Source organism: Lucilia sericata, unplaced genomic scaffold (genome assembly GCF_015586225.1).
Source record: "Lucilia sericata isolate MDLA Ls3-8-SP2 unplaced genomic scaffold, ASM1558622v1 Contig000220F_arrow, whole genome shotgun sequence".
Classification (NCBI taxonomy): Eukaryota; Metazoa; Arthropoda; class Insecta; order Diptera; family Calliphoridae; genus Lucilia; species Lucilia sericata.
Window position 1 is genome coordinate 1,116 of NW_023994248.1, and position 259,530 is coordinate 260,645.

Here is a 259,530-nt window from a genome sequence, read left to right on the forward strand (position 1 = left end):
ATGTATTACGTATGTATGTATGTATGTATGTATGTATGTATGTATGTATGTATGTATGTATGTATGTATGTATGTATGTATGTATGTATGTATGTATGCATGTATGCATGTATGTATGTATGTATGTATGTATGTTTGTTTGTGCTTTATAGACTGCTAAACGGCTGGACCGATTTTCCTGAAATTTTCACAGTTTCTTCCTGTATTTCTGGAAGGAACTATAGGTTACTTTTTATGTTGAAACTAGCTAAAACCCGGCGTGCTTTGCTACTCCTGTCGATATAAATAAAAAATTTCCAAAATATATTGATATGCATTTTTTGTTTATAAAAATTTTATTAATATTTGTTTGACACTATCCAAAACCATAAAGTAATAAGACAAAGAAAGTTTGATATTTAAAGTATTTTATTAATTAATGATATTTATGTACATATATTATTTCTTAATAATTATTTCTTACAAGGAGGATTTTATTTCATTGATGCGCCAGGAGGAACCGGAGAAACCTTTCTCATCTCATTAATTTTAGCTAAAGTTCGATCACAAAAGAATATTGCCTTAGCCATTGCGTCATCAGGTATTGCAGCAACACTTTTAGATTATGCACTCAAATTATTGTTGTGTGATGCAGTTTTTGTTTCCATCCGGGGTATGCCTAGTCTGTCCAGGTTCTTCAAAGGTCTGCTTCCTTTGACGTTTGATATACCACAGAGCTGCCTAGTATCTTCGGGAATGAATGGGTCTGGTACAATTCTTCACGGAGAGGTCGAAATCAATACTTCGGTTAAGAAGGCGATCTCGTCGGGTAGATATAACTATGAGTAGCTAGGGAATACAGTCGGTCGAGATAAGTGCTCTGGCTCTCGGTCGACTAACGACTATTGTTAATGATGAAATCCGATGAGATAAATGCGTTGGCTCTCAATCGGCTAACTACTAATTACGATCCGACGAGATAAATGCTTCGGCTCTCGGTCGGCGAACGACTATTGATAGTATAATGAGACTACGGATGCAATCCGAGGAGATAAATTCTTCGGCTCTCGTCGGCTAACTACGATTAGTTAAGGAATACAATCCGGCGAGATAAATGCTTCGGCTCTCGGTCGGCTAACGACTATCGATAATATAATGAGACTACGGATGCAATCCGAGGAGATAAATTCTTCGGCTCTCGTCGGCTAACTACGACTAGTTAAGGAATACAATCCGGCGAGATAAATGCTTCGGCTCTCGGTCGGCTAACTACGACTGTTTATAGTATAATGAGACTACGGATGCAATCCGAGGAGATAAATTCTTCGGCTCTCGTCGGCTAACTACGGCTAGCTAAGAAATACAATCCGACGAGATAAATGCTTCGGCTCTCGGTCGGCTAACTACGACTAAATACGGACTATAATCCGACGAGATAAATGCTTCGGCTCTCGGTCGGCTAACTACGACTGTTAATACTAAATACGGACTATAATCCGACGGGATAAATGCTTCGGCTCTCAATCGGTTAACTACTAATTACTAATAGCTACGGTCTACAATCCGACGAGATAAATGCTTCGGCTCTCGGTCGGCTAACTACTGGTTACGGTATGAAGTAAGAACTTTGGTACCACGGTTCTTGCTTGCTTTGTTCATAAAATCTTTGATCTCTTATATTAAAATGCACATAAACTAGTTGGGAATTATAACACTTTGTATGGTGTATATAATTACTACTGAAAATATTAATTAGTGCAGTTAGTATAAAGAGTATTAATAAAGAAAAATAAATATAGAGGTATAGGTTTGTGATTTGTAACTGCACGTTACATTCCCCTCTTACTTTGGGAAAAAAAAAAGAAAAAGAAGAAGAAAAAAAAAAAAAAACATTTTTGCATTATGCGAGTTTCGATCTTACGATCTGCACTACCCGAAGGTAACATTTACCAAAATCCTGTGGATTTTGGCTCGGACTTAAATGCGTTGTTTTTTTTTTTTTTTTTTTTTTTTTTTTTTTTTTTAGTTATATATACATTTTTTACAAATTTATTCCGCCAGCGAAAACTCCTTCACCCTTCCTAAACATCTTAATGTCACTTTTCTATTCCAAACAATCACTTGAACTTTTGGCCTGCCAGGTGGAAAGATGTACCACATTTTCCGTTTTACACCAGGGTCTTTTATTATGATTCCATGGAACAGGTCCTCCTGTGGTTGAAACGGTTCTTCTAATAACTTCTCTAGTTCTTCGGCAGGCGAAGACAACTCCAAGACATCGTTTTTAAGGTCCTCTTCGGCTTGGTTCACTTCTTCTGCCCAGCTCAATTTGTGTTCCTCCGTCGGCTGTGTTTCCTTCTCTAAAGGAGGGTTTTCTATGATCCCACTGGTTAAGGAGAACAGCGGGGGTACTTGTACCTGAGGAGTTGACCTGACAACCTGAGGTTCCCTATTGGACAATGGAGCCAGCGGGGGCGGTGAGGACGTAGTGCGTCGGTTTTCCCAAAATGTCCGGGCATAGGTATCGGCCTCGGTGTCTCCAGATTTTGCCAGTGGAGCAGTGCTAACCTTGGTGACCTTAGCCCCTGACATGTGTTTTACCCTGGCCTCAAAAGGGGGAATGAACTCCTTTATTTTCTCCGGCATCCTTGTCTCCCTAAGGTATTTCTTAATTTTACCTGGAGGTATTGGTTTTGTTAGCTTCCTATCCATTGTCAGACTGATCGAATTAAATTTTTTGGCGGCTATTTATAGTCTCACGACAGGGTGAAGAGTTATATTTTATTTTAATTACTTCGTTCATGCACAGGCTTTACGTCCTGTATATGCACGTTCTGTCGTTTTTTCCCCATTTGAACTATTAAAATGTTGTTGGTGGCTTTCCCGACAATTTTATGAGGGCCGCTAAACTTCGGGGCCAGTTTTGCTGCGAAGTGGTCCACAGCCGAAGAAAGGTGATGATTCCGACAGTATATTTGGTCGCCAATCTTCGGAAACCATTCACGGCGTCGTAGATCGTAGTAGTGTTTTTGCTTACTAGAAGCTTCGGCAGATGTTTCGGCTATCTTAAGCCACTCTTTCTCGCTAATCGTCTTCTGAGGTATCTCGTATGGAACGTTACCTTCCCTCCGAACCTGCCGGGGCGCCACAAGATTCCGACCGAAAAGAATCTCAGCAGCCGACTGCTTTGTCGTTTCATGTTTGGCTGTGTTGATAGCAAAGGCTATTTCGGCCAAGTGATGGTCCCACAAACGGTGGTTTTCGCCAATGTATTGGGCTATCATTGTTTTCACAACCCGATTAACTCGTTCAGTTGGGTTTTCCTGGGGGGTGTAGGGTGCGGTGAACCTATGTTCTACGCCTATTTCTTTGAGGAAATCATTCATGACTTTTCCGGCAAACTGACTTCCATTGTCAGATATTAATAACTGAGGACATCCAAACCTATAAATTACCCGTTCCTTTAATGCTGACACGACAGCACTTGCGGTGGCTGTTCTCACGGGTATAAGCTCCACCCACTTGCTAAATTTATCCGTAATAACCAACAACCAACCATTCCCTTTTAATGATCTAGGTAGCGGTCCAATGAAATCGGCACATACGACTTCCCAGGGTCTGGAAGTGTTTAAAGTGCACATTAATCCTGCCTTCCGCGACTGTTCCACCTTATACAGTCCGCATGTCGTACATGACCGCACATACTTCCTGATATCTCGTGCCATGCCAGGCCAATAGTAACTCTGTTGTGCCCGCCTTGTAGTCTTATACACCCCTTGGTGTCCTGCAGCTGCATCATCATGAGTTTCCTTTAAAACATGTTCCTTTCGATTATCGGGTACACAAAGCTTCCATTGGGGATATTCGGCTATAATGCCTTTACGAGGAATATGCCTGAATAACCTTCCCTCTATGATTTGGAAATCGGGATATTTATCGCCATGTTTCTGTACCTCCATTAGCTTTCTTTCATACCACGAAGGTTTTGTGTCAGTTATAGCAGCTAGTGAAGGCAATTTATCTTTTTCCGGTATTGGGCTTCGTGATAAGGCATCGGCTACCACATTTAGCTTTCCTCGTCGATACTCAATTTGGAAATCGTATTGCTGCAATTCCAGTGACCACCTTGCCAAACGTCCCGATGGATTTTGCAGTGAGTGTAACCACTTTAAAGAATGGTGATCAGTGATAACCGTGAAATGGTATCCTTCTAAGTACGGACGCATTTTCCTGATTCCCCACAGGACTGCTAGACACTCCTGCTCAGTTGCCGAGTATTTGCGTTCGACTTCATTTAACGTTCGGCTAGCATATGCGATCACACTTTCCTCTTCATTCCTGCGCTGAAAGAGCACTGCTCCTAAACCCTCGCCACTGGCATCAGTTTGAAGAAAAAACGGTTGCTCAAAATCGGGACAACGGAGAATAGGAGCCTCCGTAAGTTTTTCCTTAAGTGAGTTAAAAGCGATTTCCTGATCGGTACCCCATTGCCATGGTATTTTTTTCTTTAACAGACGAGTCATAGGCTCTACTAACGACGAGAAATCCGGAACGAAACGTCGATACCAGGATGCTACTCCAAGGACTCTGCGAAGCTCTCTGATTGTCTTTGGTGCTGCCATCTCTTTTATAGCTTCAATTTTTGCGGGGTCTGTGTGGATGCCCTCGGAACAAACTACGTGTCCTAAATATTTAAGACTCGTTTGAACGAAATCACTTTTCTCGAAATTTATTTGTAGATTGGCATTCAACAGCCGATTAAAAACGGTAGTTAAGTTAGCTATGTGTTCCTCAAATGAACGACCAAGCACGATAATGTCGTCCAAGTAGGCAAACACTCGAGGACTTAATTCGGGTCCGATAATAGAGTCTAATATTCTCTGAAAGGTTGCGGGAGCCGAGTGGAGGCCGAAGGGCATCACCTTCCACTGAAATAAACCACGACCGGGTACCGTAAAAGCCGTGTATTGTCTGCTTCTTGGGTCCAGTGGAATCTGCCAATACCCATTTTTAAGGTCTATTGTCGAAATATATTTTGCTTCTCTGAGCTGATCCAGGATGGCGTTTATCTGGGGTAAAGGGTATGCGTCGGGTTCTGCAGCTGCATTTATCTGACGAAAATCAATACACATGCGCCATGTACCTTGTTTTTTACGTACTAGAACGACGGGCGAGCTATAAGGACTGAATGATGGTTCAATTCGGTCCATACGTAGTAATTCATCTACTTCTTGGTTCATGATCGTCTGCATCGCTGGATTTCGAGGATAATACCTCTGCTTTATGGGGCGATCATGTTTCATGGTGATTGTATGACACCCAGCATTGCAGGGTCCTTGTATGTCATTGAACGCCATCTTTATATTAGTGAGTAGAGATTCTAACTCACTTTCCTGGTGTTGGGATAAGAAGCTGCGGTTTACTACGGCATGAAGTGGTGGAGGGGACAAGTTTCTACACCCTGGCTCTGAAACATTTAGCCGTACCCCGTCGACACATAGCTCAACTTGTCGCCGCCGTAGGAAATCCATTCCTAGGATGACTGGTTCAGCTAAGTTAGCTAAGGCCGATGCTAGTAAGCGTGTGGACTGTCCATTAAACGTGACATTTATGGGATAAACTTTTACTCCCTCAATGCAAGTTCCATCCGCTAACTGTACCGATCTGTGCTGAATTCGTGGCCGAACGTGATTCCTCTCTAGATGCTGACGAACCTTTTCCCCTAGGTATGTCAGGGTAGAGCCGGTATCTACTAAAGCGCGAATTGGTAGATCGTTTACCACTATCATTAAATAGTAACGTCCATCACCTCTTATGTCTTGTTTTGACACCCTGCAAGGACAGTCCCGGGATAATATTCCATCATTCCCGCAGCGAGAACAGAACAGTCGTCGGTTGTTGGTGCACTGTACTCTAAAATGTCCTTGTTCTTTACACCTAAAACAAGTTATATGTGGTTCGTAGGTAGCACCGATGGTTGTATCTCCCATATAGTGACTCGGCTGAGGTTTATTTTGTTTTGCTTCCTCACGACGTAGCAGCTCGTATTCATCGGTGAGTTCCATCAACTCATCTACAGTTCTGAAATCAGTTCGTCGCACGTACAACTTATATTCACACCTTAAACCATCGTAAATTCTGTCAGTATGGTTAATTTTCCTTAATTCGGGATGTTGTCGGATTAATGTTTGCAATGTCATTATATAATCTTTTGCCTTTTCTCTTGGCCCTTGTTTACGATGGTAGATTGCCTCCTCTAAATGTGCCAAGTGCCTCTTCGGAAGGAAAAATCGAATTGCCTGTTCTTTAAATATTTCCCATGATTCGATTTCATTCCTTTTTACTCGGTACCACTGAAGTGCGCGACCTTTCAGGATTTCTAAAAGTGCGAACAGAAGTCTACTTCTGGAAAAGTTGTAGCATTCAGCTAACTCTTCCAGCCGCTCTATGAACTCCATTAGGTGCTCATCCCCTTCGTAGGTTAAGTCCCATCGCCGGATGGTGGACATAACCTCACTATCACTCGGTGAATTCTGAGTTGTATGACCGGGTGTCTTAACTGGGACTGGTAGTACCAGGCCTTCGTTTACAGGTTTCCTGTCTTCTGCCAAGACTTCCTCTTCCAACGCTCGAAGTAAGTTTTCAGATGAAGCACGCTCTCTTTTCTTCCGAATCAACTCTCCCAGTAAACGTCTTAGTTGATCGACTGTTGCCCCTTCCGTACTTATACCATTCTGGTGGCAAACTTCGACAAGCTTGTCCTTTCTTAAGAGGTATATCCATCCGATCGATTCCGTCTGTAGATAATGGCTACTATGGTGGTAATTCTTTGGATCCGCTCCGCTACCGTTGGTGGTGTTCGTAGTTTTTCCACTGGATTCGGTTTTGGAGTCGGGTCCCTGCTCGGGCGCCATTTGTGATGCAGTTTTTGTTTCCATCCGGGGTATGCCTAGTCTGTCCAGGTTCTTCAAAGGTCTGCTTCCTTTGACGTTTGATATACCACAGAGCTGCCTAGTATCTTCGGGAATGAATGGGTCTGGTACAATTCTTCACGGAGAGGTCGAAATCAATACTTCGGTTAAGAAGGCGATCTCGTCGGGTAGATATAACTATGAGTAGCTAGGGAATACAGTCGGTCGAGATAAGTGCTCTGGCTCTCGGTCGACTAACGACTATTGTTAATGATGAAATCCGATGAGATAAATGCGTTGGCTCTCAATCGGCTAACTACTAATTACGATCCGACGAGATAAATGCTTCGGCTCTCGGTCGGCGAACGACTATTGATAGTATAATGAGACTACGGATGCAATCCGAGGAGATAAATTCTTCGGCTCTCGTCGGCTAACTACGATTAGTTAAGGAATACAATCCGGCGAGATAAATGCTTCGGCTCTCGGTCGGCTAACGACTATCGATAATATAATGAGACTACGGATGCAATCCGAGGAGATAAATTCTTCGGCTCTCGTCGGCTAACTACGACTAGTTAAGGAATACAATCCGGCGAGATAAATGCTTCGGCTCTCGGTCGGCTAACTACGACTGTTTATAGTATAATGAGACTACGGATGCAATCCGAGGAGATAAATTCTTCGGCTCTCGTCGGCTAACTACGGCTAGCTAAGAAATACAATCCGACGAGATAAATGCTTCGGCTCTCGGTCGGCTAACTACGACTAAATACGGACTATAATCCGACGAGATAAATGCTTCGGCTCTCGGTCGGCTAACTACGACTGTTAATACTAAATACGGACTATAATCCGACGGGATAAATGCTTCGGCTCTCAATCGGTTAACTACTAATTACTAATAGCTACGGTCTACAATCCGACGAGATAAATGCTTCGGCTCTCGGTCGGCTAACTACTGGTTACGGTATGAAGTAAGAACTTTGGTACCACGGTTCTTGCTTGCTTTGTTCATAAAATCTTTGATCTCTTATATTAAAATGCACATAAACTAGTTGGGAATTATAACACTTTGTATGGTGTATATAATTACTACTGAAAATATTAATTAGTGCAGTTAGTATAAAGAGTATTAATAAAGAAAAATAAATATAGAGGTATAGGTTTGTGATTTGTAACTGCACGTTACAGTTGAAAACACAATTTTCTGAGATTATACATGTAGTGTTAAGAAAAATTCTACAATGGGTAAAATCCTGCAAACATATAAAATAATAGTGTGGAATAAATGCACCATGACCCACAAAAAATCCTTAGAAGCGCTTGATCGCACTTTAAAGGACATGAGAAGTAATTCTATTGTATTTGGAGGTGCATTAATTCTTTTAGCGGGTGATTTTCGCCGGACACTTTCTGTGATACCTGGTTCAACGCCGGCTGATGAACTCAATGCTTGCCTAAAATCATCATATCTCTGGCAACATGTTCACACGTTAAAATTAACAACAAAACAATTGCTGGATTTAGGAAATGGAAAAATGACAATTGAGCCAACCACATTGTGTAAAGTTTCCCTCTAACTTTTGTAGGATCACACAATCAAAGAAAGAGTTAATATATTGTGTTTTTCCAAATCTTCAACGTAATTTCAAAAATAGGCAGTGGTTATGTGAGCGTGCTTTACTGGCACCCAAAAACATTGACGTTAATTGTATCAATAATATTATTTTGAATAGAATCGATGGTAATTTAAAAACATATAAATCCATCGATACTGTTACAAATAATGATGATGTCGTCAATGTATCCCCACGAATTGAAGTTGAAAATTGGCGTTCCAATTATTTTATTTCGAAATATTGATCCACCACGTCTTTGTAATGGTACTCGATTAACAGTTAAAAAATTAATGAACAACTTAATCGAAGCAACGATTACAACTGGCCAATATAAAGGAACGGATGTCTTACTACATCGGATCTCAATGACAACATCGGAAATGCCATTCGACTTTAAACGGTTGCAATTTCCTACACGTTTGGCATTCGCGATGACAATAAACAAATTTCAGGGTCAATCCCTGCAAGTGTGTGGAATAAATCTCGAAAATCCATGCTTCTCACATGGTCAGCTTTATGTTGCATGCTCGCGAGTTGAGAAACCTTCAGATTTGTATATCTACGCGCCTGAGGGGAAAACGAAAAATATTGTATATCCCAAGGCTTTAGAATAGGAAATAATTATTAAGAAAAATTTTAATTGTAAATATTAAGTCAATTAAATTTTAGTAATTTTGTAATATTTTGTAAATTTATGCTAATGAATAGGAATAAGAAATAATTATTAAGAAATAATATATGTACATATGTAAATATCATTAATTAATAAAATACTTTAAATATCAAACTTTCTTTGTCTTCCCAATAAGCAAAAACCTTTGAAATGATGTAAATATGTATTTGAAAACCTATTCAAATTTCATACATAGCCTTTGAGAACAAATTTGAAAATTTTTGTTTTCAAATGGAAAATTATGGCCTTCTCAAAGAAAAAGGCAGTTAGAAATCAAACGTATTTTTCAAATGTATTTCAAATTTAAAAAAAGGCTAGAGGTAAGCTTGAAACTAAAAAAATTTTCAAACGTATTTCAAGTATTCTTTATTATTATTTTCATACATATTTCAAACCCTAATTATAATGCTAACTATTGCAAAATTCATATATTTTTTTACATCACCTGAAAATAAAACATTCATACATTTATTTTAGCATATTTTTCTTTTATATCTCCGATTATTTCTCCTATATTTAACGTTTTTTCGCTCCCTTGCTGTAGAAAAAATGTTCTGTTTTTATTTTTCTAAAATAATTTATTTTTTGAAAGAAACTTTTCTAAGTTCAATTAAAACAAAACTTTGAAAATTTTATAAATATGTATCACACATTATATTTTTTAAGCGTTTTTTTGAAATTATCATGTTTATTTCAAAGGCTAAACTTTAAAATTTGAAAACAATTTGGAAAATACATTATTTAGTTAAGAAAATTTTCAAAAATATTCACAGGTTTGAATCGATGTTTATTGGGTTATTACTTTATGATTTTGGATAGTGACAAACAAATATTAATAAAATTTTTATAAACAAAAAATGTATATGAATATATTTTGAAAATTTTTTATTTTATATCGACAGGAGTAGCAAAGCACGCCGGGTTTTAGCTAGTTTGACAATAAAAATAAGCTTAACTTGAGAAAATGTTGAAAAATTTTTTCCATAACTGTTCACAAAATTTTAATATTTTTAGTATACAAATTTTTTTCAGCAAGATAAAAATTTCATTCTTGATATTTTAAATATATTACGTCCTGAAAAATTAACTAAGCCATAAATTATGAAACTAAATTTGAATTTCATAGAAAAGGAGTGAAAAATGTAATCATGTTTTTGTGAACACTATTGTAACCCTACTGATATATGGACATTTTCTATTTTCCGCATGGATATATCAGCATTTATTGTAGCAAACTTTTGTTGCAATGATAGGTTTAAGACTCTTTTGCATGTTTTTAATAAAATTAGATTAAAAATATGTGTTAATTTTAGCTCATTCTTCATTTATCGTCACCTAATGCTTTTTTAGGTTATGGGGTATTGAAAATCTTATTATTTTGGTATATTTGTGCTTATTTGAAACATTTTTGGTTCGATTCCGCCTTGTTTATTGTTGAGGACAATTCAAACAGTTAATATAGTTTTCCTCAATATATTAGATGGTTATATAAATCTTTTGTTTTAGGTCACCGTCCTACATAATGAAGGTTTAGACTAAAGGATTTAAATAATTGGCAGGTAAGAACCCCTTGAAGTGTCTACATAGGGGATTGTTTTCAATATTACTTCTATTTTTTAAGATTCCTAACTCTTCTCCATGAAACCAAACATATATCAACAAAAATCCTACTCCAAAACTTTAGTGAATTTTTAGTATTTCTTTAGTTGGAGCTTTCCGCTGGGTCTCACTAACTGTAAATATGACCAACAGATCTAAAATAGTTTATTTCTACCACGATACGAGTTTCCATTGCTTAAACGTAAAACTTAATTGCTCTATTGCGAATTTCAAGGTGCTTAAGTGAAAAAGCCGAAATATTCCTAATATTTTGACAGGGATTACTATTGATTTGGGGTTGATTCCATGAAAAAAGTTAAGAATCCTTAGGAAAATAGTCCGCATATTAAAGGCAGAACCTTAGATTGATCCTTTAAGGGATTCTTATCTCCATATCCAGGAAGTCTTAGGGTGTGAACCACACTTAACTATCAGTATGCAAGACGGTGGCCATAAGCAAAAGGTTTATATAACCACCTAGGGACTTGAGAAGCACGGTATTACATGTTTGGATTGGCCCCAACAATTACCAAGACGGAACCGAACCGAAAATTTTTCGAATATGCCAAAATTTAACATAATATGTGATCTACAGTGCCACATAATCTGGAAAAGCTTTAGAAGACGATGAATGAAGAATGGGTTAAATTTGACAAATATTTTTATGGAATTTTATTTAAAACATGCAAAAGAGACTTAAACCTATTATTAAAGCAAAAGTTGGTTCCAATAAATGCTGATATATCCATGCGGAAAATAGAAAATGTCCATATATCAGTAGGGTTACAATAGTGTTCACAAAAACATGATTACATTTTTCCCTCATTTTCTACGAAAATCAAATTTAATTTCATAATTTAAGGCTTAGTTAATTTTTTAGGACGTAAAATATTTAAAATATAAAGAATGAAATTTTTGTCTTGCTGGAAAAATATTTTATACTAAAAATATTATAATTTTGTATTTCTGTGAACACTTGTGGAAGTCACTGTATTTACATAATTTCAAAGATTTTTGTTTATAGGGTTTTAACTCCAAAAGAAAAGTGGCTAAGCTTTCTTTTTAGTAACAAAAATACAACAAAACGTCCACTTTGGCAAAATTTACTATTGAATTAAAAAAATAAGGTTATTCACGCTTGATTGGTTATCGAGTTATACAATTAAAAAATTATTTAAAAAAACAAATTTAAATAACAAAAATAACCCAGTTTGCCTAACCAGATTATATCTAGTGTCCCTGCCAGCAAATTTGAGTTTAATTTTGGATAAATGAACTAAATTTACACTATTTAGGCTCAACTTCATGTTTCTCAGTGCTAAATAAAATTATTTACAAAAACAAAATACCTTATTTTCTAATTTTTATCCCATTTTTGTAAAATTCAAGTTCGATCTAATATACCAAAAAGAAACGTAGATGATAATAATTAGATAGAATAAAAATGTATAAAAAGAACACTTTTTAATACACTAACAAGATAATTTAAGGCAGAATTATTTTTGCTCTCAAAATTTAAAAGAAAAACTGTTTGTATATTTCAGTAAATATATTAAGTTTATAGTGATCAGTTGTGTGAATAGTAACACATTGTGAAATTTTGTAATGATTTTATTTAAAATTTAATATATAAAAAATAAATTCAATATACAATAAACATAAGTGAGAGATTAGTGAGTATAAACAATTTTAAATTATTCATAAAGTAAGAGAAATAAAGAAAATGTATTTTAAAGCCTATTGCTATGGCAAAACTGGAAATTTTACTAATTTTACGCACTTTTATGCTATAAAAAAGTGACTTAAAACTGAAACGAAATCGACTCACTAAATAAAAATTAAACAGGAGGAACAGTTTCTTACCAACGCGGTCACTTTTCTTCCTTTCAAATTGTGCAATATTAGATGTTTTTTAGATATTTTTACCTACACGTTGTTACGTTATGGATACTATTTAGATAGCAATTGTTTGCAGGGGTTGGAAATGGTAGCTCTGTTGTATAAAGTTGTTTTGTGTCAAAAATTCAAAAAATAAAAATGAGCGAAAGTAAGTACATACATATTTTATTTAATATTTTTTTTAATTTTGTTAATATTTATTCTAATTTCAGTTACTAAAGAAATTCGCAAAAGAAAGAGAAAACGAAGTGAAGAAATGGACAGAGGAAGATATAAAAAAGATTCTAAGCCAGCGATCGGCAGACATATACTACCACATTTTGCACTTGTATAAGTGTAAGAGCGAAAAAAACAAGAAATGAGAAATAGCTGTACTCTCATCTTCACAACAAGGCATGCTTGAAAAACTGAAATTTAGAAATAACATTAATCTAAAACAAAACTAATATTTTTTTAGTTTAAGAGTTGCACATATTGTTTTTGGGTTTATTTGCACATATTTATTTTAAACATTGAAATAGAAATATGAGCTTTTTAACTAGTTAGTTAATTAGTTTGAAAGGAGGATGTATATACAGTGGACGTCCAATAGTACGTATACTCTTTATTACGAATATCCAATAATACAAATGGCAAAATTGTTGCATTGTCTACTCTATAGTACGAATAAAGTCACAATTTTTCTGTTCGATAGTACGAGTAACGCATTTTTTTATGGGAATTTTGGTTTTATTTACGTATGAATGAAGTTTTTATTATGTTTTTATTTTATTATTTCGGTATTATTCACCTTAAGCTCAGTAATTTTGAAGTTTTTTTGTATTTATTACAAGTGTTTTGTATTTTTAAAAATCCTATACATACAATTTACTGCATGTATATTTACAAATCAACAATTATTTAGTGTTAATTTATTTTATTGGAATTTTGATGACCCAAGAGAAGAAATTAAATTGGATGATAACGCCAATGAGGAAAGTATTTTATTAGTTCACGACAATAACTCTGCTGAGAACAATATTGAAGCCTCAAAAGCGCTGTTATTGAAAAAGCCGTAAAAATCATTTTACAATGTAATAAACATCGATGTTAAATGATGGATTTTTTAATAAGTAAAATGATATTTATATACATATGTATGTATGAACTGTTAATTTTGAAAGTAGTGTGACTCCACATTCCAAACAATGGGTTTAAGGATAACTATTCTAATTTTTAAGAGAAAATTATAAATTAGAGAATTGTGGTATATTCCATTCAAGTTTCTAATAAAAGTTTTATGTAATCTGAACATTTTAATACATTTTAGAACACATATGTAAATTGCAAATTGTCTTTGGCACACATCTTTTTAAAAACATTAGAATTTAAAACCTTCTACATATATCTTATTTCAACCATTGGACTCATGATAATTTCAAAATTAACAATTCATATACGTAAATATGTCCCTTTTATGCCTGTTTATGTACAAGAAATTTATTTAAAATAATACACATTTATTATATTTTGTTCCGTTATGTAATTTTTCATGAAAAATAAAACAAAAATAAATAAAATCCAATATTTTATGTGTATTATTTGAATTTAAACATACAAAATGTGTTGTTCAATAATACGAATTTTTCGGTATTACGAAAGGGCCTGACACTATATAATTCGTACTAGTGGACGTCCACTGTACATCAAATCCGAAGAAATACACCTAGGCCTCTATTATTTCATCGAAAAATCGGTTAAATGATTATTGAAAATGGAATTTTTTTTCAAAATCATTTAGTTTATATACAATGTTACAAAAATAACAATAAAACTAAATTATTGTGCTCAAAATTTTTCTGTATAACATCTAGAGTTAAAATAAATTCACTTTTTTGTCGGACAAAATAAAGTGTAAATTTTATATATCATTATTTAAATTTCTTGTATATCAAAATTTTTTATCTATTTTGGTTCTGATTTGAATATCTGGATCTACTCAAGCCATTTTTGTAATTTTTTTACCATTATTATTCGCAATCGCTTTCACTTTCCCTTGCTTTCTCCCATACTATTATTTTCAAAAGAAATCCGTTTTTGTTCGCTATTTCAGCGGAATTTTGTGATCAATTGTGGTCAAATATTAATCTATTAGATTTAGGGCGATGCTCTGAGCAGGTCATTCAAATTTTTCAGTGTTTTTTTTTTTCTTACAATAATGTTTTTGACCTTAGTCGTATGTTTGAAGTCATGAATCGGTTGAGGCATTAAGTCTCCCAAACCCATTTTTACGGCATTTATTTCAAAATTTTTATTAAATACGCTCGTGAATTGCTCATTTGTTATTGCTTACTCCATTTTCACTAAGATTCTCGCTCTTAAAGTTGAATAATGTAACAATACCGATAGCCCTCCACCATAATGTTTAAAACCTGGGGTATTGTTTTTAAAATTTTGTATATTGAAGGGCTTAACTCACACTCATTGTCGACATTTCAAAATTTTCGGTAGAAATTGGGACTCATCTGACCAACTACGTAAATTTGAGCTAAAAATTACGAAATTAAATACTAAAATCGAAAAAATTTTTAAGCTTTTAAATATGTTGGTGAAAGATTGAAGGTATGGGTCAGTTGACTCTTCGTATGTGTCCAATTTTTAACGTTAGGTGTGAGGAACCTAGGTGAAATTTATTCAAAAAGCTCCAATGAACACTATATAAGCATATTACAGTCAAATCTTAAGATCAGTGCCTTCGAAATGGACTTGGGCAACTTTATATTTCGGCAAGATAATAAGCTTAAGCACTTGATAAAGTTAAAAAAATAACATTTCTGTAGGAAAAATCACGGAAAAATTGGAATGTCCTGCTCAGAGCACCGCCCTAAATCCAATAGAATAATTTTGGACCACAATTTATCAAAAAATTCCGATGAAATAGTGATCTAAAACGTATTTCTTTTGAAAATTATCATATGGGGATAGCAAGGGGAAGGGAAGGCGATTGCGAATAATAATGGAGAACAAAATTACCAAAATGGCTTAAGTAGATACAGATGTTAAAATCAGAACCAAAATAGATAAAAAATTTTGATATACAAGAAATTTAAATAATGATATATAAAATTTACACTTTATTTTGTCCGACAAAAAAGTGAATTTATTTTAATTTTAGATGTTATACAGAAAAATTGTAAGTACAATAATTTAGTTTTATTGTTATTTTTGTAGCATTGTATATAAACTAAATGATTTTGAAAAAAATTCCATATTCAATAATCATTTAACCGATTTTTCGCTGAAAGAATATACATGAGTACTTTTGCACTTTATTTTGTCCGATAGTGTAAGTTTGTAATAAAATATATACCTATTAAGGGTAAAGATTTAACATAATTACATGTATATATTGGTAAATTATTGTAATTTGCTACTAAAGTTGTAAGGAAAAACATTTAAAAAAGCATATAATTCTAAAAACTACATAATATGTAATGTAGATGCTAAAAAAGTACAACAATAATTAGAATTATCCATCCCTGCATTAATATATTTTCGTTCATTTTCATTGCAATAGCAATAAACGAGTGACAACACAACCTCCTTCAATGACAGCTCATATGAGACTGAATTGTGTTTTCTATGCGTGTAGTCTGTGTAAATTTAGTAACGGTCAAAATACACAGTGTATAGGAGTTGCGTGGTTCTAAGCTATATGCAGGCACACAGAGATATTGAGGTGAGATTTTATGTACACATATTTTTGCGAATCCTATTATTATATGCTAAACTATTCCATTGACAGAAACCAACAGCCCAGATTTACTACAAAAAATTCTTGGAGGGGACCAAAATTGATGCAAATTGGAACATATTGAAATGCAAAGTACGCGATCTTAAGAACACTTTGCAAAAAATTGAATCTTGGTGCAAATCTACTGGTACTTTAGTTAGAGCTATTTAATAATAAAATTTTTGCAGATAAAGTATATGTATAAACTATGTCCACACTACGACCAGTTATAGGACATTTTTTCAGCCACTAGGGAAATTGATGTTATTATAATGGATACATCGTCCGATACATTAGATATAACCGATGTCGAAGATGAAAGCATTATAGTAAGTGACGAAGCAACAACCTCGAAAGCTTCAACCACGTTTGCTCACAGAGTAAAACGCAGAGCACAAAACACTTGTTTCGATAAGTTGGAAGTTATAAAAACTGAGAGGACGAAATTTCGGGAAAAACAACTGAAGTTGGAAACTGAAAAATTCGAATGGGCGAAGGAAGTAGAGAAGAACAAAATGGAGATGGAGAGAATGAAGCTTGAAAATGAATTACAAATAAAAAAGTTAGAGCTGGAACAAAATGAAAGAATAAAAATGTATGAAATTGAAATGAAATATAAAAATAATAAATAAACTTGTAAAAACCGTTAATTTAAAAGTTTTATTTTTTTATTTACGAATTAAATTAAATAGTGCTTGTCTTTTCAGCTCCGGTGTAGGTAAAACAAGAGAAATGTTATCATATTGTCCTTCACTAATTTCTTCATCATCAAACTGTGAAAAATTTCGGTCTTCCAATACCATTTATTAACGAATATTTGGGTTTTCTTATATTTTAATTTGATTCGCATATCTTTCAAGCTGCAAAATGTTTCCTTAAGAATGCCAAAGCAATTTTCAACTCTTACGCGAAATTGGCTATTGTCGTGAAATATCCATAAAAGTAGAATTACTACGATATGACGCACACTGTTGTGATTTCATATAACGAGTGGCCAAAAATAGAAGGAGATATCGTAGAATAACGAAATTTGGCACACATGTTTTAATTGACGAAATATAAAAAAATTTAAAATTTGATCAATACATCTTCAAGGATCCTAATGAAATTTTGTACAGACTTTAGTTTTGATATGCTTAATACAACCTCCAAATTTCGTTCAATTCAGACCAAGGATACGCCTACCTCGAAAATGTCCTTTTTCAAATACATAATCGAAAAAAGCAAAAAAAAAAACTAAAATTTTGTATCGAATCACTTATAAAGAGATATATGAGTAATTATACACATTAAATTTTTTGTTCCCCACCTCCTATATAAGTCTGACAACCCTCAAGTGTAAATTAAAATTTTTTGCTTGTTCTCTTACGACTTCTTAAATTTAATTATTTTATACATCAAATTTTTTATTCTTGCGATTTAATTGACATTATATTTATTGTGAAGAGTGATTAATAGTGCAGTGATATTATCTGGCGTGGATATTATACATTTCATTTGTTTATTATTTTGATATATTGTGCCCAATTATAATTGTGTTTTGCTTTAGCTTTTTTCTACCGTATTATTGATACCTTTTGATTTATTTTTTTTTCAACTACTAAATTTAATAGCATACCTTAGGGCTTTTAGTTAATTTTTCTGTTTGTCGTCTTATTATTACACTGTGCGAAATGTCCTGTTCGTTTGAAAATTGCAAAGTTCGCAATGAGGACCTTTTAGTGTGCTTGATGTGTGATACACTTGTCCATTTCCACTGTGCCGGATTTAAAGGAAGGGATTATGATATGATCATTGATAGGTCGAATGGACTCAGGTGGTCCTGCAGTAAATGTAGAACGTTTGATGTCAATTTCCATAAACTTTTTACCGATGCAATAGCAATAGAACTTTTTATATTTTGTTTAAAAAATTATCATCTAAAAAAAATTCAACATAATTGTCAACTATTACGAAGTTCCATGTATCCACCCAGTATCTCTATTAAGTTTCAAACCTACTTTTTCCTGTATATAGCTCAATTGTTGCTCATTTCTAAAAGTGTAAATTTTAGTTTTTCCTACTATGTATCCACTAGTATTATTCATATCAAATTTCCTAAAAATTGTTTAATATTATGTAAGACATTATATGTATTACTTTTCTTAAACTGCAGCCGCTTATGAAAAATATGCAAAAAATATAATGATGTTGACAGAAAAAAATTTATATAAAACCCGTAAAAGCACTCAGAAGCAGTTGAAGTTTATATATGTTAAAATACATACTTATAGCAATAAAATATCAAAAAATTTCGAAAGTGATATCGGGTGTTTTTTTTAACAGAAGAATGTCAACAGAAGTTGACATTTGTATCAAAATCGTCGTTATACTTAGGAGGTATCTTTTATCTAACGGTATTTCGAGAAGGATCAACTACTAACCAAAACAGTGTTACAATGATCGTTATATATATACCTTTCAATTGTATTACAAATATATCAGCCAATTCTAAAACAGATTTTAATTTAAATAACGACAAGCAAATGTCAAATTTTAGGTTTTTCTCTTAAATATATTATCTTGCATGCGAACCTTAACTTTGAGCTACAATAACTAAAAAACTACACAAAATGTTTAAATAATATTTTGCATTTAAACTAATAGGAATGTTTTCAATACAAAAGAAAAAAAATAATAAAATTTCATACATCGACTTTAAAAATTTTTGGCCACGCTCGTGACAGTGTGTGGTGTTATTAAATATTTTGATAACTGATATGCGGAATCTCCTGCAATCCATTCTTCTCCACGGGTTGTGTTCTTTCCTATATATGAGTTTTTGAAAACTTTTGAATCATGGTAGCTGCAGACGTGGGCAGCCCAGGAAGTGTATGGTCACACACAACTTGCAACATAATGGAATAAATCCGTTGGCGTGAAAAATAGACTTCATGATTGTTGTTGGGTTTTTCTGCCAACTTAATTTCACTTCCATCTATGTAACCAATACAATACGGTAATTCGTTAAATGTCTGAGCTGCAAGTTGTCGACGTTCTGTTGCATTAGACCAATGAATGTATTCCGGGTTTTTTTTAAATTGCTGAAAATACTCTTTCGGTAATTTTAGCCAGAGAACCACCGTCTCCTACTCCAAATATTGTTGCAATTTTTCGCACTGAAGCACTTACTCCCGACGAACCTAAACGGAACAACACAATTGCGAGTTGAAAATCCAACGGGAGTTTTAATTTGAAACTTGTACCTTTTAAGACCATGTCGTTAGGAAATATATTTACAAGACGATAAAATTGGGCTTTGTTAACACGTAGCATCTGCAAAAACGCCCGTCGTCAAAATCGCTAAGTACATTATTTCGCCAATGAGTTCATTTCCTCTCCTGGAAACAAAGATTGTTGCTATATCCTCCATGAGTTCAACTATTTGCTCATCTATGACAGCATGGCATTGGTCGGAATTTACTGTGTCTATAAATGCAAAAATTTGTAATATTCGCAAGTAATGAAGAGAAAATTCTTCACCTTCAACAAAAACAATCTCAACTATAGTTGAATATACTTTAAAGTCAATAATTTTGGATTTTACGTTTTTTTTGGGCATTTTGTATAAAATTTTTCGTCTTGTTAAATTTATTTTACTTACTTTAATTTTAATTTTATAACTCGATAACATTATAACCGAGCAACCGTGAATAACCTTAATCATTTTTTTTTTTAAATAAAAAAAAAATTGGAAACAATGAAGAAAAAGCTATCTGAACTCCTTTTGACAATTTTTTCTAGGACCAATAGGTGAAAAGTTACACTCATTTTTATAAAACCCCGTATGACCAAAATATTTAATAACTTTGACAACGTCTGACTCCGGCAATTCTTGACCGATAGAGCTGAAAATTTGTGTCCCATATTACTAACCTTGTTTTAAAAGTTTGGTTACTTGACACGAAATTCCTCATAAATGCAATATGTATATCATATAAATTGGGTATTTACCAAATGGGTATTTAAGACTTTTCCCATCTATACAAATTCAAAAACAATTCTTGAACAAAGATATCTTAAAAATATATTTTTAAATTTTTATAATGCCTCCACTAAAATTAAGTTATAATGTCAACGACAACATATACAAAAATCTGAATGGGACCATGGGGATCTTTAAAAAATTACCTTCCAGTTTAAAATTTTTGTCCTTGATGTACAAAATGAATTTTTTGTTCGAAACAAAAAATAAATTGTTCGTCGAGAATTAATTTTAAATTTGTGTGAAAATACTGAAATTATAATATAGTCGCTGAGACTATATTATAATTTTAGTGTTAGTATTAGAAAAATTCAAGATACCTTTTTTGAGATATACTTGACTCAAATATGTTTTTGAATTTATTATCCTTATTTAAAAACAATACAATTTTTTTCTCAAAAATTGTCAAGCTAGAACTCATAGCCATTAATTTGAGACCAAGATTAATAAAATCGAACAATTTATTTAGAAATGCAATATAATCTAATTAATTAACGATTTTGAAAATTCTTTAGAACTTTGAATTTTGTATTTATTCAAGGAGTATTTCTTCAAGTCGGAGAGGGTAAGGGGCGAACCCTGTACCAAAACACCAAATGTTTAGAATTGATACAATATATACATATTCTATGGTGTAAAGCTTAAAACCACGTCAGTATGTTAAAATCTTTGACCTTCGTAAATAATGCGTTATGAGTAAAAAATTATATCTAAAAAATATCAAAAAAATAATAATAATAATAATAATAAAAAATACATAAATAATAATAATAATAATAATAATAATAATAATAATAATAATAATAATAATAATAATAATAATAATAATAATAATAATAATACATAATAATAATAATAATAATAATAATGAGATTATTTCAGTGTATAAAAAATATTTAGCTAAACATTTTTGACAATTTTGCAACCAAATTGTTATTTCTTGAATGATTCTATCAGTTACGCTTTCGAAAATATTCTTTTTATCAGCAAAATCAGACCATATATAATGGAAATTTTATTAAAATTCTGTGAAAACCCATGATTTTTTCAAACTTACAGAAAATAAACAACAATTGAATTAAGGTCTTTTAATATAATGCAATTTATACTCACATTTCCAAGTTTCAGCTTTGTTTTTACACCTTTTTCTGGTTTGTAGTGACCAGAAAGTTGGTAAAGCACCGCCCTGCTTCGCCTTCTACCCATATTACAGCCTGCTGGTACATTTAAATTGTTACATTCACTTCCCTCTTCGTCGCCATCCATTGTAGATCCACCAATTTCGCCACTTAAACCTGGAAGTCCTCCTAAACCAAGCATACCAGCGTTTGAGCCGGCACGAAAACGTGCGCCCAAAAGAGCAGCTGTAAGGGCAAAAACTTACAAAATGAAGCAAACAAATGAACAACACAGGTAAAGTGCGCACGAACATCAAGACAAGCGATGAAAATGTGCAGATAACAAACATGAATGAAACACCCAAAAATTTAAAAAAAGGCAGAAAAGAAAAAAACATTTAGTTATTAGGATTTTAATATAATTTTATTACATTCAAAATACATAATAGCCTAATTCACAATCTTGTGTAAATCTTCTTGCATCATTGCATTTTTAAAACTTAGTATATTTTTGCGCTACACTAAAGCTATTGATTTGCACAAACACAATCAAAGAAAAATTACAGTTTGTGCAAACCAATTGGCTGTGTGACCAATTTAACAAATATTCATACATATGTATGTACACTGAAAAGCTTTTGCCACTGTTTATAAAATAAACATCATTAAAAAATATAGAACAACGAAAAATAATAAATTCGGATCATAAATTAATTTTTGGAGATTTTTTAATGTGATTCCCAAGATTCAGCGGAAAGCCCCCATTCCGCCTACGATCACATAAAACTGTCATTCAACTCGCAAACACCTCAGCTCCAATAACGGGAGATATCGTTACGATATATCCAGTATTTCCAACGATACCGAATTATTGTCAAAAATTAAAGTTTCTAACCCACAGTGCGCTGTTATTATTTTACAAAGCCTAAGACAAAGTCTTTTGAAAATTTAAAAAATCGGTCTATTATTTCACTTAGACTCCATACAACTGTAAATCCCGAATAGGCCTTTAGAGCTTATTTAAAATAATAATAAAAAATAAAAAAATAAATAATACATGACGTTGCCATGTATGGCAGATTCGATCTAGGACTAGGATCAGTACATCCCACATATAAATATTCTTTCAGAATATTTATATGTGGGATGTGGGATTTCTCGTTTAAAGTCATTGGTTCAGGAAAAAGGCGAAGTTAACCCATTAATGCCCACGACAATCTACGTAAGGTAAAAAATGTGAAATTCTGATATGACAGTTTACTTGTGTATATCAACCGATTTAAGTTAAAATTTTTTTCTATCTTGCCTGGTTAGGATTTTAGAAAACGTTACATATACGTAACAGTGGGCATTGCCCACGAAATTTTGTCCCTTAAGTATTTTAAGTAAAAGTTATATTTTTTTACAAAAATCGTAAAAAAACTGGTTAATTATTAAGTTTTAAGTAGGGTTGTCATTCGATTAAAAATTATTCGATTAATCGAGGAAAAAAAAATTTTTTTTCTTCGAACGAATAAAAAATTTCCAATTTAGAATAAAGAATAATTCGAAAAATTTTTGTCGATTATTTGAATGTTACTTTTTGCGAATATTTTATTATACATAGCATTGAAATTATGTTAATATTTTGTGAAACAAGTAATTACACATTAGAGTGATTCAAGCTTGTATGTATGTATATTTTTGCTCAAATTTGGCCATTTAGTAATAAATTTTGAACTTTATTGTAAAGGAATAGTATTGTGCACAGAGTAAGCATTTCGGAAAGATATAAAACACAAAAATAGCTTGAAAACTTTATTTATTATTAATGTAGATTTTTTGTTTTATTTCTGTTATTCCTCTAATTATATAGAGCATTATTCAAATAGATAGTGCTTTTTCGAATTTTTGAACTTTGGTGTTAAATTGTTCCCAAGTGCCTTTAAGGGTTAATCTACCTTTTTTCACTCTATTTTAAATATCGGACTATATACGATAAATTCCAGTCATTTTTGGTAAATATAGCCGACAAATAAATATTATTTCGATATGGTACACTAAAAATTCCCAAATATTGCAAAATTTGACCTTGAACTCCACAGTTTATAGGTTAAGAATGTCCGATTTTAATAAAACTTCGGATATATATTTTATATTATCTGGACTAAAATACTTTGATAATACTTTATTTCAAATGTACATAATTAATGAATAAATACGTATTCTCTAAAATATTACAAAAAATGCGATTTTCCTGAAATCCGCCGAGTTCAATACAGCTAAACTGTAAGAATTACTGATCTAATTTTTTACCGTTTAATATTCTTATCTATTGTCAATAAATCCCCATGAGATCTCCTAAAAATTTTGAAATTTGTTTAACAAAGTTTCAACTGAAATTAGAGATTTGAAACGGACGTTGAAAAAATCAAAGTTAGCATTATCTTATAAGAGAAAAAAACTAATATTCGAGTAATTATAGTTATATTTTAAGTAACAAAATGTTTTTTTAGTCACATTTCGAATTTATGTGCTGTGAGACACGTTAATGGCCTGGGGAATTTGCAATAACTTTTAAAGTCTCCAAGCAATTTTTGTGTTTTATATCTTTCCGAAATGCTTACTCTGTGCAAATTACGATTCCATTACAATAAAGTGCAAAATTTATTACTAAATGGCCAAATTTGAGCAAAAACTGAAAAAAATCGATGTTTTCCCCTTGTAAAGGCACTTGGAAACTTCAGAGTCGTTGTGGCACCTGTTAACGTTATCCTATCAGCCTAATATTTTATATGACATAGTTTTACAACCCAAAGAACAATTCTAGAGGGGGACGGGCAAAAATCGCAATTTCGTTTTTTGAAGCACTCTATTATACATATATGTTACTAGCTATACACAGTGTGCTTTGCTACCCTAAAAGCATTATAAATCTCTTTAACTTTCATATTTACTTTTCATGGGAGAAACCACTATCATTACACACATTTTTAATTTTGTACCATTATTTATGGTTGGTACATTCTTTTTCTTAAATGTTTACAGTTCTACCTTTTAAAGATTCCCAGATATACTAATTTCAGTTTTAATTTATATGGGAGGTGCAACGCCCGTTATTGCTAGTTCAACAATTTTTTTTTCCAAATGCTCATAGTTACAATGCTTTTCAAGACATACGAATTTTTGTATTTAATTCATATGTGAATTAAATTTATTATCCAAATTTATTAACCAAATGTTCACATGGATGAAAAAGTTGTTCGTGCAAAAATTAAGGATTCTAGCTCCAATGACGACCCAAATATGTAAACATATTAGAATTTTTTTTGTATTTAATTCATATGAGAGGTGCCATGCCATCTAATGCTAGTCCTCGCATTTTTCCTTAAAATATTCATATGGATGTCAAAATTGTCCTCACAAATCTAGTTGTACCATATTCCGAGATATTCGACTTTTAAGGAAGTGTGCGTGGCACCTCTCCGACTTGCAATAAAAAAATAAAAAGTAGCCTATTGTTTCTTCCAGATATAGAGGAACATACAGTGAAACAAACAAACAAACATACATTGATTTTTATGTATATATATTTATAGATAATTGAAACAAAACTTTTACTACTTTTTGCAGTTTATAAAAATTTTTGTTTTGCAATGTTAAAAATAAAATGGTTCTAAAGTGATTCTCTTAATTTTTTAAATGTTTATAATAAGTGAAACCGATAAACATTATTTAATTTAAGTATCTGTCTTTTCACAAGAAAGACAACAATTTCTAAGTATACTGAACCCTGTTTTCTGGGCAAGGAGATACCGGTGATTGACAGAGTGTACCCCTTCACCGAAAAATGGTGACACCACATAGAGGACAGGATCAAAAAGGCATATCGGTGCTGGGCAAATTATAGGCAGGAAATGACATTATATGACATAGGTTTTAATTAGTAATTGGACTAATTCTAGCTTATGCTTCAATAATCTGGTTGACTTCTTTGGACAAAAAGTGTAATATCAAATTACAACAGGGAGTTTAGCGTACATGCTGCTTGGGTACAAGTGGTGCCATAAGCACAACGTCAAGCAAGGCTCTAGAAACGTTGATAAATATTCCACCCATTGAAAAATATGAGGCGGCACTTACAACCGAACTGGTGAACTGGCCAAAAGCGGTAATAGGACACGTCGTCAATGTATACTGGACACATTCGGATGCGCCTGAATACCAGATACAAAATATGTCGGAAACTTTGAAACACTGAGCCCAAATAGAATGTCTTGGTGCAGCAGAATATTTCTCACGAACACTGATTGGGAAATTCTTAGGAATTACGGCCAGGAAACTGAGTCTCAGAACATTGAGAGATAATACATTCAACGGACACTATAAATTATAAAAGCATCTGCTTCCACTTCTAAATCTGTGGAGAAATTTAAAATATGTAGGTTAAGATTCAACTAAGCTACTAATTTATAAGTGCATTAATGTACTAGAACCGTCTTTACCCGTATCTTATGATTTTGAAGGTGTTTGGCAAATTTTATTTATATTTTATTAAATTATTCGAATAAAAATTTTATTCGTTCGAATAATCGAATAATTTTTAAAATTTGATCGACTACTCGAATGAAACATTTTTATTCGAATAATTTTAAAAACGAATAATTGACAACTCTAGTTTTAAGCATAGACTAGCTTATCTGGTATATCATACAATTTGTTTTCATATAAAATAAAAAATAATTTAAAAGTATAAAATTTTAATTCTTGGAATTTTGTAATTTTTGTAAATTCAATTCATGAATTTAATGAAATTTGTGTATTTTTTACAGCAAGAGATATATTGACTAACATTACACATTTTGTATACTTTTTCCGAAAGTCCTTGGCGCTAGAATCCCTGCATTTCCCTTAATAAACCAAGAAAATGGTCATAATTTTCAGTACATGCTTCATTTTTGAATGATAGTAGCAACTACCCAGCAAAAACTGGGTAATAGCTTTCAATTGTAATTACTTACCTAACAACATACTTTTCAATGACTACTACATATCGCCTGGATTACATAGAAGTGGTCTAATAAGGTCTTACTAATAATGTATTAGATAAATACTTTCTAATTCATTAGTCATCTTGCCAGTAAAGATATAGAAGTTGTATACGTTTTTTCATGCGATTTACAATGACTACTTTTTCTAATTACTTGTAATCGTTTGTGGTAAGTACTTGCCTCCAATGTTAAAATAATGACTTAAAATGCTATTGTGTAAGTATGGTAATGGTAATGAAAGTTTTTACTGGGTATATTCCGATTTTCTCGTAAAAATATGTACTATTTAAGATTCGCCAACTGTGCCTAGACCAAGTTTTAATGCGGTCAAATGACATATCCTTCACAAAAATCCTTAAAAAAATTTAAAATATCCACGAGAGGACGATTTAATAGAAACATTTACATCAAAAATATATTGCTTGTCATCAAATATTATTTCAAGAAAATATATTGTTTTATCTTACGTTAAAAACCCATTCCTCTGATAAAAAGCTATTTTTGGAGCAGATTTCATAAAAAGTAAGCAAGTTGTTCATTATTTATATCATATGTAGAGGGGGACAAAAAGTAGTGAGAACTGCCCATTGTTACATACACGTAACAGCTTAGTTGTCCTCTTTATAAGTCTCCGCAAGGACATGGTTTATGTTTTTAAACAATTAGGTAATAAACTTTGATTACTTCTTTATAAGTTTACGCAAGAAACTTTTTTAAAAACTACCTACATAGAAGTTATTAATATTCTAAGAATTGATTCCTCGAAAAATATGAGTTTTTGCAGGTTTACGGAATAGACACTTTACAAAATAACCCAAAATTACAATCCTATAGGCAAAAATTACTCAAATTCGATTTCAATCGTTAAGAACGTGTTAAGACAAACTATCCATCAGAAAAAAGTAACTTTGCATTCTCCACTTCTGAGCATTTCGAGTCCAAATTCGAATTAATTTGCGATACGTATATGTATGCAACTGTGGGCCAGGTATGGAAAATGAGATTTTGTTTCAGTATCAAAAAATATTTCTGTGGGTACTTTTTGGGATCTCAGAGTAGTAAAATATTTGTTTTTGCTGAAAGTTGGTAATTTCTTAAATACATTTGCATATATTTAGACATTTTTAAACAATCAACAAAGGAAGTAGAAAGGGCATTATACATATGTTAAAATGATGAATCTTTGTCCGTCCCTCAATGTTAACCTTTTAGATACAATTTGATCAAATTTCTTGTTCAGGAAATGGGTATATAGTATCACATAGCTACCATCAAAATATTACTCCGATATTGTACTTTGTTAATATGTATATTAAATTTAAAGCAGTCATGATACAATTAATTAATGAAATTCAGGTCAAATTTGGCAGTACAGAAGGATGAATTTAGAAATTCAACTTAACTGTTATAATTGAGCTACAAGTATTAGTAACGATAGTTTATTTCCATAAACCAATAATTCTATAATACCTCTTAACAGCCTGATTTTTTTGTTTGAGCGGAAAAAAAATTAATGTTATAAAACTTAGGCTGATGTCAGAGTGCCTGCTACAAGCAATGCGAAGCTTTGCGCTACAAACCTTTCCTTGTGTTTTCTTATGTGTCATGTCAGAGTGAAAGCGAAGCTTGATGCGAGAAAACACAAGCAAAAGTTTGTAGCGCAAAGCTTCTCATCGCTTGTAGCGCTCACTCTGACATCAGCCTTACATTTCTAAGCAACGTTTGTTCTAAAACTTTTGTTCATATGTTGTAGAGGAGTCACCAGTCACCCGGTCATCCAAATTATAAATATTATAAAACTTGTTTTTAAAAATCAATGTATGTTTGTTTATTTGTTTGTTTGTACCTTATAGGATGCTAAATCACTAAAGCGATCTTCTTGAAATTTTCACTGTATGTTCCTCTATATCTGGAAGAAACAATAGGCTACTTTTTATTTTTTAATTGCAAGTGGGAGAGGTGCTACGCACACTTCCTTAAAAGTCGAGTGTGGTACAACTAGAGTCCTAAAAATTTGTATCGACAATTTTGGCATCCATATGAATATTTTATGGAAAAAGGACTAGCATTAGGGGGCGTGGCACCTCCTGTATGAATTAAATACAAAAATTTGTATATTTAGGAAACGCTTAAATCGAGAATCCACAAATTTTGCACTAACAAATTTGTCATCCATGTGGAAATGAGATGCATTGCTTACATCTAAAAAAGTGGCTTTTAAAACTAGATTTCTTTAATTGAGGTAATGTTGAAGATACAGCGAGCGTCAAAAGAAAGTGTACAGCTATTTTATTTGCATAAAAACTTATGTTGCAGTATAATTATTGATAAAACCGTAAATGGTCCAATTTTTTTTCTATTGCTTTTCATGTTAATAAAATATATATCCCGAAGTAATGATCAGAGTTTTGACCCACTTTTGTAAAATTTATCCAGTTTTGTTGATTAATTTTTGATATGAAAGTAAGGTTTCTTAAGAGGCTTTCTGGTATGTAGAGTGTTTATTAAAGTGGTCTTTGAATTGAACTCATATCCACTAGATTCCCTGGTGTAACTGTTATACTTTTCGATAATTCCACAACAATTCTTCTAATTTCAAATTTGAAATTTTAAAGATACTTTGAGAGTATCAAATAAGACTCGGGAGTATCACGGTACTTTTGAATATGAAATAGTATCAAAAAAGTACCATCGTACCAATTTTGCCATCTCTGCTGTAGGCTTTAATGGGTTAAGCGAAACGACGTAAATCTAAATTTAAATAACTTTAATATACCAAACGTATGAGAAGAATTTTATTATAAAAGTACAGTTTTTTATTACTTTTTGTATCCACAAGGAAGGAATTTTTTGTATAAAGTTCATTTTTAGAATGATTAACTAAAATTCGTGTTCGTTTACAAATTATTTTTTACTAGTTTTACTATTTCTTAAGTTTTCCGTTTTTGTACACAAAAAATTATAAAATATAGTAAGCTCTTCAAAATAAAATAGTAAATTTTGGTGTAAATATTTTTTTGAGTAGAAATTAGTAAAACAAAATTTGTTCTAGATTGTTTTTTTTTAATAGTTTCATACAATTTGTTATTAATTTTTCAATATAATGACAATAAGGGTTTTCATTTAAACGCTTAAGTTTCCCATTTGTGCAAGTGGGCAAGTTTATTCGACATGTTTCATGAAACCCCTGTTCAAATTCTGTTCAATTATTTATTCCAGAACTTTTCTGGCTAAAGAGGATTAATGAATTTACTCTTCGTAAGTACGGGAACCGAAAAAACAAAATTTCTCTTTCAATAAATTTGTATTGAAGTTTATTCATATAAATTTCTATTGAAATTAAAATAAAATTTAAAAACTGCAATCACACATACTTATTTATGAAAATTAATCAAAAATATCAAACATTTTTTGTTTTCAATGTATTTTTTTAAACAAATAAATTATTTGACAATTTTTTTCTATTTGCCAGCAAAAAATGTTTTGGCTAAAACCTGCAAGTTCTGGCAAAGAGAAAATAATTTTAATTGCCCAAATTTGTTCTCTTTTACAATTTCTGGTAAAAACCTGCAAACTTGACAAGTAAAGGAACAAAGCTAATATTTATAAACATTTTACAGTAATGTCAAACGAAATCAAAAAATAAAAAATAAATCATTTTAACAAAAAATTGTACAAAATATGTTAAAAACGTGAATATTCAAGTCTATAAATTCAAAAGTGAACAATAGTGAACAGATTTATTAAATGCACAATGAGTTTGCTCAAGTTTGCCAGTCTAAATAGTCGCTCAAACTTATAAAGGTTGTGCAAATCAATGTTCATACAATTCAATTGCGAGAATAGAAACATGCACAGGTTGCACAGTTTACGAGGGTTTTGAACGTTTAAATGAAAACCCTTAATGAAACAAAATTTAATTGAATTTTGTTCATTTTCTTATAATATTTTTGAAATTATTTTTCACTTATATTACTACTTTTACTAGAAATGTATTCAAACAAACCTAAAATATAAATATGGGCAATTTCATGTGACCCAACTCCAAAAATCGATTTTGACGAAATTTGCACTAAGGTTAGTACTATTGGATAGTAGGTCAGACACAAATTTTCAGCTCTATCGTTCAAGAACTGCCGGACTTAGAGGGGGACATTTTTGTCATACAGGGTTTTATTCAAATGAGTAACTTTTCACCTATTATTCAAAGGAGTTCAGATAGCTATTTCTTCATTCTTTCCAAAAAAATTTAATTTAATTAAATTTTTTTTTTTTTTCAAAATGGGCCCTTTTTTTGCATAAAAGAAAACTTAAACAAATTCCTTGAAGGCCTTTATAGTCCCATAATGGGATGCGAATGGGTAATCTATCAAAAAAATTATTTTTTAACTCAAGAATAAAATTTTTTTCAATATTTGAAATTCGCATATCTGAGAAACTACCCATTAAAAACTTTAATTACCATGTAAGAAGTTAAAATGCTAAAATTTGCTTACACAATAGCATTTTAAGTCATTATTTTAACATGGTGATATCATTGGAGGCAAGTACTTACCACAAACGATTACAAGTAATTAGAAAAAGTAGTCATTGTAAGTCACATGAATAAACGTATACAGCATCTGTATCTTCACTGGAAAGATGACTAATGAATTAGAAAGTAGTTATATAACAGATTATTAGTAAGTCCTTATTAGATTACTTCTATGAATTCCAGACGTAATCCATGTAGTAGTCATCGAAAAGTATGTTGTTAGATAAGTAATTACAATTGAAAGCCATTACCCAGTTTTTGCTGGGTATTAGAGCTAAAATTCTCTAATTTTGTAAGAACAACTTTTGCATTCATGCGAATATTTTGGTAATAAATTGGCGGACTAGCAATAGGGCGCATGGCACTCCCTTATGAAATAAACAGAACAGTTCGTTTATCTGGGAAACTATTAGAGTTATAATTTTCAAATTTTGCACGATGAACTTTAAAGTGAACATTTCGGAGAAAAATGGGCAAACTTTCATTAGAGGGTCTTGGAACCTATCATATCAATAAAATACAAAAAAATCGTATATCTGAGAAACTATTAGAGCTAAAATCTACAAATTTTGCACGAACAACTTTGACATAAATGTGATATTGGCATGAATTAAACACAACAATTCTTTTATCTGTGAAAAAATTTGAGCTGGAATTTTCAAATTTTGCGCGAGGGACTTTAACATCCATGTGAACATTTTGGGGGGAAATGAGCGGACTTTCATTGCATTAAATACAGAAATTCATACACAGGCAACTCCCGGTATACCGAATGATAAAAAAAATCATTATCGTGGAATTATTTTTACTTTATTTAAATGATAAAAAAAACATTCAAATTGATGTATAAAATTATTACTTTAAAATTTATTTCAACCAACAAATAACATTTTGATCTATAGGAATAAAAAAACTTGATTTTTTAAGGTATTTTTTCTTTTTATTCGTTGTATTGAATATAAAACTTCTTAAACGTTTGCTATATACATACATATGTATGTTAAAAATTTGGCTAATGAGCCAATTCAAACGCTTTCCACAGACGTTGGTCATATCTCGGAGACTAGTAGGAATTTTTTGAAGAAGGCTAGAAAACCAATGTGGCCACATAATATTAAAATGTTTAAAAAAAATTAAATATATATTTATTGGTTTTAATTTGGGATTTTTTCATTTCCTTTAGCATCATTAATGGCGTTTTGTCAATGATGCGTTAATTCGAAATTTCCCGTTTTTCTCGGGAATGATTAAACAAATTTACTTCTGTAAAATTAAAGAATTTAATTTTTGAGACACATGTATACAGTCACGGTGACTAAAAAGTGGGAAATTGGTAGCTAATACCACATTTTTATTGACATTTTTGGGATCACCACACCAAATAATGCTAGTATTAGTTAAAATTATTTGAAAAGCTTTTTCGTCGTTGGCCTGTGTTATTAACGAATGTGACAGAAAAAAATATACTTCTATTAAGTTCAATAAAACTCAAACCGCTCAATACCGCATACACTCCAGCTCACTTAAATAATTTTTTGAAAAAAATAACGGACTAATTAGTTATATTAAAATTTTAATTAAGGTATTTTCAGACTACAATACTGAGTATTAATACTTGTCAAAAATGTTTGTATCATAATACAATTTACTAGTCTAAATATAATTTGTAATTTGATTTTCAGAAGTATTACTGATTTTTTTGGCATACGGTCGGTATTCATAAATTTTTTAAAACAATTCAAAAACTTTTTATTTTCAAACGTATTCGGTATGTATTTTATAAATACAATAAAAAACAAACAAAAAGTGTAAAATACATTAAAAATAAGAACGAAAAGTGCATAAATAATTGAAAATTGGATAAAAAATATTACAAATATTATAGTGTAAACATAAAATGTATTTTTCGGATTGATTTTTTGAAAATGCGAATTATTTTCATAATATTTTTAATTTGAAGTGTGTTAATACTCAGTATTGTAGTCTGAAAATACCTTTAATAGCATAATGTCTTATGTACCACTAGATAGACAATACTTAATAACCGATTTTTAATAATTTTTTCTAAAACACTACGTTTTTGAACAATATATTTTTTTTGGCTCATTTGAATAGGTTCATCATCAATAATTGACAAAAACAACAACAAAATGCATTTTTCATGAAACTTTTTTATTATTATAAAAATTTTTAAAAGGTTTTAGAAAAGATTTAGTAAGGAACATATCCGCCATTACTTGATATAACTTCGAAAATTCAAAGTGATCAAGAGCTATAAAGATTCTTAAGTAATCACAAGGAAATTTCGGTCCAAGCCTTTGTAGTTCATATGCACTTTACGAGAAAGAATATCTGAAACATTTTTCAATAATAAATAGGCGAGAAGATTATGGAGGCCACCCCAAAATTTTTACATTCTGGCATGTAATCCATCCATTTACAGCCCTGTCGGTATGGATCGGGGCATCATATTTTTGAAATATCCACGGCAAGGGTTCAAAGATATCCGAAAATGTGAAAAAGCATTGCAATTCTTACTAAATGAAAGAAATTGAAGCTCACATGCTTCATAATACTAAAATGTCCGCCACTACATCCCACATCCCCCGCAGCTATGCGGAAGGCTCAGGTAGAGCTCTTCCTTTCAAAAATCATAAAAATAATGATTACATCGATCTGGACCTTCTAAATTAAACTTTTTTTCATTCGAAAAAGCATGATGTTGATATTGCATTTTATAACCGTGTGTTCATGTGCAAACTGAAGAGGTTTTTTCTTTTCGAGTGGCAATTTGAATGGCTTTTATTAATTTTTTAATATTGTTATATCTTTGACCCTTCTTACAATACGTTTTACTGCAGCTAGGCTTGCTATAACACCCACCTTTTATTCAATTTTTGCTTCAGAATCACATGACTTGGAGCAAGATTTTATGATATCTCTTCTGTCCTCTTTTGTTATGTACGTCTATTAATGCTTTCTTAATATTCAGACTGTTTTCTTATAAAATTGCGAATAACATTCTGAATTTGCACAATTTTTTTGCCAAATTCCCGTGATTGTGGACAGTTTTTAAAAACGCTTAAATTTTGTAATTTTATTCTTTAGTTAATGGCTTACAATTTTTTAAAAACTATTTTGTCTATATTCAGAGACACTAGAATATGAATGGATTTTACCCACTGCCAGCAGTAAACTGATATTATTCTGACTGAACCTAATCAAGTAAGCCAAAAAATATAGCTAAAAAACGTAGTAGTATGTAAGACAAAAATTATTAAAAATTATTGCGATAATTATAGTCTTACCGGTGGTACTTAAGACGTCATGGTATTATTTAAAATTTTTAAATTACTAATTAGTCCATTACTTTTTGTAAATAATTAATTTGAATGTAAACAAAACAGTGAATCTATTTAAGTGAGCGGGAGTTACTCGATATTTATAAATTTGTCCGCTTTTTCCGGAAGTCCTCGCATTAAAGATTTTATAGTTGCTTTCCTAGACTTTTTGGACAAGGTTGTCCACTGACGCTCGGACATGTACTGGCACACCTTTCCTGTGTTTTTTAATTATTTTTATCGAGACTGATGTCTCACACGTGAACATTCTTGAACAGTACCTCTCATAAAAATCTTAACCCGGAACTTGCGAAAATTTCACCTAAACTTTTTCGCTCGTTTTTTTTTTTTTTTTTTTTTTTTTTTGATGTAGTGCATATGGCACCACTTATACCCAAGCCTCTGTCGGTCATCGCTATATTCTTGCCCACAAAATAAGGTATTTAGAAATATTTCTCTTTCTTGTCAAAAGACAGTTTTTCGTCTTCGCCGGGTTAACATTGAGGCCTCACGGTTGGGCCTAGCTCAGCCTTTCTACACAAGTAATTTGGATCATTTCTCCTAAGAAATATAACGATATCATCTGCATAATAGACAGGTCTAAGTTTTTTCGGAGCACCCGGTCAACATAAAACTGGTCTAAGGATTGAATTCGATTTCAATGCATCGAAGGATTCACCTATATAGTGGACAACTTTATTCAGCGCCTTTTCCAACGTCCCTTTACACAAGCATGCTCCTTATATTTTGCTTTTAACCAAGTTATCGACTATCTGTTCCAAGGTTAAAGGTAGGAAGGACGTAAGGCTTATCGATCGATAGGACTTTTGTGTTGCATAGCTAGGTTTTCCTGGTTTGGGTATAAATATTACCCTTGCATCCTGTCATTTAATTGGGGTATTTGCCAATTTTAAGAATGCAGTGAAAATCATTAATAGATGAAATAAAACCAGTCCCGTATCCATCTGCAGCTTTATAGGTCGCAAAACTTTTGATTACATCCTTAAATATGACAGTTGTAACAACTATCTCTGTGCTAGCCTCCCATTCCCCCAATATAGTTTGTTCTATTTTGTCCTTGTTGGGAATTGTTGTAACAGCCCTTCTATTCGGGGGCTTCCCAATTTTTTTAGTGTTAGTGATAACCTCCTCGCTTTTATGATTTGACACCTCAGCAGTAGAAGCTAATGATGCTCTAGTCACCATTTTCGTTATTCTAGTGTCCTTGTCGGGCTTGTTGTAACAGCCCTTCCAATCGGCACTGTCCCAATTTTGAAGATGACAGCTTTAGACGCGAAATAAGCATTACCTTTGTTCTTGACAAGACATGCAGTTCTGGTCGATACCTATTACAAATAGAGTTCCCTCGCGTTATACTTTTGGCTTCCAAGAATTTCCAGTGTGCGCTCATTAGCCAGATTACTGCCCTATCTTTTATGTAGACAGTGGACTTTAAGAGCACCCGAAGCTTCCTCTTCTTCGATAAGATTTTTCATTTGGAGTGTCGTGGGATTGACTCGCTATGATTTAATGAAGCATCTTCTTCAACTTCCTCCTCTGTGCTCCAGAAAGCCGTTTTAAGTAATAGGTACCCAGCAAAAAAAGAACTTCCAAAGAAAAAACCGAAAAAGAAGTAGAATTTACTCTATGGATGTACTGAAAAAGAGCTGCAGAAATGATGTTTTAAACACAGGCTTGTCTTAGCAGGGATGTCCGTTTTATTTGGTTCCAAATTCACTACTTCTGAAGTCATTCTCAAAAGTAATTTTTATGTTATTTTTTTGGAAGTTATTTGGGATTTAATGCGAAATCCCAAAAATTAAATTTTTTAACTGATAAAAATGTAAGAACAAAAAAATATATCTTTAGCATTGAAAAAATATAATTATATTCGCCTTTTCGGAAGTCATAAGGCGACCAGATTTTGGATATGAAAATAGATGACATATGTAAAGACAAGAGTAAAACAATTTTTTGAGTTAAAAAATAATAACAGAAAAAGATTAAGACCATTTTTATGCATTTGTTTTGATAAAATATAAACAAACCAAATTTAAAGATTTTAAGAAAGAAAGGTAAATCATTTGTTTTCTTATTAAACATTTTCGAGTAATTTTGTTGACAACCTATTCCAGTCCTTTATGTATTTGGAAAATAATCACAATTAAAGATTTTTACGTTAAAAGATATATTAATTAAATTATTATTAAAAGTATCCGAATAAGGAATATTTTGCGACAAAATAACATTACTATTGCACAATTTCTTATTTATTTACAAAGTTGATAAACATAATAATTTTTTTTTTATTTTTACTTATCATTTGGTTGATGCCTAAAAATAGTGCTGGCCAATTAGAATATTGTCAAATATTCCTCTATTAATCCAATATTTCCTAGATTAGATTCTTTTTCACAAAATATAACCTTTTAAAATTTTTCTGAGATTTTATTTACAAATTTGTAAACGATAAAATTATAAATTTTAGATTTTACTTTAAATGAAATCATAATTAGTTTTTGATATCAAACTAAATTTAACGAAAAAAGTTGACATCTGAAAAAATGGTCAAAATCAACTTATTGTTGGCTTAAAGTAGGGTTAGTTTACAATAAAAATCTTATATTTGTCAATGGTTTAATGAGGGTATTTTAAGCTATTTGACGTTTATGATTTAAAAAAAATTGTTTTAATTTACAAAAATAAATATTGATCAAGGTTTTGAAAATTAAGATGACAAAAGATGACATATTATGGAAATAGATGACAGAAAGAGGACATACATTTTAAAGATGACAGCCAGTTAAAATAGATGATTGTCCTTTTAAAAAGAGGATGTATGGTCAGCTTATTAAACATCACTTCCAAAAAAGGTAAAAAATTCACTTAGTGCTAATTTAGAAGTGGGAACAACTGTTATTCATTCGGAAGTATTTCGATTCATCCTTTTTGGGATTTACTTATAATGGTGTTGTGAATGCAAAGTTTTTAATTTTCTGATATTTTCTCCTTTCTTATGTGAAAATGGAAAACTGAGTATATATTTTACGATCTCTATTTATACGAGTATTTACACAAAATGAGTCGAAGACGATATAAATAGAATTATAGATTATATTTTGCAAATAGAACAAACAAAATAATTTGCAATTAATAAAAAATATTTACAATTACAATATTTTGCAATCTTAATACACAAGATTGTAAATTATACTAATATAAATACACATATGATACATAATACATACAGTGTCTCACATAAGTATTAAAAAAAATGGAGGTCTAAGACCCATAAAAGTATATGTATTCTAGGTCCTCATTAGATTTTAAGATGAAATTCGACATAAACAAGTATTGACATAAACTATTAGAGCTAGAATCTTAAATTTTTTACTTTCTTTTGAACATTTGAGGAAAAACGTACTTTAAATATGGGGATTGGCACCGCCCATATACATAAAATAAATACAAACTATGGAAATTTCTTAGAGCTAAAATCTTCAAATATTTTATAGGTTACATTAAAATTCAAATTAACGTTTGGGACAAATTGGAAAATTAGTTGGCGTGGAAGGAATATGAAGTAATAGGGGCATTCCACGCCATATGAATTAAATACAAAAAATTAAAATCCAAATTAACGTTAAGAACTATATTCTTAAAAAATCGAAAAGTGGGTTTTTATTTATAATATTTTAATTCTACTATATTAATGGCTCTTCTTCGAGGCAAGGTGGAGTTGGAGACTTCTACAATATATTGTAAATTAAAACAGAAAACCATAATTTACCGATTATTCGGCTAAATTTCGAGCAATAATTTAATATTTGGTAATTCAAACCGTTCTAAGAAGTTTAAAAGGGGCTTAAATGTGAAGGTGGGCCGAGGAACAGATGGAATAATGCCAAGATTATTTCAATTTATCACAAAAAGTTCGCCAATGTTTTTTAAATTCAGTGGGTCCTACAAAGATTAGTGGTTTCTAGAATCAAAAAGTTCTAAAGTTAAATTCTGGGCCCATTTTGAAAAAAAAATATATATTTTGTTTTAATTAAAAAACAATATTGGAAACAATGGAGAAATAGCTATCTAAATTCCTTTTGATAATTTTTGCTAGGACTAATAGGTAAAAAGTTGCACTCATTTAAATAAAACCCTGTATGGCCAAAATGTCTAACTTTGACCCCTAACCCCAATAGTATCCAATAGTACTAACGCAATTTGTTGAAAAAGTAAGTGTTTATAAGTGAATTTTGACCTTCAAGATATTTTCTGAAGGGGTTTTGTATGGGTGCTAGTGTCAAATGAGGCCCGATCGGCAGTATCATTTAGACTTTTATAAAACTAAGTTTTGCCGATTTTTGTTCGGATACCACACCATTTTCAATTGAAAATGAGAACTTTTCATTTCAATTCAATTGAAATTAAGATTTTCCCAGAGACAGAAAATAATTATTATCCATGAAATGTTTGCTTAAAAAAAATCAGTATGAAATGATCGTCCTAGAAATGTTTTGATTTTACCAAAATGTTTCAATAAAAAATTATTTATGTTGTTTGTAATAATACTCACTCAGTAATTTTTATTTATTCAAACAAAAAATAGAAATCAATCAATGATTTTTATTTTTCACTAGCTATACCCAGTGTACTTCGCTACCCTCATCGTAATGGAATGAAATATATATCATTATTGTAAATGTATATATATCTGCAATATCAAAAATTCCCCTCTTAGAGAACTCTTTAAGTTTGATTTTATGATTCTAGTCTCAATATTACAGAAAATTAAAAAAAAACAGTTGAAGAACGAAAAAGTACCAGACAGTGCCTTTTTATATATTTTCATTAAACCAGGATGACGCATGTTTAATTTTCAACCAGAAACTAAAAAAATCGCATACAGATTTTTATACAATCAGGAAGCTGCATGTCCAATTTTATGTTTTTAAGTTCAATATTATAGAAAAGTATTAGTAAAACAACAAAAAAGTACCAAAGTATCCTTTTTTAATTTTCGTTAAATTGGGATACTGCGTGTTTAATTTTATGTTTATATAAACCAAAAGACCTATTTTATTTAATTTCATGTTCCTAAGTTCAATATTATAGAAAATTCAAAAAGTACCAATTAAAGAACGAAAAAGTACCAGAAAATATTCCAGTTTAAATTTTCATTCACTCAAGTCCCTGATTGCTTAGTTTTATGTCTACCAAAGGGCCCACTTTTATAGATTCTAATTAACTCCACATGCTTAATTTCATGTTTCTAGGATCAATATTATAAAAACACAAAAAGTACCTTTTGGAGAACGAAAAAGTACCAAAAAGCGCGCTTTTATAGGATCTCACTTAATCCAGGCTCTAAATGCTTAATTTCATGTTTTTAGGTTCAATATTATAGAAAATTCAAAATGTACCTTTTAAAGAACGAAAGAGTACCAAAAAGTCCCCTTTTATAGGTCCTCACTTAATCCGGGCTCAATTTCACGTTTCTAGGTTCAATATTATACGAAAATCCAAAAAGTACCTTTTGAAGAACGAAAAAGTACCAAAAAGTCCCCTTTTATAGATTCTCATTTACTCCGGGCTCTACATGCTTAATTTCACGTTTCTAGGTTCAATATTATACAAAAATCCAAAAAGTACCTTTTGAAGAACGAAAAAGTACCAAAAGTCCCCTTTTATAGGTTCTCACTTAATCCATCCTCTACATACTTAATTTCATGTTTCTAGGTTCAATATTATAGGAAATTCAAAAAGTACCTTTTGAAGAACGAAAAAGTACCAAAAATGCCCCTTTTAAAGATTCTTATTTACTCCGGGCTCTACATGCTTAATTTCATTTTTCTAGGTTAAATTTTATAGAAAACTCAAAAAGTAGAACGAAAAAGTCCCCTTTTATAGATTCTCATTTACTCCGGGCTCTACATGCTTAATTTCATGTTTCTAGGTTAAATTTAATAGAAAACTCAAAAAGTACCAGTCGAAGTACGAAAAAGTACCAAAAAGTCCCCTTTTATAGATTCTCATTTACTCCGGGCTCTGCATGCTTAATTTCATGCTTCTAGGTTTAATTTTAAAGAAAACTCAAAAAAATACCTGTGTAGAACGAAAAAGTACCGAAAAGTCCCTTTATTATTAATTTCATGTTTCGATTTCAATATCAAAGAAAACTCAAAAAGTACCAGATGAAGAATGAAAAAGTACCAAAAAATATCACTTGGTACCGGGGTTCCAAATAACACCTCATTAGCATATTCAGTGTTTCTAAATCTAAAAATTTTATCTAAATTGGATCATTGTGTTTGAATAAAATCAAATTTCCCGTTTTTACCCCTTTTGGTACTTTTTTTTCTATCCATTAACGAAATAAAAATTCTATTCCAAAATGTTGCAACATCGTAGTGGGAGCCCGTTATTATGTATTTATATGTATAAGTTAATAAACCAAAATCAATGTTTTATGAAAAAGTACCAAAAATAGGTACAATTTTCACCCCTTAAATATCCGAATAACCAAAAAGTACTAAATTTATATTTTTATTTTTTCGTCAAGTTATGAAGGAGTCAAAAAAATTGTTTGAATGTTCACTGGTTTAAAAGATACATGGGGTGCAAAAAAGTACCAAAATACAGTTTTTACCCGTTTATTTCCCAAAGGGGCCGAAATTGAAAAAAGTACCAGACACCTGTACGCTTATTTTTTAAATGAACGACGATAAGCCTTAAACTATTTTTGTATCTTTTCTAGTTTAGGAGATATGAGGTTACCGAATTTACCCGTTTTTACCCTTTTTTCCAAAAATCCCGTCTTAGTGGATCTATTTGGTGGGAGACCAACCCCCTGTCCAAATTTCAGCTCTTTAGCTTTAACCGTTTAGGCTGTGCGATGATGAATCAGTCAGTCAGTAACGTTAGAATTTTATATATATAGATAACAAAGAAAAAAAATCACCTAAAGAATTTTAATTTTCCAATTTTCGAATCTAATTTCTGCACAATTTCAGCAAATTTGGTCGATGATATTAGTGGTAAAGAAATTTTAAAAATTTTCATTAATCTCTGTTTAAGCCCGATCATTTTTAATGTGTTTTAAAGGTAAATATCGCATAATGAGTTTTTAAATTAATTTAAAAAATAAAAATTATTGCCTGATTTTTATTTGAGTCTTATGGTTTACAAATTATTTGTGTTTTTTATTACAGATTTTTATTTAAAAAAGTTCTCAGTAGTTTTTACCGAAAATATAAAAAGTGCAAATCAAAAGCAATTTGTATTTGACAAATCAAATAAAATTTTTAAATTTAATTTTTTTAAATTAAAATAATAACAATTACAGTCTCTGGATTTTCCATTTGAAATTCAGAAGAGAAGATTTGAAAATGGGATTTTTCATTTGAAAATTAGAAAAGAACACTTGAAAATGAGAATTTTCCTTTTAAATAGAGAAAATATCAATTGAAATTGAGATTTTCCATTTGAAAGAACAATTGAAAATGGGAATTTTCATATCCCTTTCTATTGATTTTTTCTGAATTTCAAATAAAATATCTTATTTTAAACTGTTTTTTTCTGAATTTCAAATGAAATATTTAACTTGATATTTTCTGAATTATGAATGAAAATTCTCATTTTCAACTGTTCTTTTATAAATTTCAAATGAAAAATCCCATTTTCAACTGTTCTTTTCTGAATTTCAAATGAAAAGTCTCATTTACAATTGCGCTTTTCTGAATTACTGTTGGAAGTGATGTAGATAATAATAAGCCCTATTCAGGGGATACGGGTGCTAGGCGAAATAATGGACCGATTTTAACTATCAAATTATCTTGAAAATTGCGACTTGTAGCGTGCGCAAAAGGTTGACATGGACACACAGGCATAGCGAAATCGACAGAAGTGATTCTGATTCGATTTGTATACATTAAGGTGGGTGTAGGACCAATATTTTTTGACGATACAAACATCAACACAAACGCATAATACTATAGTGGTGTAGAGTATAAAAATTTAAAAAACCGTCATAGAGTTGAACTCAACGAGTGAATTATTATTTTTCTTGTTATCAAAAGAAAAATCTTGTAAAAAAATATTAAAAAAACATCCAGTTTCGGCTAACATAAAACCTTCAATAATTATTTGTCGAACAAACCGCACAGTACAAAAAAACGAATAAAAGCGTTCCACTAAAGAATCTCTGTGGGTTTCCGACCAACTATTCTTTATTTATCTTCTGTTTTACGATTTCTCATAAGATTTCCATCGATTAAAGGCCAGGGAATTGTTAACTCTCTCCATGGAAACTACTTTTAAGTTTAGGGTTCTACTATGACCAATGTCATGTTGAAATATCTAAGGAATCAGAAATTTCTCTGTAACAAATTGGACTCCAATAGATGCAATTAGATTAAAATCTATACGTCTGAAACTATAAATTAAATGGAGAAAAACTGCGTTTTTAGTTTTTCATTTCGTGATCCTGTGTCCTTTTAAAGGACTTCAAAGTTTTAAAAAGTACATTTTTAAAAAAATATTTAAAAATACTTTAACGATCAAAACAATGCTAAATTTGATGTCAAGAGAACAAGAAGAGTTGTAAAATATTTTGTGTTATTTTTATTTTATTCTGCCATGTTAAAAATGTCCTTAAAATTTTTTTTGAAAAAATAATATTGAAAACTTTAATAAATATTAAAGAATAAAAATTTTAAAAGACATTTTTGATATATTTTTATCCTGACAGTATTTGATCTTAAAGCGAGTAGTGCTAACGTAAAAAGTCTTGTGAAGAGTAAAAAAAGTGTACACCAATAAATAATATCTAACTGTAAAACAAAAGGTACGTATTGTATTTTGTAATAAATTTTGAAAATATACTAGGGTGAGGTGTATACAATAAAGCACTGTTCAGTTATAATCTGGACGCACTGTACTTTGAATTGCAGCGCCTCTGGTGGCAGAAGTAGAAAGCTTTTGAAGTATGTTATTCACCACAGATGTACCGTTATATGTCAAAAATTTCATTCGATTCTGTTGAGGCTTAAAGAAAATACACGCGATGGAACTTGAAACTCGTAAAAAAATTCTGCACAAATTTAATGAAAATCCGACTTGGTCTCGTTCTAAGTTAGCAAAATCGCTTAAAATTGCAAAAAGTACGGTGTGTAGTGTATTAAAAAGATATGAGGAAACCTTGACTATAGAAAGAAAAAAGAAAAATGTAAAAAAGGCAGGTATAAGGAACAAAAAATTGGAGACTAGAGTACTAAGGTCAATTAAAAATAATCCTGGATTATCTGACGCTGATCGTGCTAAAAAATTTAAAACCAGCAGAAGTACTATACGAAGAATTCGCGTAAATGCTAGATTAAAAGCATATCGAACTATTAAATACCCAAACAGAACAGAAAAGCAAGAATCAGTAGCAAAAAAACGTACCAGATTATTATACAGTAATATATTAACCAAATTTAGCGGTTGCATCGTAATGGACGATGAAACATATGTAAAAGCCGATTTTAAGCAAATACCAGGCCAAAAATTTTATGTTTCATCCAGGCGTGGAAATGTAGCCGACAAATTTAAATACACGAAAATGGATAAATTTGGTAAAAAGTTCCTGATTTGGCAAGCAATTTGCAGCTGCGGGTTGAAGAGCAAGGCTTTTGTCACATCCTCTTCAATGACGTCAGAAATTTATACAAAGGAATGTTTACAAAAACGACTGTTGCCTTTCATTAGGTTTCATAAGTCGCCGACTAAGTTCTGGCCGGACCTAGCATCTTGTCACTATTCCAATACCACTATAAAGTGGTACCAAGATAATAACATCGATTTTGTACCCAAGTGGCTTAACCCACCAAATTGTCCACAACTTCGCCCAATTGAAAAATTTTGGGCTATTGTTAAATCTAAATTGAAGAAGAGTGCCAAGGTTATTAAAAATGAGGATTCCATGAGAACAGCTTGGTATAAATATGCTGCTTTAGTTCAAAGGAAAGTTGTGCAGAATTTAATGCGAAGCATAAAGAAACATGCAAGAAATTTCATTCGAAATAAAGAAATTTAAAATTCTTTTAGTTATAATTTTAACCAATAATAAATAATCTTTCATTTTTGATATAAAACTTTTAATTCTGTTGTTTCAATCAAAAGTTATTAACAGTTTTATGCGTCCAGATTATAACTGAACACCGCTTTATTCCGAATAGCCGAATTTAACACAGCTATTTGATATACATATTTACCGACTTACTATATTTATATGGACACAAAATATTTTCTTATTTTTCAGCAATAGAGCTGAGTGATATGGAGGAAGAAATCACAGGGGAGACGCGGGATGCTACATATTATCTTAATTTAAGGTTTTGTGTTTTATTTATTTAAATATATTTTTTAAATTTGTTTTGAAATTTTATATTAAAATAAAAAGTTAAAGAATATAAAAAACATTAAAAAAGCATTATTAAAAGGGTTTTAGTAACGTATAAATAGAATATATTCAATAATGCCTTATATGGGAGCATTAATGAAGCGCATACATAAAGCACAGATCTAATAAAATATAAAATACATGATATAAGTGCAACTAGTTGCTATTAAACAAACGCTTTTTGGATTCAAAACCTATTGTTTTAAGTGGCTCATCTCAAACAAAAAGCAAGTACATTTCGGATTTAGTCTCCCTTACAAAATTGCTTCCAGGCAAGCAGTATTTTTTGCTGGGTTGTTCTCTTGACATTAAATTTGGCATTGTTTGATCAGTAGAAGTATTTTAAAATATTTTTTGAAAAATGTTCTTTTTAAAAGTTTGAAGTTCTTTAAAAAGGATACAGGATCATGAAATAAAAAACTAAAAATACAGTTATTCTCCATATATCATCCGGTTCATGTCTAACGAATTTTTTCTCTTTTTGTTGGAGGGTGTTATATAATAAAAACATGGTATAACGAATATAAGAATACTTATCCGCGCAATTTGTAAGAGAAACATTTCCTTAGATATTCCATAGTAGTAACCAGGGTCGTCCTATGGACTCATGGGTAAGATATTTACACGTTTCAGACCAATTCAAGAATTTGTTCATCGATTTGTTGCGCATATTTTATGTGGTTATATGAATGTAAAACATTCGAAAATTTTAAGAGCATATATTTTTCACAGGTATATCCCTAAACTTGCAAAAAATGGAGTGTGGGGAGTGTTAAAAGGACTTTCCACCTTTTATCGATTGAAAACAGAAGACAAATCAAGAAAAGTTAGTTGGAAGCCCACAGAGTCTCTGTAGTGGAAAGCTGGAAGTGGTCACCAATACCAATGGATATATGAGATATTCTTTTTGTTTTGATACCAAAAACACCCACAAAAAAAATCAAAAGTAAAGAATTTTTAACCTATTATAAGGACTAGTGTAGATTCCAATATGTTTTGCCGCATATATTTTTTACTCTCAAGCAATTTTTTAAACAAATTTTACTTTCACTTTAAAATTATGATATTTCTATTGGGTAATTCCAACAATTTTCGAACAAAAAAGTAGAATTTTGAGTTTCATCGAAATCGGAAAGGCTAAGGTACAAAACCTGTTCGAACATTTTTGAAATGCCCCTATTATAAAATTAAGATATCAAGTTCTTCATTGGAATGTAATTTTTGTTTATAAGAAAGAAAATAATTCATTTTATATCATAAATATGTAACATGTTACTTGTGACCAATATGTTTTGATCGATAGTTATGAGCTCCAAAAGAGGTGGGAATTATATTTATATAAAACTTGTTTACGCCGAATTTTATCCTAGGTTCATAAGTGAGTATTTGTAGGGAGCTAAGTTCAAATTACTTCAGATCATTACGAAAATCGGCAGTACCATTTGGACCTGCTGATTTTTGTAGAAATACTAGTTGATTTAACATAATTATGGACTCTACGACTTTATTCGAGGGTCCGGTTGTATGGGGTATAGTTGAATCGATATGAAACCATTTTCAATTGCCGTCGTCTTTAGTACAACAGAAAATTATTTACAAAACTAGTTTTAATTATATTAAAAAATGTTTAAGTTTTAAGGTTTTTTATTTTTTTTGTCATGGTTGTCATCTTTATGGAAATGCCCATATTTATATAATATAAATATACTTACCGCTATCACATTCCTCATTAGAATTCATTTCCAGCATTTTTGTATGTGTGATATCCTTATGTGATGCCAGAAACAACACAACCTCCCGTTTTTCGTTCTTAATTGGAACAATATCAAAAAGACACCAAAATGGAGACCCTAAAAGTAAAACATCCCTTGATTAAATAAAATGTTTCTTTTAATGTATATTAAAAACCAAAGTATAACAAGTAGCAAAGAATAATAAGAAGCTGGACTATGACATTGTTTTACAACAATAACATATCCCTCTCCGCACAGACGAGTTTTGTGTGAATTCAACACACTGGTGAAGATCCGACTCTCTCACAATATTTCAAAACTTTTTCGGGAAAATATGAAGATAATTTCACTTCTTACACATTTTCTAATACACACAATACATTTTTTAATTTTTTTGCGCATTTTTACACCGTTAAATAGCCCGAAATAGTTTTATTTTTTGTAAACAAAAAATATATTTTTTTAATTTTTTGACAATTAATTTTTGAGGAATTCAAATAAAACTAGAAAAAAACGAAGTTGTAAATTTGAGTATTGAAAATGGGAAATAAATTTAAAATAAACATAATATTTTGCAAATATGGGAATAAACAAATTGAACAAGCAAGAGTGTTATATTCGGCTGTGCCGAATCTCATATACCCACCATCAAACCGTATGCCGTAAAAGGGTGATATTTGGAATATGGCTTAAGTCAATTATGGACCGAGCTCTTTTGAACTAACAAAATATTAACTTTTAAAAAACAAATATTTTTTTTCAATTCTTAAACCGTGAGCGTCAATTATGAACCGATACTCATAAAATTTTGTACATAGATTATGTATAGAACTTGTTTACGCAAAATTTCAGCGCTATACTCGTATTTTAAGAAACACTTGTATTTTATTAACCAAAACACTTTCTTGAAGGAAACCTTTTGTGAATTACAGACACATTCCGCATGAAATTCGGAGCGAATTTTATAACCGTATTTCATAACTCATATTTTTAGGCCAGTAATGATCGTCTAAGTAATTTTCTGAAGGGGACCTTATATGGGCGGTGGAGAGATTTTGGCACGCATTAAACTTATGTGCGTCAATTTTCGTCACATTCATATTTTTAAGCCAGTAATGAGCATTGTAGTTATTTGCAGAGGGGGACCTTATATGGGGGAAGGGTCATTTATGGGCCGATCCAAAAAAATTGGTACGGAGGTTTTGGCTCGTAAGAACCTTACGTGTGTCAAGACGGCTTTTGTAAACAATAAAAAAAATAATACGAGGATTTATTTAACTCAAAGAAAATATATTTATTAATTTAAAATAAACAATACGAATATTAATAAAACAAATACGGTCGCGCACGCGTCTATTCTCTTGCGAATTCAGTTCTATATTAATTTCCTGACTAACTCAGAAACAAAATATATTAAATACAGAGTCGTATTCTCAACACAGGGTGACAGCTCGGCCTATCCTGCTACCAAATCGTCCTCGATTTCGTTGTCGTCATCTTCGGAAGGTTCATCCAAGGTGGGACAGCTATTACACCATGGTTTCATCTTATCTGCTGAATACACAGAAGAAAACTTTCGGTTGGTGACCTGAATTCCCGGCACGTCCTCTATTAGATACCGGTCATTTCCAAGGACTTTAGCCACAATATATGGGCCTCGAAATTTCGGCTCAAGTTTACGTGAGTCTCCTGTGGCGGGTGCTTCGTTTTCCAATACAATGATGTCGTTTTCGGCATACTGCTTCGGGGCGGCGTGTTTCGCATTAAAACGCTTCTCCCACTTTTCGCGCTCTTGTTGAATATTCTTAGCTGCAATGTTTCGCTTCTCGGTTATTGGCAACGAATCTTCATCAATGTCGTCATGTATGGCTGCGACCAGATAATTTTGCACTACATCCCGCAGCTTGAAGTCGAAAACTAATTCATTAGGTGAGAATCCAGTTGTTAAATTTATTTGCGAATTTACAGTCCACTGGAGCTCTCGTAGTGTTAAGTCCCAGTCCTTCGGGTTTTCAACGGTTGTTCGGATATAGTTGAGTATTGATTGGTTGGCACGCTCAACCTGTCCATTCGCTCTCGGTGTTCGTACGGCTGTCTTTACATGTTTGATAGAGTTGTGAGCACAAAATTCCTCAAAAACCTTTGAGGTAAATGCCGTACCACGATCGCTAATGATACGTTTTGGAAGGCCAAAATACGACGTCATTTCATTTAAGGTGTTGATAACGTGTAACGATTTTGTACTACGGACGGCTTTGACTACCAGATATTTACTGAATGCATCAGATATGGCAATTATGTAGCATTGGCCCCGTTTACTTTTAGTAAATGGACCCAAATGGTCAACGTGTATTGTCTGGAAGGGAACTGGTTCGACTTCATCATAGTGTAAACGGGCTTCTGACTTCCCAGCGTGAGCCTTATTATAGCAACAATTTATACAACTGGCGATGTAGTCTTTGGTGTATTTTCTTATTTTAGGAAACCAGAACTTCTGTCGTATCCTTTGAATTGTCTTCTCCAAGCCGAAATGCCCCATATCGTCGTGCGAAAACTTTACGATTCTCCAACGGATGCTCTTAGGCACTACCAACTTTGGACCGTCTTCTTCTTTGTGATAAAGTCTACCGTTGCGCATGCAGAATTCCATCTTAATCTGTTTATCCTGGTCGGTTTTCCGATCTCCACGTAAAACGGAAATAATCTTCCGTAGTTTTTCATCACCCAATTGCATAGTGACTATCCAGTCATCCAAGTCGGCAGTAATTTTCATTATATAGTCTGGCTCTATTTCCACTGGTGGCATATCGGGAGCTCGGCTTAGGGCGTCTACATGTAACATGCGCCGGCCCTCACGGTGTATTAGAGTGAAATCGTACTCTTGTAGTCTTAACCACCACCTAGCTATTTTGGGTTTAAGTTCTTTGTCATTCTTCACCTTCGCGACAGCAGAACAATCAGTCACGAGACGGAATGGCTTGCCAAGCAGATAAATACGAAAGCGATCAAGTGATTCCACCACAGCCAGGACTTCAAGTTCGTAACTATGATAGCGGCTTTCAGCATCGGTACAGTGTCGGCTAAAATAGAAAACGGGTTTCCAGTTGACATTATCATCGGACTGCAATAAAATACCGGCGAGACCCAAACTGCTTGCATCGGTGTGAACTTCGTGTTGGGATTTGGTATTATATAACGCTAGTACGGGTTGACTCGTAAGTATTCCGATGAGTTTATCAAATGCCATGTGAAAACAGTTTCGGTTTTCTGTAATAGTTTCGTGATCGGCTTAGTTATTAACGAGTAGTCTTGGACAAACTTTCTGAAAAACCCAGTTAAGCCCAGGAATCTTCTAACTTCCGTGATATTGTTCGGTACGGGAAAATTTCGGATGGCACTTGTTTTAACGTCGCCTGGTTGGATACCATTTTCATCGATTGAGTGTCCCAGGTATGAAATTTTCGTCGCCAGAAAAATGCACTTATCAAACCGAAGCGTAAGACCAGCTTCCACTAGAATTTCAAAGAATCGTTCAAGGCGAGAAAGACCCTCTTCTACGGTTTTGCTTGGAATGACCACGTCGTCCAGGTACGCTAATATCTCTCCATTGCCCATCTTCGAAATAAGTTTGTCCATAATAGACTGGAAAACAGCCGGGGCATTGACGAGCCCGAACGGCATGCGGTTATACTCAAAATGTCCGTCGTGCGTAACGAACGCTGTGAATTTTTTTGAGTCCTCGTGAACTTCAATTTGATGATACCCCATTCTCAAATCCAAAGTTGTAAAATATTTGTTGTCGGCCAGCTGGGCGAATTGTTCATCCATGATAGGCATAGGGTATGGCATCTTATTCGTGATTGAGTTGAGTTGGCGGTAATCGACACACATGCGATGCTCGCCATTACTTTTGGCCACTAAAACAACAGGTGAAGCGTAAGTTGATTCCGACGGTCGTATTATATCGTGTCGTAGAAGGTCATTCGTTATACCTGTTAAAATGGCACGTTTAGCAAATGGAACACGATATGGTTTCATTTGAATTGGTGAATCAGATTTCAGGTTAATTTCCAACTTGGCCACGTTACACCTACCAATCTCGGAGGTATTACCAGCAAAACATTCATGATATCTCAAAAGCACGAGTTTGAGTTTTTCCACCTCAGTCGGTATTAGTGTAGGAGAGTGGTTGACGTTATCTACTTTCTCCAATCGACAAGCATCGTCCTCTATAATCAACCGTTTACCCTTTCCACACAATATGTCACAGCCCAACAGCACGTTCTCATTCATAAAATTGTCGTCTACAACAAGTAGATTACTCACAACACTATTCCCATCAATTTCAACGGATGCCTCAATTTGTCCGGTACATACATATTGACCACCAGCAAAACCTTCCAGCAAAATGTGGGTATCCTCAATATTACCCACTATGGCGGCATAAGATTCCCCAACTAACGATCGGTTACTACCAGGATCAACAAAAGCATTTGTCGTATTTCCATTGATCTTCACTCTCTTAATAATCACGTTACTTTTACCACCCACAAGTTCTGGTGTAACATCATCAATCTTATTCACCGTTCCCTTCGGTCCAGCTTTTTCAGGGCACTTATCGGTTGCATGTGTCGTTCGTTTGCAATTGTCACAGCGGGGCTTACGTTGCGGTTCAGGGCACTTTACGGAGTAGTGGCCTAATTTAAAACAGTTGAAACATTTCACATGTTGTTCGCCCTTAGCATCGATATTCTTCTTATTGGTTGGTGTAGCCACCACAGGTAAAATCCTCCTTGGCACATTGGTTGCATGTTTAATCTCATTATAATTGCAATAAATAATTATATCCTTCAATAAATCGTTGCACGTCTGATAGTTGTTGGATATTTTTCTCTTAAGATCGGGATCATTTATACCGTTTATGATATGACGTATTATTGCAGATTCGGGAAGATATGCCTTAGACCCTATAGCAACCATTTTATAAAAGTAGTCCTGCGGAGATTCATTATTCCCGCGTTTGGTGTTTGCCATTTCGATATGGACATCGGCCACATTTGAAGTAACTGGAAAATCTCTCAAAAATTTCGCACAAAAATCGGCCCACGTAACAAATATTTCCACTGTGGAATCAATCCAGTATTTTGCAGGACCACTTAACTTCTGTTGCACTGCAAACAATAATATTTGGTCATCCCAATTATAGGCTCGCTTAAGACTATCAATTCGTCTAATAAACTGTTGAGAGTTCAAAGATATTTCAACAGATGGGTTGAAATCCGGTAACAGACCAATTATCTCGTGTACATTGTTATACGGGTTATACGACGAGTACCGGATCGGTTGTGTTGGCGGTGGTGCGGTAAACGGTGAATTACATGTAGGTGCCATAAACGCAGCATTAGTCGGTGGGTTATACGTTTGTGTTGTAGTCGGAGTATACGGTTGTGTTGTAAAAACTCGAGTAGTCGGGTGATACGTTTGTGTTGTAGTTGAATTATACGGCTGTGTTGTAAAAACACTTGCGATCGGGTTATAAGGTTGTGCTGAAGGTGCACACGTAGTCGGGTTATACGCTTGTGTTGTAGAAACACACGAAATCGGGTTATACGGCTGTGTTGTTGCAACATTCGTGAGTGGGTTATACGGCTGCACTCTAGAAGCACACGTAGTCGAGTTACTCGTTTGTGTTGCAGAAACACACGAAATCGGGTTATACGGCTGTCCACTAGTAGAATATACGAGAGTAGTTGGTGATTCCAATGAACATGGCAAGGAAAAAGTAACAGTCGGGTGCACATTATCATTAACCTGTGGTTGAGTAACATGTGTAATGCTGCTTATTGGTGAAAAAACATTTGTACACGTAGCTTGTACATCAATATTCTTAGTCGTTGTTGCCTTTGGCGATGACACGATGGCAGGATAAAAACCTTTATCACGTAGTTCGACTAAACTCTTTTCCAAAGCATGTACCCTATCCAATAATTGCGATCCATTGGTAAAACTGGAAAAATGTTCTTCTGAGTAATACTCCTCCAGACGTTCGATTAGCTGTTGTTTATTACCAGACGTTGGTAAACCAATTTGTTTGCACCGTTTCTTCAATTCATCGACTTTCATTTCTTCAATATTACGACCAGGTGCCATGAACTGTACTTATTCAATAAATTCGTTTTCCTTTTTCCAACGAAATTTAAAACTGCTTCTCTCTAATTTATTGTCCGTTACAGTTTTCCCACGAAACGACGTCTACTGCGGCAGAACAAAATGAAAACGTAGAGACAAAACAATACATACAAACAGCGACATGCATATACAAAATTCAACGGAAATTTTGCAAACACCCAACAACAGCAACAATGAAGCAATTAAAGTTCTCCTTCACACGTTTATAAATCGCGAAATTAATTGTTCATCCCACTTCTGAAAATTGTCAAGACGGCTTTTGTAAACAATAAAAAAAATAATACGAGGATTTATTTAACTCAAAGAAAATATATTTATTAATTTAAAATAAACAATACGAATATTAATAAAACAAATACGGTCGCGCACGCGTCTATTCTCTTGCGAATTCAGTTCTATATTAATTTCCTGACTAACTCAGAAACAAAATATATTAAATACAGAGTCGTATTCTCAACACAGGGTGACACGTGTGTAGCATTTCATCGCTTTACTCGTATTTTTAAGACAGTAATGAGCGTTTAAGCTATTTCCTGAAGTGGACCCAATAGGGGGAGTAGGGCCAATTATGGACCTATCCACATAAAAGTTATTAAGAAGATTTTGGCTCGCGAGGAACATAATTGTTGAAAATTTTATTGCTATATTCGTATTTTTTAGCCAGTAATGAGCGTTAAAGTAATTTTCAGAAGGGGACCTTATATGGGGGATAGGGTCATTTATGAGCCGATCTTAAAAAAAATTGGTAGAGCGATTTTGGTTCGTAAGAAACTTACTTATACCGATTTTCATCGCTATACTCGCATTTTTGGACCAGTAATGAGTGTTAAAGTAATTTTCAGGAGGGGACCTTATATGGGGGGTAGTGTCAATTATGGACCGATCCTCAAAAAATTTGGTAGAAAGATTTTGGTTCACATGAAACTTATTTATGTCGAATTACATCGCTATACTTGCATTTTGGGGCCAGTAATGAGTGTTAAAGTAATTTTCAGAAGGGGACCTTATATGAGGGGTAGGGTCATTTATGGGCCGATCCCAAAAAAAATTGGTTAAAAGGTTTTGGTTTGTAAGAAACTTACTTATACTGAATTTCATCGCTATGTTAAAGTCATTTTCTAAAGAGGACCTTATATGGAGGGTAGGGTCATTTATGGGCCGATCCTAAAAAAAATTGGTAGAGAGATTTTGGTTCGTAAGAAACATACTTATACCGAATTTCATCGCTATACTTGCATTTTGGAACCAGTAATGAGTGTTATAGTAATTTTCAGAAGGGGACCTTATATGGTGGTAGGGTCATTTATGGGCCGATCCTTAAAAAATTTGGTAGAAAGATTTTGGCTCATATGAAACTTATTTATGTCGAATTTTTTCGCTATACTTGTACTTCTAAAGCACACAGAGAAAACAGATTCGTTGTGATAACCGAATTTGTTTCCAATCGAATTCAGTCGGTTCTCACAACTACCCCATAATTCGATTGTAACTACTGTAAAATTCGGTTCCTGTTACTGAATATATGGTGTACGCAACTATTTTAAATTATTTTTCGATAATCTGGATCGAAATGATCGGTATTTGGAACTGAAATATTATTTATTAAAACTAATTTGTGGATTATGTTTATTTGAAAATATATTTTATTTTGTTTAAAATAATTACAATAAAATATAAATATAAATGTACATTTACAAACCTACAAAACTTATTACTATAAAATAGTCACTTTTCTTCTCTAGTTTTGACATATTGATGGTAAAAGCTATGTTTATGTACCAGAGATTTTACTCTTAATTCTGTCCAACATTTCCAAAGGAACACTACCATATCACGCTTTTCCGCTGCTGTAAAATTATTAAAGATTATAGGAAAATAACACAAAATAGATGTTAAGATATAAAATAGACTAAACTTACCTTTTCTATCCCATTTTCCCGTATTAATTTACATTTAATTGTTATTAGTTTTATTATTCAATTATAAAATCGTTTTATTTTATTTATTTTTGTATACGTCAAATATAATTACCAATTCATCGGTTGTGAACATCGAATTTGGTTCCTTTAACCGTAATTAAATTTTAAATAATTTTATCAGTTGATAATTGGTTGCAGTGGTCAATATTTTTTACTTTCTACTGTTTTTCGGTTACAGAGACTAATATTTGATGTTCTTACATTTTAATCCTAAATAAAAGTCGGCTGCATTTACTGAATTCACAAATGAATTTAATAACCAATAGAATTCAGTTCAAATTATTGATTTGGAAATTGTTACAACCACAATTCGATTAATATTATGGTTTTTTAATTCTGAATATAGAAAATCAGTTAATTTTACAGTTTTTCAATAACATCTATACAATTTTAATTAATTTAACTAAATATTTATCATGGTAACCGATTTCCAATCGATCTGTTTTCTGTGTGCAGTTATGCCCGTTAAAGCTGTTTTTTGGAGGACCACTTGTATGGGGGCTATCCAAAAAAGTGGACCGATATTGCCCATTTTCAATACCAAACAAACCTTAACAATAGAGAAAATTTGTGCAAAATTTCAACTGTCTAGCTCCTCTCGTGTGGTCCCTATCGTGATTACAACAGACAGATGGACAGACGGACGGACATGGCTAGATCGCCTTAGAATTTAATAAGGACCCGGAATATATATACTTTTATGGGTCTATGACCAATATTTCAATGTGTTACAAACGGAATGACAACATCAATATACCCCCCCATCTTTTTTCGACTTCATCATAGTGTAAACGGGCTTCTGACTTCCCAGCGTGAGCCTTATTATAGCAACAATTTATACAACTGGCGATGTAGTCTTTGGTGTATTTTCTTATTTTAGGAAACCAGAACTTCTGTCGTATCCTTTGAATTGTCTTCTCCAAGCCGAAATGCCCCATATCGTCGTGCGAAAACTTTACGATTCTCCAACGGATGCTCTTAGGCACTACAAACTTTGGACCGTCTTCTTCTTTGTGATAAAGTCTACCGTTGCGCATGCAGAATTCCATCTTAATCTGTTTATCCTGGTCTGTTTTCCGATCTCCACGTAAAACGGAAATAATCTTCCGTAGTTTTTCATCACCCAATTGCATAGTGACTATCCAGTCATCCAAGTCGGCAGTAATTTTCATTATATAGTCTGGCTCTATTTCCACTGGTGGCATATCGGGAGCTCGGCTTAGGGCGTCTACATGTAACATGCGCCGGCCCTCACGGTGTATTAGAGTGAAATCGTACTCTTGTAGTCTTAACCACCACCTAGCTATTTTGGGTTTAAGTTCTTTGTCATTCTTCACCTTCGCGACAGCAGAACAATCAGTCACGAGACGGAATGGCTTGCCAAGCAGATAAATACGAAAGCGATCAAGTGATTCCACCACAGCCAGGACTTCAAGTTCGTAACTATGATAGCGGCTTTCAGCATCGGTACAGTGTCGGCTAAAATAGAAAACGGGTTTCCAGTTGACATTATCATCGGACTGCAATAAAATACCGGCGAGACCCAAACTGCTTGCATCGGTGTGAACTTCGTGTTGGGATTTTGTATTATATAACGCTAGTACGGGTTGACTCGTAAGTATTCCGATGAGTTTATCAAATGCCATTTGTTGATCTGGGCCCCAGATGAAAACAGTTTCGGTTTTCCGTAATAGTTTCGTGATCGGCTTAGTTATTAACGAGTAGTCTTGGACAAACTTTCTGAAAAACCCAGTTAAGCCCAGGAATCTTCTAACTTCCGTGATATTGTTCGGTACGGGAAAATTTCGGATGGCACTTGTTTTAACGTCGCCTGGTTGGATACCATTTTCATCGATTGAGTGTCCCAGGTATGAAATTTTCGTCGCCAGAAAAATGCACTTATCAAACCGAAGCGTAAGACCAGCTTCCACTAGAATTTCAAAGAATCGTTCAAGGCGAGAAAGACCCTCTTCTACGGTTTTGCTTGGAATGACCACGTCGTCCAGGTACGCTAATATCTCTCCATTGCCCATCTTCGAAATAAGTTTGTCCATAATAGACTGGAAAACAGCCGGGGCATTGACGAGCCCGAACGGCATGCGGTTATACTCAAAATGTCCGTCGTGCGTAACGAACGCTGTGAATTTTTTTGAGTCCTCGTGAACTTCAATTTGATGATACCCCATTCTCAAATCCAAAGTTGTAAAATATTTGTTGTCGGCCAGCTGGGCGAATTGTTCATCCATGATAGGCATAGGGTATGGCATCTTATTCGTGATTGAGTTGAGTTGGCGGTAATCGACACACATGCGATGCTCGCCATTACTTTTGGCCACTAAAACAACAGGTGAAGCGTAAGTTGATTCCGACGGTCGTATTATATCGTGTCGTAGAAGGTCATTCGTTATACCTGTTAAAATGGCACGTTTAGCAAATGGAACACGATATGGTTTCATTTGAATTGGTGAATCAGATTTCAGGTTAATTTCCAACTTGGCCACGTTACACCTACCAATCTCGGAGGTATTACCAGCAAAACATTCATGATATCTCAAAAGCACGAGTTTGAGTTTTTCCACCTCAGTCGGTATTAGTGTAGGAGAGTGGTTGACGTTATCTACTTTCTCCAATCGACAAGCATCGTCCTCTATAATCAACCGTTTACCCTTTCCACACAATATGTCACAGCCCAACAGCACGTTCTCATTCATAAAATTGTCGTCTACAACAAGTAGATTACTCACAACACTATTCCCATCAATTTCAACGGATGCCTCAATTTGTCCGGTACATACATATTGACCACCAGCAAAACCTTCCAGCAAAATGTGGGTATCCTCAATATTACCCACTATGGCGGCATAAGATTCCCCAACTAACGATCGGTTACTACCAGGATCAACAAAAGCATTTGTCGTATTTCCATTGATCTTCACTCTCTTAATAATCACGTTACTTTTACCACCCACAAGTTCTGGTGTAACATCATCAATCTTATTCACCGTTCCCTTCGGTCCAGCTTTTTCAGGGCACTTATCGGTTGCATGTGTCGTTCGTTTGCAATTGTCACAGCGGGGCTTACGTTGCGGTTCAGGGCACTTTACGGAGTAGTGGCCTAATTTAAAACAGTTTAAACATTTCACATGTTGTTCGCCCTTAGCATCGATATTCTTCTTATTGGTTGGTGTAGCCACCACAGGTAAAATCCTCCTTGGCACATTGGTTGCATGTTTAATCTCATTATAATTGCAATAAATAATTATATCCTTCAATAAATCGTTGCACGTCTGATAGTTGTTGGATATTTTTCTCTTAAGATCGGGATCATTTATACCGTTTATGATATGACGTATTATTGCAGATTCGGGAAGATATGCCTTAGACCCTATAGCAACCATTTTATAAAAGTAGTCCTGCGGAGATTCATTATTCCCGCGTTTGGTGTTTGCCATTTCGATATGGACATCGGCCACATTTGAAGTAACTGGAAAATCTCTCAAAAATTTCGCACAAAAATCGGCCCACGTAACAAATATTTCCACTGTGGAATCAATCCAGTATTTTGCAGGACCACTTAACTTCTGTTGCACTGCAAACAATAATATTTGGTCATCCCAATTATAGGCTCGCTTAAGACTATCAATTCGTCTAATAAACTGTTGAGAGTTCAAAGATATTTCAACAGATGGGTTGAAATCCGGTAACAGACCAATTATCTCGTGTACATTGTTATACGGGTTATACGACGAGTACCGGATCGGTTGTGTTGGCGGTGGTGCGGTAAACGGTGAATTACATGTAGGTGCCATAAACGCAGCATTAGTCGGTGGGTTATACGTTTGTGTTGTAGTCGGAGTATACGGCTGTGTTGTAAAAACTCGAGTAGTCGGGTGATACGTTTGTGTTGTAGTTGAATTATACGGCTGTGTTGTAAAAACACTTGCGATCGGGTTATAAGGTTGTGCTGAAGGTGCACACGTAGTCGGGTTATACGCTTGTGTTGTAGAAACACACGAAATCGGGTTATACGGCTGTGTTGTTGCAACATTCGTGAGTGGGTTATACGGCTGCACTCTAGAAGCACACGTAGTCGAGTTACTCGTTTGTGTTGCAGAAACACACGAAATCGGGTTATACGGCTGTCCACTAGTAGAATATACGAGAGTAGTTGGTGATTCCAATGAACATGGCAAGGAAAAAGTAACAGTCGGGTGCACATTATCATTAACCTGTGGTTGAGTAACATGTGTAATGCTGCTTATTGGTGAAAAAACATTTGTACACGTAGCTTGTACATCAATATTCTTAGTCGTTGTTGCCTTTGGCGATGACACGATGGCAGGATAAAAACCTTTATCACGTAGTTCGACTAAACTCTTTTCCAATAATTGCGATCCATTGGTAAAACTGGAAAAATGTTCTTCTGAGTAATACTCCTCCAGACGTTCGATTAGCTGTTGTTTATTACCAGACGTTGGTAAACCAATTTGTTTGCACCGTTTCTTCAATTCATCGACTTTCATTTCTTCAATATTACGACCAGGTGCCATGAACTGTACTTATTCAATAAATTCGTTTTCCTTTTTCCAACGAAATTTAAAACTGCTTCTCTCTAATTTATTGTCCGTTACAGTTTTCCCACGAAACGACGTCTACTGCGGCAGAACAAAATGAAAACGTAGAGACAAAACAATACATACAAACAGCGACATGCATATACAAAATTCAACGGAAATTTTGCAAACACCCAACAACAGCAACAATGAAGCAATTAAAGTTCTCCTTCACACGTTTATAAATCGCGAAATTAATTGTTCATCCCACTTCTGAAAATTGTCAAGACGGCTTTTGTAAACAATAAAAAAAATAATACGAGGATTTATTTAACTCAAAGAAAATATATTTATTAATTTAAAATAAACAATACGAATATTAATAAAACAAATACGGTCGCGCACGCGTCTATTCTCTTGCGAATTCAGTTCTATATTAATTTCCTGACTAACTCAGAAACAAAATATATTAAATACAGAGTCGTATTCTCAACACAGGGTGACACGTGTGTAGCATTTCATCGCTTTACTCGTATTTTTAAGACAGTAATGAGCGTTTAAGCTATTTCCTGAAGTGGACCCAATAGGGGGAGTAGGGCCAATTATGGACCTATCCACATAAAAGTTATTAAGAAGATTTTGGCTCGCGAGGAACATAATTGTTGAAAATTTTATTGCTATATTCGTATTTTTTAGCCAGTAATGAGCGTTAAAGTAATTTTCAGAAGGGGACCTTATATGGGGGATAGGGTCATTTATGAGCCGATCTTAAAAAAAATTGGTAGAGCGATTTTGGTTCGTAAGAAACTTACTTATACCGATTTTCATCGCTATACTCGCATTTTTGGACCAGTAATGAGTGTTAAAGTAATTTTCAGGAGGGGACCTTATATGGGGGGTAGTGTCAATTATGGACCGATCCTCAAAAAATTTGGTAGAAAGATTTTGGTTCACATGAAACTTATTTATGTCGAATTACATCGCTATACTTGCATTTTGGGACCAGTAATGAGTGTTAAAGTAATTTTCAGAAGGGGACCTTATATGAGGGGTAGGGTCATTTATGGGCCGATCCCAAAAAAAATTGGTTAAAAGGTTTTGGTTTGTAAGAAACTTACTTATACTGAATTTCATCGCTATGTTAAAGTCATTTTCTAAAGAGGACCTTATATGGAGGGTAGGGTCATTTATGGGCCGATCCTAAAAAAAATTGGTAGAGAGATTTTGGTTCGTAAGAAACATACTTATACCGAATTTCATCGCTATACTTGCATTTTGGAACCAGTAATGAGTGTTATAGTAATTTTCAGAAGGGGACCTTATATGGTGGTAGGGTCATTTATGGGCCGATCCTTAAAAAATTTGGTAGAAAGATTTTGGCTCATATGAAACTTATTTATGTCGAATTTTTTCGCTATACTTGTACTTCTAAAGCACACAGAGAAAACAGATTCGTTGTGATAACCGAATTTGTTTCCAATCGAATTCAGTCGGTTCTCACAACTACCCCATAATTCGATTGTAACTACTGTAAAATTCGGTTCCTGTTACTGAATATATGGTGTACGCAACTATTTTAAATTATTTTTCGATAATCTGGATCGAAATGATCGGTATTTGGAACTGAAATATTATTTATTAAAACTAATTTGTGGATTATGTTTATTTGAAAATATATTTTATTTTGTTTAAAATAATTACAATAAAATATAAATATAAATGTACATTTACAAACCTACAAAACTTATTACTATAAAATAGTCACTTTTCTTCTCTAGTTTTGACATATTGATGGTAAAAGCTATGTTTATGTACCAGAGATTTTACTCTTAATTCTGTCCAACATTTCCAAAGGAACACTACCATATCACGCTTTTCCGCTGCTGTAAAATTATTAAAGATTATAGGAAAATAACACAAAATAGATGTTAAGATATAAAATAGACTAAACTTACCTTTTCTATCCCATTTTCCCGTATTAATTTACATTTAATTGTTATTAGTTTTATTATTCAATTATAAAATCGTTTTATTTTATTTATTTTTGTATACGTCAAATATAATTACCAATTCATCGGTTGTGAACATCGAATTTGGTTCCTTTAACCGTAATTAAATTTTAAATAATTTTATCAGTTGATAATTGGTTGCAGTGGTCAATATTTTTTACTTTCTACTGTTTTTCGGTTACAGAGACTAATATTTGATGTTCTTACATTTTAATCCTAAATAAAAGTCGGCTGCATTTACTGAATTCACAAATGAATTTAATAACCAATAGAATTCAGTTCAAATTATTGATTTGGAAATTGTTACAACCACAATTCGATTAATATTATGGTTTTTTAATTCTGAATATAGAAAATCAGTTAATTTTACAGTTTTTCAATAACATCTATACAATTTTAATTAATTTAACTAAATATTTATCATGGTAACCGATTTCCAATCGATCTGTTTTCTGTGTGCAGTTATGCCCGTTAAAGCTGTTTTTTGGAGGACCACTTGTATGGGGGCTATCCAAAAAAGTGGACCGATATTGCCCATTTTCAATACCAAACAAACCTTAACAATAGAGAAAATTTGTGCAAAATTTCAACTGTCTAGCTCCTCTCGTGTGGTCCCTATCGTGATTTCAACAGACAGATGGACAGACGGACGGACATGGCTAGATCGTCTTAGAATTTAATAAGGACCCGGAATATATATACTTTTATGGGTCTATGACCAATATTTCAATGTGTTACAAACGGAATGACAACATCAATATACCCCCCCATCTTTTTTGATGGTGGGTATAAAAATGTATTAATTAATTGTTTTCAGTTCAAATGTGCAATAAAAAGATTACAAAATCTGTGAAAGTATAAAATTAAATGTTTTATATTTTTCCTAAAATTTTTAAGTATGTTTTTATGCAACTATGTAGGTTTGGAATCAGTGGTGAAAGTGGTTGGAACTACAATACTTATACAAAAATTCTACCTATACAGTCTTAGAGTTAGGTACCGAATGACAACTCCTTTAGGTACCAACTGACAAGCCCCGAATTTCTTTATATTCTTTGACAAGTAGTCCGACTCTCATATAGAGGAAATTACTCTCTCACATCTACGAGTGTCGTGTGAATCCGACTCTCTTGTGAGAAATTTAAACTTGTCAAAACACTCAAATGCTTAACTTACTTTTTTGACCACTTTAAGGATTGTACGCGAAATTAGGGTTGTGCACAAAAAATCTGTATTTTTTTAAATAATTTTATCACACTTTTCACACAAAATTTTGTTTAGGCGAGATGCTTTGAATTTGAATCTGGCCTTAGAATATCTGAGTCTCATTAGGTTTTCCACATATAATGTCCTAAATTAAAAACAAATTTTTTTAATTTTGAGACATTATAACAGCGCGAAATACCAATGTTTTAACCTTACGTTTAAAAATTCGATATTGCGTTTTACTGCAAAAATTTTAATGGACGATATCTCAGCAGATCTACTCGTATTTTAAGCCAGTGATAAGCGTTAGTCATTTTCTTAAAATGATATTATACGGTGGTACGGTCAATTATGGACTGATCCTCATAAAATTTGGTAGATAGATTTTAGCCCATACTCGCATCGCGAGATTACTCGCACTTCTAAGCCAGATGAGAGTTAAAGAAATTTTCTGAAGGGTACCTTATATGGGGAGTAGGGTCAATTATGGACCGATTAGTCGCAATTGCTACATAATCAACGAATTTGTGACTGTATGAACCTTTTTACACAATATTCCGGTGGCAAATTTTATATGGTAGCTATATGAAATCATGTACCGATTTTGCCCATTTTCAATACCAAAACTTTCTGAACAATAGAAAAAATTTCATCTTTCTATCTCTTTTTTGTGGACGTTCTGGTGCCAACAACAGACAGACGGACGGACATAGCTAGATCGTCTTAAAATCTTACGAGGACCAAGAATATATATATTTTATCAGTAATATTTAAATGTGTTACACACGGAATGACATCTTTTTTGATGGTGTCTATAAAAACGCAAAATGTTGTAAAAAATCAGTTTCTGTCAGTTTATGGTTGTTCGAAGATTTAGGTTAAGATGTCTCGAAGAAGAGAGAATATATAACAGAGCTAGAAACTTTTTTAATGTTGAGAAATTGAACTTTCAAGTGACAAAACAGATTTTATAAATCTTCTTTTCGCGCTATTATGAAGTCTGGAATGTAGCAAAAAACGGGCCCCGTCTCGGTCGGATTTAGCCCCTTTAGAATATAATACTTTCATCTCTGGTTTATAATTTGTTGACCTATGTATGTAATTTGTAGGCTCTCACCAATATTATTTTTCTGTCAAATCTTAATTTCGCACAATATTTCAAAAATCCTTAACTTTCTTAAAAATGCTCTAAAATACTTTATTTAAGGTTTAAAGCATATAGTAGCATATAGGCGAAAGGGATTGTCAAAGACCTACATATGTAAGTCCCCTGTCAAAAACTTAACTGGTGAGAATCTATTAGTAGAAGCACAAAAATAAGCGCAGTTGTTCAAAAGGTACTAAATAATAAATGTATTTTTGATACGTTATTTTTTGTATGTTATTACTAGGATTTCATATACTAGTGAATGAAAATATTAGTTAATTAATTTTTTTCAGAAGATATTTTATCTTAAAACATATTATAAACACGTCCTTTTGTTCTTTTTTTCTGCACTAATGGAAAAAGAAAAAAGTATGTGAAAAACTTTTTTCATTTTCAATACGAAAATTTACAACTTTTCTTTTTTCAGTCAAAGACTAAAAAATATTTTTTTTTCGTTTGTAAAATATAAATTATTTTCGGGATTTTAAATTCAATAAAAGTGTGGCAAAAAATAATAAATATTAAGTTTAAGTGATATGAAAAACTATTAAGTGCTAATATCCTCGCAATTTCGCGAAGAAAATTTTAAGTTTTGTGAGTGCATTTAGTTCTCTCAAGTGTGTTTTATTCTCTCAGAACTCGTCTGTGTGAAGAGAATAATATATTTTGTTTGACAACCCCTTCAGTTTCGCCTATATCCCTACTATATGGTTTAAAGCAAAGTATAACAAGTAGTCCGACTCTCACATATGGGAAATTACTCTCTCACATGTACGAGTGCCGTGTGAATACGGCTCTCTTGTGAGAAAATTAAACTTGTCAAAGCACTCAAATGTTCACCTTACTTTTTTGACCACTTTTAGGCATCGTACGCGAAATTGCACTTATCCACAAAAAAACTGCATTTTTTTAAAATAGTTTTCAAGCACTTTTCATTAAGAATTTTGTTTAATTTGCTTGAACTGGAAAAAAATATTTTTTTTTTTAATTATTGACACTTAATTTTTGTTGTTGTTGAATTTTATTTTACAAACAGAGTTTCAATTTTTGGTATTGAAAATTCAAACAAATTTAAAATTGTAATTTTTTATAATACTCTGTGTGTTCAGAATGCACCAACACATATACATTTTTGTTACCAACACATATTTAGAGTTAGGTACTTTTTCACTAACACATGCTTAGAGTTAGGTACTGCTGTCAAAGAGTCGGACTACTTGTTATACTTTGGTTTAAAGCATATAGTAGGGATATAGGAGAAACTGAAGGGGTTGTCAAAATTTTGTTATTCTCTTCACACAGACGAGTTCTGTGAGAATAAAACACACTTGAGAGAACTAAACTCACTCACAAAACATCAAATTTTCTTCGCGAAATTGCGAGAATATTAGCACTTAATAGTTTTTCTTATCACTTAAACTTAATATTTATTATTTCTTGCGACACTTTTATTGTATTTAAAACCCCGAAAATAATATATATTTTACAAACGAAAAAAAAAATTATTTTTATTCTTTGACATTTCATTTTAATTAAAACTGAAAAAAGAAAAGTTGTAAATTTTAGTATTGAAAATGAACAAAGTATTTTACATACTTTTTTTCTTTTTCATTTAGTGCAGAAAAAAATAATAAAACGACGTGTTTATAATATGTTTTAAGATGAAATATCTTCTGAAAAAAAATTAATTATTATTTTCATTCACTAGTATATAAAATCCCAGTAATAACATACAAAAAATAACGTAACAGAAATACATTTACCCCCTTATTCACAAACAAAATTTTTATTTTATAAACAGTTTATAAATTAGATTTTGTATGGAATTTTTGTTTTATAAACCTTTTATAAAATAAAAATATTGTTTGTGAATAAGGGGGATATTATTTAGTACCTTTTGAACAACTGTGTTTATTTTTGTGCTCCTACTTACACATTCTCACCAGTTAGGTTTTTGACAGGGGACTTAGGTCTTTGACAATCCCTTTCGCCTATATGCTACTATATGGTTTAAAGTATGTTCTTGCCTACAATACATTAACAAAAGGTTTATATAACAAAAATAGTATTATGAATACAAATTTTTGTAAAACGTTTAATAAAGTTTTTATTAAATTGTTCAAAACGATTATGAATAAGACTATGGGCGTTTAGAATGCACCAATCCATATACATTTTTGTTACTAACACATATTTATAGTTAGGTACGTTTTTACTAACACATGCTTAGAGTTAGGTACTGCTGTCAAAGAGTCGGACTACTTATTATACTTTGTTAAAAACCATTAGAAAATTTTATTATACTTTCATTAATCAGACCTGGGCGATTTCCATTAATTTTGCATTAACATTAAATTAAAAAAATATTACATTAACATTAAATTTGTAAAATTTAATGCATTAAATTTGCATTAACATTAAACATTTTTGAATTTAATCCATTAATTTTACATTAACATTAAATATTTTTGAAATTAATGCATTAATTTTGCATTAACATTAAATATTTCTGAAATTAATGCATTAATTTTACATTAACATTAATTATGTAATAAAATTAATGCATTAATTTTGCATTAACATTAATATATATAAAAATTGAAAAACATAAATAAAAATACAGCGCCAAAGACCTCGATCTAAATAAATACAATTAAAATTTAAGGGATTAAAGTCCTTTCTAATAATTCCTATATTCCATTCAAACTTGTGAGTTTTAAATATGATACATATTTACATTTAAGGTTGTATAAGATTGCACAGTGTGACAAAATAAACAAAAAAAGAATACGTGGGAAGTGATACTATTCTTCTGATATGTAATATCGAGTATAGAACTAATTAGAAAGGTCTTAAAGACATTGAATTTTACTTGAATTTAGTTAGATCGAGGTCTTTGGCGCTGTATTTTTATTTTTATAAATTATTATATACATTAATGTTAATGGAAAATTAATGCACTAATTTTATTACTTATTTAATGTTAATGGAAAATCAATGCATTAAATTCAAAAATATTTAATGTTAATGAAAAATTAATGCATTAATTTCAAAAATATTTAATGTTAATGTAAAATTAATGAATTAAATTCAAAAATATTTAATGTTAATGCAAATTTAATGCATTAAATGTACCCATGTTAATGTTAATGCAATAAACTTGCATTAACATTAATTTTTTTTTTTAATGGAGAAAAAAATAGTTAATGCATTAACATATTTAATGCATTTATCCCAGGTCTGTCATTAATACACTGTAAATAATACACTGAAAAATTCGTAATACTTTTTTCGTAATATTTAAAAAAATTTCATGTATAATACGAGTTATTATTTAATAATACCCTTTTCTATTTTTAAGAAAGTACGAAAACCTTTCGTAATATTTTTGTTTCCTAAATTTAAGCGAAATTAAACATAATTATATTATCGTTAAATAAAACTAGAGCATTTTTATAAAATTTAGAAAAAGTATAGAATAATTTATAAACTATTATTTTTTAATTTAATTTATTTCCAAATAAACCTTGCTTATTGGCCATAATCGGTTACAAATTTCTACTTCATAATAAAAGGAAAAATTGTGGAGAATAATTTGTTAACTAAAATGAATTTTATCATATTTATTCAAAATTTACTTTTTACAATTTATGTAAATTAATTTTTTTAATATTATTTTGCATTATACTAAAATATTTGGTACAATTTCGTACACTGAAAATAATCCATGCTTAACTTTACGAAAAAAAATTTCGTAACTACTTTTTTCGTAATATATACGAAAATTTCGTGTATAATACGAAATATTGTTTAATCAACCCCTTTTCTAATTTTACGAAAGTACGAAAACCTGTCGTAATATCTTTTTTCGAATATATTAAGAAACTTTGTTTTCTTTTACGAAAATAATTTCGTATTTTTTCAGTGTACAATAAATAAGAATTTCATATGTATTTCCTCCTTTTTACTCCTAACTAGCTGATTTTTGGAAAATACTTCACAAAATATTCAAATTTTTTTAATTTAGACGTACCAAAAATACAATTCTTTAAACTTTTTCTAACTAAAGTTCGAGTTTTTTCCAAGGAACCAAAATAATTATTATCAGCTCTGTCAGAAGCAAAAAAAAATGCCGGCTTTTTAATAAATAAGAAACAAATTATTTAATAATTGTTATTTGCGGAAATTAAAAAATGAAATTTGCATAAAAATTTCTTTAAGATTAACATTTTTTAATCGAATTTTAATAGTTATGAATGAGTAAAAAAATAAACAAGTAAGACAGTCGGGCGAGGCCGACCATATAATTCCCTACACCTGTATATGTGCTTAAGCCATTTATTGTTGAACAAAATTGTGGACATTTAAGTCAAATTTTGAAGAGGATTTGTATAGGGGCTGTGGTCAAATGAGAACTTAGTTTTGCAGCTTTTTGTCGAGATACGAGTATATTAAACATAATTATGAACTTAAAATCCCTATTCGTCGAGTTCAGTTGTATGGGGGCTAGGTGAAATAATCGACCGATGTTAACCATTTTCAATACGCTTCGTCTCCGTTACCATAGAAGATCATCTGCAAAATTTCATTGAATTATCTTCAAAATTGCGACCTGTAGTTTGATTACAAGATTTACAAGCCCTATTCGGGGGTTCAGGTGTATGGGGGCTAGGTGAGAAAATGGACCGATGTTAACCATTTTCAATAGGCTTTGTCTCCGATACCATAGAAGATCATGTGTCATAGGCTTCGTCTCCGTTACGATAGAAGATCATCTGTCAAATTTCATTAAATTTTCTTCAAAATTGCGACCTGTAGTTTGATTACAAGGTTTACAAGCACTATTCGTCGGGTTCAGTTGTATGGTGGCTAGGTGAAATAATGGACCGATCTTAACCATTTTCAATAGGTTTCGTCCCTTTTACATGGACGGACAGACAGACAGACGTACGTATGGACGGACAGACAGACAGACGTACGTATGTATATGTGTTTTAGTAATTGTTTTAATAATTATAAGTAAATTTTATCATATTTGTTTCGTGAACAATGTTAAGAATTCTTCAGTTATTAAATTTTATAAACATTTTCATTGCAAAATTATGAGAGCAGTTAGATAACTGATGTGTATCTACTGGAACAAATGAGAAATATAATGTAAAAAACATAAAAATTGAAGAATAACTATTAAAAAGAGAAAATTACGTATTTAATTCCCTTGTGAAAACTTCTGAACATTTTCGAGTAATTTTGTTGACAACCAATTCCCGTTCTCTATGTATCTTAAAAATAATCACAATATTGCTTTAACTAAAGGTTTTTACGTTAAAAGATATATATATTTTTTTAAATCTTATACATATAACAATTTTAAATTATTATTAAAAGTATCCGAATAACGAATAAGTATGTTGCGACAAAATTAACATCAGTATTGCACATTTTCGTATTTATTTATTTGGCGTCGTGAAATAACTCCCCACGAAATAATTGGTCGCAAGTGTTTTATCCTCTGGGGTACATTGGACACCGCCTTCGCTAAGAATGCACTCTCCCTGTATCAAAAATGTTCGGTCTTAGGCCGGCTATTTAGGAAATCTTTACTAAGCGAAGCCGGTGTTGGTCATATTATAGAGTGGTAAGTCCTTGCGTCCGACCGGTCTTGCGTCAGAAAGTTATTTCATTTCGTTAGGGCTTTTTTCATTTTTAAATTGGGGAATTGTTTCATAATGAAATGAGTCCTCAAATTTGAGGACTTATTCCATTTTTGTTTTGGGGAGTTATTTCGTGGGGAGTTGATGCCTATTTATTTACAAAGTTTATAAACATAATTATTTTTTTCTTATTTTTACTTATTTTTATTGAAATTTTTGATAAATTATTGCAATTATTATACATATATATCTAGTATCTAATAAGTTAAAATAGATGTTTGTCCTCTAAAAAAGAGGACGTATGGTCAGCTTAATAAAATGTCCTTTAAACAATTTTGTTCTTCTATATCTTTGTAAATTTAAATTACAATTATTTTATTTTTATATTAGTAGACAGTTTATATATGTATATATCTTTTATATCTTATTATATCGTTTATGTTTTTTATTTCTTGTAAAAGAAATGCCCAACCAAATAAAATTTTTAAAACCATTGTATTTGCAAAATCGGGGTGATCTATCATTCACTGTTCAATATCTACAAAACATTCCGTTATCAAACAAACTTACAACTTGTACGTAAGCTTTATGAATATTTTTTTTTTAATTAATGTTTATAAAGAAGGCGTTGGGTGGGCGTGGTTCGCATTTTATGCAATAAAATTTTATGACGTGAGAAATATGTATATACGAATTTTTGTTCATGATGACGTTTAGGAAGTGGGCGTGGTCAATAATTTTTTAAGTTAATTCTTATACAGGAATATACCCAATAGACTATATTCTAGCTTTTTGCAATTTTTGCCGCTCTTTTCTATGTAACTTTCACCTTTGAAATTGTCTTAATTTTCATAGACACCTCATGGTGTCTATGGTGTGTAATAACGTCCATGGACATTATGACACGCCATCATTTCCAACACTTTATTTTCTGTCCGTTGTTCGCCATTTTACCCGTTTTAGTCCAACGCAACTTTGCTAATAAATATTTCTGATACTTTAAAAGGCTAAATCGATAATATTTTCGCATTAGAATAGACTAAAATCACACTTCATGCCCAAAAGTACTAATTTTGCCCGTTTTTCGCCGTTTTCACCAGCTGTAGAGAGCGTGGCACCTCCCATATTAATTAAAAATGAAAATTTTTTATATCTGAGACTCTATAAGATATACAATGCCCAAATAGTTCTTGCCAAATTTTAGAATTTTAGCTCTAACAGTTTCTCAGAAATACGAATTTTTGCATGGGGGCACGCTCCTAACGATGGATCGCCCATTTTTGTCAAAAATTTTCATATTGAACCTAAAGATATTAGTACAAAATTTGATCAGTTTAACTGATCTGGTATTCTAGTATGCAGATTTTAGTATTTATTCTATATGGGATGTGCCATGCTCACTTTTGCTAGATCGCCTATTATTGTCTAAAATATTTGTATTTAAACATAAGTTTTTTGTACAAATAAACAAAAAATATAGAAGTTAAATGGAAATTGTTCGAAAAATTATCCCACTAAATTCGCCCTTGGTAAATTATAAGTTTACGCCTACATACTTTTTTAGCATTTTCTTCTGTATATCCGAAATTCCTCCTATTTTCTAAAAATTAATGAACAATATTTATTTTAATCTTAATTAATTATAAATATAACATTACTAAGGGTTCTCATTTAAACGTTCAAAACCCTCGTAAACTGTGCAACCTGAGCTTGTTTCCATTCTCGCAATTGAATTGTATGGGAATTGATTTGCAAAACCCTTATAAATTTGAGTGACTATTTAGACTGGCAAACTTGAACAGTCTCATTGTGCATTTAATAAATGACTACTTTAATGACTACATTTTAACGTAAGTACTTGAATATTCACATTTTAAATGTATTTTTTATACTTTTTTGTTTAAATAATTAATTTTTTATTTTTTAATTTCGTTTGACATACATAGTTTTTAAATGTTTACAAATATTGTAATTGAACAGAATTTGAACAGGGGTTTCATGAAACAAGTCGAATAAACTTGCACACTTGCACAAATGGGAAACTTTAGCGTTTAAATGAAAACCCTTACTATTTCCTTATTTCATAGAATTCATGTTTAAATTAATTTTTTTTTACTTAAAATTTTACTTTCCGCACCGTTTTAAAATGTGAGTTTTTTTGACAGTTCATGTGAGAAACTTCTCACAAAATTTTCTTACAGAAACAGTTTTACTCACAAATTTTCAATAACTTACGTCAAAAAACATAAATGACAGATAGTTCTCACAAAATTTTCTTACAGAAACACTTGCATGTGAGAAATGATATTTTGTTTCAATCCACATTGTTTTTTTTCAATTTCACTGTTTCATGCCACAAACAGGGCTGCCAGATAAATTTGTAGAAATATCGGCAATTTTTTCCCAAAAAATCGGCATTTATCGGCACTTACGTTTTAAAAATCGGCAATAAATCGACAATTGAAAGAAACACTATTTTGTACCAAAGAAACATAACACAAATAAATTCAAAAATCACAATATTGTTTTTACATACATGCATAACTCAGGGAATTTTCATTCAGAATAGGTCTAATAAAAGAACTCTTTGTAAGGGTACACCGAAACTTTGGTTTACTGGAATAAAATCTATTAGAATTTGTGTCACTTTTGCAGAAAAATGTAAATGCATAATTATTTGTGGATTACTATACATTTACCCTGTAAAAAATTTTCAAATTTTGGTTATGAGTGATGTAGTTATTTCATACATTACTTGACAGTGAGTGATCGTTATCAACAATATTAATTAATTTTTATACCCACCATCAAAAAAGATGGGGGGTATATTGATTTTGTCATTCCGTTTGTAACACATCGAAATATTGATCATAGACCCACAAAAGTATATATATTCTGGGTCCTCATTAAAATTCTAAGACGATCTAGCCATGTCTGTCCGTCTGTCCGGCCGTCCGTCTGTCTGTCTGTCTATCTGTCTGTTGAAAGCACGATAGAGTCCGAATGGAAAGAGCTAGAGGGTTGAAATTTCACATAAATATTTCTTATAGGTAAGGTTTGTTTGGTATTGGAAATGGGGAATATCGGTCCACGTTTTCGGATAGCCCCCATACAAGTTGCCTCTCGAAAAGCAGCTTTAACAGCCATAACTTGTTTAAAAATACGGATATAGCGATGAAATTCGACATAAGTAAGTTTCTTATGATCCAAAATCACTATGCAAAATTTTATGAGGATCGGTCCATAATTGACCCTACCCCCATATAAGGTCCCCTTCAGAAAATGACTTTAACGCTCATTACTGGCTTAAAAATACTAGTATATAGATGAAATTTGACATAAGTAAGTTTCATATGAGTCAAAATCTATCTAAAAAATGTTATGAGGATCGGTCCATGATTGACCCTACCCCCCATATAAGGTCTCCTTCAGAAAATGACTGCAACGCTCATTAATGGTTTAAAAATACGAGTGTAGCGATGAAATTCGACACAAGTAAATTTAATACGAACCAAATTCTGTCTACCATATTTTATGAGGATCGACCCATAATTGACCCTACCCCCCTATATAAGATCCCCTTCAGAAAATTACTTTAACGCTTATAACTGGCCTAAATATACGAGTATATAGATGAAATTTGACATAAGTAAGTTTCGTTCGAGTCAAACGAGGTTTGATGGTGGGTATATAAGATTCGGCATAGCCGAATATAACACTCTTCCTTGTTACAATAGTATTTGTAACCAATTGTCTAGAGCGTGTGTCTAATGTGGAATTAGTTAATGGTTCTAATCCTAGTCAATATTAGAAGTTTTTTGAAAAAATATTGTTTTTTAAATTTTTGTTAAAACCATTCCAAATTGCACGATCAAATAGAATAGACTAATAAACACAGAAAATTAGTGCAAAGCCGATTTTAAATCCAAGAAAGTGGGGTTATCACATTTGTTATTGGTTATCGTCGAACAAAAACCGGATAGGTAAAGATTTTGCTGAGTATATTTTTATAATGGGAAATTTTCTCCAGATTTTTTAACTTTTCCACAAAAATGTGTAAATTTATTTTTGAACCATAAAAAATTTCTTAAAAATTTTAAAATTTTAGCACCTTAGATCAGACTTTTAGAACCTATTCAGGATTTTCATACATAAATTGTGTTTCCTTTTCATAATCGATCCAATTGACATTGGTGGTGGAGCAAATTGTGTTCTACCGTACTGTAAATTTTCCTTTCCCAATTGTTTTAAAAGCTCCATGTAATTTTTGCTTATGTAAAGTTATAATAAATTCGTTAATTTGTTCGATTGGGTAAAAAATCGGCATTTTTTAAGCAAAAATCGGGAAATCGGCACTTTCCAATTTGGAAGGTAAAATATCGGCAAATCTGGCAGACCTGGCCACAAACTTCTCGATGCGAGAGGTACAGAAACGAGGCACAGATATGCAGATTTTAGCTAGCTCGCCTAGTTTTGTCCAAAATATTTATATTGAAACTAATATTACCTGTACAAAATTAGAGGCGTTTTTCAAATGCAAATGCATATTTGTAGTCAGAAACTCAAAATAACTTTTAATTAGTTTTCTTTTCCAATCAAAGAATTTGCTACAAAATGACATCGATTTGTTGTTGCATATTTTGTTATAAATGCATAAATTGCACATTTTACTTTAAATTGCATATATTTTACATATTTCTAACATTTTTATAGCATAATTTGCATATTTATAATTTTTTTAACACAATTTGTGTTTTGTTTTCTTTGTATATATGTATTTAGAATTTTTTTAAATAAATATACAAAAATTTTGATTAAACAATAAATCCATCATTAAATTTTACATATGTAGTTTTATTTTGTTTTAAACCTAAACCACAATGGGGAGGGTATTATGCGTTTGTGCTGATGTTTGTAACACACAAAAATATTGGTCCTACACCCACCTTAAAGTATACCGATCGACTCAGAATCATTTTTTGAGTCGATTAAGACATGTCCGTCCGTCCGTCTGTCCGCCTGGCTGACTGTCCATGTAAACCTTGTGCGCAAGGTACAGGCCGCATGTTTTTTGGCACAGGGACGAAGCCTATTGAAATCGCTCCATTATTTCACCTAGCCCCCATACAACCATACCTCCCGATTTGGGCTTTTTATGCCATAATTACGTCAAATATACTATTATCTTTCTAAAAATTTGCCCAAAATAAGTTTTATATAAGTATAAATGACACTGCAGATTTTCGTTATGATTGGACCTTATTTGACCCTAGCCCCATACAAACCCCCTTCAAAAAAATGTCTTAAACGTCTAAAATTGACTTGTAACCATTTGTATCTCAATGAAACTCAACAAAACTAACTGTTATTTAAAAATATATCCTTTTTCCAAATTTAATGAGGATCGGCCCATGTTTGACATATACTCCCATATAAAGCCTTATTTAGAAAATTTGTTTTTTATCAAAAAATTTATTACATACTTTGCAATTAAGGTAAAATTCAACATAAAAGTTTCTTTATGAAAAATAAAAATTTTAAAAATATACTCATGGTGTAGGGTGTTATATGGTCGGCCATGCCCGACTATACTTTCCTACTTGTTTTACTTAAATAATGGCATAATTGGTATGCATACAAAAATGTTATTTAAGAACAAATTTTTTCTATTAAAAATAAACATATTAAACAATATTGTTTTATATTTTATATGAACACTGTGTAGGTAACGCGATTAACGCGTTCTATTCCGGAACGCTTTATATAACAAAACCCATTTGATTTATTTACCTGGCCGGCGGCTGATACGTTATGGGCAAATATTGAAAATTACTCCTCCGGAGTAGAATTATCCATTCGCAACAAAGATTCATTCATTCGTAATACACTTTTTAATGTTATTTTTCACATAAAATTAAGTTTTACTTAATTTCGAGCACTCACTAAAATTTTGCAAATTAAACTGCAGGAATAAATTTTTTCGTTTGAAACAAACATTATTCAATTCAGGATATATTTTCTGCACTAATTTTAATATCTTTATCATTATTTATTAATAAAATATAAAAATTTCACAAAAATTGTTCATGAAATGAATTCGCCGTACTTACTGTTTTTGACATCTACGTGAACCAAAGCAAAAACAAAATACATACATGTAAAATTTTGTTGTTGCAGAACTGCCACCACCTTATATAAATTCGCCTTAGGGTTAAAGATAGAATTTTTGTTTCTGCACCATTTTTCTCAACAAAAAGCATACTTTGGTTATGTGCAAAATAAAAATTATTTTTTTTAATATTTTTTGAAAAAGTGCATCTTTGGATAATATTAAATGCACTTTTGGAGCATTACAAAAGTGTAAATTAAGCTCATTATTATTGATTTTTTCTATAAAATCAATTATTAAAGCATGATTTCCTGTCAAATCTGCAGTTTCTGTTCTGTAAAATATGTCACTCAAAATCAGTGGTTTCCGCTTCAGATATGCAGATGAAGGAGTTGGAAAATTGTCCGATCCTAATAAAATTTGGTTAATGGATGTATTTTTGTATATACATACTAATATATTAATTCTGAATATTATCGTATGGTAACGTTTTTAAGAGAATTATGGACGTCAAATCCATTTTCTAAAGGATATTTTGCATGGGGGCTAAGGGAGATGTGTGTGCCAAATTTCATCAAGTTATCTGGACGGACCGAAAAACATTTTTTTTAATTTTTCTTTTTAGTAGAATTCAAATTCTTATTCATTAGAATAGTATTTTTATTCATAAAAAATTAAAAATTTATTTCGTGTCTTTTTATCAAAATAGTTGTAAAATTAATGAAATCCTCTAAAAAAATTAATATATTAAAATTAATGTGTTTTTTCTAGATAACGTGCGATTACTTTGAGCAAAAATTTTACTTGTATTTTGTTATTGTAACAAAAACAAAATATAAGTAAAATTTTCACTCAAAGTACTCATACGCTATCTATAAACAACTCCCTTGAATTAGGTCCTTTTGGTTTTAGTTATGTATTCAAAACTTACTTATAGTATATTTTATATTATGGTTACAAAATATTTTTATAATAAAAATTTAATACTTTTCTCAAATAATTTTCAAACATTTTTAGGTTTCAAACGATTTTGGCAGTTTTTTGACAAATATTCGGTAGGATTAAAATTTTCTCAGTGGCAACGCTGGATGTGATGGAAGCAGTGAGCATTCGCGCTGTAAACTAGTATTCAATGAAAACAATGCAGATGTAACGGATTATCATTTATTTGCAATTGGTTTGATTCCACTTCAACTAAAATAAGATAACAAACTAATTTGAAAAAGAAAGCAAGTTGCTAGATATGAAAAAGATAGATAATATAAAAGCTCAAATAGATAAGATAACCCCCACACAAGTCAATAATGAAGGAAAATTAATTAATGTCATCCATTAATTAATTATTGTCATTCGGTACGGCTTTGCAAAAGCTAGTTATAACTTTTTTCCGATTAGATTAAGCTCTTGGATCACTGTGCGCTGTTAGCAAAAAAATAAAGTAGGTAAAAAAAGGTGAAGATTTCATTTTCGCGTAAACTATATTAGATAACGAACGAAGAGTTTTTAATATTTTTCATACTTGAGCAGTTCTATTTTGGGAAACTCTGACCTTATATCGCCGGGTCCATAAAAATTACATTCAAATCGGAGTATCCGTTTAGAAATTTCTCTTTATGTATGTATTTTATTTTATGTCTATCTGATTTTCAATGTATTTTATGAAAATACAAATACATAAATTAAAATACTTACCATCTTTTTTGTAAAATATGACTTCTAATTTCAATTCAGTTTTATTCATTAGACTTTTTTCAATTTGTTGTTTGTGTTCATCTTTTGTTTCCGGCCCATAAAGAAAATGACAAGAACATCCTGTAATGAAGTTTCACTTGTAAAAAATAAAATCGTAGTTTCAGCTACTGACCAATGTTTTTACCTTTTTGCATAATTTGGGCACGAGAGTATCCTGTCAAATCAACGAAGCCATCCGAACAATATACAATTGGATTCCCATTTGCTTGTGCATTTCCGAGAACGAAATTTGAATCTATGATAAATGCAAAAAAAGATAATTATTACACTTAATACAATAAAGATAAATGTAATTTTGTTGGAAATGTTCATTTATAGAATATTTATATTTTACTAAATACAATAGGGAGAGTGTGCGCTTATGTTTGTAATGCAGAATTATTGATTCTAAAAACACAAGTGTGGCCCGTTTGTATGAAAAAATTTAGGAACTGATGTTGCCACCAAAAGTGAAAGGAAGATTTATTCTAAGATACAATTTTTGTCCTGGGGTCAATATTTCGTTAGCTTATGAAATTACGTGTATATTGACATTAGAGGTGCCCAAAAATACTAATTTTGCTTTATTTAATAATTTAATAATTTGTTTATTAGTGTTTAAAACGATCTGGTGTAAAATATAAGCACAACCATATAACGGGAATTAGTTAAATGTAAAATTACGTAAACAATAAGATATCTTCTAGAGAAAAATGTCTATCCAAAGAGGTATAAAACATTAAAATCAAAAGTGAACTAAACAAGTTATTAGTAGTTTCCAATGCCATATAATAAAAAAATAATGTATTATTTAATGATTTTTATTTGTCACTAGATGTTAATATTTTATAACTTGTTGCAACTAGAATTTTGTCTAGAAGATAAGATTTTTCGAAATATTAAGAACAAATTATTTTCCCAGCAAAAATAAAACGAAGTACTTCCAAAAGAATAACATTTGTCACCACTTCAAAAGTAGCAGTAATTGATTTTTTTTAGGTTCTGAGGAAGTTATGTTTAAAGACTTCTTACATTTTTATGAGATAAAAAATGTTTTATTTGAACTTTTGTATTAAATATGTCTATTACTCTAATTAATGTTAATATTATTTAAGTCAAATTAGTTGTATTCTATAATACTACAATTTCACTTCCGAATAACTTCAAAAAAGAGCATTAAAATTACTTCTTGCGAATGAAGTAGTAAATTTGAAATCAAATAAAAAGGACATCTCTCCTATGACAAGCCTGTGTTAAAATCATCACTTCTTCAGGTCTTTTTCAGTACTTCCATGGAGTAAATTTTACTTCTTTTTCGCTTCTTTAGAAGTTCTTTTGCTGGCCATAATATTGAAGAAATCATAAAAAATACTGTTATTTACCCAATTTTACACTTTTAAACCGATTTCCGGTAGGGGTTCTCGTTATCCATTTTTTTTTTAATTTTATACAAGTTTAGTTTGTTTATTAGTGCTTCAGCACTAATAAACAAAATAAGACACATACACAAAAATCGATTATTGTTGGACACCTCTAATACATATACATACATATATACACATACGTCTTTAACAAATAGCTAACTTAAGATCGGGTAAACAATTAGTTTTGAAAAATTTAACTAAAAACAAAATGTACATAAATTATAAATACAAAAAAATAAAAAATAATACAATTTTGTAATACTCTTTATGTGCAATACATAAATGTTTGATATGACATTGAAATCGACTATAGAAGACTCTTCCAAATGAAACTAAAATTGCCTACGGCATTTTTTGTGAGAAATATGAAAAAATCGTAAAAACATTTTTATCCTTACTTCAGCTCTTCAAATACTGACGCCAGCAAACAAATTTTTAGAAATAAAAAGATTATCATTTTCGGCGCGAACATCAACAACTTATTAATATCTTAAAAAATATGTTCAACGAAAGATTTATAAACGGTTTTAAAATAAATTAACTGAACAATCACACTTAACAAATAGCATACATATTTTTACTTACGTGTCCCATCGAATCGTGTTGCAATTGTATCCAAAAATGTATTTTGGGGTGCAAGTAGCCCCTTTCTAGCCGGCATTGGGTTTGAAGGTCTTTTATATAATTTTTTTTTCGAACAAATCTGAAATGAAATATCAATATTAATATTTCACAAACCTTTTTCCATGCAGCACTTATACTATAAAAAAGTATATTCACACCATATTTATTGACGGTTTGAGATAGACAAACTATTATCTATAGAGAAATTTTAATAATACTAGTATTCTTAATAAACGGTATTTTAGAAATAGACTAAAATTCATATCAAATAACAATTACATACAAATGAGCAAACTCTACGCATTCTCCTAAAGTTATCATATATACATATGTATGTAAATACATTAAACTAGTATACCCATACAAAATTTTGTTTACTTTTATAGAAAACTAGCTATACCCAGTGTGCTTTGCTACCCTAAAAACAGTATAAATAAAAACCGCACTTTATGATTTTTGAAGATTCTAGTTCTGTTAGTTTCCCAGTTATACGAATTTTTATTTTAATACATATGGGAGGTACCATAGCCTACAATAGGGGTATGGTACCTCCCATGTTCACATGAATGTGAAAATTCTTTGTGCAAAATTGTAGGATTCTAGATTCAAATATTCACATGTCAGGGTTGTTAGCGCAAAATTTAAGGATTTTAGCTCTAATAGTCTCTCAGATATAAAAATTTTTGTATTTAATTCATATGAAGATTCCAAGAACTCCAAATGAATGTCCGCACATTTTACTTCCAAATGTTCACTTTTATGTTAATTTTAAGATTCTAATTCATATGGGAAGTGCTACTTCCTATTTTGCTAGTCCGCCAATTTATTACCCAAATATTAAAATGAATGTCAAAGTTCTTCGAGGAGGATTCTAGATCTAGTAGTTTCCCAGATAAACGAATTTTTTATTTAATTCATATGGGAGGTAACACGGCCCCTATTGCTAGTCCGCTAATTTTTCCTCCAAAATGTTCACATAGATGTTAAGATTCCAGCTCCAATAGTTTCCCAAATAAACGATTTTTTGTATTTAATTCATATTGGAGTGCCACGCTAATTTTTTGTCCTAAGTATTCATGTTGATACTAAAGAGGCTCCGAAAAATTAGAGGACTCCAGCTGTTATATTTTCTCAGATATACTAATTTAAGATTTTCTTTATATGGGAGGGGCCACGCCCACTATAGCTAGTCCGCCCATATTGTCCCCATGTGTTCATGTGGATGTCAAAGTTGTCCATACAAAATTTGAGAACTCTAGCTGTTGTAGTTTCTGAGATATGTGATTTTAAATACTTATTATGTATGTGGGCGTGGCACTTTGCCCACATGAAATTTTAAAATAAAAAGTAGCCTATAGTTCCTTCCAGACACACAGGAAGACACTGTGAAAATTTCAGGAAAATCGGTCCAGCAGTCTATAAAGTCCAAACAAACATACATACATACAAACACACATTCATTTTTATACATATAGATTCAAATTGATTAAAAATTTCTTTAATGTTTCAGTTTTTTATGTTCAATAACACGTGAATAAATTCGCATTCAGGAAGAAGCTTGTATTTTTAGTTTCATTCGTTTAGCTTCCACATTATATAAAATTTCGAAATTACTATTTGAAAAAAGTACTATAAAATACCTCTTATAGATACTCATTTAATTAAAAAATTTATGTTTCTGTGTTCAATATTATAGACAATACAAAAAATATAATTTGATGAATGAAAAAGTACCAAAAGTCCCTTTCAGTAGATTCTCGCTAAGGTCTTTACATTTAAAATTTTATATTTCTATGTTCAATATCCTAAAAATATCAAAAAGTACCATCGGAAAAACGAAAAAAAATCTATCTCAAGAAATTCTCATTTAAATAAGATCGTGTGTCATGTATTCCGGTTAACCATTATAGAGAAACCAAAAGGTCCCATTTAAAAAATGGAAAAGTACCAAAGAGTATCTACTTACAGAATATTACTCAGTCAAGACCATGTATGTTTATGTTGCTAAGTTGAATATTTTAGAAAATTCAAAAAGTACCATTTATTATATAAAAAGTACTAAAAAGTTCTCTCTTAAGAATCTTATTTAATTAGGACCGTGTATGATTAATAATCACATACAGAGTATCATTTGAAGAAAGAAAAAGTACTAAAAGTGGAATAAATACTAATAAAAATAGTACAATTTTTCCCCTTTCCGCTTAGAAATATACTTTTTTCAGAATTAAGTTTACAAAATGTTCCGTATTTAAATCTATATATCACAGATAAAACTCAAACGATTCAAATCTGCATTCATTTGTTCCAGAAAAATTATGCTTTCAAAAAGGTACCAAATAATTTACGCGAATTTGGTCCTATATAGGCCTTAGTACTCGAGTTCGCAAATAATATACCAACAGCTTATTTTGTGTGAGTAAACAAACTATTTTCAATGAGTTTGAATAAAATTAAATTTCGTGTTTTTCACCTTTTTTGTACTTTTTTTCCCCAGTGAAATAGCAAACATTTTTTTTCAATAAATATTACAGAGTTAGTTCGTAATTTAATAGGAATAGTTCAATAAATCGAAAAGGTTTTCTTAATGTGCTAAAAAATACCAAAAATACAGTTTTCTCCCTTTTAAACAAAAAGTACTGAATTTTAAAAAGGTACGAAACAGGTGTCTCCAAATTTTGGGAGATATATTCAAAATATTTACAAAAATTTTATTAAGTTAAAAAGTTATAAAAAAACACATTTGTTACACATTTTCACCCCCCCTAAAAGGAACGAATTTCACAAAAGTACCAGACACCCATCTGCTTATTTTAAGAGTACATTTAAAATTTTTCTTGTATTACTAATATTAGGCAAGATAATTAAGAAAACCTGTTTTAAACGTTTTTTCCCTTTTTACTCCTAAATGTACAAATTTCCAAAAATCCCTCCTTAGTGGATCTACATAACCAAAAACACATCCACTGTAAAAATTTCATGATTCTAGGTTCAGCCATTTTGGCTGTGCGTTGATGAATCAGTCAGTCAGTAACGCTACTCTTTTATATATATATATATATATATATAGATAGATAGATGATATATTTTCATACATATTTTAATATCTAGCGTTTTACTTTATAATTGGGGATGCCAATAGGTAAGGTTTTTAAATACCTATATGTAAATTTAGGAATTTATTGCGATCGGGAAATGAAATTCATATGTATTTTAGGAAGCATATTCATACATCATGTAACTAATTTTGCAAATTTTTGCATACCACCACGTGATGGCCAATGTTGTATAAGTTATGAAAATATTTTTTTAGGTCATTTGGAATCAATAACATCAAGCACCAACACCAATTTATAATATATGTAAACCTTTTTTTCATGTTTTTAATTTTTTTATACCCTCCACCACCATCAGTGGTGATAGAGGGTATATATGTATAAGTTTGTCATTCCGTGTGTAACACCAAGAAATATTCATCTGAGACTCAGCAAAGTATATATATTCCAGGTCCTTTTCAAATTCTGTGTCGATTTAGCTATGTCCGTCTGTCTGTGTAAAACACGTTCACGTTAAAACTAAGCAAAGGAAATCAAGCAAGTTTTCCAAAAATATTCATTATTGGCCTGAGCAGTTTGGTATTGAAATTCAGCAATATCGGTTTACAACGTAAAAAGTTATGAGCAAAAATTTCTGATTACCTCGAAAAAATTAAGTTTTTTTCCCTAATACTCGAGTAGTTTTCTCAGAAACTACCGAAGATTATTCAATGAATTTTGTTACACGTTATTTATTTTTCCCAGGGATCAATTATGTTCAAACTCAAAACAATCGGTCCAAAATTTCCCATAGCCCCCATACAAAGGTCCATATTCTCGAAAATGGGATTATCGTTAATAATATCGTCCACATCACCACGAAATTTTACACATATGTATATAATATGGATAGAAATCATATTAGCAACGATAATCTGTATCGGTCCCATATAAGGTCCACTTCCGAAAATCACTTAAATGAACATAACTAATTAAGAAATATAGATATTGGAATAATATTCGACATAAACATGTTTTGCGTAATATTTTTCGGATTGATCCATAATAGGACATAGACATATAAGGTCCTCTTCCGAAAATCACTTAAATGTACATAACTAATTAAGAAATGAAGATATTGGAATAATATTCGACATATGTAAATATGTTTTGTGTATACATGTATCACTCTGAAAAATATTTTTCGGATCGGTCCATTATTGGACATAGCTTCCATATAAGACCTATTGCCGATAACCACGTAAACGCACATATTTAATTACTGAATGAAAATATCGGTATAAAATTCATCATGAATGTGTTTAAGGTACATATAAAACACCCTGCGAAATTTTTTCCGAATCGGTCCCTAGCGTCATGAAATAACTCCCCAAAACAAAAATTAAACCATATGAAACAAATCCCTAATTTAAAAATTAAATAAGTTCCCATGTAAAAATTCGACATCTAAATATAGAAAATAACAAATTATGGAAAAAGGCGGTTTTAGTAAAATTTAAAAAAAAGTATGTCGCTCGTACTTTTGAGTGGGGCTTCAAAGTTTAATACATTTCAGTTTAATCGCTTACTAAAGATTTCTTTAATAGCCGGTCTGTGGCCGGGCGCAAGAACTTTCTACTCTATGCTTTGTCCAATAACGGCTTCGCTTAATAAATATTTCCTAAGTAGGAAAGGATTTATCACTCTATCATATGTCCAACACCGGCTTCGCTTAGTAAAGATTTCCTAAAGAGCCCGCCTAAGGCCGTACGCTCTTGATACTGGGAGAGTGTGTTCTTAGCGAAGCCGGTGTCCAATATACCCCAGAGGATAAAACTCTTGCGCCCGTCCAAAAGCCGGCTATCAAACATATATTCTTTTATTTCGTGTGATAAAAGTGATACATATAATGAAATAACTCCCCAAAATTTTTTAGGGATTTATTTCATTTTTGAATTTTGAGGAATTATTTCATAATGAAATAGCTCCCCATTTTAAATGTGAAATGATGCCCCAAAAAGCGAATTAAATCCCAAATTTCGTTGTTTTTGCTTTCTGAACAAATTTTTAGGGTGTTATTTCTTTTTGGTTTTGTGGAGTTATTTCGTGGGGAGTTATTTCTGAAACTATTTAAATGGGTTTTAAAATGAGCGTCCCTAAAAATTTGTTCAGAACGCAAAAACAACGAAATTTGGGGATTAAAATAAAAAATATATGTCTGATAGCAGGCCTTCGGCCGGGCGCAATGGTTTTATCCTCTGGGGTATATTGGACACCGGCTTCCCTAAGAATACACTCTACCTGTATTAGGCCGGCTATTTAGGAAATCTTTACTAAGCGAAGCCGGTGTTGGTCATATTATAGAGTAGTAAATCCTTGCGTCCGGTCGTAGGCCTGATATTTAGGAAATATTTATTAAGCGAAGCCGTTGTTGGACATACCATAGAGTAGAAAGTTCTTGCGCTCGGCCGTAGGCCGGCTATTAAGGGAATCTTTATTAAGCGATTAAACTGAAATGTATTAAACTTTGAATCCCCACTCGAAAGTATGAGCGACCTACTTTTTTAGAAATGTCACTAAAACTGACTTGTTCCATAATTTGTTATTTTTAAATGCGAACTTATTTCATTTTAAAATTAGGGATTTGTTTCAAATGAAATAAATCCCCAAAAATAGGGTGTTATTTCATTTTCATTTAGGAAGTTATTTCATTTCGTTGGGGCAAATTTAAGGACTTATTTCATTTTTGTTTTGGGGAGTTATTTAATGACGCCTTTAAAATGCTAACAGGAGGAGGGTATTTAAGATTCGGCATAGCCGAATATAGCACTCTAACATGTTTTTTTTAACCGGTTAACCGGCATTATTCAAAAGGAATAAAACCAATAAAATATGCGTTTTTTTGTATAACATGTAGTCCAGGAGTATAGAAACAACTAACAATCTTTAAGCTCATGTCGCTCAAATTCCTACAAAAGTATGTATAAACATTGTTCTTCTTCTTAATTTTATGCAAAATTAGATATATTTTTTTCGAATTTTTTAAATGTATATTGTATAAATGTACATATATTGTATATTGAAACATTTTTTAAATTTATTAATACATGTTTTATGCATTTAACACAATTTAAAACAGCTTTCAATACATTACTGATCAGAATTAAGATGCAATTTTTGTGTTTTGTATCTTTCCGAAATGCTTACTCTGTGCACATTACGATTCCTTTCCAATAAAGTTCAAAATTTATTACTAAATGGCCAAATTTGAGAAAAAAATAAAAATATCGATATTTTCCCCTTGTAAATGCACTTGCAAACTTCAGAGCCGTTGCATAGCCGAATATAACACTCTTACTGGTTTATTTATTTAAAATTACAGAAGTAGAAATAGATGCCTTTTAGTACTCAGTTTTTTTTAGTGTTTTTCATACAAATTGTTTTTGCTTCTTCTGTTTCATTTCATAAGTGGTTGAATAAAAGATAATCGTTTGTTTCTATTTTATTAGGATTTCTGAAATTTGTCGTGGTTAATAATGTAACATGTCGATTTTTCAATAACTTTTAATTTGATTTTATATTTTTGTTCCTTTTCATCGTGACAAAACTACGCAGAAATCCTTTAATAATTTTTTTATGATCCACTATAAGATCAAACCATAACAGCATCTCAGCTTCGAAAGAAAAAGCTGGAAATAAATTCATGTCGGTCCGAAAGCCACGTATATAATAGAGCACATCCTTTTGGAAGGGACATTTGTGCGGAATATTTCCAAACCGATCTAATGTTGATCGTCCTAATTTGATAAAAGTTGCCTGATTTTTATTCGATAGTAAACTGCATCCATCGATATTTGTCAAGTTGAAAAGCACAAAATCATTACCATTTTTACGAGGTAAAACGACACACATATTCAGCATAAAGTGCCGTAAATCTTTTTTAAACTGCAACTCTATGGAAAATGTTCGACGCTTTACACTTTTACTCAAATAGCAGGATAAAACATTCAAGAAACCATTCGGATCGTCAGAAGTACACGTGATGTTATCGAAGAACATTTCTAGTCCCGACTAAATACGAAAAAAATATGTAACATAAAATATATGTATATCTTAAACTAATTTAAAACCAAAACGTACTGCTGCATCAGCTTTATCTATCGCCAGGATAATAATAATAGTAAAATAAATAATTAATAAAAATTGTCTCATGCTCGTATTAGTTGAAATGAATTTTAATAGAATTGTATTACTGCGATAAGAACAACTACTTTCAAACTGTTATTTTTAAATTATTTCAATAATACAATAATAATTACTTCATGAATGCTAAATTACGCATTAATAAATATTTAAATTAGCCCTATTATTTCATTTTGTATAAACAATTATTGTTAATTATTGTTAACAATCTGAAAAACATAATTATAAACCGTGTAAGAAATTGTGTTCGGTCATGTTCGATTACACAGTGAGACAAAATAAACCAAAATTGAAATATAATTTTCTGAATGGTCCGAGTAGAAAAAGAATCTGTTTTTTTATTTGCAAAACACCTCCTAAATCTTGAGATACGGGTAAAAACCCAGTTTTTCGTACCTTTTAACACTTATAAGTCAGTAACTTAGTTGAATCTCAACTATGCTTACCAGACGTACTGTTTTCAGCAGTACGCGTACTTCTTTTTAGTAATTGTACTTTTAACTGCATAACCCCTAAAGAAGTACGCAAATGTACTTCTTTTTAGTATTTGTACTTCTTTTTTGAATTTTATCATAATTTTATAGATGTAATCATGACCATATGAAAATATTCTATAGAATCGCTATTTAAGGACTTCAGAGATACATAGTTTGAAAGTGGATTTACTAAGCTCAGAAAGGCAAATTCGACTATAAGAGGTTTCGATGCATTTGTCATGCATAAAATAGTGCGTTTATTCAAAATGCTTTAAAGTTGTAAAATTTTGATTAAGATATCACTGTAATGAAAGTTTTTAATGAATTTTCGGCATAAAAAAAGACTGCAAATGTGAAGGACATGTTTGAATGTTAAAATGGTCCATAATGCTCCGTCGTGTAGGTACCTATTCGATAGCTTTATCCAGTCCCGCTGTGGAACGATTTTTAAAAAACTATACTGCAATTCTTATTTTTCGTAGCAGGGTGCCTAATTTTTCGAAAATTAGGTATCTGAGGATGTTTGAAGAATGACAAATTTGAATAACAGAGTAAAAGTTGTAACGTTTTTGTAACAGTTAGAGATAGAGAATTTTTATATTTTACTGGACATTTTTTCTCCATAAAAAGATATCAAACATATGTTCACAAAAAATGGTTGATATTTGAAAATGTAAACAAACCAAACGAAACTAAAATTTAGGGAATTTTACACTTTTTAAAGAAAATATATAAATTAATAGCACACTAATATTAAAAAAATGATTTGTAATTGGATTAATTTTATTGTCATAAATTAGTTTTATATAATTTTTTTTTGTGAAAAATCATAGCAACCAATGTCAATATAGCGTTTCAAAGTTTGAAGATGTTTTCAAAGTTTGGAGATGTTTTTACAAAGTATTTTATATAGGAACCGTACTATATATTAATGCATTAGAAAACTATTATTTTTAAAATCCATTAGCAGTTGACGACGTTATTGATATTTTTCTTAATATAAAATTATTCAAAAACTGATTTTTTTGAAAGATGATTTATATGGGGGATAGGGTATATTATGAATCCTTCCAAAATTTTGAACTTTTTGGTATAAAATATTTTTATTCATCCATGAGTTATGTAACACTTTTTTTCACATTCTAAATTGCGTACTTAGAAAAATCTTTAAAAAGGTAAAAATTTTTTGAAGGACTTAGATTTAAATGGGTATATTTTTGAAACTACATAATTACGATATTGACTTGAATTTTTTTTCAGATCAAAAATTAACTTTACTAAACAAAAATAATTACGATGGGTTACATTTGGATGTAATTGTACCAAATATTTACAAAATTAATAAAGTTTTTATACAAATTTTAGTTTTTGAAACTCAAGAAACATGTTATATAAAATCTTTATTTATTAACAAAGCTTAATGAAATTTTCAACTTTTTTTTTTAATTTGTTATTCTAAATAAAAAAGTGTAAAAAATTTGTCAAAATGACAAAAGAAATCCCGCGATTCCAAAAATTGGAACGAAAATCCCAAAAATTGTATTTTTTAAAATTGTACCCATAGGATCCATATTTCTCTCTTGGCTCAGAAAATACTTTGGGGATAAATAGGAAACACATCAAGGCTTCCAAAACTGCTTTCAGTTTTCTGATCCCAGCTTTGGGATTTTAGAACATGTGGCACAATTTTGAAATTTTAATAAAAAATAGGTCAAATTCGGAGGGGCGTAGGAGCGAGATATTCAAAAAATAGGACATATTTTTTATACATGTATTTTTCATAAATGTATGTATTTTCATATGTATGTTTTTAAAGAAAGTTTGTTTTTAATAAAGAAAGAGTGTAGGCACTTTTTGCACCAAAAATGGCATTAATCTACCATCGTTTATTTCTGGATCTATAAATGCTATTGCCCTGATTTTTGGTGTTGTTGGTAATTTAGTGGTCTAACTAACTAATTTAAATCCATTCGGTTCAAAATTTCGTCCTATATTTTGAAAAGTGTGGACCAAGGTAAGGCCAATTTTTTTAATTGCAATTCTCAAATGCCAATAACTCAGAAATTATAAGATGTAAATAGCACATGCAAGCATACAAAGCTGAGCGCTTTCCAAATCGGATGGAAAAGCAAAAAATGGCATGCGTTTAAAAATTTTATATATTGAAGGTACCCTAGTTTGAGCCCCCATAGCATACGCATATTGTACGAAATGTTTCGTGGTTTCGCACCATAAATTAATATTTTTTGTTTGCTCATGGAATGAAACATATGTTTTTGGAAAGGGCTATGTCCGATAAGTGTTCCTTATTATCCACATTATTTCATTTAGTGAATAGGTTATTACTTGTAAAGAACAAAACAATTTGGATTTGTTATAGCCCAATTGTCTAGGACGTTCTTTTAACAAACAGTGGGTTTGTGGTTGGGGCCCTGCTGGATACCGTTTGTTTTTTTCAAAATTACATTCATTTATATATTTGTTTGTAAAAAGCCGTTCTCAAAATTACAAAAAGCAACGTGTTAATGAAGCATCGAGTAAGCGACTGGAGTGAAAAAACATAGAAAATAACTGAATGCCTGGGTTCAAATCCCGGCTGAGGAATTTTTTTTTTTTTTTTTGCTTTCTACATACAAGGTCGGCCCAAAATAACTAGCTATCACATAACATATTTGTAGGTTTATTTGTAACTAGTTATTTCGCGAACCTCGTCCAACAAAAATAATTAGTTATTCACCCAAAAAGTAATTAGTGTTTACTTAGATCTCACATTATTTTCATGCTTACCCGGTAAGTAAAATTTTTACTGGGAAGTAACCACTTATTTCTGTTATTCTGATCAGAATATGAGTAGGTATGTATGTATTCTATAATAATACAATTTCACTTCCGAATAACTTCCAAAAAAAGAGCATTACTTCTTGAGAACGACTTCGAAAGTAGTGAATTTGGAATCAAATTAAAAACAACATCCCTCCTATGACAAACCTGTGTTAAAATCATCACTTCTTCAGCTCTTTTTCAGTACTTCCATGGAGTAAATTCTACTTCTTTTTCGCTTCTTTGGAAGTTTTGTTTTGCTGGTTAGTTTCAATATTATAGAAAATTAAAAAAGTACTTTTTGAAGAACGAAAAAGTACCAAAAATCCTCTTTTATGTGTTCTCTTCTTTCTTTCTTTCTTTCTTTCTTCTCTTTCACTTACTCCGGGCTCTACATGCTTAATTTCATGTTTCTAGGATCAATATTATAGAAAATTCAAAAAGTACCTTATAAAGAAAGAAAAAGTACCAAAAAGTCCCACTTTATGGAATCTCATTTACTCATGCTCTTTATGCTTAATTTTATGTTTCTATGTTTAATATTATAAAAAATTCATAAAATATCTTTTGAAGAATGAAAAAGTACCATTTTATATGTTCTCACTTACTCCGGGATCTACATGCTCAGTTTTATGTTATGATTTTATTAGATATTTTTACTTAAAATTATTTTAATTATCTATATATATAAAATTCTAACGTTACTGACTCACTGACTGACTGATTAATTATTGCACAGCCTAAACGGTTGAAGCAAAAAGCTGAAACTTGGACAGGAGATTGGAAATTCGAATATTTAGGGGGTAAAAAGATAAAAACGGGTAAATTCGGTAACCTTATACCTCCTAAACTAGAAAAGATACAAAAACAGTTTAAAGCTTATTGTCGTTCATTTAAAAAATAAGTGTCTAGTATCTTTTAAACCAATGAACATCCAAAAATATATTTGACTCCTTCATAACCTGACAAAAAACAAAAATACGAATTTGGTACTTTTTGGATATTCGGACGTTTGAGGGGTGAAAATTGTACCTATTTTTGGTACTTTTTGCATAAAACATTGTTTCCTATGTATTGATTTGTATTAACATGCGAATGAATACATTTTTTTTAATAAAATGTTTATTACTTCAATCGGGAGAAAAAAAGCACCAAAAAGAGGAAAAGCGGGAAATTTGATTTTATTGAAACTCACTGCCCCAATTTTAATAAAATTGGAGAAATTGATAGATTTAGTAACACTAAATCTACCAATGGGATGTTACTTGGAACTCTGGCACAAAATACTTTTTTTCTTTAAAAGGTAATTTTTGAATTTTCTATAATATTGAACCTAGAAACATGAAATTAAGGGCGTCATGAAATAACTCCCCACGAAATAACTCCCAAAACAAAAATGAAATAAGACAATTTAAAAATGAAAAAAAGCCCCAACGAAATGAAATAACTTCTTAAATTAAAATGAAATAACACCCCATTTTTGGGGATTCATTTCATATGAAACAAATCCCTAATTTTAAAATGAAATAAGTTCCCATTTAAAAATAACAAATTAGTAGGTCGCTCATTCTTTCTTTCGAGTGGGTCTTCAAAGTTTTAAACAATTCAATTTAATCGCTTAATAAAGATTCCCTTATTAGCAAATTTTGGGATTTAATTCGTTTTTTGGGCATTATTTCACATTTAAAATGGGGAGTTATTTCATTATGAAATAATTCCTCAAAATTCAAAAATAAAATAAATTCCTAAAAATATTTTTGGGGAGTTATTTCATTATATTACTTTTGTCACACGAAATAAAAAATATATGTCTGATTGCCGTCCTTCGGTCGTCCGCAAGGGTTTTATCCTCTGGGGTACATTGGACACCGGCTTCGCTAGGAATACACTCTTCTTGTATCTTGGCCTTAGGCCAAATAAAATAAATCCCAAAAATATTTTTAGGGATTTATTTCATTTTTGAATTTTGCGGAATTATTTCATAATGAAATAACTCCCCGTTTTAAATGTGAAATAAAGCCCAAAAAAAAAAACGAATTAAATCCCCAAATTTCGTTGTTTTCGCTTTCTGAACAAATTTTTAGGGAGTTATTTCATTTTTGTTTTGGCGAGTTATTTCGTGGAGAGTCATTTCATGTCGCCTTTTGTTTCATATGAAATAAATGGGGTGTTATTTCATTTTAATTTAGGAAGTTATTTCATTTCGTTTTTATTTTTCATTTTTAAATTGGGGAATTATTTCATAACGAAATAAGTCCCCAAATTTGAGGAGTTATTTCATTTTTGTTTTGGGGAGTTATTTCATGACGCCGAGAACATATAAAAGGGGACTTTTTGATGCTTTTTCGTTCTTCAAAAGGTACTTTTTGAATTTTCTATAATAATGAACTAGAAACATGAAATTAAGCATGGAGAGCCCAAAGTATCTGAGACAATATGTCGGATTTATGCCTATTTCAAAAAAATGGAGTATTAAATAACTCTAATAAACTGCTTGATTTGGTATTCGTAAATGAACCTAAAGATTGTTCCCTGATCCGTCATCACCCTATCACTAAAGCTGAAGATCGTCATCATCCTACTATTGAAGTTAACTGTAACTATCCAATTTCTGTGAAAGAAAATAAAAATCGTAATAACATAAAATAATACTGTTTTAAGAAGACTAATTACAATGATTAAAACTTTTATTTATCCAATACAAACTGGCTGTAAATTTTATCGTTATCCAGTGGAACTCCGGCAGCAATTGACTCGACTATAAATTCCTTTTATGAGACCGTGTTTATTTACATCAATGATTGCGTTCCTAAATATATGCACGTTAATAAATCTGGCCCTCCTTGGAATTCAAAATCACTATCGAGACTAAAAAATCTGAAAAATAAGTTTTATAAGAAATACAAACAATCTGGAATGCTGATTGATTACTCCAAATATTCCTTATATCGAGCTAAATATAATTTACTTAACCTTGACCTATACAAGAATTATTTAAACATTTTGAAATTAAATTTCAAACGTGATCCAAAAATATTTTATAAATTTGTTAATTCAAAAAGAAGTTCCGATGTATTTCCAACCTCAATGAAGTACCATTCAACCGAATCTTCCGATCATGCTGAAATAAGTAATTTGTTTGCTGATTTTTTGCTTCGACTTACTCTACAGCTGAATATGATATATCAAAAACCTATCCATATTCTATCCAACAACAACCAATATCATTTCCTTTTTTGACTACTTCCACTTTATATTCTCTGATGTTGAAACTAAAATCATTTTTCTTCAGTGGACCTGATGGGATCCCTAGCAGCATTCTACTAAATTGTGGTCAATCTCTGCTACTCCGTTAACTATTCTATTTAACATGTCTATAAAGTATGGCTACTTCCCGAAATTTTTCTTATTCTTCCCCTGTTTAAATCGGGGAATAAATTCAATATAATGAATTATAGAGGTATCGCTAAATTAAGTGCTATACCTAAATTATTTGAACAATATCTCACTGATTTTTTAAGTCGTCAAGTCTCCTCCATTATTACACCATTCCAACATGGTTTTCGTAAAGGATGTTCGACTACAACTAATCTGTTAGAACTTTCAACGAAGATTAATAATGGCATCATAAATGGACTCTACACTGATGTCATATACCCTGATTTTAGCAAAGCCTTCGACAGAGTTAACCACCATCTTCTTTTACATAAATTGTAACTAATGGGTTTTACCAACTGCTGTTTGGAATGGATAAAATCTTATCTGATATGTCGTGAGCAGAGTGTGCGTCAATTCTGGAGTTCCGCAAGGTAGTCATCTCGGACCAATTATATTCTTGTTGTATATTAACGACCTTCCTACTACATTAAATTCTTCCAATATTCTTATGTAAGCTGACGATGTAAAATTGTTTTCAAGCTGTGCGGATTCTATTGTTCAAAATTCTTTACAACAGGATTTAAATTTATTTTTCGTTTGCTGCCAAATTAATTTATTGACATTAATTTAAAGAAATGTAAGCATATGCGTTTTTCCAGAAAAATTAGACCAATAGGCTGTTATTTCCTTGGTGATTATATGTTGGATGTTGTTGACATTTTTTTGGATCTTGGTGTACTGTTTGACACGAAATTATCTTTTGTTGAACATATAAATATGTGCACAAATAAAGCTAGCTCGTGGTACACATGGTTTTATTAAACGATGTTCAAGAGAATTTTCCGATTTATCTATATCGAAACATTTACATATAATGCTTTTATAATGTTCATTTATATAATGTTCATAGTCATCGTATTGAGTCAGTTCAAAAACAATTTATGTTATTCGTTTTACGGAATTCTTATCCTAACCCTTCTATCCATCTTCCTCCATACAGTACTAGGTTACTGCAGCTTAATCTACCAACTTTAAAAAGCCGCCGTACAATGCTGAATGTTTTATTTCTTATCAATCTGATAAATGGCAATATCACTTCGGAATTTCTTTTAAACAACTTATTTTTTAATGTCCCTCAACGACCAACTCGTTACTATCAATTCAATATTTTCAACAAACTTTTGCTAATGCTGATTCGTTTCGTCGTATCCCAGCAAAATATTTGCTTACAAATTCACTAGAAAAATCACCAGAATTCATCGAGTAAAGTGCTTACTATTCTACTAGAAAAAGTACTTATTTTTGTTTGAGATGTTCCAAAAGTAAGTCAATATTATTTGATTGGAAATAAGTTGTTTTTTTAGTAGAGTTATTTATAGAATATTTATGAAAAAATAAAAATAAAAAGTCGACACAGACTGGGGTTGAACTCAATACCTTCCGTCTGCCAGTTGGATGCTCCACTCACTACACCACTGCTTAGCTGTTTTATTGTGCGTCAAATAATAGTTTTCACACACAAATACTATTTTATTTTCTGTTTGTCTAAAAATAGATATTTGATATCGTGTGCACAAAAAGGAAAAAAAAAGAAAAAGTAACTGTTTTATGTTTGTTTGTTTCTTTATTTTGATTTTTTTTAGACTTTACATACAAAGTAAGTCATTAATAAAGTACTTAATGGTAATCATTGTAAGCAAAGGTTTTGCTGGGATGTGTCTAAATTTTAATGAGCTGTACAACATTATTGATACATCCTCGAGTACTAAAATTATTAAGCGAAATTTACTCTCATATTTAAATATATTGTATTAATTCTACTTATTTTATATTTTGTAAAAATTAAAATGTTTGTCTGTAAGGAGTAATTCCACAGACTAAATAAATAAATAAAAAATAAATAAAAAACGTATTATAGGGGACTTTTTGGTACTTTTTCGTTCTTGAAAAGGTACTTTTTGAAGTGTCTATAATATTCAACCTAGGAACATGAAATTAAGCAATTAAGTAATGAGTTAAAAAGGTAATAAAACCTTTCTTCACTACTTCTTCATTAGCATTTTAAGTCATTATTTTAACACGGTGATGTCATTGGAGGCAAGTACTTCACGCTCGCTTACAAATAGGGAGTTAAAAAAGTACTTGCAATTTCTCTTAGAAAACAGTTGTTGAGTAAGTTGTTTTGTTTTTTAATAATAAAAAGAGCCAGCTAGAATACGAACCAGGGACTTCGGTTTGTTAGTCAAATGTTCTACTCACTGCACCACTTCTTAGCTATTTTATTGTGCATCAAATAATGGTTTTCATATACAAATATAATTTTGTTTTCTTTATTGTAAAACACAATTCTAAATAATGTAGACGGTAAGTAGTAGTCATTGAAAAGTAAGTGGTTATGGAAGTACAACCCTCTATAAAAAGTTACCTTCTGTTACATTTTCGTTCTCCAACTGATATTTTTTGAATTTCCTGTAAATCATTATTGATTGAAAATCTATGAAATATAGAACCTATGAACTTTTTAAGGGGGACTTTTTGATATTGCAGATATACATACATATGTACATGAATATATATTATACTGACTGAAAATTTACAATAATATTTATTTTATTTCATTGCGATGAGGGTAGCGAAGCATACTGGCTATAGCTAGTTTTCATATAAAGTCATAATATTATCTAAAAAATTTTATATTATGCCGTTTTATTGAACATTTTATAACATTGTTGTAAATGTGGTATATAAGATATCGTAAAAAATGAAAAATTGTAAAGAAAAATGTAAATTTTGCACATTTAAAAAAGTACGGGAACTTTTTTTATGATCGCAACAAAATATTATCATATTCCGTAACATACATATATACATATGTTCAAGCTCTACATGGTCATGCTATGGTATTTTTGATATTCGCAAAAATTTCAAAAAGTGCACAGTCAATACATACTTTGGTTATATAACTTTGTCATTTCGTGTGTAAGACCAAGAAATATTTATCTGAGACCCAACAAAGTATATATATTCTGAATCCTTACGAAAAAACGAAGTAATAGAATTTAGCCAAATTCACCCAAAACGTTCTTCATTTTGCTAAGTTGTTTGGTATTAAAAATTAGCAAAATCGTTTCACATCGGGAAAAGTTATGAATCAAATTTAAAAACTCCGAAAAATTAGCATTTTCACACATTCTGATGAAATTTTCACGAAAACTATGCAATATAATTCCATGAAAATCATCATACATTCGTTTTTACAAGAGAGCTTAATCCCTGTTGAAAATTGGCGGAATCGGTCCACAACTTCATATACCTCTCATACAAATTTTGCACGTTAAAGTTTTATGTCAAAAAAATTCATACAGAAGAAAAATTTTCTGGATCTTTCCATAATTAGTCCTAGCTCCCATACAAGGTCCCCTCCCGAAATCAAAACGCTCATAACTCATTACTAAATTAAGATATCAATACAAGATTTGGCACAAAGTTTTCTTTTATATACATAAATGTTACTGTAGATGCGTTTTTCGGATCGTTCCACATTTGGTCGTAGCTCCCATACAAGGCCCCCTTCAGAAAAACACTTAAACGCAGATAAATCATTACCAAACAATGATATCCATACAAAATCAAAACACTTTTAATTTTCAACAGAAATTGAAGCAGAAGATGCATACATTGAAGAATAATAAATAATTGTTTTTTACAACAAAAAATTATTACTAATACATGTACCAAAGCACAGTTTTTGACTTAAGGGGTCAAAGTTGGACACTTTGGTCACACAGGGTTTTATTCAAATGAGTGTAGGTTTTCACCTATTGGTCCTAGCAAAAATTGTTCAAAGGAGTTCAGATAGCTATTTTTTCATTCTTTCAAAAAACAATTCCTTTAATTAAAATAATTTTTTTTAAATATATTTTTTTAAATGGGCGCTTTTATGCTTAAAAGAAAGCTTATACAATTTCTTTAAATAGCTTTATAGCCCCATAATAAGATGCGAGTGGGATATCAAAAAAAAAATATTTTTTAACTCAAGAATACATTTTTTTCAATATTTGGCACATAATTTTTCCTTATTTTTTCAAAATGGACGTTTTTATTGTATTTTTTTTTTACTCAAAAGAAAGCTTAGACCATTTCCTTTAAGAGCTTTGTGGTCACTTAGTGGGATAAAAAAATGATTAAAAAAATAAAAAAAAATATATTTTTTTTAATAGTGAAGAAACAGCTGTCTGAACTCTTTGGACAATTTTTTATAGAACCAATAGGTGAAAAGTTACACTCATTTCAATAAAACCCTGTATGACCAAGAAGTCCAACTTTGGCCGATAAGCTGAAAATTTGTGTATGACCTACTATCCGATAGCCTTATATATAACAATAATATAACTTTAGTGAAAATTTCGTCAAAATCGATTTTGTTGAGTCACTTGACATGAAATTGCCCATATATATTATATAACTATGTATTTACAGTTAAGATTGAATCAAAATAGATATTATTTTGAAGATTTTTGTAGAAATTTATATGACAACGCTGGTTGATAGTCAGCAGAATTGTGCTATCAAACATGAAACAAAAAATGTAGATACTGCATTGCGCAGGTCCGTTATTTTTGTTTCTTAATCAGCTGTTTTAGTGTGACGTCACAACAACAAAAAGCTGCTGGAACAGCGAGCAAGTATAATGGAACTAAAACTAATAAAGAACTTTTGGGATTTTCTTCTTAAAAATCAAAACGCTCTGGCTTCATGCCGTCCAATTTTTACTTTTTTCAGGCATTATATTAACCAACATTAAATTTAATGATGACACGGCTCCATCAGATTACCGATATTGCCTATAAATAAAGGCGCTCTTTCTTTTACATGAGTATACCATCTTAGTGAAGGTGGATTGTATAAGCCAACGCCGGAATTAATGACATAGATAGGACTAGAACTAGTTTTTAATTCATTCATTTCATTAATTGAATAATGAAAGCGATTTGTTAATAAAAAACAGTTTCTTAAAAATTCATTTGAAACAAGCTCAACACATGAAAACAAAACGTTTCATAAAACAAAATGTTTCCCGTTTTTGTGATATCTGAACTTTTTAGAAGGTTTTTGTATCAGTGATCACAGTGCTGTAACAATTTTTTCAAAATTCAAACTTTTTCATCGGCATATCTGAGGCGGAAAAAACGAAACTAATAAGCCTCAAAATTTGTTATTATACAAGTTATATATTGAACATTAATTTGGTGGAGTTTTACTAAATTCGGAGGTGATGATGAAAAAACCTTTGTTTGATGGGAAGTTATTAACTCACAAAAACGGATTACAATAAATTCAAAATTTTAGCACTATTTTTTAAGGGCATTGCATATTATATTTAGGAATGATAAAATCTAGTTTTGAAATTTTCTTTTATTTTTTAATTCCATTTTTTTCTTTTGCTCTTATGCATTTATGCATATATTCTATCAAATTAAGTTTATATGTATATCTTAAATCCTGTAGAATTGTATACAAGAGTCTGATGTTAAGCACTTTTCAGTCTATTAAAAAATGTCGCCCAAAATCAGTGTTTTGGTCGCAGATGAAGGAAATGAGATTTTAACAAAATAAGTACGCCAATATTATTACAGATCGAAAAACTTTCAAAAGTATAGTGTGAATTTGTATTGTATTGAAATTATTGGGACTTAAATCCATGGGATTAAAAAGTTGTTAACAAACTGCTTAAAAATTATATTTGTATGTAAATGGAAATATGTATGTATATTAAAGTAAATTTTATTACAAAATCTATCAAATTTAGTAAAAAGGGTTTAAAAATAAATAAAGGCCCAAATAGACTACACAAGCGGCTTATCAAACATACTTTTTTCATTCGCACACACACTACACAAACATTGCTCGTTCAAAAACCGATTTTTTCACGTTTTTGTGGACTTTCAAAGATACAGATCTCAATTTTTCTTAGAAATGTAAATTTTTTGAAAAATTTGGTATTAATGATTATAAACCATACAAATGGTTTGACAAAAATTCAATATGTTTGCGTAAAAATCAGAATTGTTTAATTTTTGTACAAACAAACAGCAATCATTTGTACAAACACGTAACACCCTCATACACTACACAACAGGCTTGCACAAACGTAAAATATTGGTATGTTTGTCAAGCCATTTGTGTAGTCTATTTGAGCCTTAAGAATCAAATAATAATGTTTTCATTAAAATATAAATGTAAGAAAAATATTCCCATATTAAATACATGTGTTCGCAGAACGTACATATTGGAACCAAACTGAAATCTCTAAAATAAAAATCGGTCCACAATTGAACCAACACTCCATATAAAGTAAACTGACCATACGTCCTCCTTTTTTAGAGGACAATCATCTCTTTTAACTGACTGTCATCTTTAAAATATATGTCCTCTTTCTGTCATCTATTTCCATAATATGTCATCTTTTGTCATCTTAATTTTAAAACCTTGATCAATATTTATTTTTGTAAATTAAAACAAATTTTATTAATTCATAAAATTCAAGTAGCTTAAAATACCTTTATTAAACCATTGCCAATAATAAGTTGATTTTCAAATTTTTTCTCAGATCTCAGCTTTTTAATTTTAGGTTGATAGTGAAAATTAATTATGATTTCTTTTAAAATAAAATCTAAAATTTATAATTTTATCTTTTACAAATTTGTAAATAAAATCTCAGAAAAATTTTAAAAGATTATATTTTGGGAAAAAGTCTCTAATCTAGGTAGTATTGGATTAATATATGAATATTTGACAATATTCCAATTGGCCAGCACTATTTTTAGGCAATTTGGAAATGCCTCTCTGTCAACTAAATGATGGCCCAAATCATTTTATTTTCCTTTATTACTAATGTATGTTAAATATAATGCATATTTATCCATAATTGCAATAAAAATAAGTAAAATAAGAAAATGTGCAATACCCAGGAAAAACTTACATTGAAAAGTAATGAGTTAAATAGCTAATAAAACCTCTTTTCACTACTTCTTCATTAGCATTTTAAGTCATTATTTTAACACGGTGATGTCATTGGAGGCAAGTACTTCTACGCATGCTTACAAATAGGGACTTAAAGAAGTACTTGCAATTTCCCTTACAAAACAGTTGTTGAGTAAGTTGTTTTGTTTTTTAATAATAAAAAGAGCCAGCTAGAATACGAACCAGGGGCTTCGGTTTGTTAGTCAAATGTTCTACACACTGCACCACTGCTTAGCTATTTTATTGCGCGTCAAATAATGGTTTTCACAAACAAAACTAATTTTTTTTTTTATTTTTTTAAAACACAATTCTTAAAACGCAATTAAATAAAATGTGCAAACAAAATGACAAAGCCGAAAATAAAGTACTTCTATATCAGATTATAAGAAAGTCATTACTAGAGTACTTCTATGTAATGCAGACGGTAAGTAATAGTCATTGAAAAGTAAGTGGTTATGGAAGTACAACCCATTACCGAGTTTTTGCTGGGTAGTGATGTTAATTTTGTCGCAAAATATTCGTTATTCGGATACTTTTAATAATAATTTAAAATTATATGTTATATGTACAAGATTTTTTAAAAAAGATTTAGAATGTATGCCGGAGAAAAAGATTTTTTATTTTATCAAGAGAGAAGGACAACAAAGACATTTAATCACGATTGACCCAGAAAACTCTTTTAAAAACATAATTTTCTTCACTTTTTAAATTTTTTTACAACTTCTGCGATTTTTTCTTAATGTAAACAAACAGGAATTTTGACAGATAAGATTGTAACAGCTGATGATCGGAATAGTAGAATATAACACTCTTACTTGTTCTGTTTTTACATTATATTCCACTTGCTATGTATGTATGTATATAATAACATTGTCAATGCCATAAACCTGTTTTTTTATTTTCGCTCTACATTCGTGCTTTTTCTGTAGAAGCAAGTAACTCCACTTTCTATCGGAATGGAATTCTGTGACAGGCCTGATAAGATAGTTAATGTTAAAAATGTATTAAAAATGTGCGTTATATTGGATTTTCGTTAAAGTGAGATTCGTTATTGCCCCTATATGAAATTGGAAAAAAATCAACATTTCTTTATAAATAAATTATGCCTCTAAAAAAGGCATAATTTCCTTTGTGCTAGTTCAGTTTAGAATAATAAAATAAAATAATAGAAAACTTGAATCCGTGCAAAAACAATTTCTCATTTTTTGCCTCCGAAATCTCAGATGGAATCCTGATATAAACCTACCACCAAATCGTAATCGTATTGCGCTTATTAAGCTTCCAACATTAAAAAGTACAAGAATGGTTTCGAATGTCACATTTTTATTAAACTTATTAAATGGAAAATTTAACTCCCAATTCCTTCTTTCGAATATCCGCATTAATGTTTCATTATATATAGAATTCCATAGGTCAAATTTTATAAATTTTGATCCTCTTCGCAGAATATGCTTAGAAGTCAACCGCCTATACGATCTCATTGATTTTTCTACACCCACGAATGAAATAAAAGCCAAACTGATTTATTATCTTAATTCAAATGTATATGATTATAATTGTTTTCAATAATAATTGTTATGTTATATATATAGATTATATTTGTATTATAATTGTATTGTGCTCAGCTGTAAAAAATTAATAGTTGAATTAAATAAATAAAATATAATTATACGGTTTTAATCATTGAACATATGTGTACGGTAATTTAAACAAAAATTAATTTGCAAAAAATTCACGAAAAATATTGTGGTATATAACCACAATACTTTATGTATTATTTGTACAAAAACTGTGCAGAATTGCAATATAAATAGCAGTGTAAACATTTTTTGAGTAGTGCAAATTTGCAAAGTGTCGAAGTCGTTTAGAATTCGCAATATAAAGATAACATGTCGAAAAAAACGAACAGAAAGGCTTTGGAATTACTTTTTGATCGTCCTCTTGAGCCTGTTTTTACAACTAGGGACGATGGAAAAGCTGTATTTGATTTGCCTGAAAGTTATTATAACGAACAGTATGTAGATGTCAAAGATGAAATTCATTCAAGATTTAGCGAAGATGTCGATGTTAAGATCCCTTTACGCGAATTAAAGCCGAAGCCTGACTTAAGTTTTACCCGACCATTGGGAAAAAGAAAACAATTTTCACTTTTTAATAGCATCCATCGATCTATTGCTGCTCGTTTAATTGATATTTTTATGAGCAGTCCAAACGAAGATATATTTATTGCAACGTGTGCTTATTGCAAAGATCGCGTAAATCCTTTTCTATTTCAATATTGTTATTCTGTAGCTGTGCAACATCGCAAGGACACTAACGACTTCCCTGTAAAACCAATTGCAGAAACATTTCCACAAAATTTTGTTGAACCAGCTGTCTTTAAAGATGCGCGTGCCGAAGGAGAAGTTGTTCCAAATCCAGGCGATAGAGTGAGTAATTAAAATATTACTTAATAAATTTAAAAAAAAACAATGTGTGTATGATTTCAGCGTCATATCGAAATTCCTCGAAATTACACGGCTTCCGACCGGGAGGAAGAGCAACGGCTGGGCTATTTTCGTGAAGATATCGGAGTAAATAGTCATCATTGGCATTGGCATTTAGTATACCCGGGCAATGGACCAATTGATATAGTCAAAAAAGATCGTCGCGGTGAACTGTTTTATTATATGCACCACCAGATCTTAGCCCGGTATAATGTGGAACGTTTTTGCAACGGTTTAGCAAAAGTAAAAATTCTTAATAACGTACGTGAACCCATAACAGAAGGTTATTTCCCAAAAATAATGAGCAGTTTAAACAATCGTACGTACCCATCACGAAATACTAACACCAAATTGCAGGATATTGATCGAGATGACTCAAAATTGGAAATTGCAGATTTAGAACGTTGGACTGATCGTATTGTAACTGCTATTGATCAAGGATTTGTAGTTGATGTAAGTTACAAATAAATTATATCAGAACTTGTTTGAATTACACCACATTATCATTTTAAATTTAGACTCAAGGTAAACAAATACCTTTAGATTCAAAAAAGGGCATTGATATTTTGGGTGATATGGTGGAATGCACAATTTTGTCAGTTAATCCCACTTTTTATGGAAATCTCCACAATGAAGGTCATAATGCCATATCATTTTGCCACGATCCAGATGCACGATTCTTAGAGGATTTCGGTGTTATGGGTGATGTAACTACTGCTATGCGAGATCCCGTCTTTTACAGATGGCATGGTTTTATTGACACCATCTTCAATAGACACAAGGAGCGTTTAGATCCATACAGCAGTAAGGATTTGGAATTTAATGGAGTAATTGTTACGAAATTGGAAGTGCGCATACAATCGCTCAAGGCAACTCCCAATACATTGCTAACGTACATGGAAAGATCTGATGTAAATTTAGCAGCTGGTCTAGACTTTGGTCCAAAGGGAAATATTTATGCCACTTTTACTCATTTGCAACATGCCCCCTTCGAGTATGTGATTGATGTTACAAACAACGATAAGAAACCTTTGAAGGGCACATGCCGCATATTCCTTTGTCCCAAGTCAGATGAACGTGGTATTCCACTTAGTCTGAACGATCAACGTCAACTAGCTATTGAAATGGATAAGTTTACAGTAAACTGTAAGTCCTACCAAATGTGTAATTATAAATCTGTTGTACATTGCTTACTATTATAATAACATTTTTCAGTAATGCCAGGACCCAACAACATACACCAATTATCAAAGAAGTCAAGCATTACAATTCCATATGAACGTACATTTAGACCTATTGGACCCAACCATCAGCCTACCGATATGGAGCGTTTGGCCGAATTCCGATTCTGTGGTTGTGGCTGGCCAGAACACATGCTTTTACCCAGAGGTAAGCCGGAGGGTATGGCATTTGATTTGTTCGTTATGATTTCCGATTATTCAGGAGATGCAGTGCAGCAAACGAATAACAAGTATGTGAATAAAACTTTAATACTAAAATGTAACATAAGCGTATCCAAGAACAAATGTAACCTAACTTATTTACAGCCCGGATATATGTGGAGACTCATCCTCATTTTGTGGTCTTAAGGATAAGTTATATCCTGACAATCGCGCTATGGGATATCCATTCGATAGACGCCTACAGTTAGGCACACTTAAGGAACTTACTAACACCTTTTCAAATATGTCTATGGTTGATGTGATGATACGTTTTAATGACGTCATTGTTGATAGAAAGAACTAAACAATTTCTTTAAATATCAACACATACATACATATGTATATTATGTATTCCAATCGTTTTGCAAAATGTATTATTCTTGCTAACATATGCTTTTGTCTATAGAATATACATATGTTTGTAGTAAGAATTATTTAGTATATATTTGTGTATCAAATCCACTTTCTATGTAATCAAAAAATTAAAAAAATAAAATATTATATGAGAAACTATCAAAATCTGTTGATTTTTAGTTAATTTTTTTTAATTTAATGGCACATATAAATGTTTTGAACAAATATAAACCGATCATATTGCATAATAAATCTTTGACGTTCTCAATTTTTATAAAGCGGCGCAAAAGTTATGACGATTTAATGAGGAAATTTAAAAAATCTCAAAATTTATTGTTCCAAAAAATAATTACACAAAATTATAAAATTAACTAAAAACTATTAAATACATCATATTATAAAACTTTAACATTTTCTTAATAGGTTAATAAGTTGTCCCAACTTGTAGGCAAAGAAAATTTCCACGTAGTCTCTCTACACAAAGGATACATTCAGGAAACAAAAATACAGACTTTTTCAGAAAAGCCTTTTAGAACAATAGTTGATAGTTTTGATTCTGAGAAAATAAATTATTACACGTATAAACTAAAAAAATGCAAATGGTTTGGCTGTAGTTATCAAAGGTTTAAATAGCTCTGTACCAACTGATGACATTTAAAGGTTATGACATTAAAAGGTTATGAAGTGAAGCCCATTCACAATATATTTAACAAGGACAAAATTCCTCATCCAATGTTTAGAATTAAAATTACTTTTAACTCTTCACAATTGAAGAAAATACACAGTTTAAGATATCTTCTTAATCGCAAAATAATTGTAGATGAACCCATTAAGCGCAGAGGTCCTCCTTAATGCCTAAATTGCCACGTGTTCGGTCACACCAGAACTTTATGCAAATTCATTAGAAATCCATTAAGATTGTCCCCGCCCAAAAACAGATAATAATAAAAAAAAATGCAGTAACTGTGGTCAAAATCACACTGCTAACGATCGCGGATGTCCAGTATATCTACACATGCAACAATCAAATAACGCTAGAAGATCTTTATATGCTCAATATAAAGCTTCTAACTTCCCAAGCCTTCCTAATACTTCTAGCGCTCAATATAAAAGTATTACAAATAAAAGCAATCAGAATAAATAGTAAGCCCATACGACAAAATTGGGCTCCGTTACCGAAATTAACACAAAACAAACTTCCAGTGCCCAATATATAATAATAATAATACAAATAAGAATAATGAAAATTGCAAACAAGTAATGAAAATAATACCACATTATTTGAGAATCTAATTCAAACCATGAACAGTTTCATGGCAAATATGCAAAATATGTTTCAACAACTAATGCATAATCAAAGCATGCTCATGCAGATCCTGCTAAATAAAAATGAATTCTCTAAGAATTTGTTTTTGGAATGCTAACGGCCTTAGCCAACACAAGAATGAAGTAGAACAATTCCTGCTACTTCAGGAAATTGACGTACTACTCGTCTCTGAAACACACTTTACCCTAAAGAATTGTTTCAAAATTAACGGATACTACACTTACGATACAAAACATCCAACTGGCAGAGCCTGTGAGAAAAAATATTAGACATTTCAAATTGCCAGAATACAAAAAGGACCATATCCAGGCCACCTCTATAAATATACCTCATAGCAGAGTTACAATATCTTCAATATATTGTCCTCCTAGGTATAATGTTAATCGAGAGCAGTTTCTCGATTACTTTAAAACTCTTGGCCCAAGATTCATAGTAGCTGGTGATTATAATGCAAAACATACATTTTGGGACTCTCGCCTCATTACTCCCAAAGGCAGACTATTGCTAGAAGCAATATCGCATGACAGACTAGATGCCACCACTCGCGTACAGTTTTAACGTTATTAGAAACCCCAAATAAATTGGAAAACTATTGTTCTTGTTTCCCTAACAAGATGACGAACTGGTTAAAGTATTGAATGTATGTTAGCTCACACTTGCCACAAAATATTTCATTGAAAAATTACCATGAAATACAATCCGCTATCGATATATTTAAGGATATCTTACAAGATGCTGTCAAAGTGTCTACACCCCCAGTCACCTTGGGAGACTACAAAAATACGAAATGTCCTAGAAATATTATTGAGTCTCTAATTAAAGAAAAGAGAACACTCAGACGTCAATGGCAACAATCGCGATCTCCAAACATAAAGGTTAAACTTAATCAGTTTCAAAGAAGACTTCACATCGCCTTAAAAAATAATAAGGAATATAATCTGAGAAAGAAAAGAGAATATGGTCTCTGGAAAGCTACTAAGAAAACAGAATATAGTCTTTGGAAAACTGTTAAACATATGCAATGCCCTATTGCATATGAGAAATACGTCAGAAAAACTTGAAGCATTCGCCAATCACTTGGAGCATGTGTTTACTGGAAATGATACAGATTCTTCTATTAGAGCTAACATTGTAAATAATGTGGTTCCACGCCCAATAAAATTCCGTTTCTCTACCGTGAAGACGACAATCAAAGGTCTAGAGACAGGAAAATCACCTGGTATAGATAAAATTACCACCACGATTCAATTCAGCACTGAGAATTATTTTGTTCATCTTTAACTCGATGCTACGTATTGGATATTTTCCTACCTTATGGAAAGTGTCCGAAATTGTTATAATATAACCGGGGAAAGATGTCACTTAAGTGACATCATACCGTTCCATTGGCCTGTTGTCTATATTCTCAAAACTTTTTGAAAAGTTATTGCTTGAAAGCCTTATAGTACACTTTAACTATAATTGCATTATTCCTGACCATCAGTTTGGTTTTAGAAGAAAGCACAGCTCTATCGAACAGGTATATCGAATAACTACTTTTATTCGGAAGGCCTTCGAGAGCAAGCAGTATTGCTCAGCATTATTCATAGATATTTCAAAATCTTTCGATAAAGTCATACACAAAATTATCACATTACTACCTGCGAATGTTCACAAACTGCTTAAAAGTTACACATATATGAAAGATCTTTTTAAATCAGATCTAAAGATGTGATCTCTTCACGAAGAAAAATATCTGCTGGAGTACACCAGGGGAGTATTCTAGGTCCGTTCCTATATATTTTATATACTGCAGATATGCCAACGAGCGCACTGACATACACATCTACATTTGCGGATGATACCGCTTTTGTAAGCATACAAGATAACCCTTCAATAGCTTCTGAACAACTCCAGTTTCACAACGGCGAATTGGAAAAGTGGCTGGACAAATGGAAAATAAAAGTCAATGCAACAAAATGTACACACGTTACATTTACTTTAAGACGGGAAAATTGACCTCCCGTAGAGATAAACAATATAAACATTCCTGAACAAAGCCATGTATGATATCTTGGTATCCACCTTAATCGCCGCTTAACATGGACTCAACACATTGAAGCCAAGGTTACACAAATAAAATTAAAGTCAGCTCAAATGTACTGGCTAATTGGACCACGATCAGCTCTAGACTTAGAGTACAAAGTGCTTTTGTACAAAACAGTTATAAAACCGATATGGCTATACGGCATTCAACTGTGGGGAATAGCCTCCTCATATAATGTTGAAAAATTACAAAGAAAACAGTCAGCACTGTTAAGGTCAATAACAGGTGCCTCGTGGTACATTCGCAATAGTAATATTCATAGGGATCTCAATGTCCCCATAATACGCGAGGAGATTAAATTCTCTTGTTTAACCTACTTGTCGAAATCCCTTGCCAGGGAGTTGCTGTCATTTGAGGGTTTTAGACGACTGAGAAGAACGGAAACATTGGATTTTGCCAGATAATCAAATTATCGAGAACTTTGGTTGAAATTGCAGCGGCAATAACAACGTTATTTATAGTTTAGGTTAAAATTTAAATACTTATTGTAAATTTCTATATAAGAAAGAATAATGAAATAAAAAAAAAGAAAAATTTCTTACAAAAAATATTCTTTATTTTCATTAAAAAAAGAAATTAAACAAAAAATTTCCAAAATTTTATACATATATGCATATAAAGTTAATATGTATAAAATTTACATCCAAATTTTATAAGGAAATATAATTAAAAAACAAGTTAGAGTGTTATATTCGGCTATGCCGAATCTTAAATACCCTCCACCAGCAAGCTACTTTTTATTAAAACCCGTTTAACTATCTAATTTTTAGCTTGACAAAATTTTTGTTTCCGTAGTGAGGGTACTAACATTTATGCATATGTGGAACTAATTTTGATTAGGTTCATAAAGTTTTATATTAATAGGTCAGTTGCAAACATTTTAATATAATGATTTATATATACACAAACATACTCATGTCGAATTTTATCTGGATATAATCATTAATAATGAATTAAGTGGTATTACGTGATTTTCAGAAGTAAAATTCCTTATAACGATTTATGTATACAAAATACACATTTATGTCAAATTTTATCCCGCTGACTTTGATTGTCATTGTGCGTTTAAGTAATTTTCGGAAATTATCCTTATATGGGAGTTGTTACCAATTATGGACCGATCAAGAAAAAATTTCGTATAATGAAAAAAAAACAATCAAGTCGAATATTACTCTAATAGATTTATTAATTAATAAAATATGTGCGTTTAAGTGATTTTCGGAAGTAGACCTTATATAGGAACTATGACCTCTCCAGAAAAATTTCATAGAGTGCTTCATATGTATGTACAGAAAACATATTTGTGTCGAATTTTATCAAGATAGCTTTATTTGACAATGAAAAATGTGAGTTTAAATTATTTTCGGAAGTGGGCCTTATATGGGATCTATGACCAATAATGGGCTGATCCGCGGAAAAATTGATAATGAATGTGCGTTTAGGTGATTTTTGGAAGTGGACCTTAAATGCGAGCTATGACCAATTGTGGACCGACTGAAATCTACGTCGATAGTATGATTTCTATTAATATTATATTTGTACGTACACAATTTTGTGTTGATACCGATATATTTGAGGGAGTTATTAACGATAAAGTAAAATTTTGTGTTGATACCGATATATTTGAGGGAGTTATTAACGATAAACTAATTTCCGGGAATGTACACCTTGGTATGCAGGCTATGGGAAATATTGGATCAATTGTTATGAACATATTTTATCCCTGGCACAAAAAAAATAATGTGTGACAAACTTCATCGAAATATCTTTGGTAGTTTCTGATAATACTACTAAGAATTGGAAAAAAACGTTATTTTTTCGAGGTAGTCTGAAATTCGTACTCATAACTTTTTCAATACCAAACTGTACATGAGAATAAAGAATGTTTTGTGGAATTTCGTGAATTTCTATTGCTTCGTTTTAACGTGAGCAGGTTATATATATATATATTATATATATATATATATATATATATATATATATATATATATATATATATATATATATATATATATATATATATATATATATAAATATATATATATATATATATATATATATATATATATATATATATATATATATATACAGTATACAGAAATACTGACGATTGGTTTTATATAAAAAAAGATATTATTTTTTTAAAATCTACTTTTAGTTCCGAAATCTTGAAATTTGGGCCGATTGGCTCCGGAATTAATTAGTACAACAGTTTTTTCTCATTTCTACGATTTTTTTTCCACTTTAGACCCCGGATTTTGGATCTGGTGGTCATTGAACTTTCCAAATGATGAATTGGAAATAGAATTTTGAACTTTTGAAAAGAGTTGTTATTTCGAAATTAATGTTATATGCATGGATTTGGCCATTTTGAACACAGTACGTTCTTAAAAAACCAAAATTTAACTCCGATTTCTTAAGATTTACAACATAAACATTAAAATTTGGATAATTCTATATATTTCCTTTAATTTAAACAGGTTTTCCAAATACTCCGATTTCCAAAGCATACAATAATGCTACCAATCATATCTTGATATACTCGATACAATAACCATGTTTTATGGATCGGACATTTTATTTGTTCTAGCAACAAATTAAGATGTATCCGTGTTCAGAATTGTTCAATTCGTATTCATACCACCAATTGAGCCTGATTTAATATAAAAATCTTACTATTTTGGACAGTAATCAATTTCAGAACCGATATGTAGTGTAAGTTATTGACATGGTCACCATTTGACGATTATTGGCAGTATTTAGGAGTGTGTAATGGATGATTGGAACCAAAAAACTTGTTTTAATTAATGAATACTAGTACAAATATTATTAATATCGCATTTTAAGATACAAATTTTAGGAAATCGCCGTTAAATAAACGCTATACTATGTTAAAAGCGGCAATGTTCCGCAATAGGTTGCAATTATTGTAAAGAAACAATTAATTTAAATATTAAAATATCGTCTTCCAATGCATCATAATGAACAAACGAGGGATATTATTGAATACCCGATCCAAATAGTCAGATGTTCTTAAATAGGAAAAAATGCTCCTATAAATAATATTCAGATCAATTAGCAAAAATTTCAATTTTTCGGAACAAAAAGTGAATTTTTTCCATGTTATAGTGTACAGAATATTTTATTATAAAATAATTACATTCAAACACGTAAAATTTTCACGAATTGTGTTAATATCTTTAAGCCAAATACATATTGAAATTATCTGTATACTTACTTTTTTGACGTAAATTTTGCACCTATTTAACTACACCTTAAAAGAGAACTCAAGTAACCAAAATAACCCAGAAAAAAGTAGTGAATAATAATTATCATAATTGTTTTTAATAAATAAATGTGTTACTCTTTTGATTTTTGAAAAAATAATATCCTTTTTTAAATAAAACCAATTGTCAGTATTTCTGTATACTTATTTTTGAGATTAACTGTATATATATATTAGGCTTCACGCAATATTTTTGAAATGGTGATATCATACCTTTTATGACAGTTTTTGAAACAGCGCTAATATTGGCGTAATTATTTTGTTAAAATTTCAACTCCTTCAACTCCTTGAAAATTTAAAGTCTCATCACATCTAAAGGGTTAATGATAAATTTTTTGTTTTTGCACCATTTGTCTCAGCAAAAAGCATACTTTGATTATGCACAAAGAAAAAATTTTTTGAAAAAAGTGCATCTTTGGATAATACTAAATGCACTTTTGAAGCATTATAAAAATGAGAAATTAAGGTCATTCTTATTGATTTTTCCTATAAAATCAATGATTAGAGCATGATTTCCTATAAATTCTACACTTTCTGCTCTGTAAAAAATGTCGCTCAAAATCAGTGGTTTCCGCCTCAGATATGCAGAGGAAGGAGTTGGTCTATAAAATCTATAATGCTTTTTTTACAGGCACCTTACATTACCTTTTTGTCGGAGCAATCCATTGTATTTATCACCCCTTCAGATCTACAACCACGAAAAGAAAAATTTTCAAAAAGTTCATAAAAGTTTTTCCGTTATATTTCTAAGGGCCAATCTTTAGGTGAAAGATTAGCGATTAAATTAAAATTAATCCTCGAAAGATGTTTTTGAGTACTCAATTAGTTAATTTTGTTTGCAAGTTTAAGATCCCAATGGAGGTGGTTTAATCTTAAGCACGAAATGCAAAAGTGTAAACAGCTGATGCAAAAAAATTAATAAAATTTTTATAAATATAAACATTAAAATGTTCTATTTATTGATTAGTATAAATTATGGACACTTCAAAATACATTTTTTTGTTTCTAATTTAAGTTTTCATTAATTTTCATATTAAATTTACAATTGTCTTCTTCTTTTTTATAAAATATGCATTGTTTTGATAACAAACAGTGACATTTTCTGTTGTTTTGTATGGCAACACTGCGAAGTTTAATCTTGTACTCAAAAACATCAAAGGGGATTAACATAAAATTCAATTTATTTTTAGATTAACTAATCTGATTATTAATTGGCATCTGATTACAATCTCAAAAACCCGCTCTAAATGACAAAAACTAATTTCACGCAACAATTCGCTGTTATTCGAATACCAGCACTCATGATAAATTTATTTATTTATATATAAGTCAATGGATTAAATCCTTACAGACTTTTATAATAATATACAAAAATAGTTTACAATTACATATATTAATTATTTAAAAAATGAATTATGTTATTTTTAATTACATTAGTATTACTACAGAAATCGATGATATGAAAAAGATTATTATAGTCTGCATAATCACCTTAATGCATCAGCTTGGGCATAATTAGTTCTAGCATTTCTGATATAAAGTGGTTAAAATGACGCGACGATCGTTGAGGAATGTTAAAAGTAACATTATTTACAAGAAATTCTGAACAGACTTCACCATTAATTATATTAATCATAAATAATACATTAAGCAAAGTTCTTCTACTGTGCAGTGTAGGTAGTTTTATTAATTTAAGTCTGTCAGTGTAGGATGGTAGGTTCACATCAGGACTCCAAGGCAGACCACGTAAACAGAATAGCAGAAATTGTTTCTGTACAGACTCTATACGCTGTATATGAATATTGTAATAAGGATCCCAGATAACAGAGCCATATTCCAGTATAGGTCTTACTAAGAAAATGTAAAGTTGTTTAGTGATGTAGGGATCACTAAATTCCTTAGCCCAACGTTTTGAGAATGGAAGTACACCTCTAGCCTCATTTATAGTCATGGCAATGTGTGAAACAAAGTTTAGTTTATAATCCAGTAAAAAAAGTTTTCAGCAGTAAAAAAAAAAGTTTTCAACAGATTCGAGCTGGTAATTTCCTAAAGTATAGTTGGCAGGAATGTAATTATTTCTGGAAAATCGCATAAGTTGTAGTAAATTTTTTTTTTTAAATTTTAGGATTTAAAATAATTGAATTTTAATTATCTTTTGTGTGGGTCAGTATGCTCAGTGCTTGGAAGCTGGAATGGCTGAGCTCGCCGGATTGGGAGGGTTCTTGACCATACGTGACCTCAAAATCCTACATAAACAAAAAAAGAAAACAATGTCTTCCAAGACTGAAAATGTAATGAAATCTAAACAATACAAACTGGGCTTTTGCTATTTATTGCTATTGGGATATGTTTAATAAATATATTGGTGACAGATGATATTATCACTTGGAACACTTAGAAACTGAAAACCCACCCTCTTACACATTTGATACATTCGTGTTCGTGTTTTTTTTTTTTGTATCTTTCCCAAAAGAAAATTAGTCAAATATCTAAAACATCTTACGTAAAATCGGCTTCATTATTAGCACTCCCCAAAATGATAACATCTACTCAAAATTACTCATAATGGCAATTCAAAAATTATTTATTAGTTTATAATAAAACCCTTTAATATTAGTAAAAATTACTAACTTAATCATAAGCTTAATAATATAAATTAAAATTAACTTTTTTTTTTTTATCTTTGCAATTGATAGTTTAGTATTTTTTTTTTTTTCCTTTTTGAAAATTAAATGAAATTCATAATATATATATATATAGTTTTAGCTATGAATCGAACGCATGTTAAATAATGAAATGTATATTATAACTCACTGTTTGATGTATCTTCAGGTTGCAGATTTATTCCACAAATTTTTACCCTTATTTATTACTCTTCCAATATATTGTTTGCAGTAGTTGATGGTTTGAGCTCAAAACATCCATGGAACTGAAACTTTTAGAAATATATATGAATAAATTGCTAAATAAAATTAATAAGAAATAATATACATAGATTGTCTAACATGCTGTAACTTATAATTTAATTTCGATATTAAAATATAGTTATTACATTAGATTGTTAAAATAAACATATCAGGGATGAAAATAATGTTCAATATATGCACTTAACATTAGTCTGTTAAGAAATTTTAAAACTTACATTTACACATAATTCTCATATAATTGATATAATGTTAAGAGTATACATTGAACTTTATTCTTTACAGTTGTAAAGTTACTGATAACATTAAGAGAAACTTAACTATTACTAAAAGTCAAACTTACAATCATATATTCAAAGTCTTACTTTAAATTCTTTTACATCTTCTTCTTTGTCTTATCTATACTTATCAAATTGATGATTATTGGAGACATCGCCTTATTGTTGTTCTTTTATGTAAAAAGTTTACTGCTGTTGTTTTTGTTGAATTGTTCTTTTTTTAACTTGGGTTGCAGCAGTGGGCAACTATTCAGCAATTAATCGACGAAGCTGCCAGTAATTTTGTTTATGAAAAGTGAAGTAAATCTCGATTTTGTTTCTCCCAGCTTTTGATTACTTTTATCATGATTTTAAATGCTCCAACATGTAAATAACAGAACTAGGCTTAATAAAGACGATTTGGTATTAAAATTTTCGAAATAGTGGACTTTGGACTTGAACATGTGGCGTGTATTGTGTATCGAATCACATGAAATTTTTATGGAATTCAGCAATCCATGCTTTAAATCTAAAATCGACATCAAGGTTTGGATGTTGCCAATAGAGAAACTTATGTATATCATATTCCAAAAAAATTGATTTCGTACAATAAAGCCCTGAGGATTAATTAAGCATTATACTACTGAAATAATTATTTTAGAAATTCACAAAAACCTACCAATTAAAATTGGGCTTTATAAATAATAAAAATTATTATTTAAATTGACGATGTTTATCGATTAATTAATATCACTTTTGATTTTTAAGACTTAGTGTAATTTATATATATGTACGTCAATATGTTTTTATATTCCGCAAAATAGACTTTGTGCTTACAAAATTATATTGAAAAGACTTTTAGCGGAAGACAAAGTTCGGCTCAACAACTCGGGATTAATTAGACATGCAATTTATGTAATTACTTGATAATCACTTCAGTTATCGTTATTTACCAATGTTGCTAACTCCAGTCAAAACTGTGATCAATTTATGTCATAACATGAGATGATGTCGTGAATCATCTATATTCATGTATTAATTAATGATGATTATCTTATGATTAATTTATGATTTAAGAGCATAGACAAATTTTTATGAGTTCATTTTAATTCTCTTATGAATAAAAATAACAATAAATATAACTAACATAATGTTAGTATAAATAACTTTGTTCAGAAGATTTCTTGTTGGTATTTTTAAGTGTTGCCATTTTCGATAATTTATAAAATTAAACTACATTTATATTTTAAGTTAGTATAATTAATTCGTTAATATTAAGTTTATATATTTTATATAAAGTAATTAAGGTAAAAGTGTTCTGAACAGTTAATAATTAAAGTAAGTTTCTAAAATACAATAATTATATCAAAATTTAACAATGTTAATTAGTTTAAGTATATAAAAATAACATACTATAGGCCTATTTTTAAGAAATTCATGAAGATAATATATAATGTGTAGTATGATTATGATTTGTATTAAAAGGAAAATCTTCGGAAAATATAAAAATAATAATAACATGCATAACAAAATTCAAACGTAATATCAATCTAAACATTTTTTTTTTTTTAACAAATATAACAATCTACAAACTTCTGGTTTTAAAAAAATTTCAACAATTGTCTTTTAAAAATTAAATTTTTCAACAAAATCTGTTACAAAACCTTCTTTGTAGAACTAGTTTATCTAGTTCGAAAATAAGGAAAATCAGATTTTGAATGTGATTTTCGTGGGGCACGACCACACCCTGAGTATACTGTTAGCCGGGTAATTGTTTAGGTATGGATTTCCCTATAATGGCTTCAGGTCTTTTGCATGATACATGCCAATGTATTTTCCTGCAGGTGTCTCGAGTTCATAACAAGATGATCCAACTTTTTTTCTTATTTTACACTTAATATAAGGTGGTAGAAGTTTAGCATTTATTCCTTTCCTCGTGTCCGATTGTTTAAAACTTTTCCTTAACACTTCCTGTCCAGGTTTATAACAAATGTCCCTACTTCTTAAATTGTACCTTTTTGAAGCGTTTTCGTGAGCAATAACTAAATTTTCTTTTACTTTTTCATGTAGGTTAGACATTCTACAATCATTGGGAATAATATTACCTTGAGGTTCATCTAAACAATTTATTTTCTGTAAGAGTGGATATGCAGATCCATGTGTAATCATGTTGTAGCCAAATGTACAAAAATATGGTGAACACTTAATGGCATCGTGGTAATCGCTCCTTAAAATATTAGCAATCTTAGAAACGTACAAGTCCCACCTGTCTTGCTTTTCTTTTAATAAAATGCGAAGTTTTACAAGAAATTCGCGGTTTGTTCTTTCAGACACATTAGCTTGTGGTGAGTATAATGCTGTCTTTATATGGTAAATACCGTAAACATTTAGAAAATCCTTCATTTGTGACGACACGAATTGTTTTCCGTTATCTGAGTGAACATATTGTGGGACTCCAAACTGGTGGAAAATATTTTCTTCTAGAAATTTTATTATGGCGGAACTTGTTGCCTTTTTAAGCGGCTTTAAGAATATATATTTGGTAAAATGGTCTATTGCAACGAAAACGGTCGAATTACCCATTTTTGTTCGAGGGTATGGACCTAATAAGTCCATATATATCCTCTGAAATGGACGTTCAGAAATAACTTGTCGACCCATAGCTGGCCTAAGTGTTTGGTTTGTGGGTTTGACAAGTTTACAAACTTCACAATTAGAGACATACCGTTTAATATCACGGGACATTTTTGGCCAAAAGTATTTCTCTCTTATCCTGTTCAACGTTTTTGCGAAACCTCCGTGACATGAGTTAAATACATGATTCATTTTAATAGCCTGTTGACAAAGTTCCTTGGGTAGCCACAATCTCCATAGTGATAATTCATCCACAAACTCTCCTTTACGAAACTTGACCCTATGATAAATATAATCTTCAGAAACTATTGTGTCTGGGAATTTATCAGGATTTTTCAATAATTCTGTTTTCAATGTTGTATACTCATCTGATTTAAAAAATGGAGAAGTAATATCAATTTCGGATGGTAAAAATGGTAGAGAAACTTCATCTACATCAAGTCGTGACAATGCGTCAGGTACTGTGTTAGCTGATCCTTTTCTATACTCTATTTCAAAATCAAAACTCTGTAATTTTATACTCCACCGTCCAAGTCGTCCAGACAAATCCTTTTGGGACATTAACCAACGAAGACTGGAGTGGTCTGTAACTATTTTGAAGGGAAGTCCTTCTACATAAGGACGAAATCTTTTGAGACACACAATAGCGGCGAGACACTCCAGCTCTGTGACCGTATAGTTCTTTTGGTTTTTATTCAACTTCTGGGAAACATATGCCACTGGGTGTTCCCTTCCCTTTTCGTCGGTCTGAGTAAGTACGCCACCTACACCTACACGTGATGCATCACACTGAATAGTAAATGGCCGATTAAAGTCTGGTTGCACGAGTACTGGAGCAGATGTTAATGCTTCCTTTAACTTGGCAAATGACGTTTCTGCCTCAGACGTTAATGCAAATTTTTCTCCCTTTTTCAAACAGTCGGTGAGAGGAGCTGTTAGGTCAGAAAAGTTGGGAATAAACTGGCGATACCACCCGGTCATACCAATGTATCTTCTTATCTGTCTAGGACTTTTAGGCAAAGGAAAATCTAAAATTGCTGCAACTTTATTTTTATCGGTCTTTAAACACCCCTGTCCTACTATGTACCCAAGGTATTTAATCTCCTTTTGGCAAAACCGACTTTTCTCGACGTTGATGGTCAAATTCGCGCTTTTTAAACATGTTGCAACTTCATGTAGTATATCAATGTGGGTCTTAAAGTCTTTTGTGCAAATTAGCAGGTCATCTAAATAGATGAATACGTTTTCACGGAGTCGACTGGGGATAGTCTTGTCCATTAGACGACTCATCCTTTGTGCGGCGTTGCAGAGCCCGAAAGGCATTACTGTAAAGTGATACAGTGGCCGGCCAGGTACTGCAAATGCCGTTTTTTCTTTGGAAGACTCATCTAAAGGTATCTGCCAAAAGGCGTCTTTTAAATCGATACCTGTAATATAGTGAGTATCCTGTAAACGACTTAAGAGCCCATTGATATGAGGCAATGGATATGCATCCTTTTTCGTTAACGTATTTAGTTTACGTGAGTCGAGGCAAAGTCGAATTTTACCGGGTTTCCTAACTAAAACTATTGGACTACAATACGGGCTGTTGCTCTCTTCAATTACTCCTAATCGTAACATACGATCGAGCTCACTATATGCCTCGGCCTGTCGAGGAGGAGATAGTGGGTAATGTTTTATCTTGAAAGGTACGGAATCGCCTGTATCTATGGTATGTACTTCTAATGATGTGCGGCCTAAACCAAGCTTGCTGCATGAAGGAAATTTTTCTATAACACGTTTTAATTCGAAAAGTTGTAAGTCCGTCAGAGTATGTATATTACTGTTAATATCATTGCCGAATGTTTCACTGTCCAATGAAATATCCGATACAAAAAGTTCAGGAGCAATATTGAAAATTTTCCAAAAATTGATGCCTAAATATAAAGACTGTTTCAAACTAGGGGCTAAGTAAAAAAGTATATTTTTTGAATCATTATTGTAAGTAGTTTTTATTTCTAGGAAACCAATGACATTTTGTTTGCCGCCATCGGCTGTTTTTAACGTGGTGTAAATTGAAGTATAGTCCAATTTAAGGTTCGCTAAAAGTTCTAAGCAACCTTTCCCTAACACACTGATTGAGGCTCCAGAATCGAGGAGTCCAAATATTTCAACAGTACCAAAATAAACTTTTGCATATGGCCTGTTATCCCTTATTTCATTCAAAACTGTTGACTCTATTATTCTCACAAATTCTCTTCTCCTCTTATATCTTTCCCTACATTTGATTATTTTCTTCGGTACCAGATTATCCTTATATATCCTTGCCTTAGCTTGTTTATACTTTAACATTCTGTGGTGAAAAGAATCCTCAATTTGTTTATTATTATCTAATTCGAAATCTTTACTTGTACTTGTGTCTCTAGTCAAAACCGTAAATAACTCTATATCATTAGCCTTTTTAAGTCCAGGATTGTCAACTTGTGTTCCAACATCAATATTAGAGGGATTTTTGTATGAAAACGAGGGACCCTCTTCTACTCGTTCAGATTCCTGTTTTTTGAATGATTTTTACACTGAGGAGTAGTGATATTTTTCTCCCCACATCTAAAGCAAAATAGGTTACGCTTTTCCGATGGACAGTCGTAAAACGAGTGTCCGACTTGGTCACAGTTCCAACACTTAAAGTGTCGTGTGTCCACATCCTTACGTTCCTTGGTATGATTACCTTGATATCTAAACGCAGCTATTTCTTCTTTATCCTCATCAGCTAATTCTTCTGTGTTCTCACTGGATTCTATTTCTGAAATATGTCTGTTCTGAAATCTAAGCTGTTGTTTCCTAACGACATATTTTTCCGCCTTTCTTGCACAATCCCTTAAATGATCCAGGCTAAATAGATCAGTCGCAAATAACAGTGAACCAAGAGATTCTTTAACATTATTCTTTATTAAGTCTATCATTTTATTCTCACTCATTGGTTGCGAAAGACGTGAGTTCATAGAAATCATCTCGGAAAAATAGTCATCAAATGATTCTTTTGGCAATTGACGGCGTTCTATCATCCTCACAAGTTTATCACAGTCATTTTCCATTTTACCATACTGTTTAGTTAAAGCTATTTTTATATCATCATACTTAGCGTTTGGATTCTGTTTCAGGAATGACCAGAACCAAGAATCGGCTTTGCCTTTTAAAAGAGTCTGAAAGTTTGAACTTATATACTCGTCAGAACAACAGTATCTATTTTTGAGTGTATCGACTTTGAATAGAAAATCGCTAACATCATCAGAGCCATCATATGTGATGTTCCATTTGTCCATCCTAACCGAATCAGTTGAGCAATTACTTCTGCTTGAGTTTGAATTAATGCTTTGATTGTGGAACGAAATGTTATTTCCCTCATTTCTATTATTGCTAGCATTACTAGGATTCATTGGGGGTTGGTTATACTGAAGAGGATTTCTACTAAAGCCTTCTAATAAGGATTGTCGTAAATTGGATATTTCTCCCATAAAAGCGTTATGGTTAAGTGTTAGAACACGTTCCAATCTAGACGTTAAAACATTTAGATCGTTACCACTACTTGATGGGATTGGTTGAGAACCACTTGTTAAACTATTGGTGTCATTTTCATTACCCATATTGACTGTTGGTTCGACTGTTTGTAAAGAAGACTGTAAATTGCTATCTCTAACTTGAGCGGCTAATGGGCTTTTTGCTATTCGATGTCTTGACGTAAAAGGACTATCACTACTATCATCTATAGGTCCTGGTACATGTATGTTTCGAGCTCTTGCTCTAGTTAGAATAGGACTCTCACTCACTCGTGGCCTAGGTACAAAAGGATTTTCTGAATTTTCATCAAATGTGTAGTCTATCTGGCTATCACTTATTGGCTCCTCATTAATTTTTGGCCTGCCCTTTCTCTTTGACATAACTTAAAAAAAACTTTAAACAAAATTCAAATAGCTGTATAATTACAAAATATGTTCATTTAATTTTGGGGTAATGCTTAACTTCACTTCAATTACGAATATAGTAGACAAAGACTAATATTTTATAAACAAAACTTATCCCACCTCCATATACCTATTTAAAACTAAATTTTCCATGATCATATTAATGTGTCGCAAATGTTGTTCTCTATTTGAACAAAATACAACATGACTTACACAAAATATTAATCAACTATTGAAACTAAAGTGATGAAAACAATTCTATCTAATGAAAGCAGCTAGACAAGATTTAAAAGGGACAAAATCTCGAATGACTTACTTCCATAAAAAGATAAATATAGGTGTAATAAAATTGACTTTTCTCTGCAACATGGGTAAAAGTACCACATATGACTAGTGAAAAAGTAAAACGTTAGTATTAAAAAATGGAGAAATAGATTGCAATATATCTGACCAAATTATATATCAAATCATAATCAGATAAAGACAAATCTAAGAAAATAAAAAAAACTCGAAAACGACATTACTGCCGAAATCGTTGGGCGCCATTTCTATTTATGTAGTAAATTTTTTTTTTTAAATTTTAGGATTTAAAATAATTGAATTTTAATTATCTTTTGTGTGGGTCAGTATGCTCAGTGCTTGGAAGCTGGAATGGCTGAGCTCGCCGGATTGGGAGGGTTCTTGACCATACGTGACCTCAAAATCCTACATAAACAAAAAAAGAAAACAATGTCTTCCAAGACTGAAAATGTAATGAAATCTAAACAATACAAACTGGGCTATTGCTATTTATTGCTATTGGGATATGTTTAATAAATATATTGGTGACAGATGATATTATCACTTGGAACACTTAGAAACTGAAAACCCACCCTCTTACACATTTGATACATTCGTGTTCGTGTTTTTTTTTTTTTGTATCTTTCCCAAAAGAAAATTAGTCAAATATCTAAAACATCTTACGTAAAATCGGCTTCATTATTAGCACTCCCCAAAATGATAACATCTACTCAAAATTACTCATAATGGCAATTCAAAAATTATTTATTAGTTTATAATAAAACCCTTTAATATTAGTAAAAATTACTAACTTAATCATAAGCTTAATAATATAAATTAAAATTAACTTTTTTTTTTTTATCTTTGCAATTGATAGTTTAGTATTTTTTTTTTTTTCCTTTTTGAAAATTAAATGAAATTCATAATATATATATATATAGTTTTAGCTATGAATCGAACGCATGTTAAATAATGAAATGTATATTATAACTCACTGTTTGATGTATCTTCAGGTTGCAGATTTATTCCACAAATTTTTACCCTTATTTATTACTCTTCCAATATATTGTTTGCAGTAGTTGATGGTTTGAGCTCAAAACATCCATGGAACTGAAACTTTTAGAAATATATATGAATAAATTGCTAAATAAAATTAATAAGAAATAATATACATAGATTGTCTAACATGCTGTAACTTATAATTTAATTTCGATATTAAAATATAGTTATTACATTAGATTGTTAAAATAAACATATCAGGGATGAAAATAATGTTCAATATATGCACTTAACATTAGTCTGTTAAGAAATTTTAAAACTTACATTTACACATAATTCTCATATAATTGATATAATGTTAAGAGTATACATTGAACTTTATTCTTTACAGTTGTAAAGTTACTGATAACATTAAGAGAAACTTAACTATTACTAAAAGTCAAACTTACAATCATATATTCAAAGTCTTACTTTAAATTCTTTTACATCTTCTTCTTTGTCTTATCTATACTTATCAAATTGATGATTATTGGAGACATCGCCTTATTGTTGTTCTTTTATGTAAAAAGTTTACTGCTGTTGTTTTTGTTGAATTGTTCTTTTTTTAACTTGGGTTGCAGCAGTGGGCAACTATTCAGCAATTAATCGACGAAGCTGCCAGTAATTTTGTTTATGAAAAGTGAAGTAAATCTCGATTTTGTTTCTCCCAGCTTTTGATTACTTTTATCATGATTTTAAATGCTCCAACATGTAAATAACAGAACTAGGCTTAATAAAGACGATTTGGTATTAAAATTTTCGAAATAGTGGACTTTGGACTTGAACATGTGGCGTGTATTGTGTATCGAATCACATGAAATTTTTATGGAATTCAGCAATCCATGCTTTAAATCTAAAATCGACATCAAGGTTTGGATGTTGCCAATAGAGAAACTTATGTATATCATATTCCAAAAAAATTGATTTCGTACAATAAAGCCCTGAGGATTAATTAAGCATTATACTACTGAAATAATTATTTTAGAAATTCACAAAAACCTACCAATTAAAATTGGGCTTTATAAATAATAAAAATTATTATTTAAATTGACGATGTTTATCGATTAATTAATATCACTTTTGATTTTTAAGACTTAGTGTAATTTATATATATGTACGTCAATATGTTTTTATATTCCGCAAAATAGACTTTGTGCTTACAAAATTATATTGAAAAGACTTTTAGCGGAAGACAAAGTTCGGCTCAACAACTCGGGATTAATTAGACATGCAATTTATGTAATTACTTGATAATCACTTCAGTTATCGTTATTTACCAATGTTGCTAACTCCAGTCAAAACTGTGATCAATTTATGTCATAACATGAGATGATGTCGTGAATCATCTATATTCATGTATTAATTAATGATGATTATCTTATGATTAATTTATGATTTAAGAGCATAGATAAATTTTTATGAGTTCATTTTAATTCTCTTATGAATAAAAATAACAATAAATATAACTAACATAATGTTAGTATAAATAACTTTGTTCAGAAGATTTCTTGTTGGTATTTTTAAGTGTTGCCATTTTCGATAATTTATAAAATTAAACTACATTTATATTTTAAGTTAGTATAATTAATTCGTTAATATTAAGTTTATATATTTTATATAAAGTAATTAAGGTAAAAGTGTTCTGAACAGTTAATAATTAAAGTAAGTTTCTAAAATACAATAATTATATCAAAATTTAACAATGTTAATTAGTTTAAGTATATAAAAATAACATACTATAGGCCTATTTTTAAGAAATTCATGAAGATAATATATAATGTGTAGTATGATTATGATTTGTATTAAAAGGAAAATCTTCGGAAAATATAAAAATAATAATAACATGCATAACAAAATTCAAACGTAATATCAATCTAAACATTTTTTTTTTTTTAACAAATATAACAATCTACAAACTTCTGGTTTTAAAAAAATTTCAACAATTGTCTTTTAAAAATTAAATTTTTCAACAAAATCTGTTACAAAGTTTACATTTTCTTAAATTTAAATCTATTAAGTTTTGATTGCACCACGAAAAGAAATTGTTTAGATCGGATTGAAGAAAATAATGATCCTCATATTGGGAGAAACTCAAAAAAATGTTAACATCATCAGCATTAGGGATGCCAAACGGGACTGGCTTTTACAAATCCCGGGATTCGGGATTTTGAAAATTGCAATCCCGGGATCCCGGGACATTTCGGGATCCCGGGATTTTTCGGTATTTCGGGATTTTACGGGATTTCGGGATTACATGAATTTAATTATTTTATATATGAAAATCTTTAAATCATCATATTTGTAAAGAAAATTGTTTAATTTTGTGGAAATTTAACAGACAGAAGATATATTTAAATTAAAACAATCCAATTAATTCCAATTTTTAAATAAAAACTTTCAGAATTGCATAATTTCTGAAACTTTTTAAATACATACTTACTTCCTAAATAAATATCAAGTTCCGAAATTAGACATAAGCTCTTTTTAAAACCTCATACTGTTCCATGTGAACTAATAATTATAACAGATACCAATTCAATTATTCGAACATCAATTTAGAACCTATTCTTTGAAAAATATTTGGAATTTTACTCAAAATACATATTAGTTTTGGAACATATTATTATATTCGTAGTATTAATTTAAAATTTTAGGTGCATTCAGAACAAGGTAATTTACCTTTACCGGTATCATTCAGATTTGTAGAAATTTAGAAATGTAAAATCCTCTAGTATTGAAAAATAAAGTTTGTATTCGACTGTGCCGAAATTAAATACCCACCATCAAAATATTGTAATGTATTGATATTAATATCAGCATCAATGTGATTTTCAGAGGAGGTCCAATTAGGTTTTTTTGTGTCAATTTTGGTCCAAATTTGCAGCCCAAATAGAATGAGTCTTCTAACTCGTGTTTTCAGCTTACAGACACAGAATGTGTATACTTTTTGGGTCGGTCTACGACCAACATTGCAATGTGCTAACAAGTAAAAAGTTATAGTTGGGCGAAGCCTACCTATAATACCCTACACCAGTTATAAAAATAAAATGTGATTTATTGTTCATAATAAAGCATCTAAGTTGAATTGTACCTTGCCTCAGATATAATTTAGCTATTTTTTGTTGAATAAAATTGTGTACATTTAAGTCATATTTCGAAGGGGGCTTTGCATAGGGGCTAGGGTCAAATGAGGCCGCATCATCAGAAGAACTTGGTTTTGCAGCTTTTTGTCGAGTTACGAGTATATTGAACATAATTATGAACTTAAAAACCCTATTTGGGGGGTTCAGTTGTATGGGGGCTAGGTCAAATATTGGACCGATGTTATCCATTTTCAATAGGATCCGTCTCTAGTACAATAGAAGATCATGCAAAATTTCATTGAATTATCTTCAAAATTGCTGTAGTTTGATTACAAGGTTTACACGGACGGACAGACGGACGGACATAGCTAAATCGACTCAGAAAATGATTCTGAGCCGATTGGTATACTTTAAGGTATAGGACCAATATTATTGTGTGTAACAAACATCAGCACAAACCCAATATACCCTCCCCACTAAAGTGGTGTAAGGTATAAAAACGAAGTGAATAAATAAATTTATATGTGCTATGTGTATGGACTCATACCACTTTAAAAAATAAAAGGTTCAAATATGTATAAAATTAGCTCTGCGGAATTTTGTTTTGCATGAGTCAAAAATAAGAAAAAAAAGATCGTAATTTTCAAATTAATGAAAATTATGGCTCAAAAAAAGAAAATAAAAACAGTTTTTTGAAACAAATCCTAATCCCGAAAAAATCCCGGGATTTATTTTCCAAATCCCGGGATTCGGGATTTGCCAATCCCGAAAAATCCCGGGATTTTCGGGATCGGGATTTCGGGATTGGCATCCCTAATCAGCATACATTAAAATGTTGCAAAAATTTAAAACATTCGGAAGGTCATTTATGAACTGGGAAAAAAGAAGTGGACCAAAATGGCTACCCTGAGGGACACCAGAAGTAACCAAAATATTTTTAGAATATTTATCATTAAATCTAACACATTGAGTTCTATTACGAAGATACGATTTTATCCAGTTTATGCTTCGGCTTGTAAATCCTAGAAGGCCCAGCTTAATAAGTAGAAGATTGTGGTTTCCTTTATCAAAAGCCTTGCTGAAATCGGTATCAGTTTGTTTTCTCTTTACAAAGCCAAGGTTTATAAGTGTTGTAAGGTGAAGGACATTTGTGGTAGTGGAACAACCTTTCCGAAATCCATGTTGACGAGATGACAGTATAGATGATGATTGATGGCAAATATAATCGGTGATAAAACTCTCAAAAGTTTTAGGTATTACACTGAGTTTAGCTATTCCTCTGTTATTGGAGACATCGGGTTTACTACCAGATTTATACAATGGAATAATGTATGAGGTCCTCCAAATTTTTGGAAAATAACCATATTTAATGGAGGTGTTGAACAATATTATAAATGGGTAAACTAACGCCATCAGGACCATAATTATAAGAAGTTTTTAGTTTATTTAAACTTTTCAGTAGATCTGCAGTGCCAATAAGTGGAAAAGATATATCACGATTAGTGTATTAGATGTATTGTGTGTCCGAATAAGTATTAGCGAAAAAATTTGCAAACATATTACTTATCATGAGGTCATCAGAAGATTCGCAGTTGTTAAATTTCATTACAGAAGGATATCCATATATTCTCCTTTTAAAGTTAACAAAATTATAAAATGCTTTTGAATTACGTTTAAACTCGTTCTTCACTTTAATTAAATAATTATGATATAGGGAGTTGTTGAGAGTGTTGCATTCAGCACGACCCAGCAAAATCTTTGCTTACAATGATTACCATTAAGTACTTTATTAATGACTTACTTTGTATGTAAAGTCTAAAAAAAATCAAAATAAAGAAACAAACAAACAAACATAAAACAGTTACTTTTTCTTTTTTTCCTTTTTTTTCTGCACACGATATCAAATATCTATTTTTAGACAAACAGAAAATAAAATAGTATTTGTGTGTGAAAACTATTATTTGACGCACAATAAAACAGCTAAGCAGTGGTGTAGTGAGTGGAGCATCCAACTGGCAGACGGAAGGTATTGAGTTCAACCCCAGTCTGTGTCGACTTTTTATTGTTATTTTTTCGTAAATATGTATTCTATAAATAACTCTACTAAAAAAACAACTTATTTCCAACCAAATAATATTGACTTACTTTTGGAACATCTCAAACAAAAATAAGTACTTTTTCTAGTAGAATTGTAAGCACTTTACTCGATGAATTCTGGTGATTTTTCTAGTGAATTTGTAAGCAAATATTTTGCTGCGGAGTAACAGAATATTTACAATAATCTATGACCAATCCAGATTTTTTAAATTTTTATAATATTTGTTCTTTAAATTATTTAGTTTAGTCAACTGTTTAGAATACCAAGGAGGGCCAGAATGTGTGAAAGATCTCAGTTTAGGAGTGCATTCATCCACAAAAGAATATATTTTATTATAAAAAGTATCAATCATGACGTCCAATGTAGAATTATTTAAGCAGGGGATACAAAGCAAATCGTTCCAATTGGTTTAGATATTAAGTCATTTAATTTAACGTAATCAGTTTGTTTAAAATTATACACTTTTAGATTAGAAGATTGTGTTGAAGATTTTTGTGCAGGAGGCAATATGAAAACAAATTCGAATGTAGGAAGGAATTTATCTTCAGGTAAAGTTATCGGTTCAGAGCGAGATATAATACAATTGCATGTATCATTTACAAATCTAATAATTTTCCATATTCATTATAGACGTTATTAAGCTGATACAGGCAAACAAAGAATATAAAGAAATTGGGGCTTGTCAGTTGGTACGTAAAGGAATTGTCATTCGGTACCTAACTCTAAGTATGTATTGGTAGAATTTTTGTATTAGTATTGGAGCTCCAACCACTTTCACCACACTTTCCAAACATACATACTTGCATAAAATCGTACATAAAAATTTTAGGAAAAATAAATAACATTTAAATTTCTACATTCGCAGATTTTTTAACTTATTTTGCCCACATCTAATCAGTAAACATTTAATAAATATATTTTTCGGACTTAAAATCTCTTTTTTTGCAAAAAAATAAGTTTATTTTAAATAATTTTTTCATTTTCAATACCAAAATATACAACTTTGTTTTGTCAATTTTAATTTCAACACACAAAAATTAATTGTCAAAAATATTAAAAAAATATTTTTTTAGTATGTGAAAAATAAAAATATTTCGGATTGTTAAATGCGATATAATTGTGTAAAAAATTAAAAAATAGTTATGTGTTTGTGAAAAAACGTCGTTCAAGTCCTATTATCCCGGTATTTTCGCGAAAAAGTTTTGAAGTATTGTGAGAGAATTGAGTTCTCACAAGTGTGTTGAATTTACACAGAACTCGTCTGTGAAGAGAAGGTAATGTTATTGTTGTAAAACAATGTCATAGTCCAACTTCTTATTATTCTTTGCAGGCAAATTTGAAATATATTGTTTAAAAAATTATGTACATAGAAATTATTTTCAGTCACCAGTATGGCTTGCAACAGTTCATCATTTTATTACAAAATATATAAATGCACATTAAATATTCAAACTTGTTGTTTTACCGGAATAAAAATAAAAACAATAGGACTGATCTTTAAGAACGTGCGTTCGTAACAAAAGTTTCGTAAGCGAATAAAAGTGAAGTGTACGAGTAGTCGATTAAATTTTGAAAAAAATATTCGATTATTCGAACGAATGACGAATAAACGTTTTTGTTCGAATAATTTAATATAACACCGTATATGTAAACAAGTAGGAAAGTACAGTCGGGCATTGCCGACCATATAATACCCTACACCATGAGTATATTTTAAAAATTATTATTTTTCATAAAGAAACTTTTATGTTGAATTTTACCTTAATTCCAAAGTATTTAAGCAATATATTGATAAAAACCCAATTTTTTATATAGAAGGCTTTATATAGGAGTATAGGTTTACATGGACAGTCCGGCCAGTCAGCCGGACAGACGGACGGACGGTCATGTCTTAATCGACTCAAAAAGTGATTCTGAATCGATCGGTATACTTTAACATCAGCACAAACGTATAATACCCTCCCCACTATAGTGGTGTAGGGTATAAAAGAATCTGGGACCATTATTATTAACCTTGTGTACTCAGTTTTTCATAATCAGCTCTTATGCCCCTGTAAAAGGACCTTAAAGTTTAAAGGACATACGATTTTAAAAGATGGAATTCCAAATTTATATAAAAAATTTGGTATTAATATCAAATGAAGCTGAGAACTTCTGCTTCAAAATAATGTTATTTATTTAAATCCATCAGGATTAAAAAAAGATATGGAAGCTTAAAGAAAATTTGTTACAAAAAAGTAGTTAAACATTTTTGTTTTCAAAATGAGAGCATTTTTAAATTTAATTTATTTTGCGATTTTTTGTCTAAGTGAGATCAATATATAATATAGATAGTATCTACAGATATAGATATTAGTAGTATACAGTACATATAAATATTTGAAATATTCGTTTGAAATTGTCCTTTAAACTTTGAAGTCCTTTTATAAGGACATAAGAGCTGATTATAAAGTAAAATGAAACAACATTTAAAATCGATGTTTTCCGATTTGGATGGAATTTGCACCGATGTTAGTACTATTGAATACTAGGCCAGTTGGACATTTTATTCATACAGGGTTTTATTCAAATGAGTGTAACTTTTTACCTATTGGTCCTATTAAAAATTGTCCAAAGAATTTCATATAGCTATTTCTTCATTGTTTCCAATTTTGTTTTTTAATTTCATCAAAATCGATTTTTTGAGTTGGGTCACTTGACATGAATTTGCCCATATATAAAATCTGAATAACTTAACTTTACACACTAACGATGAAAAAACTTTTTAAATAATTTTCACTAATTTTAGTATTATTTGGTGTACTGATTTCGAATATGGAAATAAAAAAGTAGTATCACCCACCAATTTTCCACATTTTCGTCTTTTAATCCTTCTGACTGTATACTTGAGTCCCAAATATAAAATTTCAGATGTTGCGAATGTTGCTATCTCTGCCTCTAGACTTATGCTGAAAATTATAAAAATGCATTCTGGAAAAATTTCGGGCGATAGGACTAAATTTTTTAGATTTTAACAGCAAATAATTGAAATATGTACACTGAAATTGGAGATTTGAAACTGCCGTTGAAAAAATCAAACTTTTTTGACCATAGCTGAGAATATTTTAAGTAACAAAATGGTTTTTTAGAATATATCCCAAAAAAGTAAATTTTTTTGTCACATTTCAAATTTATGTGCTGTGAGACACGTTAATGGCCTGGGGAATTTGCAATAACTTTTAAAGTTTTTAAGCAATTTTTGTGTTTTATATCTTTCCGAAATGCTTACTTTGTGCACATTACGATTCCTTTAAAAAAGTTCAAAATTTATTACTAAATGGCCAAATTTGAGTAAAAACTGAAAAAATTGATATTTTCCCCTTGTAAATGCACTTGGAAACTTCAGAGCCGTTGCGGCACCTGTAAACGTTATCCAATCAGCCTAATTTTTTGTATGACATAGATTTACAACCCAATTCTAAAGGGGGGACGGATTGTCAGACAATTTTTTTTCCTTCATACAAGCTTGAATCACTCTAATGTACACTATAGACAATCGTTTGTACGCAACATGTTTTCTTTGATTATTAAAGCCATTTTTGGGTTTATTGTAAAACCCAAACTATGAATACACCATAGTTATTAAATAATAGAAAAATATAAAATATTTTTCTCTAATAAAATTATCAGACAAAAAAATAATTATTATTAGTAATTATTACTCTTACTAGAATAATTAAATTCTTTTCAACGATTATTGGGGTTTAAATGTAAAATTAATATATTTTATAACCATACGAATTATAATAATTTTTATAAAGATACATATATGGTTTGTAGAAATTGCAATTTGATCGCTGTCGAAACTAAATTAGGAAATATTTTATCAAAACGTCCAAATTAAGGATTATTTTAAGCAAGATTTTTCATTATTTCCTAATAAATACTCATGCTGTATTAAAAATAGCCAAAACTATGAAAAAATATTGAGAATGGCTTCCTTAATCGATTTTACGAGAGTAATGTTACAAAAAAAAAAACTAAAAACTAAAGAATTGATTGTAAGCCAAGATTTATTAAGAATTATAAGGAGAGAAAACTGCACTCTCCATAAAGCCCGATTGTGCCGAAAAACACGTATGGTCCAAATGGCGGATAGGGAGTGGTGATGGACCATCTGTCCTCTTTAGAGTCACTTAAGTTGAGGGAGGGCAGATTGTCCACCACCTGGAAATATTATATTCCCCGCGGACCAAAAAGCTGGAAAAAACAAGCATGGAAAAAGGGGCCTAAATAACTCAGTACCGGCGGCAAGTGTTGATCTACTCGCGAGTCACCTGTCGTCGTCATTCTGCAATCGTGAGCAAAATGCTACTACGGAGGTGGGTAACTTGGCCTCCGTGGCGAGGAGGAAATCACTCACTCGCCAGACAGCAGTGCTGTCCAAAATTAAAAAAGTGTCGATTAAAAATACTACTCTTCCTATGCCTGATAAGGACGCCGCCGGGCCATAAATGGTACCCACTGCATCAAGCGCGAAGATCTGCCCAGGAGAAACCCTGGGTAATAGGGGAGATCCGGAACCATGGTAAGACTCTTCGCAAACTATTTAAACGGGCACGGAGTAGAAAGGCCGCAGTATACTGGGATGAGTATCGTAGTAAACTTGAATATAAGAAAATTGTTCGCAAAGCCAATCGAGACTCCTGGAAACGTATCGAAGATAAAAAAAATTCTATCCAAAACTCATGTCCAACCGGAATCTATGGTCGATGACATGGGCAGCGGGATATGGAGGAGACAATGAAACTCCTAATGGACTCTCTTTTCCCACCCGGTATATCGAATAACATAGATGAACCGATATTGGAGGAAGGGGAGGCTAACACGGAAATTGTAATTACATCTAATATGGCAGGCCTGGATGGCATTTTCCCGGCACTCTTACAGATGGAGGCGGGAATGGTTTCCGTAAATCTGTCTCAGATATCCACTGCATGCTTGAAATTCACATATACCCCCATTAAATGGTAGGATGCAAGGGTAATATTTATACCTAAACCAGGGAAACCTAGCTATGCGATACCTGCTTGGGTATAAGTGGTGCCATGTGTACTACTGCAAGATATTCCACCCATTCAAACATATTTAAGATATGAGGCGGCAGTTACAGCCGAACGTATCTTTACTTTAGGCGAACTGGCCAAAAGCGGTTATAGGACACGTCACCAATGTATACGGGATACATTGCACAGTGGGGCAGAATGGAAATTTTTTGGAAATAAATCTGGCATTTCTAAACGGCTGATCCGATCGGGATAAAATTTGGCGTGAGCGTAGCCAAGGAGTATTCGAGTTTAAGTTTTGAAGATGAACCCTGCAGATGCCCCAGGGACGGCGCTGTGGCGGCTCAAAGTAGGGTACCTACGACATGTAAAATTTTTAAACTCGTGCCATTTTTTTGTTTTTCACCCAAATACAAAGATTTTTATATTTTGTGAAAGCGCTCGACGAGATCTTGAAAAAACATGCTTGGACATACTACCATACCTTGGTCCGCCTTTTTTTGAATACCGGGCGTAATTTTGGACCAAATGGACTCAATTTTTTCTTGTTAGTTAGATTTTGTCATATATTACATATTTGTTTAATTTCTAAAACTATGATTTATATCAAAATTTTAATAGGGTCGCAGATAGCTACAACAATTTAGTCCATATTTATCCCTTAATATCATTTTTTAGTTAGATATGGAAATTCTCGACCCTTTACAAAAAATTTCAAGCCAATATCTCAATTACATTCAAAAATATGTTCATTTAAACCTGTGTCCTTTAATTTCATCTTTTTCATATTTTAGTATTAAGTACGACAGAACATATGTACATTTGCTGTTGAATAAAATATTTGGACAATTTTAAAAAATTATTTAGTTAATTATTTTATTAAAGACTATAACATTGTATATACAATAAAAAAATTATAATTTTATTATGAGCCACGCACAACAGCACCTAAATCACCCCACACAAACCACCTTTCCCTCCCACCGAAACATAAAACACAATTTAATACAATATCATCAGTTAGTATAATAGCTATTTTTATTTGAACTGTTTATCTTAAACATAATACAATTAATTCTTACAACCTACTTATATAGTTAATTCCTAACACTACTTATTTTCAATAAAATAATCTGTCATATCGGTATACATATCCAGAAGGTAATATAAGTCCTTTAAATCTTCCTTGTTTTGAGATGATAGAGTTTCATAACAAATCCATCTTTTTCGCATAGTTGAAAGAACAGGATCAGAAGATAGAAGTAAACTATTAAAAATATCTTCATTCTGTGATTGCCTGAAGCATTTTCTTGAGCTGAATAGTTGAACATGCTTAAAATATCGATTCCTCTCTTCCTGGGCTTCTTCTGTTAACTCTCCAAGTGGAAGAATATTCGATTCAATTATTATTTGACCATGACACAATACTCTGTGTACTGTTGGTGTTAGTTCCCTCCATGGATACAGATATACAAGTAATTTAGAAATTTCAGATGTATATTCCCCGATTTCTATTAATTTTATGTTTACTATTCAGTGCCTATCGCACTGAAGCAACTCCTTGTCGATTCCAGTTATTTTTGAAGTAATTTCAAAATCACGAAAAAACCTTCTCGCCGTATTACCGTCATTTGTACTACCGCAACTTGGAAGTGATTTGTCGATGTTTAATCCCATCTGAACTTTAAATTCTTCTTGGATTCTGCTTTTTTCCGCAGCTCTCAGTTCTTTCAATTCTTTTGTTGTTTTCTTTGACTCCTTTATATATTCAAATCCAATGGGTCTACAAAAATTTTTTGAACCCGGAGTTGTATTGATCCATATATCTTCAAATGAATTTCCGATGCTTGACGATGATGGATTAAGGGAATATGAACGAATTCGTAATGGCACTAATGATGACATAAATACACTTTTGTAGTCTGCTAATGTCCGACTTCCACAAGCTTGTTTGTATTCTGGAAGTGCTGATAAACCGTCACATCCCCACTTACACATTAAGACAACATCACAGTTATGAATTTTCCTTAGTTGGTCTTCTGAAAAGTCTGACACAATTCTTGATGCTGTGTTTTCGAGCAAAGATGATATATCAATACAAGCTTCCACATCATTAACAGCAATAGGTGATGGTAGGATAGTTTGTTTTTTTCCTGGATCGCCTTGTATGATGGTAATATATTGTGTCCTTTTTCATGCAGAGCTTTCCTTAATATTTGGTACTTATTTCGACTGAGATCCAGTTCCAACATAAGCGCTATTGCTTCCTCTTCAGTAAAATTTGATTGTGATGTTGGAGTTGGTATACTTTCCACAATTCGCTTAAGTCGTTTTGGTGATGCATTAGGAAGAATAGTTGCAATATGTACGGCATCCATAGGTTGGTTTTCCTTTTTCAGCATTTCGTTAAATGTATCAGCAATTTCCTCATTTGAGATTGAAAAAAGTTTTTGTGTGACCCTCTTTTTTTTGACCTTGAACATAAGTCTTCGTATGACTTGCAAGGCGCTCCTGTTGATGTGTTGTAAGTTGAGATTTCCGTAGTAGTTTCCATCCAACTACAAAATTTTAATCGAAATTCCTTTTGATTTCCATACATCAAAAAGTTTTAAAAAGTTTTCAATTTTTGATATGCCTGTTTTGTCTACTTTTCTACTATATGTAGTTTTTATATAATTTGAAATGTCTTCAATTCTTTCTGGCCCTTTTGAAGATACACTCCATAAAACGGAACACAACTCTTCGTACTTTAATGTAATCTTCATTGTAGATTTATTAAATATGGTACTTTAAATCTAAGAAGTTTACTTATATACCAATTCTTGTCATTTCCGATACAGGTATTCCCAAGTAAAAAATTACGAATTGTCTACCTATTAACATTTAGGACTATATTACTATAACCTGTAATTCAGTCATTGATATTTCTTATTAGTGAATGAATCGAAATTATCATTACCTGTATATTTTTACCTACATGATCATAAACGAAACAGAACGAAATGATCTGTCGAAAAAATTTAGATAAAAAATAGTTATAAATTTTTTAAAATTTAAGCATAATAGGAAATTTCAATTATAAGGATAAGCAAACAAATAGAAAATAGGTAAATATGATTTAAATATGTTCTGTCATATTTAATACTAAAATATGAAAAATGTGAAATTAAAGGACACAGGTTTAAATGAACATATTTTTGGATGTAATTGAGATATTGGCTTGAAATTTTTTGTAAAGGGTCGAGAATTTCCATATCTAACTAAAAATGATATTAAGGGATAAATATGGACTAAATTGTTGTAGCTATCTAAGACCCTATTAAAATTTTTATATAAATCATAGTTTTAGAAATTAAACAAATATGTAATATATGACAAAATCTTTATTTATGAACAAAACTCAATGAAATTTTCAAAAATGCAAAAAAAAAAAATTGAAAAGGTCAAAGGGCATCCCGCAATTCCCAAAAATAGGAATGAAAATCCCAAAAATGGGATTTTTTACTTTTTTGCCCATAGGGTCCACATTTCTTTCAGGGCTGGAGTAAATAGAAAATATATTGAGGTTTCCAAAACTGCTTTCAGTTTTCTGATCCCAGCTTTGGGATTTTAGAACATGTCGCCCAAAGTTGAAGTTTTGATAAAAAATAGGTCATATTCGGAAGGACGCAGTGGCAACATTTTCAAAAAATAGGACAAGTTTTTTACGCCAAAGCGTTCTGCGTAAAGATACCTTTTAGAAAACTATAAAATCGTTATATGTTCTTAAATAAAATTTTATTTTATTAATAAAAGAGTTAAGACACATTTTTTGGCAAAAAACGGCAAAAATCTAAAATTTTTTGAATTTTTAAATTAAAAAACGTATATTTTTGGATCTGTAAATGACATTGATCTGAAATTTTTTGTATATTATTGGAAATTTTGTTGTCTAACTAACAAGAAAAAATTGAGTCCATTTGGTCCAAAATTACGCCCGGTATTCAAAAAAAGGCGGACCAAGGTATGGTAAATTTTGTATCACTAAATTTTTAAATGCCTATAACTCGGATATTATAAGAGATAAGTAGTAGTTTCAAGATCTCGTCGAGCGCTTTCAGAAAATATAAAAATCTTTGTATTTGGGTGAAAAACAAAAAAATGGCACGAGTTTAAAAATTTTACATGTCGTAGGTACCCTACTTTGAGCCGCCACAGCGCCGTCCCTGGGGCATCTGCAGGGTTCATCTTCAAAACTTAAACTCGAATACTCCTTGGCTACGCTCACGCCAAATTTTATCCCGATCGGATCAGCCGTTTAGAAATGCCAGATTTATTTCCAAAAAATTTCCATTCTGCCCCACTGTGCATTGGAAGGTTATACACAATCATCGCCTGACCACATACCAGACACAGAATATGTCGGAAACTTTGAAACGCTGATCCCAGATAGAATGTCTTGGTCAAGCGGAAAACTAGAGCAAATACCAGTAGGAATCCGTTGTTATACGGATGGCTCTAAATTGGGGGATAAAGTGGGCCTGAGGTTCTATATTGAAGACCCAGAAACAGAAATATACCACCGTTTACCTAATCATAACACAAGCTTCCAGGCAGAAAGCCAAACAATAACGGAGTGTGTAAATTGGATTACAACAAATATGGCGCACACGGCCCTTAATATATTTACCGACAGCCAGAAGGCAATTAGGGCGATATCAGGTGATAGAATTAAATCTAAGACCGTATTGGATTGTAAGAAAGCTTTAACTAAATACTCTCCCAGAGGTAAGGTTTATATCATATGGGTACCAGGACACTCGGGAGTAGTCGGGAAAGAAAGGGCGACTGTAATAGCTTTAAAGGGTAGGGAGCTCGAGGTAGTTAACCTAACGAACAGAAAACCATTCGACGCAACAAAAGCTGAATTAAAAATATGCATTAGAGAATACCATAAGGCCTGTTGGAATAATGAAACGGTGGATAGAACCACAAAGATCCTATGGGGTGACCCTGATGAGAACAAGACGAGAAATCTCCTCAAAATGAGCAAGTCTGAAGTTAGTATGATGGTACGTATTCTGAGTGGACACACAGGATTACGAGCACATCTATACAAAATTGGCCGTGCGGATTCAGACGAATGTAGAACATGTGGAGAGAACAGCGAAACTCTGGAGCACGTTCTTTGCCACTGTCAAGCATTCGTCGAAGTTAGATCCAAGTATCTTGAAAGTGATGTTATTCCGGAAATAACATTCCTGACTAACACTGATTGGAAAATTCTTAGGAATTACATATAGGAGAACATTGAAAAATAATATACTCAGTAAATAATTTTTTTTTCATGAAAAGGAGCGCACAACAGGCCCGATAGTGGCCTAGCGGTATTTCTTCGGATTTGATCCTCCTATCAACCTAACCTAATTGGATTTATTTAATCTTTCTTCCCAGCTTCTCTATAAAATTTTTTATTTAAATTATTTTTTTAATGTTTGTTTTTTTTTATTTTATTGGAAACATAATATTACAATATTAAAAATCATATCTATCATATCGTTCTTTGGTTTATATCCAATCCATTTCATGTGAAATCATATACTATATAAAGAAATTAAGTTAATTAATTTTGTGTTTTTGAAAATTTTCAACGAGTTCCAGAATTCATACGTTCCAATGAACTTATGTTTAACTTTTGCTGAAAAACTTATTTGAAATACTTAAGAAGCACAACACTGTTCCTCAAAACTGGATGTAGAAGCAAAGTCGATATCATTATTTCCAAGATTTCTTTTTAGGAATACGAAATCTTCTGGGTTTCTATATGAACCGATTCTAGAAGTAGGTAAATCAGAACAAATTCTCACAATATTTCTGAAGTATTGTTATAAAAATCAACAAATAAATATTCTTCTTTATAGAAAAATAATTAAGGAATTAATAAAGGAAGAAAATTTATTATAAAAATATTGAATTTTGTATAAAATATTTTACTGTTAAATAATTAGTTTTCTTAATCGGTTAATTGATATAAATTATTCGGTTTATTCTTTATTTAAAATTTTCATTTATTCGAGCGATTAATCGTAAAAATTTATCGATTAACCGATCGACGATTAATCGTTTGATAACCCTAAGATATAGTAATAAACAACAAAAATAATAATTATATTTAATTTACGCAATTGCTTCAATTTCTATTAAATGTCACAACTACTTTGTCTCAGATTTATATTTTATAAAAAATAAAACTAGTCATTTAAGAGACTATTTACATTTTTGTATGAGGTGATAACACTCTTTTTCAGAAAATAAACAAAGATCAGCTGTTATTTGACACTGTTTGATCTTGCATTTGGTTTGCAAGATCAAATAATTATTTTGCCAAAACGACGTAAATTATTTGACTTTTGGTGTTCACATTGATGAAACAATGAGAAAATATTTATTTGCCGGCAAATCAATTTGTTTTATAAAAATCATCCACAATGCTGTTTGTTAACATGAAATATTTTATGTTCAGATTCTATAAATAAAGTTTTTTCAATCGTGTTATACATTAATATTATAGACTTTTATTATATAAATTTAATATTAAACCTAAAAATAGTTAAAATTATACCAAATTGGTAGATTGTTTTTTTCTTACATGAGAATATACGATACTGTAGCTGCAAAACATGGGTGTGCTTGAACCAAATTATTTTTGCACTGTTTTATAAAATAATAACTTCAAATATTTGTTCAAGTCGGAACATGAAATTAATATTGCGTTTGTTTGACGCAACTTTAGATATATTTTATAACAAATATTTGGACCAAATATTTGACAGGTCTGAACGTAGCTTTAGAGTATCAAAAGTTTTTAAAAAAGCCCTAGACACTAATTCGAACATTTTAAAAGCACTAAAAACAGGGCTAAAGCAATAAGTTGACAACGTTGATCGCCAGAAAGCGCAATAAAAATAATATCTATCTCAACCACAATATCGCCAACCACAAGACTATATTTTGCTCTCCATACAAAATGAATGAAAACTCATTTTCGACAGCGGTTGTGGTTCCAATTGTAATCAGGCTGTTATTTGGAAACAGATAATATTGTTTTAGTGAGACCACAATCAATAATCATAATTGGTGAACCGCATATACATATGTACATTTTTTCAATACTTAATCATTTTTCTAAAATAAGTATAATTACATATTTGATAAAATATCTAATTACATACATATTATATTTTATTCTGTACAACATTTAACATGCATTAATGTATTGCAGTAAAAATTGGAGACGTTTTATATGGGGAGTGGAATAATATTCTAGTAACTCTAAATTATTTCATTAAATGAAATAATGAACGTTTTGTTAAAAATGCCACAACGATATTAAAATTATATTAGAACCACAAATTTTTTATCAGCAGATAAACTAAATATATGCCCCAAAAAAGTATTTTATGCGCTTTAAATATGCAGTAATAACCGAAATATTTATTAATTTTTTAACATTGAAAAACTAAAAAAGAAATTATGCTCTGAAATAATCAATACTTCAGCTAGTGTTTTATAGCACAATAGTTCCAATTAGAGTATTCAAACAACCGGTTTGTTTCAAAACCCGGTCTTCGAATAATTCGAAAAATAGCATTTTCTATCTACAGTTAATCTCAAAAATAAGTATACAGAAATACTGACAATTGGTTTTATTTAAAAAAGGATATTATTTTTTCAAAAATCAAAAAAGTAACACATTTATTTATTAAAAACAATTATGATAATTATTATTCACTACATTTTTCCGGGTTATTTTGGTTACTTGAGTTCTCATTTAAGGTGTAGTTAAATAGATGCAAAATTTACGTCACAAAAGTAAGTATACAGATAATTTCAATATGTATTTGGCTTAATGATATTAACAAAATTCATGAAAATTTTACCTGTTTGAATGTAATTATTTTATAATAAAATATTCTGTACACAATAACATGGAAAAAATTCACTTTTTGTTCCGAAATATTGAAATTTTTGGTAATTGATCTGAATATTATTTATAGGAGCATTTTTTCCTATTTAAGAACATCTGACTATTTAAACCCCCGGAGTTTTGGATCGGGTATTCAATAATATCCCTCGTTTGTTCATTATGATACATTGGAAGACGATATTTTAACTTTTAAATTAATTGTTTATTTACAATAATTACAATCCATTGCGGAACATTGCCGTTTTTAACATAGTATAGCGTTCATATTCGATATTTAACGGCGATTTCCTAAAATGTATATCTTAAAATGCGATATTAATAATATTTGTACTAGTATCCATTAATTAAAACAAGTTTTTTGGTTCCAATCATCCATTACACATTCCTAAATACTACCAATAATCGTCAAATGGTGACCATGTCAATAACTTAAACTACATATCGGTTCTGAAATTAATTATTGTCCAAAATAGTAAGATTTTTATATTAAATCAGGCTCAATTGGTCGTATGAATACGAATTGAACAATTTTGAACACGGATATATCTTAATTTGTTGCTAGAACAAATAAAATGTCCGATCCATAAAACATGGTTATTGTATCGAGTATATCAAGATATGATTGGTAGCATTATTGTATGCTTTGGAAATCGGAGTATTTGCAAAACCCTTTTAAATTAAAGAAAATATATAGAATTATCCAAATTTTAAAGTTTATGTTGTAAGTCTTAAGAAATCGGATTTAAATTTCGGGTTTTTAAGAACGTCCCAGCAAAAATTTTCATTACCTAGTAATCTAGAAAGTAATATTGGAATCACGTGGAAACTAATTACTTTTGGGGTGAATAACTAATTATTTTTGTTCGACGATGTTCAAATAATATGTACCTACCTTAAACAAATTAATAAATGGTTACTAATTTGATTACAAAAACTTTGCGAAATAACTAGTTACAAATAAACCTACAAATATGTTATGTGATAGCTAGTTATTTTGGGCCGACTTTGTATGTAGAAAACAAAAAATAAAAAAATTCTCGGCCGGGATTTGAACCCAGGCATTCAGTTGTTTTCTATGTTTCTCACTACAGCCGCTTACTCGATGCTCCATTAACATGTTGCTTTTTGTAATTTTGAGAACGGCATTTTACAAAAATATATAAATGAATGTCATTTTGAAAAAAAAAATAAACAGTATCCAGCAGGGCTCGAACCACGAACCCCCTGTTTGTTAAATAAACAACCTAGACAATTGAGCCATAACAAATCCGAATTGTTTTGTTCTTTACCAGTAATAACGTATTCAGCTAAATGAAATAATGTGGATGATAATGAACACTCATTACCAAGTAATGTATGAAATAACTACTGGCTATAACCAAAAATTTCAGATTTTTTACTGGGGTACTGTGTTCAAAATGGCCAAATCCATGCATATAACATTAATTTCGAAATAACAACTCTTTTCAAAAGTTAAAAATTCTATTTCCAATGCATCATTTTGAGGGTTCAATGACCCTCAGATCCAAAATCCGGGATCTAAAGTGGAAAACCATCGTAGAAATGAGAAAAAACTGTTCTACTAATTAATTCCGGAGCCAATCGGCCCAAATTTCAAGATTTCGGAACTAAAAGTAGATTTTTTCCAAGTTATTGTGTAAAAAATATTTTATTAAAAAGTAATTATATTAATACAAGTAAAATTTTCATAAATTTTGTTAATATCATTAAACCAAATATATACTGAAATGATCTGTATACTTACTTTTGTGACGTAAATTTTGCACCTTTTTAACTTTAGCTTAAATGAGAACTCAAAGAACCAAAATATGAAGAAAAAAAGTAGTGAATAATAATTATCATAAGTTGTGTTTTGTTGCTAACGTTCAAAGGCAATTTCATATAAATTTAAAATTTATAAACGTTAGGAGTTAACGTGTAAAATTATACAAGTTAATTTTAACGTCGATAAAAGTGCTACCAATTCAAAAATAAAAATACAAATATTAATGTGTTTATGTCAAACAATAAAAAAATATTTTAAAATAAAATTTAAATCAAAAAAAATATCAAATAAAAAAACTTTTTTTAAGAAAATGTAAATAATTTCAAGATTTAGCAGATTTCTTCTGTGGAGTGATGCCAAGTCAGGTAATGTTCGTATTATTGCTAACTTCCCAGCAAAAAATCTGAAATTTTTGGTAATAGCCAGTAGTTATTTCATACATTACTTGGTAATGAGTGTTCATTATCATCCACATTATTTCATTTAGCTGAATAGGTTACTACTGGTAAAGAACAAAACAATTTGTATTTGTTATGGCTCAATTGTCTAGGTCGTTCATTTAACAAACAGGGGGTTCGTGGTTCGAGCCCTGCTGGATACTGTTTATTTTTTTCAAAATGACATTCATTTATATATTTTTGTAAAAAGCCGTTCTCAAAATTACAAAAAGCAACATGTTAATGGAGCATCGAGTAAGCGGCTGTAGTGAGAAACATAGAAAACAACTGAATGCCTGGGTTCAAATCCCGGCCGAGAATTTTTTTATTTTTTGTTTTCTACATACAAAGTCGGCCCAAAATAACTAGCTATCACATAACATATTTGTAGGTTTATTTGTAACTAGTTATTTCGCAAAGTTTTTGTAATAAAATTAGTAACCATTTATTAATTTGTTTAAGGTAGGTACATATTATTTGAACCTCGTCGAACAAAAATAATTAGTTATTCACCCCAAAAGTAATTAGTTTCCACGTGATTCCAATATTACTTTCTAGATTACTAGGTAATGAAAATTTTTGCTGGGTTTAAGCGTTAACACTCATTGATAGCAACAAAACACAACTATAATTGTTTTTAATAAATAAATGTGTTACTTTATTGTTTTTTGAAAAAATAATATGTTTTTTAAATAAAACCAATCGTCAGTATTTCTGTATACTTATTTTTGTGATTAACTGTATCTATCTATCTATCTATCTATCTATCTATCTATCTATCTATCTATCTATCTATCTATCTATCTATCTATCTATCTATCTATCTATCTATATCTATCTATCTATCTATCTATCTATCTATCTATCTATCTATCTATCTACTTCTATCTATCTATCTATCTATCTATCTATCTATCTATCTATCTATCTATCTAATCTATCTATCTATCTATCTATCTATCTATCTATCTATCTATCTATCTATCTATCTATCTATCTATCTATCTATCTATCTATCTATCTATTCTATCTACTATCTATCTATCTATCTATCTATCTATCTATCTATCTATCTATCTATCTATCTATCTACTATCTATCTATCTATCTATCTATCTATCTATCTATCTATCTATCTATCTATCTATCTATCTATCAATCTATCTATCTATCTATCTATCTATCTATCCTATCTATCTATCTATCTATCTATCTATCTATCTATCTATCTATCTATCTATAAAGCTATAAGGCCACACTTCAAAATTTTAATCAGCATTTGCGTACGTGTGCTGGTATATATTACAAACACATAAACAAATTTTGATCAATATTTTGAAGTTTAGCCGTACAGCTTAATAATATGTCAACAGCTTATGAATAACTTAAAAATTATGATAAATTTGTTATTGATGTAATTTAAAAAACCCCAAAACGAATCCCTTTGTCAACTTTCATTAAGCTATCTAAAATTACCCAGTTTGCTCTTTTTTGAATAATTTTCCTGGGCTATAGATACTTAAAGTTAAATAGGTTAAATCCAAAGTGACGTTCGCTATAATCATCAAAAATCGTAAGGTGGGTTTTTTATTTATATTGGTTTTAGGGTAGCAGCACACTGGGTATAACTAGTAACATATGAAATAATCTTACCTTAAAGTTCTCAATCTTTCAATTATGGGTCGATCCTCATAAAATTTGGTAGACAGAATTTGGTTCGTATTAAATTTATTTGTGTCGAATTTCATCGCTACACTCGTATTTTTAAGCCATTAATGAGCGTTGCAGTCATTTTCTGAAGGGGACCTTATATGGGGGGTAGGGTCAATTATGGACCGATCCTCATAAAATTTTGCATAGTGATTTTGGATCACAAGAAACTTACTTATGTCGAATTTCATCGCTATATTCGTATTTTTAAAAGAGTTATGGCTGTTAAAGCCGCTTTTCGAGGCTTTTCTTGTATGGGGGCTATCCGAAAACGTGGACCGATATTGCCCATTACCAAACAAATCTTACCTATAAGAAATATTTATGTGAAATTTCAACCCTCTAGCTCTTTCCATTCGGAGTCTATCGTGCTTTCAACAGACAGACAGACGGACGGACAGACATGGCTAGATCGTCTTAGAATTTAATGAGGACCCAGAATATATATATACTTTTGTGGGTCTATGACCAATATTTCGATGTGTTACAAACGGAATGACAAAATCAATATACTTCTTTACGGATATCTTCACTATACTTATAAAGAAGATATTAAAATGTAACAGACAGATAGGGTTCAAATACTTGTTCATAGTATATTTTTTAAAGTTACATACATATCGTCACCTGAAATGAGAAAAGGCGTAACAACTAAAAAATTTTTAATCAACTTTTCGAAAATGGTCCACTGCATCACAATACATGTTGTTGCAAATTTTTAGAACTCTATTGTAAAAAAATGCCGACTTTCCCAGGAAAAACTTACATTGAAAAGTAATGAGTTAAATAGCTAATAAAACCTCTTTTCACTACTTCTTCATTAGCATTTTAAGTCATTATTTTAACACGGTGATGTCATTGGAGGCAAGTACTTCTACGCACGCTTACAAATAGGGACTTAAAGAAGTACTTGCAATTTCCCTTACAAAACAGTTGTTGAGTAAGTTGTTTTGTTTTTTAATAATAAAAAGAGCCAGCTAGAATACGAACCAGGGGCTTCGGTTTGTTAGTCAAATGTTCTACACACTGCACCACTGCTTAGCTATTTTATTGCGCGTCAAATAATGGTTTTCACAAACAAAACTAATTTTTTTTTTTATTTTTTTAAAACACAATTCTTAAAACGCAATTAAATAAAATGTGCAAACAAAATGACAAAGCCGAAAATAAAGTACTTCTATATCAGATTATAAGAAAGTCATTACTAGAGTACTTCTATGTAATGCAGACGGTAAGTAATAGTCATTGAAAAGTAAGTGGTAATGGAAGTACAACCCATTACCGAGTTTTTGCTGGGTTATTATTGCTGTTGGTATATAGCACTTGTAAGAAAATGCCGTTTTAATACAATAATAGTTTTCATTTAATTTAGGTTTTTGTTTCTCCTGTAAAATTTTTAAAAGTGTTGTTGCATTTTATGTAACGATATGTATGTATATTTAAAAACTATCGAGTTAACAATTGTTTTCAAAAAACTAAGATTATCCACATGCAAAAATCAAACAAAAAATATGTTGATAGTAAAATTACCACAAAATGTTCATAAAAGTTATTTTTTATTCCTAAAATTTTAACGAAATGTCATCTATAAAAAACCGATATTAAAAAACTGGTCAGTCGGTATTCTAAAGAGAAACAAGTAAGAGTGCTATATTCGGATTTGCCGAATCTTATATGCCCTTCACCATAGTGTATTTAATAAATATCAATTTCATAAAATTTAAATGTATGTATTTCATTTTCCCGACTATATTATCATTATAGCAATAGCAAAACAAAACAAGTAAGAATGTATAGACGGGCGTGGCCGACCATATGATACCCTACACCAGTTATGAATATTAAATGTGATTTATTTTTAATAATAAAGCATTTATCTTCAATATTCCCTTGTTCCCATACATTTAAGCAATTTATGAATGAAAAACTAATTTTCTGAAAGAGGCTTTATATGGGGGCTAGGGGCAAATATGGACCAAGCCCGATAAAATTTTGTGAATATATTTATATTTACATAATATTTTATTGTGCTGAATTTCATCGCGATATTTGTGTTTATAAGTTAATTTGGGACATTGTAATTTTCTGAAGGGGACTTTGTATGGGAGCTAGGGTCAAATGGGGCCCGATCTTTATGAAAGGGTCATCAAGACTTCTATAAAACTTAGTTGTGCCGTATTTTATAGAAAGATCTGTATATTTAACATAATTATGAGCTCATAAACCCTTTTCGGGGGGTTCTGTTCTATGGGAGCTAGGTGAAATAATGAACCGATTTTAACCATTTTCAATAGGCTTCGTCCTTGGGTCAAATAAAACGTGCGTGCCAAATTTCATCCAATTATATTGAAAATTGCGACCTGTACCTTGCGCACAAGGTTTACATGGACAGCCAACCAGCCAGACGGACGGACGGACATAGCTTAATCGAAAACGATTCTAAGCCGATTGGTATACTTTAAGGTGGGTCTAGGAATATTTTTGTATGTATACCCTCCCCACTAATGTGGTGTAGGGTATAATGAACAACAACAACGCTAAAGGAAATAACCACACAAAAAACAATATACACAAGGCATTAAAACCAACAGCACACAGTGGTATAGGAAAAAAAAGAGGGAAATAAATCGGTAACTTCTAAACGGTTAATCCGATTTTAATGAAATTTGGTATGCACAAAGAGGAGGTGTTGTCGAGTTTAGGTTTTGAATTTGGACCTTATAGGCCAACCAGGGGCCCGGCGGGGGGTACTCAAATTAGGACACCTCGGCTATGTTAAATTTTTAAAACGATCCTATTTCTTCATTTGAGTTCCGATTTAAAATTTCGTATATAGAATCTCCTCATCGAGCACTATAAAAAATGTCGTCGTAGCAGTAAATTATCTCTTATAGTTTATTAGATATTCGCATTTGAAAATTAAAATTTTAAAATTTTTACCGTCCTTACTTTAATTTTTTTGATAATAGCGGGTCCAAATATTCCGGATTTTCGCCATTTTTTTATTATTCGCTTAACAACAAGTTTATATATCAAGCAGTGAAAGAATTATGTAAAAATCATGACTGAGTCCAAAGTTATAGGCATTTTAATTTAAAAAATTAAAAAACGGCGATTTTTTGTAATTTTTTTGGGAAAAAAGTATCTTTTTCTTTTTAAGTTATCTAAAAAGTTTCTAAGAAGATGTATATAGAATTTATACTTTTTGGAAAGCTGACTTTACATAAAATACGATAAATGAAACAAAACCTAAAAATTGTTGATACCGAGGGGACCAAGTCCATCCAAAAAAACCCTATTTTTTATGGAAAATTAAATTTTGAGCAAAAATTCTCAAATCGCATAGTCGATATCAAATTATAGTGACCTGTTTTATATGACCCAATATGTTCTTAATCATTTTGTAACGGGTTTCGATAACCCCGCCCCTGATATGGATATAATAGACAAAAAAACAAAAAATCCCATTTTTGGGATTTTTTAAAACTTTTTTGGAAATTCCGGGATTTCTAATAAGGAAATTTTTGTTTAATTTTGGATTTTGAGTAAAAAAATCTACCTAACTGTCAAATTTCATCAAAAAATATTCATAAATAAAATTTTTATTGCAATTTGAAAAATTAGTATCTTCGCAAAAACTGAATAAAAAACATTTTTTAATTTTTTAAAAAAAAAGTATTCCGCGAATTTTTTAATTTTCAAAAATTATATACAGTTTTGAAAAACAGACAAAATTACCTTTCCATTGATATATAACATGCCTACCTAATGTTTTTATGTGACAAATTAATTAGGGAAAACTCAACATCTTTTAGAAAATTTACCTAGCACTATTATTTTCATCCATATATGTAACAAATTTAAGAGTTAACCTTATGGATGAAAATAATAGTGCTAGGTAAATTTTCTAAAAGATGTTGAGTTTTCCTTTTATTTTTTATAGTGCTCGATGAGGAGATAAATCGGAACTCAAATGAAGAAATATGATCGTTTTAAAAATTTAACATAGCCGAGGTGTCCTAATTTGAGGACCCCCTGCCGGGCCCCTGGTTGGCCTATAAGGTCCAAATTCATAACCTAAACTCGACAACACCTCCTCTTTGTGCACACCAAATTTCATTAAAATCGGATTAACCGTTTAGATGTTACCGAATTATTTCCCTCTTTTTTTTTTCCTATACCACTGTGCAGCATCCAAACATACGAAACGAAGTACATAAAAAACAAAAACAAAATACACAATGCAATAAAACCAACATACATCCAAACATACGAAACTGAATACACCAAGAAACAAAAACAATATACACAAGGCAATGAAACACACAGCCAGTGTTACCACAACAAAAATTTTTTTCTAACCAAAATTCGAATAAAAAATAACCAAATTAAGAAAAAAGTAAACAAAATTATTTTTATTTGTTTCATGTTTACATTTGGATATTAAAATTACAAATTAATTTTCTGGAGTGTAACTTGTAACTATGTTAAATTATGAAGACAGTTATGAGCGTTAAAGTAATTTTCTGTAGGGATCTTATATGAGACGTATGGTCAATTATGGACCAATTCTCATAAAATCTGACAGAGATATTTTAGTTCCTTTAAAACTTGATTATGTTGAATTTTGTTGCTATATTGCAGTACATTATGAGCTTTAAAGTAATTTTCTGAAGAGACTTTTTATGAGGGATAGAGTCAATTATATACCGATCCTCATAAACTTTGACAAATAAAACTTTTTTATATTGAATTTCATCGCTATACATGCTTTTTTAAGCAATATAGTAATTTTCTGAATAGGGCATAATATGGGGGCTAGGTGAAATTGTTGACCGATATTTCGCATTTTCAATACCAAGCAAACTGGGTCAACTAAAAATAGTTTGGCAAAATATTTCAGTTTTACATTCGTAACTTTAGCAATATTTGTAAACGTAATCTATCCACATTATTCGACAAATTGACCAAAATTTAGAATTTAAGGCGGTAAAATAAAAACAAGTATACAACATCATCTAAAAAATGTAAATAAAGAACTAAAAGTCATGGTGAGATATTTAGTAGAAGTCAAAGGTCATGAATATCAAATCTTTGCATATATCGCGATTATTGTTCGTCGTACGAGTTTAGATGTTATTACAACTTTTGTAGACAATACAATTTAATTTTCCTTATCTGTGTTACTTAAAAATATCGGTTGATTAATACTTTAAAGATATTGTGATACTATTCTTGCATCAATTAGCAGAAAATACTTTATTAATTCTTATTAAATCATTTATCTTAGAATTTCGGCAAATTAGCACAGTATCTGTTTATGCAAAATTTCAAATAGGTATAGAAGTTGCAATTATACTTTAAATTTAATTTGGAGGACATAATCTACTAAGTACTTAGACCATTCCCACCAAATTCCATAAAAATCGAAATGCGAAATACTGCCTACTTCGTTTTTTCATATAAGTACCGCGAGTTCTTAACATAAAAAGTTCCAATAGAAATATTAACGGAAGGACGGACGAGTTTGAATCGACCCAAAAAGAGACTATTCACGGTGTTAGATTGGCTAGTGTAAATAAAATAATATTACGGTCTTGTTATGATTTAAATCAACTCTTTTAATATGTGGAAAACGCATAGGTACTTTTTCTAAATCCTAAACCAATTAAGATATCGAAAAATACCTTTGTGCACATTAGAATAACCAGTAGATGTACAAATTGCAGTAATAAAAAAATTTCGAATAGTAAAAAAAAATTCCACATATTACCAAAATTCAAAACAGGGTCAATATGTATATTTACATAGTTGATTTAAAACTAGAGATAAAAGAAGTTTTTTAATTTTATTTTTAGAATAAAAGCAAACAGCATTTAGTTCAATTGTTTGCAAAAAATAACCAAAACGAAAAAATAATTCACATGTACACATGCAAAATAAAAATAACCAATTTTGGTTAATAATAACCAGAGTGGCAACACTGCACAGCCATCCAAACATACAATACGAAATATTAAAAAAAAACAAAATACACAACGCAGTGAAACCAACTGACATTAGGGATTAGAAAATCCCGAATCCCGGGATTTGCAAAATGATTTATTTTTTCACTTCGTGGTAGGCTTAAAAAATATACACATTCTTTGTCTATAGTAGACACAAATTTGGACCAAAATTAACACAAGAAATCCTAAAAGCACCTCCTCTGAAAACCAATTTGATGCCAATATTAATATCAATACATTACAATCAGCTATTTGATGAATCTACAAAAATAATACAAAAATTGTGTAATATTCAATTTCTGCGGCTTTTCATACAAATTATTATATTTTTTTAAATTGATTCTCTTAAATGGAAAGTATTTTGTTGTCTGCGTAGTATTTTTCAAGAAAATAATAAACTATTAATCGATTGAAATTCATCATACCTTTTCAAATCTATTGATTTCAAATCGTTCGAATTCCATCACATGCCGGAATATTTATTTCATTTCGGCACAGTCATATATAAAATTTATTTTTTAAATGATATCTAGAAGGTTTTGCATTACAAGCTTTCTACAAATCTGAGTGATAACGGTAAAGGTAAATTAAATTGTTCTGAATGTAGATAACATGATCCAAAGAAAAGGTTGGTCCTACACCCACCTTAAAGTATACCGATCGAATCAGAATCAAGAATTTACTTATATCGCGATGAAATTCAGCATAACTAACCTTTATATAAAATTACATCCCTCTTCCCAATTGGCCCATATTTGACCCTAGCTCCAATATATAAAGCCTCTTTTAGAAATTTTGTTTTTCATCAATAAATTGCTTAAATACATCGGAATTAAGGTAAAATTCAAAAAAATTTTTATGAAAAATAAATAATTTATCTTCTGTCGATTAATTTTCACAAGATTAAACAATTTTCTTCACAAACATGAAGATTTAAGATTTTCATGTATAAAATAATTAAATTTATGTAATCCCGAAATCCCGTAAAATGCCGAAAAATCCCGGGATTGCAATTTTCGAAATCCCGAATCCCGGCATTTGTAAAAGCCAGTCCCCTTTGGCATCCCTAGTATATATCCATTTAAAATGTTTTGTTATAAATTTCACATTTTTTCCAAAACAAAACAAAAATGAGTTAAAACTGTTTTTCAAGAACTTTTATTAGAATTAATGATAAATATAAAACAGAGATGCTCAAACACATACTACCATAGACTAACATAGTTTTGTTTGTGTTGGTAAAGCAGCAGAGAACAGAATTCAATTCAAAATAAAAGTATACTAATAAAATGACTACAAACTATAAAGTATATGCTTACTGTCAAATATTTTTTACGGATTTTGACAGCCAGCGTATATCAAAGTCTATATATAAAAAACTATCAACTGTTCTCTCATGTTCTCCTACATTAATTCGGCTTTCTCAAAATTTTGTTGTTGTATTTCTGTGTGTATTTTAAAAACGTCGCGCACAGACCTTGCTTCGACAAGTGCTGATCAGCAACTGATTTGATTGTGTTTTTCAAGTTGAGAGCAAACCAACTGATATTGCTCAATATAAAAAGAAGAAGAATTAAACCTATAGTGTATGTGTATCAACTTAGCGTCAGCAGAATTTTCTTACCCTTCACGCGTGCTATGTAATGGTAATATTGAGCTCCTCTGATATAAAACCAACATTTGAAAAAGACCACAGTCATATTATGACTCCATATAATATTTCATTATATTTCTGAATTAAATAACCATAATATTCAGTAAAACGACATGTGAGAATTTTCAAATTAAAAATATTATTGTGTAGATACAAAATGTGAAAATTGAAAACCGTATGATTTTTTTTAAATTTTCAAAACGATTGGATTTTTTCATTTTATTTGAGTTTTATTTTTATTTAAACAAAGAAAAAATTATAACATAAACAAATTTCAAATTAAAACAGAAACAAAATGAAAATTTACGTTTTTTCTTTAAATTTTTTCAATTGAAGTCTCATTTTATTTTGTTTTGGCGGTATGAAATAAAAATCTAACGACTTCTCTCATAGTGTGTAGGCAGCTTTGGCTAGCCAAGCTCTTCAGTTCTTATTCTTCTTGGCATGTATTTTTTCTGTAATCAAGCCTAATATGAGATATGAGATTTTATGTTGGCCCAATGCATTAAAAAAGTTGATGTATATTTTTATTCCTTTAGCAGTTATATATATACCCGAAGTTCGGAAGAGCCACAATGCTTTTTTTTAACCAATTGGTGCCGACTTCATTGCTATACAATCATTTGTTGCTAATATTGTAATTATAATTTTCTTTTTGAAAATATCTGGAAAAACAAAAATAACAATTTTTGACAAATTTCAAAACAATGCAATTATTTCATTTGGCGACTTACACAGATTTATTCGTTATATGATTTTTATGAGTTTCTCCACCATTAGAATATATTTTTAAGTTTTTTTAAGTATTTTGTAAATAATAAATATGTATTTTAAATAACAAATTTCTCTAGATTTTTATAATTAAAAAAATAATGGTATACGCACAATTGGGACGAACGACAAATTTCGTCCAACAGAACGAAATGCTTGACAATGGTTCGTTGCGTATATTCGTCGACTGAAACACAATAAATCATTCCGTATTGCGAATTGCTTTAAAATGTCTTATTTTTTCGGAATTTTCGCTGCACTTCCCGTAATACAAAATCACAACAAATAACATTTTCAAAACATTTTTAAATAAACTACACGTAATTAATAAAAATTTATAAATTTTCAAATGAATTTTTGTTTACATACTGAATGGTGTGACCATATATCTAAAACAATGTTGCCCAAAATCTCGATTCCCTATCACGCGAGATAGGGCAAGAAATTTCTGCTGACGTTGCGTTGTCTCACCTACACTATAAGCTGACTTGTATATTTTCTTATTTGAGCATGTGTTAGTTGTTTACTTTAATGTACGCAGTCTGTCAAAATCCATAATATCAATTTGACAGATAGAATATACTTTTTAGTTTGCAGTCATTTTATTAGTGCAGTTTTATTTTGGGTTACATTTTGTTCTCTGCTGCTTTACCAATACAAATTAATGTGTAACAGTATGTGTATGGTCAGCACTGATCTAAAACAAAAAATATTTTATTTGAAAATTTTTTAAATATTTTTTTATTTTCATATTGAATTTAAATTATATTAATAAAAAATCCCGTTAACTTAATTTATATACCATAAACATAAAAGAAAGCACTACTTAAAACAAAAAATAACTTAATGTACAAAAAAAATCTAAAACCAAAATGAGGACGAGGACGAAAATTCGTTTCGTAAAATTCGTCGTTCGTCGTAATTGTGCTATAACATAAAATATGACGTTTTTATACCACTCCATTCAAATTAGTATGATTGCACATTTTTTGTTTAAAAATACATTTAAATAAAATACATGTAATTCTAAATTTAAAATGTTTATTATCTTATAAACACGTTTACAAACAATTCAAAATACTACTTTTTGTATGTATTTTGCTGCTAAAAACATGTAATTATTCTTATAAACATTTTATGCTTAAATTTACAAATTATATATATAAAAATGAATGTGTGTTTGTTTGTATGTTTGAACGTTATAGACTACTAAACGGCTGAACCGATTTTATTCAAATTTTCACAGCGTATTCCTGTATGTCTGAAATTCCAAGTGGGCGAGGAGCCACGCCTATATTAAGAAAATATTAAATCCATATATTTTAGACAAGTAGGAAAGTATAGTCGGGCTTGGCCGACCATATAATACCCTACACCATGAGTATATTTTAAAAATTTTTATTTTTCATAACAAAACTTTTATGTTGAATTTTACCTTAATTGCAAGGTATGTAAGCAATTTTTTGATAAAAAACAAATTTTCTAAATGAGGCTTCATATAGGAGTATAGGTCAAATATGGGCCGATCCTCATTAAATTTGGGAAAAGGATATATTTCTAAATAACAGTTTTGTTGAGTTTCATTGCGATACAAATGGTTACAAGTCCATTTTAGACGTTTAAGACATTTTTTGAAGGGGGTTTGTATGGGGGCTAGGGTCAAATAAGGGCCGATCATTACGAAAATCTGCAGTGTCATTTATACTTATATAAAACTTATTTGTGCCAATTTTTAGAGAGATAGTAGTATATTTCACGTAATTATGGCATAAAAAGTCCAAATCGGGAGGTATGGTTGTATGGGGGCTAGGTGAAATAATAGACCGATTTCAACCATTTTCAATAGGCTTGGTCCAAATTTCATAAAATTATTTTGAAAATTGCGGCCTGTACCTTAATCGACTCAAAAAATCATTCTGAATCGATCGGTATACTTTAAGGTGGGTGTAGGACCAATATTTTTGTGTGTTACAAACATCAGCACAAACGTATAATACCCTCCCTCATCTGAACATTTTGGAGGAAAAAAAGCGGACTTTCATCTGAGGGGATCTTGAAGCCCCCACATGATTCAAATAGAAAAATTCGTATATCTGAGAAACTATTAGAGCTAGAATCTTCATATTTTACATGGAGAATTTTGAAATTCATGTGAACATTTAGAGCATAACGGGCGGACTTTCAATGGGTGGCTTAGCACAACATATATGAATTAAATACAAAATTTCGTGCATATTGGAAACTCTTATGTTATTCAAATTTTTTTTTGAATAGATAGAAATTGGCGATAGATAGAAACTGGCGAACTTGCAATAATTTGCTTGACATCTTTCATATGAAACATATAATAAATCTGGAATTTATTTATACATATTCCTTTTAGGGTAGCAAAGCACACTGGGTATAGTTATATCTTAAAAATTACATTCTCCATAGTAGTAATTTTAAATGCATTTTTTGGAGTTCTATAACAAAGTCGGAAGATATGGTACTTTAACTTACATACATTATATTCTTATTTGCAAGCGTTTATAGGCGTCTCATTAACTTCGCTTAGAACTCCACTCATTATGTAAGTGAAATTTTAATTTGTCTTAATGACATTGTGGCTTACATTCTAAGCGGGAGTACATCGATAAGGCAGCCTAGGACACTTTTATGTTAAATCTAAGTGGAAGAATTAGTGAAAGCATCACCACTGACTGCCACGAAATATCACTTAGATAAGCGAGTACATAATGTGCATTTTTAATTTATGTATTGGGATAATAATTCTTCATTCCGCATTTAATGAGGATTGATTTATAACACCGTCCGACAAAAAGAGAACAAATTCGTTAGACACTAACCGGATAATATACATCTGAAACTATAAATTTAATGGAGAAAAACTACGTTTTTTGTTTTTCATCTCGTGATCCTGTGTCCTTTTTAAAGGACTTCAAAGTTTTAAAAAGTACATTTTTCAAAAAATACTTCAAAATACTTCTACTGATCTGACAATGCCAAATTTGATGTAAAACGATCAAGAAGAGTTGCGAAATATTTGTTATTATTTTTATTTTATACTGTCAGAATAAAAAGATGTCAAAAATTATTTTCAATAGGAAACTTCTCGATAGCATGCCCGACAGAATTTTTGAAGATTTGGATCCCGGAGATATCTGGAGTCTTCAGAGAACTGATTTCAACAGACGAACAGACATGGCTAAATCGACTCCGCTATCTATAATGATCCAGAATATATATACTTTATAGGATCGGAAAATTATATTGTGGAAATTACAAATGAAATTTGAAATTACAAACTTATTTTGTTTTTATACCCTTCACCTTTGTGAGAAGGGTATATATATATATATATATATATATATATATATATATATATTTGTGAGAAGGATATATATATATATATATATATATATATGTATATACCCTTCTCACAAAGGTGAAGGGTATAAATAAAGGTTGAACCGACCTAAATCCAACAATTTTTATTCCTTGATATCTACAAAACTAATTGTTCAATCCAATAGTCTTAATTGTTAATTTTGTTTGGAAAAATGGCTTCAAAGCTTATTCAGAGAAATGTTATTTTGCACGGATATGATAAAAATTAAAATGCTTCTGTACGTTTGATTCCAAAAAATCGTTTAATTGTCACATTCCGTGGTAGGAAAAATTATTAAAAATATTATGTAGCATTTGTCCCCATTATTGTAAATAGAAAATATAGACCAAATTTCCAAAAAAGGACCTGTTAAGCCAGCATTCCTTCAGGTATTGTAAAATCAAAATCTGATTTTACAAGTGGTAAAATCAATGGCGAATTCATTTAGAAGAATGCCTTAATGTTACCATTTGTATGATTTCACACCACAAGCCCGTTATTTTGTCCAGACCTATCCATTTGTCCTTATTCCTGAAAAACAATTGAATGATCTTTGAAGTGAAATGAGTTAAAGTGAACAAAAATTACTAAATTACAACTCGTGCAAAATCAACTTTTATCGCTTAAGCTATAAAGCCTACAAAACTGCATGAAATATCAAAAATCTATTTAATGAAGTAAAATAAGGAGACTATAGGCTACTCAAATCCAAAATTTTATATCAATTGGTCAATTAGTTTTGTAGATATAAACGAATCTTGTTCGACTTTGGTGGGTTCAATCTTTAGTTATACCTTACACCACTATAGTGGGGGGTATTATTTTCGTTTGATTACGTTTTTGAGAAGTTTATTCAGCCTATTGTTTAAATAAAGAATGAAAAGATTTTGTTTGTAAGATTTTATACCATATAACAAATGGCTTTTATATTGATATTAATTTCCATTCCCGTACGATATTTTGATTTTTTCTTGTTTCAATATTTTTGCCATATGTCCGTCCATCTGTCTGTATAAAACATTCTCATGTTAAAACGAATCACCAAAAATTAACAAAATTCACTCGAAATATTCATCATTATACTAGACAGCATCACATCATGAAATGTTATATATCTAAATTAAAAAAACTCCGAAAAGTATTTCTCTGTGGAATATTTATCCCTGTTGAAAATCTTATATTATGTGTTCACATTGGTTTTCTAGCCGTTCGTAAAATTAGATTGGGACTCGGCAAATCCAAAGAATAATAGTATAGTTTTCATGGTTCTATCGTAATTTTGTATATACATATTGTTACTGACTATAAGCTAATTTTTGTGTAGGAATTATTGAAATGAATGATACATTTTTTTTTTTAATATCCTACACTCAAGAAACGTCTTTGAATTTATTATCCTTATTTAAAAAACTATACTATTTTTCTTTGGAATTGTCAAACAAGATCACATAACCATTAATTTGAGACCAAGACTAATATTTTCGGATAACTAATTTAGTAAATATACGATAGTTGCTTTTTCGGACTCGCTACTGAAACATAATTAATAATTAATGTAACATAATGCACATATTTAAAATATCTATGTATGTAAGAAGCTATGTAAAAAGCAGTACGCACAATAAAAATTTACGCATGTTCTTATCTGTAGTACAACAACTAAATATTGCGGTTTACTTTAGTAGTTTAATAGTAGTTCTAGAGTATAAAAGGCACTTTTCGAACAGAATATGCCATCAGTGTATTTAAAGTACGCATCAAAGCAAATTTATTATTTGGAAGTATTGCAAGATTTTTATTAATCATGTCCAACGATACAAAAGCTTTAGAATTGTTATTTCAACGCCCTTTGGAACCAGTTTTTACCTCCCGTGATAACGGAAAGGCTGCATTTGATTTGCCAGATAGTTATTACATTGATCGCTACAGCGGTACTCAAGTAGAACTCCAGAGTAGATTTGGCGACAATGTAGAAGTGAAGGTATGTTGAAATAGATTATAGTGCAACCCAAACGAAATTTACAATAGTCCTTTTCATAGATACTTTTACGTGATGTAGCCAGAAAACCGGACCTTAGTTTTGCCGAAAAAATTGGAAAAAGAAAACAGTTCTCTTTATTTCAAGACCACCATAAGCAAGTTGCTAGCCAGTTGATTAAAATATTTCTTGATGCTCCAAACGTACAAAGCTTCGCCTCAATATGTGCCTACACAAAGTAATATTTTGAATTAACGTGTATTTCATAAATCATGAATTAAAACCAATATATTAATTTTGCATTATTTAGAGATCGAGTAAATCCATTATTATTTCAATATTGTTACTCGGTGGCAATACAACATCGCAGAGATACGCGAAATATTCAAATACCTCCAGTAGCTGAGACATTTCCCGCTAACTTTGTGGAACCATCTGTACTTCAGGATGCCCGTGAAGAAGCTTCGCTCATTACGAATCCAGATAGCCGCGTAAGTTATAATGTTTATTAATTATTTCCATTATATAACAAGTAATTTTATTTTCATCTACTTATTTAAAGGCTCACATAGAGATACCTCGCAATTATACTGCTTCGGATATTGAGGTAGAACAACGTATGGCCTACTTCCGTGAAGATATTGGCGTTAATATGCATCACTGGCACTGGCATTTGGTTTACCCTACAGAGGGTCCTTTGGAAGTAGTAAAAAAAGACCGCCGAGGAGAACTTTTCTACTATATGCATCATCAAATTATTGCTCGTTATAATGTGGAGAGGTTTTGCAATAACTTAAGCCGCACTAAGGAATTAAGTAATTTACGTGAACCTATATCGGAAGGATATTTTCCTAAACTTCTTAGTAGTGTAAATAACCGCACTTATCCGGCTCGTTCATCAAACTCAATTCTACAAGACGTAAATCGTGAAAATAATGTCATTGCTGTTGCAGAATGCGAACGTTGGCGGGATCGTATTTTGGCAGCTATTGACAAGGGATATCTTGAAGATGTAAGCATTAATTTAATTATATAAACTAAATTGAACTTTTAAGACAATACGTATGTATCTTTAATAAAATATTTCAGACGTCTGGAAAACGTATTCAGTTAGATGATGTTCATGGTATTGATTTGTTAGGTGATATAATTGAAGCATCGTCATTATCTGTCAATCGTCAATACTATGGAAATCTACACAATATGGTGCACAATCTTATTTCGTTTAGCCATGATCCTGATTCTCGCCACTTGGAAGAATATGGAGTAATGGGTGATGTTACCACTGCAATGCGCGATCCAATATTTTACAGATGGCATGGATATTTGGATACTATGTTTAATAAATTCAAAGCATTACTGCCGCCATATAATCAAAGTCAGTTGGGATTCCAAGGCATAGCAATTAATAGTGTAGAAGCAAAAATTAACTCGCGCACTGCGCGACCTAACGTATTGTTGACTTATTGGCAAAAATCTAACGTAGATCTAGCTGCGGGTCTAGATTTTGGTCCAAACGGCAGTGTTTATGCTTCATTTGTTCATTTACAACACGCACCGTTTGAATACACTTTCAATGTTTTAAACAGCAGTGGTTCTCATAAAAAAGGAAAATGTCGTATATTTATATGCCCAAAAAGTGACGAACGTGGAACTCCATTAAGCCTAGAAGAGCAAAGAATTCTTGCCGTTGAATTAGACAAGTTTACTGTGAATCGTAAGTTGTAATTGTCAATTACTGTTTTCTTTTAATAACAAATTTATTGTACTAGTACAACCTGGAAGAAATGTGATTCGACGTCGTTCAGATGAATCGTCAGTAACCATACCATTTGATAGATCTTTCCGACGAATTGGTGCAGAATATCAACCCAAAAATGCAGATGAACTGGCGTCATTTAGATTCTGTGGATGCGGTTGGCCTGAACACTTGCTTATACCCAAAGGCAAAGCTGAAGGTATGCCATTCGATCTATTTGTTATGATTTCTAATTATGCTGATGACGCTGTGGTGCAATCGAACAACAGGTACTAATAAACAATATATGATTTATCAATAATTTGGAAATTTATTTCGTTATTTGTTTTTAATTTTACATTTTAGTCAAGATGTTTGTGGTGATGCTTATTCGTTCTGCGGCTTAAAAGACAAATTATACCCCGATAAACGTACAATGGGCTTTCCATTTGACAGACGCCTGCCGGCCAACACCCTCAATGCACTTACGTCAACATTCTCAAATATGGCAAAGACGGATGTTGTTATTGTATTCAATGATAGCATAATCGAAAAGAAATAATCATTTGCAAAATGAGTATATAGATACATACATACATATATATATATACATACATACCTAGCAAAAAATAATTGATGTCATAATTTACAAACAACGGTTAATCCCATCTAATGAAAACCCAGTTAAAAGTGGGGAAAGAGTTGTAGAAAAGTCACTACAAATAACATATTCGAAGTACATGAAATTTACACAATCGTGTTATTGAAAGAATGTATTTTATTTTTGATATCCAAATATCGGATTCTTACTGCTTCTAAAAATAAAATTAGTTGTAGTTTAAAGTTGTCAAAAACAACATCTCTTCAATGACACCCTAATGTAAAATTCATAGGTATTCACCCGAATTTGAAGCACTTCGGGTTACTAGTAGTGATGAAAATACTACATCTTTTTCCATACTTTTTTTGCTGGGTATGTTATTCTGTATCTATTTTATACATATACATATGTATATACATAAATTTATATTTTTGCAAATAAAATGCACACACAAATAATTGCACCTAAAAACTTATTTTCTTTGACACGGTTCACACACAACTCCTATTTGATTTTGCATAAGAGAGAATAAAGATAAATGATATTTCTATCTCATTCACCCTCCCGCAAATTCAAAAGTTGATGTGTGCGAACCGCGTTTTACTAGCCTTTTTTTCTCCAGCGTTTTATGGGCGAATTCTCTATAGCAACCCAAAATCAGCTGAGTTGTCAGATGTAAAAATAAAATCTACAGAATTTGTTAGAGCCGTTAATTAATTTCTTATTTATGACGAGTTGTATACATACATAGTATTTATAATGACTTTTGAGGGTATTTTATATGGGTCTGGGAGACTCCCAGCAAAAAGTATATAACTACTCTATCTCTTACTGCTTCCTCTAATGCATCTTAAAATTATTGCCTTATATAAAAGATTTTGAAAGGCATATATTCATCAATTACATATTGCTTGTGATGTGGAAATTCGAAAAGACAGCACTTCTATTAAAGTGTCATTAGACTATCTTATTTTTAGGAGCAGTAAAAATACGATATTTGGATGTCAAAAATAAACAACATTCTTTCAATGACATGCTTATGTACATTTCATTGGTTTTTTCACCAAAGTTTGATGTACTTCGAGTATGTTATTTGTAGAGACATTTCTACACCTCATTCCTCACTCAGAATCACTTTCTGAGTCGATTAAGACATGTCCGCTACAGGCCACAATTTTCAAGATATTTTGACCTTCCGATTTGGGGGGTTTTAACTCATATCTACGTCAAATATACTACTATATCTCCAAAAATTGGCACAACTATTATAAAAATTATATACTTTTAGGTTGCTATAATATATATATATATATATAATATATAATTATTTTGGATTTAATGCAATTTAAAAAAAGGATTCGAATATACATATGTATAACTAAATTTAAATCCTCACAATTTTTAATCTATTAAACATAAATGCTTAATTTTTAGTCAATGATTGTAAATTAATGTATTAATTCACCATGTTAAATATTCCTAATCCTAATATACATATATTATAAATCTCTTTGTAAGTCTGTTCGTTTGTTTGTTCGTCAATCACTCCTAAACGGATGGACTGATTTTCTTCAAATTTGGAACATAGTTAGATCTATACTTGGAGAGTGTTATAGGCTATATATTTTTTCAGAACTTGGACTAGGAGGAGGCAAAAATGGGGTAAAATGGGTGAAAAACTGGCAAAATGAGTACTTTTGATAGTATATACTTATCTATCCTTTAGCAAAATCAAATCAAAGTGCCGTTGCGAAAATTGGACCGGAAGGGGACAAAAGAAATAGGCCAAATGGCGAAAATATGACAAAATTAGTACTTTTCTATTCTTAAGCCAAAATATTATAAACTATGATTTTGATAGTCTCAGACATATGTACATATATTTAGAAATCCCACCCATAGGGGAAAAAACGGGTAAAAAAGGGAAATCTGTTTTTGCTGCGTAAAGAGACTTAATAAATGCATATTTTCAGACAATTCAAACTACTTCAAGGAATAAATAACACAGTAAATAACACATAAGTAAACAAGTAAAAATTTATAGTTGGGTATGGCTGACCAAATGATGGCCAACACCAGTGATTATGATACAAATGTTAATTATTTTTTTAATAATAAAGCATTTAAATTTATTTTTACCTTAATTCAGAAATATTTTAACAATTTATTGACAAAAAAGGATTTTCTAAAAGAGGGTTATATGGGGGTAGATAGTTAATATGGGCCTATCCTTATAAATTTTGGTAAAGGGATTACGTCTACATTAAAGTTATTTATGTAGAATATCGCTGTAATATTAGTGTTTATAAGTGAATTTGAACCATCAAGTCCTTTTATGAAGGGGACTTTATATGGGGGATGTGATCAAATGAGGACCGATCATTACGAATTATAAATTATAAAAAACTTAGTTTTGCCGATTTTTGGCGTGATACAAGAACATTTAACATATTTATGAACTCAAAAGCCATATTCAGGGGTGCGATTGTATGGAGGCTATGCGAAATAATAGTCCGATTTTAACCATTTTCAATAAGATTCGTCCTTGGAAGAATATGTGCCAAATTTCATCAAATTATCTTGCAAATTGCGACCTGTAGCGTGTGCATAATGTTTTTAATTACGCTTGATTTGAAACATATGTAGTTAGATATATAGGTATATGGTGTGATATACTATATTGCTTTCCAAAACTTGGATAATAAGGGACAAGAAGGGGTATGTGGATGAAAAAGAGACAAAATTCGTACTTTTGGGAGTAAATACTAATTGTTGTCTACACTCAAGCAAAAACATTTCCGATTAAGCTTTTAAAGTGTCTAAAATATGTACTACCTATGTAGCAAAGTTCCGTTTCGAAATAGGAGAAAAGGCGAAAAAAAGGAAACATTTTTACTTCTATGTAATAGTCTGATTTTTTTTTTTCGTTCTAAAGTAAAAATATTTTAGACGATGAGTTTTTAGTTTCAGAGATATGTGTATTCGAAAGTCTACCCCTAGAGGGAAAAACAGGAAAAAGAAATTCAATCTAAACGGGCAAAAACGGCTAATTATGTGTTCCTTTGCTAAATTTTTTTTTGTAATATTTTTCCGTAATCGGTCAAAAAATGTGTTTTTCAAAATGTTTTTGCAAAACATCATTAAAGAGGGAAAGAAACCTCTCTGACATGATTTTCTTAATATATGTTTTACAACATCGATTTGCGAAAGTCTTGCTCATTTCGTGCGACCTTCTTAGTCTTCATTAGGGATGCCAATCCCGAAATCCCGATCCCGAAAATCCCGGGATTTTTCGGGATTGGCAAATCCCGAATCCCGGGATTTGGAAAATAAATCCCGGGATTTTTTCGGGATTAGAATATCCCGAAACCCGGGATTTTTCAAAATAAATCCCGGGATTTGTTTCAAAAACTGTTTTTATTTTCTTTTTTTGAGCCATAATTTTCATTAACTTGAAAATTACGATCTTATTTTATTTTCGACTCATGCAAAACTAAATTCCGCAGAGCTAATTTTATACATATTTAAACCTTTTATTTTTTAAAGTGGTATGATTCCATACACATAGCACATATAAATTTATTTATTCACTTCGTTTTTATACCCTACACCATTTTAGTGGGGAGGGTATATTGGGTTTGTGCTGATTTTTGTTATGCACAATAATATTGGTCCTATACCCACCTTAAAGTATACCAATCGTCTCAGAATCATTTTCTGAGTCGATTAAGCTATGTCCGTCCGTCTGTCCGTCCGTCCGTGTAAACCTTGTAATCAAACTACAGCAATTTTGAAGATAATTCTATAAAATTTTGCATGATCTTCTATTGTACTAGAGACGTATCCTATTGAAAATGTGTAACATCGGTCCAATACTTGACCTAGCCCCCATACAACTGAACCCGCCGAATAGGGCTTTTAAGTTCATAATTATGTTTAATATACTCGTATCTCGACAAAAAGCTGCAAAGCCAAGTTCTATACTAGCCTTCATGACCCTGATGTATTTTTTGATGATACGGCCTCATTTGACCCTAGCTCCTATACAAAGCCCCCTTCGAAATATGACTTAAATGTCCACAATTTTATTCAACAAAAAATAGCTAAAGTATATCTAAGGCAAGGTACAATTCAACTTAGATGCTTTATTATGAACAATAAATCACATTTTATTTTATAACTGGTGTAGGGTATTATATGGTAGGCTTCGCCCAACTATAACTTCTTACTTGTTAACACATCGAAATGTTGGTCGTAGACCGACCCAAAAAGTATACACATTCTGTGTCTGTAAGCTAAAAACACGAGTTAGAAGACTCATTCCATTTGTGATGCAAATTTGGACCAAAATTGACACAAGAAAACCTAATTGGACCTCCTCTGAAAATCACATTGATGCTGATATTAATATCAATACATTACAATATTTTGATGGTGGGTATTTAATTTCGGCACAGTCGAATACAAACTTTATTTTTCAATACTAGAGGATTTTACATTTCTAACTTTCTACAAATCTGAGTGATACCGGTAAAGGTAAATTACCTTGTTCTGAATGCACATAAAATTTTAAATTAATACTACGAATATAATAACATGTTCCAAAACTAACATGTATTTTGTGTAAAGTTCCAAATATTTTTCAAAGAATAGGTTCTAAATTGATGTACGGATAATTGAATTGGTATCTGTTATAATTATTAGTTCACATGGAACAGTATGAGGTTTTAAAAAGTGCTTATGTCTAATTTCGGAACTTGATATTTATTTAGGAAGTAAGTATGTATTTAAAAAGTTTCAGAAATTATGCAATTCTGAAAGTTTTTATTTAAAAATTGGAATTAATTGGATTGTTTTAATTTAAATATATCTTCTGTCTTCTAAATTTCCACAAAATTAAACAATTTTCTTTACAAATATGATGATTTAAAGATTTTCATATATAAAATAAATAAATTCATGTAATCCCGAAATCCCGTAAAATCCCGAAATCCCGAAAAATCCCGGGATCCCGAAAAATCCCGGGATCCCGAAATATCCCGGGATCCCGGGATTGCAATTTTCAAAATCCCGAATCCCGGGATTTGTAAAAGCCAGTCCCGTTTGGCATCCCTAGTCTTCATCAATGTTCTTTTCATCAGCGCCCAATATCTCTCAATTGGGCGGAGCTCCGGGGAATTTGGTGGATTTGCTCTTTGGGAACAAAATGAATATCGTTATCACTTTATGCTTTAAGTCAATAATTATTCTTTCTCATAAGTTAAATATGTATATTATAGTTTTACCTAACTAGATAGTATTAGAATTATAATTTTGGAATCTTTTAGCTTTGTAAATTGGAAAAAAATTGTGAAGTAATCTCTTAGTGAGGAGTAAAATGAGTAAAAGTTTTTCATTTCGTAAATGCAATGTTATGTTATTTATTTACACGAAATTTTTATATTTCTGAATGTTGAAAAATTTCAGAAATTGATCTATGAACATAAAGCAGATTTTTCAGTTTACTCTAACGGGCGAATACTTAAGTATAATGTTATGACACCACTTAAAACCCCGGGCAACGCCGGGTACAAAAATCTAGTCTATAATAAATGTGTATTTAGTTTTATAAAAAAATATTTTTTGACGAGATTGAAAAAAACCCTTAAAAAGCAAATGTATCCACAAATATTTAAAATATTTGGGTTAATTTTATTTGTATTTTTGGTCCTTCGTTGTGAGTTATATCCATGCTTATATTTTTGTGTTTCAGGAAGATAATTGTACTTCTGAGATGTCAGACAATCATAGTTGCCAGATGATTTGGGTGCAAAATCGTCAAATTTCGAGGGAAAAATCGTCAAAATCGTCAATTGATTTGTGGAAATCGTCAAAACTATTTGTTATAGATAATAAACACATTAGATGGTATTTCTACTAATTTTGTATTCATTAGTTTAACTATCGAAATATTTTTATCAATTTCGATTGATTTCAGTTGTCATTATCTGCTTAATTTTACAATTATATTTCAAAATACCTTATATTGAGTTCTTGTATTCAACTTTTCTACGTGTTTTTCATGTTTTTTTAATATATTTATTCAGAATTTTTTTCATAATTTTTATTTAAATTGAAAAAATTAAGAATAAAAAATCGAATGTTCCTTAAATATTCTATTAAAATCGAATCATGTATATTATCCCAGGAAAAACTTACATTGAGAAGTAATGAGTTAAAAACCTAATAAAACCACTTTTCACTACTTCTTCATTAGCATTTTAAGTCATTATTTTAATACGGTGATGTCATTGGAGGCAAGTACTTCTACGCTCGCTTACAAATAGGGAGTTAAAGAAGTACTTGCAATTTTTCTTACAAAACAGTTGTTGATTAATTTGTTTTGTTTTTTAATAATAAAAAGAGCCAGCTAGAATACGAACCAGGGACTTCGGTTTGTTAATCAAATGTTCTACTCACTGCACCACTGCTTAACTATTTTATTGTGCGTCAAATAATGGTTTTCACATACAAAACTAATTTTGTTTTCTTTTTTGTAAAACATAATTCTTAACACGCAATTAAATAAAATGTGCAAACAAAATAACAAAGCCGAAAATAAAGTACTTCTAAATCAGATTAGAAGAAAGTCATTACTAGAGTACTTCTAAGTAATGCAGACGGTAAGTAGTAGTCATTGAAAAGTAAGTGGTTATGGAAGTACAACCCATTACCGAGTTTTTGCTGGGATGCTCTTATGGGTTAGGTTTGGTTGATAGAAGGGTGTTTACTACATCAAATCAGAAGAAATACACCTATGCCACTATCGGGCTGTTGTGTGTTCCTTTTCATGATTTTTTTTTTCACTGAATGTATTATTTTTCAATGTTCAGAAACTCAGTTTCCTGGACGAAATTCCTAAGAATTTTCCAATCAGTGTTAGTCAGGAATGTTATTTCCGGAATAACATCACTTCCAAGATACTTGGATCTAACTTCGACGAATGCCTGATAGTGACATAGAAAATGCTCCAGAGTTTCACTGTCCTCTCCACATGCTCTACATTCGTTTGAATGCTCACTTTCAATTTTGTATAGATGTGCTCGTAATTCTGTGCGTCCACTCAGAATATGTACAATCATACTAACCTCGGACTTGCTCCTTTCGAGGAGATTTCACGTCTTGCTCTCATAGGGTTACTCCATAGGATCTTTGTGCTCCTACCCACCGTTTCCAACAGGCCTTATGGGATTCTCTAATGCATATTTTTAATTCAGCTTTTGTTGCCGCGAACGGTTTTGCGCTCGTCAGGTTAACTACCTCGAACTCCCTTCCCTTTAAAGCTATTACATTCTCCCTTTCGTTGCCGACTAATTTGAAAATTTGTATAAAAATCCTTTATTAAAAATCGCCAAATATAGAGGTAAAATCGTCAAATCGTCAACAGGCTATTTTTGACACTGAAAATTGTCAAAATAACGATAAATCGTTGAATCTGGCAACAGTGCAGACAATATCGTTGATGTGCTATTAAAAAATTTCATATTTTTTTTTGAACCATAAAAACTAAATTAAAAAGAGAATTTCCCATATACATATGTACATACATATAAGTTTGCCATTCCGTTTTCACAATATAATTTTCCGACCTTATAAAGTATATATATTCTGGATCCTAATAAATAGTCGATTCAGTATACATATATAATATGGATCTGTTCAGCCTTGTCCGTCTTTGTGTCTTTTGAAATAAATTTTCTGAAGACCGCAGATATCTTCGGGTTGCAAATCTTCAATAATTTTGTCAGACATGCTTTAAAGAAGTTTACTATTTAAAATCAGCAAAATTCGTCCATAAATAATGAAGATATGTGCAAAAATCCGAGACAACCTCTGAAAATTTCACTAAAAAAGTGAATTTTTTGCATTCTTTTGTAAAAAATGCAATAAAACATAAAAACATGAATTATAATAGAGGACATTTTGGTACTTTATCCTAACAATTTTTTTAATTTTGTATAATATGGAATCTAGGAACAGATCAATGCCGAACATTTTCAGATATGTATCTTAAAAAAACTAAGAAAAATTTTAAAATGGAATTCCCGATATTTGAAGACAAAAAAAATCCCGGGAGCTAAAAAAAAGTTTAAAAACAAAAATAATGTACAAGGTATTGATTAAATCAGATAGGTTTTAGGTTCTATGGATGAATATGAAATTTAATCCTTCTAATTAATCCTATGATAATCACCACATAACCAAATTTTTATGTTACATTTATTTCTTGAGTTCCTTTTTTAATTTGTGTGATGAAACGTCCTTGAAATATAAATTTTGTAAAACCTTTAAGACTTAGAAACAAGAAAGTTTTTGTATATACATATTTTTGAATGTTCAAAAAATACGTTGGTTATGCAGCAATTGTGAATAAATTGACCATAACTCAGTTTTAAGTATTCAAGAATCAAACTATGGTGAGCGTCAAAATGCGTTGACAATAGTGAGCTTACCACGTTTGTTAACATTTAGACAACGATTGCGACAACGAATTGTTCCAATGTTGACAAAGTTGCATGGTCTACATTACATGTTGTTGTTGTATGTATATACTTGACCAGGCGTGTATATTTTTTTTCCTGTGTAGGTTTAATTTTAAAGAAAACTCAAAAAAATACCTGTGCAGAACGAAAATGTTTCGATTTCAATATTATAAAAAACTCAAAAAGTACCTGATGGAGAATCAAAAAGTACAGGGTTTCCAAATAACACCCCATTAACATATTTAGTGTTTCTAAATCTAAAAATTTTATCTAAATTGGATCATTGTGTTTGAATAAAATCAAATGTCCCATTTTTACCCTTTTTGGAACTTTATTTCTCCCCATTAACGAAATAAAAATTATATTTCAAAACGTTGCAACATCGTAGTGGGAGCCGATTATTATGTATTCATATGTATATGTTAATAAATCAAATAATGTTTTATGAAAAAAGTACCAGAAATATTTACAATTTTCACCCCTTAAACGTCCGAATATCCAAAAAGTACTGTATCATATTTTTTTTATTTTTCGTTAAGTTGTGAAGGAGTCAAAAATATTGTTTAAATGTTCACTGGTTTAAAAGATACATGGGGTGCAAAAAAGTACCAAAATACAGTTTTTTATTCCCTAAAGGGGCCGAATTTGAAAAAAGTACCAGTCCGCTTATTTTTTAAATGAACGGTCCAGTCCGCTTATTTTTTAAATGAACGGTAATATGCTTTAAACTGTTTTTGTATCTTTTCTAGTTTAGGAGATATGAGGTTATCGAATTTACCCTTTTTACCCCCAAACATTCGAATTTTCTCCTGCCCAAATTTCAGCTCTTTAGCTTCAACCGTTTAGGCTGTGCGATGATGAATCAGCCAGTCAGTGAACCGGTAACGTTGGAATTATATAAACATATTTATATAGATAGATAGATAGACAGATAGATAGATAGATAGATAGATAGATAGATAGATAGATAGATAGATAGATAGATAGATAGATAGATAGATAGATAGATAGATAGATAGATAGATAGATAGATAGATAGATAGATAGATAGATAGATAGATAGATATAGATAGATAGATAGATAGATAGATAGATAGATAGATAGATAGATAGATAGATAGATAGATAGATAGATAGATAGATAGATAGATAGATAGATAGATAGATAGATAGATAGATAGATAGATAGATAGCTAGATAGATAGATAGATAGATAGATAGATAGATAGATAGATAGATAGATAGATAGATAGATAGATAGATAGATAGATAGATAGATAGATAGATAGATAGATAGATAGATAGATAGATAGATAGATAGATAGATAGATAGATAGATAGATAGATAGATAGATAGATAGATAGATAGATAGATAGATAGATAGTAGAGATAGATAGATAGATAGATAGATAGATAGATAGATAGATAGATAGATAGATAGATAGATAGATAGATAGATAGATAGATAGATAGATAGATAGATCGCTCGCTCTCTCGCTCGCTCGCTCGCTCTCGCTCGCTCGCTCGCTCGCTTGCTGCTCGCTCTCGCTCGCTCGCTCGCTCGCTCGCTCGCTCGCTCTCGCTCGCTCGCTCGCTCGCTCGCTCGCTCGCTCGCTCGCTCGCTCGCTCGCTGCTCGCTCGCTCGCTCGCTCTCGCTCGCTCGCTCGCTCGCTCGCTCTCTCGCTCGCTCGCTCGCTCGCTCGCTCGCTCGCTCGCTCGCTTCCCCTCTGCGCCCCCCTCCCCCCTGGGCCGTGCTCCTCTTTTTCTGCCCGGTGGCTCCGCGTCGCCCCCGCCTCTGTTTTTGCCCTTTTCCCCCCCCTCCCCCCTCTTGCGTTCCGGGTCCCCCCGGTTCTCGTCCTTTCCGCCCGTTCTCCTCCCTCCCTTCTTCCCTCTGGCCTGCTTTTCCGTTTTCCCCGCCCTCCTGCGGCCTTTCTCCTCCCCTGCCCCCCCCCCGCTCTGCTCTCCCCCCCGTGTTTATGTGCATAAAAAATGCTCTTAATAACTAAAAATATGCTCTAAAAATATACAAAATATGCACTTAAAATTTCCCATTTTCCAAATGAAAACACCGTTTTTACCATTTTTAGACCTTATAAAAGCGGGAAGAACCATTAATTATTTGTCTCAATTTGTTAAACTTTTATTTTACCCGTATTCAGTATCTCGGTCGGAAATTTTATTTTCAATTTTAATATGAAAAGCACTCAAAAATGTTTAAAAACTGAGTAATTTTCATACAAATTTTAAAAATAAAATGTCCGTCTGAAATACTGAATACGGGGGTTAAAGTCGACAGATTGAACTTTCGAATCACATAATGGATTTTATAAATGAAGGTGTCTTCCCTCTTTTATAAGTATTTTTCAGTTTTTAGGACACGATGGACAGTGGGAAATTTTTGTCGTTTTCTGATCATAAATCTGCAACTTTTTATCTGTTAGCGATAAATGACTAAAATTTGACACCAATAATTTTGACAATATTTCTGATCATATATATTAATATGAGCTTCAAAAATTCAATGGTTGCTTGGTAATATATGTTTGAAATTGAATATTTTTATTGCAACAGTTTGAACACAACTTTTGTGGTAATATTTCTTTTCGAATGTAATGAATTAATGAACAATTGATATTATTAAGTACTTATATAGGAATAAGTTTTATCTAAATATAATTTATACATACATATAAATTAATTGTGAATAAATAAAAACCTACCAATACTCAGCAAAAACTTATATTGAAAAGTAATGAGTTAAAAGGTAATAAATCCGCTTTTCACTACTTATTCAATATCATTTTAACTCATTATTTTAACACGGTCATGACATTGGAGGCGAGTACTTACCACGCTCTCTTACAAGTCATTACTTATATACTATAAGTACTTATAAATAAAGAGATAAAAAGTTGTTTTGTTTTAAAAACACTAAAACACAGAATATGGGTCGGACTTCTTGTTTTTTAGTTCACTGTCTTACAACACCAATGCTTACTTATTTTATTGTGTCCAATATTGGTTTTCACAGAAAAGCTTTCTGTGTGTTTAAAACTCAAAATAAAGTACTTAATTATATGACTATATGTAAGTCATTATTAGTATACTTAAAAGTAATGCAGGCTGTAAGTAGTAGTCATTAATAAGTAAGTGGTTATGTATGTACAAGCATGTGGAGCCCGGAGTTAATTAGAATCTATAAAAGCAATCAGGGACTTGAGTGAATGAAAATTCAAACTGGAATATTTTCTGGTACTTTTTGAATTTTCTATAATATTGAACTTAGGAACATGAAATTAAATAAAATAGGTCTTTTGGTACTTTTTCGTACTTCACTGGTACTGGTACTTTTAGAACTTTCTAAAATATTGAATATATAAACATAAAATTAAACACGCTGTATCCCAATTGAACGAAAATTGAAAAAGGATACTCTGGTACTTTTTTGTTCTTTTACTAATACTTTTCGAATTTTCTATAATATTGAACCTAAAAACATAAAATTGGACATGTAGCTTCCTGATTGTATAAAAATCTTTATGCGATTTTTTTGGTTTCTGGGTGAAAATTAAACATGCGTCATCCTGATTTAATGAAAATATATAAAAAGGCACTGTCTGGTACTTTTTCGTTCTTCAACTGTTTTTTTTTTTTAATTTTCTGTAATATTGAGACTAGAATCATAAAATCAAACTTAAAGAGTTCTCTAAAAGGGGAATTTTTGATATTGCAGATATATATACATTTACAATAATGATATTTATTTTATTCCATTACAATGAGGGTAGCGAAGCACACTGGGTATAGCTAGTGAGATATAAAGTAATTCTTTTGTAGGAGACCTTATATGTGTGGTAGGGCCAGTTATGTCGTGATTTTCAGAAGGGGACTTTGTATGGGTCAATTATAGACCGATCTTTATAAAATTTTGTAGAGAAATTTTAATTTGTACAAATCTTGTTTAAGTCGAATTTCGTCGCTGTACTCCTATTTTTAAGCTAATAATGAGCGTTAAAGTTAAATTTTATAAATTTTATAAAGGGGACTTTATATGGGGGGTAGGACTAATTATGGCGTGATCCTCGTAAAATTTGGTAGAGAGATTTTGCTTCATATAAAACTTGTTTATGTGGAATTTCAAAGCTATACTGGTATTTCTAAACCAGTTATGACTGTTAAAACTGTTTTCCGGGGAGGCACTTGTAAGGGGACAATGAGAAAATGTGGACCGATATTGCACATTTGCATACTAAACAAACATTCTCCTGAATTGGCTTTATTAAATGGGACTAAAATACCATAGATATCGATATATAAAATACAATATATATTAAATTTTAAAAATAAATTTGTGAATTCTAAAGGATTTTTATTCTCCCTGACTGCAGCCGCAGACCGCCGCAAATTAAATTCATTAAATTTAATACACAATACATTAAGCTTTCATTTTATATTAATTTTAACGCGGAGGCAAGGGGAGCTTAAAACGTATACTCCACCAAAAACTTAATACTACATAAATAAAACATTAAATAGAAAATATGCAAATATTAAGAGCAGTTTATAATTTTTTTAAAGATTATGACTTAATAAATATCTAATTCTATCTAATGTTAATTAAAATATTTTCCGATAAATGCTATATCATCGAAAATAATGACCTTAAATATGGCTATTTTAAAGTACAAAAATATTGTATTTGAAATCCTTCACATTTGATCAATATTTTAGGATAGTTATGCCAGTTGGATTTCTCCAATATTTTTATACTATATAACACAATATCTTAGCTTTACTATGAATAAAAAATTATGTCAAAATTTAACATTTTATAAAAAGTATTTATGATCAGCTTCTATTCTACCATTTCCTACTGTGCGATGTGACAAAGAAATTGGATTCAGATTAAGCGATTCTCAATAATTCAGAAAAGTAAACTTTGGTCTCTGGGTTTCTTTTCAAATTTTGTCGACCTGTGTAATTTTCTAGGAAAGGATTTAGATGCTTAATTCTTTTGCTTTACATTCCACTGACTTAATTTCTAAAATAAAATTTTATATTTGAAAGACAAACAAGTAAAAATATATAGTCGGGCATGACCGACTATATGATAACCTACACCAGTGAGTAGGTTAATATTTAAACAATTTGTTGTTGATTTTCTGAAAGAGGGTTATACGGGGGCAAGGGTAAATATGGGCCTATCCTTATAAATGTTGGTATAGGGATTTACGTTTATATTAAAGTTATATATGCAGAATTTTATCGTGATACTAGTGAATTATTGACTTTCAAGACCTTTTCTGAAGGCGACTTTGTATGGGGGCAAGGATGAAATGAAGCCCGATCGTTACGACAATTGGCAGTAACATTTAGACTTATACGCAACTAAGTTGTGCCAATTTTTGTAGAGATACTGAAACATTTAACTCGCATTTAGCTCGAGAGGCCAATTCGAGGGGTACGGTTGTAGACCGATTTCAACCATTTTAAACCAGCTTCATTCTTGTGCCATCAAAAAGTAATTTAACTTTATGAATTAATTTTTAGGGAATGGGTTTAAAATTTTATTTACCCCCATTATTACAACTTGGCAATAACTAAAGGTAGGATTTTATAATGCAGATAATTCATTTCTAGTCATTTTAATTTTAAAGGACATCGGTAAAGCACACGGAGACCTTTCCGCCTTAAACTTTTAATTTCTAATAAAATATAATACAAAATTTAAAAACATTTTCTATTCATGAATTTCCCAAAAAAAAAATGTTTCAATCTATTTTTATTTAAAAACAAAATTATAAAAAATTTCAAAAAGTTAGGTGTAAAGAACGAAATATGCAATAAAAAAATGTAAAAACAGTACAGTAAAATATGCGGAAATATGCTGTAAAATTCAAAATATGCAAAAATATGATGTGAAGAACAAAATATGCAAAAATATGCTCATTTCTTATTTAACTTTTGCACCGTTGCACAAGCTTGGAGATGTTTTTTGAAAGTATTTTATATAGGAACCATACTATTTATTAATTGATTAGAAACCCATGTCTATTCATGAGAAAAACTCTACTTTGTTTTTAGAAATCCGTTAAAAATAGACGACGTTATTGATATTTTTCTTAATACAAAATTTTTCCAAAACTAATTTTTTCAAAGCAAAACAGCTGTTTTGTTTACAGATGGTAATTTTGACAGTACATATGTAAAATAAATGTCGTCTAATACCACCTTAAGCGAGAGCACATAGGTGAAGCAGCCTATTGTACTTTATTTTAAATTTAAGTGAAAGAATAAGTGAAAGCATCACCATTGACTGCCACGTAATATCACTTAGATAAGCGAGTACATAATGTGTATTTTTACCGCTGGGCGCGGTCCACACAAATAACAAGATATTATACAGGCGCTGTATTTCGCGAGGAAAAAAATTATTTTTCTTCGAACGAATAAAAAATTTGCAATTTAGAATAAGGAATAATTCGAACAATTTTTGTCGATTAATCGAATATTTGAATGTTACTTTTTACGAATATTTTATTATACATAGCATTTAAATTATGTTAATATTTTGTAAAACAAATCTAAATATAAAGATATGTTATAATTGAAACAAAATTTTTACTTTTTGCAGTTTATAAAAATTGTTGTTTTGCAATGTTAAAAATTAAAATGGTTTAGTTTTAGAAGTAATTCTCTTCGTTTTTTTAATGTTTGCAATAAGTGAAACGGATAAAAATTAATTTATTTGGTTCCCAGCAAAAATAAAGCGAAGTACTTCCAAAAGAATAACATTTATCACAACTTCAAAAGTACAAATTACTGAATTTTTTATCTTCTGTGAAAGTGATGTTTAAGGACTTCCGAAAAATAATTCTATTTTTTCAATGTTGAAGATAATTTTTTGTTCTTACATTTTTATGAGATAAAAAATGTTATATTTGGGCTTTTGTATTAAATGTGTCTATTACCCTAATTAATGTTAATATTATTTAAGTCAAATTAGTTGTATTCTATAATACTACAATTTCACTTCCGAATAACTTCCAGAAAAAGAGCATTAATATTAATTCTTGAGAATGACTTCAGAAGTAGTGAATTTGGAATCAAATAAAAAGGTCGTCCCTACTATAACAAGCCTGTGTTAAAATCATAATTTCTTCAGATCTTTTTCAGTACTTCTTTTTCACTTCTTTGCAAGTTCTTTTTTTGCTGGGTATACAGAGTGTAACCCTTCACCGAAAATTAAAATGGAGACACCACATAGAGGATAGGATCATCGGTGCTGGGCGATATGTAGGAGAACTATAGGCTTCATGCCTAGGGTCATAGGGTCTTAGTTCTGCTATGACACATTGGTTTTAAAAAAGTGTAATTAGACTAATTCTAGCTTATGCTTCAATAATCTGGTTGACTTTGTTGGACAAAAAGTGTAATATCAAACAACATGCTGATTAGGAACAATTGGTGCCATAAATAAGCACAACTTCAAGCAAGGCTTTTAAAAACGTTGCTAGATATTCTACTCATTGAAACATATTTGAGATATGAGGCGGCACTTACAACCGAACTGCTCATAACTTTAGGTGAACTAGCCAAAAGCGGTATACGTCATCAATGTGTACTGGACGCATTGGAAGGCTATAAACAATCATCGTACGTGCCTGATCGCATACCAGACACAGAATATGTCGAATACTTTAAAATACTAAGTCTTGGTCAAGCTGAACATTTCTCACGAACACTGATTGGGAAATTCTTAGAAGAGTTGAGAAATTTAAAATAGGTTGAGATTCAACTAAGTTGCTGATTTATAAGTGTATTAATGTACGAAATCCGGTTTTTACCCGTATCTTAAGATTTTGAAGGTTTTTGGCATATTTTATTTATATTTTATTAAATTATTCGAATAAAAACTTTTATTCGTTATGCGCTCGAATAATCAAATAATTTTTAAAATTTAATCAACTACTCGAATAAAAAAAATGGTACATTTTTATTCGAATAATTTTAAACACGAATAATTGACAACCCTAGTAACCACCCATTTTTAGGAAAAATCAATATAACCCATCTTTCTTGATGGCGCATAAAAGGTAATTTGAAAAATACATTTTTTAATAATTATTTTCTCTAAAGTAGTAATGGTGTAATTTATATTGTCTTGATTTAGTAATAGAAGTTTGAGGTTTTGAACACTGCACACATTCGCCAATTATCAAAATTGCAATATGTTTTTTGAGTTAGTTTATAAAAGTTGTGGTATACAACCACATCAGTGTTTGTGTGTTATTTGTAGAAATATTGTGCAAAATTGCAATATAAATAGCAGTGTAAACATTTTTTGAGTAGTGCAAATTTGCAAAGTGTCGAAGTCGTTTAGAGTCGCAATATAAACTAACATGTCGAAAACAACAAACAGAAAGGCTTTGGAATTGCTTTTTGATCGTCCTCTTGAGCCCGTTTTTACAGCTAGGGATGATGGAAAAGCTGTATTTGATTTGCCTGAAAGTTATTATAACGAACAGTATGTAGATGTCAAGGATGAAATTCAATCAAGATTTAGCGAAGATGTCGATGTCAAGATACCTTTACGCGAATTAAAGCCAAAGCCTGACTTAAGTTTTACCCGACCATTGGGAAAAAGAAAACAATTTTCACTTTTTAATAGCATCCATCGATCTATTGCTGCACGTTTAATTGATATTTTTATGAGCAGTCCAAACGAAGATATATTTATTGCAACGTGTGCTTATTGCAAAGATCGCGTAAATCCTTTTCTATTTCAATATTGTTTTTCTGTAGCAGTGCAACATCGCAAGGACACTAGCGACTTTCCTGTGAAACCAATTGCAGAAACATTTCCACAAAATTTTATTGAACCAGCTGTTTTTAAAGATGCGCGTGCCGAAGGAGAAGTTGTTCCAAATCCAGGCGATAGAGTGAGTTATTAAAACATTACTTAATAAAATTTAAAAAAACAATGAGTGTATGGTTACAGCGTCATATCGAAATTCCTCGAAATTACACGGCTTCCGACCGGGAGGAAGAGCAACGGCTGGGCTATTTTCGAGAAGATATTGGTGTAAATAGTCATCATTGGCATTGGCATTTAGTATACCCAGGCAATGGACCAATTGATATCGTCAAAAAAGATCGTCGCGGTGAACTGTTTTATTATATGCATCACCAGATCTTAGCCCGGTATAATGTGGAACGTTTTTGCAACGGTTTAAAAAAAGTAAAAATTCTTAATAACGTACGTGAACCCATAACAGAAGGTTATTTCCCAAAAATAATGAGCAGCTTGAACAATCGTACGTACCCATCACGAAATACTAACACCAAATTGCAGGATATCGATCGAGAGGACTCAAAACTGGAAATTGCAGATTTAGAACGTTGGACTGATCGTATTGTGACTGCCATTGATCAAGGATTTGTAGTTGATGTAAGTTACAAATAAATTATATCAGAACTTGTTTCACATTATCACTTTAAATTTAGACTCAAGGTAAACAAATACCATTAGATTCAAAAAAGGGCATTGATATTTTGGGTGATATGGTGGAATGCACAATTTTGTCAGTTAATCCCACTTTTTATGGAAATCTGCACAATGAAGGTCATAATGCCATATCATTTTGCCACGATCCAGATGCACGATTCTTAGAGGATTTCGGTGTTATGGGTGATGTAACTACTGCTATGCGAGATCCCGTTTTTTACAGATGGCATGGTTTTATTGACACCATCTTCAATAGACACAAGGAGCGTTTAGATCCATACAGCAGTAAGGATTTAGAATTTAATGGAGTAATTGTAACGAAATTGGAAGTGCGCATACAATCGCTCAAGGCAACTCCCAATACATTGATAACATACATGGAAAGATCTGATGTAAATTTAGCAGCTGGTCTAGACTTTGGACCCAAGGGAAATATTTATGCCACCTTTACTCATTTGCAACATGCTCCCTTTGAGTATGTGATTGATGTAACAAACAACGATAAGAAACCTTTGAAGGGTACATGCCGAATATTCCTTTGTCCCAAGTCAGATGAACGCGGTACAGCACTTGGCCTGAACGATCAACGTCAACTAGCTATTGAAATGGACAAATTTACAGTAAACTGTAAGTTTTACCATACGCCTATTTCTATCTATAATATCAGTGCTTACTATTATAATTACGCTTTTCAGTAATGCCAGGACCGAACAACATACGCCAATTATCAAAGAAGTCAAGCATTACAATTCCCTATGAACGCACATTTAGGCCTATTGGACCTGACTATCAGCCTACCGATATGGAGCGTTTGGCGGAATTCCGATTCTGTGGTTGTGGCTGGCCAGAACATATGCTATTACCCAGGGGAAAACCTGAGGGTATGACTTTTGATTTGTTCGTCATGATTTCTGATTTTACAGGAGATGCTGTGCAGCAAATGAATAACAAGTAAGTAAAAAAACATTAATAAATACTTAGGTATGTATATCCCAACACAAAAATAACCAAATATATATTTACAGTCCGGATATATGTGGAGACTCATCCTCATTCTGTGGTCTTAAAGATAAGTTGTATCCTGACAATCGCACCATGGGATATCCATTCGATAGACGCCTACAAGTAGGCACACTTAAGGAACTTACTAACACATTTTCGAATATGTCTATGACTGATGTGGTCATACGTTTCAATGATGTCATTGTTGATCGCAAGAACTAAATGATTGCTTGTCAATATGTATTTATGTACAACATTTAATATTATACTATTCCTTTTGATATAACCAGCAAAAAATAGAAAATCTATAAGTAATCTAACAGTCTAATATATACTTTTGTATCAAATCCACCTCCTTAGTAATCGTAATTTTGTTTAAACAATAAAATTTTAAATAAAAAAATTTTGATTTTTTATGATTATCCTAACATACTAACATGTAGGTTGGTACAATTGTACTTTTTGGTACAATTCGATCTACAAAAGTACACCAATGACCCACAATTTTAAATGTGTATGTATGTACGTATTTTTAACGCAAAGCTCAAAAAACTTTCGACTTCGATAAAATTTTTACTAAACTTCAGAAGAGGATATACATACATATATGTATATTGCTCCTTTTTTATACTGATATAAATTTGCAAAAATATAGATATGGTACAATCTTATTCAAAAAAAGTACAAGTTTCAGCAAGTTTGACAGTATATAAATGATGAAACAGAACACGACTGTATCTTCAAGCAAAATCGAGGCCCATAATTAAAGCTACGTCAGTAACTACAAATTCTCTCATAATTCTTTTTACTTTTTTTGTTTTTATTTTTCGTCGCCTATTTGCTTATATAGAGTGTGTGCCAATCGGTAACAATTTACTTGAAAATGTAAATTTTCGATAGATATGAGGTGAATAAAATTTTACTAGCTCATAGAGCTACATACATTTTTGAGAAATGAAAAGAAAAATTTGAAAATCCAAAAAATAAAATATTTTATAATTTTAGTCTATAATACATTTGTGATAGTAGAAATTCATTTTAATAATAAAAAAATCAATAAAAATGTTTCTTTTATTAAAATAAATACAGATTTTCTTGTGAAATTAGTGAGAATTGTCGAAATTTCATGTAATCAAAATAGTTTTCGTTTGGCACAGCAAAAGTGATAATAATTTCCACCATAAGAAAATTTTATTTTGCCATAGAACTTTGCTAGCGTTTGGCACACAGCCAAAATGTATGAAAATATTTTGAAAGTATGGTAACGCTGTTGGGAGAATGAGTACCTAAAAATGTGAGCATAAAAATAAACGCTCTCAAAATAAAATAAATTCAATTTCAACAACCGCATTCAACGTGTTAATTTTACGTCAAATTGTATGGAGAAACTTATGATGCCGCAGTTCTGTTTCATCATTAAAAATTAATGTGTGTTGTAAGTTTGTATATGTATTTGAAGTTTATAGACGACTATACGGCTGTACCGATTTTCTTGAAATTTTCACAGTGTCTTCCAGTTTGTCTGGAAATTTTAAGTAGAGAAACTCCAACAGCTGGAGTCTTAAAATTTGTATGGACTGCAGGAGGCGTCAAACTCAGTGAAACCGAATTTAACTATACTAGCCCACATAAATAGTACGGTTTCTATAAAAAATATTTTGTAAAAACATCTCCAAACTTGGACAACAGTACAAAACTAAAATCAACAAGTAACTTATGTGTGTCGAATTTCATCATACTCGTATTTTTAAGCCAGTTATGAGCGTTAAAGTCATTTTTTGAAGGGGACCTTATATGGGGGGTGGGGTCAATTATGGACCGATCCACATAAAATTTAGTAGAGAGGTTTTGGCTCGTCAGGGATTTAATTATGTCAAATTTCATTGCTATACTCGTATTTTTAAGACAGTAATGAGCGTTAAAGTCATTTTTTGATTGTGTCGAATTTCATCGATATATTCTTATTTTTAAGCCAGTAATGAGCGTTATAGTGATTTTCCGAAGGGGACCTTATATGGGGGTAGGGTCAATTATGGACCGATCCTCATAAAATTTGGCAGGGAGATTTTGGATCATATGAAACATATTTATGTTGAATTTCATCGCTGTATTCGTACTTTTTAAACAGATATGCCCGTTAAAGCTGTTTTCCGAGGGTCCACTTGTATGGGGGCTATCCGATAACGTGGACCGATATTTCCCATTTTCAATACCAAACAAACCTTATCTATAGAAAACATTTATGGAAAATTTCAAGCCTCTAGTTAATTCCGTTCGGACTCTATCGTGCTTTCAACAGACAAACAGACAGACGGACGGACATGGCTAGATCGTCTTAGAATTTAATAAGGACCCAGAATATATATACTTTTATGGGTTTATGACCAATATTTCGATGTGTTACAAACGAAATGACAAAATCAATATACCCCCCATCTTTTTTGATGGTGGGTAAAAAAAAATAAGTTTGCTGATGAAATGCACACATATTTTTCCAGGTTACTTAATCATCATATATGTTATTATAGAGGCTTCAGCTTTCTAAATCCGTCTAGAAACTTTAAATCGGTTGAGATTCAACTAAGTTCAGTAGACTTGTAAGTTTTTTACCCGTATCTCACGTATTCTTGTTTTATATGGACCAATACTCATAAAATTTGGTGGAACTATTTATGTTTATTTAAAAATTATTTATTCTGAATTTCATTTCATTAATTTATAAATAGTACGGTTCCTATATAAAATACTTTATAAAAACATCTACAAAATTGGAAAATGGCACAAAACTAAAATCAAAAATATGTTTGTCGATGAAATGCACGCATATTTCTCCAGGTTATCTAAACATCATATGTGTCATTATAAAGGCCTCAGCTTGACCTTTGTAATTCCGTTAAGAAACTTAAAATTGGTTGAGATTTAACTAAGTCACTGACTTGTAAGTGCTTAAAGGTGTTTGCAAATTTCAAAAACATATTCTTGTTCTATCTTTTTTTGTTTAATGATTAGGCGTTTTCTAACGTTTTTTCATTGTCAATCTGATGGGATATGACCTAAAAGTTTTGGTAACACATGCATACATAACGCTCATTTACTACAAGACTGGCATAATTCAAAATTTGGGAGTTTTGAACAGAGGACTATGAAACATGTGTCATACTGAAGTCTTTCATATAGTTTTATCGAATTTCAAAGCCATTTTTCCCGAAACGACTTTTTTGGATTAAGCCGGTCTAAATGAGCTATATATATATGTTTGGCTTCACGAGTTATTTTTGAAATTATGACATAATACTTTCTATGAAAGTTTTTCGATCATCACTAATATTGGCGTAATTATTTTGGTCAAATTTCAATTCCTTTATCTGCATCTCTGCGGCCAAAACAGCAATTTTAGGCGACATTTTTGATAAATGAAAAACATCTAAATATATATCAAATCTGACTTTACTATGCAACTACAACAACATTTAAAATGTATAAACTTAATTTGGCAGGATTTGGATGTACTAAAAATGCAGAAGAGCAAGAGAAAAAATACAATTTTTCAAAAAAAAAACAAGTTAGAGTGCTATATTCGGCTGAGCCGAATCTTAAATACCCTCCACCAGCTACTTTTATATTAATACTTTTCTAATTGATCAAATATTTGTAGAAATAAGTTTTCTCATGTCTTAAATAGAAAAAATCCCAAGATTTATTTAATTTTGTAATAAGTTATGAGTATTTATGTGATTTTCTGAAGGGAAACATGTATGGGACCGACCGCACCCATGCTATGAACCGATCGTGAAAAAATCTTGAAATATAATTTTTGTACACAAAACTAATATTTGTGCCAAATTTTGTATCAATAGCTTTATTTGGTAATGAGTAATGTGCGTTTAAGAGATTTTCATAAAAGGACCTTCTATGTGAGCTATGACCAATTATGTATATAAAGACAAAATTTCAAAATTCTGTATCTATATCATTATTTGGTAATGAATATTGTGCATTTAAGTGATTTTCTGGAGGGAACCTGGTATGAGAGCTATGACCAAATATGAACCGATTGCAAAACAATTTTATAGTGTAATTTATGTATATAAGAGCAATATTTATGCTAAATGTATATATATATATATCAATATTTTGTAATGAGTTATGTGCGTTTAAGTGATTTTCGGGAGGGGACCTTGTATGGGAGCTATGGCCAATTACGGACCGATCCGAAAAAAACTTCCATAATAATATTTCTTTATATGTGAGCAATACTTGTACCAAATTTTATATGGATATCTTAATTTAGTAATGAGTTATGTGCGTTTAAGTGATTTTCGGGAGGGGACCATGTATGGGAGCTATGACCAATTATGGACCGATCGGAAAAAAACTTTCACAGTAATATTTCTATGCATATGGGCAATACTTGTACCAAATTTTATATGGATATCTTAACTTAGTAATGAGTTATGCGCGTTTAAGTGATTTTCGGGAGGGGATCTTGTATGGGAGCTATGACAAATTATGGACCGATCGGAAAAAAATTTCACAGTAATATTTCTGTGCATATGGGTAATACTTGTTTTTATGTGGATATCTTAATTTAGTAATGAGTTATGAGCGTTTAAGTGATTTTCGGAAGGGGACCTTGTATGGGAGCTATGTCCAATTATAGACCGATCCAAAAAATTGTTTCTCTGAATGAATTGTATCGACATAATATTTTATCTTGTAAAATTTTGTGAAGATATCGACATTGTGACGGATTTTATTAACAAAAAACCCATTTTCCGGGAATATGTACTTTTGTATGGGAGGTATATGAAAATGTGGACCGATTCTGGTAATTTTTAGCATGAGTCAGACTCTTGTGCAGAAACGAATGTGTGGTGATTTTTATGGAATTATCTAGCATAGTTTTCGAGAAAATTACATCAGAATGTGTAAAAAATTCTTAATGAATATTTTTGGAGAATTTGGTTAAATTATATTTCTTCGTTTTAACGTGAGCGTGTTTTACACAGACAGACGGACGGACGGACATAGCTAAATCGACTCAGAATTTGATAAGGACCCAGGACTTTGTTGGGTCTCAGATGAATATTTCTTGGTGTTACACACGGAATGACAAAGTTATACATACCCTCTATCACCACTGATGGTGGTGATACATATGTATGTATGTATGTATGTATGTATGTATGTATGTATGTATGTATGTATGTATGTATGTATGTATGTATGTATGTATGTATGTATGTATGTATGTATGTATGTATGTATGTATGTATGTATGTATGTATGTATGTATGTATGTATGTATGTATGTATGTATGTATGTATGTATGTATGTATGTATGTATGTATGTATGTATGTATGTATGTATGTATGTATGTATGTATGTATGTATGTATGTATGTATGTATGTATGTATGTATGTATGTATGTATGTATGTATGTATGTATGTAGTATGTATGTATGTATGTATGTATGTATGTATGTATGTATGTATGTATGTATGTATGTATGTATGTATGTATGTATGTATGTATGTATGTATGTATGTATGTATGTATGTATGTATGTATGTATGTATGTATGTATGTATGTATGTATGTATGTATGTATGTATGTATGTATGTATGTATGTATGTATGTATGTATGTATGTATGTATGTATGTATGTATGTATGTATGATGTATGTATGTATGTATGTATGTATGTATGTATGTATGTATGTATGTATGTATGTATGTATGTATGTATGTATGTATGTATGTATGTATGTATGTATGTATGTATGTATGTATGTATGTATGTATGTATGTATGTATGTATGTATGTATGTATGTATGTATGTATGTATGTATGTATGTATGTATGTATGTATGTATGTATGTATGTATGTATGTATGTATGTATGTATGTATGTATGTATGTATGTATGTATGTATGTATGTATGTATGTATGTATGTATGTATGTATGTATGTATGTATGTATGTATGTATGTATGTATGTATGTATGTATGTATGTATGTATGTATGTATGTATGTATGTATGTATGTATGTATGTATGTATGTATGTATGTATGTATGTATGTATGTATGTATGTATGTATGTATGTATGTATGTATGTATGTATGTATGTATGTATGTATGTATGTATGTATGTATGTATGTATGTATGTATGTATGTATGTATGTATGTATGTATGTATGTATGTATGTATGTATGTATGTATGTATGTATGTATGTATGTATGTATGTATGTATGTATGTATGTATGTATGTATGTATGTATGTATGTATGTATGTACTTTCCACTTTCCTGAAGGGAACCGCATGTAGGGGTTATGGCCAGTTAGGGATTAATACTCGTAACTTTCTGAAAGTGGCTTTATATATGGGGGTAGGTTCAATTATGGACCGATCCTCATAAAATTTGGTAAAGAGATTTTGGGTCATATGAAACTTATTTATGTCGAATTTCGTAGCTTTATCCGTATTTTTAAAACAGTTATGTCTGATTAAACTGTATTCCGGGGGGCACTTGTATGAGGGCTAGATGAAAACATGAACCGATATTGCCCATCTTCAATACCAGACAAACTGCAGCAACAGAGAATATTTATGCAAAATTTCCTAGCTCTTTCCGTTCGGACTTTATCGTGCTGTTAATAGACAGACGGACGGCCATAGCTGGAACATCTTAGAATAAGGACCCAGAATATATGAGCAAATTCAAAAATTTTTAAGAATTGGATAACATTTCCTCTGACAAGAATCATATTTAGTGGTAAAATTGGATAATAATAACAGATGATAAATATGAAAACGTTAAATATTTCCAGTGATGCGCACAAAAATCATAAAAATACATGTTAAGCTATTTTCCAGGGTAGGTAAAATATCGCTCGCGATCGCTATTTTATTTATATCGCTCGTTTTAAAATTCAAAATCGCGAGTTTTATTTTTCAACACGCGAGCACAATTTTAATTAGAGTTTTATGTGTTTCGTATTCGCTTCGTAAGCGATATTTACATGTTTTTGTTTTTCAACTCGCTTACGAGCGAGCGGAAAACGAGTTGAATTCGAGTTAAATTCGAGCCGAAAATCAGCAAAATGTGTGTGCAAGAAACAGGTTCTGTTGTGGTAGTAAAAAAGAACCAATAATATGGGAAATAATTATGTATGTGTGATTGTGTAGCCGTAGGTTTTATGACGGTCTGACAAAGCAAAAGTGGGAAAGTATAAGAAATATATTGTCTACCTTTTTATTTAAATGTGTATGTTTTTTATCTGTAGTTATGTATGTACATACATATGTATATTGATTGACATGCAAGTGATCTTTAAAATTTTTTTTTATTTATTATTTATTCTCTAAAGCGAAAGAACTCTTTCTTTCTTACAAATATATTGAAAACAACAAATAAATTTAAAATTTTGTTTTTGTTTTCAATATATTTATAAGAAAGAAAAAGTTGTTTTGATATTGTGAAACAGGCAGTTAGATATTGATTGTGAATCAAATGGTTTGAAAATTTTTATTATGAAGATAACGTGTTGAATGATGTACGTATGTATGTATGTATGTATGTATGTATGTAAGTATGTATGTATGTATGTATGTATGATGTATGTATGTATGTATGTATGTATGTATGTATGTATGTATGTATGTATGTATGTATGTATGTATGTATGTATGTATGTATGTATGTATGTATGTATGTATGTATGTATGTATGTATGTATGTATGTATGTATGTATGTATGTATGTATGTATGTATGTATGTATGTATGTATGTATGTATGTATGTATGTATGTATGTATGTATGTATGTATGTATGTATGTATGTATGTATGTATGTATGTATGTATGTATGTATGTATGTATGTATGTATGTATGTATGTATGTATGTATGTATGTATGTATGTATGTATGTATGTATGTATGTATGTATGTATGTATGTATGTATGTATGTATGTATGTATGTATGTATGTATGTATGTATGTATGTATGTATGTATGTATGTATGTATGTATGTATGTATGTATGTATGTATGTATGTATGTATGTATGTATGTATGTATGTATGTATGTATGTATGTATGTATGTATGTATGTATGTATGTATGTATGTATGTATGTATGTATGTATGTATGTATGTATGTATGTATGTATGTATGTATGTATGTATGTATGTATGTATGTGTATGTATGTATGTATGTATGTATGTATGTATGTATGTATGTATGTATGTATGTATGTATGTATGTATTGTATGTATGTATGTATGTATGTATGTATGTATGTATGTATGTATGTATGTATGTATGTATGTATGTATGTATGTATGTATGTATGTATGTATGTATGTATGTATGTATGTATGTATGTATGTATGTATGTATGTATGTATGTATGTATGTATGTTGTATGTATGTATGTATGTATGTATGTATGTATGTATGTATGTATGTATGTATGTATGTATGTATGTATGTATGTATGTATGTATGTATGTATGTATGTATGTATGTATGTATGTACGAAGTTTTCTACTACTTTGCAACCAAATAATGTACGTACATATGTATTCGCCTACATAATTTTAATGGGAAACTTATTTGGTTATGTCATATTTATATATAAATTGATTATGCCTTATAAATTTAAATTTATTCCATTTACAAAATTATAAAACTCGCGATTAACTCGTTTTGACTCGAATCGCGAGCGAGTTCTATTTTACGCTCTTTAAATTTTCAACTCTTATCGCGAGTTTAAAAATTAAACTCGCGAGTCGAATAGATTTATTCGCCGGAAAATGAATTATTTAAATCGCTCGAATTAAACTCGCTCGCGAGCGAATTGAATTCGATCGCTATCTGCACCCTGCTATTTTCTAATAAAATTGGTAGTATTTTCTATTACAATTTGTAAACATTTATAAGGATATGTTTCGAAAAATACACCAAAAATTAAAAAATTATTTGAATTTTTTTGTATAAAATTTAGAGATGATTGCAAAATTTTTTTTTCGCCGCAGTTGAAAACATAATTTTAATTAGTATATGTCATAATTATGTATGAATTCATAGTGAATGTGTTTAAATTGCTAAAAATTTTACTATATATGTGAATTTATTTTTGAGGTTATGAAATCTGTATTTAGTTAGTAAAATTGTATATTCTTAAAATATTTTAATGCGCATCGGATTTTGGCAGAATGCTGAAATAAAGCTTTTATTTGACACTAATATTTATATTTATTTTTCTTTCGCAACATCTTTTTAATCCATCAATATAATTTACTGCATAAAATTTAAAAAATTTTTGCATCACGTCTTTAGTTAAAAATACAAAGAAAAAGAAGTATAAATTTTTCAAAAAATTTAAAATTATCATAAAAAGTTCGCATTTACAAATTTTGTAATGTTAATGTTAATGAGATTGAGATGAGATTAAACTAACGCGGTATTAGAACTGCATTCGTAAATAGCTTTGAATGTCACATTCAAAAATATGTTCATAAAACAGGGATGGCGGTAATTCATGGGTAAAGTAATTCATTACATGGTCAATTACAATTACTTGTATTTGTAATTGGCCAATAACTAATTACAATTGCATGTAATTTTAATTAAATTTTTGTCAATTTCAATTACTTCTAATTGTAATTGAAGTTTCCAATTTAAATTACTAATTGAAATTTAAGTATAACTAATTACAAATGATATGTAATTTTAAGGAAGAAAATTCAGAATTACAAGTAATTGTAATTCAAAATTCTCCAATTACAGTTACAAGTAATTGTAATTGGCAAAACTACAATTACAATTACAAATAATTGTAATTGACAAAACTTCAATTACAATTACAAGTAATTGCAAATGAATAACCTCATCCCCGTCATAACGTTAAGAGATAATAAGCTACTGGTCTTCAATTTTGGACATACATACATGTGTTTTGGTATATTATATATATATTTATATATATATATATATATATATATATATATATATATATATATATATATATATATATATATATATATATATATATATATATATATATATATACTTTTGTGAGTCTATAATCGATATTTCGATGTGTTACAAACGAAATGACAAAATCAATATAAACCCCATCTTTTTTGATGATGGGAATACAAGTGAAGTACTCCCAAAAATTGCATTTAATACCACTTCAAAAGTAACATTAAGTGTTTTTTTTTTTAGATTCTGTGAAAGTGATGTTTAATGACTTCCTAAGAAGCGATAATTTTATAACTGGTGATATACATATTCTTTTCAACTTCTATTGAATTTGTATAAATGGGATTCTACCAGGTATTTACCAGGTATATTTCTTTTTTTTTTTAATATTTTTTTAGGTATTTATAAAATGTTTTAATATGACTATTTTTCAAAAATTGACATATCGTAAATTATTTTAAATGAGCAATTTGTTTTGATAAATATCAAAATTACCTATTACCTCAAAATAATTGAATAATATTTCACAGTCTTCCGTTTGACGTTAATATTCACCATAATTATTCTATGTATTAGAATATGATGCAAGAGAAAAGTAATGAGTTAAAAAGGTAATTTTAAATCATTATTTTCGGATATAGGCAAATCAAAGGTACATATTAGCTAAAGTGATGGTCTTAAACACTTCCCTGAGAAACACCAGTTTTTATCGCAGTTACTTTATCCTAAAAAACATATCCGATGGGTAAGACTCTAGTATTTTGTGTATATTACTACATGAAAAGCTGGTTTTTGACATTGAAAATATTATATAGCAAGTAGAATACATATAATGTAGAAATAGAAAAATTAAAGAAGTCGTTCATATTCCTAATGTTAGTTAGCATATATTTATGTACGTCCCATCGACAAAAAGCCTGAATCCATAAGATGTGAAGTTAATGATAAGTATTATTTAAATAAAGTTTAAACCGAAAAACAAATCATTTCGAGGAGGACAATGATATCACAACATGGCACAATTATTCCAGAGTGATAAAATTACCAGCATAAGACTAAATTATATATTCTCAAGTTGTTTTTTCTTAAAAGTTTAATTTTATCTTTAAGAATCCATTTGGATTTAACAAATAAAATAAAATGAAATTATAGAAATAGGTGCTAATTACAGTTGGTCGAAAACAAAAATTCATCAACCTTTTTTTCAAACATCCAGATGTTCAAAATTAAAATCTTGTGCGTTCTTATTAGTTGTTTGGGTCTGCTTGTTGAAATCAATTTTCTGAAGACACTGATATCTTCGAGATCTAAATCTATCAGACATGCTTTCGAGAAGTTTCCTATTTAAAATCAGCAAAATCAAGAAAAAATCGAGGTCCTAAACAACTCCTGAAAATTTCATCCAAAAATAAAAATTTTTTTCTGGTGCCCCGGTAGGTTAGTTGGTACTGTGCTAGCCTGTCAGTCTGGGGGTTGTGAGTTCAATTCCCACCAGAGACTACTCTACAACGGGCGTATGGTCATCGTCTCCCTGCTCGTAAATTAGGTTAGAATATAATTTGTTACTGTGTTTTTAAAACCTACTATTATGAAGGGTATATAAGATTCGCAACAGCCAAACATGCATGACATAGAAGAATAGCTTGTTGATTGAGTCCATACCTTTTTTATTATTACAGGTTTTAATATACATAATTAAATATACCGCATATAATATTTTAAAGTACATACACCAAGTAAGTTTCCAAAATATGTATAATTGCTTATTTTATCAAAAAAATAATATGTTATATTTTACATTAGACAGTAAAAATCAGAGGGGAATGAAATAATATTCAATTAACTTTAAATTAACCCATTAGTTGTTTTCATATAATGAGCGATTTGATAAAAATGCCACAACGATATTAAAATCAAATTAAACCACAAATACATATGGTTATCAGTCAACTATGTACAATTAGATTGTCATTCATTGAAAGAATATAAAGTAAATGAGTTTAAAGAAATTTTTAAATTCAAATATTTATAAAATAAGTTCATACTTAGTTTTATCAACTTAGTATGGCCTCAATCAAGATATTATTCCTGTACACTGCATGTCTGATATTACTTGTGGTTCCTGCAAATGCTAAAGTAAGTACCAAATTTAAATTTACTTTAATAGTGTTCTAACTTAAAAAAATATATTAAATTAACTTTTCATTAAATTGCTTTTAGATATATCTATGTATACATATGTTTGTTAACATGTTTGAAGGTTTAAGGACATTTTGATATATCTTAAATAACTTTTAAACCATGATTTTTTTAATTTGAAAATTTTAAACTCATATAATAAGTAGAGCTTAATATGTTCATCATCTAATGTATACTATTTTTTTACTTTTCAAATATTCGTCAAAACATGGTTATGAGGTTGATAACATTCCCACCTCGAAAATAATAGACATTTTTAAAAATAGATAAAACTACAACGTAGACTTTAGTATGACTCACACATTCAAAGCCCAAGAGGCCATAAATGATATTAAAAACGCAATCTTACTTCTTCGCTGCTGACAAAAAAGATCAAGTACAAACGAGTTGAAACTTATAATTCTAAATTTAATTAATTTGACTGCCTCCGTAGGAAATGTAAATAGGTACTATTTAAAAACATAAATAACATTAAAAAAGTAAAATATAAAAATCAAGTTTGGAAACCGTTTCGCTAATGATTCAAACCTTGTCTGAAATCGATTTATAGTTCTAATATTGGTTTAAAATTCTACGTTTTCTTCAAATCTTTAAAATGTTTATATTCTTTATGCACTTTTTAGTATTAAAATACTTATGCTTGTCTATTTTATTATACCTAGCACATGGTTTTGTTACTTAAGTCATTTGTCTTAAGTATTACTATTTAGATATATAATAACTGCATTCAATGAATTTCTGGCATGGTTATACTAGCCATTTTAACAATTTGTATTCAAACAATTAACTTAAGATACTAAACAACAAAATATTACCCTAGCAAAGTAATTTACATAATTTGTTAATCATAGACCTATTTGTTAGACCATTGTATGTATTTATGTCTGTAGATACATATGTATGTACATATATGTGATGTTTCGATATTTATATTTAATATATTACAAATTATTTTTTGTAGAAGAAGTTTGAGTTGACATTCTTGAACTTTACATGTACGAATCCCTTGGCTAAAGAGAAGAACACTCCAGTTACCACTTATCATTGTGGTCTTAGTAAAAATCTAAAACGTCGTACACTGCATTTAGAGATGACTTTTGGAAAAGACATCCAATATTTTGATCTTAGCTTAAGTGTTGTATTACCACGTCGAACAAACGATTTTGTGTTGCTTAACCTAACAAAAATGAACGGCTGTCACATGTTATCAAACAAAAATCAAATTCCATTGTTACAACTAAGTCGAAAAATTCTGGATCATTATTCAAACCTTCCAAAACAATGTCCCCTGCGTGCTAATATTATTTATTACATACGTGGATTTCGCCTTGATATCGATCTTTTTCCAGCATTCACATTTGAAAATGACATGAATGCAAAATTTGAGTATATAATTGATAAAAAAGTTGCGCTTGAAGGTTTCATCAATACACATGTTGGACTTAAGGGGAGTTCCTAAGGTGTAGAAATTTGACAAAAGTATTTCTAAGTAAAAAAGGATCAATATTTGTATGTACATTTAAGTTTTATTATTATTAAATATTTTTAAAAAAGTTTTTACACCATAAACCACGACACACAGTGGGGTGAAGTGGCCAATAATGCAAAAGTAACCGTTAATTAAAAAAGTATTATTTGGATATATAAACAACAACATTAATAGGTAAAATTTTAAATAATATCGGAAAGGGGTTTAAGTTTCACTGATTCAAATTTATAGTTTTAAGTTATTATGTATTTCAATTATTCAAAAAAATTAAAATGTGTGTAAAATTTAAATGGCCAATTTGAAACTTATATTATATATTGGACATCCTCAATGATGGGTACACGACAATGTAAAGCCCTGGAACACAAATGTAGGACAGCCAGAACAAATCGTCAACGACTTTTTCGAACAAATGTCGCGAAAATCGTGGACGATTTAACGAGAGACAGTGTCGCTTAGTCTGTCGTTCACTCAATAACAGTGAAAACTTCGTCTATATATTCACTGACGACATTATACAGGATTAATTCCACCACTTTATCGTCAACGATTAAATGGATGACGATGTCGTTGACGAATATAAAGGCGACAATGTCGTCAACGATTATATGGATGACAATATCGTCTACTTTATCTACTACTTTAATAAACGACAAATAATTTTACAAGTTAAAGTGCTATGTTTGGCTATGGCGAATCATAAATACCCTCCACCCATACCCATCGCAAAAATATCAAAATTTTTCTATGCATTCATATTTTTTTACGAACAAAAATTCGTAAATAAGTATACATACACTACGTCCCTAAAGTCTACAAACGATTTTAATTTTAGGTATTTTTCTGTGTATTAAAGGAAAATAAAAAATCCTTTGCATTATTGTAAATTTTATAATTTGAGAAATATAAATCACAAGAAATCGTTTTTCAACTTTAATAAATAAAATATTTTTAAAAGAAAAATCAATTTTTTTCATGTTTTGAATTTCACAAAAATCTACAAACGATGGATGTAAATGTTTAATAAAATAAGCGTCGAAATGGTCGTTTTTGGTTATATATTCTGTGTTAGTATATTCGATATTACATATGGGAAATTCTTTTTTTTGTTTTAGATATTAAGAAATCAACTTTATGCATTAAATATTTTTTTCATTTAATATTTTGAAAATTAAGTGATGACGAATTTTTATTCACAAGACTTGAAAGAATAAGTCCATAAAATTTGTGGTCGAGAGTAGTTCCATGTTGAAGAAATAAACACTCAAAATTAAAATTTCTCAAAAATGTGATTGAAACCAAGTAGTTTTTTTTACAACTTTTTGATATTATGAGGGCGGCTTACAACTTAGAAAGTCAATTTTGCTAATGTAAGCTGTATACACTTGTTGAATGACTATAGTCCATATTTAATTGTTGTGCCATTTTAAATTTGAAACCAAATTTATACAATTTTACAATATTTGCAGTTTTTTGGATAGAATATTTGCGGCTCTTCGGTTATGCAAAATGTATAAATGAGAAAAAGTAGACATTGTAATTACGCGTCGTTGTATATCTCCAAAATGTGCTCTAGAAGGTATCACTGCGGGAGAAGCTTAAATATTGGAACAACAAACGTGAAAGTTTTGAAAAAAGGGCTTTTTCGCGAAGCACACAAACATCGTAACTTCATACACCCAAAATATCGCGTGATCGAAATACTTTTAAATTTTACATGTTGAAATCATAAAGCCGCGATAAAATATTAGCATGCAAAGATTTTAGAGCGAATACAAAATAATTGCAAATTTTTCATTTTTTACTTTAGCGAATTTCCGCATTATAAACAAATTTTAAATTCTGAATTTTATCAGTAATCAATCTTTATATGAAAAGAATTGGTTTGCATCAAAAAAAATCAATCAAAGCCTTTCGTGGACTGAATACGCGGGGTTCCTTTCACCACAAAAACCGATGAAGCACACCTAAGCCGCTAATTTAAATTGGGGACATTATACATCAACCGGTAGCTGACAATGATGTTAATACGAAAATCGATAAACCGTTCGAAAACCGTGCATTAATAAAAGTGTAAAAAAGTTCATTCATGAAAATTTATAAATTCTTTACAAAATTTAAATTAACCGAATAGATTTTCATTTTAACGGTTTTTTGCGTTAATAATTCATTTAAATTTAAAAATGATAAAAGCAGTTAATTGTAGATAAGCTTGGATATGTTAACTGCAAAAGAAATTTCATCAAAATTTCTCTTTCGCCGAAAACGCGGTATTTCTTGAGTTACAAGATAATTCGAAGAAGCACACCTAAACCGCTAATTAAAATAGGTAACACTTAACATTAATCGGTAGCTGACATATTTGGGTTAAATTAATTTGTATTTTGGGTCCTTCGTTGTGGATTATATCCACGCTTATATTTTCGAGTTTCAGGTAAAAACGTAATTTTGGGAACTTTTTTAAACTGTTAACTTTAAACCGCTATAACTTTGGCGGCTTTTGCTAAAAATTATTCACGAGAAGATAATTGTACTTCTAAGATGTTAGACAATGTCCACACAAAATATCATTGATGTGCTATTAAGAAAATTTCATCATTTTTTGAACCCCAAAATCTAAATTAAAAAGAGAATTTCCCATATGAACTTTTTATGGATAACTATTTCGATATGTTTGCTCATTAATCTCCTAAAAGGGATAACTGACCACGGATGCATCCTGTGGACTTGTAGCTTCAAATACTGTTCTAAATTTTGAAAGTATTGACCTCTGGATATTTAGGAGAGTGTTTTAGCATTGATCTACCAATTTACATTTATTATTACCTTAGCATCAGAACATTATGTTAAATGTCATTGTCCTGCATAGAGATCAGTTTGGCATTTGGATGCAGTTTTCAGATCCCAGCAAAAAATACTGCTTGCCTGGAAGCAATTTTGTAAGGGAGACTATAATCCGATATCACTTACTGGTGCGCATTATAAGTACATTATTTTTGTTTGAGATGAACCACTTAGAAACAATAGGTTTTGAATCCAAAAAGCGTTTATGTAATAGCAACTAGTTGCACTTATATCATGTATAGAATATATGGGGGGATAGGGTACAAATAATTTTACTTTAAATAATGCAAAAAATATGTTACTCACTTTCCACTTTATTACTTTACCAAATATAAATAAGAAACGATGATAGGGAACTCGATGTACTGTTGTTTTACAATATTGAGTTTTTATTGTTGTTCTTAAATTTGTTTGTATTTGTTTTGGGGTAATACGCTTCTGCCGTCTTTGGTGGTTGCTGATTAACTGAACAAGTGTTAAATTGATCTTTAATAATATCAGTTACATGTACCAATAATAATAAGCAATAATGATTGATAGCGAATTTAAATGTTGAGAGAGAAAAAGAAATAAAAAGAAGAGCGTAAAAAATAACCACCAAAAATTGCATACTTTCCAATACACTTCGGATAATTCAAATAAGGGCAATATGATAAGAATATAAAATTACATTGTAGACTTAAACATGTATTTTATATTTTATTAGATCTGCGCTTTATGTATGCGCTTCATTAATGCTCCTATATAAGGCATTATTGAATGTATTCTGTTTATACATTACTAAAACCCTTTTAATAATACTTTTTTAATGTAATGCATGTTTTTATATTCTTTAATAATTTTGTTTTTTATTATTTTAATATAAAATATCAAAAAAAATATAAATAAAACACAAAAAGTTAAATTAAGAGAATATGTAGCATCCCGCGTCTCCTCAGAAATTTCACTCTTCATATCATTCAGCTCTATATATTTGCTGAAAAATACAAATATATACAAAACTATTCCAGACATATGACTACCGGAATCCTGTTAGAGACCCTTTAGACTACTACTCCCATATAGTGGTATACGTGTGCATTTCCATATTTGTCCAAATTGGACACCAATCCTTAAGAGAATTTTTAAAATTTTTTTTATTGAAATATTGATTTTTTCAAAAATTTTTTAAAAAACTTCCAAAACTTTTCCAGACATATGACTACCTGAATCCTGTTAGGGACCCTTTAGACTACTACTCCCATATAGTGGTATACGTGTGCATTTCCATATTTGTCTAAATTAGACACCCATCCTTTAGAGAATATTAGCATTACTGCTTTAAATATATTGATTTTTTTAAATGTTTAAAAAACTTCGAAAATTATTCCAGAAATATGACTTCTGGAATCCTGTTAGGGACCCTTTAGACTACGCCTCCCATATAGTGGTATACGTGTGCATTTCCATATTTGTCCAAATAGGACACCAATCCTTTAGAGAATTTTTAACATTTTTCTTAATGAAATATTGATTTTTTGAAAATTTTTTTTTTAAAACTTCTAGAAATATGACTCCCGGAATCCTGTTAGGGACCCTTTAGACTACTACTCCCATAGAGTGGTATACGTGTGCATTTCCATATTTGTCCAAATTGGACACCAATCCTTTAGAGACTTTTTAACATTTTTCTTAATGAAATATTGATTTTTTCAAAAATTTGTTTAAAAACTTCCAGAAATATGACTCCCGAAATCCTGTTAGGGACCCTGTACACTACTACTCCCATATAGTGGTATTCGTGTGCATTTCCTTATTTGTATAAATTGGACACCAATCTTTAGAGAATTTTTCACATTTTTCTTATTAAAATATTGATTTTTTAGAGAATTTTTAATTTTTTATTAAAATAAAATTTTTTTAAAAAACTTCCAAAACTATTCCAGAAATATGACTTCCAGAATCCTGTTATGGACCCTTTAGACTATTACTCCCATATAGTGGTATACGTGTGCATTTCCATTTTTGTCCAAATTGGACACCAATCCTTAAGAGAATTTTTAAAATTTTTCTTATTAAAATATTGATTTTTTAGAGAATTTTTAATTTTTTATTAAAATATTGATTTTTTTCAAAAAATATTTCTTTTTATTTTTCATATTTTTTTAAGTTCTGAAATTTTCGTTTTTCATTTCCTGAAAATTTTCTGATAATTTACTTTTAATTTTTCATGTACTTTCTGTTAAATGCTAACATTGCTCTGTTAGCTGCAAAAAGGGCAATGTTAAAAAATGTGTTTTGTGTCTCTGCTAGTTAAATTCGAATTTAACTTCACACACTTAACTAGTTAGAGAGCTATATTCGGCTAAGTCGAATCTTAAATACCCTCCACCAGCTCCTTTTATATTAATACTTATTTAATTGATCAAATATTTGTAGAAAAAGTTTTCTCGTGACTCTGCTACAAATGCAAGATTTATTGAACATTACATACACCATTTTTTTTGGGACATTTTGATAGCGCCCTAAAATATCCTTTAGCGATATTAAATAATTTGCATAAATTTATGTATGTGAAAGTTTTAAGGAAATTCAAATATATTCTTGTACACATATTGTTCATACTAAACTAATTTTAATAAAGATAATGCAAGTAGTTAAAAACGGTTCAAATGATTTTCGGAGCGGACATAGTATGGGAGATCTGACCAATTGTAGACCGATCGTAACAAATTCTTACAGCAATATTTCTGTATATTAAAGGTATATTTCAGTCAAATTTTGTATTTATGTATATCGTTATTTGGTAATAAGTAATATGTGTTTAAGTGCTTTTTGGAAGGGGGCTTGCATAGGAATGATCGCACACATATGTTATGATAGTGAAACAAACTTGAAATAGCGTTTTTGTATACAAAACTAATATTTGTGCCAAATTTTGTAAGGATACCATTATTTGGTAATGAGTAATATATTTTTATGTGATTTTCGGAAGGGCATCTTGTATGAGAGCTACGACCAATTATGAACCGATAGTAAAAAAATTAAAATAACATTGCTGTGTACAAAAGTAATATTTGTGCCAAATTTTGTATGGATATCTTAGTTTTGTAAATAGTAATGTGCGTTCAAGTGTTTTTCTGAAGGGATGCTTGTATGGGAGCTATGACCAATTGTGGACCAATGCGAAAAAATTCCACAATAACACATCTGTATGTAAAAGCAATATTTGTGCTAAATCTTAATTTAGTAAAGAGTTATGTGTGTTTAAGTGCTTTTCTGAAGTGGACCTTGTATGGGAGCTATGACCAATTGTGTACCGATCGAAAAAACAATTTACAATAACATTACTGTATATTTATTTATTTTATTTATTTATTTAAAACAATTTAATTACAATTGAAAATTATAATTAAAATAAAGTATAAAGCACTAGCTGCTTTCAGCTTCATTTCTGTATATAAAAGCAATATTTGTACCAAATCTTGTATGGATATCTTAATTTAGTAATGAGTTATGTGCGTTTAAGTGATTTTCGGGAGGGGACCTTGTATGGGGCCTATGACCAAATATGGACCAATCGTGAATAAATTTTGAAATTATATTTCTGTGTACAAAAGTAACATTTGTGCCAAATTTTGCGTTTAGGTATTTTTCTGAACGGGACTTTGTATGGGAGCTATGACCAGTTGTGGACCGATCCAAAAAAAATTGTACACTATAATATCTGTATACAATAGCAATATTTGTGCCAAATCTTGTATGAATATCTTAATTTAGTAATGGTTTGAATACCGGGCGTAATTTTGGACCAAATGGACTCAATTTTTTCTTGTTAGTTAGACAACAAAATTTCCAATAATATACAAAAAATTTCAGATCAATATCATTTACAGATCCAAAAATATACGTTTTTTAATTTAAAAATTCAAAAAATTTTAGATTTATGCCGTTTTTTGCCAAAAATGTGTCTTAACTCTTTTATTAATAAAATAAAATTTTCTTTCAGAACATATAACAATTTTATAGTTTTCTAAAAGGTATCTTTACGCAGAACGCTTTGGCGTAAAAAACTTGTCCTATTTTTTGAAAATGTTGCCACTGCGTCCTTCCGAATATGACCTATTTTTTATCAAAACTTCAACTTTGGGCGACATGTTCTAAAATCCCAAAGCTGAGATCAGAAAACTGAAAGCAGTTTTGGAAACCTCAATATGTTTTCAATTTACTCCAAAAGTATTTTCCCAGCCCTGAAAGAAATGTGGACCCTATGGGCAAAAAAGTAAAAAATCCCATTTTTGGGATTTTCATTCCTATTTTTGGGAATTGCGGGATGCCCTTTGACCTTTTCAATTTTTTTTTGCATTTTCTTATTTGAAATGACAAATTTAACAAGCGTTGAAAATTTCATTGAGTTTTGTTCATAAATAAAGATTTTGTCATATATTACATATTTGTTAAATTTCTAAAACTATGATTTATATCAAAATTTTAGTAGGGTCGCAGATAGCTACAACAATTTAGTCCATATTTATCCCTTAATATCATTTTTTAGTTAGATATGGAAATTCTCGACCCTTTAGAAAAAATTTCAAGCCAATATCTCAATTACATTCAAAAATATGTTCATTTAAACCTGTGTCCTTTAATTTCATCTTTTTCATATTTTAGTATTAAGTATGACAGAACATACATTTGGTGTTGAATAAAATATTTGGACAATTTTTAAAAATTATTTAGTTAATTATTTTATTAAAGACTATAACATTGTATATACAATAAAAAAATTATAATTTTATTATGAGCCACGCACAACAACACCTAAATCACCCCACACAAACCACCTTTCCCGCCCACCGAAGCATAAAACACAATTTAATACAATATCATCAGTTAGTATAATAGCTATTTTTATTTGAACTGTTTATCTTAAACATAATACGATTAATTCTTACAACCTACTTATATAGTTAATTCCTAACACTACTTATTTTCTATAAAATAATCTGTCATATCGGTATACATATCCAGAAGGTAATATAAGTCCTTTAAATCTTCCTTGTTTTGAGATGATAGAGTTTCATAACAAATCCATCTTTTTCGCATAGTTGAAAGAACAGGATCAGAAGATAGAAGTAAACTATTAAAAATATCTTCATTCTGTGATTGCCTGGAGCATTTTTTTGAGCAGAATAGTTGAACATGCTTAAAATCTCGATTCCTCGCTTCCTGGGCTTCTTCTGTTAACTCTCCAAGTGGAAGAATATTCGATTCAATTATTATTTGACCATGACACAATACTTTGTGTACTGTTGGTGTTAGTTCCCTCCATGGATACAGAGATACAAGTAATTTAGAAATTTCAGATGTATATTCCCCAAATCGATTTCCATTAATTTTATGTTTACTATTCAGTACCATTAAAATAGTGTTAACTCTTCGAAGCAACTCCTTGTCGATTCCAGTTATTTTTGAAGTAATTTCAAAATCACGAAAAAACCTTCTCGCCGTATTACCGTCATTTGTACTACCGCAACTTGGAAGTGGTTTGTCGATGTTTAATCCCATCTGAACTTTAAATTCTTCTTGGATTCTGCTTTTTTCCGCAGCTCTCAGTTCTTTCAATTCTTCATTATTTTTTGTTGATTTAGTAAGATTCTCTGGCACACTTCTATATTTGAGGTCGTATGCTATGTGTAAAAAGTAATCCAAAAATCGTATTCTGGCATGAAGTGGTGAAATTCCGAAAGACAGGACTTCTTCATTAATACTTCTGCTTTTGTTTATATTTGAGAATTGCGACTTTTTCTCATTACATATTGAGCATCTCCAGAAGGAAGAAGTTTCTGTTATGGCATTGCTGACCTTTCCATCAATCATTGTTAAGCTTAGCTGATATGATACGTTAATAGAGAATTCCTTTATTTTTATGCAAATGGGCCCCAGTGCATTTATTTCATCTTTTAAATATTCCACTAAATCTTTTGTTGTTTTCTTTGACTCCTTTATATATTCAAATCCAATGGGTCTACAAAAATTTTTTGAACCCGGAGTTGTATTGATCCATATATCTTCAAATGAATTTCCGATGCTTGACAATGATGGATGAAGGGAATATGAACGAATTCGTAATGGCACTAATGATGACATAAATACACTTTTGTAGTCTGCTAATGTCCGACTTCCACAAGCTTGTTTGTATTCTGGAAGTGCTGATAAACCGTCACATCCCCACTTAGGTACACATTAAGACAACATCACAGTTATGAATTTTCCTTAGTTGGTCTTCTGAAAAGTCTGACACAATTCTTGATGCTGTGTTTTCGAGCAAAGATGATATATCAATACAAGCTTCCACATCATTAACAGCAATAGGTGATGGTAGGATAGTTTGTTTTTTTCCTGGATCGCCTTGTATGATGGTAATATATTGTGTCCTTTTTCATGCAGAGCTTTCCTTAATATTTGGTACTTATTTCGACTGAGACCCAGTTCCAACATAAGCGCTATTGCTTCCTCTTCAGTAAAATTTGATTGTGATGTTGGAGTTGGTATACTTTCTACAATTCGCTTAAGTCGTTTTGGTGATGCATTAGGAAAAATAGTTGCAATATGTACGGCATCCATAGGTTGGTTTTCCTTTTTCAGCATTTCGTTAAATGCATCAGCAATTTCCTCATTTGAGATTGAAAAAAGTTTTTGTGTGACCCTCTTTTTTTTGACCTTGAACATAAGTCTTCGTATGACTTGCAAGGCGCTCCTGTTGATTTGTTGTAAGTTGAGATTTCCGTAGTAGTAACCATCCAACTACAAAATTTTAATCGAAATTTCTTTTGATTTCCATCCACAGAGTTACTTTTTACATCAAAAAGTTTTCAATTTTTGATATACCTGTTTTGTCTACTTTTCTACTATATGTAGTTTTTATATAATTTGAAATGTCTTCAATTCTTTCTGGCCCTTTTGAAGATACACTCCATAAAACGGAACACAACTCTTCGTACTTTAATGTAATCTTCATTGTAAATTTATTAAATATGGTACTTAAAATCTAAGAAGTTTACTTATATACCAATTCTTGTCATTTCCGATACAGGTATTCCAAAGTAAAAAATTACGAATTGTCTACCTATTAACATTTAGGACTATATTACTATAACCTGTAATTCAGTCATTGATATTTCTTATTAGTGAATGAATCGAAATTATCATTACCTGTATATTTTTACCTACATGATCATAAACGAAACCGAGCGAAATGATCTGTCGAAAAAATTTAGGTAAAAAATAGTTATAAATTTTTTAAAATTTAAGCATAATAGGACCTTTCAATTATAAGGATAAGCAAATAAATAGAAAATAGGTAAATATAATATTTAAATATGTTCTGTCATACTTAATACTAAAATATGAAAAAGATGAAATTAAAGGACACAGGTTTAAATGAACATATTTTTGAATGTAATTGAGATATTGGCTTGAAATTTGTTGTAAAGGGTCGAGAATTTCCATATCTAACTAAAAAATGATATTAAGGGATAAATATGGACTAAATTGTTGTAGCTATCTGCGACCCTACTAAAATTTTGATATAAATCATAGTTTTAGAAATTTAACAAATATGTAATATATGACAAAATCTCTATTTATGAACAAAACTCAATGAAATTTTCAACGCATGTTAAATTTGTCATTTCAAATAAGAAAATGCAAAAAAAAAAATTTAAAAGGTCAAAGGGCATCCCGCAATTCCCAAAATTAGGAATGAAAATCACAAAAATGTGATTTTTTACTTTCTTGCCCATAGGGTCCACATTTCTTTCAGGGCTGGGAAAATACTTTTGGAGTAAATAGAAAACATATTGAGGTTTCCAAAACTGCTTTCAGTTTTCTGATCCCAGCTTTGGGATTTTAGAACATGTCGCCCAAAGTTTGAAGTTTTGATAAAAAATAGGTCATATTCGGAAGGACGCAGTGGCAACATTTTCAAAAAATAGGACAAGTTTTTTACGCCAAAGCGTTCTGCGTAAAGATAGCTTTTAGAAAACTATAAAATTGTTATATGTTCTTAAAGAAAATTTTATTTTATTAATAAAAGAGTTAAGACACATTTTTGGCAAAAAACGGCAAAAATCTAAAATTTTTTGAATTTTTAAATTAAAAAACGTATATTTTTGGATCTGTAAATGATATTGATCTGAAATTTTTTGTATATTATTGGAAATTTTGTTGTCTAACTAACAAGAAAAAATTGAGTCCATTTGGTCCAAAATTACGCCCGGTATTCAAAAAAAGGCGGACCAAGGTATGGTAAATTTTGTATCACTAAATGTTTAAATGCCTATAACTCGGATATTATAAGAGATAAGTAGTATGTCCAAGCATGTTTTTTCAAGATCTCGTCGAGCGCTTTAAAAATTTTACATGTCGTAGGTACCCAACTTTGAGCCACCACAGCGCCGTCCCTGGGGCATCTGCAGGGTTCATCTTCAAAACATAAACTCGAATACTCCTTGGCTACGCTCACGCCAAATTTTATCCCGATCGGATCAGCCGTTTAGAAATGCCAGATTTATTTCCAAAAAATTTCCATTCTGCCCCACTGTGGCGTGAGAATGTTTTATACAGACAGACGGACGGACGGACGGACAGACGGACATAGCTAGATCGACTAGGGTATAAAAATAGAATTCTTCGATAAAATTTCCAATTCAAGCCTTTATTTGTTGCTGCACATTTAACTTAAATAAGTTTGCAATAAAAGAAATGAGACCTCAGGAAGCGACCACATCGACCTGCGAATTGAATTTCGAGCAAAGCTATTTAAATGGAAATATTTCACGTATAACAAGAAAATATGCGTTATTTACTTACATACTTATATAATATGTGATATATAGATTTAAACATGGAATATTTTGTGAACTTAATTCTCGAAAAAGTCTATTCCTAGGCGAAAAGGGTACTCTTTTTATTAGTTCCACATTCCACAAAGATAGAATTTATTCCTCCTTTGGTACTTTTTCTTTCTTCAAATGATACTACTTATTTGTATTTTCTATAACATGAATCCAAAGCACATGATTATGAAACATACACGGTAATTATTGAATAAAATTCTTTAAAGAGAACTTTTTAGCACCCTTTATCTCCCAAATGGTACTTTTTGAATTTTCTAAAATATTCAACCTAGAATTATAAATTTTAACATGCATGGTCCTGACTGACTCTTTGGTACTTCCCCATTATTCAAATGGTACCTTTTGGATTCTCTATAATGGGGAACCGGAGCACATGAAACATGCTGAGATTTTTGTACTTCTTCGTTTTTCAGTTGTTACTTTTTGATTTTTTTTTATGATATTGAACATGAAATTTAACATGTGGGGACCTGAGTGAATGGGAATCTAATTAAGGAGACTTTTGGTACTTTTTCGTTCATAAAATTATATTTTTCTAATTTTCTATAATATTGAATACAGAAACATAATATTTTTGATTGAATAAGAATCTCAAAGATATTTTTATAGTACTTTTTCCTTCTTCAAATAGTACTTTTGAAAATTTCTATAATGTGGAAGCTAAACAAATGATTAAACAAAACTTTAAATCAATAAAATTTTTTTTTAAAGGTAATCACAATTTTGTATGTTTATTTTAGTAGGTAGTTTACTATAATATAATTCAACAATTTGTGATTATAAATGGGTAGACAATGTCTTACAATTGCTATGTTTTCTTTTTTTAATTTTAGTGTTATATCATTCCGAGAGGATGTAAAGGAAGCCCAAGTGGACTATTGGACTCAAGTACAAAAAATGTTGCCATGGAAAATATGATTGTTCTCTAGTCAAGACAAATCATTTGCAATTTGAATTATTTCAACATCGAACATACTTAAATTAAGTATGGATTCGAGATTGAAACAGTGTGCGAGATCAGTTAGATACCTAAAAGGCTTTAATAGCACTAAAATCAACACTTCCGTACTAGGCTGATTCGTACTTAATTCAAGTATCTTGTACTTGATTGTAGCCAAAGCATACATACCATTTTGGATTGATTCAAGTAGGGATTGCTTGGTTCTTTTTTCGAGTGTACATACATACATATACAAAATTCTTAAAATGTTATTACGAACTTTTCTGACAGTCGAGATTTGTCAATTTGTTGCATAGTGTAACAAAGTAATTGGCATTTTCTCAAATATGTAGCAAAAGTTTTAATTTAATATTTTAATCTATAATTTAATTTTATTTTATTATTTAATATATATATATATATATATATATATATATATATACAAAAAATTTCCGATTTCTGTCCAATTTCTTACTTATTTTATACCCCAACCACGCTCACGCGGCAATTAAATATTGTGACTGTTGTGCCCGAATGTAACCCTGGTGCCGCAATCGTGTAAACGCTGGAACGACAAACATGAGCCAACAAAAATTGCGATAACGTAGAAATATGTATGACAGACAAAATGTCTGTCCGTTCACCTCACGAAAACAAGCAAAATGTGCCTAATCACATACAAAGGTTTTATATCATGAACAAAATCGTTGTAAACTAGTGTTATTTACCCAATTTTACACTTTTCAATCGATGCCCGGTAGAGGTACCAGTTAGTGTTTATAAAAAACCGACTTTTGGAAAAACCGGTTTTTCGGTTAACCGAAAATTGGCCATTTCTAAAAAACCGGTTTGTTGGTTAACCGAGCATAAAAAAACCGGTTAACCGAAATGTTTGGAAATCTTTAATATATTATAATATTTAGTTGAAAAATGTCATTTTGCGAAATATTATGAATTACTTAATAAGATATTTGCACTTTTTAGTATAGATATGTACATAAATATATCATAAGAAAACAAACTTATATAGATCTGAAGATATTATTGATTCGTTAGGTATATGGATGTTGCCATAGGAGGGATAAAATGACCTTTGAATATATAATCCATCTATATCAATAGCAAAAATTATGTCCAGAACTATCAAGTATAAAGAGTGTTCAGGCTCGCGACGATTCATCGGGAACGGAAGTAGACAACGACTGTCTCGACATAGACAGTGACCTCCCTCCGCTCGCTACGCCTGTGGTTGTTCAAATTACTGTGAATGACGCTTAGGAATATTGACAGGTGTCATTCTGACTTCCTGTCTATCAACCTAAGCGCCATTACAGTTTGTGAAAAATCCCAGCAGCATTAGTTCTCGGACGGCAACAACAATCCTACCGGTTAACCGAGACTTAAAATCCGGATAACCCGGTTAACCGAAAACCAATGTTTTTTAAAAACCGGTTTGCGAAAACCGGTTTATAAACACTAGTACATACATATCGTCATATAAATTCAAAAAAGCCCTAGGTTAGGTTAGGTTGATAGGAGGATACTACGTCAAATACACCTAGGCCACTATCGGGCCTGTTGTGCGCTCCAATTCAAGAGAGACAAAAAAAAAATTGTTCACTGAATGTATTATTTTTCCATGTTCAGAAACTCAGTTTCCTGGACGTAATTCCTAAGAATCTTCCAATCGGTGTTGGTGAAGAGTGTTATTTCCGGAATAACATCACTTCAAAGATACTTGGATCTAACTTCGACGAATGCCTGACAATGGCAAAGAAAGTGCTCCAGAGTTTCACTGTCCTCTCCACATGCTCTACATTCGTCTGAATCTGCACGTCCAATTTTGTATAGGTGTGCTCGTAATCCTGTGTGTCCACTCAGAATACGTACCATCATACTAACCTCAGACTTGCTCATTTTGAGAAGATTTCTCGTCTTGCTCTCATCAGGGTCACCCCATAGAATCTTTGTGGTTCTACCCACCGTTTCATTATTCCAAGAGGCCTTATGGGATTCTCTCATCCATATTTTTAATTCAGCTTTTGTTGCGTCGAATGGTTTTGCGTTTGTCAGGTTAACTACATCGAGCTCCCTTCCCTTTAAAGCTATTACAATCGCCCTTTCGTTGCCGACTACTCCCGAGTGGCCTGGTACCCATATGATGTGAACCTTACCTCTGGGAGAGTATTCAGTTAAAGCTTTCTTACAATCCAATACGGTCTTAGATTTAATTCTATCACCTGATATCGCACAAATTGCCTTCTGGCTGTCGGTAATTATATTAAGCCCTGTGGGCGCCATATTTATTCTAATCCAATTTACACATTCCGTTATTGCTCGTACTTCTGCCTGGAAGCTTGTGTTATGATTAGGTAAACGGTGGTATATTTCTGTTTCTGGGTCTTCATAGAACCCCAGGCCCACTTTGTCCCCTAATTTAGAGCCATCCGTGTAGCAACGGATTCCTACTGGTATTTGCTCTAATGTTCCGCTTGACCAAGACATTCTATCTGGGATTAGCGTTTCAAAGTTTCCGACATATTCAGTGTCTGGTATGCGATCAGGCACGTCCGATGAATGTGTATAACCTTCCAATGTGTCCAGTATACATTGACGACGTGTCCTATAACCGTTTTTGGCCAGTTCGCCTAAAGTAAAGAGCCGTTCGGCTGTAAGCGCCGCCTCATACCTTATATATGTTTCAATGGGTGGAATATCTAGCAACGTTTCCAGAGCCAGGAAAAAAACTGGAAAACTCCCCCTAAGTTGCATTGAAAAAAATTTTCAGGAAAAACAAATAACCTTCTAAAATGATTAATAAACCAAAAAATTCTAAATTAGAAGGATTCGTTAAAAGTGCCATTTTTGTTTTATTTGATGTCAACTTACAACATTATACAATTTCGAAGTTCAAAATTTAAAGAATTTAAAAAAATTTCATGAATTTTATGGTAATTTCAGAACATAATCTTTTTGAATTTCGTAGATATTAAGATTGATATTCATTGTAGGAGTGTAAAATTTAAAGTTTTAATTTAAAATGGTTATTTTGATTTTTTGTGACTAATGTTTTTTTTGGATTTCATATGACGATATGTATGTATGATTATGGTGTAGGGTATATATGTATGTATGATAAGCGTAAAGGGCGCTACCATCATAACGCGCTGTACTTATATTCAGTTTAATACAATAGATATATGTAAATAAATTAAATTAGTGAGTTGTATAAACACGTAAGTATGTATATAAATAATTGTTTTATATTTAGTCATGATATTTAAGTACATTCATTGTACATATACATAATATGTATGTAGTACATACATATGTACATATACATTAGGGTGGGTCGAAAATAAGCTTTTTTTCGGATCAACTTCTAATAGGGAAATTGTGTTGTACTTTAACGTGAAATGGAAAACTGTAAAATATTCAATTATTTTGAGGGTAAGAGACCTCGCATCGCCGCCAAAGTTTGTAAATGCGTTTATATGGGAAAATGGCAATTTTCGATTTTTTATGAGATATTAAGTATTAATTTTTGCACCATTTTACCATTTTTGTCTACAAAAAAAACTCAAAATTGTTTAAAAAGGTTTTTTGTTATTAAAATTTACCCCGAAAAAAGGCCATGCTTTACCCCGAAAAAAGGAGATGCTGTTAAAATAGCATCTCCAAACTCGATTTTTAAACTGTAAAAACTAGGGTCAATTTTGTACACATTACAAAAATGCTATAAAATGGTGCAAAAATTAATACATTTTTTGAAAAAAGTGTCATTTCCTACCATATAAATGCATTTACAAACTGTGGCTACGATTCGCGGGCTCTTGCACGCAAAATAATTGAATAATATATATTGACGTTAAAATACTAAATAATTTAACTATTAACAGTTGATCCGAGAAAAAAGTTTATTTTCGACCTACCCTAATATACATACATACGAGCATACATGGTATAAATATGTGTATTGGGGTGATGCCGTTTTTTTAATACGATATACCATTGCACCTCTTTATTGGCAGTACGGTATTAATAATAAAAACCATGAACCAAATTATCATAGAAGGGTTAATTTTACAATTATGCATTAATTTACTTATAACAGGATTAAAAATATCACGGAAATGGATTGTATTGTATTTTCTTTTTTTTATTCAATATTTTAATAGCTTGTAATATCTTGTTATAAAAATCTATCTAATTTTTGTGGGCTAACCTGTACGTTACACGAGCAAGTTTTAACTTTTAAGTTATTTTTTTAATTTTTCAATTTCTATCTGCTGTTTCAATTTTACAATCAAGAAATCAGCTAAGTATAACGTTTTGATTAACTTTCAATTATTCTTATGAAAAACAATCTGTCGACTTAATTTTTTTTGTATTGTCCAATATTTTGTGGACATTTGTTTTGATGCAATACATTCAAATCAACAATAAAATCTTTTTTGAATTTTTGTTTAGTTAGGGTCATTTGCGTTTCAGGTGAGATATACATATTGTTTTAAAAAATACAGAAAAATACATATGGGCAATTCCATGAAAAGGTAAACCACGACTGAAAAAATAAAACCCCTTTAACTTTTGCATTTTTGATGACAATTCAACAAAAATTGGTATATGATCTTTTGTAGCACCAAAGACGAAGACTGTTGAAAATTTTTGAAATCGGTCTATTTTTACACCTCGCCCCCATACAAACGGACCTGCAAATATAGCTTTTTAGCTCATAATTCTGTTAATTATAATACTATTCCTTCCAAAATCGACAGATCTATAATGTATATAAGCCTAAACCATTATGACGATTTTCATAACGATTGGACCTCATTTGACCCTAGTTCCATTCAAAGTTTAATTTCAGAAAAACACTTAAACGTCCGTAACTTACTTATAAGCACTAGTATTATAATAAAATTTGGCACAAATAAGTTTTATGTGAATAAAAATCCAACCCAAAATTTTATGAGGATCGGTCCATATGTGACCCTAGTCGCCATATAACTTCTGTTTTTTAATTTTATCTATAAATTGCTTAAACATGTATATAGGTCGGCCATGTCAGACTCCACTTTCCTACTCATTTTTATTTGTTTAGGTGTGTGTGTGCATATATTTCCAAAATATATATTTTATAACCTAAAAAAATATCAGGAGAAAAATCTGTCACATACGATGTGTCACGTACGATATTCAAAAATGTTCATTATAAAATTATATTATTTTTTTTAATTTAAAAATTATGGATTACGACTGAAAAATATGTCCCATAGTGTATGAAATTAAAACAAAAAAGATACACCTACAGAATTCGCAGATTTTCGTAAATATTTACATGTACTTTAAAAACATTTCCGTTTTTTGTCACTTATGATATCGCCATATTTTAATCCATATTTTGAAAAACAAGATTTCGAATGGGATGATTCCTTTTGCAAATATAGTATTCTCAGAATAGAACAGAATGTCAATATTGTTTTCCAAGTACTCCCATTTTTACCACATCTATACCACTCTGAAGGCGTACGAACGTCACATACAATCATATGGAATTGCCCATATATATGTACATATGTATAAAATAATAGCATTTTGACAAAATTGCCAAACATTAGTTTAAATCGCAGGTACGGCTATATGTACATCTGTTATAAAATCCACATAAGATACTATAATAATAGATTGGAATGAGTAAACGTTTTCTAATTTAGACAGAAGTTCATATCAGAAGATGTAAATATTTTGATGGAACGAGTTAAGTTTTTTATTTAACATAAAAAATAACAAGAAAAGAAACGCTATAATTGTTTTATAACAACAACCTTACGCTCTTCTCACAGACGAGTTCTGTGTAAAATCCATTACAATTGTAAGAATTTTACTTTCTCTTATAACTTCAAAACTTTTTCGCGAAAATTCGAGAATATAGCACTTTACAGTATTTATTATCACATATATTTTTGAATTTTTGCGCACACTTTAAATACATTTAATAACCCGAAAAAATCTATTTTTTTTTTTTCAAAAAAAAAAAAAAACAATTTTTTTAGTTTTTGGCATAAAATTTTTGTAGGTTGAAGTTAAAACTGAATAAAATAATGATGTACTTAAAGGAAAAAAATATTAATTTTTTTAATAATGCAAATTAAAAAGCATAAAGACGTTTTTATAAAATAATTATATAATTATATCTGCAAAATATTTTAAGAAATCGTTCAAAATATAAAGTTTAATGTAATAAAATTTTCTCAATATTTTTAAATCCGATTTTTTGGAACTATGAAACTTCTACTAATACATTCTTAGAGTTAGACAGATTTTTAACATATATCAAAAATTACGATTCTGTCATAAAAGTCAGTTTCTAAATACGTTTTTATTTTTAACTCAATGGGTCAGGGGCTTTTAATCAAGTGACTCTATAATTTGTACGAGTATCGTTCAAATTACAAAAAAATTATACATGTCATTGCCTCCCTAATATGAATACATTTAGTTACCTTATGTTTCAGCTACAACAACCGAAGTAAAAAGCATAAAGTTACCGCTTTAAAGCGGAAAATGTGCTTTTTTAATATTTTCCAAAAGCTCACAGAGGCAGCGTGTTGACTTTGAATATTCCAAACAGCAATTATTTTGCAATGTTAATGATGTTTATGCGTTAAGTTTTATTGTAATCCTGATATGAGTTTTATCCTTTTTATTTCTTAATTATCATTTATACGTGTAAATCAAATTCCGAGCACTGCATACCCATACATACATACGTTGTTATTTTCACACATTTATATGTAAATATGTATACATATGTATATATATATATATATATATATCAACACATATACCCTCGTACATACATATATACATACAGTTGTAATTCCCAGCAGTTCGGTCGGACACTACCGAACTACCTATTTAAGCCCAGGTGACTAGCTACATACATATGTATTTTAACATGTGCTTGTCGTACGAGGAAGTCAATCGTCACCCCATAGATTACGAAGAGAAGCAGACAAAAAGCTTAAGTTTGTTTCTTTCGCTTAAAAAAGGAGACACTAAAGTGACGATTATCTTCACCCTCGTATACATGGAGTACATTCGTGAAGAAAAACGAATTAGAGCCAACCAGGTGATTAGACGTTAATGGAAATCACTGTCTTTTTCGGATACATTGACTTTTTGTCGAACTGCTGGGATATTTATACACACACACGAACTTGTAAAGAAAATATAAAAATGAGTATATATGTATGTATGTATATAGTGGTGGAAGGTATGTATGTATATCAACACAGCAAATAAGAAACGGAAACAAATTTTTATTTGTAAGTATAAATTTCAACATTTATGTTGGTACTGCTATTGGTATATAAATAATAATGGAGATATTGTAAATATTATTCTCATTTAGCCACTATTAAAATTAATATTTTATATATTTTCACTATCGAAGGGGGTTTAAAACTTTACATTTACACATAGATTAATAACTTTTCTCTTAAAAAAAGATGTGTGCACAAAATTTGGTGGATTTTTCAATTAAATATTACGCTTTTAAGGACCGTTTAACGTGGATGCTCATCAACAACTGTTGCAGTTTATAATAAACAGGCAACTTGTAGCTACTTTTGTAGCATACAGCATCTCTCCGGTTGGTAGAGAAAAAGTCTCCATTAAATGCCATCAAAGCTCTTATTCAACTGTTGACCATGGGGTTGATACAGTGTTGCCATACCTATGCCATTGAAAATATATTAATCCTATCCTTATGAAGTAACACACGATGAATGCGTTAAATTATATCAAAGCAAAAATCACAAATATTTAAGAATATAAATTTGGCATAAAACGTATCCTAAAATATTTTCCTAGAAATAAGTGAATCCTTATAAATTTTGGGATTTACATACATACTTTACTAGTTTTTCATGCAGAATTTCATAGTGAATTAATGATTTCAAATACATTTTCTGAAGTGGACGTTGTATGAGGGGTAGGGTCAAATGAGGGCCGATTATTTCGAAAATCGGCAGTATCATTAACTAAGTTTTGCCTACTTTATGTAGAGATATGAGAACATTTAACATAATTGTAAGCCGCAAAGCCCTATTCGTGGGGTATGGTTGTATGGGGGCTAGGTGAAATAATGCATTAATTTCAGCCATTTCCAAAGAGGCTTTGTCCTTGAAGTGTATGAAAGTTGCGACCAACAGTGGTATGGGTTCTTATTTTTTTTCAAAAAGTGAAGGAATGCTGGTATGGGTTCTTATTTTTTTTCAAAAAGTGAAGGAATGCTTCTATTATATTAACATTTTGCAAACTTGACTAGTTTTATGTAGAAAAGTTAAGTTTACCATGCAAGGGTCCTTCCATAATAATGTTCGGTCATTTATTAATAACGCAGCGATATTAATAAAACTATGAAATTAATGCAACAAATTTCGGGTCATTGAGTCTTTCCCGAATGAGACCAACGTTGAATTAAAATTCAAGATATTAGAAAATATATGTACGTCTGAAGTTGTAGTAAATTCGAATAATGTTAACCCATAAACTGTGAATGTCAAACTCAAGCTATCCCATATTGGGAAATTCACTTGAAACCATAGTGAAATATTATTTAGTTTTCAAGCGATTTAATAGAAACTTAGGAAAAATATATAATGAAGTCCCGTGTTTAAGATGACATCGAAAAATTGTAAATATATTTTTATAAGTATGTATATAAAATGTCCGTAATATATAAGCAAAAAATTCAATATTTTTGGGTGATAGAAAAAAAAAAAAACAGATATCAGATTCGGTTTCAACTGCCATGATGCAACCATTACCAGGTAGAATCAATAGAGAGAATTTCCCGCCTTATAAAGTCAAACACAAAAGAACTGAAAAAAGAAAATCTTTAAAATATCCAAATGAATAACCACGAAAAATACCATGAAATGATTCTTGAACGGCACACGCAAATAGCATTCCACACTTTTGTATCCTGTTTTGATTTTTATTGGCTTTGCAATCTTTTTTATTAAAATTAGTCAATTTAAATTTTCAGTATAAAAAAAAATTAATCTTTTTTATTCAATGTTTTACTTTATATTTTTTAATTTTCTTTTTTGAGACAATTTAAGGCATATAAAAATGAGAATGTACTTTTCTACTGATTCCACCTTGTTATAGTTATATTATACTTCCATACAAATTTTAACATTTTTTATTTTCCTTTTTGATAAACCAAATAAGGTTTGAAAATTTCTAGTAGAGTATCTACTAACAACTATTAGAATGAAAAGGAAATTAAAGCCCACAAAGCAAAGTATAACGTACGGGCGCTGTGCAGAGAACTTCAATGGGTGATGGAAAAATATTCACACCCTAAAAATTATTGTATTTTTGTGTATTTTTATTCAAATGTTCAAAATTGTTTCAACAAAAAAAATCAAATTTGTACATTTTGTTTTATGAATAAAGACATTGCTCAATTCATTCTAATCAATTTGAGTGTTTATTCGATCGACTCAAAAATTATTTTTTTGATTAGAAATAAAACTCAAAAAGGCAACAATCAATGTGTGTGATTTATTGTTCAAATATTTATTAAAAACTTTGGGAGCTTTATGAAACCATAGAGGTATGAAATTCGTTGGACATCTTTAGTAATCCGATTCACGCCCTTTCTCTTCTGCAGCAACAATTTTTAAACATTTGGACTCTTAAATTGCAAAAATAACTCTATATTGCATAAAATTGCCAATAATTTGGGTAATATTAAAGTCTATCCTTGCGCTGCGTCGATAATGTATACAAATCTTTACAAATTTGCTCTAACACATAATATTGGTCATTTGACATGTTTTAAAAGTAGTTTTTTCATGTCCATATATCTTAAATTTACATTAATCAGTTCAATCATTACGTTCTGATTATTCAGTTAAAAATGTTTTGATTTTATTCAAAACTATATTTTTATACCTACCATCAAAGAAGATGGGGGGTATATTGATTTTGTCATTCCGTTTGTAACACATCGAAATATTCGTCAAAAGTATACATATTCTGGGTCCTTATCAAATTCTAAGACGATCTAGCCATGTCCATCCGTCTGTCTGTTGAAAACACGATAGAGTCCGAACGTAATGAGCTAGAGGGTTGAAATTTTCCAGAAATGTTCTCTATAGGTAAGGTTTGTTTGGTATTGAAAATGGGCTACATTGGTCCATGTTTTCGGATAGCCCCCATACAATCGGACCCCCAAAAAACAGCCTTAAAGGGCATATATGTTTTAAAAGTGTAACTATAGCGAGGAAATTCAACATAAAAAAGTTTTTTATGCGCCAAAAACTTCCTGACAAATTTCATGAGGATCGGTCCATAATTGACCCCCATATAAAGTCCCCTTCAGAAAATGACTTTAACGCTCATTTCTCGCTTAAAAATGAGACTATAGCGATGAAATTTGACATAAGTGAGTATCTTAGGAGCCAAAATCTTTCCAATAAATTTTATGCGGATCGGTCTATAATTGACCATATCCCCCATATATGGTCCCCTTTAAAAAATGCCTAACGCTCATTATTGGCTTAAAAATACGAGTACAGCGATGAAATTTGACATTAGCAAATCTCTTATGAACCGAAATCTATCCACCGAATTTTATGTGGAACGGACCATAATTGTCCCAACCCCCAATAAAGGTCCCTTCAGAAAATTACTCTAACGCTCATTACTGGCTTAAAAGTACGAGTATTGAGATGAAATTCGACATAAGTAGATTCCTTATGAGCCAAAACCTCTCTAGTGACTTTTATGGGATTCGGCGTATGATTGATACCCATATAAGCGACATTAAAGTTCATTATTGGCTTAAAAATACGAGTAAAGCGATGAAATTCGATACACATAAGTTTTATGCGAGTTAAGATCTCTCTACCAAATTTGGTGCGGATCGGTCCATACCCCCCATATAAGGTCCCCTTCAGGAAATTACTTTAACGATCATTTCTGGCTTAAAAATACGTGAACATTTATGAAATTTGATATAAGAAACGTTTATAGAAACTTAAATCTTCCTACCGAATTTCATGCGGAAAGTTCGGTAAAATGCGATTACAGCGATGCTATTCGATGTAAACATGTTTATATGAACCAAAATCGGTCTAAGAAACCGGAATGTCAAAATCAATATACCCTCATTTTTGTATAAGTCTCTCAACATACATATTTTACTTACCAATAAGATGATTTTGATTTGATGATTGACTTTTGCTTTGAATGATGTGTGCTGAATGTTAATGTTATTAATATCCTTATAAGCAATTGTTAAAAATATAAATAGCTATCATATACTAACCTTTTATTTATTTCACTTCTTCTTGAATATTAGTTACTTTTGATAATATATCGGCCAGTATACCATCAGTTGTTTCACTTAGTTTTAATTTCTTTTGTTTTGACATTTTTGGAAGTTGATTAATTATTTTCAGCAACCGTGTATTTCTGGAATTAATACAAATCCATTATTACAAGGAAGTTGCACAACTTTTGCAAGGACGTCATTTAAATTATATGTTCCTTCTTCAGTCAATATATTTTGTGCAAAAACTATATCGAGATAAGTCGAATTCAATGGGAGCATATTTTACGAATTGAACTTACTTTATTTATGTATTTGTATTTGCGAATCTTCACTTGGTATATTTCATTTATTTATTTAATTGCACTATTTTTCCAATATTTTTCAATATTTTAATTTTAAAATTTTTGTCACGAAACGTTATTTTCTCAGTATACTTTTTAACAATAATTTTTAATTTATAAAACTATATTTTTTATATGAACATGTAAATACAATAAAGAAATTTATCCGTAATATTTAACGTTTTCTCATAGCCGAACAAGTTATATAAACCATAAGCATATACACGAAATTTTTGGAAAATGTTCCATATACATATAGCCAAATATAAAGTTAATATATAATCAATATATAACAAGATATACATATAACCGATTTTAATATTTAGCGCACTTTTAAAATAAAACAGAGATTTTACGATTCTTTCGGGTGAAATTTGTATTAATTTTGTTTACAAATCTTGGTATAGATAGTATAAGTAAGTACTTCTTAGTCAGAATAAAAGTAAGTAATTACCAGACTACTTCCAAGTAATTCAAACGGTATGTTGTAGTCATTAAAATGTAAGTACATATGTACCAAGTTTTTGCTGGGTATTTAGTGTTTCTAAATCTAAAAATTTTATATAAATTGGATCATTGTGTTTGAATAAAATAAAATTTCCCATTTTTACCCCTTTTGTACTTTTTTCCTCCCCATTAACGAAATAAAAATTCTATTCCAAAAAGTTGCAACATAGTATTGGGAGCCCGTTATTATGCATTCTACATATGATAATAAACCAAAAACAATGTTTTATAAAAACAAGTAAGTGCTATATTCGGCTGTGCCGAATCTTATATACGCTTCACTATAGTGATTATAGCAATAGCAAAACAAAATGAACAACAACAACGTTAACGAAATAACCACACAAAAACAAAATACACAAGGCAGTAAAACCAACAGCATCCAAACATACCGAACGAAATGCACAAAAACAAAATACACAATGCAATGAAACCAACAGACAGCCAAACATACGAAACGAAATACACTAAGAAACAAAAACAATATGCACAAGGCAATAAAACATATGAAACGAAATACTCCAAAAAAAAAGCAAAAACAAAATACACAACGCAATGAAACCAACAGACATCCAAACATACGAAACTGAATGCACCAAGAAATAAAAACAATATACACAAGGTAATGAAACACACAGGCATCCAAACATACGAAACGAAATACTCAAAAAAAAAAAAAAAATACACAACGCAATGAAACCAACAGACATCCAAACATACGAAACAGAATACACCAAGAAACAAAAAAAAAAATATACACAAGGCAATGAAACACACAGCCATCCAAACATATGAAACGAAATACTCAATGAATAAGCAGTGTTCTTGTTGCTTATATATCAAAGCATGAAAAGAACTGTCCTTTTTATGAAATTTTCATAGGTTGTCTCGGATTTTTGTTCATATCTCCGGTATTTATGGGCCAATTTTGCTGAAGGTGAAGGGTATAAAAAAATACCAAAAATAGGTACAATTTTCACCCCTTAAGCATCCGAATATCCAAAAAGTACTAAATTCATTTTTTTATTTTTTCGTCAAGTTATGAAGGAGTCAAAAATAATATTGGAATGTTCTCGGGTTTAAAAGATACATGGGGTGCAAAAAAAGTCCCAAAATACATTTTTTACCCGTTTATACCCTAAAGGGGCCGAATTTGAAAAAAGTACCAGACACCTGTCCGCTTATTATACCCTTCACCTTCGTGAGAAGGGTATATATAAGTTTGTCATTCCGTTTGTAATTTCTAAAATATAATTTTCCGACCCTATAAAGTATATATATTCTGGATCCTTATAGATAGCGGAGTCGATGTAGCCATGTCCGTCTGTCTGTCTGTGTGTATGTTGAAATCAGTTTTCAGAAGATCCCAGATATCTGCGAGATCCGAATTTTCAATAATTCTATCGGAAATACGGTCGAATAGAACGCTATTTAAAATCAGCCCAATCGGCCCATAAATAACGAAGATATGAGTAAAAATCCGAGACCACCTCTGAAAATTTCATCAAAAATTTACTTTTTCGTGCATGCTTATACAAAACAATAAACAAACAAAAACAAAACACAGTATCAAACGGTAATTTTTTTTGTTATTTGTTATTGTAATTCTTGTTTATAAACACAAAGCAAAGAATGAACATCACGTTACGTTGTTATTGGCTAGAAACATGAAATTAAATATGTAGAGCCTGGATTAGGCGAGAACACATTAAAGGGCACTTTTTGTACTTTTTCGTTCTACAAAAGGTACTTTTTGAATTTTCTATAATATTGAACCTACTTTTTCGTTATACAAAAGGTACTCTTTGAATTTTCTATAATATTGAACCTAGAAACATGGTATTAAATATGTAGAGCCCGGATTAGGACAGAGCACATAAAAGGGGACTTTTTGGTACTTTTTCGTTCTACAAAAGGTACTTTTTGAATTTTCTATAATATTGAACCTAGAAACATGAAATTAAGTATGTATTGCCCGGATTAGGCCAGAACACATAAAAGTGGACTTTTGGTACTCCACAGGGTACTTTTTGAATTTTCTATAATATTGAACCTAGAAACATGAAATTAAGTACGTTGAGCCCGAATTAGGTCAGAACAAATAAAAGGGGACTTTTTGGTACTTTTTCGTTCTACAAAAGGTACTTTTTGAATTTTCTATAATATTGAACCTAGAAACATGAAATTTAGCATGTAGGACCTTGACTAAGTAAGAACCTATAAAAAGGGATTTTTTGGTACTTTTTCGTTATACAAAAAGTACTCTTTGAATTTTCTATAATATTGAACCTAGAAACATGATATTAAATATGTAGAGCCCGGATTAGGCCAGAACACATAAAAGGGGCCTTTTTGGTACTTTTTCGTTCTACAAAAGGTACTTTTTGAATTTTCTACAATATTGAACCTAGAAACATGAAATTTAGCATGTAGGGCCTTGACTAGGTAAGAACCTATAAAAGGGGACTTTTTCGTTCTACAAAAGGTACTTTTTTAATTTTCTATAATATTGAACCTAGAAATATGAAATTAAGTATGTTGAGCCCGAATTAGGCCAGAACAAATAAAAGGGGACTTTTTGGTACTTTTTCGTTCTACAAAAGGTACTTTTTAAATTTTCTATAATATTGAACCTAGAAACATGAAATTTGGCATGTAGGGCCTTGACTAGGTAATAACCTATAAAAGGGGACTTTATGGTACTTTTTCGTTTTACAAAAGGTACTTTTTGAAATTTCTATAATATTGAACCTAGAAATATGAAATTAAGCATGAAGAGCACGGATTAAGTTAGAACGTATAAAATGAGATACAATTGGTATTTTTTGATTTTTTTGTAATAAAATTCTTACTGACTGTTTTTTAACACATCATGGTCAAGGGTATATAAGATTCGGCACAGCCGAATATAGTACTCTTACTTGTTTTTTAAATGAACGACGATAAGCTATAAACAATTTTTGTATCTTTTATAGTTTAGGAGATATGAGGTTACCGAATTTACCCGTTTTTACTCTTTATTACCCCTAAACATTCGTTTCTATTTGGTGGGAGACCAACCTCCTGTCCAAGTTTCAGCTATTTATCTTCAATCGTTTAGGCTGTGCGATGATGAATCAGTCAGTCAGTCAGTAACGTTAGAATTTTATCTATATAGATTAATTCAGGAAAAAAAATTAATTTTGCAGTTCACTGATTCTGTGTGATTAATAGCGGGTTCTACGCGAAATCTCACCCGTCCACAGAAAAAGTAAAATTTTTTATAATACTTTTACGAAATTTTTTCTTTAAAATTCCGTTTATTTTGAGCAAACTGAAAATGTTATTTTTTATGTATTACTAGCTATACCCAGTGTGCTTTGCTACCCTAAAAGCAGTATAAATAAAAAACCAACTTAACGATTTGAAGATTCTAACTTGTTTCATATATATAATGAGATGGCAATCAAATTATTGCAAGTTCGCCAATTTTTCCAAACGTTAATAAAGATTTAAATGTAACGTTTCAAAAATATGAATAATCTAATAGTTTACCAGATATACGAAATTCTGTATTTAATTCATATTTCCCCACTGAAAGTTCGGGGAAGATTCTAGCTCTAATAGTTTCTCAGATATACAAATTTTTCTATTTAATTCATATGGGGGTGCCAAGCCCCCCTTGATAAAAGTCCGCCCATTTTCCCCAAAATGTTTAGATGAATATTAAAGTTCTATGTGAAAATTTTTAAGAATCTAGTTCCATTAATTTCCCAGATAAAGGAATTTTTGTATTTAATTCATATGGGAGGTGCCGCTCCCCCCACTGGTAGTCTGCCAATTTATTACCCAAAATGTTTACATGGATATTAAGGTTCTTCGTGCAAAATTTGAAGATTCTAACCCTAATAATTTCTAAGATAAACGAATTTTTGTATTTAACTTATATGGGGGTGCCACGCCCCCTAATGCTAGTCAGCCCACTTTTTGTCCTAAATAATCATATTGACACTAAAGTGGCTCCGACAAAATTTGAGGACTCTTACTGTTATATTTTCTCAGATATTTTCTTAATATGTAGAGTGCCACGCCCACTATAGCTATTCCAACCATTTTGTCCACAAATATTGTCCACAAATATTCTTATGTCAAAGTTGTTCGTAAAAAATTTTAGAGCTCTAGCTGTTGCAGTTTCTGAGATATGCAACTTTTAAGACTAACTTTGGGCGTGGCACTTCGCCTACTTGAAATTCCAAAACAAGAGGTAGCCTATAGTTCCTTCTAGGTATACAGGAAGACACTGTGGAAATTTCAGGAAAATCGCTCCAGCCGTTTAGCAGTCTATAAAGTCCAAACAAACATACAGACACACATTCATTTTTATATATATAGATGTATTGACATTTATTATACCCACCATCAAAAAAGATGGGGGGTATATTGATTTTGTCATTCCGTTTGTAACATATCGAAATATTGGTCATAGACCCACAAAAGTATATACATTCTGGGTCCCCATTAAATTCTAAGACGATCTAGCCATGTCTGTCCGTCCGTTCGTCTGTCTGTCTGTCTGTTGAAAGCACGATTGAGTCCGAATGGAAAGAGCTAGAGGATTGAAATTTCACATAAATATTTCTTATAGGTAAGGTTTGTTTGGTATTGAAAATGGGCAATATCGGTCCACGTTTTCGGATAGCCCCCATGCAAGTGGGGACTTGTGTAATCAGTCTTAAAGCACAAAATTACTAATTTTACCCGTTTTTTGCCCTTTGGTCTATTTTTTGTTCCCCTTCTGGTCAAACTTTCACAAGGGCCCTTAGCTTATATATATTTCTGACACTTTAAAAAGTTTTACAGAAAAAATTTTCGCTTAAGGTGCTTTTAGACGACATGTTTTTTACACATGTACTGTCAAAATTTCCATCTGTAAAAGTTGTACCTATCGTCTGATACATATGAAACATTGCATGTGTAAAATACATGTGGAAATACAAGCGTTCAAAAATATCCAAAAATGTGAAAAAAGCTGTTTCTAGTATGTCATTGCAATTATTACAATTCATACTAGATGAAAGAAATTGAAGCTCACATGCTTCATAATACAAAATTGTCCGCCACTGCATCCCACATCCCCCACAGCTATGCGGACGACTCAGGTAGAGCTCTTCCTTTCAAAAATCATAAAAATAATGATTACATCGATCTGGACCTTCTAAATGAAACTTTTTTCATCCGATTGTATAAGAACATAAAACTGGTCTAGGGATTGGATAAGGGTATCAGTGTGCATGTTATTGAAAGCGCCTTCGATGTCAATGCATACCGCCAGTGTATACGAAAGATTCACCTATGTAGTGGACGACTTCGTTTAAAGCGGTTTCCTCAGATCGTCTCTTTACATAAGCATGCTGCTTATATTTAAGGTCTTTGTATGGTATACTGCTTTTAACCATGCTATCGACTATCCGTTCCAAGGTTTTAAGTAGGAAGGACGTAAGACTTTTCGGTCGATAGGACTTAGGTGTCGCATAGCTAGGTTTCCATGGTTTGGGTATCAATATTACCCTTGCATCCTGTCATTTAACTGGCGCATATGTCAATTTTAAGCATGCAGTGAATATCTGTGACAGATGTACTGAAACCAGTCCCGCCTCCATCTGCAAAAGTGCCTGGAAAATGCCATCCGGCCCTGCAGCTTTCTAGGGAGCAAAGCTCTTGATTGCCCCTTTAACCACGTCAGATGTAATAACTATTTCCGTGTTAGCCTCCCCTTCCATCAATATTGGTTCATCTATGTTATTCGATATACCGGGTGGGAGTTTCATTGTCTACTACATATCCTCAAGCCTCCTGCCCGTGTCATCGATCATAGATTCCGGTTGGACATGAGTTTTGAATAGGAATTTTTTATCTTCGATACGTCATTTACGCTATCTACCTGTTCACAGAAAAGTATCCAGGAGTCTCGTTTGGCTTTTAGAAAGATTTTCTTATATTCACCTAGTTTATTACGATACTCATCCCAGTATAGTTTGCGAAGAGTCTTCCCAAGGTTCCGGATCTCCCCAGTTACCCAAGGTTTCTCCTAGGCAGATCTCCGCTCTCGCAGAGGGCAGCTGTCCTCGAACGATTCAACCAGGGCACTTGTGAACGTTTCCACTTTGGCATATATATCCTCTTTATGTTGACATTGAAAAGTGTCCTGACCTAAACAGTTCTTTAATAAGGTCCCAATTAGTTTTACACTTATTCCGAAACTTTATCGGCTTTGGTGGTGGTCTTAGTATTTTTAATCTTATGTACCGATGGTCAGAAAAGGAGTGCTCGTCCGAAACTCTCCAATCCTGAATTTCGTTTATAAGCTCTTCTGAACATATAGTTATATCTAATACTTCTTCTCTGATTCTATTGGCGAAGGTAGCTTTATTACCTAAGTTCAATGTTATCAAGTCTTTAGTATTAAGGAAATCCATAAGGGCTTGTCCCCTGCGATTGGTGTTTGTACTACCCCAAGCTACATGGTGGGAGTTGGCATCACAACCTATTACAATTTTTTACAAGAGAAGGTAATAGGACTAGGAGGGCAATATGGGAATAACACCTGTCCCAATACACTTTAGGTTGGGTGTGTGGTGGTTTCGTATTTAGTGACATTTTTTGTTTTTTTTTTTTTGTTTTACTGTTTCAAGCCTAATGACAGGGTTGGGACCTACTGAGATTCCGAGCTTGCCGAAGGAGTCATTAGGCCTAACAGACCGTAACATAAATGGCGCCCAAATGATGAATGATTTGTTATAGAGTAATGCTCAGGAATGAATACACAGCATCTAAAAAGGCATACTTCTTTTTTTTAACGTGCTTTGAACGTTCCAAGATGTGGAAATGTTCCTTTCTAACATTCAATTATCTTTTGACATCACAATATCAAATAGCCTTTAGTGAAAAGTAATTAAAACGTAAATAAGAAATACTACTTGATGTTTTATGTGTCATAACGTAATCTCGTTCTAAAATTTTAATAGAAATGAAGTACATATAATGACTAAATGTTGTAATTTTTTTTTTTATTTATCCCACACACTAATAAAGAAAGTATAATAGGAAAACCCTAGCCCACTGCAATTTTCACGTCCGACAGCCATTGCGAAACCTATAAACGAAAGATATATATATTTACGTGCAGTTTAATCAGAGAATATTAGTAAAGTTCCTTTGTTGATTCATATTGAATGATTAGTTTTATTTTTATTTGTCAGTGATTTCATTATTGATTTACTTTCTTATATATGTATTTTTTATGAAATTAGCTATTTGTTTTTTTATTTAATCTTTTTATACCCTCCACCACCATCAGTGGTGATAGAGGGTATATACACTATCGGACAAAATAAAGTGCAAAAGTACTCATGCTGTATTCTTTCAGCCAAAAATCTGTTAAATGATTATTAAATAATGAAAATTTATTATAATTCATTTAGTTAATATACATTGCTACAAAAATAACAATAAAACTAAATTATTGTACTTAGAATGTTTCTGTATAAAATTTAAAATTAAAGTAGATTCACTTTTTGTCGGACAAAATAAAGTGTAAATTTTATATATCATTGTTAAAATTTCTTGTATATCAAAATTTTTTATCTATTTTGGTTCTGATTTGAATATTTGGATCTACTTTAGCCATTTTGGCAATTTTTTTACCATTATTATGTCCAATCGCCTTCCCCTCCTCTTGTTTTCCCGCATACGATTATTTTCAAAAGGAATCCAATTTTATTCACTATTTCATCGGAATTTTTTGATCAATTGTGGTCCAAAATTAATCTATTGGATTTAGGGTGGTGCTCTGAACAGGACATTCCAATTTTCCTGTGTTTTTCCTACATTAATGTTATTTTTTAACTTTATCAAGTACTTAAGCTTATTATCTTGCCGTGATATAAAGTTGCCCAAGTCCATTTTTAAGGCACTGATCTTTAGATTTGAGTGTAATATGCTCACGTAGTATTCACTAGACCTTTCTGAATACATTTCCCGTAGGTTCCCCACACCTAACGTTAAAAATTTAACACATACGAAGAGTCAACTGACCCATACCTTGAATCGTCCACCATCTTATTTAAAAGCGCGGAAAGTTTCTTCCGATTTTAGTATTTAATTTTGTATTTTTTAGCTCAATTTATGTAGTTGGTCAGATGAGTTCCTATTTGTAACGAAAAATTTAAAATGTCGACAATGAGTGAGAGGTAAGCCATTTAATATACAAAACATGAAAAACAATACCCTGGTTTTTAAACATTAGCGTGGAGGGCTATCAGTATTGGTACATTATTCAACTTTAGGAGCGGGAATCTTAGTGAAAATGGAGCAAGTAATTACAAATGAGCAATAAACGAGCATATTTAATAAAAATCCTGAAATAAATGGCGTAAAAATGGTCTTGGGAGACTTCATGTCTCAGCAGATTCATGACTTCAAAGACACAACAAAGGCTAAAAATCATTATTGTACGAATAAAATCACTGAAAAATTGGAATAACCTGCTCAGAGCACCGCCCTAAATCCAATAGATTAATTTTGGACCACAATTGATAAAAAATTCTGATGAAGTAGTGAATAAAAATGGATTCATTTTGAAAATAATCATATGCGGGAAAACAAGAGGAAAGGAAGGCGATTAGGAATAATAATGGTAAAAAAATACCATAATGGTTTAAGTAGATCCAAATATTCAAAACAGAACCAAAATAGATACAAAATTTTGATATACAATAAATTTAAATAATGATATATAAAATTTACATTTTATTTTGTCCGACAAAAAAGTGAATTTACTTTAATTTTTGACGTTATACAGAAAAGTTTTAAGTACAATAATTTTGTTTTATTGTTATTTTTGTAGCATTGTATATTAACTAAACGAATTTAAAAAATTTTCTATATTAAAAGTTCATTTAACAGATTTTTCGCTGATAGAATATAGTAATAGTACTTTTGCACTTTATTTTGTCCGATAGTGTATAAGTTTGTCGTTCCGTGTGTAACACCAAGAAATATTCATCTAAGACCCAACAAAGTATATATATTCTGGGTCCTTATCAAATTCTGAGTCGATTTAGCTATGTCCGTCTGTCCGTTTGTCCGTCTGTCTGTCTGTGTAAAACACGCTCACGCTAAAACTAAGCAAAGGAAATAAACCAAATTCACCCAAAAGATTTATTATTATCCTAAGCAGTTTGGTATTGAAAATGAGGTTCACAACGTAAAAAGTTATGAGTAAAAATTTCAGACTACCTCGAAAAAAAATACCTTTTTTTCATAATTCTTTTGAATTTTTCTCAGAAACTACCAACGATATTTCGATGAGTTTTGTCATACATTATTTTTTCGGAGTAGTGATCAATTATATTCAAAATCTTTACAATCGATCCAATATTTCCCATAGCCCCCATACAAAGGTATATATTCCCGGAAATTAGTTTATCGTTAATAACTCCCTCAAATATATCGGTATCAACACGAAATTTTGTACATGTAAATATAATATGAACAGAAATCATACTGTCAACGTAGATCTCAGTCGATTCACAATTGGTCATAGCTCCCATATAAGGTCCTATTCCGAAAATCACCTAAACGCACATATTTCATTGATGAATAAAGCTATTGTGATAAAATTCGAGTTGGATATGTTTTGTGTACATACATATCATTCTACCAAATTTTTTACGGATCGGTCCATTATTGGTCATAGCTCCCATATAAAGCCCACTTCCGAAAATCATTTAAAAGCTCATATTTCATTGTCAACTAAAGCTATTTTGATGAAATTCGACAGAAATATGTTTAGTCGAAATATAAATTACTCTACGAAATTTTTTCCGGATAGGCCCATAATTGGTCATAGCTCCCATATAAGGTCCACTTCCGAAAATCATTTAAACGCATATATTTCATTGAATTATAAAGCTATCGCGGTAAAATTCGACACAAATCTGTTTTGTAGACATACAAATCATTCTAAAAAATTTTTTCCGGATAGGCCCATAATTGGTCATAGCTCCCATATAAGGTCCACTTCCGAAAATCACTTAAACGCATATATTTCATTGAATTCTAAAGCTATCGGGACAAAATTCGACACAAACATGTTTTGTCCAAATATGAATCACTCTGCGAAATGTTTCCCGAATAGGCCCATAATTGGTCAAAGTTCCCATATAAGGTCCACTTCCGAAATACACGCATATATTTCATTGAATTCTAAAACTATAGGGGTTAAAATTCGACTTGAATAAGTTTTGTGTACATATGAATCATTCTACCACTTTTTTCTCGGATCGGTCTATTATTGGTCATAGCTTCTATATAAGGTCCACTTCTGAGAGTCACTTAAACACACATATTTCATTGTCAAATAAAGTTAATTTGAGAAAATTCGACACAAATATGTTTTGTCTTTACATAAATCACTCTACGAAATTTTTTGCGGATAGGCACATTGTGCCAAATTTTTTCTGGATCGGTCCATATTTGGTAATAGGTCTACTTCAAAACATCCCTTAAACGCACATATTTAATTATCAAATAAAGATATCTTGATAAAATATGATTTGTGCACATATGAATCACTCTGCGAAATTTTTCCGGATAGGCCCTTAATTGCTCATAGCTCCTATATAAAGTCCACTTCCTAAAGTCAAATATGTGCGTTTATTTCATTGATTAATAAAGCTATTGGAGTAAAATTAGACCTGATCTTTTTCTGCATATAAATCATTATACGAAATTGTTTCCTGATCAGTCCATAGTTGGTCACAACTCCCATATTCTGTGTATAGATACATCATTCTATTAAAATGTTTTCGAACTGGCGTATTAATATACATAAAGTCCACTTCCTAAAGTCAAATATGTGCGTTTATTTCATTGATTAATAAAGCTATTGGAGTAAAATTAGACCTGATCTTTTTCTGCATATAAATCATTATACGAAATTGTTTCCTGATCAGTCCATAGTTGGTCACAACTCCCATATTCTGTGTATAGATACATCATTCTATTAAAATGTTTTCGAACTGGCGTATTAATATACATTTTTCTGGACCTAATCAAAATTAGTTCGACAAAAATTTTGGCAAGTTATCTAAAAATGGGTTTCAATAAAAAGTCGTTTGCTGGTGGAGGGTATTTAAGATTCGGCATAGCCGAATATAGCACTCTAACTTGTTATTTATGTATTTAGTTGTTTTATTATTAATTTAGTTATTGCATTGTTGTTACGTAGTTTAATTTGTCTAGTGATTGATTTTCTAAAAATTTGTTATAAATTCCTATTAAGTATTTATAACTTTATTACATATTTTTTTACCTCAAATATTAGGAAATTTATGAATTCCCTTTTTTCAAGAAATTTAATCCAAATATATATTAAAAATAGCACTTCAAAATACATGCACAAACATATCTATATATCGGAAATTCCTTTATACGCACGAGTATGAATATAGAGATCAGGTCTCAGTATAAGAATAGAAAAAGAGCAAGGCAACCACAATTCGATCTTAATCGTTCCATACCTCACATATTACCGAAGATACCAAAAATTAATAAACAATTACAAAAAATGAGTAACAGCGAGTGTAATTTAAATAGGCAACAATTCGTGGACCTGTCAGGAACTATAAGTACTAGGACACAAAGCCTAGGTGGGATCCCAATTCAAGGCAACTCTATCCCACAACCGAACCACCTTAATACACCTTCAGAGAATATCACTCCTGAATTTAGGGAAATGGTAGCTGATGAGGCGTTGGTAGTGCAAAGGTCTTTAGAAAACAAAGTTACAAAAATGGTGCAGGAAGAAATGACAGATATTAGGAAAAGCTTAGCGGAATTAACTAAGAGTGTGAGGGACCTCTCGAAGTCCACTGTACAAAATCATTCTCTAAGGGTTGACCAAAACACGTCGCAACCAACAAGTCAACAAGTGATCGAACATCTCAATTAGAAGGTCGTTTGAACACTAGGCCGGTCTCCGATAATAGTTCGGAAAATAATAATTTTAAATTGGGAAATGTAGCGATACCTTATCATGAAATCTGTGAAACTGGCACAAATAGACCAAGTGGTAAATTAACACGTATACGAGTCGATAAATTAGGAATCAATTTCGACGGGAATCCTGCTCATCTTAGTATAGATGATTTCGTTTTTCGCCTCGAACACTTACAAGTGCATTACCAAATTCCTTGGTCTGAAATATTAAGAGATTAACTGATGTCTTATTCAGCAAGAGAGTGGTACTCGTTATATGTGCGTACACACGGAACTTTGGATTGGCCAGGGCTCCGTCATGCCTTAATGGGCCAATATAAAACGACAAGATCAAATTTTGAAATCATGAGGGATTTGGTCGAACGGAAACAAAATGGAGAGACTATCGATAGTTATTTTCAGGCTATGTGCCAAATTCGGTCGCGGTTAATACAGCCAATCCCAGAATATGACCTAATAAAAATAATAAAGAGGAATATGAAGGAAAATATCGGTAGTATTGTTTATCCCATACCCGTATCTTCTGTTGAACAATTACGTGTTGAGTGCAATGAAGCAGAAAGGAACTTTCCTAGAAAAGATGTTCGTAATATGTCATCCATAATGCGCTCTACAAAATATGTAAACGAATTGTACCATGACAATAGCGAGGGAATTGAGTGTTCACCGGAGAACTATGTAGAGTTGGCAGCTTTAAACGTAAACCCCCAGCCAAGAAGTTCATTAATTACCTGTTGGATTTGTAGACAACAAGGACATGTGTTCATGGAATGTACTTCGACGGAAAGGACATTGTTCTGTTATAAATGTGGCAGACCGAATGTTATTATACCTCGTTGCCCTAACTGCCAATCGGGAAACCCGTTCAGGAGTTTGGGAGTGAAATGGGGCCCACGCTCGCAGGAAACCATCCCCCAACCGAGAATTAAAAGGTATCAAATCTCTGGAAAATAAAAATAGTTTATACGAACCTCAAATACCTAGACTTTAAAATCTTTCTGAATCGATAAACGAGCAGTGTTTGTTAAAACTAACAAAACAATTCGCAAACGTTTCTACAATATACACAACTTTTCATCTTTGTTTAATCGTTTTGTACGTAAGCAAAATAAAGCAAATTATTTTTGGCCGAGAAAGAATGAAAACAAAACAATTAGTTTTCAGTCATTTCCTTGCTTTTATTTACCAGTGTGCCAATTTGGAATTGGTACTGGATCTCTAGAAATGCAGTTGATCAATTTAAAAAGTAAAGCTTTGGTTATGGAAAATAGTGAAAGTTTAAAAGCCAGTTGATAGAGTTAGGTAAAAAGCCAACTAACAAATGAATGTTTAGAATCGTTTGTGAAACTTTCTAAAGCCATACAAACCTATCTCTCCCACTGAATTTGTTCCATGTATAAGTTAGTATTGTAAGAAAATGTTTAATTCTTTAAATTTTTATTTGAAAAGTTCACTATGAACGAATGGGGCATCATGAGCGCTCCTACGAAGTGCCATTAGATAAGATGTAAATCATGATCGTACATTTCGAAATTTTCATGTTTTTCGAATTAAAACATATTTTTGGAAATTGAAAGTATCGTAATTAATTAATTAATTAATTAATAATGTGGAGAGTTTGGATACAGTTAAATACTAAAAACTTGGTCTATTTGAAAACTTCAATATTGGGTGTTGGTTGGTAGTATCAATTCGGAACCCATCTTATTAAATTTGGTACAGATATTTTTGTTTATATAAATTTGTTTATGACGAATTTCACAACTATGCTGGTATTATTAAGCCTGTTATGAGCGTCAAAGTCATTTTCTGAAGAAGAATTTATATGCGAGTATGGTCAACAATGAACTGATCATTAAAAAATTTTGGAGAGAGATTTTTCTTCTACTTGTTTGTGTCGAATTGCGTCGCTATACTAATATGTATTATTAAATCAGTTATGAGCGTTAGAGTCATTTTCCGAAGTAGAGCTTATAAAAGGGGATTGGTCAATTATGTTCGGATCCTCTTAAAATTTGGTCTAGAAATTTTGTTCTTATAAAACTTGTTTGTGTCAAATTTCGTCGCTTACTGCTATTATTAAGTCACTTAAGAGCGATAGTGGTGATCTTATATGGTGGTAGGATCAATTATGAGTCGATAGTCACCAAATTTGGTAAAGAGATTTTTGTTCTTGTTTGTGTTGAATTTCGTCATAATACAGCTATTATTAAGACACTTATGAGCGTTAAAATCAAATTTGGAAGATAGATATTGGTTCTTATAAAAGTTGTTTATTTTGAATTTCGTTGAAATATTGCTACCTTAGGACCTTATATGGGGTTGGTATAATATGGTTCGATGTCCGCAATACATCACAATATAATTTCTGTATGCATAAAAAAACTTTATCTTGATTGCCGCCAAATTAATATATTACTTTATGCTGTATTAGCTGCATCATCAATTTTCGTTATTTTTACATTTCCTGATATACTTCGAAAAGCCTTTTAAATTATAACACTGTCGCCCTACTCTAATAAACTTCTATATTTTAAACAATGTATTCGAATGACACATAAAAATTCAAAAAGTATTTGTAGTCAAAAATCTATAAGAAAGATTCCTTGCAGAATGTCCTGTAGATAATTAAATCAAAAATTATGTTTTTGAAGTGAATTCATAAAGTATTTCAACTAAATTCAAATCGGGGTTTGTTGGTCAAATAGGCCGAAACATGGAAGTCATAAGGCTTCTTTGTTTCCATGAAGATTTTCGGAAATTGGAATTTTTCTTTAAAAAAATTCTAAAACTGTTCAAATAATCTCTATATTACAAGGATTCGCTAAAAGTGCCATTTTTGTTTTATTTGATGCCAATTTATAACATTTCACAGTTTCGAAGTTAAAAATTTAAAATTTTCATGAATCCAGGGTGCGTCTGATTCATATTGAGCGGCATCCTGGTCTGCGTCTGACTCCAGAGGAGCGGCAGTGTCTTTTTTCACACCTGTACAGGTGCGAAAAAAGAGAGGTATAAACTACCAAATCAAAAAACCGTTTTTGTATATTTTTTAATATTTTTCTTCCATTGTTGAAGAAATTTATTTCATTTTAGATTATTTTTATTCTACACAAAAGAAAATGCAACCCTGATCAGCTGCCGACGCGTCAAAAGTTGAAAGTTGCTGAACTTTTCGCGGCAGACGCGTTACAAACTGCTATGTGTAACTTGTTAAATGAAAATACACTATTTCAACTTTTTTTGACAGAAGCCTATAACGCGTTGCCGCGTACAACGCGTGTTGTGTACTTCCACCTTAAGACGAAACCAAACCAGAGCAGGCATGTGACCACATCTAAACATGTGCCCCATACCAGCACTAGACCTAACACAATCACCGTCTCGGAGAATTCTAACGTACAGCCATCTTCATCAAAGAAGGCCACGTCGGGACCAAAGAGAAGTGATGACCAATGTGGCATGACAAAGTCTGCTAGCACAACACCCAAGGGACTGTCTGCATCTTCCTCTTCTCGAGGCACAGCGACGGTCACCAAAGGTCCAGCAAGCAGGCCTAGTATAAAGCGGCAAAGGTCAGGTGAAACGCAGTCTCGGAGAATTCCAACGTACAGCCATCTTCATCAAAGAAGGCCACGTCGGGACCAAAGAGAAGTGATGACCAATGCGGCATGACAAAGTCTGCTAGCACAACACCCAAGGGACTGTCTGCATCTTCCTCTTCTCGAGGCACAGCGACGGTCACCAAAGGTCCAGCAAGCAGGCCTAGTATAAAGCGGCAAAGGTCAGGTGAAACGCAGGTGTCTGAGGGTAAGCGATTGAAACCATCAACTAGCTTAACATCAGCACCTGAGCTGCAAGTAGCCATTATAGACCGTAGTCTTCCCGATGGGAAAATGACTACGGACAGATGGCTACTTCTGGAGGAGAAGATCTTGCGGGCACTAGTTGACGAACTCGCACGCAGTGAGGATGACTCCTTTATTGCGTTCGACGGCGACAAATGGTCAAAGGGTGTCAAAATCATCGGATGTGGTAATGAGAAAGCCCTAGGCTTTCTCAGAAACTGCATTCTGGAGGACAAATCCATACTAACACTAATTAAGCATCAGAATAAGGAACTTGGTACTGACGACTAGACGATAGAACGAGGACGCACGAGGGACAAGGGAGAAGGTAAGGATCTCTGGATCAAAATTGGATCAGAATCCCTCCGACTCCTTCGTTCCTCTCAAGGCGTCATAAAATACGGGCTCAGCCAACTTCGGTTGATCTTGCCCGCAGAGAAACGCAGTGATGAATCCAAGCGGCCTGAGGGTGGTACAGATTAATCTGCACCACTCCGAAGCAGCAACGGACGACTTGCTGCACTTTATGGAGAAGGAAGTTATCCACGTGGCCTTAATTTAAGAACCCTGGCTTGTAAGCCAGTAAATTTCGAGGCGTTCGGTCACGAAACTATGTGCTCCTCTCTCCAATCCCTGAAGGTAAAATAAGGAGCTGTATTTTGGTAAGGAAAGACATTAAAGTTTTCCTTCTATCTAATTACAGTTCTGGTGCGACAGGGGCTACCAACTCTAATTATATCATCTGCGTACCTACCGTACGACGAAGACAATCCGCCCTCACGTGCTGTACTCAGACTAATAGAATGGTGTAATACAAGGGGCCATGATCTTGTCATGGGATGTGATGCTAATGCCCATCATACTCTGTGGGGGAGCTCTGATATTAATGACAGGGGTGAGTGTTTACTTCAATACTTTCTAACCAAAGAATATAAAGAAATTGGGGCTTGTCAGTTGGTACGTAAAGGAGTTGTCATTCGGTACCTAACTCTAAGTATGTATTGGTAGAATTTTTGTATTAGTATTGGAACTCCAACCACTTTCACCACACTTTCCAAACATACATACTTGCATAATATCGTACATAAAAATTTTAGGAAAAATAATAACATTTAAATTTCTACATTCGCAGATTTTTTAATTTATTTTGCCCACATCTAATCAGTAAACATTTAATAAATATATTTTTCGGACTTAAAAACTCTTTTTTTGCAAAAAAATAAGTTTATGTTAAATAATTTTTTCATTTTCAATACCAAAATATACAACTTTATTTTGTAAATTTTAATTTCAACACACAAAAATTAATTGTCAAAAAAATTAAAAAAATATTTTTTTAGTTTGTGAAAAATAAAAATATTTCGGATTGTTAAATGCGATAAAATTGTGTAAAAAAAAAATAGTTATGTGTTTGTGAAAAAACGTCTTTCAAGTCTTAATATCCCGGTATTTTCGCGAAAAAGTTTTGAAGTATTGTGAGAGAATTGAGTTCTCACAAGTGTGTTGAATTTACACAGAACTCGTCTGTGAACAGAAGGAAATGTTATTGTTGTAAAACAATGTCATAGTCCAACTTCTTATTATTATTCTTTGCTTCTAACTACTAACCTTAGTGTTTGCAATAGGGGTAATAGACCAACGTTTTTCAATAGGATCAGAGAACAGGTCATTGATATTACTTTGGTAGGGAACACTGACTCAGTCAGAATTCTTGATTGGAGAGTATCACTCGAGAGAGTCAAATTCGGTAATCTGATTGATACCATACCACCTCCGGAAACGGATGGACCACAAGGTACACAAGACTTGGACGACTCAGTAGATTATCTATCCAGGACTTTAAGGGAAGCCTACTATGCTTCATGTAGGGTGCGGCAGGTACCTAGGAAATTCCGGCAACCATGGTGGAATCCTAAAATAATGCAGCTAAGGAAAGAATGTAGGAAACTATATAATAAAGCGAAGAGGGATCAGAACCCGTTAAGCTGGGACGATTATCGTCAAAGCTTCAATACTTTCAAGAGGGAAACCAGAAGGGCTAAGAAGGAATCATGGAAGCGTTTCTGTAAAGAGCTGGAGAGTACCACCGAGGCATCACGTCTACGCAAGGTGTTATCCAAAGACCCCGGTACGCCTGGATTCCTGATGAAACTGGATGGTAACTTTACTGAAGGTATCACCGAAACTCTAGAACTGCTTATGGAGACACACTTTCCGGGTTGCAGAGATGATGAAAATGAAGGCTCCACTTTGGAGCACCTCGCAGCTTCTCGAATCCACATAAGTGAATTAGTCAATTCCATTGTTAGTATAGAGAAAATTTCGTAGGCGGTGTCATCCTTCAAGCCCTATAAATCCCCAGGGCCATATGGCATATTCCCAGCACTACTCCAAAATTCGATCACCACCATCATGCCATGTCTAATTATGATATTTAGGAGCAGCCTGGAAACAGGATATATTCCTAAAGTATGGAGAGAGGTTACAGTAGTATTTATCCCCAAAGCGGGAAAAGTAAACCATAATACCGCCAAAGACTATAGGCCGATCAGTCTGTCATAGTTTTTATTGGTGCACTGAGTGTCCTAAGTGTTGATCAGCGGATAAGAATACATGCTTAAGAGTAGGGCCATCAACTCTAATATGGGTGTTAGCAAGACAAGGAAAGTTGTGACAAGGGGCACACCACAAGGTGGTGTCATCTCTCCACTCCTGTGGAATCTTGTCGTAAATAAAATCCTTTTCAGACTCAGTAGGATGGGCTTGCATACGCTGACGACGTCGTGCTTCTTATTCAAGGGAAGTTTCTTCCCACAATAAGTGAACTCATGGAATCAGCCCTCAGCGTTCTACTTTCATGGGCCAAGGAAAACGGTCTGGGTGTCAACCCGGCCAAAACTGAACTGGTTCTTTTCACCAGGAGGTACAAAATTTCAGAATTCAGACCTCTGCGTTTGGATGGTACCATTTTGAACACCTCAAGCGAGGCCAAATATCTTGGCGTAATCCTAGACTCTAAACTCACGTGGAAACGTAATGCTGAGAGTCGAATGAAGAAGGCATTATGTGCCTTCTATATATGTAAGAAAACTTTTGGGAAAAGATGGGGTCTTAAACCATACATTGTGCACTGGATGTACACCGCGGTCATAAGACCTATTTTGACCTACGGAGCTCTTGTTTGGTGGAGAGCGGTGGATACCAAGACTCATCTCTCTATTCTAAACAAGGTACAAATATTAGCATGGCTTGCAATCACTGGCTGTTTGAGCTCCACCCCTCAGGCTAGTCTAGAGACGATGCTAAACATAACTCCCCTTGATATATACATCAAATGCATTTCTGCTAAATCTGCTCTACGACTTAGACAGTCGAACGGGTTGAAGCACGACCGCATTGTTCGTGGCACCATCCTACAAAAGATAGGCAGACCTATCATGGGGCAGGAAACAGATTACATTCTATCTACGCTGAATTTTAATAGGTCATTCAAGACCAAAATACCGACGAATACTATCCTAAGGGACGACGTGATCTCAATCTACACAGATGGCTCAAAGACAGAAAGGCGTACGGGATCGGGAATCTTCTCCGATGATCTAAATCTTCTACTGTCTCTTCGACTACCTAACACCTGCACGGTCCTTCAGGCAGAGATATATGCCATCTATAATTGCGCGAGAAGAATCCGGGAACTAAATCTCGAAAATTCGACTATACATATATACTTGGACAGCCTTGCATCAATCAAGGCTCTTAACTCCAATGTCATTAAGTCGGAATGTCTTGTCAATTGCATTCAATCGTTGGCACAACTGACACAACATAACGTTGAGTTGATATGGGTTCCAGGACATGAGGGCATCCGGGGAAATGAAATGTCTGATGAATGCGCAACCAAAGGGTCGTCCCTGGACTTAACCCTTGCGCAAAAGGATATTCACGCTCCCCTGACGACCCTATCAAAACTGATAGATGAATGGGCTCTGAGTGAGACGGAACTCAGGAGTTCAAATATCACCACTTGTAGAATATCGAGACTGACAACAGATAGGACTAGAACTCTCTTATCTCTTGATAAAAACTCGATTAGGCTTCTAACTGGTATAATTACTGGCCACTGTATGATTGGACATATGTCAGAACGTATGAGCTACCCATAACTACTGTAGAAGCTGCTTAGACGAAGAGGAAGTGGAATCGGTACAACACCTTCTATGTGACTGTCCAGCCTTACAAGAGCACAGACTACTCTATCTGGGTAGAGCTCTTTTCCATGATCTAGACTGTCTCAGAGATGCGTCACTGATAAACATGATCGGTTTTATTAAAAGCACAGGCTGGTTTACATGGAGACCGAACGAACCAAGTAATCAACGAAATTAGGGAGGGTAACCATTCTCTCATCGCTAGGGAATGGTAATTCTAAATGTATCACAATGGGCCACAAGGCCTCCGAGTGAACTTGCTTGCTAGCGAGCAAACCACGTAACCTAACCTAACCTGTGTCCCGATTTGGAACAAGAACTGTATTTAGGAATAGATTTTTGGAGACTTTTTAAATTAGCCCCAGATGTCATAGGTGTAGATGAAACAGACTAAGTTAAAGTGAAAAATGATTTTGACATAAATAGGGAAAGTTACAAACTACGACCACACGAATTGGACGAACGACAAAGAGAAATATTAGACAATGTAATTAAGGGATTTGATTCTTATGAGGAAAGGGTTTAGGAATAACACACGTAGAAAAACATAAGATCACATTAGTCGATGGGGCCGAACCCATTAAGGATCAGTACTATCCGATTTCTCTTCTTCTCTTTTCGGCTGTTCAGGAGATAACTTATCAAGAGATGGATTACATGTTGAAACTTAAAGTGATTGAATTAAGCGAAAGTCCATGGTCAAACCGCACAACCGTAGTAAAAAAACCAGGAAAAAAACGTTTCTGTTTAGACGCGCGAAAATTTAATAAATTAACAGTGAAGGTTGCTTACCCTCTACAGAATATTGATGGGATTTTGAATCGAATAGATGAGACACACTACATAAGTAGTGTGGACTTAAAATATGCCTTCTGCCAGATTCCTTTGGACGGGGCACCTTTACAGTAGCCGGAAGACCTCTTTATCAGTTTAGGGTAATGTCATTCGGCCTCTGTAATGCTGCTCAGCGGTTATGCCGATCAATGGACAAAGTTATTCCGAACAGTCTAAGGGACATTGTGTTCATATATCTAGACGATCTTTTAGTGATCTCCAGTTCTTTTGAAGAACATGTGAAACTACTAAGGGAAGTGTCTACGTGTCTCAGGGAGGCAAATTTAACCATAGGTTTAAAGAAATCACAATTTTGGTTTCAGGAGCTAAAATATTTAGGGTTTATTATCGGAGGAGGTGCACTTAAAACAGATCCAGATAAGGTGCAGGCAATAAGGGAAATAAAGTTACCAAAGACGGTTAGAGAAGTAAGAAGCTTTCTAGGCACTGCAGGCTGGTACAGAAGATTTATTAGGAATTTCGCTACCATTTCAGCACCCCTCAAAGATTGCCTTAAAAAATCTCGAAAGTTTATTCTTACACCTGAAGCCATTGATTCATTTGAAAAACTCAAAAAAGCGTTGACTTCGGCTCCCGTGCTCCAACACCCTGATTTCTCAAAACATTTTTTTATTCAATGCGATGCGTCGGAATATGGGATTGGTGCAGTTTTTATCAAACAAATGATAAAAGCGAAGAGCATCCCATAGCTTATTATTCTCAAAAATTAAATTCGTGCCAGAGAAACTACACAGTTACAGAAAAAGAGTGTTATGCAGCGGTAATGGCGGTAAAGAAATTTAGGCCTTATGTTGAGTTAATGCCATTCACAATAATAACGAACCATGCCAGTTTAAAATGGTTAATGTCGTTAAAAGATCTGAGCGGAAGACTTGCGAGATGTTCGTTACTCTAACAGACCTTTAATTTCCAAATTGAACATCGAAAAGGATCGGAAAATATTGTGGCTGATATGCTGTCATAGTTACCACAACAACCCAAAATTGATGAATTCCAAATGGAGAATTTGCTTGATTTCGAAACTACTGAATTCGAATCCGAAGAATATGTAGATCTCATAACACAAATCAAAGAAAACGGGGAGAAGTTACCCGATTTCACAGTAGTAGACGGCAAAATCTTCAAACGAATGATGATCGAGTCGGATTCGTATGAAAATCAATGGAAACTTTGGATCCCTCCAAACCTTACACAAACCATTATAGAAAAGGCCCATGGTGGAATGGCAAAAACCATTGAGAAGATAAAAAGGTTTTTCTATTGGCCCAAAATGGTAGTGCAAATAAAAGAATTGGTAAAAAAATTGCCAAGTATGTAAAGAAACTAAACCGGCCAATACAAAATTAATGCCTGGAATAGGTAAAGAAATAGTTACCGAAAGGCCCTTCCAAAAATTGTATGTAGACTTTCTGGGGAAGTATCAGAGATCCAAAAATGGAAATAGCTACATATTTATTGTAATGGATCACTTCACGAAGTTTGTCTTTTTGAAAGCAATGCGTGAAGCAACAACATCAAATGTAATTAATTAACACAGGAAGTATTTTATAAATTTGGGGTCCCTGAAACGATACATACTGACAACGAGTCACAATTTGTAGCAAAAGGATTTCAGGAAATGATGAAAGCATTCAATATTAACCATATGAAAACGGCCGTATATTCACCTCAGTCTAACGCGTCCGAAAGGATAAACCAATTCGTCTTAGCAGCGATAAGGGCCTACTAAAGGAAGATCATCGAGACTGGGACTTGTATTTGGGCGAAATCGAATGTGCGCTTCAAATTCTATTCATTCGGCCACCGGATATACACCATTTTTCTCATTATTCGGATTCCATATGTACACAAATGGCTCTGATTATAAACTCGCTCGTAAACTATCTTCTTTAACAGACCATCAATTAGCCAATGTGACTAGTAACGAGAAATTAGAACTGATTAGGGAACAGATAAGGAAAAATCTGCATGTAGCATATGAAAGAAGTGATTTTGTTAAGAATATAAATTCTAAATTCTGTAGGAAATTTCTAAAATGCAGAATTGTAAAACCCATTGGTAACAACATGTATGAGTTGGAAGACCTTTAAGGGAAGTCAATTGGTATATATCATGTTAAGGATATAAAAGTTTGAAAACAAAGTTTAAAATCTGTGATATGATCTAGTGCAATATTAGGATAAGTAGTACATAAAATTTTAATGATTTGTTTTTATTTATTTATTTTATTTATGCAATATTATAATATAAAAAACATGATTTTTTTTAATTTTTGTTTATCATATTAATAAATGATAAACAAAAATTCAAAAAAATTCATGTTTTTCATATTATAATATTGCACAACAAAAGGTTATATCATAGCTACATAGCTATATTTCATAATATAACTGTGTACCTGACCATAGCTAGATTCATGACCATGCATAATGAAATTATAAAGTATAACTAGTTGTTTGAATATTGTATTTTTCTGACGGAAGAGATATTTATATAACAAAATTAATATTGATGTTAATTATAGTAGTCAAATAAATGTGCACTCACCTAATGTGATGGCATAATCCAGAAATAGATAAGGATTCTCAAGTAAAATTCAATAATAGTCTTCACAATGACCTGCAAGAAGGAAAATAATTAGTAATGTCACTATACAATCATAAATAATGCTTATTGATAAAAAGCCCGGCTACTTATGGCAGTAGCAGATGAGACTCTGGTCAGGAGTGGGAGTTCCCCACGTTCCCGTGCATACCCGCACACCGTTCCCTCTGATATCTACCATAGAGCCCGGAGTTTTGTTGCGGGGGCCATTAAATAAATTACTAGCCACCCCTGCTAAAGCTAGTAAAATAACTCCCCCCCCCTCTCTCAGGACAACACCGATGAAGCATAAAAAAAAAAAATTTGCGTGGGGAGGTTTTAAGCTAAACAGTTTGGAAGGGTTTCCCAGCTTCCTATATATATAAATTATATCGGCCTTAGGCCCTAAAAATGCAACTGAAGCGAGCACTTATGCCATTAAGAATTGTCTGGTTTCAGTGCTATTATATTCACATGGGGAGGGCTTGCGGCCAATGGAGTCACTAACTCCTGCCTGAGTCCCAGTGTGTGATCTTTGGTATTGTTGTTCGGTGTTACTAAATGTTAGTAGGATTTTTTTAGTGCGTTGTGTTGAGTTAATGCCATTCACAATAATAACGAACCATGCCAGTTTAAAATGGTTAATGTCGTTAAAAGATCTGAGCGGAAGACTTGCGAGATGGTCGTTACTCTAACAGACCTTTAATTTCCAAATTGAACATCGAAAAGGATCGGAAAATATTGTGGCTGATATGCTGTCATAGTTACCACAACAACCCAAAATTGATGAATTCCAAATGGAGAATTTGCTTGATTTCGAAACTACTGAATTCGAATCCGAAGAATATGTAGATCTCATAACACAAATCAAAGAAAACGGGGAGAAGTTACCCGATTTCACAGTAGTAGACGGCAAAATCTTCAAACGAATGATGATCGAGTCGGATTCGTATGAAAATCAATGGAAACTTTGGATTCCTCCAAACCTTACACAAACCATTATAGAAAAGGCCCATGGTGGAATGGCAAAAACCATTGAGAAGATAAAAAGGTTTTTCTATTGGCCCAAAATGGTAGTGCAAATAAAAGAATTCGTAAAAAATTGCCAAGTATGTAAAGAAACTAAACCGGCCAATACAAAATTAATGCCTGGAATAGGTAAAGAAATAGTTACCGAAAGGCCCTTCCAAAAATTGTATGTAGACTTTCTGGGGAAGTATCAGAGATCCAAAAATGGAAATAGCTACATATTTATTGTAATGGATCACTTCACGAAGTTTGTCTTTTTGAAAGCAATGCGTGAAGCAACAACATCAAATGTAATTAATTAACACAGGAAGTATTTTATAAATTTGGGGTCCCTGAAACGATACATACTGACAACGAGTCACAATTTGTAGCAAAAGGATTTCAGGAAATGATGAAAGCATTCAATATTAACCATATGAAAACGGCCGTATATTCACCTCAGTCTAACGCGTCCGAAAGGATAAACCAATTCGTCTTAGCAGCGATAAGGGCCTACTAAAGGAAGATCATCGAGACTGGGACTTGTATTTGGGCGAAATCGAATGTGCGCTTCGAAATTCTATTCATTCGGCCACCGGATATACACCATTTTTCTCATTATTCGGATTCCATATATACACAAATGGCTCTGATTATAAACTCGCTCGTAAACTATCTTCTTTAACAGACCATCAATTAGCCAATGTGACTAGTAACGAGAAATTAGAACTGATTAGGGAACAGATAAGGAAAAATCTGCATGTAGCATATGAAAGAAGTGATTTTGTTAAGAATATAAATTCTAAATTCTGTAGGAAATTTCTAAAATGAAGAATTGTAAAACCCATTGGTAACAACATGTATGAGTTGGAAGACCTTTAAGGGAAGTCAATTGTTATATATCATGTTAAGGATATAAAAGTTTGAAAACAAAGTTTAAAATCTGTGATATGATCTAGTGCAATATTAGGATAAGTAGTACATAAAATTTTAATGATTTGTTTTTATTTATTTATTTTATTTATGCAATATTATAATATAAAAAACATGATTTTTTTTAATTGTTGTTTATCATATTAATAAATGATAAACAAAAATTCAAAAAAAATCATGTTTTTCATATTATAATATTGCACAACAAAAGGTTATATCATAGCTACATAGCTATATTTCCTAATATAACTGTGTACCTGACCATAGCTAGATTCATGACCATGCATAATGAAATTATAAAGTACGGAATAGATATTTATATAACAAAATTAATATTGATGTTAATTATAGTAGTCAAATAAATGTGCACTCACCTAATGTGATGGCATAATCCAGAAATAGATAAGGATTCTCAAGTAAAATTCAATAATAGTCTTCACAATGACCTGCAAGAAGGAAAATAATTAGTAATGTCACTATACAATCATAAATAATGCTTATTGATAAAAAGCCCGGCTACTTATGGCGGTAGCAGATGAGACTCTGGTCAGGAGTGGGAGTTCCCCACGTTCCCGTGCATACCCGCACACCGTTCTCTCTGATATCTACCATAGAGCCCGGAGTTTTGTTGCGGGGGCCATTAAATAAATTACTAGCCACCCCTGCTAAAGCTAGTAAAATAACGCCCGCCCCCTCTCTCAGGACAACACCGATGAAGCATAAAAAAAAATTTGCGTGGGGAGGTTTTAAGCTAAACAGTTTGGAAGGGTTTCCCAGCTTCCTATATATATAAATTATATCGGCCTTAGGCCCTAAAAATGCAACTGAAGCGAGCGCTTATGCCATTAAGAATTGTCTGGTTTCAGTGCTATTATATTCACATGGGGAGGGGCTTGCGGCCAATGGAGTCACTAACTCCTGCCCGAGTCCCAGTGTGTGATCTTCGGTATTGTTGTTCGGTGTTACTAAATGTTAGTAGGATTTTTTTAGTGCTGGAATTAGTATGTTAGTAGGTGAAATTATCTGAAATGAAAAGGAAAACAAAGAGTATTAATATGAAGAACGATAAGAGAATAGATAGAAAGGACACGAGTCTATATATTACTTATATTCAGCAAGAATCTTTAAAGGGAAAATCTGAAAAATAAGAAAAAATATTAGTAACACAAAAATTTCATACTTACAATTCCACATGCCGGCTGATATAAATGAATGCATCTAAAATGTGCAGGTTTGTGTGTGCGAGATGTGTTGAGTGATCATAAGATATCGTAAAAATAGCAACGCGAATTAATTGCGTAGAGTAACAGAGTCGTATTTTCATTCAGTAATGGGATCTTTTTGAAATTGGCGGATAAATTTCAATATTAAGAAAAAATTTGAATGAAACCTTCTAAAAATCCTGAAAGCCTGTTACAAAAACGATAATTAAGTATGGAACATATATGGGATCGGGGATGCAGGAGCATATAAATTGGACAGCAATAAGGAGAAGAGGAGAATTTCAATAACAGCCAAAATGGAAAGTATTTATTATTGCCGATTTTTTTATTTATTAAAGGTAGCGGGAAAATATGTATATGTAAAATAAAACAAATGATCCGCGAGAAAGTAATGAAAAGGCGATAAATAGGTAAATATGGAATGATTTAAGCGAAAAATAGATGTTAGCGGGCATTGATTTATTTATATAGTACATAATAAAAATATTGGTATTTAAGCAGGTAGATCGAATAAAAGTGGTCATAGAAAAACTAAGAGTGGTATTGAAAAGTTGGAAAATCGGTTGAGCTAAAGAAAGACAGTGAAATTTTAAAAGTCAACAGAAAAGTTTTAAATCAGTCTATAAATAAATAATATTACAAGTGCGAGAATATAATTAATAATTTATTTTATTTTTTCATTACAACTAAATAGAAAAAAACGTAAGTTATCTAGGAAAATAATAATAATGTAAAGAAAATAATTAAAGTGTGAATATTAAGATACACTATCGGACAAAATAAAGTGCAAAAGTGCTCATGCTATATTCTTTCAGCGAAAAATCGGTTAAATGATTCGTGAATATGGAAAATTTTTTCAAAATCATTTAGTTAATATACAATTCTACAAAAATAACAATAAAACTAAATTATTTTACTTAAAATTTTTCTGTATAACATCTAAAATTAAAGTAAATTAATTTTTTCGTCGGACAAAATAAAGTGTAAATTTTAAATATCATTATTTACATTTTTTGTATATCAAAATTTTTTATCTATTTCGGTTCTGATTTGAATATCTGGATCTACTTGAGCCATTTTGGTAATTTTTTCCCCATTGTTTTTCGCAATCGCCTTCCCTTCCCCTTGCTTTCCCCACATGATTATATTCAAAAGAAATCCGTTTTTGATCACTATTTCATCGGAATTTTTTGATCAATTGTGGTCCAAAATTAATCTATTGGATTTAGGGCGGTGCTCTGAGCAACTTATTCCAATTTTTCAGTGTTCTTTCCTATAGTAATGTTATTTTTTAACTTTATCAAGTGCTTAAGCTAATTATCTTGCCGAGATATAAAGTTGCCCAATTCGAAGGCACTGATCTTAAGATTTGACAGTAATATGCCCACATAGTGTTCACTGGGGCTTTTTGAATAAATTTCCCTTAGGTTCCCCACACCTAACGTTAAAAATTGGACACATACGAAGAGTCAACTGACCCATATCTTCAATCTTTCACCAACATATTTAAAATCATGGACATTTTTTTTTATTTTAGTATTTAATTTTGTATTTTTTAGCTCAAATTTGCGTAGTTGGTCAGATGAGTCCCAATTTGCACCGAAAATTTTAAAATGTCGACAATGAGTGTGAGTTTAGCCCTTCAATATACAAAATTTTAAAAACAATACCCCAGGTTTTAAACATTATGGTTGAGGGCTATCGGTATTGGTACATTATTCAACTTTAGGAGAGGGAATCTTAGTGAAAATGGAGTGAACAATAACAAATGAGCAATTCACGAGCGTATTTAATAAAAATTTTGAAATAAATGCCGTATAAAGGGATTTGGTAGCGTTAATGCCTCAACAGATTCATGAATTCAAACACACGACAAAGATAAAAAACATTTCTGTAAGAAAAATAAACACTGACAAATTGGAATGACCTGCTCAGAGCATCGTCTTAGATCCAATAGATTATTTTTTGACCGCAATTGATCAAATATTCCGCTGAAATAGCGAACAAAAACGGATTTCTTTTGAAAATAATCGTATGGGGAAAAGCAAGGAGAAGGGAAGACGATTGCGAACAATAATGGTAAATAAAATACAAAAATGTCTTAAGTAGATCCAGATATTCAAATCAGAATCAAAATATATAAAAAATGTTGAATAATGAATAAAATGTTTTAAGAAAGAAATAGTAATACATTATAAGTGAAGCTTAATTGATCAAGGTAATGGCAATGGTGAACGTGTAGTGATGTAGTGCGGTTGAGTGGCCATCGGGTCGTATAAGAGAAGGTAATAGGACTATGATTATATATACGACATGGTTGGGAGGGCAATATGGGAATAACACCTGTCCCAATACACTTTAGGTTGGGTGTGTGGTGGTTTCGTATTTAGTGACAGTTTTTGTTTTTGTGTTACTGTTTCAAGCCGAGCTAGCCGAAGGAGTCATTAGACCTAACAGACCGTAACATTGTTTAGAATTACTAGTATTTATGTTTGAATTAATGTTAGTGTTTTCGGTTACTGCTGGTTTCAATCGATCGATAGATAAAGTTGTTATTTTATTGTTTATATCAACTTTGAAGTACTTCTTGTTCTTTTCTACCACTATATACGGTCCTTCGTATGGTTGTTGTGAAGTTTTTTTTATTAATTACACGCACAAATACAAATTTGCAATCTTTTAGACCTTTTGGAATATGGATACCTGTTTTTGTATTACAGTGATGGCTTATATTAGATCTTACATTTTTAAAATGATCTTTTAATGTGAACAAAATATCAGAATCAAATATCAGAAGCATAAATGACAAATATCTGAAATGTTTTATATTTAAGTATATTGCCAATAATTCACGGTCAAAAGTACTATATTTTGTCTCACTAGGAGTTAATTTTTTAGAAAACAATGCTAACGGCTCTGAAATTCCCTTATGAACTTGTTGTAAGACATCACCTAGGCTACCTTTGAAGGATCTACAGTTAATATTAAATTTGCTTCATTGTTGAAATGATTCAACAAAACCCGAGATGCAAATGATTACTTTCTCTTCAGATGGTCTTATACCAGCATTCGAGATGTTGTGACCTAAAAAATCTATATTTGAAACACCAAATGTACACTTCCCTGGTTTGATATTCAACCCATATTCTTCTAATCGTTGAAAAACTTTTTCCAAGTGATATAAATGTTGTTCATTGTCTTCACTATATATAAGAATATCATCGATATACTCAAACACAAAATCTAAACCCGTAAAAACTTCATTTATAAATCTTTGAAATGTCTGTGCAAAATTTCGTAAACCAAATGGCATACGTTGGAAATCAAACATTCTGAATGGAGTTGTAATTGCCGTCTTAAATATATCTACTAAATCAATTTAAAAAAATATATTTTTATCTTTTATGTTGTGACGGTCACTTGTTTTTTTTATTTTCTTTCTCTTTATTAATTTTAAATTAAATACATTTTGAATTTTAATTCAAAACTTTTGCAACTTCATTGCAAGCTTGCCATTTCCATTTTAATTGTTTTTGTTGTGATTATCATTTTTCGTAATTGTGAAGATGTAATCATTGCTCCTTGACACCAGAGGGCGTCAGCTTAGGGGTATGCAGGCTTTGAAATCACAATAGCCATACAGTTTATGTCCAAATATGAGGACAAATGAAAATGACCTTAAGTTGATATTGACATTCCGATCAAAAACAACAAATATATTGATTTTTAACGATTGTATTAATTCTCTATGACAAAAAAAAACGTATGATCAGCCCAACGATAGCTTACACATAGCTTATCGATCAAAGATCAATATAACTCCAGCAAAGCAAGTCGTAGTGATGAAGTGAATTACTTAAAATATTGCAAATGTTTGAAAATTTAAATAAATTATTGAAAATTTAAATAAAGTATTGAAAGTTTAAATAAATTATTAAAAAATTCTTATCTAAACTAGTGATCGCATGTTAAATATTTTCCTGAAAATTGTAACCTGATTTATGATTATAAATTATAATTATTTCAAATTATTTATATGCAAAGAAAGGTAAGGATTTTACAAAAAAAAAAAAAAATAGTGATTTTTATGGAACTATTATCCTAATAATACCTATAATTTTATACTTAATCTTATTTGTCATTTATTTAAAATTTAAAACAAAATTAAATCAGATTTTGTATGAAATTGTGGTTTACTAGTATAAATGTTCCAGAATTATTATATATAATGTAATTAAGATTTATTCGACAAGATTAGAAGTTAATTACAATATCTTAATACGATTTTTTTTAAAATTCCGTGTAGTTAAGTGAAAAGTCATATAGTTGATTTTTTTTTGTTATCAATAGAAAAGAAATAAATCGGAAGTCAAAATCAACGCCATCTATTGAGGAAAAAGTGAACTGCGGTATTTTAGCGAGGACATACGTACATGGTTTGGGATATTTGAAGTACCAAGCTATACAGTACTATAGCCCGAAAAGTTAAACAAAACCAGGTCTGGGTAAGCCGATGTATACGGTGAATTAGGTTAAGTTTCAAAATTTTACCAACTATAATTAAGAAAATAATCGCACTTAGCTGAGTCGGAAAAAGTAAGCAGATATATATCCCATTAGATCAAATTAACCTTAACCTCTAATCGACCTTGACGTGACCTTATACTTAATGTCTTTATGTAATGTTTGCCCGTCATTATGTAATATATGTTTCACAAGAACACATCCGAAAAGAAAATTATAAACTGAAATAATTAAAAATCGTTAAGAAAACTTAACATCAATTAAAACTTTTATCTAATTTCCCTTTTTTTTTTTTGTTAAATTTCGTTTTTTTTTTGTTTAAACTAATATCTAACTAAATTTAAATAAACTTATTATTACATTATCCATTATATTATATTATATGGCAAATCATCTAAAAGTTAAAATTTAAGAAAAGAAAGATAACTTTGAGCTATTACGTTATTGTATTTCATTTGTAAAATAATAATTGAATTAAGATTATAATTTTCCTTAAAATACTCTCTTGATTCAATAATTATTTTACAAAAACAAATACAAATTTTAATTTGAGATCATTATAACTAAGTCCAAGATTAATACATTTTAAGTACCATAAATAAATATAATAACAATACTAATAATAATAATAATAATAATACAAATGATAGTATAAATAATATTAATAATACTAACAACGAAATAAATAAATAAATAAATAAATAATATATAATTTATAAATAACTAAATATAATTTCGATTTATTTAATTGATCAATTAACAAAAATCGTCCATACTTAAGTGTTTAAAAGAATAAAAGTAAAATAATATATACACTTAAAATTTATTTAAATATTTATTGAACATTAATTTGAATCTAAATTAATATAAGTTAACATTATAAACATATATTAAATATACATACAAATATGTGTATTGATTCTTTAATGACTAAGAGTTCAATAAATATTTAAACAAACAGAAAACTAAATATAATAAAACTAAATATAATAAAATAAAAAAAATATATATATATGGATAATTAAACGCTAATAAAATAAAACCATAAAAGTAGAAAAATCATCAGTAATAATAAAACAAAATAACTGAATAAAAGTATAAATTATTTCAGATTATAGATATATACACAAACATTTTTGTAAATATACTTATAAATAACTGATAAATTAAAATCAAATCTCAATATAATATATATGTTTAAACCATTACATTTTTTTTTATGTTATTTTATTTATTAATAAGAAAATCTTTAATGTTATAATTTTTCATGTTTGTTAATTCATATTTTTTTTAGTAATAATTTTCTATATCATATTGTGTAAATTTATCATCGGTATTAAAACTCATTTATATTATTAGTTTAATATTAAATAAAAACCATGTTATATATACATTTTAATGAAATTTGAAAAGATTTAAGTTTATCAACATGGAAGAGTAAAAACAAACAAAAGGTAATGGTGTGAATCAGATGAAGGTGATGTGAGTTTATATAAGGGGCTTCTAGAATAGAGAGGAAAGGTGACCAGAAGCCAAGGATGGCTGGAACAATGCCATATTAGGGGTGGGCAACCTACGAAGACAATTTCAGCTCTGTCTTCTAAACCTAGCTTTCATTAGCATATGGAATAATAATATCTGTTGCAATTCCGTCCGCTACATCAGGTAATACTATTCCCAGTCTATTGTCCAATGTTTTATGTAAACCCCAGGCACGAATCTTTTTTTTTTAAATGTGCATGAACCTAGTGGAAAGAACCACTCCCAATCCGACGAGCTCAAGCCGTGCTAAGACCAGCGTGCCATATTCCACTACGATAACGGTTCATCACATTTTGGCGCCCAACGTGGGGGCATTTTGTGAAAAAAAAATGCCATACACCTCAATACTTAAAACTTTAGGAAAAAATCGCATGTCCCGGAAGATGTTGAACCTACTACATCATGCCTGTGTTGCGGCGTTCTTATCCGAAAAGTTTTGGAATATTGAAGGACAATTTGGATCAAACCGATTTGCAACTTTGTAGTAAGTCATAAACATTATGACTAATAAAGTCAGTTGTTTATTTGCGACTCCAATAGTTCCAATGAGATGCGATCTAATGAGTTCTATAATTGTTTGTTTTGTATTGTGCTTCGTTTCAGTTTTCGTCCGCGCAAATATAAACAGATAATGAACACCATTTGATATATGCGAAATTTTATTTAGTTTTCCAAGAAGAAAACGAAAATTTTGAAAATTTTATTGAGACAAATAGGAAATTAGATTACATTGCATTTATCTTATGATTAACATCATGGAAACTTAGAATGTATTGGAATTCTTAATTATATTTGTTGATATGGAGGTTAGAGAATATTACAAACCCTTACATCCTTAGATGATTCGCACCAAACCTGAAAATAAAGAATAAAAAGAATAGAACAATTAAGTAAAACATTTATTATAATTATAAAAATAAAATAAAATATCTGTATATATCTAAATTAACTTATATATTTAACATAATTCTTACTAAAATTTATGTAGTTTTGGTTTTATTTGTGTATTATATATATATGCCTTATCTAACATTCTAAAACGATAATATTATTATTCCGAACAGAAACAACTGGACACTTATGGACATACTTATACAACATTAATTTACGACCATTTAAATATTTTTAAGAAAATACTATTCTGTCTAACATAGGTTGAATATTATTATTATCAAATCGCGTTTAGTTCTTAAGTCTTTTGTTTTTGTTTAATTATCTTCACAGAACAAACAAAACGTTTTTTTTTTAAAACAAAGTTTTAGCTCATTAATGGTTAATTTGCTTGGATACATAATAGTTCAGATTCAAAAGATAAGTTTAAGTGCATTTCTACCGTTTTTGTCGTTATACTACTTTTAGGTACTAACAGTTTAGAGTTTAATTTTTTTGTTTCGATTAAATCTACATTTAAAATGGAAGAAGGTCGAGTTTTAAGGTCTAAAAATAAGAACCATGGTCAAAGTAGATCAACGCCTGCTGCAACAACAACAACAACTAATCCCCATACGGTCACTACTACAACAATGACAACTAATACCATTCCGACACTAATGTCGTTAGCGTTTCCACAAATACCTGTAACATATCAACAAAGGACGACACCAACAGACACAGACGGAACTATAACGTCACCCCCATTTAGTTCACAGTTCGCGCAAGAAATTAGGCAACAGTATAATTCCCAACGAGTGTTAGGTTTAGGTCAAAGTGTAGGAGGAGGAAATGAAACAGTAATAAACAATGATGGTCTAACTCTACGTGATTATGTCAGTGCATCTGTTGGCGCATCACAAGCTATGATTATGTCACAAGTTAAGGAAACACTCCAACAACTAGTTCCACAAATAGTAAGGGAAGTTGTACGTACAGAACGAAATTGTTCATTTGATTCAATCAACGTAACATCAAGTCAGCCAACACAGATAAGAAACTTAGGAGAACATTCTGAAAATAGGCCACAAGAGTGTTCGAATCACCAGCAGCAACACCACCAACAACCACAACCTTTTAACTTTCAACATGTTCAGTCTTATCAACGTTCAAATACTCCGCTTGAATTGGAAAAATGGGGAATAAAGTTTGATGGAAGCCGAAAATCGTTTACCGTGGAAGATTTTGTATTTAGAGTAGAATCTTTGCAATTGGATTATAATTGTCCCGTTACAACCCTAATGAAAGGCTTTCACCACCTACTAGCTGGCAACGCTTACGAATGGTTCTGGACATTCCGTCGTGAGAATCCATTTTGCGAATGGCCTCAACTAAAATATAATCTTATACGCAAGTTTAGAAGATTCGAAAGCGATTCTGAAATCCAGAGATGTATAATGGAGAGAAGACAACATCCCTCGGAGTCCTCTGAAGCATTCATTGGGGAAATTATCGCACTTAAAAATCAACTCAGTAGAAACATAAGAGAACAGGAATTAGTGAGAATAGTCAAAGATAATCTGAAAGACGGAATTTATCAACTGATATATCCCATAAATATTACCAGTTTCGATCATTTGTTGGAAGAGTGTAGGAGAGCCGAAAGAAATATTGCGAAAAGAAATAATTATCGTCCATACTCGAACAGACGTGTTAATGAAGTGGAATTTGCCGAAGTCGTGGAAACTAAAGTAAGCGATGTAGAGGCAATAAAACTAAATCCACCGAAACAGTTGATCTGCTGGAATTGTAAAATAGTTGGACACTCATTTGTAGACTGCAATTCCGAACAAAGAAATCTATTCTGCTACAAATGTGGGTTCGAGAATGTGATAACTCCCAAATGTCCAAGATGCTCGGGAAACAAGTAGAAGAACATGGTGAGAACTGGGGCATCATGTTCGAGACAAAACCAGTGATAAGTACTCAAAAACAAACATCATCGAACGACCACAATGACAACGAAAACCTCATAACTAAACAGGATACGATTAATATAGCTAAGAATAATAACCAAACAACGAACAATATAGTAAAACATTTGAGTCTGAGAAGTGAACCAAGAGTGAACCTGAACAACACACCTGATCCTAGAATAACGGCCAATAAATTACAAAGCTACGAGCAACGTTTAGCAAACTATGAGAAAGTTCGTGAGAAAATATTTGAAGATTTTGTCCCGAAAACCAACGATAAAATCCACAAAACCAGAAACAGATATAAAAACAGAAAAGCTGAAAGGAAAGAAATAGCGTCAGCTCGATTAGAATTGGAAACAGACATACGACCGTACATGGACTTAGAGATTAACGGTGTAAAGTTAAAAGGTCTCATGGACAGTGGAGCCTCAATAAGCTGTCTAGGGAAAAATTGTTTAGAAAATGCTAGGAAAATGGAGTGCAAAATACTTGATTTTAAATCCTCAATCAGAACAGCTGATGGAAATGGTCATCAGATTATAGGAAAAGTTAAGGTTACAGCTAAAATAGGTTCTGAGGATAAGGAAATATTACTATACTTAGTTCCAAATTTACAACAAGAACTTATCTTAGGTTATGACTTTTGGAAACAAACTGGACTACAAATTTGTACCGGAAGTAAAATTATTAACGAAATTTCACAGGATATAGATGAAGAAAGCAAAATTCATCGATTGAATTCACATCAACTAAAAGTTTTGGAAAAAGTTAAAAGTTATTTCAAATGTTACACTAAACATGGTTTAGGAAAAACGGATTTAGAGACACATGTCATAGAAACAGGCGATGCAACACCAAAGAAGATGCGTTATTATCCCGTAAGCCCAGCAGTACAAAAATTAACATATGCAGAACTGGATAGAATGTTAGAATTGGACGTTATAGAAGTTGCTAAAGAAGCGGAATGGAACAATAGAACTACTCTGGTTATAAAACCGAATAAAAATAGGTTATGTTTGGATGCGAGAGAGCTCAACAAAGTGACTAAAAAAGACGCGTATCCGCTCCCAAACATCGATGGGTTACTTGCACGATTAGGAGACACGCACTACATATCAGCCATAGATCTAAAGGATGCATTTTGGCAGATTCCTTTAGAGGAATCAAGCCGGCCCAAAACAGCGCTTACAGTCCAAGGTAGACCACACTACCAATTTAAGGTGATGCCATTCGGTTTGTGCAACGCTGCACAACACCTGTGCCGACTGATGGACAAAGTTGTACCATCGGAACTGAAGGATAAGATCTTTGTTTACTTAGATGATCTCCTAGTTGTGTCAAGTGATTTCGAAAGCCATATGGAATTGTTAAAAGTAGTAGGAGAAAGACTAACAGCAGCAGGATTGACAATTAACATGGAAAAGTCTAAATTTTGTCACAAGGAATTAAAATACCTAGGTTATATCGTTGGTGGAGGAACATTAAAACCAGATAGAGGCAAAATCGAAGCTATCCTAAACATAAATCCGCCAAAGAGCGCTAAAGATGTGAGAAAATTCCTGGGTACAGTAGGTTGGTACCGTAGATTCTTGCATGATTTCTCTACAATTACAGCACCATTAACGGATACACTTAAAAAGTCAACGAAGTTTGTATTAACCCCAGAAGCTAGCAAATCTTTCGAAGATCTAAAACAACGCTTGGTATCTAGTCCAATACTATCAAGCCCAGATTTCGAAAAACATTTCTATGTTCAATGCGACGCTTCTAATGTTGGAATAGGAGCAGTATTATTTCAGAAGGATGAAAATGAAGGAGAACATCCAATTGAGTATTTTTCAAAGAAACTCAACAGTGCTCAAAAGAACTATTCGACAACAGAAAAAGAGTGTTTAGCTGTCGTGTTGGCTATCGAAAAGTTTCGACAATATATTGAGTTAATGGACTTCACAGTCATAACAGACCACTCATCATTAAAATGGCTAATGAGACAACAAGATCTCAATGGACGACTAGCCAGGTGGAGCTTGAAACTCCAAGGATTTAAGTTCAACATTGAGCACCGAAAAGGTAGTAAAAACGTCGTACCTGACATGTTGTCTAGACTCGATATGGAGGAAATACAATTGCAACAAACTAATGTGAACAAAATATCAGAATCAAATATCAGAAGCATAAATGACAAATATCTGAAATGTTTTATATTTAAGTATATTGCCAATAATTCACGGTCAAAAGTACTATATTTTGTCTCACTAGGAGTTAATTTTTTAGAAAACAATGCTAACGGCTCTGAAATTCCCTTATGAACTTGTTGTAAGACATCACCTAGGCTACCTTTGAAGGATCTACAGTTAATATTAAATTTGCTTCATTGTTGAAATGATTCAACAAAACCCGAGATGCAAATGATTACTTTCTCTTCAGATGGTCTTATACCAGCATTCGAGATGTTGTGACCTAAAAAATCTATATTTGAAACACCAAATGTACACTTCCCTGGTTTGATATTCAACCCATATTCTTCTAATCGTTGAAAAACTTTTTCCAAGTGATATAAATGTTGTTCATTGTCTTCACTATATATAAGAATATCATCGATATACTCAAACACAAAATCTAAACCCGTAAAAACTTCATTTATAAATCTTTGAAATGTCTGTGCAAAATTTCGTAAACCAAATGGCATACGTTGGAAATCAAACATTCTGAATGGAGTTGTAATTGCCGTCTTAAATATATCTACTAAATCAATTTAAAAAAATATATTTTTATCTTTTATGTTGTGACGGTCACTTGTTTTTTTTATTTTCTTTCTCTTTATTAATTTTAAATTAAATACATTTTGAATTTTAATTCAAAACTTTTGCAACTTCATTGCAAGCTTGCCATTTCCATTTTAATTGTTTTTGTTGTGATTATCATTTTTCGTAATTGTGAAGATGTAATCATTGCTCCTTGACACCAGAGGGCGTCAGCTTAGGGGTATGCAGGCTTTGAAATCACAATAGCCATACAGTTTATGTCCAAATATGAGGACAAATGAAAATGACCTTAAGTTGATATTGACATTCCGATCAAAAACAACAAATATATTGATTTTTAACGATTGTATTAATTCTCTATGACAAAAAAAAACGTATGATCAGCCCAACGATAGCTTACACATAGCTTATCGATCAAAGATCAATATAACTCCAGCAAAGCAAGTCGTAGTGATGAAGTGAATTACTTAAAATATTGCAAATGTTTGAAAATTTAAATAAATTATTGAAAATTTAAATAAAGTATTGAAAGTTTAAATAAATTATTAAAAAATTCTTATCTAAACTAGTGATCGCATGTTAAATATTTTCCTGAAAATTGTAACCTGATTTATGATTATAAATTATAATTATTTCAAATTATTTATATGCAAAGAAAGGTAAGGATTTTACAAAAAAAAAAAAAATAGTGATTTTTATGGAACTATTATCCTAATAATACCTATAATTTTATACTTAATCTTATTTGTCATTTATTTAAAATTTAAAACAAAATTAAATCAGATTTTGTATGAAATTGTGGTTTACTAGTATAAATGTTCCAGAATTATTATATATAATGTAATTAAGATTTATTCGACAAGATTAGAAGTTAATTACAATATCTTAATACGATTTTTTTTAAAATTCCGTGTAGTTAAGTGAAAAGTCATATAGTTGATTTTTTTTTGTTATCAATAGAAAAGAAATAAATCGGAAGTCAAAATCAACGCCATCTATTGAGGAAAAAGTGAACTGCGGTATTTTAGCGAGGACATACGTACATGGTTTGGGATATTTGAAGTACCAAGCTATACAGTACTATAGCCCGAAAAGTTAAACAAAACCAGGTCTGGGTAAGCCGATGTATACGGTGAATTAGGTTAAGTTTCAAAATTTTACCAACTATAATTAAGAAAATAATCGCACTTAGCTGAGTCGGAAAAAGTAAGCAGATATATATCCCATTAGATCAAATTAACCTTAACCTCTAATCGACCTTGACGTGACCTTATACTTAATGTCTTTATGTAATGTTTGCCCGTCATTATGTAATATATGTTTCACAAGAACACATCCGAAAAGAAAATTATAAACTGAAATAATTAAAAATCGTTAAGAAAACTTAACATCAATTAAAACTTTTATCTAATTTCCCTTTTTTTTTTTTTGTTAAATTTCGTTTTTTTTTGTTTAAACTAATATCTAACTAAATTTAAATAAACTTATTATTACATTATCCATTATATTATATTATATGGCAAATCATCTAAAAGTTAAAATTTAAGAAAAGAAAGATAACTTTGAGCTATTACGTTATTGTATTTCATTTGTAAAATAATAATTGAATTAAGATTATAATTTTCCTTAAAATACTCTCTTGATTCAATAATTATTTTACAAAAACAAATACATATTTTAATTTGAGATCATTATAACTAAGTCCAAGATTAATACATTTTAAGTACTATAAATAAATATAATAACAATACTAATAATAATAATAATAATAATACAAATGATAGTATAAATAATATTAATAATACTAACAACGAAATAAATAAATAAATAATATATAATTTATAAATAACTAAATATAATTTCGATTTATTTAATTGATCAATTAACAAAAATCGTCCATACTTAAGTGTTTAAAAGAATAAAAGTAAAATAATATATACACTTAAAATTTATTTAAATATTTATTGAACATTAATTTGAATCTAAATTAATATAAGTTAACATTATAAACATATATTAAATATACATACAAATATGTGTATTGATTCTTTAATGACTAAGAGTTCAATAAATATTTAAACAAACAGAAAACTAAATATAATAAAACTAAATATAATAAAATAAAAAAAATATATATATATGGATAATTAAACGCTAATAAAATAAAACCATAAAAGTAGAAAAATCATCAGTAATAATAAAACAAAATAACTGAATAAAAGTATAAATTATTTCAGATTATAGATATATACACAAACATTTTTGTAAATATACTTATAAATAACTGATAAATTAAAATCAAATCTCAATATAATATATATGTTTAAACCATTACATTTTTTTTTATGTTATTTTATTTATTAATAAGAAAATCTTTAATGTTATAATTTTTCATGTTTGTTAATTCATATTTTTTTTAGTAATAATTTTCTATATCATATTGTGTAAATTTATCATCGGTATTAAAACTCATTTATATTATTAGTTTAATATTAAATAAAAACCATGTTATATATACATTTTAATGAAATTTGAAAAGATTTAAGTTTATCAACATGGAAGAGTAAAAACAAACAAAAGGTAATGGTGTGAATCAGATGAAGGTGATGTGAGTTTATATAAGGGGCTTCTAGAATAGAGAGGAAAGGTGACCAGAAGCCAAGGATGGCTGGAACAATGCCATATTAGGGGTGGGCAACCTACGAAGACAATTTCAGCTCTGTCTTCTAAACCTAGCTTTCATTAGCATATGGAATAATAATATCTGTTGCAATTCCGTCCGCTACATCAGGTAATACTATTCCCAGTCTATTGTCCAATGTTTTATGTAAACCCCAGGCACGAATCTTTTTTTTTTAAATGTGCATGAACCTAGTGGAAAGAACCACTCCCAATCCGACGAGCTCAAGCCGTGCTAAGACCAGCGTGCCATATTCCACTACGATAACGGTTCATCACATTTTGGCGCCCAACGTGGGGGC

At 31.3% G+C, this 259,530-nt stretch overlaps 5 protein-coding genes across 5 annotated transcripts; 3 read left to right on the forward strand and 2 right to left on the reverse strand.

The window, feature by feature from the left end:
* Positions 1–21,183: 21,183 nt before the first annotated feature.
* LOC119602298 (potassium voltage-gated channel subfamily H member 3-like) lies at positions 21,184–196,467 on the reverse strand. The gene is made up of 7 exons (XM_037953730.1): positions 196,432–196,467; positions 79,260–79,377; positions 77,396–77,506; positions 77,212–77,331; positions 46,653–46,790; positions 21,593–21,858; positions 21,184–21,189 (listed from the first exon to the last, which is right to left on the reverse strand). Exons 2-7 carry the CDS (start codon positions 79,333–79,335, stop codon positions 21,184–21,186), a joined length of 717 nt encoding a protein of 238 aa, XP_037809658.1. The 5' UTR covers positions 79,336–79,377; positions 196,432–196,467.
* LOC119602306 lies at positions 85,895–86,389 on the reverse strand. Its single transcript, XM_037953741.1, has one exon. It carries the CDS (start codon positions 86,387–86,389, stop codon positions 85,895–85,897), a length of 495 nt encoding a protein of 164 aa, XP_037809669.1.
* On the forward strand, positions 102,089–104,664 carry LOC119602310 (phenoloxidase 2-like). Its single transcript, XM_037953743.1, has 5 exons — positions 102,089–102,659; positions 102,720–103,169; positions 103,235–103,862; positions 103,932–104,187; positions 104,264–104,664. Exons 1-5 carry the CDS (start codon positions 102,120–102,122, stop codon positions 104,460–104,462), a joined length of 2,073 nt encoding a protein of 690 aa, XP_037809671.1. The 5' UTR covers positions 102,089–102,119; the 3' UTR covers positions 104,463–104,664.
* Positions 157,983–160,786, forward strand: LOC119602311 (phenoloxidase 1-like). The gene is made up of 7 exons (XM_037953744.1): positions 157,983–158,214; positions 158,274–158,449; positions 158,522–158,702; positions 158,774–159,223; positions 159,301–159,928; positions 159,984–160,239; positions 160,316–160,786. Exons 1-7 carry the CDS (start codon positions 158,038–158,040, stop codon positions 160,509–160,511), a joined length of 2,064 nt encoding a protein of 687 aa, XP_037809672.1. The 5' UTR covers positions 157,983–158,037; the 3' UTR covers positions 160,512–160,786.
* LOC119602309 (phenoloxidase 2-like) lies at positions 177,424–179,978 on the forward strand. The gene is made up of 5 exons (XM_037953742.1): positions 177,424–178,015; positions 178,075–178,524; positions 178,581–179,208; positions 179,277–179,532; positions 179,607–179,978. Exons 1-5 carry the CDS (start codon positions 177,476–177,478, stop codon positions 179,803–179,805), a joined length of 2,073 nt encoding a protein of 690 aa, XP_037809670.1. The 5' UTR covers positions 177,424–177,475; the 3' UTR covers positions 179,806–179,978.
* Positions 196,468–259,530: the final 63,063 nt, after the last annotated feature.

Excerpts from the sequence above, each read along its gene's own strand:
- LOC119602298 (XM_037953730.1), bottom strand. The coding sequence starts at position 79,335 with ATGCCGGCTAGAAAGGGGCTACTTGCACCCCAAAATACATTTTTGGAT. Across the intron at positions 77,332-77,395 it reads TGCCCAAATTATGCAAAAAG|GATGTTCTTGTCATTTTCTT; the intron begins GTAAAAACATTG and ends ACTTCATTACAG. Across the intron at positions 46,791-77,211 it reads CATATTTTACAAAAAAGATG|GGTCTCCATTTTGGTGTCTT; the intron begins GTAAGTATTTTA and ends TTTTACTTTTAG.
- LOC119602306 (XM_037953741.1), bottom strand. The coding sequence starts at position 86,389 with ATGTTCTTCGATAACATCACGTGTACTTCTGACGATCCGAATGGTTTC.
- LOC119602310 (XM_037953743.1), top strand. The coding sequence starts at position 102,120 with ATGTCGAAAAAAACGAACAGAAAGGCTTTGGAATTACTTTTTGATCGT. Across the intron at positions 102,660-102,719 it reads TTCCAAATCCAGGCGATAGA|CGTCATATCGAAATTCCTCG; the intron begins GTGAGTAATTAA and ends GTATGATTTCAG. Across the intron at positions 103,863-103,931 it reads GGATAAGTTTACAGTAAACT|TAATGCCAGGACCCAACAAC; the intron begins GTAAGTCCTACC and ends AACATTTTTCAG.
- LOC119602311 (XM_037953744.1), top strand. The coding sequence starts at position 158,038 with ATGTCCAACGATACAAAAGCTTTAGAATTGTTATTTCAACGCCCTTTG. Across the intron at positions 158,703-158,773 it reads TTACGAATCCAGATAGCCGC|GCTCACATAGAGATACCTCG; the intron begins GTAAGTTATAAT and ends ACTTATTTAAAG. Across the intron at positions 159,224-159,300 it reads ACAAGGGATATCTTGAAGAT|ACGTCTGGAAAACGTATTCA; the intron begins GTAAGCATTAAT and ends AAAATATTTCAG.
- LOC119602309 (XM_037953742.1), top strand. The coding sequence starts at position 177,476 with ATGTCGAAAACAACAAACAGAAAGGCTTTGGAATTGCTTTTTGATCGT. Across the intron at positions 179,209-179,276 it reads GGACAAATTTACAGTAAACT|TAATGCCAGGACCGAACAAC; the intron begins GTAAGTTTTACC and ends TACGCTTTTCAG. Across the intron at positions 179,533-179,606 it reads GTGCAGCAAATGAATAACAA|TCCGGATATATGTGGAGACT; the intron begins GTAAGTAAAAAA and ends ATATATTTACAG.